Source organism: Pipistrellus hanaki, assembly GCF_964339955.1.
Source record: "Pipistrellus hanaki genome assembly, chromosome: 14".
NCBI lineage: Eukaryota > Metazoa > Chordata > Mammalia > Chiroptera > Vespertilionidae > Pipistrellus > Pipistrellus hanaki.
The window spans coordinates 33607077-33849982 of record NC_140516.1 but is presented as its reverse complement, the minus strand read 5'-3'; the positions used below and the strand labels follow the sequence as shown (position 1 = coordinate 33849982).

Genomic DNA, 242906 nt, shown 5'->3' with positions numbered 1-242906 from the left:
CTACCTATATCTAGCTGCCTCTTTTCCCCCCCCTTACCTTTCTGTTGCTTCCTTCTCATCTCTACCACTGAAGGGAGTTAGTTATAATCAAATTTGATTTTTCAGTGTGTGTATTTTATTACAAAACAAATACCATGGAGAACCAAATGAGGTCCCAGTAATCTGAAACAGAGGATGTATTCACAAAAGTTGTCTCCAACAGAGTTTACACAATAATTAAACTAAATAATACAGTGTGCATAAAATAGAGCTTGTCTCAGATACAGTCATGCAAGTGTGGATATACTTAATGCACAGATATATTCTAAAAGATAACTTCTTAACTCATAACAAGAGTAATTGGACGTGTTTTAGGAGAACTATGCACTCCTAGAAGCTGTGTAAAACTTCATTATCTGTGTTTTTGTAGGAAAGGCTCTATAGTTTTCATCAAATTTCCAAAAGTATTTATTGATCAAAAAAAAAAAAAAATCAAGTCCCACTTTTGTAAAGAGCAAAGATAGAAAGGAGAAGATGTACAGTATGATTTGATTAATAAGGACATTTGGTATTGCAAGAATGGTTAATGGACAACTTCATTTGTCAATTTAGATCATTATATATAATCACAACATCTAATCCACTTATACATAACTGGAGGCCCAGTGCATGAATTCATGCACAGGTGGGGTCCCTCTGGGTGGCCTGCGGGGATCTGGCCAAAATTTGTAGTCCAACGCTGCCTGCAGCTCCTACCTGATGCTCCCACTCATGCCAGCTCCACTGTGCCTGCCATGGGCTCCTGCCCAATCAGTCCTGATTGGGAGAAGCTTGCACCACTGCAGCAGCACTCACCAGCATCTCGTGTCCTCCCAGAGGGAGTGACCTGCGGGATTGGGCCTGAAGCCAGCTCTCCGACATCCCCCGAGGGATTCTGGATTGTGAGATGGCGCATGCCAGGCTGAGGGACACCACCAATGCACAGTTGGGACCGGGGAGGGACCATCATAGGGCTCCAGGGCATGTGCAGCCAGTCTCACTCAGCCCCAATCTGTCGGACCCCAGCAGCAAGTAACCTACCAGTTGGAGCATCTGCCCCCGGTGGTCAGTGCTTGTCATAGCAAGTGGTTGAACGGCCTTAGCATATTATTAGCATATTACGCTTTGATTTGTTGAACAGTTGCCATGTCAATGGAAGATCGGACACTTAGCATATTAGGCTTTTATTATATAGGATGGCAAATCATAGGAGTCATATTTTTAAGGAGTCTTTGAATAGGCTTCAAGATGATGAGTTTAAAGATTAATGCTCCCACAGACCTATTTCAAATTTGACTATAGTGCAGTCAGTGTTGTTTAGTGGTTTGGAATATGAAATGTACTTACTTATATTTATCCTTAAGTGAAGTTCCTAGTTTTGTAGATCTTAAGAGGGGGCACATTTCTTCCCCACAGTTCACTTTTTAGTAAATGAGGAAGGGAAGTGTTTGAGCTGACTGATATTTTTGGGTCCAAAATTATATAAAGCTAAAGAACAATTTTTTAAATGCAGCCTCTAAATCTTAGAAGTGGAATTTCAAAAATTATTTTAAGCAATAGAAATAAGATGTATAGTACCACTTATCCACTTAAATAGAAAACACTTATTTGGTTGTAGATATTGAGGGTTTTTTTTCTTCCTCAAAATATTAACTTACAGGCACTTCTCATTTATAAACCTGAGTGAAGAGATTTATTAAAAATATTCATATTTACTGAACACTTACCTTAACACTAGGCACTTCTCTAGGTGCCCGGTGGCATTATGAACAAAACCTCCTAAAATGCACAAAACTTTCATCTCATGGACCTTTCATTCTTATGTGAGAGTAGCAGTCAGGATTCTAAGTACCCAACTTACAAAAGTCTAACAAATGGTAAGTTATTTCTAGGCTGCTTAAAATTAATATCTCCTGGTTAACAAAACATTAGAGGCCATATCATCAATTTGTTTCATTATAATTTAGATATCTTTTGATTTAAAAAAATCTATGGTGTAATTATTATTTGGTCTGTTTTCTAATTCAGTCTATGGTTATAGATAAGTAAAGAAATGTTAAGTTTTTCTAATGTCCTGACATTTGCCATGTAGTAGAAGTAGTGGATTGTCCTTATTATCTCTGGACAAATACATAAATCCTCGAGGGATCCCAGATTGAAGAGGGTGCAGGCTGGGCTGAGGGACACACACCCCTTGTGCATGAATTTCATGCACCTGGCCTCTAGTAGTTTATAAGCTGCCAAAAGTGGAGTGGTCTTTACCATTCCATTATCAAGGGTAAAATGTAGAGGAGAGAGATGATAAGTAGTTCAGATTAAATAACCCTTGACTTGTTTTCTATATAGTATTTATTACATTTTATACCATGTATACTCCTACAGTAAGACATGTTGATGAGGTATTTTTAGTTCAGTAAGGGGTTTGAGTATATATCGTGATGTTATGGGCTGAATTGTGTTTCCCCCACAAAGGCATATTGAAATAGAAATGCCCAGTACCTCATTGTGACCGCATTTGGATATAGGGTATGTAAAGAGGTAATTAAGGTAGTATGAGGTCATATAAATGAGCCCTAATCCAATGCAACTGTGTGTTTATGAGAGATTAGGACACAAATACACAGGAGGAAGATCATGTAAAGATACAGGGAGAGGCTGGCCATCTGAAAACCTGGAAGAAACCAACATCTTGAACTTGAACCTCTAGTCTCCAGAACGGTGAGAAAATAAATTTCTGTTGTTTAAGTTATCCAGTCTGTGGTATTTTGTTATGGTAGTCCTAGCCGATGAGTACAATTAATAAGCACTTTAAAAAAGGAATTATATCTTTTAATTTAAAACAGATGGGCACCAAAAAATGCACTCATTCTCATCTTATTTTGCACTTTTGTGGAACTTTATTTTATCCTCAGGTATTCTGGCTAGCAGTGTGTTTTCCCCTGGTAGTCACAAGAGGAGCTTTTATGAAGCCCCTCTTCCTGTGTTACTTGATGGTTTGCCGAATGAAATTTGCTGAAGTTCTTTTGAACGTTTTCTCTTTTTCTTCAAAAGTAGAAACAATATTTGAAATGTAAACCAAAGGGAACATATTACAGCATTAGGCATGTTTTGGACTTTTTGTCATCAACACCACCTCCTGAATCTTCTGTAGCTAGTAAAAAGGAGAAAAGCAGTATTATTGGGAGTCTGTGGCTACAAGGTGTTTTTATTCTAATACTCTAATGATATTAGTATTAACTTTACAGCTTAATTAGTTTTAGCTTATAGCAAATACTAAAGGCTTGACTATTTAAAACCTTAAATACATATTCAGAATTAGTCCACTTAAAAAATAGAATCTGATAAAGAATCAGCCAATTATAACATCTGTTTCTCCAGAGAACCACTGAAGTACACAATCTGGGAATCCGAGTTGTTGCTTTGGGCTAGGCACAAAGCTTGTTGCCTGGAAATACAAAATAGCTTTGCTAGTTCACGGAAACTTGTCACTGTAGGATAAAAGTTCAGCAGTGATTTTTATGCGCATAAAGTAGAGGAGATCCACATTCAATATACTGAATACTAAAAAAAAAAAAAAAAAAAAAAAAAAAAAATTTAATGCCAGGAGCCACTTACAGGACCTGATACCTTAAACCCCATTTATCATAAAATTGAGAGAAAGGTTAAATTTAATTGTACTAAGAAATATCACTTGCTCAGTAAAATTACCACTTTTGTTATCTTTTTGAAGTGCAAATTAGATGTTATGGCTTTCCTGTTTAAATCCCTTTAATGACTTTCCCTAGCTCTTCTGGAAAACACATCCTTATTAAGACATTCAGGGCAACACAGCCTTGCAGGGCTGTCTGCATGACCAGCTTCGTCTGATACTTTGTCCTGGTTACTGTCTAGTCTCCTTATGTTCTCCAGTTGCACCAAGCTTATTGCCACTTCAAAGCCTTTGTACAAATTCTCTTCCTCTTCTCCCTTCTGAACCCCACCTCTCTTTGCTTAGCCAGAGTTCAGAGTCTAGCATAAGCATCCTTCCTCGGGTACACACCTCATGCTTCCTCTGATAGTTAGATAACCAAGCACTCATTTATTTTAACATCTAGTTCCCCCATCTGTGAGATAAGGGCCCAGTCTCCCCAGGGCCTGCCTAACACAGGGCCTTGTACTGAATAAGTACCTAAGTGAATGGATGTCAAGGAGTCAGAAACTCTTATTTTTATTCTGTTGAAGGATATCCTTAACCTCTTCAGCAAAAGACTTTTTCCTCTTTGAAGTCTTTAAAATACTGCTAGACACAATAGAATGCTCTAAAAGGACTATTGTATCTTCTGTTTTGCAAGGCCTTTCTAGATAGAGATGATTTCTTTGTTAAACAATAAGAATTCCTTACAAAACTTTTTGAGTGCTGAACTCTCAAGGAAAAAAATGTCATCATATTCACATTCTACTTTAAAGATGACAGTTTGAGACATCTGATGAACTAATAGTTGATCCTGAATGTCTTACAGAGGTTTTCTGAAGAAAGTCGAACAAAGTGATTTTAGGAGAAGCCATTTCATTAGGAAAAATAGTGTGAGGAGACATTTGAGGTGCAGGCAGGCAAAGTCTTGGAGTACCGGTTGACACCTCATTCAGCTGGCCAGCTTTGCTTTACATGTAGGGCTACCTGGAGATCTGTAAAAACCTTCTCATTATATAGAGAAGAATATTAAGCTTAGAGAGGTTCAGCAAGATTCAAAGTCTCAGCAAATGCATAATGTTGGGGCTAAAATTGTAGATCCCTTTGATTTTATGGTTTTCATGTTATTTCTAAAAACTCAGTATCTGCAGAGGTACCTCAGGAGCCAACTTGAGGAAGCCTAGTCCCACCCCTAGCTCAACTGGACCAGCGAAAGTAAAGAAAGTTTAAAATTTGTGTTTACTTTTTATGCTCGTGTGATTTCTGGCTACTTGCAAGAAGGAAAATCAAATCCCTTCTAACCTTTTTCAATCATGTTTCCTTCTTCCTGCTTTTTCACCTCCTCTTCCATTACCTTCACCTTTGCATCGTATTCATCAGCCAGGGATTTCCACTCCATCCTGTTATTCTGAAGGCCATTCAGCATGGGGGTGACTTCTTGGTGAAACCGGGAGAACTCCTACAGAGAATTTCAGGTCAAAAACTACTTAAATTATATGGTTAATATTCAGTACTTTCCATATGCAGAAGAGCTGTAAGAAAATGTTCCGGTGTTCAGAGCTGCTAGGTCAAATTTAACTCAGTGCCTTGGGAACGGAGGCAGGGCTGCCTTTCCTACCTGCCTAAATCGATTTGCTCTCATCCGAGTTCTTTCTCCTTCCACTCCTGAATGAGAGATTAGGATAATACTGCAAACTACGTTGGAGAAAGGACACCACTAATGGCTTTTCCTGTGGGGTCTTTTTGAATTTGGCTAAGAGTTTGAAAGCAAAATTCTCACCCAAATAATTTGTTTACTTACCTTATATACAAAAGTGCAAACAAAATCAATAAATCCAACTTGAAGTTTAGGCAGTTCATCTTTTTTGTTTCTGTCCATCATAGGCTAGAAAGAAAAATAAACCCTTTGAAGATAGTTTTCTAAGGTTCAGCAAACAAAATAGTCTGATTCGTATAGATAATTTTTAATAAGTAGTGTGTCTTTATGTCAAGGTCTTTACAATAGGTTGTTGCTGCAGCACCGTTCTCTCCAGATCTCCTTGCTCCCAAAATTCACTTGCAACTAGAAGTGCTACCTGCAAATAAGAAAGACTTGGTTGATGAAAGCAACTTATTAATAGAGAATCTGCATTGTATTAGTATGAATGACATTTAAGACAGGGTTTATAGTTACTGTTTGAGATACCTCTGAGCATATTGTCATACCGTATGCTCTTTGGTTTTAAAAAGATGTCATTTACAGATGGCATGGAAATGGGAAAGGAGAATTTCTCTACTTACCAGTGTTCCAGACTTATTCTGGGACTGCCTACCTCCTATTTGCTATTGCTATCATCTCTCAACAATAAAAAAGGGAGATGGGAAGATATTTAATTCCATTATATTATGCTTGAAGCTCTGAAATCTCCCAAGTCCTTCTGTCCTGCTTCTATTAGCATCTATCTGCATGTGTGATCCTCACCACATTCTCACATATGCACACAAAGGCTAGAATACAGCTTTACTTGATTATAGCTTGCAGATACTTAAGGGTTTATTTATATCCTTTTAAAAAAACCAATATCAAATTTATTGAACACCCACTAGCTGCCTTACATTGGCATGAGCCAGGCTTGCCACAAGGAATGAGATGTGACGTTTTTCTTTAAGATGCTCACAATCTGGTGAAGGCAGTCATGTAAACAGTGTGGTAAGTGCTATAACAGTAATAGTATGAGTGTTATAGGACAAGATAAGTTTTATAAAGGGGGGAGGTTGGGCACTGAAGAAGAGATTGTAGGAAAGAAAAGCACCAATGGTTCATCCTCGTGCTGATTTATCACACAATCTCTGAGTAACTGTACATGAACTTTTTATTCCCTGTTCAGTGATAAAGAATACTTTCAGGAAAGCATTTCTTTCTAATATTCCCTCTACTTGTCTTGTTCTAGGACCTGATCAAAAAGACCTATTATCTTACATTTATGAGCTTGTGAAAGCGTATTTGCCTTTTTTCCTACCCAACAGGGAACATTTTATCTTTGTCTTCACTTCTCAAGTTCCTCTTTCCATCTTTTAAAATTATAAACTGATTGTTTGAGAGGACAAGTCCAGGGTAACGGAAGATAATGGCTTATAAAATATATAGTCATAGAAGTGATAGCTGTAATATGACTTGATAATTCTATTGATAACCCAAAAGGAGAATAATAAATGTTTGTGTGAATAAATGTCTGAGATTTCCTGATATGTTCATGTTCACTTTTACGTGTGACCTAAGAGTGTGACAGAAAGGGAAACATAACTTTATTCACCTGACTTTGAACCTCCCAGGGCTTGGTTATAGCTGACAAGTCGCATGCAGTCATCATCATTGCCCTTTGGAAGAAACAAAAATTGTTAATACAGAAAGAGATACAAAATAAGTGATTTTTTGCCAAAAGAGGAATAAAATTCTGACTACGCACATGATGATCTCTTTTTTGGTTGGATCAATGGTTATGTATTTGATGGCCTCTTCTTCACTTTCCATTTTTTCACAGGCATCAACAATTTTTTGAAACATCGTTCTCTTCCTAAAGAAAGATACAAGGCCGGAGATTAAAAATGTATCTTCAACATGAACTTTTAAAAATCTCCTGAAGCACATCCAATGACTCTGTGGATGTGGGCCCCCAGGTAAGAATTTACATTTTATAACATATACCTTGCATAAAGTATAGCCATATTTGCACTACTATAGCTGAGACAAGCTCTACGCACACTGTATTATTCAGTTAAATTGTCTTATTGTGTAAGCTCTGTTGGGTCAATTTTTGTGAACACAATGAGGTGTGAAATTGAAGATATGCAAACCCTACAGCAATTTCATTTCTAGGGAGAGTAGTTATTATATGTATATTGTAGTTATAATATAGTATTGTGGGCAATTATGAAAAATTTGAAATAATCTATATGTCCATGAATAGAAAATGGCTAAATTAATTATGGTATAAGCATACAGTTGAATATACAATTAAAACAAATTAACTAGATCTCTATTTACCACCAAGGCAAATCTTTAAAAGAAAATGTTGCGCCGAGACTGGCTTGGCTCAATGGATAGAGCGTCGGCTTGGGGACTGAAGGGTCCCAGGTTCAATTCCAGTCAAGGGCATGTACCTTGGTTGTGGGCACATCCCCAGTAGGGGGTGTGCAAGAGGCAGCTGATCGATGACTCTCTCTCATCGATGTTTCTAACTCTCTATCTCTCTCCCTTCCTTTCTGTTCAAAATCAATAAAATATATTTAAAAAAAAAAGAAAGAAAGAAAATGTTGCATGTAAAAAGCAAGTTGCAGAAAGGTATATACAGTATGATACCATTTATGGGAAATTTTTAAATCTACTTCACAATACCATATAAGAAACATGATGGAAAGGACAAATACATATCAGCCTCTGAATCATTATGTTTTTGAGTGAAAAGGGAGGGATCTTTATGGTGGAATGTATGTGTGGGAGGAAATACCTAATTTCTATCACTTTTTTCTCTTTAAAAATAAAAAAGATCTAAGACAGGTGTGGCAAAATCTTAGCATTTGTTAAATCTGAGTTATATTATTCTTAGTATCTGTCTTCATGTTTGAACTATCTAATAAATTAAATTAATAATATAATTTTTTAATTAAGAAGGATCAGAGAGCCGAAGCCATTTTGGCTCAATGGTAGAGCGTCGGTCTGCGGACTGAAAGGTCCCAGGTTCGATTCCGGTCAAGGGCATGTACATTGGTTGCGGGCACATCCCCGGTAGGGGGTGTGCAAGAGGCAGCTGGTCAATGTTTCTCTCTTATCTACGTTTCTAGCTCTCTATCTCTCCCTTCCTCCACTCTGTGAAATATCAATAAAATATATTAAAAAAAAAAAAAAAGAAGGATCAGAGAGGCACAATTTGATACTTCCCATTAAAGTCATTAAATATTTGGATCCTATAACTTTTTCACTTTGTTCTAATCCATTTTCATCAAACAGCTTTGTGGTTCACTGACAAGAAAATGTGCAGAAGCTTGAAGTATCTGGTTCTTGGTAACTATTATTATAATAAAAAAGCTGGCACTCTGCTGTATATAACTCAGAATTCTGGGAGTTCAATTAATTTGCATCAGTATCACCAAGATTGTTCATCTCCCAGACTCCGGCCCATGGTAAATTCAGGACAAAAGTCACCTTATGAGGTTGTGTGGGATTACCCTTCTGGCAATGCACTAATCTTGCTGAGTATTCCTCAACTCAACCTTCTTCAGATAAACTATTTAATATTAGGGGTTTAGCTTTTAAATGTTTCCAGATGTCTAGAAATTCACTGTCATGCATCTTGAAGGAGATAACCCAAAAGGAGAATAATAAATGTGTGTATAAATAAATGTCTTTCAAGTTCATTGCAATGGACCATTTTGGAAGGCAGAACCACACAGGTATAAGGAAATTCTGTACTTACTTGAAGTATAAAGCCAGGTCAGTTGCTATTATTGCAACTTCAAACAAATGAATAACTGTTTCAAACTGGCGTTTATTTAGGTTCTGGAAGATGTTTAAACTCTGTAAAATGAACATTCACAATAAAGTGCAATCATTAATTTGTCTTCGATTCAACAAATAGAACTATGCCTAAAATAAAGATTATTCTATTATAGAGAGAAGAAAACTAGGTCTTCCACTGTTTTGCTTTCAATTTTTGTATCTTGTATTAAGAAAGCCTCTCTACTTTGAGTAAGTAATTTACCTATAAAAATATATATTAGCAAATGTTCATGTAATCAGTATATGAGATTTTGGAGTAAATAAAAGTGTTTTCTCCCAGGACCATTTAAACAATACTAATAGATTTAAATATGTGCTTGTATTAATCAAAGAGCTTTAATAAAGAATATCTAGTAGATGTCTAACTATTAGATATCCATGTTGAATTACCTACCATGTAATTTCAGAATGATTACAAAAACTGTTGGAAAACTTTTAAAAACTGTAAATTACACTAGTACTAGTGTGTGTACAAAAAATAATGAAATCCTCCCAAGCTGTTCTCAAAATGTATCCTTACAATAATATTTTACAAAGACTTAACTAGACCTTTCTTCAAAAAATTTCCCACTAATGATCTCTTCGCATATGGATGAACTTCCTTTCTTAGTGTTCTAGAAAACTAGTGTATAAAGTTGGGAGTGGTTTTTAAAAGATCTGATATTCCAAATAGACCTTTATAGGCATACAGGCTAAAGGACAGATGTATAGCGGTTTTGCCAAATGAAATTGACTGACATGAAATATAGGGAAAGTTCCATTGGAAAGAAAAGAGGAAATAGTATATTAACTTATATAGAGATAGAGGCAGCATAAAATAGACTTGCAAACCCCAGACCAACTATGGCTCTCTGTTATTCTAGAAGACTGAAAAACTAGAAAGCAAGAAATTAACAAAGAACTCAAGTTTTCTATAGTATCCTATATAATAAAAGGCTAATATGCAAATTGTCCCCACAGGCGCGAGTTTGACTGACCAGGACTTAGATGTGCACTGGCCACCAGGGGGCAGCGCAGCACATGGCAGGTGTTAGCAACGATGTGTCACTGGCAACGGATGGCAGTGGAGGTGCTGCCAGTTCCAATGGGCCCTGACGAGAGTGGGACTGCGGCGGGATGGTGGGCCAGGTGAGCAGGTGGAACCAGGCCAAAGTGGGTGGAAGCAGGTCCCCAGTGCCCTGCCCCTCAGGTCGGCCCTGATTGCTGGCCAGGCCTAGGGACCCTGCCCCTGCATGAATTTTGTGCACCGGGCCTCTAGTATGTTATATAAACCTTCACTTAAGTCATTTTTTATAACAAATTTACTGGGCTAAACACCAGTAAATTTGTTATAATAATGATAACAGCAATTCACATAATACTTACTACTTACTAGACACTGTTCTAAATGCTTTATGAATACTCTTAATCTTACAACAAACCACAGCACAGAGAGGTTAAGTAACTTGCTCACCGTTAAACAGTGAGTACTTGGCAGAGCTGGAATCTCTACCAGTGCAGCATGGCATTACACTGCCTCTCAACAAGGAGCCCAGGTTCGGTTCCCATATCCACCACTTGGTAGTTGTATAATCTCAGACACGTCATTTAACATCTGTATTTGCTTTCTCAAATGGGGATAATAACAGCTGCCCTGCCTAACTGCCTAGCACTTACTAGTAGTCTATGCTCAATAAATATTTGTGTTATGTTAACTCAATGAGATAACTGAGAATGCATTTTAAAACCATAAATTGCTACAAAGGCCGTATCATTATTCTGGTTATATAAAGTTTTGAGGCTAGCTTCAGGTTAAAATAGACTTGCAAACCCAAGACCAACTGTGGCCTCTGTCATTCCAGGAGATTGAAATACTAGAAAGCAAGAAATGAATAAGAACTCAAGTTTTTATATTATATGTTATATAAACCTTTGCTTAAGTCATCTTTTTATAAAACAAATTCTAGGACCAAAAATAGTATTTTACATAGCAGTTATAAGTAGTAGAAAGGAAAGCTGTTATATTTTTTGTTAAAATAATGAGTTCATAGTAGCAACTATAGTCTTTTTGAATTGATAGAATAAAACAATGGCTGAACACTACACAAAGTACAATAAACAAAAGAAAACCTGTCTAGATCAAAACCAGTTCCTTTCTTGACACAGTTCCCAGCAGCCCCTGGGGCATCCCAGTCCATATTCTGAACCAAATCTGGAATCAGGGTATTTTCAATCTGGCCTGGATTGGCCAGGAAGAAGAAAGAGCAAAGGGAGCATTTGCAATTTTAATCTCACTTCCTGCCCCTGATTTTGGCACCATGGTGGCCTTTGGACTGGTGGTGACCCAATGGCATGTTTATGTCAGTGACTCACTGTCTTTATTTGTTCATTGAGACACATTTTTATGTTCCAAATGTAATGTGACATATCCTTTGTAGTTCCAGAGACACTTAAATTCATCCTTGATTGCTGTACTTGCGGGATGGAGGGAATGAGGGCATGTGTAGAAATGCCTTAAACTTTTAGACAAGTTAATATGAAAAGCACATGAAGACATTTTCATTTTACTGCATACTGAAAATGTGCTAAGAGAATAGGTCTCAGGAGTTCTCACCACACTTGCACAAAAAGGTAAGTATGTGAGGAAATGGATATGTTAAATAGCTGGTTGTAGTGATCAGGTCACTATGTATATGTATATTGAAACATGTTGTACATCTTAAACATATGTAATTTTTAAAAATAAAATGAACAGAAAGTTAGGAAGAAGAGCCAAATTAAAACAAAATTAGGGGGGGGGGGGTATGGAGGGAAGCAAAATAGGCTGATGAATTTAAATAAATAATCCCTTAGTCCATAACTTCCTGTCTCTACCAAGTGTCAGATTGTACAGGGTGCATAATCTACAACCATTGACCAAATAAATCAATATTTTTATGCACCAATTATTTTAATGTATATTGTTTATATTTGTAAACCTGGATACCTGTTACTATTTGCTAAGAATGTCTGTATAAGAGGAAAAGCTTCATATAAAGAGAAATATAAAAATATGACTAATCCTATTGTACCCCATTTAAGTCATACCTTTTCCAATCCAAAATAATAAAACAGCTGTATGAAAGCTGATAAATTATCAAAAGGTCTTTCATGTTACAAAGTAAATCAATATTGGATTTTTAAAAAAGATTAACATGGCATGCTTTTAAAATTGGCATAATTAAGGAAAAAGGGTATACATTCAACTTTTCAGTACCGCCTTTTTAATAGATAGCACAATATACCTAAATTTCACTCATCATTTTTTTCCTCCTTCATTTTCACTTTTATCTAAAAAAAACTGTACAAGTCTACTAATTGAAAAACCATTTCTTAATTCTATATTCTTTCATATTTTCTCTTTTATTCTTTCACAGCTAAGGCCCTTATAAGAAAAGCTTCTAAATGGTTTCTTTTTAAGCTGTGGACATAGACTCATGCTTCTGTTTTGTACTAGTTGCTGGAAAGCTCTTGATCAAATTTGTGGCCCAAATCTAATACATGTTTGTACCTCACTGTACACATTTTGGGAACATTTTGAGCCTTTACCACACTTGGTCTTATTTTTCTTATTTTTCCATTAGCCCTCTTTAATGTTATATGTATTTTTTGGAAGCTCCACCAAATCATTTTGGACAAAAATTAGGGATTAAACACATATTCATGCATGCAAATTTTTTTAAGTAAGCAAAAATTCTTTCATTGGAGCAAGGGCCCACTTACTCAAAGAAAGACCATATTTTTATTCTCCCTCTACTATTAAAATGGCAATAAAAATATAAATTCTACCATTATGAACTCATTATTAACATCAAGATAGGTAGAAGTGGCTCTAATTCATTCTGATTAGGGTTCCTAGGTGAGGAGAAGCCACAGAAAGTACAGGCAGCTTTAGTCTTCACTTTGGAGGGGAATGCCAACCTGTTCAGGACTCACTGGTGACCTACACAAGATATTTAGTTTCCTCATGCCTTCCTTGTATAAGACGGGATTGGTATGAATACGAGTAATTTTGTTAAGAAGTATTTTTTAGTACTTCTTATTTATGCTGAGCAATTATTTATGCTGAGCAATTATTTCTGTCATTTTTACAGTACATTATAATATTATAATGTACACTCTCACAAATCTGACTAACAAGGTTTTTCCAGCCATTCACTTAAGCTAAAGGTTAGGTTTCTGTCTGGTTAGAATATAAGTGGTTCTAATTCTCAAAGCAGTGGGTCCCACTCCAATGGGATATAAGGCCATTTTAGGTCAAAGCCTTATAATATGCAAAACAAAAGGTCTAAGTCATGCCCATGAAATGCTAAAGTTGCTAGATAAATCCTAAGGATCTTCCTTATTTAAAAAAAATAAAAGATTTTAAATGTAAACATTTTAATACAAAATTAATTAATAAAAGAGTCGCATTATCTACATAGGATGGCTAAAAATTTCTTCCCCCCCCCCCAGCATTTAATTTGCCTGCTTATAAAAAGGTTTGTGATTGCATTGCCTAGCGACTCTATTTACAGGCCTTAAAAGTCTGCAATTAGCAGATTGAATAGCATTGTAGGCAGGACCTCGCCAAGGTGGTAAAGATTACGGAGATGCAATATTCCTTTTTAGAATGAATAATAAACCTTTATATAGCCATCAAAACCAGTTCAGGCTGCAGAGTAAATAGCATTAAAAGTTTTAAGATGGAAAACCACAACTATTATAAACTCTCCAGACCCAGAAAGAAAATAACTTACGAGATACGAGGAGCCTTCCAAATGGTAAGCATTTAGATATTCAGCTGTAGTTTTTAAACATATTTTCCTTTGGTAAATAAAATTAAATAACAAAATTAAAAATATATGTGACATGATCTGCCTTTGGTATCACATAATCACTAGGAATTAGAAAATTCTTACTCAAAAATATAAGATAGTCTCAACCAGTAAAACGAAGACTCATAACCAATTGGATAATTAACATTTACTTTTATTTCTCTGAATTACTTTCAGTCCTTTGAATTTCCACAGAACAGATATTATCATTTTTATGGCATAAATGCTGCTGCAGGGAGAGGTTCTGGCTCGGCATCAGAACTATTGAAGTTCATGGTGAAAATGCAGGTTTCTGGGTCTCCACCCCAGAGAGCCCGCCAGTAAGTATGAAAAGCAGCCCACGATCGGTTTTGTTTGTTTGTTTGTTTTTTGTTTTTTGGTGTGTTTTGTTTTGTTAATCTTCACTTGAGGATATTTTTCCATTGATTTTTTTTTTTTTTTTTTTTTTTTTTTTTTTTTTTTTTTTTTTTTTTTAGAGAGAGAGAGTGGAAGAGAGAGGAGGGAAACATCCATGTGAGAGAAACATCAGTTGGTTTTTTCCTCATGCACCCTGACCAGGGCTCTGGCCGGGGAGGAGTTTGCAACTAAGGCACATGCTCTTGCCCGGAGTCAAACCTAGGACCCTTTGGTTCGCAGGCTGACGCTCTATCCACTGAGCCAAACCAACTAGGGCCAGGATCTATTTTTAACAACCTGCCCACCCACCCTGCCCTGTGAAATCAATGATTTTGACGCAGCTACTTTGGACGCTGCATCAGCCTTAAAAACATGTCTGGATGTTGTATCAGCTTTAAAAACACTCAAGGCACTTCACTACACAACACTTTTCTTCCCGGTCACTCTGCCTTTTAAGTTTTTCCACGTGACTTTTCATTACCTAAAAGACTATAGTGTTATCTCGAAACTTGGGGCATATTTCTGTGTATTCCTTCCCCTGAGCCTTTAATAATGATTGTTATGGAAACTGAGAAAAGCTCCATCCTGGAAAGGGCTTGTGCATCCTAATGAGCGTCTACAATTCTAACACGATCTCTGCCATGATGTCAGTGTTCCCCTCGGTCTAATCAATAGCTCCTTTTAATTGTTTGGTTTGGAACTTTCTCAACTGATTAAAAAAAAAAAAGAAAGTATAACTAAACTATATCCACAACTTTTCCACAAGCCTATGCACCCTTAAATAAAGCGGATAAAGAGAAGATTGACTATCTCACATGGAATGCTTTGATACATGCAAATCAAAGTGAATTCAGTACCAAGTTCAAAGGCACTTCCTGCATAAAGCTGTCCCTAATGCAATCTCTGTTCTCCCCTGTGCCCTGCCCACTCCTGAAGGTGATGTTTCCCTCTGGAACTCTCAGTGCCACTCTGATGGCAGTTGTCCGATTCTGTCTTATATCCCAGTTTCATGCCTCTTCCACTACGAAAGCTTGATTTTCTGAAAGTAGAGACCATACCCTACAGGGAGTGCCCAGGAATGAAAAAGGAAACCAGTGACTGATTTACACATCCCCTCTAAGCCTTTTCTTTTTCAATACACCCACAGAGACTCTGTGAGGTTCCATGGCTCTTTTGTCCTCTATCCCAGCTACTTCAACTTGGTTGTTCAAAAACTGTTGCAATATAGCAATTTCTGTCATTGACTTTTATGAGGTAAACACTGTCAGCCTCCACCCCTCAAGGCCATCTATTTCCAAGCATTTTCTGTAGGTTCGTGTTTGGACCCAGAGCTTGTGAGCTGCCCTGGAGAGAGGCTCCGGTACCTCATCCTGGAGGAGAGTCTTACTGTACTCCAGATGGTGCCTCTCCAAAATAGAAGACCCGTGAAGCTTTGCCAATGGAGACGTGGATCTAGAAGGAGAAGGATATGCTATGATGTTAGCTGTTTAAAGATTATGCTTATGTCCATACAATATAGAATCTTTACTATCTGAGGATTTTTTTTTTCATTTCCTCTCTCTCCCCTACTGCCTGTGAAATGGTCAAAAGTTACATATTGAAAAAGATGTTTTAGATTTAGAGGATAAGAATATGCTCTTTAAAACAATTTATTTAAAAAAAAATAATATCCTAATTTATTGAATGCATAAAATGATTGAATTGTTTAAACTCAGAAGTCTAGTCGTTCCTCCTCATCTAAAATCTTTGTCCCAGGAGTTTATGGTGGTCGAATATGACTTACAGAGCATGTAGCAAACCTGATAAAGCCTGTAGCTCATTGATAGAGAAAGTGTTCATTATGAATTGAGTGTTTTTATAAATACAGCACAGAGAATATGGTCAATAATCTATATACATAAAACCTTAATATGCAAATAGACTGAACCGTGGAACAACCAAACAACTGAACAACCGGTCACTGGTGTGCACTGACCACCAGGGGGCGTGCACAGAACATGGCGGGCATCAGCTGCAGTGGGATGGTGAAGCAGGTGAGCGGAGGCACCAGACCAAGGCCAGTAGCTGTCATCAAGGCGAGTGTCTGGTAGTTACTGAAAATTCTTTGTTCCCACGTGCTGTGGTCCCCCTGGGCACTCATACCCGCTGTCAGTGCTGGAGCCACCACTTGCACCCACTGCTGGTGCCCGGCGCTGGCCCCTATTGCCCCTCAAGACTCTCTACCTCCCTCCTGAGGGGTGATTGGGGCCCACAGCCACCTCTTTCACCTGCTGCTGGTGACGACCTGCTTGTACCTGCTGCCGGAGCCGCAGCTCGCACCCACTACTGGTGCTGGCCCCACTCGCACTCGTATCTGTCAGCCAGTGCTGGTTCCGTTCCCTGAGGGCTTCTCCACCTCTCCTTGCTCCTGAGGGGCAATTGGGGCAGCTGGTTCTGGCCCAAATCGCTCTGCACAGGGCCAGTGCCATCATGTGGGAGTGGCATCAGTGGGAGTGGAGCTTCCAGCAGACAGGGGACCAAAGGCCTCAGCAGGAAGGGCTGGGCAGGAAAATAGGCCATAGACCCACCCCTGTGCCCACCACAGCCTCTTAGCCCACAGTTTCTTTCAAGGTGCACAAATTCATGCACTGAGCCCCCAGTCTTTATATATAAAAGGCTAAGTTGACTTGTGCATGCGTGATATATATAAAGCTCTTGCTGGAACCAATCACACATGTGTGTTTCAATCTGTCATTGTCAATCATGAATTTGATTGACACCTCTATTATAAAGAAAAGGCAAATAGCGATATTAAAATATTTCTTCTAATTAATTTCCTTTCAATGTGCATGAGTACATGCACCAGGCCACTAGTGTTGTAATAACTATGTATAGTGTTAGGTAGGTACTAGACTTATCAGGTGATCACTTCCTAAGTAATATAAGTGTCTAATCACTTTGCTGTACACCTGAAACTGTTATAATATTGTATATTAACTGGAAATTTAAAAAATTAAGCATTTTTTAAGAAAGAGGAAGAGAAAGAATGTATAGGAACTAAAATGAAAATCACTATCAAGTAACACTTCTTTCCTCCTCCAAGACAGTGAGATAAACTTAAATTTTCCATTTGCTAGTATTTGGATCATGCTTCATATAAGTGGGGATCTCAGTCTTCATTATTCTATCTTTCTTCAGTTCTTCCTGTTAGAGGAAGGGAAAGTGACATCAAAAATAAAAAAATGAAAAGAGAAAAGATAGAGAGAGGCTGAAGTCACAGGTGTACTTTGATAATGTAGAAATGTTGTGATGGAAATATGGAATAAATAATTTTAAGAAAGGAAGAGCAGTAATATAAAGGGTGGCAGCCTTTGTAGAGAAAGAATAGAACTTTAGGAAGAGAGATCATGAACAGGTTTGGTAAATCAAATATACTAGTTAGGGGTCAGAATTTTTAAAGATATGTTTTTATTGAATTTTTAGAGAGGAAGAGAGAGGAATAGATAGATAGAAACATCAATGTGAGAGAAACATTGACCAGCTATCTCCTGCATGTCCTCCACTGAGGATCGAACCCACAACCTTGGCATGCAACCTGACTGAGATTCAAATCGGTGACCTCTTGATTAATGGGTTGATGCTCAAACACTGAGCCACACTGGCTGGACAGGGATCAGAATTTTAACTCACATTCAAATGCCTACTCTGTGTCAGCACTGGAGATTTTACAAAGATGAACAAAGCTCGATTCCAGTGGAAAAGAGTGATTACCTTTAATTTCTTTGGGTTTAAAAACATCAGTCAAAAAAGGTTACAGAGGAACTAAATATTCACCCAGTCTCAAAGTAACACCTCACCGATTATTTATTAATACAAAGGAGAAGATGTACCTTTGCATAAAGAGATCAGCTGGACATTATTCATAAACAGATAATGGGACAAATTAATATCATAGGTCTCTTGGGGCAAGGCACTGAGAAGTACACAATGTCTATGTAGAATTCCTACCCAAAATGTTTCCCCTGAATCTAGTAACCTGGAAACAATCAGACAAAGCCAAATAGAGGCATATTCTGCAAAACAACTGGCCTAGACTCTTCAAAAACATCAACATCCTGAAAGACACACAAGGTTGAGGAATGATTCCGGATTAAAGGAGATTAAAGATATGACAACTAAACCTGGTATCAGGTGATTTTCATTTCTTCTCCCCTTAGACAACCTCCAACATCACAAGTACCTCTCGACACTGCACATGTGTTCACTTACTTCATCTGATACAGATTATTGGTGCCTCTGTGGTCAATGTCATGGCAGAAAGCAGCAGCAAGCATGGCAAAAGCTTCGAGGTCTGTATAGTATTTCTTTAGTCTTCCTGTCTAAAAAATATATTTATATTTATATTTTCTTGGATTAATACACCTCTATAGCATGAGCTGTGAGGCCTGCCTGCAATGAAGAAAGAGTTCTGTATTTTTAGAACAAGTTGTTTTTATTTCTTGTTGGGTATTGTAGCTAATTCTGGGCAATTACAAAACCCAGCAGGATGGGAAAGGATTGGGTGGATGAGTGAAAATAATAATAATAAAGGGATTAAAACATACAAATTGCCAGATATAAAAACAGTCATGGGGATATAAATTACAGCATGGGAAGATAGTCAATATTGTAATCACTTTGTGAGGTATATATATATATATGTCTATATTAGTTGTAATGTCTGCACCTAAAACTAATATGATACCATATGTTAACTGTAATTAAAACAAAAATTTAAAAACAACAACAACCAAAGGACTTGTATGAATGTATATTGGCATAACCAATGGACACAGACACTGGGGTGGTGAGGGCTTGCCTGGGGTGGAAATGGCTGGCAGGGGAGGGGGGCAGGGTCAATAGGAGAAAGGAGACATATATAAAACTTTAGACAATAAACAAACAAAACTAGGCGGACCAGAAAACTGAAATTTCCTTCAAGGACGTAAGTGATTGTCCTTAATAAGTTTAAGGTTTCTCTTAAGAGTGACAGTCCAGCCAAGTGCCCAGGTATCCCCATATTGTTTGGCATCATCTACAGGGGAGTTTGGGGCTTATGAAATTGTGGCCATGAGTTCCAGAACTACTGATACAGACTGATGGACTGCCTCCAGTTCTCACTCGCCATGCTCATCAGGGAAATGTGCAGGTTTACGATGATTGACAGCGCTCTGGACCTACCATCAGCAAGGTGAACATGGTCTGCCCCACATTGAATCCGTGCCGCCAGTTGTGGTAAGTGACAGAACGGTACCCTTTTCTCACGGTGTACATCCATCTGGTAAGAACCTGTCACCCACAGAAGATAACACCATTCAGACTTTGGAACAGAATGCCAAAGGTTGGAAGGTCTGTGACAATCTTATCGATTGGCCTTGTTTACAGAGGTTAAGCTGATGTATTTACAAAGTTAATAATAATTTAAAATTCAAACTGAAGTTAATCTTTTAAACCACAGAAAACCTTAGTGAAGTAGAGCACCAGAATCGCCCAGTACCTTACATTAAAGACCATCTACCTCTACGGGTACTTTGAATTTCTCCACCACATTTATTTCAAAAAATAGTCGTAGTCCACACTTAATCAGCCCGTGCTCTGTGATGGGGAAGTCACTGAAGTGGAATTCACACAGGTCTACTGCCTTCGGGTCTGGCAAGTCCTCTTTCTGTTGAAATAAGGACAAACTGTGTCAGACTGCATTCACACATCCAACATTGGGTGTGAAACAAATGACAATGAAAAGACACCATGTGCAATTTGTTGAGTCTTCACATGCCTGGCGCTGGGTGATGCAGTTTGCATGTGTTATTCTCACAACAAACCTGCACAATTTCACCCCATTTACAGGTGGTGAAACTGAGACTCAGCTATAGCCAGAAACTTTCTAAGTGGTGGATTCAATTCCAATCATATGCCAAGTGACTATTTTCTTTCTATGATGCAAAATGAAATGCTGGGCTGTAGCAGCTTCACCCATCTTCGATACCCAGCTTCTCTTTTTTCCTTTTCAAGAAATATTCAGGAAACAGTAAATTATTATTTAATTCAATTCTTTCATATTTTCTTGACATGCTCATTTCCCATGAGACTGTGAGCTGCACTAGGGTGAGATTGTGTCTCCTGTCGGTGTGGTGTCCCAGACCTGCAGTGCCTGTCCCAGGAAGGGACTTGGTAAATGTTTATTGAGTGAATGCATGAATAAATGAATGAATGAGGGCCCTGTAGTATATTGGTACACTTGCAGATATCTTATTCATAGGATTATGAATGAGGCACAAGAGTATTGACATGCTTGGGAAATTTAAAAAGGGATCTTACCCTTAAAGTACTTGACTTACTGAAATGGTTATAGAATATAGACCAGGGAACGGTGAAAGCTTAGAAAACGCATAGAGCATAGCTTCAAGGCCTGGGACTGTGGGAGAAATTGAATGCCTGAGGGCAGGAGGGGGGAATTAAAAGAGGAGATATTCTGGAGTGGTATTTAGCTGATTTGGCAGGAGAGAAAGTCCCAGGAGGCAGGAGTTAGGGTCTACCAGATTGATGCAGAGGATCAATTCAGTTCAGTGGGCATCTACTGGGTCCACTGAGTTTACCACTGTGTTGAAGTCCATTCTCTCGATAAAAAACAGTTATTTTGGATAAAATTACAGTTTCTGGTCCTCTAGCCCCTGATCTGGGATCGGCCCTCACACCCTTACCCCTTTCTTCTCCCTGGGTTTCCCTCCTCATCAATGCCACTCTCAGACCATCACTTTAGGCAGACTTTTTCCTGCAAAGCAATGGCTTGGGCCAGGAGACTAATGTTCAGTTCTGGGTTTGGATTAGCATGTCTCCCAAATGGAACAAGCCTCAATGTCCTCATTTGTAAAATGGGAAGGATACTAATAATCTTTTCATCTTTGTTGTTTTAATTAAAAAGTACTTTTGATTAAAAAGCAATTCTATTTATATGAGTCAAAGAAAATTTGAGGGGATTCAATTCACATCTCATAGTAACACTCCTCAAAACTCCTTTCTCATTTCTCACAGGACCCTCTGATACCCTTTGCTACTCATTCTCATCACTTTCTTTCTCTCTCCAAACCCTCCCAGATTCCTTGCCCAAAGAGGCTTTTCTTTTTCATTTATTCATCTATTATTCACTCGACAAACATTTGTTGGTTTCTGTATTCTAAGCATTATGAAAAAAGTAAGGAATAAAAATGTCATTGCCCCTGACACATGTTCTCATGAGCAGAACAGTAGCACAGCTTATAAAAACCAGAGTAAAAGAGCCCAGCCAGATGATTCTGGTTGGTGGGAGTGTCATCCCATGTAACAAAAGATTGTAGGTTTGATTCCCGGTCAGGACACATACCTGGGTTGCAGGTTGGAACCCTGGTTGGGGCACATACAAAAGACAACCTATCAGTGATTCTCATATCGTTCTCGTTCTCTCTCCTCTCTCTCTCTCTCTCTCTCTCTCTCTCTCTCTCTCTCTCTCTCTCTTCTTTTTTTCTATGAAAATCAATAATAACATATCCTCAGGTGAGGATTTTAAAAAATCAGAGCAAGGGAAGAGAGTCATGAGCAGTGGTAGAGGTGCCCTGTGCCACATAGCCTCCACGCTGGAGGTGGTTGCTCCTGTACAGTTCCCAGAGTGTTATGTAAAGATAAAATGTGAAATTGTTTTTCCATGCATTTCAGGGTCTGTGCTACTTCAATGTAAATGTGTATTTTAGCAGGAAACAAAGTAGGTTCTCAGAATCATGATTCCCAGGTGCAGTTAAAGAAGAAACAGTAAGGTAACACTTGAGTACAGCAATCACAGGTTTTGAAGCACAAGTCTGTGATACAGAGAGGTTATGAAAATAAAGGCTTTTGGTTGGTCTGAGGAGTAGGAAGCCTGGCCCCCAAGGCTGATGTTCTGCTGTTTGCAGGAATCAACAGCTGAGGTGCATCCTGCCAGGTTCCTGGGATGCTCCTCCCCTCTGCTCACAGGGGCGCTGGCCACAGACAGCGGTCTTTGTTTTCCCTCACATAGCAAGCTATCCTGTGTCCTAGGCCCTGGTCTGCATGCCCTGCTTCCCCTTCTCATCCCCAGCCATCTCCAAGCTCCCGTCATCAATCGCTGCCCAGCCCACAACTGCTTTCTCTTCACACCTCAGGGCCATGGCTGTCATCTCCTATTCTACCACCTTCTGTGAGTAGAATCAAGCCCTTGGCTTCTGAGGGCCCTTGGTACTTCCACTCTGTGAGCTTGTCCACACAGGGCAGTGTCAGTGTCATTGCTTATATTTTCATCTCTCTATTAAAGAGGGGGCTTCTTGAACCAGATAAGAACCAGACCATACTATCTATCTCTCAGGACCTTACAGAGCTCTTTGTACTATAGTGCATCTCAGTGATTACTGAGTGAATGGGGGGGGGGGGGGGTACTGAACAAAGGATGAATGGGTGAGGTACTTCTCTGGGGCCTTCTCTCCAGGTGGCCTGTCTATAGGTGATCTAAAATGTTCTGGAAGCAAGACAAAGGTTAGAGGAGGACTTCCCTCACTGCCTTTGTCTGAGTCAGTGCACAGCTGCCTCAGTCCTTCCCAGCACAGTGACATGCACCTGCTGCTACACCTACAAAATAGACCTGGCCTTCCCTGAACCTAGAATTAAAATGCACACCTGGAGAAAGAATCATGGTGAGGACAGATATATGAATAATTATGTAACCAAGAAATTATGCCAAGATCATTTTTGAAGAATTCCTCTGAAATACTTATTTGTTTCTTGAGTCCCTAAGTTTTACGCAGCAAAGATTTGGGCCAAACTTAGAGCAGATTTCCATTACAATAGGGTGTGTCTTGGTAAAGCTACTGGCTCTTAATCCATTTTATTGCTTCTCCAATATAAGGTCCTCCCTCGTCTAAATAGACAACTGGAGAATTTCTAAAGTGTCATGATGTCAATCAAAATTTTGTTTTACGAGAAGATGCATGTTGTTGAGGGCAGGCAAGGAGAAGGAAGGGTTCTCTTCTGGGCCAAGTGTGAAAGAAAGTGTTTAGAAGTGAAACCAAGAAGAATGGGATCGTCAGGTGACACAAAATTATGCAGGGTGGGAATGGAACCCTCAAACAGGGGTCAAATGCCACTGGTTCTGTGGTGGCAGAGGACAGGAAGACACACCTTATAAAAGATGACATGGGGAAAGGTGAAGTAGTCAGTATGTCTCAGTTTAGAAAGCAGAACACATATCAGAAATTTCAGAAGGATAGAGGAAAACAGGATGAGGTAGTTAGTTAGGAAATAGATATGATACATTTCAATTTCAATCAAATTATATTCAAACTAATGGCCCAGTTGACAAAATTCAAGCATGGGGGAGGGGTGTCTCTCAACCTGGCCTGCACCCTCTCCAATCTGGGACCCCTTTGGGGGATGTCCAACTACCAGTTTAGGTCCCATCCCTGTGGGTAATCAGACATCCCTCTCACTATTTGGGACTGATGGCTCCTAACTGCTCACCTGCCTGCCTGCCTGATCACCCCTAACCACCCTGCATGTGGTCTGATCAACCCCAAATGACCCCCCCTGCCTGCCTGATCGCCCCTACCTGCTCCCCCACCTGCCAGCCTGCTTGCCTCCCTGCCCCCCTGCTGGCCTGCTTGCCCCCACCTGCCCCTCCCTGCCAGCCTAATCACCCCTAACCCCCTCTGTCTTGGCCCCACCACCATGGCTTTGTCTGGAAGGTTGTCTTCAAAGTCTCCCGGTCTAATTAGCATATTACCTTTTTATTAGTATAGATTTTTTAAAGTTCCAGGCCTAGGGGGCTTAGCTTTCAGATGGGATCCCAGAAGGGCCATCCTCAAGAAATAAGGTCTCTACCCTCATAGTAAGGGCAAAACTGAAATAAATCATCCATAACAAAATCTAAAAATCAACTGTATTACCTGTCAGAAGAAAATCTAGTTCTGCAGAACGATAATGCCACCCAAAGGCCCTACAAGTTTTCATCCACTATGTCCAATTTTCAATGAAAAAGAACTATGAAGCATACTTTAAAATAATTAAATAATAATAATAATAAATAAATTAAATGACTAAAACCTAAGAGCAAAATTAGACAGTAGAATCAGATCTATATGTGATTCAAGTATTGAAATAGAAATTTTAAAATAAATATGGTCAATAAATTCAAGAAAATAGAGGGGAAAATATACAAAGTAGATAAAATGACGAAAAAATTTAACAAAGAGTTGGAATCTTTAAAAAAAACAAAAACTAAATGTACATTCTAGAACTAAAAAAGATTAACTGTGGAATTAAAAAATTATTGGATGAATCTAACTGTAAATTATGAAAAATGAGTTTGGGTGTGTTTAATAGGATACAAAAAAAAAAAAAATACAGGATGAATTCATTGGAAAAGGAATTAATTTCAACCAGAAATAATAGAGATGGCCTAATGACAATGAAAAAGAACTGAGTTCCTCCAGGCTCCAAAAGAGAAGCTAGTGATAGTAATGATAATTATGTCTGCTATCTTGTTCCTAGAAGGTTCATATGTTCTGTGATCCCATCATGTCTTCTAGGGTAGCCATGGTGAGACCCAAAGCTATTAAAATAAATCAGACCAGGACATCTCTAGATTCTGTGCCTCGAGTTCCTTATGCCATGGTCTCATTTAGTTGTGATTCTACGTTATCTGTGTGGATCAGACTGTAGGGGACAAAGGAAAGGAAATCAGGAAGCTAGAAGATGACTCTTTAGAAGAAATATCATTTCTTTTTAGCTTTAAAAGTTGTCAGGGAAGAAAAAACTCAACATTTATTTGAAAAATGAGAAAGCATGTCGTAATATATTTTATTTAAAAGGCATTAAGGTTAGAAGTAAAACACTTACCAAAATTGTGACAAGTTGTTTTTCTTCACAGTCTTCAATTAAATCTATACTTAACTTCTCTTTAAATTTCTAAAATGTAAAAGCAATTGAGATGTGAAATTCCTATAAAGGAGATTTCTATCTGATTCTTCTGCTCTCAAAATCAGATAAATTATACTTTAATTTTTTATCATGAACAACAAATACGTAACTATCAACAAGTGAATCTAAAAACCAAGGAAATTTTAAAAAAATCTGATGAACAATATTAGCTGTAGAATATAATAGATTCAGAGGTATGGAAGGGGAGTGAACTGACGATTCTTGGGGAAAAGGGGAGAGGGGGATGAGGGAAGAAACTGAACATAAACTGTGCACCTATGGATGAGGACAATGGGGGGTGGGGAAAGGGCAGAGGGTGGGGTGGGAACCTGGTGGAGGAGAGCAATGGAGGGGTGGGGGAAAGGAACATTTGTAAGAATATGAACAATAAAAATTTATTTAAAAATATATATATACTTTAAATATGCTGTAATAAAAACAAAAAACAAAAACCCACAATCTAATGCATCTGATTATGAAGAGTTTTCTCCAAGAAATAATTTAATTAATGTCTCTATTTTCCCCAAAAGTAATATAAGCTGTCTGAATAAGGAGAGAGGGAGAAGATATAATAGAAAGATAGATAGATTTTTTTGGGGGGGGGTATGTGGGTAAGAAAGAATACATAGCTTATAGTTTTTGTTGTTTGTTTTTTAGTTTATAGCAATTTCCCTTTTTTCTTCCCAGACCTTCTCATCTTCAGCATCTCAAATTCTCAAGTCAAATTCTCTGAATTCTCAAATCACCCAGCAAAACTAACCAATTAAACAATAACAAAAAACACACAACTAAAAACCACCCAGCAAAACTATACCTATACACACACTCTAAAAGTTGGGTAAATAAAAGAAACAGAAGTGATATATCCCTTCATTTGGTGGTAATTAGAACACTCTTAGCAAAGATCTACTTTCTCTCCCACCATCCATGATGTTGGTTGTAGTCATGTTTGGTCAATGAGAATTTAAGTGAATGTGATAGAAGTAAAGACTTGAAATGTGCTTGCACAGTGGGCTTGCTCTGTTGCTCTGTCATGTTCATGAGAAGAACACCTATTATGGAGCACCTGATCAAGAAACATGAGAGAAACACATAGAACAAACCAAATGCACAGCTTGGAGCCAAGCCCAACTAAGATCAATTGAAACCCGGTCAACCCACAAATGCATGAGTAAGAATTAGATATTTATTGGTGGATACCACTGAGATGTTATGGTTGTTATGCTGCATTACATGGCAATAGCTGACTGGTATATTTCTCTTCCTGAAAATATTTTTTCCCCTGCTATCACACTTGAATCCAAGTATCACTACTTGAGCTCCTACAGGCCCAGACACTAAGCTTAACGAAGTGCTATTCCAACCAAGCAGCCTGAAAATCCAGTCAGAGTCTAGTTACACTGGGCCACCAGCCCCTCCCCCCTTTAGTCCTGCCTTCTTTACCTCCCCTCCTTAGTACAGAATTAAACCTATTCTCATTAGTCAGACCTCTGGGTAATTAGGTGAATTCCAGAAACCCAGGTTAGATACCACCTAATTCCACAGGTCCAGAATTCCCCACTTACCAAAATAGACTCAATTTCATCAGGAGTGGCTTTGGTCTGGTTCATGAGCATTTCCTGAGCTATCTCCTTTCTGTTTTCTAGCTTATTCATTTTCTCATAGGTATCAGTATTTAAAAGAGACCATCCAAGAAATTGTGTGAGAGTCTGAAATATATAAAATATGATTCGATTCTCTAAAATGAAAGGAAAAAATGATTTGAAGGCACCAAACCACATGCTTCCTTATCAATCTCTCTTTTAATCTAAGAACAAAACGTATTAACAATGCCCCAGACAATAAAGTTGACAAAGCCCTTATTTCTGAAGTGCACCGTGCACCCTGAATACTTTATCAGAGGAGAGAAAATTACAAAAATCCAGTAGAGTAAGCATGACTTGAAAGTCAGAGAGAGAAAGAGAGAGCTGGGGGTGAGAGCAAGAATAAAAGTGAATAGAAGGGAGTTGGGGAGAAAGGAGACAGAAACCTTCTTTCCCAGCTTCCTAGTATTGTAAAGAATTTTGATTAAGCCAAAGTTCATACTTTTGTGAAAAAATGTTGCAGTTTACAGAAGTCAGGAAAGAGAAATGATACAATGACACATTGACTGCAACCATGTGTGACTCATGTTTAATTGCCCTTCAAAAATAGCATTACAGCCCTAACTGGTTTGGCCCAATGGATAGAGTGTCTGCCTGTGGACTGAAAGGTCCCAGATTCGATTCCGGTCAGGGGCATGTACCTTGGTTGCGGGCACATCCCCAGCTGATCAATGTTTCTAACTGTCTCTCCCTCTCCCTTTCTCTCTGTAAAAATCAATAAAATATATTTTAAAATAACATTCCAGAATAACAAATAATTATGCACCCTCTATTGTTTCATGAATTTCATTTACCTCCATTATTTTATAATTACACTTACCTCAGTAATGTGTTCATCATATTCATCAAAAGGTTTTCCATCCTTCCTGTTGTAAAATGTAGCTACTCCCACAATGTCTTCTTTCTTGTTGACAATAGGCAGGGACAAGACGTTTTTAATGACCCACCCAGTGTCATCTACAGGTCCTTTCTAAAAACAATAAAGGCACTCAAATTATTTTTTAATTTTTAATTTTGAAATAATTATAGATTACAGGATGTTTCAAAATGTACAGAGATGTCCCAGGTACCGTTGACCCAGTTTTCTCAATGGACCATCTTGTGTCATTTATAGTACAGTATCAAAACCAGGAAAAAGACCTGGGCAAAATCTGTGAAGCTTATTCAAATTTCACCTGATTTATATGTATTTATTTGTGTGTGTGCATGTGTGTATGGCTGTATGCAAACTTTATCACATGAGTAGATGTGCAACCTCCACTAGAATAGAGACACAGTATTAAAACCAGCACCACAATAGCTACTACCCCATCACTTCCCACTGAGGTTATTTTTAATTTAAAGAAAAAATAATCTTTGGGTGTCAGATGCACATTTCCTGTGTTGTGTCAGAACATGTCTAGGATTATATGGCCATAAGAGTATTCTGGTACATTCAATTAAGTGTACTAGAACCAAGTGTCTATCCTCCTGTCTTTGTCTCCCCAGCCCTAGGGATGAGAGGCACTTATCTCTGTGTTCCCTGTTTCACTTTTTCTGTCCTCCAACACCCGTTTAATTAATCCTTTATATTAAATTATTTCTGTTGAAATACTTAGTATGGTTTCTGTTTTCCAGACTGATATATCAAGCTAATCTTTTTTACTGTGATGTAGTTCTGTCTGTCAAGCCCCTATGATGTGTCAGGACCTAGTTGCTGGATACAAAAATGAATACCTCACAGGCCCTCACCTCAAGATGACCACATCCTAGTGGGGGATGCAGACCTAGACATTTAGGAGTGTTTTTCAGAGTGTGGCCCCAAGGCCATATGCACATTTTTTTTTAGCTTGTTTCATAATCTCTGAACATGCATCTTGAGTAAATTATTGGATACTTCTTATGCCCTCTGAAGTCTGAGAATCATGGAACCATGATGTGGCACCTACACAGTATGCAGCAAAGCACTGTAGTCAAGCACACAACATCACGATATTCATTCTTCAGCTTCCTGTTAGCTTATTGGTCATTGTTTGAGGCCCCAGGTAAGCCTCACCTCTCACATGAAGCCTTCTCTAACTTTTTTTTTCAGAATTCCAAAAGCACTTATAGCCTGGACCATATAATTTAGTATTTAAAGATATTTTCCAAATGCTTCAGAATTGTTGGTGTGTTTTGTTTGTTTGTTTTGTTTTGTTTTGTTTTGTTTTGTTTTTCTCTGAGTCTAGAGCTGACTCTGAAGAGGAGAGAAATGGGTGGGGGTGAGGGGCAGGGCTGCTCCCCTCCTCCTCAGCACTGAGAAGTGTGGCCTGGAAGAGGGCAAGGTTACCTGGAATGTGAAGTATTCATCTGCGGGGGCATTCAGCATATTGCATATCTATAAAGCAAGAGGAGATGGAAGTCCTGAAACATTAAACCCAGAACAAGAAAGAACACACCAGGGTGAGTATTTCTTCCATAGGTTTTGATAGCTCACAAGCAAATTATTGGCACTGGACCTTGGCTAGGCCAGATTTGCTAACAACACATAGACGTTAGCTTCTCTTCTGCTAATTAAGTCACTGGGTGACATTTATCACCATCTCTGCACCTTCCTACTCTCCCAGCCTCTAATGAGTCTTCTTCCAAATTCAAAGCAACTAGATGAATGATCACTGCAAAAAGTACAAGGGCAACACTAAAGAAAAAACAAATATGCAAATAAATGCTGCACATATATTTTAGGAACTTGGATCTGAAGGGGGAAGAAAGAAAAAATGCAAACATAAAGAAAAGTTGAAAGCATCAAAAACATGGTATTCATGGGGACAGCAAGGAAAACATGTTTTTCTAGTCTTTGTATCAGAATATAATGTGTTTTATTCTAAACAACCTGATTCTATCATAGGAACACTGTAAATTCTGTACCTGATCACTTTTCCTATTTAACTGGAAAGCTAAGAGCAAATGTGCAGCCTAATTTTATTAATCTGGAGGACATTGTTTAGCAAATCATTATTATCTTTAGTTCTGGCTCTAATTTACATCCTGCTGTTGGTTTTTTTTTTTTTGTTGTTGTTGTTGTTTTTTCTTTTTCACCTATTTCTATTTTGTGTTATATTGCTTTATTTGGTTGTTGAAACTTAAATCCTTTTTGTGACAAGGTAAATATGAAAAAACATATATGGAAATGAAAAAAAATAGGCTGGGGAATGGATCAGTTTTTCTCCTGCTGAAAAAAATATTTTCTCTTAGAGTTTGGGAGTCTCTAGTTAACATACATTCAACTGCCAAGGTTGCTCTCACCGATGTCCTATGCCAAAGGAAGTGGCCACCTCACCTTTCCCTGCTATATTCTGGCTTTCATATTTGTTTGCAACCCTTAGTTAATAAGAGTTCCATCCAACATTATTTAATTTTGTTCAATAACTTACAAATCCATTTTCAGCGACATATGTTGGCAATCCACTAACGAGAGTCCAGTGGTCTGCGGGAGGTGTCCTTGAGGAAGATCGGAAGAAAGAAAATCACTGTTACACTGAGAAGTGCACTGTGTACCAAAATAAAATGGCAACTCCTACAGCTGCTTTGTGATAATACTCACGGAATCACTTTGATCTCTTCCTTCCCGTGCAAAATGTAGTCAATGATTTTATAAAAGATGATTTCCTAAGAGGAGAGAGAGAAATTATGAGAAAAATCTTATTTACCAATAAGTGCTTTTCATTGATGAACTTGCATGAATAGTACCTTATTTCCCAACCATGTTTCTTGGCATAGCATAAAATCACAAACTGCTGGTGTCCTGATGACAAGCTTGTAATAAAACTAGAAACATCATTGGCCAATTATCTACATGAGCAATCCTATTTAATGAAAATTACAAAGTTGAATTCACCCCAACTATTTTTAGGGGAAACTTGTTTTTCCTTTAACTAACCCCTTCTATTGTCCAGAAAGATCTGACTGATAACTTCATTGGAACAAATCCTGTCATTTCTCAACCTCAGTCAATGTTTGTCCTTCCCAGCTGGCGGTGAGCGCTCACCCGCTCCGGCACTGGCTCATCTGGACATCTGCCTTGGAAACAGGATTCGGTGGCTATGTTGATGACTAGCTCACTAGTTCTTTGGACAGAGAAGAACCTGAGGCCTGGACACGTTGTGACCCATCACCATGCCTTTCCTGTGTGCTGGGGATACAGTGGCAAACCACAGTTCCTGCCCTTTGAAGCTTGCAGTTGAGGGTGAGGAATAAATCTAACCCAACCCTTCCTTAGAGATTCAATGTCAGAAGAAGGACCTGGGAACAGTGCGTTTCCAAAGCTGTGCACGTAGCTCTGATGTGTCCCTCCCTGTGGAGAACTGGTGGTCCCAAGCCTTGGCTTATGGAAAAGGAAACTGAGAAGTTAAGCAATGGAGTTAAGCCCCAGGCCACCCAGCTGGCGTGGGGCCAGAGCTGGGGCTGGAACCTCAAACTCCTTGTGTTGTACTCTTTCTATTACTCCAAGGTCCCACAGAGAGTTACAGGATTAGAACCCAGGCCTTCTGGGCCTCATGCTCTTTCCACTATGGGTGGCTGCCTCTGGTTTTAGCACCTTGCACCATGTATGGATATCACCAAGGAAGCTGGCACTTACTCTGCCATCTGGTGTCTTTGGACCTTTATAAGGCTCGACTTCTCCAAGCTTGACTGGCCATTCATCGTAGAATTCCTGGAGACAGTTATATTTAAACATTATTATACAAACTGTTCCATGACCTACCATATCTTTCATGTGTTTGCATATTTTATGTTAATTTATAATTCTGGAATTTTAGCTCTAAAAAACGTCTGTGTGATTAGGAACGTGTGATTGTGAACAAGTCTCTTAACTTTTTTCATCAGTAAATGGGGACGATAATAGAATTCATACTACGGAGTCATTGTGAGGATTAAGTGAGTAATACATACAAAGCATCTATTCTGATGCCTAGTTAAAAGTAACTCTTAAAGAGCAACTCTTTTATGGAATATTAAATCTAGCAGTTTCTCACAAAGCTAAGTATAGTCTTACCATGTGATCCAGAAATAACCCTCCTTGGTATTTACCCAAAGGAATGGAAAATGTATGTCTGCAAAAAGATCTGTATTTTATTTATAATAGCCAACATTTGGAAGCAACCAACATGTCCTTCAGTAGGTGAATGAATAACTATGGTGCATCCAGACAATGGAATATTATTCAGCATTAAAAAAAAATGAGCTATCGAGCCCTGAAAAGACACGGAGGAAACTTGTGTTTATTATTAAGGAAAATAACCCAATCTGGAAAAGCTACATACTGTATAATTCTAACCATATGGCATTATGGAAAAAGCAAAATTATAGAGGCAGTAAAAAAAAAAAAAAATCAGAGGTTGCCAGAGACTTTGGGAAGGGAGAGATAAATAGGAGAAGCACAGGATTTTTAGGTAAACTATTCTGTATGATACTGTAATGGCAGATATATATGACATTATGCATTTGTCCAAACCCGTAAACTGTACAACACAAAGAGTAAACCTGAATGTAAACTGTGGACTTTAGTTAATAATAACTTATCAAAATTGATTCATCAACTGTAACAAATGCACCACATGAATGCAAGATGTTATAATAGGAGAGGCAGGTAATATGGGAACTAGCTGAACTTTCTGCTCATTTTTTCTATAAGCCTAAAATTCCTCTTAAATAAGAAAGTCTTTTAATTCATATTTATTTTTTACAAAAGACTCATTGACGACACAGACATCTAGAAAATAGGCCAAGATTCAAGCCTAGATCTATTTTGCTCCAAAATGCTCACTTTTTACCTCTGTACCTTACTTTCTTGGCACTAGTTCTTGTGAACTATCATAATGATAACTCACATAGCTATCCACTTCTAAATGAACCACATTTAGTGTGATAAATGTTTTATGGGTGATTTTTAAGCAAGGCAAAAATGTGTGGCACAGAGAGGACCTTCTCCTTGGTCATGTCCAGCAGTCCAATGGAGTACCGCTCACAGTGCAGATATGTCCGGACTGTGTAGAGCACTTTGTGAAACTGCCGCTCAACATCTGTGAGCTCTTCAAATACTTTATTGGCTGACCACATAAGGATCTGGAAGTAGATATTAAAAAGAAACAGTTAGGAAAAAAAATACACTATGAAAATATAGAGCTTTAGCCATGCGCTGCATCATATAAAATGAATCCATATCACTACTAGACAATGCAATTCCATGTTTTGAACATGTCCACATCTGACAAAATACTGATTGTGTGGGATAATGAGTAGCGCTTTGCAAGGCTGTGGGGCCTATGAAAGAGGAAAAACTGTGATTGGTCCCTGTGTCCAAGTGTTTTGGCTTCGAAGGGGAGGTCATCTAAAATTGGATGCAGAGACAGTCCCTAGGCAGAGTGCAGTATTGGTCGCCCACTGGCTCCTGTGTACTACAATTATCACTGCCATCTCATAGATGAAGAAGTCGGGGCTACCTTGGATGAAGTCTGAAGAAAGGAAGCCAGTGTACCTACAGAAGGAAGGGCAGGCAGGTGGGAATGGAAAGCCAGGGCAGACCTTGAGAAGACACCTGAGACTGAAGTTTGGGGGTCTGCTCCATGTGGGCTAAACCCCCACAGGAGAAAGGAAGGGTTTGGGCTTGTTGCCTCCTGGTCCCTTTGTCAAAACAAGTCAGCATGAGTGATTAGTCACCTTCCCTTTACCTGGCTTCTTCGGGATTCAACGCTGTACAAGTAGTGGGTGTGATGAAGCTTTAGGATGATGGAAACAAAGGTGAGGTATTTGGAAAAGACCTACAGACAGCAGAGGAAAAAGCCAATTAGGTGTGACATCTTTCTCTCAGACCTATAACAAATACATTTCCTGAGCCTCTGACTCAGGCTTAGCATTACCTCTTCATCCTGCTTGGAGAATTCAGATGCATTTACTTTGTTAACTGCCATAACCACAGCCAGAACCTCCTTGCCCATCACGATCGGGGTTGCCAGCAGGTTCCTAGTGACATACCCGGTTTGTTTGTCCATGAAGTCAGAAAAATGGCTGTTCTGAAAAACACACACACATTTGCCAACCAGCACAGAACCATGGAGTGTGGATCTAGAAATGGCAGCAGATCCTCTGTCTAGTCCAAATTCTATTGACAGATATCCGGGGCCCCAGAGCAATGGTCCTGAGCAAACCACCCCCCCCCCCCCCCCCGTGATTGCATAGAATGAATTTGCCCGTTTCAGAGGGAGCGTTTTCCAGCTGAGCTGTAGCCTATCCAGGTTAGGCTGAGGTTGGTCCAGGAGAAAAGAGGTGATGTCATGGCCAAGTGGAAAGAAGATGCTGAGAGGAAGGAAGGGAAAGACCGAGGGTTACAGTGAACAGAAAGTGTGGCGGGAAGGAGAGCACAGCTGGAGTTACAGGTGCCTTTCACAGAACTCACAAAAGTAAAATGTGCAGTTGAAACCAGAGAATCAGTACATCATAAACTAAAGAAAAACTTAGTATTTCCCCAAACTTCTAATCTTGCCTACCCGGAAATCAGTGTTAACTGCTTGATATGTCTCCTTCTATGCCTTGCTCTATGCTTTGACAAAGACTTTTCTGTTTTTTTGTGTTATTTTAATCCTCACCTAAGGAGTGAGGATATTTTCCCCACTGATTTTTAGTGAGAGTGGAATGGGGAGAGAGAGAGGAGAGAGAGAGAAACATGTATATGAGGGAGACACATAGATTGGTTGTCTCCCACACACGCCCCTACTGGGGACAGGGATTGAATCTGCAACCCAGGAACATGCCCTTGACCTTGAATTGAATCCGTGACCCTCTGGTGTGCAGGCCAACATTCTAACCATGGAGCTAGGCAGGCTAGAGCTCTTTTCTGTGTGTGTGTGTGTGCGTGTGTGTGTGTGTGCGTGTGTGCGTGTGTGTGTGTGTGTGTGTTTAAATAAAAAATTCCTTTCTCATTTCACACAATACTTTCATCATATCACAATATGTGATGGACATCCCTCCAGACCAGTGCATATGGGTGCAAATTTACATCCTAGATCCTTGCACATTACTCGACAGTGGGGAAGCTCCATGATCCACTCAACCAGCCTCTCCTGGTTCATTCTGTTTGTAGTTTTCTCCACTGCAAACAATGCTGCACTGAGCATTCTTGCTTTTTTTAATGTTTACGTGATGTGTTTTCCAAAGTGGAAATCCCTTTTGGGTCACCAGGTGTATGCAGTTTTTATCGACACAGATTACTTTTATAAAAGATTGGAATTCTTACTTCCACCGTTGGTCTGTGTGAGAGAACCACCCTCTTATCAACACCAGATCCCTATCAGTTGCTATTGTTCTACCAGGCTAATGTCTTTCATTCACATACTTTTTTCTCTCTCTCTTTAGAAAAGAGGAAGTAGATCTTCCCAGATACAAGTCACACGTGGTAGATGCAAGAGTTGATTCTAATACACTCACTATGGCGAGAGCAGAGAGGTGAGTTCGGGGAGGAGCACAAATGAAAGGGCTTGAGAAGAAGGTCTAGGATGGTGGTTGTCTTATTGGTTCTAAGTCAGAGGACTATGACTCTGCTTGAGGATAGACCCAGCCTTCCCTGGTCCTGACTAGCTTCTCTTTGAACCCGAGGCTTCTTCGATTAGAACTGAACTTACAGCCTAACTCTGAGAATCCTTGGTTAAAATGAACGTGGTGTTGCTCTCACAAGTTGTATTATTTTCCTTTCCTAATGTTGACGGTGCTTCTAAGAGCAGCACAACCTTGGAGGCTGGACTCTGACCTGTTTCCCAAAGTAAAAAGGTGAGAGTCCACTGGTGTGTAACTTCTGGACTGGAACTTCCACCGGGGAACATGGGCTGCTTGGTCAACAGAGCTCACGTCTCAGCTCAGAGCAGGAGTCCCTGCCTGTGCCCCAGATAAACGCAGACTTGCAGACCTCACAGCAGACCCATCAACCCTAATCCCCTAAAGGGGAGCTGTCTTCTCCAGGAACCTGCACTTTCAGTGGGTGAATCACTCCTGTGGAGCATCCCTAGGAATGCGACCCTTTACAAAGAAAATGTGAGGTGTCTGACACATAGTGGGTATCCAAAATATACCAGGAGGAGAAACTTGAAACTTTTTGGGTCTCCCTGGATGAAAAATAGCTATCTTTTACAATTACAATTTTTTTTTTTTTTTAGTTCTAGTTTTTTTCTAACCAGTTCTAATCAGTAAAGAAGTTAAATGATTTCACTGATGGAAGACCACACCTCCTTCTGAGGGCCAACACTGCCCCATGCCATCAAGAGCCACATTTCTTTCCTAACTACTTCATCTGGTACTCCTCTCTGCTCCGGTGGCATCTTCACTCTCAGGCTCTTTCTCTTACTGTGCTGCTTGCTCAGGCCAGCTTATATTCCGATTTCCTCCTGTTACCCATTACAGAGCATGATCACCTTCACTCACACACCAACCCTGGGCACTAGAGGGATAATCTAAATGCCAGAAACATGCACAATGGAGTTCAGTCAGCATCTCCTGGTGGACACTCCACTCTGCAACTTCAATGCTTGCTGCTAGTTTGCTCTAGATTCTACACACATGGAAATGCTCTCAAGTTCATTCGGCTGTTTTTGAGAAAATGGCTTATGCGTTTGAAAGTAGAATGCTTGCTTATTATTGTATCTGAAAGTCCTGGATGAAATCACCCATCCAAGTACAGGGTAGTATTAATGAGGCTTTCTACTTTTTTATTTTCACCAGCTCAAACAATCCTCACTGAAGTTTGTTTGGGTCATTTCTGTATTTCTCAGCCACAAACTCCCCTTGATGGTCCTTCAAAAAGCAGCCACTGAGAACACTGTTTAAAACAGCAGCCCACCTGGATCACGGCATTATTAAATTCTGACTAGATACCATTATCCCTGGAGATTAGGAGTCAGAAAGAGAAAAGGGAAGAAAGAGAGGGGCCATAAACTCCATGTTAATCATTGAAAACTTAGGGTTTCTCCATGGCTTTCTTTTAACCACGGTCAGGATGAGAAGCACCTATCCATAGAATTAATCAGCAGCTTTCCCAATAGAAAAACAAGTTATTAACTGGAGAAGAATATCCCTCCGTTTCCTGTTATTCTAAGTTTTCCTGACTTTAACTTATTTTAAAAACAGGCAATAACCACTGACCCAGTTTTGTCTACCCACCCCCAGCCCCCAACCCCCTTTGGCATAAACGATCATTTATTGAGCACCTACCAAGAACCAGGCACTTGTATGCATAGCCCACCGACACAGACAATAGTATGGTGAAGGCCTGGAGTGGAGCACAACCAAGTGGGGGCATTGAGAGGAAATGGGAATATCTGCAATATTCTCAACAATAAAGACAAAAATATTAAAAAAAAAAAAAAAAAAAAAAAAAAAGGACCAGGCACCTCATGTCCATTTAATCAATGTATTTGATTATTACATTTCTCAGGTGCAGAAACAATCCATCACACCATTCCTCATCTCAGACCTGGATGTACACCCAGATCTGTCTGATATCAAAGCTGTCACCTTACACCATGTGGCTTCCCTATTGCAACCTTTGTGGCGCCCCAGGTTTGACAGCATCCAGTTCTGCCTTTGTCTGGGTGTGAGAAGACCTCCCCTCCCCTGTGCCCACACTGCCAGCCCCAAGAGCTGTGTGTGGCCAGCGGTGCAGTAAACGATGGAGGCCCCGGAAGGCCTGGGTTCTGGTCCCAGGCCCACCACATCCTGCCTCACTGACCTTGAGAAGAGCCTTCCATAGACAAGAAGGAAAAATAGATATGCCTTCCCCGCAGGGTCTTTGCCAGAATCAAGCAAGACTGAGAATGGGAAAATCTTTATAATTTGCCAAGTGCAAGGAAAAGGTAAAGAATTAATAGAAATTTCATTTAAAGCATCCGTTTCTATCACCTTTCTCTTTGCAGATTTTGCCACAGTGATGGAAATGTGGTGAACCTGCAGAGCACGGACTGCTGGCTGCCAGGGGCAGGGACTGGGTGAGAAAAATAAAGGGATTACAAGTACAGATTGATAATTACAAATGCCAGCCCCTCAGAGTCTATGCAATTGATCAACTGAGAGTCTAAAGTCATCAGTATTTTTAAACTCCCAATTTGATTTAATGTGCATCTAAAGCTGAAAAGCACCGCTCTTGGAAACATAAATAAAAATGGAGACTAAATGCGGCCTTTGTCTCTCTTCTGAGCTCAGGAGGATGTCTGTCTTCAACACATACACCTCTGTCCCACCCGTAACAGGCAGAGGCCCTCGGGAAAAGGGGGTCAGAGAGACATGGCACACCCACCCCACATGAACTGCCCAGTCCACGCTGGATGCTCACCATGGACAGCAATAGACCAAGGCTAACTGACAGCTGCTCCATTCTACCATTTCCCCTCAATAAGGAGAATGGGGCCCATTAGTAAAATATTACAGCAGAAGTCATTTTATCCAACTCTCCTTAGAAAGAAAAACAAATCTTGCTTGTCCCTTTCTTAAGTTTGATGTCCTAGTAATTTAGGAGATGGGCTCAGCTGGAGACTGGCCAAAAGCACACTTCCCTGAGAAAAACTCAGGGGTGTGGGGACAGCCTTCCCGGTGTCCCGGCCACTTTGCCGTAGGGCACAGCTCGCTTGGGTCACTCAGAGCAGCTGCAGTGGGCCTCTCGCCTACTGGAAGCAGCCTCAGTGCCCTGAAGGGTGGGATGGGGAAGGACTGAGGACTAATGTGTTCAGCGGCAACCCTTGCCCCTGAGAGCTGTCCTGTGGTTGTTTGCTGAGTGTTGCTAATATTTGACCACTCACGACTTCTGGATCGGTGCCCCCCTTCTCCCCGTAATCAGCTTTGGGAAGCAAGAGGGAGCTTATCCTCTGGCCTGCACTGCCCCCTGCACAGGCCTCCAAGCAGAAAACCTGTGGGGGCGGCTCCCAGTGGACTCCCTGACAGCACAATCCTCCTCTCTCCTCTCATTAACAGCAAATCAAAATAATGGGGCACGCGTAGAAAAAGTTTCTCCACTCCAGGCTGTTGCCTACGGCTCTTGAAGAGTGGAGGGATTATGGGTGATTTGCATTTCCTCCCTTTTATTTGTATTTTAGAATTTTCCTAAAAGCAGCCAGGAGTAGTTAAATGTGATGTGTTTAAAAGGAGATAACCATTTGTGCAACATTGGTCTCAGGAGGGTCCAAAGGTCCCAGTTACCAGATGGGAATTCATTCTTGATACAGATCTGCGTTATGGGGGGGTTGGGATGGCCAATGGCTCTTAACCATCACCAACATTCACATTTTTAATGATCTAAACCTGAACTTTCCGACGGGATTAATTTTCTTTCTGCACATTTGGGCTCTAGGTGAAAGAGTCCATTTAGGAGCCAATCCATCCCAGAGCCGTGTGCGCTGTGGGTGAGAGGCCCGGGGGAGCGGCTCAGGAGCCTTGGCATCTGGCTGCTGGCTGCGCTCCCAGGGGCAGCCTGCCGGGTGGTGTTAGGAGGAGGAGCCCAGGGCACGGAGGTGTAAGCGAAGGTGTGAGCCTTACCCGCCCAGGTAAGCTGCCAACTTTACACTAAGAAATTATTTCTTCATTATCTGAAATTCAGATTGAACTATGCCTCTGGTGTTTTTTATTTGCTAAATCTGGCAGCCCTGAACCTGGGTACTTCTCTTCTCTGCTGCCCCCACTCCCCAGGTTAGAGCCAAACCATGGCATCAGGAGGGCCCCCCACCTCCACACCGAGCCTCAGCTCCCTTTCCCATTGTCCCTCCAGGACCCCGCCACGTCCTCATCTCCGCCCCACCGCCCCAAGGCCACCTACCTTTGTTACATCTGGGACATTAAGGGCTTTCTTCGAGTGAGCAACCCACCCCACTATCCCGATGTCCAATGGAAACACCACTTCTCTGTCAGGGACCACCAGGTTGTCCTCAAACGTGGATGTCGGGGTGACGTCCAGCAGCCGGGAGGCCACCTCGGGGGAGCCGTTGCGGGCCCGGCACAGGAACAGGCTGCAGCGGTCCGCCCCCAGCAGCCGCGCCAGCCTCTGCAGGGCCAAGTGCACCGCCGGTTCGGCGCTGCCCGCTTCCTCCCGCATGGCCGGGAGCAGCTCCAGGCACAGGGCCGCCTCCTCCTCGGTGGACAGCCCCTCGCAGGGCTCGGAGGCTTCTCCCAGCGCCCCTGCCTGCAGCTTCTTGTGGAAGTACTCCTGGGCAAACGCTGGGTGGTCCTCCAGGTAGCTCTCCACGGCCTCCTGGCTGACCTCCCCCATGGCGAGGCCGGCCTTCCTGCAGCTGTTCAGGAAGGAAGACCCTCCGAGCACCACCTGGGGCCGAGGGCTGAGAAGGAACTACATCCTGGTCAAGGTGCCCGCGTGGATCCTAAGTGGCGTCTCCCTGAACCCCAAAGGTCAAGCAGAATGGTTGCTGAGCAGAGCTTCCCAACTGCCTGTAACTCTTGTGATGTGACAGAAGGTCCTGGCTTAGACTGGGACTCAGGAAGCACAGGATTACCGAGTTCTTCAGGACACAAATCCCTAAGCATCCTTAGTGTGTGTAAGCCCTTGGAGAATCCTCAGAGCATCTTAGATCAGACGGCAGGCGGCACGTTGAAGTAACCGTTTCAGAAATACAGCTGCACATGCTGATTCTGCATTTAGTGGAATCGTCATGCAGCTAGGAAGCATCATCAACATATCCATGAACATATCCACTAGCATAAATTGACAACTGGAATCATTCTTTCAATACAGTGATATAAAGTGAAAACAACCTCAGGTGTGTCTGTTTATATAGCAACTTGAATGAACACTGGGGGAGATAGAAGGGTTTAACATCAACCCAAGATAGAATGGAATATTAATTTTCTCTCTTCTTAAAAGTTTTTTGATTATCCAGGTTGCATGGCCTACTTTTTTTCTCTCTAAAACCCTCACCTCTCATTGCCCTCACTTGAGAAAGCGGGATCTAGGAAGTGTTTTAAAGGAGCTAATCTTGGGCTTATTACTAGAGAGGTGAATGTGGCAAAACATTAGTCTGTGATCCAAGCTTCATCAGGCCACAACGTAAATAATAATCCTTATCAAGAGACATAATCACAAAAAGCAATCCATGCAGCTGCTAACTGGGTTTTCCTGCTAAGCATATTAGCTGGATTTTTTTTTCAATAGTAATAGCCAGACCGCATACATTTTTGCTCTAAGGTACAACCTGTTAAATGTACTGGATAAAATTTGCCTTGTCTGTTGCTAGGATCTTTAATGTCTCAGGGACTTCTGACCTGGAAAGTACACTTACCACTACTTAGTTTTGTTTAATGTTCAATTTATTAAGCTTTTACATTGATTAAGCACATTTTCCCAAATATTAAAACACTATTATGCAACTCATAAGTCAAACTACCCGTTTCATGGACCAATTTTCCTTAAATATTTAAATGCTGATTTCAACTTTACTCGAGATCTCTTAAGTATTTCAATTAAGCTGCAAACTTTGTATTACATACTCTCTTGAACAGAAATACACCTGCTACTTGTGAGAAACTGAAGCACAGAGAAATTAATTAACTTGCTCAAGGTCTCACAGCTAGTAAGTGATAGTGACCTGACCCCAACTACCAGTTTAAATAGGATTAAATTAAAGAGTGTACCCAGGAGCTGTACAGCACATCAGACTAGCTGCTTACAGGGGATTATACAAAGACCTTTCCTCTAAGAAATTTAAAATCTAGACAGAGATCATAAAATGTCAAACACCAACACAAGAGTTAAATAAAACCCCCAGGAACTCTTTTTTAAAAGCCTACAGATATACCAAAGAATGGTTTAACTTCCTTAAACTTCCTGCTTAACAAGTTTACACTTTTCAGTAGTATACTATATTAATGAACACACATAATATTTAATACCAAAACTGCTAAAATTTTCCACTGTGGTTAACTATTTCTATAGGAAGTAATGCTTACAGAATAGCCAAAATTGTAATAAACCGAGTTATTTTAATAACTGGAAAGAAGCAAAGGGAAGGCCAAATATTATGGGCATGCCATACGTGCATCTTTGCCAGGAAGCTACAGTAAAGTTTGGATGAAATAGGGAATATATTTGCCTGTCAGTCCCACCTGAGAACAGGTCATTGGTCCCAGTAAATGTGGCCACTGCCAACGCAGGAAAATTTAAGATATTTAATCTCCTAAACAAAGAAGTCCACTCTCTTGCTCACTTGTGTCCTTATTGCAAGGGGTGTGCTCTCCAGGCTCCCCTGAATTTGCTGGGAGCCATGTGAACCCCACACAATGGACTAAGGGACTGCAACTAGCCTAGTGCTATACTGGACCCAACTCCATCACAGGAAGGAAACTTTGGATGCTGGCTTTACTTTTAGCTCTGTTGAATCCCCAGCTACATGTTTTCCAGGACTGGATGAAAGGAAACCGGACTTTGGAAACCCAAGGATGTAATTCCATTCAGATAAAAATCACTCATCCTCCCATGTGAGTCTCAGAAAAGTCTTTCTCTCAAGATATTGTAAATACTTAAACTCCCACCAGCAATGGAAAAAGACCACCCACATGGTCTTTATTCTCTGATATGAGCAAGCATGTCAGCACATCCTGGCAGCTAACTCCAGAGGGCCCTTTCACCTTGCCCTTTTGCTCTTGATAGTCTCTGCCTGCACCTAATTGAAGGATATGACCAGGCATCTCAGAGGTTATTAATCGATTAACTAAATTAATTAAACTTCATGACAGCTTTGTCACACTAAAAAAAAAAAAAAAAAAAAAACCTTTTTGAAAAAATTAGTTTGAATCTTTGTGCCTGAACATGTTGGTTGAATAATCTTTATTTTCTCATCAATGATTTTGTCATCTTTTGAATGCAGTCAGAAGATAAATGCTACCCATTTTTTTTTTTGTTTCTATTTTTCCTTATCTCTCTGTCAGGATATGGATGTAAATGTCTAACAAATAAATGTACAAAAGGGAGCTGGTTGGAAATGCTTAATTTTTATAAGGGTAAGCGCATACTTTTCTTGCATCAGATCTTTCAATTACGGTAAAACATTTTTCAGTACTTCTTAGGAGTTAGTGGTTTATTTGCTGATGATTAGTTAAGGCAACACTAAATCTGTTACTACAGGTAACCCCCAAAGTTCAGCAGCTTAATCCGATGAGAGTTTCTTTTTCATTCACACCAAGTTAATCATTGCTGAGAGTCCCAGGCTGATGGAGGCTCCACCAGTGGCCAGGTGAGGAAGGAGAGAGAACCAGGAAAATTGGGTGGGCAGCTTTCATGAGACCTGTCTGCAGAGTCTACCTCAGTCTACCTTCTACCGACCAAAACTTAGGCCTATGGCCTCATAGAGATGTAGAAAGTGGGGAGGTGCCCTTTGTCCAATCAGCCTCTTCCCCAAAAGTGTACATGATGGAAGGAGAGTACAAATTTTTTGTTGATAGAAGAATGGTTAGCCACCTATGCTACAAGAGCTAAATCCTGAGAAATTATATATTTAAAAAGAATGACTGCTGACCACGGTTTTTAAATAAATGTTTTAAGAGGCTTACCTAATATGATTAATTTTAATACAATCAATATTTATTGATTGAACACTTACTATGCGCAAGTCTTTTGATGACTCCCATGGCAAAGCTGGTGGGGATACCAAGGTGAACGAAACATAGTCTGTCACTCCAGGACAGGAAAGAAAATGAATTTTTGTGTATATTAAATAAAACAAAATTTTCCATCTAGAAAAAAACTGTTTGCAAAGAGAATATCTGTTTTATATTCTCATTAAACATTCTCACTGTAGGAAAATTTGGAAACTACAAAAAGAGCAAAAAACAACAACAACAAAAAAAACACCAACAACAAACCACCTTTATATGCCTCTAGTAATCCTATCACACAGAAGTAATTGCTGTGAACATGTTTCCTATTGATATTATATTTATATATGCATATTGAAATTGTATTTCACATAGATGAATTTCAAAGCACTAAAGTTAAAAACATCAGTTGACCTGTTGACCTGTATTCACGTGCTGTGGTCATGAAGAAATTCAAGAGGGGATGCCAAAATAAACTGTTTTCTTTGCTGGTGTCTGGGACAACAGATTCATTGATTCAGCATTAAGAGAGAGCTTGAGTAGGAGGAGGAACATTTACACACACTGACCTTTAAGCATCTAACAAATAAATGAAAACGTGTTGCTATAAAAACAACCACTATGAAAATGCATTGAAATCCCCTACATTTATTCAATATACGGTGCATGTAAGGACCATCAGGATAGGATCTGGGAGAAATGACTGAAGGGGCTAAGGTGTTCGGTGAACTTTCCTAGCATAATAATAGCTGTCCAAAGCGGAGAGCTCTCCATCACTAGAGGTGTTGGGGGAGAACCTGGAATGGCAGAGGGGATCTAAGCATTGCATAGTTAATTGAGAGATGCCCCAAGTCCATTCCCACCCAAAGTGCATAAATACTACCACCCATGTGGCCACACACATGATCCCAGCAGGAGTGGCTCTGGAGCAGACGTTATCTGAGCTCGTTGGGATTATACATCCTGTGATAAAACTGGCCTAATCAGAAGATCTTCTAGTGAGCCAGCAGGCCAAAAATGGAACTTTCCTAGCTCCAGGCCAGTAAGGAATAAAAGCATCATCGTTGGCTCTCCCCAGGCACCATTCAAATGGGAGCAGGAGTGGAGGGGAAGATGCAAAGTGGAAGCAGCATAGGTGGGTAGATCTCCAAAGAATTACAAAGTAGGGGCTAAAAAAAAAAAACTCACAAAGCTTCCCTCCCACCTTCTAAGTTCTTCTAGGTGAGCTAATAATCACATTAACAGAGATAGATTAACAAGGGAAAATAAAAGCGTTGATACATGCAAGGCATTAAAATAAGTATGAAAATACCAAAGGCAATGAAGGAACATTGGGTATATATGACATTTTGGACAAAGGAAAAGGTTGGAGGTTGAGGGGAGTGGTGGGGAGAAGCGGATAGGGGTCTAAGATTTCAAAAGGGAGAATGGCGATTTATAGGGAGTTAAAGAAGAGGGAACACAGGTGGTATGCAAGCCCCCCGAAGCAACTCAGAAACTGGGACACAGGGGGTGTCTGGCTAGCAGAAGCACTTCCACTTAGCACACTTAATGCACATTAGGCTAAGGCGACAGACATCCAGGGTTCTAAGGTTCTCTTCCTGGAGCAGGTGTTTCTCAGTCTATCGGGCATGAAAGGAGAGTCAGAGGTTCCTTTCTGAGTCTTTGTCTCTTAATAACCAGTTAAAGGTCAGTATCCCAAAAGGCAGCTTCCGGCTCAGGAAGGTGATGAAAACACAGGTGCCTCTTCAGGGGCCTCAACAGTAACCCCGATACTTTCCCCTGCGGGACCATCAACTCCTTATTTCTGTGTTTGGCAGCCAACCTTCTCTTCCCCAACCCTCTCTTGGTCTGTGTCAGCAAAATGGTACCCATTCATCCCGGTTCTCTCCAATTTGGGTCTTGGAGACACACTAGCCTGGTATGGAGGGAATGTTACAAAAGGGTATTTCGTAGTCAGATCACTAATTCTCATTCAGCCAGAAGCCGAATGAATCTTCGGGCTACATTGATCAGATTACAGGAACCTGTTGAGTCTGAACGGAAAGAGGAAAATAAGGCGGGTAAGCTGTGCCATCACGCAGACAAAAATAGCGTAACAGGTCACACCGTTGTCACTTAATTGACCGTTAGAGTGTGTCATGGGGCTTACCTCCCCGCTCTGTCCACCCCTCAGACAACTGCTTTAGCTGCTTTGGAAACAAAACAAAGCCCTACTGTGGCTTCGACATAAAACCGTCTCATAAACAATCGGTAGGTGTGTTTCACAGCGGTGTGAGCAAAAGCGCCACAAAGTAGGCGACCACCGAGGTTGCTGAAATATTTCCTGTCCTGACCAGGGTTGCGTTTCTGGAGAATATTTAACAGGGAAGGGTTTTAATGCTTCTAAAAGATGTTGAAACGAAAGAACAAATATTGACCCACATGGCACCACCGGTCTCCTGAAAGGGAGTAAAATACATCCTTTATAAAATGAAAAGAAAAAAAACAAAAAACGGCTTGGCTGAAATCCTTCCCCAAGCCCTTCACAATTGGCCCTAAGAGGGTGGAGGGGCCCGGTTGGCACAGCCAGGCCGGCAGGGCGGGCAGCATCCCCAAAGGTCCCCTCGCCGGGAGGCCAGGCTTTCCCGCCAGGCCGCCTGGGCCCCGGCCAGAGCCCGGGCCGCCGCTGGCACGGGCGCGCGGTGAGTGGCCAGCCGGCTCCGGAGAGTGTGGCTGCGTCCAGGCCACCCTGCGCGGCGCCCCACCGAGCCCGGGGGATTGGGGGGTGGAGGGAGGCGCGGGCCAAAGGGACCCCCCCCAGCGCGGGCGCCGGTGAGTCAGGGCGCCGGTAGGTTGTGCAAGTGCTGGCCCCGCGCCGCCCCCTCCCCGCCGCGCGGTTGCGACAGCGCGACCCCCTCCCCCCGGCGCTATAAAGCGGCCGGCGGCCCCGCGGCGCGCTCGCTTCCCGGCTCCCTGCGCGCCCGGCTCCCTCCCGGCCAGGTCTGCGCGGCTCCGGTGGTGAGCGGCGCCCGGGGTGGGGGTGAGGGGACCGGGGGACCAGCGGGGGTGAGAGTAGCGGGGGAGGAGGCGGTGCGGGCGGGCCGGGCGGCTCCCGGTCCAGCGCTCACGGCGCGCGTCCCCCGCAGGGCGATCCTGGGCGCGATGGAGAGGGTGTGGGCGCTCGTGCTGCTGGCCGCGCTGGGCAGCGCCCGGGCGGAGCGCGACTGCCGGGTGAGCAGCTTCCGAGTGAAGGAGAACTTCGACAAGGCGCGGGTAGGTGCCGGCCCGGTGGCCCCGGAACCAAGTCCCCCCCTCCAGCCCCGCGGCCAGCCTCACTGGCCTCTCTCGTCGCCAACCCCGCGCGCATCCCCTTTGCAGTTCGCCGGGACCTGGTATGCCATGGCCAAGAAGGACCCCGAAGGCCTCTTCCTGCAGGACAACATCATCGCGGAGTTCTCCGTGGACGAGAACGGCCAGATGAGCGCCACAGCCAAGGGCAGAGTCCGCCTGTTGAAGTCAGTGGGCTCTGGGGTGGCAGAGCTCCCTGCGCCCCAGGGTCCCCGGGGCTGGGCGCCAGGCCCTGAGGGGAGGGGAGGGAGCACCCCGGGGTGGTGGGATGGAAGGAGGGAGGGATGGAGGGATGGAGGGATGGAGGGAGGAAGCCTTCCTTCTGCCCAGCCTGGCTCAGGAACCCCTTGGCCTTTGCAGTAACTGGGACGTGTGCGCAGACATGGTGGGCACCTTCACAGACACTGAGGACCCTGCCAAGTTCAAGATGAAGTACTGGGGTGTAGCGTCCTTTCTCCAGAGAGGAAGTGAGTAATTAGCTCCGTGGGACTGTCTTGGGGGCGAGGAGGGACACAGCCTGGCCACATCTCTGGGTGTCTTCTCCGGTGGTGCCCTTGGGGAAAACGTGGTCTCTGAGTGGCAGGAACCCTGGGCACCGCCTGAGGTTAGGGGTCTGAGATTGGCCCACCTTCCCCATGCCCCCAGCTCATAAAACCTGGCCCAAGTTCAAAGGACCTTTGGGCTTGGGAGGCCTCCTCCTGATATTTTCCTGTCCAGCCGCTATTCCAGGGTGTGTAGCCTTCTCCAAGCTTGCCCCTCCCCTTCCACCCCAAGACCCAGCCCACATCACCACTCAGCCTGGCTCTGCATTTCCTCTATCTCTTTGGGCTGAATCCCTGGGGCAGCTTGACTACTTGGGGCCCCAGCAGGGGCTGGGAGACCCCCATCCAAGGATGCAGGGAGCATGGTGCATAGGGTTGGCCCACTGCCCGCCCGGTGTTGGCCCACTGCCCGCCTGGTGCCCTGTCTAATGATGCAGAGATTCTGAGCCAGGCACAGCACTCTTGGTGGCAATGGCCTCTTCTCTTTCTCCCAAGCACCAAAACTCAGATGGAGGAGGGAGAGCATTGAGGACACTCAGAAGAGCATCTTAAACTTGGCCCAATCATGAGAACAAAACATCTGTAGGCTCTTTCTAAATCCCCCCCCCCCCCCCCCCGTTTCTCCTAAATTTCAAATCTGAAGTCTATTTGGTACTTAGGGGATTGTGCATGTCAGGGGGGATCATGGGATCTTAGAGATAGTTAACCCTACAAAGGTTTCAAGAAACAGATGAATAAAGTGAGGCCAAGAGAACGTAGTGCTTCGCTCAGGGTCATACACGTTTGTGCGAGTCAGTGTCAGAACCGGGTTCCAGCTCCTGAGCCAGGATTAGGTGGCCCTGAACAGCAGGGGCTCCTAATTTACAGACCAGTTTTTACGAAGTCTGGGTCTCTCCTGTGGGATGGGCCACAGGGGGCTGTTCAGGGGACTCTTAGCTGGTGGTCCAGGGCAGAAGCATTCTTTACGTGGCCCATCACTCTACTCATGGCACATGCACCTTGACTTCCTCTAAAGTTGCATATTAGGTGAAATCCCATGTTTTATCTAATTGCAGCGTCAGCACTGATTGACACTGTACAGATGGCGTTGTTATTTTACAAGGGGTAAAAAGCTCTTATCCTTAGAAGTAATCATAATTGTTACAAACAATGAAGCAAGGCTTTCCAAGGTGAATCACATAGCACGAAATATGTACTTTTCTGATAACGCGTTACAGAAGTCAGTACTGGGGGTACAAGATGGCTTTCTAAAGAGCATAAACACATAATTCTCTGTGGGATTTCGTGATGCACTCTTTGGAGGACTAGGGTCCTGTTGGTGCAGCATTTGGGCAGGGTAGAGAAGACCCCATGAGCAGGTAGGGTTTTGCCTCCTGCCTCCTCCTCTCCCTTGAGAACTAACCAGGTTAGTTCTGCCTTTACCACTCGTAGATTGAAATTCTATCTATGATTTCATTTAGAGAAAAAGTATTGAAATCTTGAAAGTGCTTGCTATGATACTGAGGTAACTATGGAAGGTGTAAGGATAAATTCCTACTTAGGGATGTTTCAGAAAAGAAGCTGTGCAGTGTAGTGGCTACGCACACAGTTAACGTTAGATTGCCTGAGTTCACATCCTACCTTGTGGGACCTTAGAAACGTTCCTGATCTTCTCTGTGCCTCAGTTTCCTCACCTGTACTAGGAGCACCTGCCTCATGGAGTTGCATTATGGGGAGGCCATGAGTTAACTGTGCAGAAAGCACTTAGAACCATGCCTGTGACATGGGTTCTCTCTCCGTGTATGTTGTTATTACTGCTTAGCTCTCTCCCCAGTCATGAAAGATTAGCTTGATAGTCTGGGTCGGGGATGATAGGATCCACAAAGAGCATCAGGTTCAGGACTCTCATTTCCCAACGAACACATTAGAGAAAGCCCATGTTAGAGAGGTGACTGGCCTAGGGCACACAGCCAATCCCCGGTCCCCAGGCCTCAGACTCCTCTTTGACAAGGCCTGCTGGGCTCCTCAGGTGATTAGTCAGGACTAGCTTCACACCACCGTCCGCTGGCTCACCTGGACGGTTCAACCTGAGAACTGCAGGGAGCGTCTCATCTCTTTAGGAGATTGCAGGACACAGGCGTAGGGAGCCGGAGGGACACATTCCAGGCCCACCACAAGAAGCCAGAGTTGGCTCCCTCTAACTGAGGGCTTTTTTTTGTTTTGGATTTTGGACTGGCAATCAAAACCTCTGAACTAGTCCGTGTAGCCCCACTTCCTGGGGTGGTAGCAGCCATGTGGCCGCTGTCTCTACTCTCTCTGGCTCTGCTGTGTGCGGATAGCTGCCATCCAGAACTGTCTGGCTCTTCAGAGGGACCCACCCGAGCAGCTGGCAGTGAGGAGGTGGGAGGTCTGAGCTCACTCTAGCAGGGCTCAGACCGCTCATCTCTTGTTTTGGGAGGGAGAGTCCAGGAAGGATTGTTAGAGTTTACATTCTTCAACTCTGCACTATTTAGCAAAAAAAGAGCCTAGCCAGGCTAGGCCTTTTATAAAAGTCAAGAAGGTAGCCGCTTTTCCTAAAAGTTACTTAGTTCCTCTGTTAGAATCCACATTCTGGCAGCAACTCTGGGGGAAAATTAAGCTGCAGATTCGCTGAGCTAATAGCTGCCTGGATCATGAATCCGGGTCCTATTTCAAAGCACAGTACTTCTGTGTCTGAGGGGCAGGCTGCTGGGGGGCCTGTGACTGAGAGACAGTGAGGCCCATAGCCAGGGAAGAAATGATTTCATTCGGAGAGAAGGCAGACTGCCCAGAGCCGTGAGGGGAGCTGGTGGTGAGGGTGGGGCCCGGCAGGCGGCCCCTTGGCTTCTGTTCCTGGCCCACCTGCGGGACCATGTGTCTGCGCACCCCCTCCTGGCCCCTGACACTCTCTGAGTGGTTAAGCCTGGAAGGTGTGGGGGAGACTCTCTCTTCCTGGGGGACCTGGAGTGAGCTGAAGAGGGGCCTCCTCCACCCCCTGCTGTGTAGCCTCCTGCAGGGCCGGGGTTGGGGCTGAACTCCTGCTGGCTGGCATTCTCAGAGCCAAGAGGCACCGCGGGAGGTGACTGAGGACAGGGTTAGCCATCTCCCTCCACCCTCCAAGGCTGGGCAATCCTGACCGCTGCAGCCTCCAGTGCGGCGCAGGACCCGGGGCAGAGAGGATCGCCAGCTTCATGACCCTGACAGGAGATGGAGATGCAGAGCCTTGATGATTCTTGTTTCCTCTGCCCCCAATTTACTTGTTGCCTGGAGACAACACCATGTGGAGTGTTCCCACGTGGGCCCCAGAGTCCGATTGAAACCCGGTCCTGCCCTGCTCTTTGGGATACCCGGTGAATTATTTCGTTTCTCTGGGCCTCACTCTCCCCATCTATCAAATGGGGGTGATCGTGTGCACTTTTTGGCTCATGTAAAAAGTAACGGGGGGGAGGGGGGGGGCGGGGGGGGGGGAGTGTCTGCACAATGACCGATGATTAAGTGCCCAGAAAGCCCTATTCATGGCTGTGTCAATGAGAATGTTAAATTAAGTAGAGATGTGGCACTTTAAAAAAAAAAAAACCACACATATATAAGGTATTTGGATAAACTTGAGTATTGTTTTTCTGTGGCAGATTCTTCACATACATTCTTATTTCCCATCCTGCCTTGGTTGGCTTTGGCATTTTTCCTACCTTCACTTACACTTATTCGTGGCTTACATCCCAGTCTTAGGAATAAATACCTAAATTTTTCATTGACTTAACCCTCCCTCTATCAGAGGAGCTCTGACAAGCACAGGCTCTGAAAAGAATATCTGATAATAGATGGCAGGCATCATGAATCCCATTCCACCCCCACCCCCAGCAACCCCCAAAGCAAAGACTACTCGTTTGCCTGCCAGAAAAAGTGGGCAGTGTTACTAGACAGGAATTAGGAGGGAGCCAGAAAAGCCATGAACCAGGCCAGCAGAGTGACCTCCTCCGGTGATCTAGAGGCAGGAGGGCAGCGAGGTCACTGGAATGACTGGGAGCTAGCTGACAGAGACCATCTCAAGAGAAAGATTAGCTTGATAGTTTGGGTCGGGGATGATAGGATCCACAAAGAGCATCATGTCCTGATGTTGAGATATCATACGTTGGTGGCCATCAGACATTAGCCCTAAGGCATAGCTGTTGTTGGGGGATTGATGGAGAAGACACAGTAGGGAGGTCTATTCCATGGTTTGGATAGGCCCACGGTCTCAGTTGTTCTTTAAAAAGATGCCATCACATTCATCATCAGGGTGAGAGGCAATCATTGAAGTGAATGAGGTTCCCCCAACTCACACATTTGATCTGTAAAGGAGAACAACGTCCTTCTCACTTCCCCAGCTTTATAAAAGCTGTCGGAATTCTCCGGGGTCTCCTGCCCCTAACAGAATGGAACCAGTTTCAGGATTCGCTGGCTTCTCGGTTTGGGTTAGTTTCCTTGCGGGCTGCGCCAGCTGAGGGTGAGGCATTGGCTCTGGTTTCTGGCTTGCAGACGACGACCATTGGATCATCGACACGGACTACGACACCTATGCCTTGCAGTACTCCTGCCGCCTCCTGAACCTGGATGGCACCTGCGCTGACAGCTACTCCTTCGTGTTTGCCCGCAACCCCTACGGCCTGCCCCCGGAAGTGCAGAGGATCGTGAGGCGGAGGCAGGAGGAGCTGTGCCTGGGCAGGCAGTACAGGCTGATTATGCACAACGGTGAGTGGGCTGGTGGGCAGGAGCCAGGCAGCAACCAGCTCTCCCTGAGGGCTCGGTGGGCAGGTTTTGGGGCCCACCTGCCAGTGAGATGCGTTTCATCCTAAGGCTTCACAAGAAACAGGGAGAACAAGTCTTGGTTCTTCTTCTTTTTAAAAAATATTTTTTTATTGCTTTCAGAGAGGAAGGGAGAGGGAGAGAGAGACAGAAACATCAATGATGAGAAAGGACCACTGATTGGATGCCTCCTGCATGCCCCCTACTGGGGATCGAGCACGCAACCTGGGGCATGTGCCCTTGACTAGAATCGAACCCAGGACCCTTCAGTCCGCAGGCTGATGCTCTATCATCTGAGCCAAGCCGACCAAGGCAGTCTTGGTTCTTCTTGATCAGGTGTTTCAGTGGCCTCATCATAGGGCTGATGCGGAAGGAGCCGACAAAAGCCTTTTCTCAAAAACCTGGTGCTTTCACTTAAGTAAAACTGCAGGGGACTCTCTTCCTTTTTCTCTGCCAATTTAGCCCAATCGGTAGTCACATGGTTTTGCCCCTGGATACTCTGCCCCAGAACCCGTTTTGACTGAATTAATAGTATTTGGAGACTCAGTGGCCCCCGTGAAATCTTCGGTGTAAAAGCTTAGAGACATCACCACAGCAAGTTCAACGTGATTTCAGCAAATGCTCTTTCTCTAACATGAAACCAAGTTGACTGGCTGATCTTCCTCCCTTGTATTTTTGGATGTTCCCTGGAATGACAATTGGGTCTTTATATAGATTCTATCCTCATCTGATATTGACCTGAAAACCAGGAACATTCTGCAGTGGTCGGCAAAACTCATTAGTCAACAGAGCCAAATATCAACAGTACAATGATTGAAATTTCTTTTGAGAGCCGAAGTTTTTAAACTTCTTCTAATGCTACTTCTTCAACATAGACTTGTCCAGGCCGTGGTATTTTGTAGAAGAGCCACACTCAATGGTCCAAAGAGCCGCATGTGGCTCGCAAGCCGCAGTTTGCCAACCACGGTTCTAGAGGAAAGAGTGCTGTCTACTTGAATGGACACTTACTCCCTCGGGAAACTGGGTTTCAGAATCCAACTACAGCAATGTTAAAACGTAGGAAACAGAGAACAAAACTGGACTTCTCAGTCAGTCTTCCAACTCGCTGAGCAAAACTCACCAAAACAATATGAACCTGGACCAAAAACATAAGTCAGTAAGATTTTGATGTCTCACCCTGGGGTGGTCTCGGCAAGGATTTCACCATGGGCAGACTCCAGGCCAAACCCTTTGCCTACATCTCATGTAGCCGATGAGAAAATGAGAGGCTAAGAAAGATTACAAAAGTTGCCCAAGATCTGTATAGTACACAGCTGAGTTGGATGCAAAACAAAGGTTGTGTTTTTGTTTTGTTTTGGCACTGAAGCCCTCTGGGGCACCACCTGGCGATACACGGCACAGGACCTGGGGCACTTTCTATGAAGTTATTAGTGGGGTGGCTGCGACCAGGCACACTTTCTGAAAAGGAGGGTGCACCCCCCAACCCTTTGAAATGCAGTGAGGCAAATTTAAGACAAATAAAAAGAATAGTATTTTAGCCCTAATTAGTTTGGCTCAGTGGATAGAACTAAGGGTCCCAGGTTTGATTCCGGTCAAGGACACATGCCTGGGCTATGGGCTTGATCTCCAATAGGGGGCATGCAGGAGGCAGCTAATCAATGATTCTCGTCATTGATGTTTCTCTCCCTCTCTCTCCCACTCTCTTCCTCTCTGAAATCAATAAATATATATTTTAAAAAAGAACAGTATTTCATACAGAAGATCTCATTGCTTCCAGAGAAATTCAAAGAGTTGCAGAAAAAACCTTGAAGATGATTATGAATTATAGCCCCATCTTACAGTAACCTCACAAGAATGGGTCCATAATTCATAATCTGCCTTATACTCTGGATCCATCTTTCTGTCACTGATGGCTTTGTTTTTCTATATTTCAGGTTACTGTGATGGCAAATCAGAAAGAAACCTTTTGTAGCAACATCAAGGATGTCAAGTTTTGTTTGAAAACTTCCCACTTTCACTCAGCCTTCAACTCTATTTATCGTAGTTTAGTCTGGCCCTCTCTCCTACCCGCTTCCTCAGGAAACATAAAACCTTCAGGACACATAAAAATACATGTGGGAATGAGTGAATCCATTTGCATTCAGATGTATGTTTTTTTTTTGGGGGGGGGGGTTTCTAGGGAGTCATTTGAGGCTTAGGATTCTAGACTGAATTATTAAAACATACGTCTCCCGTTTCCTATGATGTGGGTGTTCATTTGTGTCCACGTGTTGTCAAAGTGAGAATCCTGCAGATGGTTGGATAGGATGCGCTTCTATACCCTGGGAGGTGTTCTCGCCTCCCTGGTTCTTTATGATCTTGGCCTATTCTGGTGCCTAATCTCCATTAGGGACAGTGGCTTCTCCCAACTTCCTGCAACGGGTGTTCTCCATGAAGCCGGGAAGGCCCTGGCTGCCAGCCTGGCCAAGGCACCGAGGCTAAAGCAGCAGGTGAGTGAGTGTGGGCCAGGCCAGGCCAGGCCAGGGAGCCCAAGGCCCCGGGCAGCCCAGGGCCAGGGAAGGGGCAGTGTGGCCCGCTCCCCTGGGTGTGTGTGAGAGGCACGGGTCTGGGTCAGCTCCGGGAAACATCCCCAGCCCTCCACTGTTTCCAGCACTTACCTCACTCCTTAGTTCACATGTGGCTGACATGTTGAGGAGGGGGAGGCCTTGGGCTTCCGTGCGGGAATTGGAACCTGGGGCCCTCGGAAGCCAGGTCTGGGGGAAGCTCCCAGTGCTCGCTACCTGGACCTGGAGCAGCAGGAAAGGGCGTGGTGGGCGGCGGTGAACACCAGGACCCCTCACCATCAGCGGTCCTTGTGAACATCACTGTGCATTTGCTGCAAAGCCATTTGCCCTCGTTTCCCAGGAGCCCCCAGGAGGCTCTGGCACCCGAGTCTCTAAGTCAAAATCCAGTGCTGGCATAAAGTAGCTGTGTGGTTTGGGCTGGTTACATGGCTTTTCTGAGCCTCACTTTTCTCTTTGAGATGTGGGGAAACAGCATCTGCCCGATGGGATGCAGTGAGGATTCAATTAGAGCACGTGGGAACTGTGCAAACACGGGCCATGCCCGGCTGACAGCTATGAAATGTGTCAGGTGGGGAGGGTCACCTCTTTCCCCTGGGTGCAGAGAGCGCTGCCTGGGTGCTGGCATATCAAGGGCCCATGGGAGGCTCCTGGGTCCCCCACCCCAGTGTGCTTGTCCTCCCACCAAGGAAGGAGGAGACAGGTGAGCCCTCCCTATCGTCACACACAGCAGCAGGTTGTCAGAGCCAGGCCCTGCAGCCTCAGTGTGACAACCCAGAGACCCGTAAGACAGCCACACATCACTTCAAAGTAGTTTTAATTCATCAGGTCTATTAGATAAGGTGAACAGAAAATCCCAGTCCTCTTGTCCTCGAGCACCATAAGTCACTTCAGAAGAAGCTTTTCAAGAAACTCCACAAGCAATGGAACCGCTGCTGCTGATGTACTTGACAACTAAGCCATGTGGAGCACCTACCATGTGCCAGGCCCCGAGCTACTGCGCATTCCAGGCATGGGCCCCACCTCCATGTGATGGCATGCCCCGTGGTTCTGTTTGGCTCTGGTTTCTTCTCTCTTCTCTCCCAGGGATAATTCCTAAAACCTTAGGCCTGGAAACACTATCTGATGACTGGCCACATTGTAGCTTCAGGCCCACACTCCACAACCCTGCATCCAGCGACTATACCTACTCTCACTGGATCTCACTGGATCTCACTGGATTTCAAACGTACACAGCCATAGATAAAATTTTTGGCTCTCCCACCCCAAGTTTTCCCCCATTGTTGTTTGTTGGCCCACAATCCAAGCTAAAAATCTAGACATCACCCTTGCATCTTCTCTTTCCCTCACATTATACATTGTGCTTGCTCCATGTTCCCAAAATATGTCCTACTAGAAGCTCAGTGCACGAAGGTTCCTGCAAAAATGGACCTTCCTCCCCCTGGCTGCCAGCACCACCTTCTCTCTGGTCAGAGCTACCTTCCTGCCTTCCCATTGCTGCTCAGAGACCCAGAGCAGCTGAGGTGGAGTGGAACGCCTGCGTTCCACCCTGCCCCCAGCTGCTCGGAGCCTGTGTATGCAAATTAACCCGCCATCTTTGTTGGGTTAATTTGCATACTCACTCCTGCTGGGCTGGTGCATGTCACAAAGGTATGGTCAATTAGCATGCTACTCTTTCATTAGATGACCATTTCTCACCCCTCCCCCGCTACCTGGCCCCCAAATATTGGAGTTTTCCTATATCTTCTGATTTCATGACAATGAATCTCCTAAAGGGGTCCATGGCATTTCTTATAAATAAAAAAGTCACCTTTGGTTGTTCCTGGGAAGTTCCTCAAGCATTATCGACATTAATGAAGAATTCCAAGGCCTTTTGAGTCCAGGGGAGGGACCCAGAGAGGCGGTGGCCCTTCAGAGAACTCTGAGTCCTGGACCAGCTGCAAGATTCACTCCAGAAACCAGCAAGGTGTGGCTTTCTATGCAGGAGATGTGATTGTTGAACAGGAATAAATAAAAGTTTATTACATCAGTCACAGGAAACACACACTGAAAAAGTCCGTATTTCAAGAAACCCATAGCAAATCCTTTCATAAAGGACACAATTCTTTCGCTGAAGGATCGCCCCTTAATTTATTGGTGCCGTGAACGCATTTGCATAGGTCCCATGTTCCTATCGCATGGCACCCTGGGGTGAGGGTCCTGGAGGTTCAGTCCCTCTGAAGACACACCAGTAGCTCACCAGAGTGACCCGCTCTGCCTCTGGAGAGAGATTGACTACGTGGAAATAATAGACAGGTCATTTCTCCGGAGAGACGTGTCTGTAAACATGGCTCCCTTGTCTGGGAAGAAGATGCCCCGAAAGACTTTCCTCCACTCGTTCCTGAAGAGGGACATGTTGTAGAGGATGGGGTTCAGGGCCGCGTTGGCGAACGTGAAGGCCACCACCCAGAAGAAGAGGGACGGCCAGATGACCAGGTCCTGCTTGAAGTTCTGGACCAGGATGAGCAGGATGGTGATGATGATGGGGCTCCACATGATGAAGAAGGAGATCATGAGCAGGAAGAGGGTGCGGAAGAGCCGGAAGTCCTGCTGCGACACGCGGATCTGGTGGCTCTCCGAGTAGGCCAGGTTCACCGTCAGCCTCTGGCGCGACGCCTTGGTGATCTGCGGGGACACAAGCCACGGAGCCACAGTCACCGCAGGGCGATAGCCGGGAGGGCTGGTTCACCAGGAGCACAGGGATGTGGAGATGGAACCTGCTGCCCCTGCTGCACGGGGACTGTGTTGTGCAGAGAGAGCGCCCTTAGGGGGGTTTGTCCACCCTTGGGGGAGGTCTGTCCACCCTTAGGGGAGGTTTGTCCACCCTTAGGGGGGTTTTGTCCACCCTTAGGGGAGGTCTGTCCCCCCTTAGGGGGGGTTTGTCCACCCTTAGGAGAGGTTTGTCCACCCTTAGGTGCGCTGAAGAAATGGGGCACCTGGGTGGCCCCCTGAGAAATAAGGCAGGAAGTCATCCACTCGCAGATAGAGTGGACGTGGATGGAGGGAAGTAAAAGGCCTGCACTGGGTGCTGTAGAAGAGGGATGTGAGGACAGAAGAGGGATGTGAGGGCAGAAGAGGGATGTGAGGTCAGAAGAGGGATGTGAGGTCAGAAGAGGGATGTGAGGGCAGAAGAGGGATGTGAGGTCAGAAGAGGGATGTGAGGACAGAAGAGGGATGTGAGGACAGAAGAGGGATGTGAGGTCAGAAGCACACTGCTTTGGGCTGAACGTGTCCTCCCCCAGATTTATTTGTGAAAACCTAACCTCCAAGGCGATGCTGTTAGGAGGTGGGGCCAGGTGATTAGGTTACAGGGAGGAAGCTCTGCTGAGTGGGATTAGTGATCTTAAGAAACAGATGAAGGGCCCTAGCTGGTTTGGCTCAGTAGATAGAGCTCTGGCCTGCAGAGTGATTCTGGTCAAGGGCACATGCCCGGGTTGTGGGCTTGATCCCTAATAGGGGGGCGTGCAGGAGGCAGCTGATCAATGATTCTCACCATTGATGTCTCTCTCTCTCTCTCCCCTTCCCCTCTGAAATCAATAAAAATAAATTAAAAAATAAAGAAGCGATTCTTCTCTTCCTGATAAACTGAGAACACTCCTTAGAAGTATTCTACTAAGAAAAAAAAAAAAGATAAAGAGATTAATCTTCATTCATCAGCAGTTACATAACAGTCATGGGATGTAGCCAATACAGTGATATGTAATAACCATGGAGGTGCCAGGTGGGGGATCATTAGGTAAGTCATAGGAATATCTAACCACTATGCTGCACACCTGAAAAACTAATTAATATTCAATATCAACTGTAATTTAACGTATTTTGAATTAAAACCATTAGAAGAGAGGCCCAAGCACACTCCCTGGATATGGCTGCCGTGGGAAGACACAGTGTGGGGTCGGCAGTCTGCAGCCTGCAGGGGGGCTCTCACCAGGATCCCCATGCTGGCACCATGATTTCCCACTCGCAGCCTCCGGAGTGGTAAGAAATCAATTTCTATTGTTTATAAGCCACATCATAAAAGGCTCCAAGGGGGCTGCCAACCTCTCCAGCCCTGTTCTGTGGGACACACACACACACACACACACACACACACACACGCTGCTCAGGAGACGTAACCTGCCATCTCAGGTTTGCATGCCGGAGGTCACACTGGCACACCCAGGCCTGGAAGCTGCTGTGTAGAATCAGGTCAGAATGTGTGTCCAGGTGAAAGCTGCTTCAGCTGACACTACCGTGGCCCACGGACCTAGGAGAGTGACGGCTGGGCAGGCTGGTAGGTGGGAGGGCTGCAGGGAAATGCCACCACCACTGGGTAGGGGTGTCACTCTGATCCTGAGTGCAGCCCGGTAGACACATAGGAATGATTCAAAAGCAGCCTCATCGCTCGTGCTGCCCACATGGCCTGCCCAGAAGGAGGAAGTCCCTGGTACTGTGTCTTATACATTTTTTTTTTTTTTTAATGAATGGTGGTGATGCATGCTCCTATTTACTGAGCACTTATGTGCCAGGCCCTGTACATATCACTTGGTTTATCTCTTTAAATTCTCCCAGCAGTTCTGTGACATATAATGTACTTTGAGGATCCCCATTTTACAGATGAGGAAACCAAGGCTAAAAGAGGTTAAACAACTTGCCCAACAGCACCCAGTGCTTGCAGAGCCGGGCTTCAAACCTTGGCAGTCTGGCTCCAGCCCATGCTCTTAATCTTAAACTAGTTCCTTCCCACTCTCTCCTATCTCTGTCAGTGGAAAGCCTCTGCCCAGCCTGTAACTCCAAGCTCTAACTCCAGGAGCTCTGAGAAGGTGAACCAGCTTCCTGGTTCATCTCCTGCGTGGCCCCAGCAGGGCTTTGTTGCAGGAAGTCACAGGGCACCTGCCACAGACACTGTGTCATAGACGTTGGAGCGTCATTCTTGCCTCTGAACCCCGCTCCCCGGGTGCTGGGCTGCCCTGTGGCTCCTGTGCTGACAATGACTGTGAGCAAACAGACAGACACATTGGACTGACTCATGAGCCAAGTAGCTGCGTGGTTGCGTCTTTTTTTAGCGCTGACGGCTGCTACTATTTCCTTCTGTGCCCAGTTTCTGCGATTTCTGGGGAGTGAGAAGGAGAATGGGCCCATTACAATGAGATGTGGCTCCCTCTTCCCCACTTTAGATGACAAGACTAGTCACCTGCTCTCCAGGGCTTTCAATGTCCCTGGCGTTGGGCAGGATGTTTGAGCTGCTTTTAAACGAAATGCTCCATTAACGTCTGAGGATTAACTTTAATCCTTAAAACAAGCCAGTGGGGTAAGTCCTGTCAGTACCCATTTAGGAGCGAGAGATGAGGCTCTGAGCGGTGGAAGTGACTTGCACAAAGCCTGGAGATCGAGTGGGGGTGTGTGCCTGGGCGGGAGGGGTGTGTGTGTGTGCTGAGTTCTGCTGCAGGGAGAGAGGACAGCGCTCCGGGAATGTGGTCCACGGCCACCTGCACAGCCACCTGGCACTTTATAGAACACACCTGATGGGCCCACTTTCAGACACTCTGCTTCTGTGGGCCTGAGGAAAGCCTAGAAATCCACATTTTCACAGACGCCCCAGATGAGCCTCACCCACTAAAGCATGAGAACTATTGGTCTGGGACAACAGACTTGAACTTTCTCCCAGACCTTTGAGAAGTCACTCTAAAAAAATTATATATATTATATGTAAAATATATTTCAGAGAGGAAGGGGGGCAGAGAGAGAAAGACATCAATGCTGAGAGAGAATCATTGATTGGCTGCCTCCTGCGTGGGCCCCACTGGGGATCAAGCCCACAACCTGGGCATGTGCCCTGATCAGAACACGAACCATGACCTCCGGTTCATAAGTCAACATCAACCACGGAGCCACAGGGGCACGGCGTGAGGAGTCACTTGTTAAATGGTTTGAGACTCGCCGCCTTCATCTGAAGGCCGTGAGGGAACCTTCTCTCCGCCTCAGACCCTTCGCCTCTCCATGCCACCAGACCATGGCTGCTGACAGGTGGGCGCAGGGAGCGGCTGCTCCCCACGGACCAGGCTCAGGTCCCTGAGCGCTGGGTCTCTGGGGGCTGCTTGGTCAACCAGCAACTTCCCAATTAGAATCATCAGACAATGAATGGCCTCCATCCTTCCAGAGGGCCCTCCTCCCTTTCCATCGGCAAACAGGCTTCAGCGCTGGGGAATGAGGGTCAGGTGTGGGGAAAGGCCTGCGGGTTCACTGCCCAGCACCTTCACGCTCAGCTGAAACATTCTGCTTCTCAGGTAAGCTCCGAGATAGAAAAGCGGTTTCCAGCTTTAAGCCACAGACGCACTCCCATGCAATACACATGCATTGAGCCCCTTCTATGTGCCAAGCACTCTTATAGGTGCTGGGTGTATAGCAAAAAGCAAGGGCACCTGCCTACCTGCACTTCCACGTCAGTGTGTAGAAGGGGAACAAGAAACATACAAACAAAGGGCAGAAGCATCTCACCTTGCCATGGCAATGGTTGCTGGGTGACAACATAAACCAAGCCCCAACAGCTAACATTGACAGCCCGATCGAAGGTACTTGGGAGTGGCTGGGAGGCTATTGCCCAGGGAAACTGTTGATTGGGAAAAGCCATGGAAGATGTATAGCCTGTCTGAGTCATGGGTGAAGAGGAAGCAGGGCAGGCAGGAGGGCAGATAAGACGGGAAGACGTCTGTCTGTGCTCCATCCTGACCAGGGCAGAACCAGCAATGAGGGTGGGGACTTGAGAGCAGCTTCCCGGAGGAGACTCTTGGAGCGCCAGCCCAGAGAGGCGCTCTGTGGGGAACAGAGTCCTGCTGTCAGATGTAGCCATGCTGCCTCCTCTCACCCTGGGCTGGAGATCCCCAGCATACACTCCCATAGCACAGACTCTGAGGAGTCCTGCAGCAAAGAAATCCATGTAACCTGGATTAGCCTAGCCTTTCCCAAACTCATTTGATCACCGAACCCTTGCTAATGTCTAACATCCCATGGAGTTCTAGAGAGTGCATCAGGGGAAACTCTGCCATAGAGGAATATGAGATCAGGGCGATCTGGAAGGCCACTTCTCAGGCCTAGAGATGGAACCCGAGTTAAAGTCAGTAGTGGCAGGTGGAAAGTAGGGCTGGTGAGAAAGGGATACGTGGTGTAGCTTTGTGTCCCGAGGCTCCACATGGTTTGCTAATTGTGTCTCTGTAAATATGGCTAATTAACACTGGCATTCAATGATTTTACAGTTATACTCTTGACAGGAAAACTCGGCAAAAACGCTGATTCCGTGTCTCTGAGTATGAATATCTTCGGAGGTATCCTGCCCAGACCCTCCATCCACCTGGCGGCGACTCCCCTGCTTCCAAGTTACCAGCCCGGCAAACCCACAGGTGCCCAGTGAGGACACATGGGATGGTCCACCCAGAAAATGGACAGCAGGTTTGCTAGTAAGCGAGAAGTAATTTTTAAAATGTCTTACATGTGCATTAACATTGTGGTTTTCAAAACATTATCATATCTGCCCTCATTTCGTTGTGTTTAGCCCCAGAGAAAACTGAGTGACTTGCCTAAGGTCACACAGAAATGAAGCTCGGACTAGAACCCGGGTCTTAGACTCTTCAAGCAGAGATTTTCCCGCTGCCCAAGAGGAGAAGGCCCTTTCCTTAGAATAAGTCAGTCCTCCCTCTCAGGCAGCTGAGAAGTATGAGACACGAGTGAAAGGGGAAGACCAGGCCCTCTTGGCTTCTAAGGAACTCTGGAGCCAGACTGCCTTCCATTTTGATACCGCTGCTTATGAGCTGTGTGGCCTTGGGCTAGTTACTTAACCTCTCTGAACTTTGGTTTCCGCATCTGTCATTCTTAGCAGTGTTAAATGAGTTAGTTCCTAACACACTATAAATATTTGTTAAATTGTTTTTTAAAATAATTTTAAATTATTTCTATTTATCTTCCTTATCCCCCCACTTCTTTTAACATAACAATAGCAGCTAACACTTAACTCGTACATGGCACTTACACATGCTAAGCGCTATTGCAGGCACCTTACAGACCTTAACTCTAGGCCTAAACTGTCCTCATACCATTGAAAAGCCCCAGAAGGGGGTCACTTGAAAGAGGGTCAGAAGTCCACAGGTGGGGGAGAGTCTAGGGAATACCACGGGACTCAGGATTAGCAGACTCGGACGGAAGTGGGGCTGGTGTTGAGCATCTAAAACAGTGACAGATCTCAGCACAAAGGAAGAGCCATAAAAGTGGCCAGACAGCAAGCAGGACCTACAGAGCCCCACTTCAATATCCCTGTTTGCCAGATGACCTGTAATACACTATGAAACCAAGATCTGACAACTATAAACCTCTGAGAGGACTCAAAGGCTTTGCATTCAACCTCAAACAAGCACGAATGCACATCCACACGGTTTTCCTGGCCAGCACACACATGTAAGCATGCTGCCTCCAGAGGTAGGAATCAGGCTGGCAGGGCTTTTTACATCCCTACATGCTTGCTCCGAAGGCAACGCCATGGCCTGTGTCAGCCGCTTTGGAAAGGCACATTTCCGGGGCTGGGGGCTGGGGGCTGGGGGCTGGGGGTAGCGGGTGGAAGGTGGTGGTGGGAGCTGGGTAAGGTGCTGTTTCTGGAAGCTGCTCCGGGAGTGGGGTCAGTTTGTGAGCTGGGTGTGCGTGCTGGGTGTGCTTTTCTGTCTGTACATTATGCGTCAATAAAACATTGTAAAAGTGTGTATTCTCTCACTACACTGCTGTGTGTGGTAGGGAAACAAGGACGCAATCCTAAAGCCCATAAAATAAATTATGTCACAGCTGTATGACAGAAGGTCATCAAGCCGTTAAAAATAATGAGGCAGAGATAAAGGATCTGATATGGGAAGATGTTATGTTAGAGTGTTAAGCAAAAAAAGCAAGTTAAGAAGCAGATAGTAGCATCTCAAATCTGCAAAATAGTTGACATTTGATCATTTTATATGATTTATCATGCACATAGAATAAAACTATGTATATATGTAAATAACTTGGAAAATACACAATGAATTAACAATGGGGGTAGCATAGATTTTTATCTTGTATGGTACACAATCTCCATATTTTTTAAATTTTTTGTAATACACTTGTATTCAGTGATTAGTGACAAATAATAACAACCATAAAGGTGTAACTTTTCTTCTTGCAGGAGGGGTAGATCTCGGCAGTGAGCCAGAATTGGGCTGGCGTGAGCCCTAAGGTAACTTCTAACCTAGAAATGCTAAGACTACACCTGCGTGAAGGTCAGCTGCGGTCCGGAAGCACACGTACCTGTAAGATTTTGGAGTAGCTGATCACAATGAGCAGTCCCGGCACCAGGAAGTTCAGAGTGACGAAGGACACATCCCAGGAGATTTCTCCGGCGAGGCTGGGCCAAACCAGTGTGCAAATCAGAATTTCCTAGTCACAAGAAGGAAGAGGAGGTCATTTAAATGCTAGCTTCTTATTTGGCCTTAAGCCCATTCCAGCTCGGGGTTTACCGGGCACCCTAACACTAATGTGTTACTTATTGGTACACTACCACACAACGGACAAGAAATCCCAGAATCCCTTCCAAGGGCCACACAGCCCCACTTACAAATCATCTGCCTCTGACCTCATAATAACTCAGGGTCACAGGCTGATAAGAGCCAGAGTTAGTTCCCAGGCATGACTCCAAGCCCAGTGCTCAAGGCAACAGGGTCCACATGAAGGCACAGTGTTCCTTTGGAGGCCGTTCAAACGTCTGCAAGTGTCATGCTGCATCAGAGAAGGGCATGGCTGACGCCAAGGCAATGCTGGTGCCCTGACTCGGGAGTTCTGTCCCTGGGGGCCTCTTCCCAGAGGAGCACATGGCAGCCCCAGACCAAGACGCAAGCACAAACCTCCATCAGCTCAAGTGGTGAAACCACTGGAAAGTGGCCAAAGAACCTGCAGGTGTGACCTTGCTGCTGCCACTGTGTTGTGTTGAATTCAAATATTTGGCCCTAAACAGCGGGGACATTACTGAATAGTTAAGAGGTGCTGCAACAATGTCCTCTGATGAATAAGTAGGCCAATGAAGATACTGCAAGATATCTGATAGAAGAGCCCTATCTATCTATCTATCTATCTATCTATCTATCTTTCTATCTATCATCTACCCACCCCTCCTCCCAACCCAAATATCCTGTGCCTGCTTCACGATAGGACCAAAACTGTTCAGGAAACAAGTTGCTCTTCCAAGCATTTAACATAGGTTTTGTAGAGTGTATTTGTGTAAAGAGACCATATCATTGATTTCTGGTGAACAAGGCATCTTAACCAATGTCCAGAAGAAATATTATCATCCATAGCACCATTCATTCACTCATTCATTCATTCAATATTTACTAAATGCTATACTAGGCAAAGAGTTTTTTATCATTCCTCAATATGTATCATAATTAGGTGGTCAAACTCATAATACAGTCAAGTAGTCCCTTCTTCTCCTATTCAGTATCAACAAAGCACTTAGTCCACACCAGGTAACACTTTACATACATTATCTCATTGGATGTTCACAACAACCTTATGGAGATGTATTATTACTATTTTTGCAGATGTATTATGTTCACAACAACCTTATGGAGATGTATTATTACTATTTTTGCAGATGTATTATGTTCACAACAACCTTATGGAGATGTATTATTACTATTTTTGCAGATGTATTATGTTCACAACAACCTTATGGAGATGTATTATTACTATTTTTGCAGATGTATTATGTTCACAACAACCTTATGGAGATGTATTATTACTATTTTTGCAGATGTATTATGTTCACAACAACCTTATGGAGATGTATTATTACTATTTTTGCAGATGTATTATGTTCACAACAACCTTATGGAGATGTATTATTACTATTTTTCACATCACACAGAGGAGGAAACTAAGGCTTCGAAACATCCTCCTCAAATAATTTAACACTAATGACACAGTCCTTGTGAATTGTGTATTTTCCCTTAAGAGCGAAGGCCAACTGTGGTAGACAGTTAGACGTGAGCAAAACAAGGACGAGGGGCCAGGTACAGGAAGTCACCAGGACAGAAAGCCTGAGTGCCTAACAATTAGCAAAACTGGGAAAACAAGAACCTCACCCCAGGGCATCCTTGGTTAAATGCAGTGTTTAATTTCATTTTAAAAATTTAAAAGAAGAAAATCAACAAACACCAGGCCCACAGTCACAGCTCTAACTCGATGTTATGATTTTGTTTCTGTGGGAAAGTCGATTTGACGTAAGTCGTTTGGATTCTAGGTTGTGACTCACAGGAGTCTGGCAGCGAATCAAATCTGGAAGGTGGGGGCAGGAGTGTTACAATAGTCTCCGCATGTTTGAGATGTTTCCTGATTTAAAAAAGGAAATTTGAAAGCCTAAAGTGCTAGACCCGCTTTGTTACTGAGCTACAGAAGCAAAGCTGGCTGAGTCAACAAGTGTCCTTTAATCCGTTTGCTCAGCCACTGTTGACCCAAGCCGTGGTGGCTGAGCCACGGGGAGGCCACAGAGCGTGGGCTTGGGCCCTGCAGCCAGGGAGGGAGAGGCTCTGGGTAACTTCAATGCAGGGCATTGGGCTGGAAGCGCCCAGCAATCGACAGGTGCCAGGAGAGAGGAGCCACCTGGCAGAGCTGCATCCTGGAGGCTGTGTGAGCTGTGTCTGAAAGGATGGGGCTTCCGGGGAAGAGAGAAGCTGGAGCTCAGCGTCAGGGCCAGAAGGGATGAAGGCAGGAGGCCAGGCACATCGTGTGGTTAAATGTGACTTCCATCCTCCCCAGCCCAACCCCCACCCCTCCCTCGCACACTCATTTCCATGGCTTCTTTTCGCAGGTGATGCTGAAATCTAGTCTTTTCAGCCAGTCTTCTCCTGAGCCCAGACTCACCCCACTCCCCTGAGGACATCTCTGCAGGGTGCCTCATGGGCATGTCAAGCCTCCCACATCCCACTCGCAAAAGCTTCCACCTCCTGCAGTCACTGACTCCGCCTGGAGCTGCCATTCCCCACGCTGCCAGGAACATGGGCACTAGTCTCCTGCCTTCTGCCTTCTGCCTCCCCACTCAAAGGAACCTCAGAATTCCATCTCGTAGCTATCCACCCACAGATCTCATTCTAACTTGTCACCCCCTCCCAGACCAGGCCATCTCTCCCTGAAGGGGAGTACCTCCTACTGACTATGGGCTATTTCCTGCGCCTGCAATGTTCCTTCAGTCCCCCACATCCTTGTCTGGCTGCCTGCCTCTCCTCTTCACACTCTGCTAGATACACTTCTTGTCTAAGAAGACTCCCCTGTGGATAGGGCCATCTTTCCACACGCGCTGCTCAAACTTGCCTTCTCCCCACACTGGCTGACTTACAGGCAAATGCCACCTGATTCCAGCTGTTTCCTGTCAGCGTCTCTAATGATTGTTCTGATAGGTTTTTTTTTTTTTTAATGTGTTTTAAAATTGAGAGAGAGAGAGAGAGAGAGAGAGAGAGAGGAGAGAGAGAGAGAGAGAGAGAGAGAGAGAGAGAGAGAGAGAGAGAGAGAGAGAAAGGGAGGGAGAGAGAGACATCAATTTGTTTTTCCACTTATCTATGCATTCGTCGGTTGATTTTGTTTGTGCCCTGACTGGAGATTGAACCTGCAACCTTGGCATGTAGGACTATGCTCCAACCAACTAAGCTACTTGGCTAGGGCTCTAAAGATTCTTCTGGAACACCCCGGAGGTCACTTCAGAAATCATCCTTCCGGTCCCACCTCTTCAAACAGAAACTGTAAGACTTCAAGGTCATTTTAAGGAACTTCGAACCCTACTTGCACATCTCCTCTCCTATCAGCTTTCCCACAGAAAAGAAAGAAAATATCAATGCAAGCAATAGACGTACTGTCTTTTATCTTATAAGCGTCCTCTAAAGTTAACAAAGGCAAGCAAACTGTGTTTCCTGAGCCAACCCACACTCGATAGACACACGATGGCATTATGGGCCTCATCTTAACCCCGGGCAGAGTGGGCCGTGGGACCAAGGCTCCTAGGGAAGAATGAACTCCGGAAAATGACAGCAGGAGGAACAGACTGACCCCAGCTCAATTCCAGCTCCACCTCTTACCTGCTTTCTGGCTTTTGGCATTTCTTCCTCCAGGAAATAAACATAAGAACACCTGCTCATGGGACTGCATTCTGCCAGGGCCTGGGACCACCTGCATGCTCAAAAAATGCACTTCCTCGAAGAGGTTGAGAGAGTCGTGGGCATGTAGCCCGTGGTGAGGGCAGGGGGAGGGCTGCTCAGCAAATGTTTGTAGAATAAATGGGCCGCACATTCTGGCCAGGGTGGACCGTCCTCCCCAGCTGCCGGCGAGGGTCACCGCCTCGCCGGGGCCACGGCACACACAGGCAGGAATGCCGTTGGTACAGGCTGAGCTGACCTGGCTAACATGTCTAAGTTACTGGGATGTGTCCCCCCTCTTAAAATGGCAGCCTATTGTTTCACAGCAATCAGAAGAATTGCACTGTTTAAAGAATGTTTAAAATATTTCTAACCACAGATAAGGAAACTAATAATAGCTGGTAATTTTTGAGCCCTTAACCGTGTCTGTGCCAGATGCCGGCCGGCCCATTTCCTGAACCTTAGTCCCCGTGACAATCCTAGAAAGTGAAAGCCTGATATCAGGCCCGTTTTGCAAAGGAGGAAAGTGAGGTATAGAGAAGCAGGACCGCTCACTTGCCCCTGTCACACAGCTCCTGAACGAAAGGCAGAGATAGGATTCAAACTCACAGCATTTGACTCCAAAGCCCACAGTCGTCACATCAGATTACACAGCATTTTCTGAAATGTCCATTATTTCATCCTCCCGGCAGGGAAGTCACCCTGGGTTACCCTGGCTGCTGGGCACCCACTGCCCAGATGTACAAAGGGAATCATGTTTTCGATTTGGTGGGGGGTCCAGGTGAGCAGAAAGCCCCCTGGCCAGCGCTCCCTGAGGGCAGAGCGCCAGCTTGTGCTCGGGGTCAGGTAGCTCATTCTCTGCCCCTGTGGTTTGGGTAGGAGAATGTTCCCCATCCACAACCTCCATATTTCGTGTCCGAGTGGGAGGTGGCAGGCCAAACCTCCGGCCAGGAGGCGGGCGGTAGGGGGCTGAGAAAACAAGCCTTTGCTGATTTTAACAGGAGACTTAGTTCAGCCTGGACCAGATTGTTCTTTTTAATGGCCTCACTCCCTTTTGTCCCTCCATTTCTCACTCTCTAACTTATTTCTTAAACCACTGGGCTTGTCCGCTCACCTATAAAATGAGATGTTTCCTGCATGCTCATGTCACAGCCTTTGAGGAACCATGGTTTTTTCTGTTTGTTGGCTCACTGGCAGGTGCACGGTGGGGATGGGTGGGGGGAGGGGGAGGGAGGCATAACACAAAGGGGAACAGAGAGGAGGGAGAGCTGGAAAGGACTGTAGAATTCTCATTACACGCTCCCTCTCCACCTCCACTAATTTCCGGGAACAGGGCTCCTGTCACCAGCTCACCTGTCCCCCAGTCCCCTGCGGGGCTGTAAGAAGCCATTCTCTCCCTGTGGCTTTGCCCAAATCCCTTTCCTAAGGCTCTGAAGACAAGGGGGTGTTTCCGGATTAAAAGCAGAGGGGTCTGGACAGAGGGAAGGCCACCTCACTCCGATCTCCATGAGAGCGCCTTGCAGGGAACCCTAGCCCTTCTGGAAGCGGAATGCAGAGGGCTTTGACCGGATCCACAGCCTCCCTCTCCCCCAGGGGTAAAACACAGAGTGGAAAGACATGGAAGACAGTTGTGTGTCCATGTCGGCAAGCAGTTGTAGTCTGGGCTTTTGGCCTGGAGGCAACAAGAGCCTCATTTTTCAGTGTTACTTGACAGGTACCTAGGCGTGTACCCACTTAAAAACAACCGTAAAAGAGAGAGACACAGATACACATCTAGGAACATAAGATACCCTTAAGCTCTATCCTTCATTCTGTGATTTGCCATTTGTTTTTGTAAAAAAAAAAAGGGGGGGGGGGAGGGAGAAATCCCTCAAGTTCTGTTTAAAAATACAGAAGCACTACCTCAGTGAGGGAATTACTTTAAAAAAAAAAAAATCAAAAGACCAATCAGTCTTCAAGCAGATCCAACCGGTCTGGGGTGAGGCCTGGCCTTCCACTTACTTGAGAGCATCTGTGTGGTCACCTGGATCCTCGGGTGTATCTGGGCAGAGGAGGCCAGCTGCCCATGGTCTCCCCATGCCCATGGTGCCCACCAGCTCAACTAACCCCAGCTTTTCTGGCCCCCCTTAAAGAGACACACCACAGGCTCCTATTTTTTGATCAACTGCCACGGGCCTGAAACAAACCAAACAAGGAAAACCCCACAATGTATTCCATGCAAGACATCAACTGTTAAGAGAGAGACTTTTAGGATTGAGGTGTGTTAAAAAGGTACTGCTTACACAGGATGCAGACTTCTCCCCCAGTAAAAGGTGACAGACAGGGCAGGGGAGACCCCCAGAAAAGCCCACCTCTGTGCCCAGGCCCTGGAAGAGACACCAGGGAGGCAGTGGACGAAGCTCTAAGCCTTCTCCTCACCACCCTCCCCTCCCCAACCCTGCCTCCCCCCCTTCCCACCCCTCTGGCCACAGCACACGCCTCTCTTTGGGGCTGTGGTTTGTGTCAGGCTGGCTCCGGGTGCCCACCCTCCCTCCTAGGGCCAGGGCTGAGCATCCCTGGGGAGCAACCTCTGGAGGAAGAAGGAGGGGGAGGGAACGCAGCAGCCTGGGGAGGCTGAGCCGCCTGTTGGGAAGGTGCACAGACATGAGTCCTGCCGCTGCCCCTGCCCCTCCTCTCAAGGCGCAGGAAGACCAACACACAGGGGCTGACGGCCAGAACCGCCGGCGGCTGTCCTCCCAGCCCGCGCTCCAGCCCTGAGTCCCGGCGTGAACCGCAGCTCGCAAACCCTGCCGGCCCAGCCGGCTGGCACCGCAAACAGACCAGCATCCGGGGGCTGGAGCGCGGATGTCATGAGCGTCCGCAGAACTGTTTTTAGATGGTGGACCCACACCCACGATCCCAATGACAACTGGGGGTCGTGCTGCTCTGAATAAAGCTCATGGGCCCAGCCCCTGGGACCTGCGGGCATTTCGGGTGCCCAGGATATTCTGAAACCGCCCATCACCCGGGTTCCCGGGGCAAGCTCCCGCGGGCTGGTCTCAACCTTCCATCTCGAAGTTGGAGACACTGAGGCTCCAGGAGAAAGCACAACCCTCTCCCAAAAACCCCTCTCCCCCAGGCAGGATTGGTCCTGGGGCCTCTAGGTCTCTAATCCCCTTTCTCCCCGGTGCATCCACATGCACCTGCGCCCTCCAAGCAGGGCCCGCACCAGCTCGAACTGAACCTGCTGAGTGCGACCCCAGCTCCTCCTAGGCTACTCCTCGGCCGGCCCGGGCTCCGCTTCCCCGTCTGCAGAGTGGGTGTGACGGGCACTGTCGCATGGGATTCACCACTCCGAGTCCCCTAAGTTCCCTCTGGCTGGCTGTGAAGCCCCGTTATTTCACTACTATTGCAATGAAGAGTAGGTGCATCTTACAGACATTTTGGGGACCCCGCTTGCAGCATTTGGGAGGGCGTTTACGGGACCCACATGGCACGGTTGCCGTGAAATTCAAGAGAGAAACTCCACAGCCAAGGGCCTATCATCGCTGCTGTGAACCTTCATCCCCGCGGCCCTTTGATCCCCGTCCTCCCGCCAGCGGCGCGCTCACCTGCTCGGAGCCGGGCAGGCGCTGCGGGAGGACGTGGAAGAAGACGCAGAGCGGCAGCGCGGCCAGCGCCGAGTAGCCCCAGATGAGCGCCAGCAGCGCCGCCCGCGCCCGCGGCCCGGGGCCCCGCACGCCGCGCTGCAGCCGCACGATGCACACCACGCGCTCCAGGCTCACGGCCGCCAGCGTGAGGATGGTGACGCTGCCGCTCAGGGTCATCACGTAGAGGAGCAGGTGGCAGGCGGCCGGGCCCAGCGCCCAGGCCTCGGTCCAGCGCACGGCCAGCACGAGCGGGATGGCGCCGGTGAAGAGGAGGTCGGCGCAGAAGAGGTTGAGCACCAGGCAGGCGGTGGTGCCGCGGCGCCGGCGGCGCGCCACCAGCACCAGGGCGCACGCGTTGCCCAGCAGCGACACCGAGAAGATGAGCGCCAGCACCACGGTCTCCACGGCACTCAGCACCAGCCGGTGGTCGCCCTTGACCTCGGAGAAGAAGGAGAAGCGCGTCCGGTTGTCCGGCGCCGGGAGGCGCGGGGGCCCGGTGCCCGCGGCCGCCGCCAGCGCGCAGTCAGGGGACATGCCCGGCGGCCGGCGGCCCGCAGCTGTCTGCGAGCGAGGCGCTCCTCTGGGACGCGGCTGCGCCCGGGCTGGGGCAGAGGGAGGGAGGGAAGGAGGGAGAAAGGGAGGGAGGGAGGGAAGGAGGCGGTGGCGACACCTCCCCGCTGACCCCCTCCCGGCGGGGGAGCTCGGGCGCTGGGCGTAGCGGCTGAGCCGGGGCGCGCGGGAACGAGGAAGTGCCGGGCTGCAAACACCGGGCTGGGGCCGTCCCTGCGCAGGAAGGGGGTCCGTTTAGATCAGTGTTTCCCAAAGTGTGGCACGCGTACCCCCAGGGGTACGGGAAGAGTTTGGTGGGGGTACGCGTTGCACCGGAGTTTGGTGGGGATATGCACTGCACCGTGCTTAGCTGCGCCTGATTCTAAGTTCTCATGAGTACGAGGGGTACTCGGCGTCACGAAAATTATAGAAGGGGGTACACATATGTCAAAAGTTTGGGAAACACTGGGCTAGAAAGAGATTCCATAATCTTGTTCAAGTTGTAAAATAACCAGCTTGCTTGCTGACACAGTGGAAAAGGGGCAAGAGACTGAAATGAAGGGAACTTAATTTGTGTTGGTGTCTCTGTGTTTTTAGGGAGGGTCCAGTGTGGCAGTCCCAGTGCTTTCTGAGGGGAGGGGTGTGTGGGGGTGTGTGCTTATTACCCTGTCAGGTGGATTTGAGCTGACAATGTGACCTCTGACCTGAGGGGGCAGTTTGCAAGTCCATGGGAGATGTCCCGCTTGAATCTTGACTAAGTTCAAGTTGTAAAATAACGAGTTTGCTTACTGACACCGTTGAAAAGGGGCGAGAGGTTGAAATGAAGGGAACTTCACCCGCAGGTTTGGGAGCGCCCCAAGGGCTGAGAAACCCCCACCCGGTGAACCCTCGGAACCCCTGGGGGCCTCTCCGGCCTCTCCCATATTCCAATGGCACCCTTCAAACCACCGATGGAGCTAACATTGATTCTGGAGTGTCAGAGCAGGACTGTGGAAATCACTTTGGCCTGCGCTGGTCAGGCTTCACCAAAGAAGCCCCACGGTTTGAGGGGTGACTTCCAAAGCACCTTGCAAATGGATCCAGATGTGGGGGGAGTTGATAGGGGGAGAGTTTTTGTTTTATCATTGCTTAGGAACGTGACTTAGGGGGAGTGTTTCATCTCTCTGTGCCCCAGTTTTTTAGCCCACAAAGTGGGAATGATAAGACATCTGATTGGGTAATGCTGAGGATCACGTAAAGAGATTAACACAACACTTACCACACAGTAATTGCCTGGGAAGTGTCAATTATCAGTTACTGAAATGAAAATGTAGGTAAATTTGGCATTCTGAGCAATGATATAAAATGCCTTCAAGTGAAAAGAGTGATCATGAATGAACTTGACACCCCGGAAGGACATCCCAGTGGTTTTGGGTGTACACACAGGCTGTGAATGTGCCTCTGGCACCCCAGTTGGACAAGCCATGAGAAATCAAACCCCCTTAGAAGTGAGGAAACTATGGCACGGAAAGAAGTGACTTGACCAAGGAGGCCCCTGGCTAGTAATAAAGAGCCATACCATGTCCCTGCCCTGCCCCACACATTCCCACCACGCCCATGCCATCTCGTTGTTACAGGAAGTTAGGAGTTAGAGAGTGTCAAGTGTGCTTGTGGCCCTAACAGTGCCAACTTCCTCACTGCCAGGCCATCACCCCCTCTCCCCTTTGCCACACTGCCAGGCCTCTCCCACTTGCCCGTTCTGTCTTCTGAGTGTCTCTGTGTATTTATGAAGGGTCCAGTGTAGCAGTCCCAGTGCTTTCTGAGGGGAGGGGTGTGTGTGTGGGTCTGCTTATTACTGTGCCATGTGGGTCTGAGTTGACAATGTGACCTCTGACCTGAGAGGCAGTTTGCAAGTCAATGAGAGATGTTCCACTTAAATCTTGACTAAGTTCAACTTGTAAAATAACCAGTTTGCTTGCTGACACAGTTGAAAAGGGGTGAGAGATTGAAATTAAGGGAACTTAGATGGAAAGGGGCGTTGTCTGACTGGGGTCAGAGTACAATAGTTTTGTGTGAGGGAAAGGAAAGCTGTATGTGTGGGAAAGAGAGAGAGAGAGAGAGAGAAAGAGAGAGAGAGAGAGAGAGAGAGAGAGAGAGAGAGAGAGAGAGAGGCAATTCCATTATCCCAGGCTGAAGTGCCATGGGGACAGAAAGGTTTCCCCAGAGTGAGGGTGATGTCTCTGAGCTAGAAGGACTTCTCCATTACTACCCTCCAGGCTTCTCCCAATGGTAAAAGGGTGAGTGCAGAGGTTCCCAGGCTTTCTGCTTTCCATCACCTTCATGGCACCCCTAGGCCAAAAAAAAAAACAAAACCAAAAAACCAACAGCTCCATTTAGGCAGCTGGGTCCAAATGACTAATAAGACTTTATATCCTAACAACTTAGTAGGCATCAAGGTAAACATTAAATAGGAGTTGAAAAATAAATTTTTTGTTTCATTCTGAAATAACCACAGTGACTTCCTATTGGGATGGTGCACCTGTTGAGCTCCACAAAACCGGGAATGAGATTGGGCACTGCCACCCACATTTTCTGCTCCACAGTGATTTTCATGTATCTGCTTTTAGTCACAATAAACCCTGAGCACCCAGCTTTGGAAGTGGATTGAATTGGAAACTGCGAGTGACCTAGAGCTAGTACTTGCTGTGGAGACCCATGGATGCCAGGTAGTGCTGTTTCCCTGGGCACCGAGCACATGTGGGCACAGTGGTTAAGAACACGGGTTTGCAAACTCGCCTGACAGGATATGAATCCTGGCTGCACATCTCACCATGTGACCTTGAATTTTAGCTTCTAGTTTTCAGTCTTGCCATACATAGAAAGGATATAATAACAACACCAACCTCCTAGGAGCTAATGAAGTTTCTGCATGGAGAGCACATAGCACCATGGTCATCAAACGACACCAGGTCAGGCTCGATGCTCATTGCTATAGAGTCTTATGGACCAACCACACATACCCATCCACAAAGACAGCCTCAGGTTATGAAGTTATCGTCAGAACTCCCCTCCACCCTCCAACTGCCCTGGTTGGAGGATAAATTATATGCTCAGACTGTCTGTTATCCCATTCTGTGCTCCTGCAAGTTGCACGCACTGGGATTTGTCTCTAGGCAGTCACACCCCAGTGCCCCTGCTCTTAACCACCAGAGCAGTACTTCTTGGGGAGATTTTGTGTGTGCGCGCGCACACACACACACACACACACACACACACACACTGCAGAGATATTTGGTAATATTTGGACACATTTTTGATAGTCACAAATAGGGAGTTGCTACTGGCATCCAGTAGGTAGGGGAGAGGCCAGGGTTGCCACTGAACCTCCTACATGCACAGGACAGCCTCCCAGTAAAGAATTGCCCAGCCCAGAATGCTGATAGGGGTGAAGGTGAGAAATCTTGTACTATAGGCTATGGCCTCTTGGGACCTCACCAAATTTTATTTCTTATTGTCATTCTCTGCTGTGAAGTCCCACCAAGTGGCAAAAAGCCAGAAATGTTATCATTCTCCTGGTAGAGGTTACACCGACAACTCTCTAACCCCTTTAGCCAGCCCACTGTGAGCTCAGAGCGCTCGATGGCCCCCGGCGGGCACAGTGGTCAGATCCCCTTGGTCCATGGGGCTGGGCCTGGAGTCATCAGGGTGGACCGGCCTCACCTGTTCTTTGGAGCCAAGAAGGCAGGAAACCACAGGCAGAGCCCTGGTGAGTGTTTATTGCTCATGGTCATTAATTTCTATTATTGTCATGCTCCTTTGCCTCTCCACTCTTAGATTAAATGGTAGGAATGACAACAAGGACCCACCAAGTGTAAACACAGACAGTGTGGTTCTGAGCTAAAGGGAAGGTCCCATGGAGGGATGACTCCTGTGCCTGTTTACTTTATGTTTTTAACCAAACAGGTGGTGGGGACTTTTCTGTGTCTATTTTTTATTGTTTCTGTTTTACTTTTCCTCTGGAAAATATTTATAAAGCTTATATGCAAATAACCCTGGCTCATTGCTTTTCTTCAAACCTCTCTGTGAGTGGTCTATCTATCTATCTATCTATCTATCTATCCTCTACCATCTATCATTTATCTATCTATCTATCTATCTATCTATCTATCTATCCATCCATCCATCTTTCTATCATCTAATCTATATATCTATTTTCTATCCTCTATCTATCCGGTCCTTACAGAGATCAGAATACCTCCTTGCACCTCTGCTCCATCTTGTCAAGGACGGTCCCCACAACACCCCTTCCCCCAGTTGCCCTGAGGATTCACAGCCAAGTCACCCCTCCACCAGGCCAGTGGGGTAAAGGAGGGCCTACTGGTGCTCGGAGAAGCTCGCTGTGCTCCGTCTTCGAGGAGGGCCAGAGTTGCCAGGCAGACAAGGCACCGGGCGGAGTTCCAGCACTTGCAACAGTGGGGCAGGGCAAACGCTTCCACATGCCCCAGGCCGGTCATCTCCACTGTCCACAGCAGGTCTACCAGCCAAAAGGAGAAAATCCAAGTGAAGCTGGGCAATGAAAAAGCTAAACCCAAGTGGGATGAGTGATCAGCCACCTGGTTGTGAAGTATTCACACAGGAGGGGCTCAGGGCAGGGATCTTAAAATGAGGTGGGGCAGCCGAGCCACAGCTAGCATGTGCAGTGCTTTATATACATTAGAAAAAGCGCCACCCTGAGCAGACAGTTAGGAAAGGGCAATCCTTTCTCAGGTGGATGCAGCCTAGTCTCTGGGCTTGGCAGCAGGGGTTTGGCTGGGTTTCAGCGCCATGTGACTCCTCAGGTGGGCGTCCTTTGCAGGGAGCTACCGGCACGTTGATTCGCTGTGGCTCTGCCTCGTGGGTTGTGGGCTTGTGGCAGCCAGGGCCCATCTCACTGGCTCTTCTGCTCACTTGCTGGTGGTTTCTGCCCTCAAAGCCCAACCCCATGCCCCATCGCATCGGGGCGCTGACTGGGCAAGAGTGTGTCCCCAAGCCAATCACTTGCCTGGGGAATTTCCTCAGCTCACTGTGGCGGGTTTGTTGTCTGAGATGAAGAGAGGAGAGCAAGGGTCAGCCTTGTAGCAACTGTGAGGCCTGCGATGTGCAAAGAGGGGCTGACCTAGGCCTGTCCGCCTCGGTTGGAGTCCTAGTGTGACTTGACTCTGTTTCCTAGGCAGATACCGTAGGTAAGGTGGGGCCAGTCCTAAAAAAGCCCCTGCTCTTAGCCGGTTTGCCTCAGTGGATAGAGCGTCGGCCTGTGGATTGAAGGGTCCTGTGTTTGATTCTGGTCAAGGGCACGTACCTCAGTTGCAGATTCAATCCCCCACCCTGATTGGGGCACCTGAGGGAGGCAATCAATTGATGTATCTCTCTCACATCAATGTTTCTCCCGTCTCATCCACTCTTTCCAAAAATCAAAGGAAAAATACCCTCAGGTGAGGATTAGCAACAAAAACAAAAGCCCCTGCTTCCCTGAGGGGGTTTTAGGAACCAATAATTTAAAAGGCATCAACCTCCACCTCTGAGGTAACTTTGGGGAGAAGAAACAATGAGGACCAGGAGGACTCGAAAGGAAGGGAAAAATAGTAACAGCAATAGTAATAGTAATAGTAATAATAATAGTAGTAGTAGTAATGATAAAAATAATTATAGCAAACACATGCTCATTACCATATTTCAGGCTCTGTTTTAAGCACTTGTGTTAACTCACTTATCTTCATAACAACCCTGTGAAGTAGTGTGGTGGCTATGAAATGGAGCAGGGAACTTTCTGACACTCTTCCCTTCAAGAGGTGGAGCCCAAGCCTCATCCCCAGACTTAGTTTCCTCTAATGAGTGAATGTAGCAGAAATGATGTGATGTGACAAGCTAGGCCACACACAGGACATAGCGTCTGCCTGGTTCTCTCTTCTCTCTCTCTCTCTCTCTCTCTCTCTCTCTCTCTCTCTCTCAGGTATCACTTGTTCTAAGGGGAGGTAACCATCCTGTTGTGAGGACACCCAAACAACCCACTTAGGAAGAAACTGAGGCTCCTGCCAACTGCCAAGGCCAAATGGGTGAGCCACATTGGACACAATCTTCCAGCCCCAGCCGAGCCTTCAGATGACTGCAGGCCGAGTCCCCATCAGACTGCACCTCTTGAGAACCACCCAGCTAGGCTGCTCCTGACCAACAGGCACTGAGAGATAATAAATATTTATTGCTGTTTTAAAACACTACATTTGGGGTTGTTTCACAGCAAAAGATAACAAATGCAAGTGGGTACCTGTATTATCCTTATTTTACAGATGTGGAGACAGAGCATAGAGATGATATGGACTTTACCTGAGGTTCTAGGAATTAAGATCTGAAACCAGGCCTCCAGGCTCCCGGCCCATGTGCTTAATCCCCACAGTGAACCTGTTGATTCAGGATCATAAGAAAACTGAGGTCTGGATGGGAGGCAGGACTCAAGCCGTGGTCCCTACAGCTTGGCTGCTCTTGGGTCCCGCCCATTTTCTCCGTGGCTGTAGTCTTCCTGTCCAAACTGGGAATTTTTAGGAGCATTTTCATTGCATTTCTTTCTTGCTTAACTTGCTCAGAATTAACTCCTTTTGCCTGTCGCCAAGATGTCTAATCAATGGGAGACCCATTCTCCCCAAACCCTGTTGTTTAAAAAATGGTCTTATTTTAGTGGCAGCCAGATTGCCTCCAACACAGAAGCTTAAACTCATAAAGGGGTCTTAGCGATCACTTAGTTCCATTTTCCCAAGGACAGATGCAATCTGAAGACTTTGAACACAAATTTTTAAAGTCAGAATGGAAATCAGTACAGGGAGGGACCATGTCTACTTCAGGGGCAGCTTTTCTCTGGGCCTCCTCTTGTCCAGGAGTCACACTGACCCGCCTAATACAGGAAGCGGTCCACTCAACACACGGTGATAGAGCTTGCACCACACGCCAGACACCAGGCCCAGCCCTGGATATGCAAAGACAGGAGGTAAGTGACGGCAGCACAGGCCCAGAGAGCCTTCTTCAGTCCAAGATGTGGCTTCATCGACATTCTGCCTGTCCCGGGGAGACCAGGGGCGGAGGTCTCACCCAGTGTGTTGCATGATTCCTCTTGCATCACTTTTTTCCTACTTTATTGGTTCTGTGTTTCTGATTACAAAACAGGAAGATTTGGAAAATGCAAGAAATAACTCAGAGAAAATAAACATAATCATTATTCTTCCATCAGATTTTTGTTGTATAGCTTTCCAGTGAGTTTTTGTGTTTGTGTGTGTGTGTGTGTGTGTGTGTGTGTGTGTGTGTGTGTGTTTCTGTGTGTCTGAGGCTGTCTTAGGCATATGGGTATTTTACAAATTAGGGGTCATGGTTCACACGCTATTTTGTAATGGGTATTAAAATTTTTTTCTGGGATGTGACTTTTCTGTTCCTTCCTTCAGTTCCCCCAGTGCACATGACTGTCCCATGATCTAGTTTAGCCCATCTCCCACTGCCCAGGGCACCCATACATCACACAACCATGAACCACACACATATGAACCACACACCTTTATACCACACACCTATACACCACACACCTTTATACCACACACAATCTCCAGCAATGGTTCCCAGAGGCCTGTCCTTGCTCCCCTGGTCTAGAGTGACATTGGGGAAAGTATAAACCATGTAATTTATCATGAGGCTAAATGCACCCACTTTTAATTGCAAGATTATGTCCTGCATTTTTTTGTTAAACTTCTTTTTCTTTTAGGACAGAACGTTTGTGGCCGTCATTAAAAATAATAATAATAATAAAAAATCCTACGTAAAAAAAAAAAAAAGTTGACAATCCTAAGTGACTTTTTGGGATTTATAATAGGAAGAATTATCCTGACCTGTGCAATCCTGAAGGCCAGGAACGACTGCTCTAGGCCCCCAGAAGCCAATCAAACAGGCCAGCCAGCTCCTGGCAATGACGCTGAGATGTATGTCAGTAAAGACCGCTGCATTCAGAAACACTGTGGTGTTCATGCTCTGACCTCATCCTGGGGACAGCTCTCCGGAACAGGAAGTATCCTCTAGGGTCCAGCATGGTGAAGGCAGAGAGTTCAGCTCACAAGGCTCGTCAGGCCCTAACCCAGCAGATCCCCATCCCGGTGAGCTTGGAGGGGCTCTTCTCTGATCTGAGCTGATAGCAGGTCCCACACAGAGTATAGATGCGCAGTTCTGCAGAATCGAACTTGATGCAACATTCTGGAATTCCACTCCAGAAGCCACAAAGCTACAATGCATGGAGTGGTCAGAACGCATCCCTTTGCCCTTGTTCTGTTTAGTCCAGCAGAATGGCTGTGGGCTTAACCCCTCTGTGGCCGCCTGTCGAGTCCCAGAGACCTGTGTATGAGCAGCCACAAGCCCAACAGTGAGCATCCCCCGGAAACGCCTTATCCTGCAGGTGGCAGCCTCCAGGTTCTGTAGCTCACTGCTGTGCCCCTGGGACAAGTGACATGATTTCTCTGGAGCTCTGTCTCTGGTGTAGAAAATGGAATTAACAACGCCTCTCCCATATGGCAAGGACTGAATAGGTGCAAGATTGTGTTATTGTTTCAGCTCTGACGCTTAGCAGATGCTTAACATAAAACAAACAAACAAACAAACAAACAAACAAAAAACCACTGAGTAATTAAATAGATAAATGAAGAAAAGAACATTTTGAGGTACTTTGTGTTCACCAGATATCTCTCTCTGCTACCCAAGGCATGGTCCTTTGGGAATCTGTTGGGAAAAATGTGTGGACAGCCAGGAGGGGAAGAGAGAGCCATCACCTTGTAGTATTCTCCCCAACATGCCCTGCTTGCCCCCCCTCCCCCCCGAAAGATAGAGGAAATGAAGTAGCAGGGAGAGAGGAAATGGTACACAAGAGAAGTCAATTTTGAGAGAAGCATAGTTGCAGTAGGACATGTTCTGAGCAGGTGTCCTTCCTTTTCTGGGAACTATAAGCCACAGTGAGGTAGGTCTCCAAAAGGGAGAAGAAACATGGGAGAGAAAGGGGTATCCCATGAGGGCCAAGTCACCGAAGCTGGAACCATGTTGAGAGGCTGGGAAGACTCTGAAGGATGCACTCAGTGGTCTGTTTCCTTTGTGCTGCGCATGCTCACCAGCCAGTCGTCAATGGCAGCCCCCCAAGAAGGAATCCAAGAAGGTGATCATGAAAGAGGCAGGTGATCATGAATGAGCATCAGGCCCCACAGAGCCTAAGGAGCTAAGTTGATGGGCATACGTAATGGAAGAGCCCGGCTCAGGAGCTGTGTGCCCCTTGGCACAGCCATCCACCTCTTTGACCTCTACATCAATTTCTTGGGCCTCAAGTTCTCCTCTCACAAAATAAGGTCTAGAAAACCTAGCCAGGGTTTGGTAGGAGAGTCTGGGGAGGAATTGACAAGCTGCTCTACACTGCCCCCTTGTGGCATTTGGCTACAGTGACTATTGTCTGGTAAAGCTCAGGTATCCATCCATCCATCCATCCATCCATCCATCCATCCATCCCACCCATTTCTCCTTCTTTTCCTATATATACTGATACTATATATATATATATATATATATATATATATGTGTGTGTGTGTGTGTGTGTGTGTGTGTGTGTGTGTGTGTGTATACTGATTCTCTGCCAATTGTTGAGGAATCCATAGCAAATGAGATATTGTTCCTGTCCTAAAGTGAAACTCACAAAATATATATAGATCAATAGGGTCTCAGACAAAATGTCATGGGAGATGGGTAGGAGAGTAGCTGGCTCTCCTGGGGGACCCAAGCAGAATCATTCAACAGACAAGCACTGAGTGGCACACAGCAATGATCTGGGATGGGGCACATGGCAGCGCATGAACATCACCAGGAGGGGATGGGTGGTTGTGGGAAAAGAAAAGAGAACCATTCTCCACCCAGAGGTCCACTCCCCCTTGTCCAGGCCCGTGGGCTCCTGACAGGCACTGTCCCTAGGAGTCCGGGGCAGAGACTGCTTTGTGGCATGGCCTTTCACCTGCTTTCTGGGCTTTTCTAGAGAAAAACCCCCTTTGAGAAGTTTCTCAACGCTCTCCTCCAAAATGAGGTTTCATCTGGAAAAGACTAAATTCCAAAGCTTTAAAAAAAAATTACTTCTGTCCCTGCATCTGGAGCTTGATGGCTGATTTCATCTTCAGAGCCACCTTAACAGACCTTTGTTTCTGCAGAGGTAAAAGCCAGTGTTGAGTCTTAAGGGGAGAAAATGGGACAAGTCAGAGCCAACGGCAGGGTCTTCCTGTCAGCCTGGTACATCTGAGGAGCATGTCCCTTCTCATGTCAGAGGGAGGGGAAGAAGGAGACCTGGTCTATGTCAGGGGGGTCGGGGAGGGGAGGGCAGGCAATGACAACCTGAAGGAGCAGAGTCACAGGGAACAGGTGTGGCCAAATGGTACTTGCAGCTGCACCCCGACCTCAGAGTGGCTGAGTGACACCCAAAGGAAGAGACTGGACCCCTGCTGCTGGTGGGGCTTGCATGATGGATCTTTGAATTTCTAAGCATGAAAGCACCCTGGAAATGGGACCTTGAGACATGGATCATATGCCTGTTCAAACACGTATACACAATATAGAAATGCTGCTGGGGGAGGTATGCACACTTTTTAAAATATATATATATTTTATTTATTTTTTACAGAGAGGAAGAGAGAGGGATAGAGAGCCAGAAACATCGATAAGAGAGAAACATCGATCAGCTGCCTCCTGCACACCCCCCACCAGGGATGTGCCCACAACCAATGTACATGCCTTTGACCAGAATAGTACCTGGGGCCCCTCAGCCCGCAGACCGACGCTCTATCCACTGAGCCAAACCGGTTTCAGCGAAGTATGCACACTTGATGGCCGTCCTTCTGCTCCCCGTTCTGTGACTAGAGAACTTCCAGCATGATGGCATTAAGTTCTCCCCAAGGTCAAAGGCTTGACACTGGCTTCCCCAGCCCATTTGCAACAATGCCTATACCCTAGGCTCAGCCAATCAGACACCCGAGGCAGACTTGGCCTCCAGCAGAGGGCACGAGGAATCCATTGGGGGTAAGGGTTCAGGGCACAGCTGTGGGTTTCTGGCATCCAGTGGCCCACGCCAATGGCACGAGTTGAACACAGTGTCTGGGCCCCGGGGTGACGACATTATTCGGGTCTGGAAAGTCTCCAAGACCAACTCCCTGGCCCTTCCCTCAGAGACCTGTGTGTTACATAATGCCCTGTCTGTTTAATCCAGCAGAGTGGGCTTGTGTGTGAATGTTGCCCCTCTCTGTACCAAAGTTTTTCTTAACCTCAGAAAAACATTGGCCTGGCTTTATCCGAATTCTATCCCCACCCTCCTCGCCCCCTACCACCTCCCCCCAAAACAGTCTTAACTGAGCATTCTCTGAATGCAGGCACTGGGTCCTTTCCTCCTATAACCAATGCAGTGGCGAGGTTATAAGGCCTGGCTAACTTTCTCCTACTTTATTTTCCCTTTCCCCAAACTGCATTGCAAAATCACCCACTTCGGTCCTGCCAACCACGTCACCTCCCCTTTCTCCACCTCTTTTGCAATTCCTGCTCCTTTGAAACTGCCAACAAGATGTTCTTCCATGGCCCGGCATCACCTGGCATTGAAGAGGGAACCCTGAGGGAGGGAGGGAGCACGTGTGAGAAAGGCAGGGTCAGTGACGTCCTTGCCAAGGAGATGGGGTCAGGGCCTGCCGCTAGCTGCCCCTGCCAGACCAGAAATTAAGAAATAGCAACTCCCCGGCAGAAGCTGCTGACACAATGCTTTCTCTTTTCTCATAACTGGTGTTATAAGAATTTATTCTCTGTATTTTTATGTGTGTAGCAGTTCTTTCCCCTTACCCCTCTTTTTTTTGTGTGTGTGTGTGTGTGTGTGTGTGTGTGAAGAAATGAGATTTTCTGAATTCAGTTTTTCCTAACTCGTTAAAAATAACAACGACCCTCACTACGTGACAAGTGCTTTATGTGCATTGACTCCTGTAAGTCTTGCAACAATCTTATATAGAAGGCGAGCAGCACTGTGAGTATCTCATTTTACAGTTGAGAAAACTGTGACAAGGAAGTGTAATTGTCAGGAGTCTTCTGGTTACAGCTAACAGGAATTCAACTCAAAAGTAAACAAACAAAAAGAAGGACTAGGGGGAGGAGGGGGAGAAATAGGCAGAGGGGAATAAAGAAAGAAAGGAAGAATGTACTGGCTCAGATGAGCAAAAAGTCTAGTAGATGGATTCAGCTTTAAGCACCCCAGGATCCGAGTACCCAAACAACATGTTTGGGCATCTGTCTGCCTTCTGACTCTTTTTTCTGATTGGCTTTATTTCAGGCACCCATCAATCCCTTTGTAGGTCACAGAGGCCACAGCAGTTCTCATCCAGTTCCTACCAACTCAGCAAACTTTTCTAACACTTTGGGCAAAATTCCCAAGGATGGCTCTCATTGGTTGGGTTGAGGTCACATGCCCATCCCTGCAATCTGCTCCGGGACTGAGGGAGGGCAGCTCTACAGAGAAAAGTCCAAGGGCCTGAGACCAAAATGGGGAAGGGGTTCTGAGTAAGTTAAAACAACAGGGGGAGGGAGGGAGAGGGAGTTAAGTAACATCGAAGTGGGCACACCAATTCAAAGCCAGGTGTGACTTCAGCATCTGCTATAACTTCATCCGAGGTCCATGAATGACCCAGGAGATCTGGACTCTAGTTCTGGTTTCGTTACTAGTTAGCTGGCTTGACCTTACAGACTTAACCACTTAGAGCCTCACTTTCCCATTTGCAAAATAGAAATAGTAATACTTGTCCAATCTCCCTCATTGAGTTGTTGTAGGAATCAAATTAGACCTTGAATTGCAAGCACTTCGAAGAGTCACATATAAAGTATTATGTTGCCGAAACTGGTTTGGCTCAGTGGATGGAGCCTCGGCCTGCAGACTGAAGGGTCCCAGGTTTGATTCCAGACAGGGGCATGTAACTTGGTTGCGGGCACAACCCTAGTGGGGGTTGTGCAAGAGGCAGCTGATTGATGTTTCTAACTCTCTATTCCTCCCTCTTCCTCTCTGTAAAAAATCAATAAAAATATTTAGAAAAATTAGCCTGGACCGGTTTGGCTCAATGGATAGAGCGTCGGCTTGGGGACTGAAGGGCCCCGGGTTCGATTCCGGTCAAGGGCATGTACCTTGGTTGCGGGCATATCCCCAGTAGGGGGTGTGCAAGAGGCAGCTGATCGATGACTCTCTCTCATTGATGTTTCTGACTCTCTATCTCTCTCCCTTCCTCTCTGTACAAAAATCAATAAAATGTATTTAAAAAAAAATATTTAGAAAAATTAAAACGTAAAGTATTATGTTGTTTACCTTCTATTTGTTTAGTTGAAATTAGCTTAAAACCCTCTATATTTTCGTAATTCCTTGTATTATTTTTCTTTTAAAAAAATCATAACAAAAGCAATGTCTGCTATAAGCAATTTTAAAATGTAGAGAAGAAAAATAAAATTTTAAATGACCTATAATCCCAACCATCCTTAAATAATTAATATTAACATTTTAATTTAATTTCTTTCTTGTCTTTTTTTTCTGTGTGCATGAACACACGCCAATGAGTAAAATGGGCATAGTAATAGCTATCTCAGGACACTGTTGAGAGGATCAAATTTAAATAATGCACGTAAAGTCCTTAGCTTAATATTTGTAATATGATCCTCAATTCATTTCAACTATAATGGTGATAATCCTTGCTGATAAAGTGCCTCACAATTTTGGCTTCCTTCATTAAATTTCTTAAAGAGTATATATCAAACTACCTTATATTTTTTGAGCCTGTGCCTCAGCCACCATCACTGTGACACCTGCTCTGGGCATGCAAGGGACTCTCGATGCTTCTAGTCTTGAAGATGTCGTTTTGGTTAAAGCCCTAATGCCAGACTGAAGGTATTCTAGGTGGGTTTCCAGAAGTCAGTTTCCTGAATGAACTCTCTACATATGTTGATGTCACTGATCAAATATTTACTTGATTTATGGCCGCATTCTTGAAGTCTTCTGTGTAATTTCTTTTGCACCCATGTTTGCTTAAAGGTTGAATCATACTTCTCGTTCCTCAATGATTTTACTGGAAATTCTGAAGATAAGAACCAGGTGTGTTTTGTTGTTGTTTTTTTAGATCCTCATCTGAGCTTTGTTTCCATTAATTTTCTGAGACAGAGGAATGGCTGAAAAACAACCTTTGGAGTGCGGGATGACGCTCCAACCAACTGAGTCACCCAGGGCAAGAGCCAGGTTTGTTTGTTTTTTAAGACTGTCAAATGGGTTGAAATAATTGTTTTTAAAAGGCCCTTATTTACTTGCTCTAAAAACACGTATTAAGCACCTCCTACAAGCCTGGCCCGGGTAAGCATGAGAGGTGGGAAGGGGGGACAATCTCTGACCTTAAGAAACTTAGTCTGTTGCCGGTGGGGTGGATGCTGGGAGAGAGTGACAGGGAAGTGCAAGATTATTATAAAGTGGAGAGAAAAAATCTGCATCCGAATCTTGGAAGCCCAAGGATTTCTTTTTCCTTATTTTAAAAAATATATATTTTATTGATTTTTTTACAGAGAGGAAGGGAGGACAGAGCGTTAGAAACATCTATGAGAGAGAAACATCAATCACCTGCCTCCTGTACACACTCTACTGGGGATGTGCCAGCAACCGAGGTACATGCCCTTGACCTGAATCCAACCTGAGAACCTTCAGTCCGCAGGCCGACGCTCTATCCACTGAGCCAAACCGGCCAGGGCCAGGGCCAGGGCCCAGGGATTCCTTTACGCAGGCTTCCTGGCCTGCCGAGAGAGCCAGTGGGCATGAAGTGAATGGCGGGCTCTCACCCATCACACTTCCCCAATTCCCTTCCCTGACATCCGGGACAGCCATGGGCAGCACGTGGCTGCAGGTGAGTAACCGCACGCTGCTTCCTAGGCTGGGCCAGCCCCCTTTTGCAGGAAGTGGGGCCCTGAGACCAGGTTCTGACCAATAGGAATGGAGGAGAAGTACGTCATTTCCTGTCTGCGGCCTGCTGCTGGTAGGGGCTCCTGCGGCGTCTTCACCTCTCCTTTTCCGCCCCGGAGACCGCCGAGGCCTCACGTTCCAGGTGGTGCGGTTCCAGGATGGAGGAGGTGAGCGGGACGTGAACCCACACCGTGCGAGGCCGTGCAGATTTCAGTGAGATTTCACTTGCTCCGCTCACCTGAATGCACTGTGTAATCAGTTGTTGCCAATGAGAGGTTAAGGGGAGTGGACCGAGAAGTTTCCGGATGGATATTTCCATTTGTAGTAAAACTTCCTTTTATTGGATAGGAGAAAGGTGTTAAGGAGTGCTCAGTCACTATCCTGGCTCGCTGTCTGCTTCTCGGTTTTGAAAAAAAGTCTAGTTAGCTTGAGATGTTTGATACTCGAGGCAGGCAGCCTTTATGGGAGCATGAGGAGAGGACCAAGAGAATTCTAGAGGGGACGGCCCAGAGCCTAAAGGTTGTGAAACTGTCCCTCTACACTGGGAAGATCTGAATCCTGACTTTTAAAACAAACAACTGACTTTTTTTTTTTTTTTTTTTAACAAAAGACTGACCTGATGGTGTCAGTCTTTTCTGTTATTTGCATCTGAATGCATCTATCACTAGTTGCCAATAAGGATGAATGAGGACTGTGGTTCTAGCAAGGATGGGGACCTTTTTTCTGCCAAGGGCCATTTTGATATTTATAACGTCATTCACGGGCCATGCAAAATTACCAACTTAAAATTAGCCTGCTATATTTGGTCAGATATTTAATTAACTCTCCCCTATTGCTTTGGCAGGGCCAGACCAGATGATTTCTTGGGCCTTAAACAGCCCAAGGCCCAGATGTTCCCCATCCCTGTATGGATGAGGAAAGTGAATGGAGGTTCTTGGAAACAGGTCATGTCACTGTCTTATCTTCATTCCTATCCACACTATAATCATTGTGTGTGGTGTGTGTGTGTGTGTGTGTGTGTGTGTGTGTGGAATTGAACAGCATTTCCCATCAGCGATGTGCTTTCACATATATATTTTCTTTTTAAATATATTTTATTGATTTTTTTTTTTTTACAGAGAGGAAGAGAGAGGGATAAAGAGTTAGAAACATTGATGAGAGAGAATCATCAATCAGCTGCCTCTTGTGCAGCCCCCACTAGGGATGTGCCGGCAACCAAGGTACATGCCCTTGGTTGTATAAAATCAATAAAATATATATTTTTTAAAATGCTAGAGTTGATGACCTCCCAGTTCCAGTCCAACTCGGCACTGTTGGAAGCCACCTATTGTCTTCACTAGCAGAAAAGTGTGGACAAGGAACTGGAAAGCTGGTTAACCTTGGGCTCTGAAAGATCAGAATTATGCACCCACTGTTCAGTTGAGACAAAGGGAGCTGAAGCAACTTCTACCTTTTAGTCATATGTTAACCTTGCTGATGGGCTATCATGGAGCTGAGAAGTTTGGAGATTTCACATTTAAAACTTCTAGATTTCTCTTGGAAAATCTGAAAGGTTAGTCACATTGGACTCATCTGCATGGAACATGAGCTGGAGCTGAGCAGCTGTGCCCCCTTTGGGTGAAGGCGAGCATTTTCCAGTCCCCACAGTCCAGCTGGCTGGCTGGCTGTCAGAGGCTTTTGAGTTGGCTCCTATCCCTGAAAGTTGCCCTGGGGCAGCAGCAGAGAGCTTCCCATTGGGAGAGTATGGAATTACCTGCACTTGAGGATTACGGACATAATTCTGTACATAACGTTTTCGCCTATGTGTAAGAACATTAAGAAACCAGAGTGGAACTTGTTGAGGCTATTTATCAGACTTGTTGAGGCTATGGACCTTTACATTACATGATTTCTTTATGAAGGCACACTAGAGGAATCTCTTTATAGTCTCAGGATCATAGTAGGGGCATTCCCCTTGAAGATCAGCTGTATTTTTAAGTCTTGTATATGGTGTACAGGAGTTTCTCTGTGCTAATAGCTACAAAGCTCAGCACCAAGGTCAGAGCTCACCTGTCAGAGGCACTCCGTGGCCTGCCTTGGGGCTATTTTTGTGAGTGGCTCCTTTTACTTGTCTTGTTTTCCTCTTGCTTTTTCATACTTTTAAAATTTTATCTTATTAAGAGTGGCCCGGTGCACGAATTTGTGCACTGCTGGGGTTCCTTGGCCTGGCCAGTAATCGGGGCTGATCAGAGCTATCTCACCCAGTCCCAATTGGGGCTGATTGGGGCCAGCTGCCCAGGGGGAGGGACCACGGGAAGTTGGCTGGCCAGGGGAAGGAACCAAGGGAGGTTGGCTGTGGGAGTGCATCAACCACCAGGGGACAGCTTGTGCATTGAGCATCTGGACCCCTGGTGGTCAGTGTATGTTACAGCTACCGGCCAGTCGTCCAGTCATCGGGTTGTCCAGTCGCAATAGTCACTTAGGCTTTTATATATATAGATAAGAATTGTATCTTTGAAAAGTCAGACTTTCAATCATTAGAATGAGGCAAGGTTTAAATAAATAAACGGCTCTATCCTACATATAAGTTCATTATAGCACTTCCTATATAGTGTATTATACTACCTCTTTAGATTTTAGTCTCTTCTACTAGATTGTATTTTATTATCACTGTGTCACTAATACCTAGCCCAGAGCCTTCTATACATAATGGGCATTTAATAAATGTTTGGAGTTGAAATTAAAGATGTCAGAGGACTCCCATAGCAGGGGTCCGTGGAACCAGGTGGAGAGATTTGAAAAGGCAGAACTGTTCACATAAGAGGGATGGAGGAGACCAGATAGTGTGTTGTCATTTTTCTAACTCAGACTTCAGTTACGGCATCACTTAAGTATACACTGTGTTTGGAGAATTCATAAAGGCTTCTGGCATGGTGGAAAGAAGACGGGTATTGAAGTTGACTTGGAGTTTGAGACCCAAGAATGGCTTTTTTTTTTTTTTTTTTTTTTTTTTTTAATGATTGTGGAGATTTTGTTTAACTTTTCTGAGCTTAATATAGGTTTTGGTTCCATTGTACCCTCACCTTACTTTACACTGTGTGTTAATCTGTAATCTCCCTGGTACTCCTCTCAAGGTAAAAATCTTAGAATATTTAGTATATACATACATGCTAGACATATAAAAACTTATTAAATAATTTTATTTTTTTTCTCCTTTATATTACTAACAATGGCCCAGTGTTAAACATTTTGAAAAACCCAAATAAAAAATTTTTGGTTTACACAAACAAGTATAAAAATATATTATCTGCTCATTACATTGCCAGCTTTAAGAGTGCCAAAAATAAGTAAATAAAATACCTGCAAATGAACATGCGAGGGCTAGATGGTTTTGTTAAAATTTGTTTTAACAATTTTAGCTGACCAACATGTGCTAATAAAATTCAACTTAGTTATAGCTGCCCTGCCACTGGGGCTCAGCGGTTGAGCGCTGACCCATGCACCAAAAGGTCACCCGTTCATTCCCAATCAGGGCACATGCCCAGGTTTCAGGCTCGATCCCTGGTGGGGGCCATGCAGGAGGCAGCTAATTGATGTTCCTCTCCCATCAATTTTTCTCTCTCTCCCTTCTCCTCTCTCTCTAAAAATCAAGAAAACATAATTAAAAAAACAAACAAAAAAACCCCATAAAGTTAGAGCCAGTAAATATGACAGAAAATATTGTGTGTGTGGCTACTTAGAAATATTCCTTAAGCAGAATCTGCTTTGTGCTTAAAACATAGGTAGGTTTACAGTTTCAACAGTAAACAGCAATACAGACTAAGAACATTCCCAACGTGTCTAATAACCGCTCAATAATAGCAAGGGGAAAAAGAGAAAGTATCACCATCTTTTAACAATGGACTGAATTGTAGGTATATCAAGTGCTTAGATAAAAAGTGCTAAATAAGACAGTAAGATACTTGGTTAATTACCTCCGATTTTTAAAAACCCACAAACACAAAATATTTGCTTGCCTGTGTATAGATTTAATTCACAAATAATTACCTGAACTATCTTTTCTTCATCAAGTATTTTAACAGTGCAAAATGTTAGCCATCTCGGCATACACTAAAGCCTAATATGAACCATCTCAGGTAGGTATCAGTGCCAAAGAAAACGCAAAGCAGCCCCCAAATACAGTAAATCACTGTATGCCAGAGTCTCAAGGGAAGATAGGCAGTTTCTTATAGAGGAGATGAAATAAAGAATTCAAAATGTTCCTTCACTAACATAAGATACAGTATTGAATCTCTTGATAAGAAATAAAGAACTATTGCTACTGTGAACAGTATTCAACGTGGACGAGTAGATCTCGATGTTCGGTGACTGGATACTGGATATTGCACTTGGGACATTCCACCAGGCTCTCGTTCAGTGCAGCTGGGGGACTTTTTGGTGAGGCAACTTTTACTCTGTTTTCAGTCTCTCCTTGGAAAGTGACTAATGGCTCCGTGAAGGCAAATTCAGGAAGCTGCCTCTGAAAAATAAACGTCAAATGAACACCATTTATACATAAGTTGTAACCGCTCCACAGATCCAACTGCTTCAGCCCTGCAGACAGATTTTTATTTTTTTAATCTCTGCTCATCAGTATTGCAATGCTAACATATAAATTACCCAAATTACAGGTAGCTGTAAATTACCCAGATTACACAGGAAGTACTGGGGTTAGGTGTTTATATGGACAGGTTTTTTAAAAATGCTTAGAGCCGAATGTAAAGGTAGGCCTGTGTGTAAGGCTGACAAAATTTGCTAGTCTTATATAAGAGGAGCACTTCAGCAATAAAGAAGTGCATGGAATTAGGAGCAGCACAGAATGGATTTTAGCAGATCAAACAAGTTATACACAGAAATGACTAATTGTATAACACCTTTGAGACTTTCCTTTTCCATGTTTTCTGAGGAACTTAGGATAGTCAATAAAGCTTAAAAATGAGAATTTCACAGTAGTTTCTCATGACAGACAACAGGAATACAAAGGAAGTATAGAAAAATAATGGATTCTTTTGTATACCCTCTGGTTTCCTATATTTTGAGAAATAGTCATTAACAGAAATGGATAAATTTCCAATATTATTAGTGGTCAGAATCAGTAATATACTAAAGGATAGAGCCAAACATTTTTTTCTTTTATTCGTAAAAAAGGTACAAATGATTTTTTTTAAAAAACATTTTCTTTTTTCTCTCTTGAAAACTGAGGAATTCTATTTGTAACTTTTTTTCCATCTGAAGTACTCAGCAGTACTAGGATGGTATGTAACACATGTGCTGGGGGACATACACACAAACACAGACACCAGCAGGTTGGTCTAAAAGCCTATTAGTAACTTGAAAATAGTAAGTAAAAAACCATTTCCTCATAGAACCAATGTTATTTAAAAGGTTTTTCTTTTAAAAGATTGTGTGCTCCTCAAACAGTGATTACCAGAGGGAAAAAGGGGCAGAGGGAGGTAGAAGAGGGAAAAGGGGGGATAAATAGTGATGGAAGGAGACTTACTTGGGGTGGTGAACACACAATACAATATACACATGATGCAATACAGAACTGTACACCTGAAACCTATATATTTTTTTAAGCAATGTCACCCCAATAAAGTCACTAAAAAAACAAAAAAATAGATTAGATGTTCAGGGCAACCCACAAAATGTGCATAATTCAATATGCTTAAAACAGTATTTTAACAGTAATAGTCCATTATCCCTGGAATCAGCATTTCTTTCTTTCTTTTTAGATAGAAAAACAAAATCCCCTCCTTTGCTCTTTTCCTTCTCCCAAGCTGGGTACTTTTTTGACAGCCCAGGGTGAGTGGGGGATGGTCCTAGGCACCAGTAATGTAATGATTACCCAGAGGCACATAGGGTCCCTCTTTCTAGTGATCTGAACTGATGCTCAAAGGTCACTTGCTTTAAATGAGGCAGGGGCTCTGCCTATTGATTGGAGAAACAGCTGTTCTTTAAGCAGTATCCTCCTAGTTTGGGAACTGGCTGATATATACTAGTAAATGGGAAGAGGGCAGAAAGAAAAAAGACGAAAATAATTTTTAAGTTGAACCATTCCAGACTCACCAAGGATTCCAGTTGTATTATTTGACTTCTTGCTTTTCGAAGCTCTTTAAGAATTACATGCAATTGATGCTGCACATTTTGACGGTCAAGTTTTTCATTTTCAAAGTCTAAAGTACATGCCTGAATCTGGAGAAATGCACAAAACAAGATAGTTACAGCTGTATAAACTGTCTAGTTCTTGACTGGGAACTTGCATATGGTGATAGCCACAAGGAAACAGAGGTGGGAGGAGGTGGAGGAGGGTAAAGGGGGAGATAAACGAGATGGGAAGAGACCTGACTTTGGGTGGGGAGCACATGATGCAGTGTGCAAATGATGTTTCACTGAGTTGAAAATCTGTATGGTATGATTAACTGATGTCACTCCAATAAATTCAATAATAAAACAAAATTAATTAAAAAAAGAGAAGTTTATGGTTGAGGACTTGGTTGATCTAAGGAGCAAAGCCAATGCCTGAGGCATAGGGATCTCCCCACCACTTTTTTATGTGGAAGGGGAGGAGGGAAAGAGATGGCTGCTCCTGGTTGGGAATGTACTAAAATCTCTGGTCCACATTCTGAGAATAAATGGTGTCTTTGAGTTCTGCTTGAAGTTATAAGGTAGCCCTATTAGGGAGATGCCATTAGGCTACAGCAGGAACTACAGAGCCATTTGGGGAAGAATAAAATTAGCCAAGGTGAACATCTACCTGTTAAGAAAATTGCCAGCTTCACTTCAGAGGATCTACTTCAGCCTGACAACAGACTTTCAAAATAGTGTCAAGATGAGAAACCTTCCATTTTCTAATGGGTTACAATGAATTTAGAAACAACCGCAGTGAGTACCTGTTGTTCCAACAGAGCTACCCTCGTTTGTTCCTCTTGGTGCTTTAGCAGAGACGTGTAAAGAAACTGGATCTGTAGGGTGTAAAGACAGACAGTGTTGCCACATCCAACTTTTTTGTCGCTTGACCTGGATGCGTGAGCAGCTCAGTAGCCTCACAGCTCTAACCAGAACACCACCTGCTCAGCTGAGTGAGTCACTCCAGCTGGCTGGCTGATGGCTATTCATGCCAGCAGCTGAGCAGTGCGGCCCAGGCTAACAGCTCCCTGAGGCACAGGCTGGAAGCTGATAACCAGCACAGAACTACATCACCTCCCCCCTAGCTTTTGGAGGATTTTTAAAGTTACTATTCCAATAGTAGAAATCACTAGCAAAACTCTTTCACATTCTCTCAATTGACCTCACAAAAGCCCTATGATAGAAGAAGTATTAATTTGACGTGGTTAACCTGCAAGTCAGAGATGCTAGATGATTTGCCTAAGGCCACACACATCCTAGATTAGAGACCAGATATAAACTCCAAATACGTTCTTTCCATTATCCCATGCTTTGCTAAAAATTAGCTTAATGAGTTTCTGTCAAAGCAGCATTTAATTTCAGTAATCCAAACTCAGTACAGTCAGCACCCTAGCATAAAGCTAGAGGATGAGAGCACGGAACATGGCACATAAATTAATGAGCATGGTATCAGTCAAGGCCTAGGGATCATCCCGATTCTCCCCTTGACATCTTGTGGCTTCTCACCATACTTGTTCCTTCCTTCTCAGAGCCTTTGCAGTGTCTGTGAGTTCCTCTGGGTAGAGAGAATTCCCATGGTCACTAACCACGCTGGTTCCTTCTTGACATCAGATCTTTGTCCAAATACTACGGTATCTCCCCTGTGAGGCCTCCACTGGCCCCCAATTTCTCTTGGGCATATTCCCGTTTTCTTTAATTTGTTTATGGTCTATTTCAATTCTAAATATGAATAATACCCACAAAAGGAACAGGAACTTTTGTTCCTTCCTGGTTCCCTAATGGCTAAAATAGTCCCTGCACTTAGTATGAGAAATTTGAATTGCAAATCATGGACAACCTCACTGGTTAGGCTCACCTGAGATAAGAGCTCTTCAGATCTCTTCCTCTCTTCTTCAATTTTTCTCCTCGCAATAGCATTCTCTTCCTCGAGCCTTTGTATTTTTTCTGTTTTATGCCTATCATTTTCCAGATGTTGTGCATCTGCCTTTCTTTGTGAACACAACAGTTTATTTAGATCATGGACTTCTTTTTGGGTTTCTTCATATTTTCTTTGAAACTCATGAAGTTCTAAATTCAACTGAGTTATGGTTTGTCGTTCAGCCTCAAGATCTTTTTTTGCTTTTGCCAAGAGAAGGTACTCGTGTTTTTGCTTTTCTTCTTGAAGATGACCTATGACAAACAGCAGGGCATAACTCACTTTATAAAATATGTAATATTTCTGAAAAGATAAAGATAAACTTGTTTCTATAAACAGATCACATTATTTCCTCATCTTACAAGATGAAGAATTAAGAGATAGGAAAAAAATAGAAGTTCAGGTATGTTATTTGAAATGACAACACTAAAAACTAGAACTAAAAAATAGCAATATAACTATTCTATGGAGAGGAAAAGTGACTAATGTCTAAAGAAGATAAATCAACAAATAGGGATATAAGCTAATTATAGGTGAGATAATCATCCAAATTAAAAAACAAAGTTAACAGTAGCTGCCCGGATAGGAGGAAACAGAGACAGGATGAGATGGGAAAGGTGGAGCAGGACCCTCCCGTACTATTGAATTATTTTAGCAAACCATTATTACTTTGAACACACACACACACACCTATAGGTATTACTAAAGAAAAAAAAGTAGACTTAGCCAATAACTAAAATCCTACTTTCATGTATAGTAACCTTGTCTCCTTAGGGATAAATAGCTTTATAGCTTTGAATTATCTCCAGAGACATTCCTTTTTATATTCTCTTTATAGCTTTAGCTTCATTTAAAAAAATTTCAAATATGGAGCTCCAAGATTATGAGCCTTGTCTGCCGTTCTCTCTGTATACTTCAAGGCTTCTGTTCTGTTAGGCCTCTCAAGTCATCTAATGAGTGCTTAGCATGGAGTTTCTCTTCCGTCCCTAGCTTGTCACCTGTAAAATGAGTAATGACCTTTCTGCCCCTCCTCTTAGGGTTCTTGTGAAACTCAACTGAGAGCTATGGTGAGATTCAAATGACTGTAGTATCACCTGCAAAATGCATTCTTTCTCCTGGGATTGATATGGGAATTGGTGACAAGGCCCCTCTGGGAAGAACAGGTTGGAGAAGGGCTTTGAAGGAAAGGAGGACACGCACAGAGGGGAAAATACAGTGTGCCTCGGAACTGCCTGATTTCCCCCGGGCCCTGTGTCTTATGCCCTCTTTTATCAGAAAACAATGGAAAATAAGACAGAATGGCCAAAATGGTATTTCTTCAGAACACCATTTTAATAAGACTTGCTCTTATTTTACTTTCTAACACGTATCTATAAAGATCTAAATTTGAGGAATCTCTCCTCTGGGAAAATGCTGGGCAGGCCTATTCCAAAAGAACATGTTATACCAGTACCTTCTGATTCAGTCTTTTTTGTAGGCTGTGGGAGTGAATGAGCAGCTGTTTCCAATTTCTGTTCCAACTCATAGATCTTTGCTAAAAGTCCTTTTACGTAGACCTCTCGCTGCTGATCATACACAAGCCATTGCTGATTTTTCTCTAGAGCCTCAATGTGAAAAGATAAAAAAAATCAGTAATAAACATAATAATAAAATAAAAATAAAAAAACCCAAAATCTTAAAATGGGAAGGAAACCAAGTGATGTAGTCTTTTCCAGTACATAAAGATTCTTATGACTCACAGAGTAATTCCCTGCTTAGTTCCAAATGTATAAAAATAACTGCAAAACTGTCACTGGCCAACCGAAGATTTGAGATCTGGCTTCCTGGCATGATGGTTTGGCTCAAATAAATTCATACAAAAATTCTCTACAAGTTTGGATGTTTCTTATATCTACAAACCCTTTGTATTAAAGCTGTCAAAACTATTTCTATAATCTTACAAGTTCTTAATTTGTGTCCCTTGTGTCACAATTTCCCCCAGGCCTGTTGTAAATTGCTGTTATCAGTGGTTGAAGTAGCAGTCAGGATGAATAACTTCCTATCCTTCAGGGCTGCCAGAGGAGATGGCACAAAGTTCTTTTAAAAAAGTTGCATGGCCGGTTTGGCTCAATGGATAGAGCGTCGGCTTGGGGACTGAAGGGATCCGGGTTCGATTCCGGTCAAGGACATGTACCTTGGTTGCGGGCATATCCCCAGTAGGGGATGTGCAAGAGGCAGCTGGTCGATGACTCTCTCTCATCGATGTTTCTAACTCTCTATCTCTCTCCCTTCCTCTCTGTAAAAAATCAATAAAATATATTTTTAAAAAAAAAGTCGCATGGTATAACACACTAGAATATATTTTCCAAATTTTTCAGATCTTTTAGAGTTACCCTACATTTGTCACAGGTGAACTGTAAAAGGAGGGGATCCCTTCCTCCATAAGCTGGCATCTCACACTGGAGGGGTGAGATGGGTTAATTCCTGAGAAACACACTGGAAGTTTCTGATTATGTATCAGGGCATCTTCTTTCAGGTAAGAATTTCAATTCTTTAAAGATACAGGCAGTTGAGCTGCATGTCCAAAAAGGTCTCTATATATGTATTGGGGGGACTGAAAGAGAGTGCAAAATGGGATAAGATATTAACAATGATAGAATTCGGTAAAGGGTTAATGGGTGTTTTATGTACCATTTTCATTCTTGTCACTTTGCTGTGAATTTGAATTTTTTCCAATAAAAGATTTAAAAATAATTATTTCTCTAAAGCCTATATTTTAAAATGAGATTTTTTAAAAACAAAGAGCAAGAAATCTCTGTGGAAACTGCCTCTTAGCATTTTAGTTTGATTTAGTGTGAAAGTTGCTGACATCATCAGACAGTGTTTACATCATGAACTTCATGGGATTATTTCAAAATGTTGGCTAGACTTATGTGGTAGCTGAGGATTCATACAGCTAGGCCTTACAAAAGGTAAACATAGTTTTTTAGGGCTTGTTTTAGCATAACAAACACTGATCTTAAAGAGATAAGCAAACTTCCACAGACGTTTGGCAGGATCTTTGAGGAGGGGAATAGGACTAGAACTGCTAAGCTCTCACAAGCTGAATAATGCTGAGTGTGTGTTGACTATGAGGAGTGAGATTTCTCTATTCCTGCTCCTGCTCCCTAAATCCACCAACTACAGTTTTCCTCCTGCTCTGTAAGATCTGCAGATTCCAAAGTGACAACCAGAGCTACACTCCTCCTGCTTATCACAGGTAAATTAACGGTTCTCAAAGGATGGCCCTCAAACCACCAGCAGGAGCAGCAGCAACTGGAGCTAGTTGGAAATCCAGAATCTCAGGCTCTACCCCAGATCAAGATAATGAGAATCTGCATTTCATGCCAGTCCCTAGATTCATATGCACATCGGAGTCTGAGAAGCATTGCTCAGTCTAGATCACGGGTTAAATTTTACTCCATTTGTCTAAAAGCCTTTCTAAGGTAAACAGAGCAGAGAAGAAAAATGTAATCCTTAAATAATCTGGGGAGACAGAACAAAACAAAAAGATTGGATATAAGCATGTAACATTTTAAAGTCCATTTTATAAAAAGACTCATTATCTAAAAATAACTTTGGCAGGGGAGTGTGGGCGGGAGGAAAGAGATCAACCAATAAACTTGTTTGCATATATGCATAACACTATGTTCTTTATTTTAGTTATCTTTATGTAAATTACCTTGATAAGGGTACTACAGTACCCCAATATACAGATGCTCAACAGATTTAAATTCTTTTGAAAATTAAACAGACGATAAGGTATACTTGCTAGGTGAAATAAAACAAGAATCTTAAAAGCATACTTTTGTCAGGGTAGACATACCAGTAATATTTCTAGAATCTAAAAGCCTACCTAGTGGCCTAATAATTAAATCAAGAATTTCATAATTTGTATATCTAATCTTAAAGCTTGAAAAAAAAATACACTGTGAATAGTAGTAGTCCTGTGTCCTCAATTTGTTTATTTCCAATGAAACCTACCAATCCATTTAAGACATAAGCTTAAAATAATAAGACTTCACATATATATATATATTTTTTTTTTTTAAAGAGAAATATGCAAATTAACCGGGATGCCATGATGGGTTGACTGGATAGGAGGAGGTTGCCTGTGCAGCGTTGAGGGTGGGGCGGCAGGGGCCTCCTCGCACCTGCGCTGGCGGAGGGCTTAATCGGAGCAGCTGGCCGGCTGCTTCAGGGGCCAGGGAGGGAGGCAGGGCTAGACCAGCAGAGGCCACAGCGGCTGCTGCGGGCCCAGGGAGTGAAGCAGGGCCGGACCAGTGACTCATGGGTGGGCAGCACCACGCGATTTCGAATCGTGCACTGGGCTCCTAGTATTGAAAATAACTTTATATCAATAACTTCTTATATCTAAAGAAGTAATGAGTACTGTATTTTCCGGCGTATAAGACTACCCCCACTTCAAAGAAAAGACTTACTTTGCTGTCAAGATCTGCAGGTAATTTTTGTGCAATTTTGGTCTTTTGCCCCCGATTTTCAGTTGACTTTTTTTCGTTTCAAAAGTCGTCTTATACGCTGGAAAATACGGTAAAAAGAATGTATTTTCCTTTTCAAACTATGAAAGCAAATCCTGGTTCTAATGGAAAAATTTCAAACTAGAGTACATCTTGCATGGATAAAAAAAAAAAAAGAGAAGAAAACTTTAAATTACATTACAATAACAAAATAGCTGGGCAAATTAGATTTAGGTAGAGGAGGGGTATTTGCTGTTGAGGTATTTGGTAGCGATAGGTAATTTCTAGGCCTTTCTAGCCTAACAAGACCATGAGTAGAGGAACTGGCCCTATTGAATACCTGGAAAGAGACTTAAAGGCAGTAAATAACCTAGAGAGACAGAGAACCACTCAGCTCTCCACCTCAACAGATTTCTCACGGCATCAATGCTGTCAAATTGCATGAAATTTAAGAATAAGTGAATTAGTCCCTTTTAGCCATAACTTAACAAAAGGAAAAGGAACTTACATCTTTCAGCTGTAATTCCATTTCATGAATATTCTTCATTGGTGAGGTAATGCAGTGAATTTTAGTTTCAGTCTGTAAATAAACCAGCATTAGTTAACATCATAAATATAGTAATAGAAGCTTCCTCATTATACTGCACAGGGGCATCCCAAAATCCAGATCTTAAACATGCTAGTGAGACTCATGCAGGGGAAGGGTACTTATGATCTGCCAGTATCCTAAGTGCACTGGAAACCTTGAGATTTCATATCTAATTGATGTCTGAGGACCTCTGGGCCCCAGGATCACCGGAATAGCCCTGAGTGCATATGAGTAGCGTAGTGGTTTTCACCAAAAGGAGACAAAATAAAACTGGGCTATTTAAATTAAATCTGGAAAATAGTAAATTGTCAAAAGATAAAAGTTAATTTCTAGTATTTATATTAGAAACAATTATTATTAATTCATAGACATTATATGGAACTCAAAACATAACTTGTCTTTTTTTTTTCTTTTTTTCTTTTTTTTTCCCCTTCATTTTCTCATAAAGGAAAAAAAGAGGGAAAAGAGGTTGTTAGGTACCCAGGCTAGCCAACATAAAAAGCTGTATTCCAGTCTTCACTTGTGTGAATGCTGGCAAGGAAGCTTGAAAAATTTTCTCCGAAGGTGCGCTAGACACTCACCCTAATATGCTATGTAGCCCTTTCTCACTCTCAATTTGGTTCTTTAGGTGGAAACTATGACAGGGATATGTCACCAGATCCCTCTCCTTTCTGCCCTGGGCACACCGTAGATGAGTTTCCCAGCCTTCCCTGTGGTTAGTGAGGCCACAAGACTGAATCTGCCCAATGGAATGTAGACAGAAGTGATATATGCCAATATCATGCATGGTCCCAAACACTCTCCCAATTCTTCACAGAATCTCTCTAGTTCATCTATTTATATCAAAGGCTAATATGCAAAGGGTTCCCTCAGGAGTTCAATGGGGAGACCAGGAGTTTGATTGCTCACTATGACATATGCTGACCACCAGGGGGCAGCACAGAACAAAGGAAGGCCCTGGCTGGCAGCCAGAAGGCCCAGATTGGCCCTGATTGCCCATCAGGCCTAGGGACCCTACCTGTGCACGAATTTTGTGCACCGGGCCTCTAGTAGCTTTTTAAAAGGGGGATTTGATGGAAGACTCCACAATAAGGGTCAGGAAAGGTGAGGAAAGAGAAGGAACCTAGATCTCTGAATGACTGTGTGAATAAAACTTCCTACAACCCAACCTGCAATAGACTGTGACATGAGGTAAAAAAAAACATTTATTGTGGAAGACTACAATATGGAGGTGGTTTGTTATAGCAATTACACATGCTGAATAATATAGAAATTAATATTGGATAGCCTACACAATTATAAGGATAAATTTTTTAAATGATCATTTCTACCAAAATTTAAATTTCTACCTTCAAAAGTAGAGAAACTAATTATTTTAAAAAATATATTTTTTTTATTTCAGGAAGGGAGGGAGAGGGGGAGTAAGATAGAAACATCAATAATGAGAGAGAATCACTGATTGGCAACTTCCTGCATGCCCCCTACTGGGGAGGGAGCCTGTAACCCGGCCATGTGCCCTTGACCAGAATTGAACCCAGGACCCTTCAGTCCTCAGGCCGATGCTCTATCCACTGAATCAAACCAGCTAGGGTGAGAAAGTAATTCTTAACCGTAAGGAAAGGTTTCATCACCCACTTTGGATCTGACTGTAATGCTTCGTGAGTTTCAGTTCTGTGGAAATTCTCTAGAAAAACTTAACCTCTTCGAACTCATCTAGAAACACTCAATTGCCCATCTGAGAGTAGACACAAATGAATAGATCCGGTTACTCTACTCTAAAGGGTAGACAAGTGCAAAGACCTTAACAACGGAGACATTATATCTGAAAGCTACAGATATTTTTCTATAGGTGGTATTAATAGCTGGAGTATTAGTATTATTTAGATGTTCAAATTTCCAAAAGAATCAAATCCCTGATCAGTAAGAAACCATTTCTTGAGCACTCACTATATGCCAAGCACTATGCAACTTAACATAATTATTACATCTAGTCTCCAGCATTCTTTCCTGATTTTACTAATGTGAAAATTGAGGTTTGGGGGAGAGGTTTGAATTCTAGCATTGTCTCTAAGACTAGAGAGGTTGAGGAATTTGTTCATAGTCATAGCTAGCCAGTGGCAGAACCAAAATCTGAACTTGGATCTGCCTACTTACAATCCTTGCTCTTTCTGCTACACTAGTGACTCTGAAACAATACAAGGGGAGGAAAAGCAAGCATAGTTAAGAAAAGCATGCTTGATATTGTAACTTTATATCTCAAATATGAAAAATAACAAACAAAAATAAAGCCTATCATGATGATACATACCACAGGAAAAAGAGCTCAATAAAGTTTTCTTCGCTGTCTTACACAGTGGATTCTGTATTCTGAACATTCCCTTGGGCAAAACAACGGTGTGGGGCATGGAAGAAGCCATAAAAAACTACAACTATTTTTGCTTATCCAGAGGGATTCAGGCTACAAAAAAAGAGTAACCTGTACTATACTGTTTCATCATTTGACAATCATGTTTTAATGAACTCATTCTTTTTTTTTTTTTTTTTTAAATATATTTTATTGATTTTTTACAGAGAGGAAGGGAGAGAGATAGAGAGCCAGAAACGTCGATGAGAGAGAAACATCGACCAGCTGCCTCCTGCACACCCCCCACCGGGGATGTGCCCGCAACCAACGTACATGCCCTTGATCGGAATCGAACCCGGGACCCTTCAGTCCGCAGACCAAAGCTCTACCACTGAGCCAAACCGGTTTCGGCATGAACTCATTCTTTATAAGAATTACCAATTGTGTTAGAAAGAAAGAAAATCTGTTGAAAGAAATTATTAGTACCTGTGATACATGACATGGTTTGGTTTCAAGTTCAGCAAGTGCTGCAGGTGCAATAGACAACTGTTTTTTCAGTACATCTATCTCTTCAGACAAGGATTTCACCAGCTGTTCCTTCCTTTCGCCTTCCTTCGTTTTCTCTTCTAGCTGCTCAAGCAGTGCAGTTGTACTATATTTGGCTTTCAGCTGGTCTCTGAGCCGCTCTATTTCTTTGTCCTTCTCTGTGAGATGATAAGCATTCTTCTCCCTCTCAACTTCAAGAACTTGAATTGTCTACATATAAAATTAGAAGAATCTTAGAGCAAAGCAAGGTCAAACTTGAAAGTAAATGATCTACTACAACAAACATTTGTGAAGTATTTATATCAAGTCAGCATTATACTAGATACCCGAGCCAAGGTCTTATGCTCGGAGAGGTAAATCAATACATTAATGCAACATGGTAAGTGCTACAGTTAAGATATATATAAAGTGGACGAGACATGGATAAAGAAAGGAGAAACCAACTTTGTCAAAAGTGGCAAGAGAAAGCTAAAGAAAAGCTGGTAATCACCCCCCTCCACCATGAGTCCTAACAATCCAAGGCTAATAGTTTAGGCACCCATGCTCATTGATGAACGTGAACTTGAAGCAACAGAACTTAAAAATTACTGAACGTTTACACCTGGATACAAATGCATTCCTTAAGTTGCTTTTTGTTAAAAATGATTTGGTATCCAATCTATAAAGTGATCACGAAAGGAGTGTACAACATTTTCAAGGTCTAAAAAGAAGGCATGGGTGTTATACTGCTCTGGCATAAGGGAGAAAGCACTGATAGGGATGATTGAAAAAGTTAAAAGAATGACTTTACATGCTAACCGAGTTAAAAACATCATAAAACTAAAAGCTTCATGGGGGGGGGGGGGTAATAAAACAGGGAAAATCGAGTTGGATGATTGTGTGAAAATGATGAAGGATTTAAGTTAGCTACAAGCTTATGATAAAGCAGAGTAGTATATTATTGTAGTTACTAAAAAGCCAATACAATTTTAGACTTTCATGGGCACAGATCCAGATCAGTGGCAATAATAGTACCATTTCAATCTGTGTGTGTCACTGTGTATAGTTCTGGGTACATGATTCACAAGGAAAATGAACATGTCACCAAGTGTTCAGGAAAGTGGCCGGTGATAAGAAGCCAGAAAAGCTGCAGAATATGGGATTTGTCTATAGAAAAGTAAGAGGAAGCAAGGTTTCCTTAAACATCTGAACAGCTGTCAATTGGATTAAAAGCAGACTTGTTCTGAGTAGCTTTAATGGCCACAATTAGAACAAATGGGTAGAAGTTACAGGAAGTTTAGTGTTCATTGATTATAAAAGAACAGATTTGACACCAGAGATTGTCAAGTGGAATGACAGAGATATCTCAGGGAATTGTCAGACTCCTTCACCAGACTGGAAAATTATCTTTATGTCTAAGAATTTGTGATAGATCATTTCTCAATGCTTGAATAAGTATTTACCTCAATATGTATTGCTACAAATAATAAATCATTTGGTTTTATGATGTGCCTATAAAATAGAACTTAAATAAATCCAACCAGTTATTTTCTAACTTTAACAATATAAGTGCTATTACAAAAGAAATTAAAATCAAAGGAGTGATTAAGTTTTTAAATCTTTCCAGTTTTAATAAATTTCCAACTGCTTTACTGACTATGCCACAACAAACTGAAAATTAGGGAACCTGAAATATAGTTTAAAAGAATGCAAAATGCCAATGTATGTAATAATACGATCTCAAAAGAATCTGAAAACAAAGATTACTTGGAAAGCAGCCAATATACACAATAAAATAGGTCTCTAAATACTCATATTAATATCTGAACTCTATTTAACACTTTAAAGTTAGACTTGATTTCTTACATTTAGTAAAGTAACAGAAAAGCTAGGATATATCATTATCGGAAAAATACTCATTTCCTCCCATTAAGCTTACTACAATTGAAAGGGTTTTTAAGGCCATTTACCTCCAAAAGTCTGTGTCTTTCTTGATCAGTCAGCTTTGCTCTTCCGCTTGTGATTTCCTCCACTGATGTTTGTAAGGGTGCGGTTTTCCCCCTAAAATTTTCTAATGCAGTTTCTGATTTGGAGTTACTAGACTTTGATCGCCATTTACTTTTAATTAAATCTTTGGGACTTCTACAAGACATCTCTGAAATTGTAAAAACAAAAACAATTATATTAAGTCTGAGTTTTAAACGTCAAATCTCAGGTTTGAAAATAACCTACTTGCTAAGTAGAAAAATATTTCTATTGAAAAGAAGTGACATGGCCAAACCACTAGGGACTGCACCTTGAATTATTTTTGTCACCCACCCTGCCCAAGAGCAGGTACTAACAAAATACGTATGAATTGCCTGAAGCGATTTAGGATAAGATGGACAGGAAACCAAAGAGAAAGCTTTCAGCAAGGCCAAGTGCACTAGGCCTCGATTCCAGGCTACGTCAACTGCAAGTGGAGGTAAATCGTACAAAGCCTAAGGTTCCACACGGGGAGGCACACACAGGCTAGAGCAAACTTCAAAAAAGAGGCGCACTTTTTCTCTCTACAATGAAGATGCTTGTAGAATAGACAAAATGATAATTAATCGTCAAAAGGCTAAACTAAGCAGAGACCTCGGCCAAGTCGCCTGGCCTCTGCGCCCGTCTGTACGGGGATGATGATACCCACCGAGAAGCTGAAAGGAGCCAAACCACAACGGTCCAGGGGCGCCCGGCCGGTGCCAGGCACGAAGTCGACGCCCGGAAAAGGGGGGCTTCAAGCAGGCGGGCAGAGATTGGGTCCGAGGGGAAGTGAGCGCTCTCCGGCCCGCCTCCCTCGCGGTCCGGCCCTGCCCCGGGGCTGGGGGCCCTGGCCGCCCCTCGCCAACCTCCGCGGTCGCCTCCCAGCAGCCCGCCGGCTCCCGAGGCGAAAAGCCGAGCTCGCGTTTGCCGGGTCACACCTCCGGTGCCAACGCCGCTTCCGGGAGTTTGAATCCCGCGGCTGCGGGGCGGGGCACGTCACTGCCGGCTGGGACGCGGCCCGCAGGAAGGCGGGGCGGTGGAATTTCGGCTCCCCGATTGGCTGCATCTTACCAGGGGGCGGGGCTTGGAGCCTGAATGCGGAAAAGGGGTGGCCGGGGTGGGCGGGGCTACGGGGCGGGGTGGAGGATGGGAACGCCTCCTCCCGGCTCCGCCGCCTAGTTCTAAGGCTTTCTCTAAGTTTTTTCTGAGCGCCGGGAACTCCGATTCGGTGTTTCTTTGTAAGGAGCCGGTTTGTGTTTATCCGCTTTGGAGATGAAGCAAATTCCTCTGATCAGCGAGACAAACCCAGGGACTGTGAGCCGGGACTCACTCATTGTGTGTCCTTGGATTCCGCAGAGGAGCGCAGCTTTCCAGTCTTCCCTGGGGCTGAGCCTTTATCCTCTCAGGAGGCAGGGCTGGCGCCTTGGGGAGTGGACGAGGTGGGCGAGGTGACAGGCACGCCCAGGTTGAAAACTGAGATTCTGAGGCCTGGAGGAACCCATCAGACCTTTGTCACAGATCGCTGCCCTCTGGCTTGAGATCCATCAGTTGCCAAGTCTGGGTCGTGGTTAATTGTTTTTGAGAACTTCATTGCTACAATGGACAGGCACAGGAAGTGCTTGGCAGGGCCTACCTTTCAAGACCAAACACACCAGAGATTTAAAACAATAGATAAAAGGTTACAGTAGCAAAACATCCGAGGAAAGCAATCAGGCACACTGGTTAAATTCTAGATTAGTTCTGAGTTTAGCTCCTGCCTCTAATTAGTAGTCCGGAGTAAGTTAGCTAACCTCTCTGATCTTCAGTTTTCTGATCTGCAAAATGATGCAAATAATATCAACCTCACAGGGTGGTTATGAGCACTGAATGAGAAAATCTAAAGTGCTTGGCATTTTTTAAATGCTCAATTGACGTTAATCCTTATTACTCAAAAAGCAACAAACTCCTATGTTACTAAATACAATAGAATGGATGAGAAACTATATAGAGAATTTTTAAGAATTTTGTTATATGTAATGCAAGAAGATAAAGTTTGGTCCCTGCTTCCAAAGAGTTCACATTTCTGATGAAAAGGTGAAGAGAGGATGTCTCATGTCTGTTGGTTACAAGTGTCAGATAGAATTGGAGTGGGAGGAAGTCGGGGCAACAGCTAAGTGAGGGTATGAATGTTATTCAGTGACCAGAGTTGAGAACAAGGGCAAAATTACTTTCCATAAAAATTCACAAAGATTTTTAGAAAGACATGCACACAGAGAAATCACCCTGCCCAGCTTTGAGCTAAATGATTAGAGAAGAGAGTGAGTGGGAGAATCTGTGTACAGAGGTGTGACACTGGCATCTGAGGGCCTTGTGCCTGGGCCTGCTGGGCCAGATACCCCAATTACACATTTGTTCCCCAGGTCCCTCTTTTCTGGCAAAAAGTGGACTTTATAATAAATCAAATAAATCCAGACTTAAATTTGGTAAGTAACCTCACAGGGTGATCTGATCATAAATTCCTAACTGAGCAGGACATGGTGGGATAGACACACTGTAGACATATTTTTAGTTAAAGGTTTATTTTTGCCTTAAGCAAGCCCTGTCCAGGTGTTAATCACAAGTCATTCAATTCATAAGTCATAACCACCCTCTAGAGCAAATAATCTTGTTAACTATCCTGTACCTTGCTTCCTCCAACCTTCATGTAATCTTCCTTATGTTTCTTCTTTAGTTCTAAATGTATAAATGAAACTGAAAAACTATCCTTTACCAGAGCATTTGAGATCTTGTTTCCCAATCATGTGGTCAGTTTGCTCAAATAAACTTTTATAAAAATTCTCTACAGATTTGGAAGTTTCTTAAGTCAACACATGTGACTAGGGACCCCTGAGGAAGTGGAGCTGGTACTAGAGACTCACTGGCCTTGAAGCTTGTTTATTGTCATTATTAGACCTGAAAATCAATGTTAGCTCTTCGCAGATAGGGGCTGCGGGGCATAAAGTGGGAGGAGGTGGTAGTTTGCACAAGACCTCTCAAGTTGATAGTACTTTGATGCTGACAGTTAACTCAGAGGAATCCTAGATCAAGGATTCACAATTTATCTTTATTCATTCCCCGAGAGAAATGTGACAGCCAAGCAGGCTAGAGATTGCCTCTCGCTGACTAATCTCATTTGGGAGAATTCTCCTAGCCAGTCAGTGATGCTCCCTGCCTTGGTTCTCGATTCAAGGTGCATTCTATTTGGAGAGGGTGGCTCTCTGGACACTCACTGCTCTGCCTGTTTTAGCTCCTTTTAAATTTTAATTTTAAGTCTGTGGGTTTATTAAAATTGTCACTGTCAGAACATCCAAACCCATAAGACATTTTTATAAGAATTTATTTGAGCCAAACAGAGGGCATGCCGGAAAGCAGGATCTCAACAGACTGAGAGAAATGTTTTCCAGAATGACAGCGTGCAATTTCTTTGATATATTTTGAATGAAGGAGGGAATTAAGATTGGAAAGCAAGATGGGGAAATCTCTATGATTGGACTATATGATAGTTAAGATTATATGCTCCATTGAAGGTGGTTCAGCTTCTGAGGGGTCTTTTATAAAAAGGGGGAATTTTCAAAGGTGCTGTAACCTAGATGCAAAATGAAACGAAACAAAACAAAACAATGGAGTGCTTGCATTAAAGCAAAGATAAGCTCCTTCCTGAGAAGTTATAGGCCTGAAGCATGACTGCACACCACGGCCGGTCCAGTTAGGAATTCATGACTGCACACCACCAGTTAGGAATTTATGATCAGATCACCTTATGAGATTACTTCTGATTGGATTTATTAGAGAGTCCTTTTCATCCACAGATGTTTTCTTTGTTTTCAGACTGTTGTATACAATTCAATCATTCTGCTACCCTGCTGAAAAGTGCATTTTTACTAAGTCCTCACTGCCAGTGGGCATGGTGTCAGGGGTGAAGAGCATGGACTCTAGACCGCTAATGCGCAGATCCTGGCTCCCATTACATCGGCAAGCTGCTTGACCAAACTATGCCTCAGTTATTTCATCTGTAATATGGGGATGAAAAAAATAGTGCTTACTTCATAGCATAGGACAGCAGGAAAATTAAGTGAGACAAATAGCATCTGGCATGCAGTGCGCACTCGGTGGATGCTAGTTGTCGGATTCTCTGGACTGGTGCCTGCCTGCTGCCTGCCTCGGGTCACTGATTGACTGTCTCACCTCACACATGATAGTTCACCAAAATCAAATGTCTTGAGGTTCCCCACGATCACCATGTGTGTTTGTTTGACTTTATCTCAGATCACACATACATACAAAATTAACACCCAGAAATCTATGGCTTTTTTTTATACACCAATAATGAACTCACAGAAAGAGAAACTAAAAAAAATTCCCATTTACCATTGCACCAAAAAAAAATAAATAAAAAAATGAAGATATCTAGGAATGAACTTAACTAAGGAAGTAAAAGATCTGTACTCAGATCACACACACACACACAACACACACATGCATGCACACATGCACACATGTGCACACACGTGCACAGATCAATCCAACCATTAATACTCAGTCTGACTGTCACCTCCTTCAGGAGCCTACCCTGCCTGCCCACCCCTGCCCTGTCTTCTTTGTCTCCTTCTATCATTACACTCACTCATTATGCTGTAACTATCTGTGAGCTTCTTGTAGAGAGAAAATGTATCTTAATAACCTTGGTAGTTAATATTGGTACTGGAACCAACTAATCTTTCAATAAGTGTTTGCATTAGTACATGAATGAATGAAGACCCTTACATTTGCCTATTAAACATTTTAAAATATATATATTTTATTGATTTTTTACAGAGAGGAAGGGAGTGGGATAGAGAGCCAGAAACGTCGATGGGAGAGAAACACCAATGAGTTGCCTCCTGCACACTCCCCACCGGGGATGTGCCCGAAACCAAGGCACATGCCCTTGACTGGAATCGAACCTGGGACCCTTCAGTCTGCAGACTGACGCTCTCTCCACTGAGCCAAACAGGTCAGGGCTAACTATCAAACATTTCGATGAGGAATTAAAAGTAAACACAAGACTTAAAATGATTTTAACTTTCCCTGTTTTATTTTTTTTCTAGTTGTATTTTAGAAAATATGTTAATACTTACTTGGAGAAGGTCAGATTCATTCCTATCTTATATTGCTTTTTCAATTATTTCAAATAATGACAGTGTGATGATGCCAAATGTTATAATTTGTTATAGTCCTTCTTGCTCCCCATGTAGTCTTACCATCAGACAGTTTTTTAAAGGGATGAAATTTAAATATAATATATATTGTTATTTCAAAATAACATCTACCGCTATGCAAAACCCTATAATTAAGCTACTAAAACTAGTTTTTTAGTTCTCAAAAGCATTTTAGTTATCAACCAAAGTAATTCTTAAAGCAGTATTTCAGCAAACAGATCTTAACAATGGGCCCTCTGTGTATGCCAGTTTGAATGTGGCTGTTAAATAATAGCTAGAATTCTGTGAAATTGGAATTGGAATACCATATTATGAATCTATCTTCATTTCTTTTCTGTTAAATCCTCTCTGCTACCTGGATTCCTGTGTCCACATGTCCAGATTTTTTTGCCACACTCTCCTCTAAACATTTCTCTTTCTCTGTCCCTTTACCTCAAAGCTCCAGGACAGGCCAGAGGCCACTCACTTACATTAATGCATGAATTTACTCGACAAAATGCGAGGAATCATGAAAGAGCAAAGTATGAGATCTCGGCTGAAGTGAAGCTGGAAAGGGAGTAGGGCCCAGAAGACAGTGGGTTTGAATCCTGCCTCACGTTTTGAACTCTTTTGAGTCTAAATTTTGTCAGCTGGAAAGACGAAGCCGGGAGTTCTAGCTCTCGGAGTCGTTGAAAGCAGTGCCTGGTAGACGTGTGAGACCTAGCATGAGGTCCCCACCAGCTGGGCGTTAGCAGGTCAGAACTTTGGCTTATTCTCTGCTGAAGCCCCAACACTCAACACATGGTACTAGCAGATTCTCAAGGGTTAATTGAACAAAAGCGTATTTACGATGAATAAATGGCTGATCACTGTGTTAATTTACTCCTATCTCTAACTCTTACTCTTCCATGATTTTCCTAAAAGGAAATATTTTCCCCTTAAGTGTTTTTCTTACAGTGTTCGTTAGAATCTTATAGATTTACATGTAAACCTGATTGTCTTGGTAAATGAATGTGGTTTCCAGGCTTCTGCAGGAGGACGGATGAGATAACTGCAGAAGTGAGAGGTTAAGAAATGTGAACACTGCCTGGCCGGCATGGCTCAGTGGTTAAGCATTGACCTATGAACCAGGAGGTCACAGTTCGATTCTTGGTCAGGGCACAGGCCAGAGTTGCAGGCTCAATCCCTAGTGTAGGGTGTGCAGGAAACAGCCGATCAGTGATTCTCTCTCATCATTGATGTTTCCATCTCTCTCTTTCTCCTCCCTCTCCCTTCCTTTCTGAAATAAAAACAAATAAATTTTTAAAAAATAAAGAAATGTGAACATCCACATATCTCAAAAATGGTGTAAGAGGATGCATACTCAGATCTGGATGACTACCAGCCCCAGGCCTTAATCACGAGCTGCCTAACATGCTCTCCAGGTGACAAAGATTCTTTGCTTGACCAAACTTTAGCCAGCTCCTGAACCTTCTCCTAGGCCCATTTGCACTTACTTGTAAAATTTAGTTTTAGCAAGAACATCCCAGGTCCACACACACTCCACATCTGAACACCTTCGCTCCCTGAAGATTTCTCATCTGTCATCCCCAAGGGGATTTCCGGTCACCTTGACCTGTGTTCAGCAAGAAGCCTGTTAGGTCAATTTAGCCAGAATCCCTTCTCCCTGGTGTTTCCTTAAAGTAATCTCCCATCCATTGTCCCTTACCCTCCTCCTTGGCTCTATATTCCCACTTGCTTCTGCTCTGAGTTGAACCCAATCTCTCTCTCCACTGCATAATTCCAGTGCAGTGGTCCCTACACCTATTTCAGTAGCCCCTCTGACCTTGAATAACGTCGTTCTTACCAGGCTCTAACAAGTGTCATTGACCGTATAGATTTTTCTTTTAATCAAGGAAAGACACTTCTCAGGGTTAGGTCCTGAGAGAGTCGAGAGCCGTTTTCTCGTTTTTATTGGAGACTGTTAGCTGCATTTGCTGGACCATGAACACTTAGAAGCCCAGCTCTTGCCACGTAAGGATTTTTAAAGAAATACTAAGGTGAGTCCTTTTGGAAAGCAAAGGATCAGCCAATTTTGTAAACCCATTATTACTGCCTCCAGATTGAGCTGGCTTGAACTAAACTCGGTTATTCCCTTGCTATACAGCAGGGGGCACCCTTGAACGGATTTTAAACCTTTATTTTTTTCTGTAAGTAGTTGCTGAACGCGTGTGTTTAACAGTATGAGAGAAGAAACAACAAAAGTAAAAAGAAAAAAAAAAGTTAAAAATGATTAAAGTTTTAAAGCTTCATGAAGCGCAGAAAAGAATAAAAGCAGTGGCAGAAAACCAACTGATGTGGCTTCACGAACTGTTCCTTAGGGGTCTCCTAACGCGCCCACATGCATGAGCTCCCAACCTATTTCAGTTTCATTTGTCACACATAACCATTTTTTAGTGGAGGCTGGGTCCTTTTCACTTCCACATTTCCCGATTCCTACGTGTTGCCTGCGGCACCGAGGAGGCCCCGGGAGCTTGGAGATCAGTTTGCACACGGGCTTCAGTCAATAGCCCAATAGCCGTCAGAGACCCACCCATCTCCCGGCCTCCCCCTCCCCTCTCCCGGGTCCTCCCCGGCTCCTCTCCTGGGCGGTGCAGTCCGGAGCGCTGCGCCCGCGGCTCCCAACCTCGTTCGCCGAAACCTGCTCTCACCCCATCCAGAGCCATGCTTCGTGTGATTGTGGAATCTGCCCTCAACATCCCTAAAACGACATTTGGGAAGCCGGACCCTATTGTTTCTGTTATCTTTAAGGGTAAGACAAACTTATCTTCCTTTTTCTCGAGTCCTGTTGCGGAATGTTGGTGCTCTGGCTGCTTTCTAATCCGATGACCCAGCGTTAACCAGCTGGCTCTCACATGCCTCAGCCTGGAAAGAAAGGCAAGTTCTTTCAAAGTCTGCGTTTAGGCGACTGGACAAGACCACATCTCTGGCTTTGCCTCGAGTTGGTTTACCTGTGCAGGTCAGGGGAGGGGACCGATTCTCTCCTGGGAGGCATTTAGTTTCCCCCAGGGCTTCGCGGTTCATTGATTGACCTCTTAGGTTTCTGTAAACCCAGGGAGGGGAAAAGCTGTATTTGTTAATCCCCACATTTCAGGTATCAAAAAAGGTCTGTGTTGGTCCAAAGTAAAGAGTAATATGCACTTTTTTAATAGTCCGTGCCAGTGAGAAATGGGTAAAGGAGGAAAAAGTGCAATTTAATTGTCCGAGGTACCATTACTCTGTAAGACAGCCCCCCTCCGCTTGTCACTGGCCAAGGAGTTGGGGAAAGCTGTGAGTTGGATTACCTTGTTTTCCCGTTATTTCGTGCCTCTTTGTAATTGACCATGTCTCCAAAGTCGGGATGTTTTTTGTATGTTCTGTAGCTCCTAGGTTGCTCACAGGGAAAGGGCCATGTGCACAGCACGCCTGCAGGTTGGAGATCTATTTGTAGTTTGGTCTCGCTGAATGACTTTGGGCAAGTGACCCAATTTATCTGGATGTCAGTTTTCTTTCTGCAAAATGGGTAAGGAGATTTGGGACCAGATCATCTTCAAAAGGCCCACTGTAATCCCAGAAGGTTATTATTCTATGACATCTCATTGCAGTGGAAGGGGAAGGAGTGGCTGATGTGTAGGCACTCTCCCAGGCATTGTAAATGATTCCAGTTTTGACTGGACTGATATGTCTAAATCTGAGTGTCTAAAAATGTGTCTAAAATGAGTCTTTATCATTTTCTGTTTGTCCACGACCATTGGTAAGGGCAGGTGGGTGAACGTGAGAGGGGAGGGCAAGAGAGTGGGAGCCTGGATGGGCCAGCTTTCCTGCAGGCCTCTGCACCTTTCCCTCTTCCTCAGGAACCTGACTGCTTCTCTCTTCCAGTTTCCGGTTAATCTATGCCTGTCTCTTTGTATATTTTATCTCCTTATTTCTCTTCTCAAACCTTTTCCTGTGAATATAAGCAAGAAATGAAACTCAAAGTTGCCAAATGTTTGTTTTGTTTGAAGAAATGTGGGGGTGGGGGGGCCCTTGGCCAGGTAGCTCAGTTGGATAGAGCATCATCCTGATATGCCAAAGTTGTGGGTTTGATCCCCAGTTAGAGCATGTACAAGAATCAACCAATCAGTGCATAAATAAGTGGAACAACAAATCAATGTCTCTCTCTCTCTTCTCTTCTCTTCTCTTCTCTTCTCTTCTCTTCTCTTCCTCTCTCTAAAATCAATAATAAAAAAGAACTTGAGAACAAAAGTTGGATTCTTAGAGGACAATGTGTCCTGAGAATCTGGTTAGTAAATATCATGTAGTCATGTTATATCAGAGTTTATTGACTTGTATTAAGTTAAAAATTTTTCTCTTGAAGCTATTACATAATAGAGACATAACATGAAAAGTTTGTATCATTTGCCATTGATATGTAAAGACATATAAACACATATTGGGTTCAACTGGGTGATGTCATTATTTGAGGCACATTATGTAGATTATAAAGGAATTAGAGTTTATCACTATATTAAAATTTGACTTATTTGTCAAAAATGTTAAATGACTAAAAACATGTCTAAGGCTATAAACATTCAATTGAAAGTGGAAAACTTCATTTAAGTTGGGCAAATATAATCTATCCAAACAATTACACTTATTACATTAACTCTAGTCTTTTTTCCAGTCTCCTTTGGTTATACAAACCCAGTGGTAAAGTCATTCATTCATTCATTCATTCATTCATTTATTCATTCGTTCATTCATTCATCCATCTGACAAGCAACCTGACAGAAAAAACAACTGTAAACTCAGAGTGGGAACATCTGGACTATGGCTGCTATACTGTGTAATACATATTACACATATATATGTGTAATATGCATTATTACACATATATCACATACATATATATCACAATACATACATATATATCACAATAACTAATATGTAACTGTTAGTTTAAATTAAAATCATACAAACAACAACAAAAAACTAACAATCCAGAAGGGATTATACAACTAAAAAGTGAAAATCACCTCCCTCCTATTCTTTTTCTCTCCCCATGCTTACCACCTAAAGGTAAACACTCTGAACAGTGTCAATTATTCCCGAAATTTTAGTATAGACATATACTGATAAGTTGTTTCAACCACTTCCTGTTACAACAGTGTTACAACAGATTACATCCTTACAATACATACTGGTGAATTTTTCTGAAGTCAGATTACCTGGTGTGTGTGTGTGTGTGTGTGTGTGTGTTTCTTGTCTTTTCTCTTAAAGATGGGTTTGCTGAACATTGCCACTAAGTTCCATTTTCCTTTTGCTTATCTCTTGCTTCTGTGTCAACTGTCTTGAAAAGATTGAGAGGAAATTTTCTCAATCAGTTGTGCTTTTACAGTGTGGCAGCATTGCATTCATATGAAATATCTCACTCCTAGGGAGCATTTTGTTGCAAATTTTCTCATTCCATCCTTATGACATTGTCCATTCTGTCAGTAGAATTGCCTCTCACATCTTTGCCTTGTGGGGACTGGCTACTGCTATTGTCCAGATGGTCATCAAATCATTGTCATGTTAGCCTGGCTGGCATGAATCAGTGGTTGAGCATTGACCTGTGAACCCGGAGGTCACAGTTCGACTCCCAGCCAGGGCACATGCCTGGATTGCAGGTTTGATCCCCAATAGGGGGTGTGCAGGAGGCAGCCAATCAATGATTCTCATCATTGATGTTTCTATCTCTCTCTGCCCTCCCTTCCTCTCTGAAATCAATAAAAATTTAAAACATGAATTATCATGTTATTACTTATTTTTCCAAATACCTCTTATTTCATTTGGACCTGTTTTTGGAGTGAAACCCTAGATATTGCTAGGACCCATCCCTCCTCTAATGAGCTTATCAACTTTGTAGTCTAGAGTAAACCACTTGACCTCTTTGAAAATGTTATTTTTCTTCTTTTGAAAAATGGGACTATGATGGATTATCTGTTTGGGGATCCAGATGAGTCACCCCAAGATGTACCTCTGTGGTATGCAATTACTTTGAGCTAAAGGCAAATTTAGCCACAGGCTCAAGAGAAACTTCTGTCTCTCCATCTCGCCCCAATTACCTAGAAGAATTTGAATTAGGGATCTTGCCCTTAATAAGTATTATCAAAGATAACTTCTTTTGACCTACCTATATGGCAGACAAACTTCTTTTTACCAAAGGACTGCTCTTCTTATTGTCTTGCAATGACCCTTTGAAGCCCCCAAGGTACATTAGCTCATCCCTAGCTCAGGCTGTCTTACACACCCCAATTCCCCTTTCGATCTCTGAACTTCTCCTGCCTGTGGGGTCTCTGATGCTCTCACGTATGAAGGGCTCTTACACATATACATGTGTTGAATATGATTATTTTCTCTTGCTAATCTGTCTCGTGTTTATTTGCTTAGACCAGCCAGAAGAACATTGTGGGTAGAGAAAGTTTGTTCGTCCCCACATCTGAAAGGGAGTAGATCGGTAGAGATTCCCCAAGGCCGTGATTTATGCAATAGAGGGTTTTCTGACTATTCTTAGTAAAATCTACTTTGTTATTTGAAGATAAACAGTTGAATTTTTAAAAACAACCTTTTAAATAGGCAGAAACTCTGTGAGATTCCATTTAAGGATGGTGACGTATGAGGGAAGAAAGATCCCGTGGGTCTCATTCACCGTCATCTATGAAGGCACCTGCTGAGCTGCCTGCAGGGCACCTTCATTTTCCCAGGGTGCCCCAGAGAGCTAGTCAAAGAGATTCCCAGTGGCTCAAACTGACAATCTTGCAGTGTTGATACTGCCCTAGGACCACTGTATTGTACAGGTATACCACATTTTATTGTGCTTTGCTTTATTGCTTTACAGACTTTGCATTTTTACAAATTAAATGCAAGATCTTCCACCAGCAAAAAGATATGACTTGCTCTATTATGATAATCTCTTTATTGTGGTGGTCTGGAACCAAACCCAGGATATGCATGTGTTTGCAAAACACTCCAGAAGGCAAAAATGTTTAATCTACTGAGTCACCCATTCCCTTCACTTCCGGGAGAACAGGGTTTAGACACTCACCACTAAGGAAAGTGGCCCCACCCTGCTGAAGCATGGGAACTCTCAGAGGCACATTTCTCAAAGCACATTGTCCAGGCTCTCCGTCACTTGTGAAGCCACCGCTGCCTTACAAAAATTAATCAGTGTAGCTTGTTTTTCTTCCTCACCCACAGCATCTCCTGTGCATGCCCTCAAGGCAAGTGCAGGGTGCTGGCACTTGAGGGCTTGGGTTTACTGGTGAGTTACTCCATCCCCAGGGCATTTGGCCCTGCCAAGAGGCATGGGATTTTTATACCTTCTGCAACACCTAGCACAGGTTGGATATACATTTAATTTAAATTTAGTTTAGTTTTTTTGTTGTTTTTGTCAAGATAACATTTGTTTATAACATTATATAACTTTCAAGTGTACAGCATTATAATTTGAGATCTGTATATACTACACCATGCACACCATTAATGACTCAGTAAATTAAAGACTTTTGCCTTTTGAAGTGCTTTGTAAACCCACCCATTACCATACAATGGTTGAATATACATTTCAAATGGTGTCCAGGTCCTGTGCCTCAGAGAAGCCAGAATCCTGTCAGGTCAGGAGCCATTCATTGTCTCTCCCCAGGGACTGAGTGGCCTCATGCCTTTTCCTCTCCCTGCACTGGCATCCACTTCATGTCTGCTCCTGGGCTGTCTTAATGGTACCTCCTCCTGCTCCCCTATAATTGCCAAGGGACCCGCATGGGGCTTTAGATTTCCATAGAGGTGACTTGGTCTTGATCATACATCAACTACCACCTCAATGTCTCTAGTTGAGGAATTGATTATGTATATCATTGAATTTTAGTTCATTTAAATGTGCATAGCAGCATGTGCTCATTGATAACCGTATTGGACAGCACAGAGAGCAGGCAAACAGCTGCAGTGGTTAAGAGTCCAGGACTTTCTCCCACTCATAGTTGCCCAGCATCTCTACACCTCAGCTGTCTCATCTGCAAAATGGAGACATCAATAGTCCCACAATGAGCATGAGTAAAGAGAACGTGTGTAGAAAGTGCTTTAAATGTTCAGAGCAACTCGGGTCTCCCGGAGATTTTGGGTGGGTGGACAGCCTGAGTGACAGCCACTTACTATATACCGGCACCATCATTTGTTAAATTCTTACACTACCTGCACCTGTGCATGATCTTATTTAATCCTCACATTGTTAGGAATAGGTATTATTATCATCTTTATTTTACCCATGGGGAAACTGAGGCAGAGACAGGTCAGGATTCAATTCAGGACCATCTGACTCCAGTCTCTGAGAATTCCCCGAGTCATGATGGATGAAGAGGTACAAACTGTGCCCAAAACAACCAAGTCAAGTTATGATTGCTTCTCCCCACGCTGGGTGGGTTGAGTTGTTTGGTGTGTTGGGGTCATTTGGACCCAGTCTGAAACTGGAAGAATGTGTACCAAGAACAAAAGGGTTAAAAAAAAAAAAAAAAAAAAAAAGGAAAGAAAACCCAGCCCTTCTGGGGTAAGTTTCCACAGGGCGAGGTAAGCCTTTACGACATGCTGTGACTCAGAAGCTGGGAGCTGACATAGCTTAGCAGTGAATTAGTTCCTCTGAAGTCCACGCCAGAGCCATTGTATTAGCAGTGGCCAAACTCTAACTTATTACGGTGCATGTAAAGGATTAAACATTTAATATTTTTGGCAGGGTGAATCTTCACTTCACCTCAGTTCTCTGGTTTATAACTGTCATCATTTTTTACATCCCAGTAGTACAACCTGTGAGTTAAAAAATATATTTCTCTTTCTCTCTCTTTCATTATTAAAAATAAATAAAAAAATTTCTTTTGCTTTCCTGTTTTCACTGCCCAGCCTCTCTCTTCCCACTCTCTTGTTGCTGTTTCTTCCTACTGCTTCTCTCAAACATCAATTCATTCAGCAAGTATTGACTCTGCCACTGTGTGCTCAGCACTGCGAATCAGGAGAGGAACAAGCCAGGCAGGCTTTTGCTCACATGCAGCTTACAGTCTAGTGCCATGGTCGGCAAACTGCGGCTCGTGAGCCACATGCGGCTCTTTGGCACAAAATACCACGGCCTGGGCAAGTCTAATTTGAAAAAGTGGCATTAGAAGAAGTTTCAATTTTAAAAAAATTTGGCTCTCAAAAGAAATTTCAATCATTGTACTGCTGATATTTGGCTCTGCTGACTAGCGAGTTTGCCGACCACTGTTCTAGTGCAAGTCCTAGTTGTGAGTGAACTCCTGGAGGCGTGACCGTTATTTGCAGGTCATGTTGAAGATGAAAGCTTACTAGCTGTGAAACACTGCTCTTGGAGCTTCACATACATGTATTCACTTAATTCACACCAAAAAACGAAGATTTTCATTTTATGACTGAAGAGACCAAGTCTTGGGGAGAGTGCGTTGCCTCATTCAAGGTCCCACAGCAGGTTCCAGGTGGAGCTGGGACCCATACACCCAGCTGAGGGGTGACATCCCTGTGTCCCTAGGCACATGCCCAATCAGGCATCAAACCCAAAAACTGGGTATGACCTCTTACCAGGAATCGAACCCACAACCCTTTGATGCATGGGACTACATTCCAACCAACTGAGCCACACCAGCCAGGGCCATCCTCATTTTTGAGGTGCGGAGATTGAGTCTCATATGGGGCAAGAGTGTCCAAAGCTGGGCAGCCAGGAAGAGGCAAGGAGGGACTAGCATCCCAGTCCTGAGACTCTTGGTCCTGCACATTTTCCCCTGCTGCGTGCACGGCTGGCTTTCTTTGTGCTTGACATCTCCCTTCATTCAGTCTGTGCTCCACCCCATCCCACTGACAGCGGCAATCCACCAACTTCCGATGCCAGCCAGCACTGCCTCCAACCTGCAGCCACTGACCAGCCCAGCTTACCAAGGAGCCCAGAGGTCAGAGCCATGCATAGCACGGGAAGGAGGGCTGAGGACAGTGCGTGAAAACTGCTGCCAATGGCAAAAATCCCATTCGGAAAGATCATTAACATGGGACGTGGGAGCTGAGGCTGGAGCCTAATTTAGCTAAACGTTTGTTGCCCAGGAGGGATAGGATTAAATGAGCAAGCTTTTGACTCAGTGCTTTGTGCTAATTTTCAAAGTTCTTTTCTGTGACTGTTTTCTTTTTAGAAAAAAAAATGTGTATATATATTTTTAATATTAACTTTTTATTGATTTCAGAGAGGAAGGGAAAGGGACAGAAAGATAGACACATCACTGATGAGAGAAAAATCATTGATCAGCTGCCTCCTGTACACCGCCTACTGGGGATTGAGCTCACAACCCGGGCCTGTGCCCTTGGCTGGAATTGAACTCAGGACCCTTCAGTGCGCAGGCCAATGCTATACCCACTGAGCCAAACTAGCTACGCTATTTTATTTTCTCTCATACCTTCTCTTGGAGACAGGGAGAGCAGAGGACCTGGATCCTCTTCATGTTGTCTGATGGTGGCAGTTTATGATTCCAGCCAACACATGGGAGTGTCCCCATGTCTTAGGCACTTTCACACTTTCTCATTTGATTTCCATCCCCTCTTACAGGACACTCAGGCTTTGAGCTGCCCCTTGAAAACTCTAGGAACTCTCCATCTCCTCAAGCTGGGTTTGAAGGGAATTTGCCGAATAGCCGCCTTCATCCACCGTCTACCAAATATTGCCTCAGAAACATAGGCAGAGGCAGGAGAGGCCAATAGGCTTAGGAACCAGAACAGCTGCATTCAAATTCTGGCTTTGTTTCTTACTAGCAGGTGACCCTGGACAAGCGACATAATTTTACTCAAAAGAAGGTTAATAATTGTAACAAGTAATATATGCAAAGCCCTTAGAAGAGTGCCTGGCATATTAGGAGCCCTATGCATGGCAGCCATTATTCCTGGGCAATAGGTACCAATATTTATTGATGAATAAGTCTAGATACAGAGAGTTGGAGTAAATGGCCCAACTTCACTGGGCTGTAATGGTGAAAATGTGGCATGTCCCCTGGTACCCTCAGCTCAAGGAGTTGGTAAAGAGCACAGGCTTGGGCCCTAACCGGTTTGGCCTGCGGACTGGAGGGTCCCAGGTTCGATTCCGGTCGAGGGCATGTACCTTGGTTGTGGGCACATCCTCAGTAGGGGATGTGCAGGAGGCAGCTGATTGATGTTTCTCTCTCATTGATGTTTCTAACTCCCTATCCTTCCCTCTCCCTTCCTCTCTGTAAAAAAATCAATAATATATATATATATATATATATATATATATATATATATATATATATAATTTTTTTTTTTTAAAGAGCACAGGTTTAGAAATGAAACTGACTTGGGGCTGCAGCTCAGCTCTGCTACTCAGCCCCTGGGTCAATTCCCACCACAGAACCTCCGTTTCCTCATCGGTCAAATGGGGGTTTCTAGGACCTCCCTTGTAAGGGTTAGATGTGAGTGTTTAGGGTGCCACACACAGAATAGATACTCACATGCAAAATAAACCAACAAACCAAAGGACACAGGGCTCTGTTCTCGATGGAGGCAGCCGGTCCCGGTGCCTGCCCGCCTGGTTTCCTCCACCTGCAGCTGGCCAGCTGGCAGAGCGGAGCACGGCCACTCCCTGGGGCCAGCCTGTAGGAAGAAGGTTCTGTATGAGTCATTCAGATCCACTCAGCCTGGCCGCAGCTCCCTCGGAGTTGGGTTTGATCCAAGCGTTGTAGTGTGCCTGGAAGGGCATCTCCAGAGGCCAGTGGGGCACCGGCTGCGGAAAGCGGAGCAGGGAGGGACCCTGCCTGCCTTTCTGTCTGGGCGTTCCTGTTAACCAGTGATATCAGTGACTGCTTCAGAAATGTGCAAACACAGCCTTGCTTTGTATCACCATCTGCCTTTTGTCCAAATGCCTTTCCCCTAGAACCCGTTTGGCAACCTCTCCGGGAGCCGCAGGGCAGCCAGGTTTGGGAAATAAAGAAGTCAGAGATACTGCTTTAGCCAGCTTGACCTGGGTAGGCCACATGTCTTGAGCTTCCCCGGTTCCTCTAAGTCCCAAGGACAGAGGACTCTCCTGCTGGCCCTTCCCAGAGCCTTCCTGGTTCTTGTGGAAATTCTCCCAGATGCTGGTGGCTGCCAGGGAGAAGTACACACTGCCCACATACCAGCTGCCCCAGGGGCCCTCAGAGCTGTGACACGGAGCCAGGCGAGAGAACTCTTCCACCAGGGCTGTGCCCAGTGCCCCTGAGCACTTCCTCTGGGCCCTGCCCTCCAGGAAGGGCGCCACAGCCTGGACAACCGCCTAGGTCCACAAGGGGTGCTGCCCAGCTGCTGTAATAAGAAATCCGAGCTCTTGTTGAGCTTGCTGGGCCCGGTCCTGGGCACTTCACAGTCATCCTCTAGCAACTCTAGTGATAATGCTTTTATGAGCTTATGAAGTCCAGTTCATTCAGATCATGGAGGGATTTCTATGTAGTGAGCACTCTGGGGAGAACAACAATACCAATAAAATTCAGCTTCAGCCTTCAAGGGGTCTTTGTCTAGTTATTCGTCTCCAACTCTGGAGACTGCTCTGCGTCTCTTTGCCGGAGTCTGGATCCCAGCACTGCCATTTCCTAGCCACGTGACCTCTGGTAAACTGCTTAACCTCTCTGTGTCTTGGTTTCCTCCTTTGTAACTGGGGATGATCATAACAGAATTCACCTCTTAGGGTTGTTGTAAAGATCAAATGAGACAGTCCGTGGACGATCCTGGGAACGGTGACTAGTTCATAGTAGTACGTAGTAACTGCTAACCATGCATGAGTGGGCTTCAGGGGCGGCGGGGTGGTCTGTGAAATTCTAGGCCAAATAGTGGGTGACTTCCGAGTGGAAGGGCAGGTTTAGCTGCATGGTGATCTGCTGACTTTGCCCACCAAAGAGCTGAGTGAAGGAAGCTTTGTAAATGGCACCTCCAGGTCTCCTGGGGCCCTTTAGTGAGACATAGCAATCTAACCAGTCAGGACTCAGGAGGACTTCATAAGACTCATGTACCTGGAAGAAAACTTAGGGATTATCTATTCTAAATTCACACGAGGGACTCTGAGGTCAGTGGTTGAACCTTATGTCTCCCAGAGAGAGCAGCTCAAAGAAATGGAGAGTTAACATGTAAAAGTCCAACCAGAAACGCTGGGCCAACACCTACCTGCCCTTTCCCCTGCAGAATGGTGAAGGCTCTGTGTGATGGTGTGTCTTTGGAAATATTTAAAATGCGTTACCATTATAGCTGTTACTTCCACGAGCGCCTGGCTCTCCAGAGAATAGGTTCTGTGTGTGTGTGTGTGTGTGTGTGTGTGTGAGAGAGAGAGAGAGAGAGAGAGAGAGAGAGAGAGAGAGAGAGAGAGAGACAAAGAGACACAGAGACAAAGAGACACAGAGAGATACTAGCATATATATATATAAAGAGGTTTAATTTAAGGAATTAACTCATGTGATTATAGGGGGCTGGCAAATCTGAAATTTGTGGGGCAGGCTGGTATGCTGGAAACTCTGGCAGGATTTCTGTCAGAGACAGGATTACAGTTTTGAGGCAGAATTCCTTCTCCAGGAAGCCTCAGTTTTTTTCTCTTAAGGCCTTCAACTACTAGTATTTGGACAAAGCCCATCCACATTATGGAGAGTAATCTGCTTTATTTAAAGACAATCCTGTATAATAGAAGTGTAGTATGCAAATTGTCCCCGTCACCAGGAGTTCCTCTGGGAGTCCTACTAGGAGGCGGGGCCTGCCTGGGGAAGGGTGGGAGTACCAGGCTGGCAGCTGGCCCCCCGCTAGCGACCTTACCAGTGCACCAGGCCTCTAGTTGGTTATAAATGTTAATCACATCTATAAAATGCCTTCATGGCAACATCTAGACTAGTGTTTGAACCAACAACTGGCATCACAGTTTAGCCAAGTTAACACGCAAAATTAACTAATCACATTGGTCTGCTCAACAATCCAGCCTTAGGAGTCACAGTGTCTCTTGAGCCTTTTCAGTAAGAGTCCAGCACACTGTCTGGTAGATGAATAGCAAAGGAAATGGTTCCGTGCAAGAAGGAGCATGCTGGCTTGGCAAAGAGTGCTTGTTCAGTTCTCAGGGAAATGTTACTCAGAAGTTGGCATGCAGGTTAATTGCTGCAACGGTGACCTTCAAAAACTGAGAGAGAAGCAGGCGTAGCTAATCAGAAAACAGGAAATGCCCCAAAGAATGCCTTGAGTCCTGGTCTAGGGTGTATTCTGCATTTGAATCTCTTGTTATGCTCTGGGCTGAAAGTATTTAATTCCTTTTCATAGGAAGATATAATCATCTTAATAAAATCAGAGTGGGAACTGGGGGAGGTGATGAGAATGGAGAAGGGAAATTTTTCATAATTTAATCTGATGTTTAGTGCTTGCAATTTCAACCTTTTAAAAAAATATATTTTATTGATTTTTTACAGAGAGGAAGGGAGAGGGATAGAGAGTTAGAAACATCGATGAGAGAGAAACATCTATCAGCTGCCTTCTGCACACTCCCCACTGGGGATGTGCCCGCAACCAAGGTCCATGCCCTTGTCTGGAAATTAAACCTGGGACCTTTCAGTCCGAAAGCCAACGCTCTATCCACTGAGCCAAACGGTTTCGGCTCAACTTTTTTTTTAAAGGTAGAATTGAATAACTAAATACTAGTAATATAAATATGTGACTCCGTGGCTTCTGATAATAAAGGAATTTATTTATTTTTTTTTTAAGAATTTATATATTCCCCCACAAGTCTATGTGTAAGAATAGGCTTTTAACAAAATGCAATGTAAACATATTTTGATAAAAATCAGTCTCTTCCTTAAAGGAATTCTCCAGAAGGGACAAGGGTTAGCTATCCATGGGGAGAGGAGTTAATGCCAGCGACTTCCCCTATTAGCCTGGGAGATAAGAGGTCAGTGTTTAAATGTACTAGTCCTGAGGTTGTTTTGTCTTTTAAAGGAAGAATTCAACTGAGTAAAGTTGAAGGTATAATTGGCTCCCTTAAGCGAGTCAGGATAGAGGGCAGTGCCCTTAGCAGGAACATTGTGTGAAAGTGCAGGAGCACAGGAAGTTCCACCTGCATAATCCCATCTGGTCTGTGGTCAACCTACATCAGCTGGGACTCAGCCAGTCCCCTTTGTTCTCCACACACAACCCAATCATGTCTTTAGGTACATATATTGGAAGAGTTGCTTGGCCACTTGATTTTTGTTGTTGTTGGATTATGAACTTTTTGATGTTACGGAGTCCAGTTTCTAACACCCTCCTTCCCAAGTTGCTTGTATCAGCCAAATGAGGCTTAGCCTGGCATTCATGGTGTGACCAGGTTGCTTGTACTCCCTTCCACATCCCTTTGGTTCCAGCAAATTGGGCTGTGCAGTGTCCCTAGACATGCCCTGTTCTCTCTGCCTCCATGGCTGATCCGCCCACCCCATTTCCCCCACTTGGAGTTACCTTTTCTCCCAGCTCCACATCTGGTCCATCCTTGTCCTGTGATCCCCAACTCAGCCTCTGCTTCCTCCTCAAGGCCTTACCTTGTGCCCACAGCACAAAGTTGCCTCCCCTTCTCCCGAATTTGTATTTTCATCTGCACCTCTGATGCCAACTGAAGCCATATGTCTATATCAGTCACATCTACCTCCCTATTGGGCCACCTGAGAGCAGAAACCATGTCTTAGGTATCTTTGTATCTCCCACAGTGTCCAACTCAGTGCCTGGCAAGTGATATTTCTTTCTTTCTTTCTTTCTTTCTTTCTTTCTTTCTTTCTTTCTTTCTTTCTTTCTTTCTTTCTTTCTTTCTTTCTTTCTTTCTTTTGACATACCATGTTTCCCCGAAAATAAGACATCCTCCAAAAATAAGACCTACTTACAGGTTTCCTTCTGAGTGAAATATAAGGCATCCCCCAGAAAATAAGGCTCCCCCCACTAGGCTAAACATGAGAGATTTGGTCCACTGATTCTGAAAGAAATGGAGTCACAAGAAATTCACCAGGAAATTCAGGAATTGGATTTTTATGATGATGTTCCAGAAGATGATGACATGATTGTCATTGAATAAATGAGTAAATTCTTGATACTGTAGGATTCACAGTTTGTCTGGTTTGTGTTGACAACTACCGTACTACCGTACCGTATCCTGGTAATAAATTCCCTTTATTTTCATTTAACAATAAATGTGTACCGTATTCTTCTTCATGGAAAAATAAGACATCCCCTGAAAATAAGACCTAGCACATCTTTGGGAACAAAAATTAATATAAGACACTGTCTTATTTTGGGGGAAACAGGGTATTAAAGGTAGGTTTATTCCCCAGTAACAAGCGGGACTCATTATGGAGGCAGAGAAATCAGAATTAGAGGAAGCGGGAAGGAGGGACCCAACTGGGTTGACTTGCAGACAGAGAGAGAACAGCCCTGACAAGTGATATTTCAGAGATATTTGTTGGATGGAAGAATGATGATGTTGAGTAAGGTTTGTGGAAGAACTCACTTACTGACCATTCCCATGGGCTGAGCTATGATGTCCCTTTGCCTGGCCTGGCCATTCATTATTCCCATCACTGACCCTCTTTTTTCATATATAGAGGCCCAGTGCACAAAATTTGTGCATGGGTAGGGTCCCTAGGCCTGGCCAGCAATCAGGGCTGATCGGGGCCTTCTGGCTGCCAACTAGGGCCTTCCTTCCAGCAGCCAACCAGGGCCTCCCTTCCCCAACTGCCCGTTGCTGACCAAAGCCTTCCTTTGTTCCATGCCGGCCCTGGTGGTCAGCACACGTCATAACAAGTGATCGAACTCACGGTCTCCTGGTTGAACTCCAGAGGGGACACTTAGCATATTAGCCTTATATATATACAGATATCACTGATCCTCTTACAGGAGAAAACTCCAACATGAAAATGAAGCAGAGAGGCGCATGGTAGGCTTTTTCTACTGGGTGAAAATGTGCATAGGGATTTGTTTGTAGAATGTTTTGAGACCTAGAGTTATCTTATACCCTTCTCTTTCCCCAGGTACCAGCACACAGCAGGTGCTTAATAAATGTTTGAAAATGAATGAATAAACAAGTGGCCCTTTTTTACACTCCTCAACTACTAACTCTGGCCCAGCCCCCTTCCTACTGGGGGCTGGGAGGGTCAGTATATACCACCCTCAGCAGTTTAGTCTGCAGTGTTTCTTCTCCTACTCTGATTCCCAGGTCAATAACTAGGCTTGGAATTCAATTCAAATGAGCAAGTACCAACTCTTTCTACAGCCTCTCTGGTACCCTTGCCCCTCCCTTAGCTCCCTGCCTGGAATCCCGTGGAATTAGAAACTGAAATTTGCTTCAGTATCATCCTTCAGTGACTCAAGTACTACTACTGCAAGCTCCTGTGTCCAATTTCTAAAAATTATTTGCTGTCTTCTCTTTTATGTACTTGCTAGGACCTCTTGCAATTGCCCATCTTTTCTCTTGAAGGTCTGCCGTGGTCTCAGGGTCCAGATTTGCTCCTTCCTGACTTAGTTCTCCAACTACGCAGCCCTGGTCATGGCAGCACGGGTGGTGGTGAGCTGGAGAATGAGTGATTAACGGTATCAGTTTATGCAGGAATTCCTAACCTTTGTCAAGGTTCCCAACTCATTTGAGAGTCTGATGAGAACAACAGACTCTGTCCCCAAAACCTCCCAGATGTAACATTTTGTGTATTGGAGAAAATAGTCTTAGAGAGTCTCAGAATGCCCTGAAACCTGATCTTGGACTTCCCTCTGGCCACTGCCCAGGATGCCAAGCCACATACGATATTTATGCATTTTCTTTTTTACCCCATGGTCCTCACTATGAGTTTATTGAGGTCTTACTATATAACAATTCACCCAGTTATTCGTTTATCAGTACTTTATTAACAAACTATTTTATGCCAGGCATTGCTTTTTGTACTGAAGATATAACAGTTATTTTTAAAAAAAATACAACTCTTTACTGAGGTTATAGTACAGAGAGTCATTAATTAAGTAGTCACACGAATGAATGTTAAATTAAAAACCGGGACTTTGAGTGGATGTTTCATTTCATGTATCTTCTTTACCTAATGTTTCTGGCAGATTCCAGTGAGGCACTGGTAGCAAACACACACTCAGGTTTGGTACCTGATCTAGGTTCAGATTCTGGCTCTGTTTCCTTATTAGCTGGGTGACCTTAGACCAGTTAACCGGCTTCTCTCAATTCCTTGTCGGTAAAATGGGGATGAGAATGTTGACCTCGCAGGGCTGTCTTAAGGATTTAAACATGCAGTAAGTAGAAAGCACGGCCTGGTACTAGCTCATTTGAATTGGATCCCAAGCCTAGTTATTGACCTGGGAATCAGAGTAGGAGAAGAAACACTGCAGACTATACTGCCGAGGGTGGTATATACTGACCCTCCCAGCCCCCAGTAGGAAGGGGGCTGGTCCAGAGTTAGTAGTTGAGGAGTGTAAAAAAGGCCACTTGTTTATTCATTCATTTTCAAACATTTATTAAGCACCATTTACTTACGGGAAGCTGCTGTAATTGTGGATAGAAGCCATTTTACCCAGCTCCTTCGGCTTAAAAATCCTTTGCATGGGTCCTCTTTCTCTCAAGAGCACTGGTGCTGTAACTAGAGAGGAAGATTGAGATGTTTCTGTGGAGGAGGGGAGGGTGAGTGGGCTCAACATGGAAGTGTGGGAGAGGAAACCAGCTGCTAGTGACATCAGACTCGGACCCAGTGAGGGGCCGTGAGCCCCACGGAAGGGCCCCAGTCAGAGCTCACGGGTCCAGGCGGGAGCTGATGGCAGGGTCACGCTGCAGTTTGAAAGGGGAAGCCGGCGAGGCTTTGGGGGCCCACTCAAGTGGAAAAGTTAATGCTTAGCAGAGGGAGGGTGATGACTCACGGCTTTGCTATGCTGAGGTCTCGGAAGAATGAGGTGGTGAGTCCCACTGCCAGCCGTGTGCTGGGAGCCTTACCAATGTCACATTCCACTGAACAAAGCACAGCACCTCCTACATTTCGCTGCAGTGGAGCGGAGGCTGAGGATTGGTTCAGAGTGTGGCCACCAACGAGAGACTGCCTGGGTTCAAGACCTGGCCCTGCTTCTTACTTACTAACTGGGTGACGGCGAGTACGTTACGCAGCTTCTCCTTTCGCTTCCTTAGCTGTGAAAGAGGGACGGAAATAATTGTACATACATACCTCCTAGGGCTTTTAAGGGGAATCGAAGATGGGAGAGAATAGAGAATATATATGTTGGTCTCCTCCTGCAACCCTGTTCCTGGCACAGGGCTCCTAAAACCCTTGTAAAGTCCTACCTGATACAAGCAGTAGGAGCATGTCTTGTTCTAGTAGTTGACCCTGTGAATTGGGGGAGGGATGGAGGGGGCGCGGAAGGGGGGAAGAGGAGGAGAGAATGCGCTCCCGGATGAGAGCTGGTCACAGAAACACCAGGCCGGAATGAGAAGCTCGGACTTTTCAGCCCCACCCCCACCCTTCAAGGCAGGGGAGCACATTCATGTACTGGGAGGGTGATGCACCCTAACTCGGTGGAGACAGAGCTTGGGACCCTCTCAGACCTTGCTGTAGGAATCTCATCTGGCTGTGCATCAGCATCCTTTATCGCATCCTTTCATAAACTGGTGACATGAGGGTTTCCCCGAGTTCTATGAGACGCTCTCGCTAATTAATGGAACCCACCGAGGGGGTGGTTTGTAAGTGAACTGTCAGAAGCACAGCTGACAACCCGGACTTGCTTTTGGTGTCTGACGTGGGAGGGGCGGCCGTGCTGTGAATTGCCTTGTGCTGAGGCCTGTGGGAGGGAGTCCAGCTTAATCTTTAATCTGCATCAGGCTCTTGACCACATGCAGAGGCAGCCTGGACTTCAGAGCTGAAGCTCCAGGTCCTACCAGTGCACCTCTGCCACGCGTGAGCTCAGACACCTTTCTTTCTTTCTTTTTTTTTCTTTAAATATTTTATTTTATTTATTTATTTATTTTTTTACAGAGAGGAAGGGAAAGGGATAGAGAGTTAGGAACATCAGTGAGAGAGAAACATCAATCAGCTGCCTCCTACACACCCTTACTGGGAATGTGCCAGCAACCAAGGTACATGCCCTTGACCGGACTCGAACCTGAGACTCTTCAGTCTGCAGGCCAATGCTCCATCCACTGAGCCAAACCGGTTAGGGCTCAGACACATTTCTTAACTCCTTTGGGTCTCGTGTCCTCATTTGTAAAATGGGGACACCTGCCTGCCAAAGGTTAGCTTTGTTGGTTTCTTTCTGCAAAAAGCTGGAGGGGCAGAGGCCCTGGGTAATCTTGGTTTACAGGAACTGTGAGGGAGAGGCAGGGGATTGCAGTATTTCCATATTTCCATGATTTTGAGTCCCCCATCCCCAGACCTGGGGATGGGAAAAATGTGTTAGACCGGAACCTGCTGTTGGGTTTGGAAAACTTTGATTCAGGTCTCCCCTTCCTTAGACAGATGAAAGGGCCACGCAGGCACACCGCTGGCCTTCAGGGAAATGTTCTTTGAACATTTGAATGGTACCTGCTCTAAAAATACTCCTAATTGATTGGCATCTCTTATTTTTTATTTGCAGATGAGAAAAAGAAAACAAAGAAAATTGATAATGAACTCAACCCTGTCTGGAATGAGGTGACTTTATTATTTTTTTTTCTTTTTCAACTTTGTTTCAACGGATAAACTACTTCTGGATTGCCCCATCTTTGGTCAGAGGTGAACACTTCCCTTTGGAAGGAGAATCTCTGCATTTTCCACCCCCGCCCATCCCCCTCCGTCTCCCTTTGTGGCCAAGGAGACAGCAGAGCAGTTCAAGGAGACAGAGCCCAGTGGCATGTCTCCTGCAGTGGAGAGCTGGGTTCTAGCCTGCAGCAGCCTTGAGCTTGCCTTGGTCCAGTCATGTTGCCTATTTGGGCACATCTGCAGAGCAAGGGGTGGTATTAGAACATCTCCAGAGTCCCAGAGGGAACGCTCCATAATTAAAACCATCTCTGTGTGTGACTCATCAAGAACGTATCACATGATACTTTGTGTGTCTGGCTGAGTCAAAACATTTACTGTTTTTATTTTGATAAAATAATATATATTTAACATAAAAATTTTGGAAACTTCAGATCAGCATAAACAATGACCTTTGGCCCTGGCTGGTGTGGCCAAGGATATTTTTCCCATTGATTTTTAGAGAGAGTGGAGGGAAGAAGGAAAGTTATATAGAGAAAAACATTGATGTGAGAGACATATCGATTGGTTGCCTCCTGCAAGTACCCCAACCAGGGTCTGGATGGAGCCTGCTACTGAGGTACATGCTCTTGACCAGAATCGAACCCGAGACCCTTCAGTCCAGAGGTTGATGCTCTATCCACTGAGCCAAACCAGCCAGGGCTCAAGTAAACTTAATTGGCAGTTTTATAACTGACACCTAACCAAATGAAATGCCAACCCCAAACCCATTAGGATTAGTGGGTGTGTTCTAATAAGAGCGATGAGACAATTTTCCATCCATTCCAGACCTATTTTAGGAGAATTAAATCTTTAGTAGATACTGCTTTATTTAATAAATTGGTTCATTTATTACACAATCAGTCAAAGGCATCACTGGTACTGTGTTGATTTTTTTTTTTTTTTTTTTTTTTTTTTTTTTTTTTTTACATTTGTCAGTAGACAGCGGTTTGTTGCGTTAAGATGAAAGTCTCATCTGCCTACAGCACTGGTCACAGTAGGACATTGAATGAGGGGCTGATGCATTTTAGAAAATGTTTTCTAGATCATCCCTTTTGGAAATATTACGTTTAGGAAGAGCAAGTAATTTAAAAAGAGCCGCTGCATAAAACATTTTCACGTCTACATTTTATTTTATTCTTGCAACAGTTGTGGTGGGCACTGTCAGTTCTCTGACTATGAGGTAGGGGTTGGTGACGTGTCCAGAGACACAGAGCCTGGTAAATGGAAAGCCAGGAGTCACCACCAGGTCCTTGGAGGCTAAGTCTGGTTTGCTTTCCCATAACCCTCAGCAGCCTCCAGGCTTAGAATTTAATTTATAATTTTATCACTTCCATTTAACTATAAATTCAAAAGGTTGACATTGGTGAAGATAATGACCCAGCGTTTAGTGTTGGTACATTTCGTCGTATTCCCCGGTCCTTTTAACAGCCTTTTTGTTTTCGTAACTTTTCTGTGGACAGATTTTGCAGTTTGATTTGAGGGGCATACCACTCGACATTTCATCCTCCCTTGGGATTGTTGTGAAGGACTTTGAGAAAATTGGACAAAATAAGTAAGTTGATTTCAACTCTTTTTCTCATTTGATATATTATCTTACTGTTGTTTATTTTGTTGAAGGAACACACCTTCAATAACATTTTATAATACTTCCAACATAATCATACTTTAATTCCATGCCATCTCCCACTTCTGAGCCAATATCAGCGGTGGTTAATCAATCATGGTGCTTTTATTCAAACGTCTGCTGGTATATTCCTAAAAGGCTGCAGACACTAAGCCACCACTAGCCTATCAACTTGGTACTTACTCTGAAAGCTATTCACACTCCAGAAACTTCTCTGTTAATTGCATAGAGTCATTTCCTACCTCTGATGGTTTAATCTGAACTACAGCTGTATTGGACAGGCCAAATACTTTCTCCCAATTATGTGTGACTCATATACATCTCATTCAAGTGATACTTCCAGCCTCACTTCCTTTTTAATGTCTTATTGGCCTTTTAAACCCAACAGATCTAAAGCAGTTTCCTTGTCTTATTGCCTCTATCCATTTCCAGTGGGGGAGGGAGTGGGATGGTGCTCCATGGTGGCACCGAGGGTAGTCCCCTGGGTAAAGCAGGGGGTTCCCAAATAGGTTTCCAGGGGACAGAGTGACCTCAGTAAATTCACTCCATTCCTTGATCTGGTCTCGGGCCTTATATAGACTCAGAAACCAGTCTTAGGTAACAATTCAAACCAAACTAGCTTACAAGAAACCCGTGCTTCATTCCAGATTACTTGTTATTTTCTGATGGAAACAAATGCTTGGCAGGAGGGCATTCCTGCTATCTGATCACTGAATTCTCCTTTATATCATACCACATAAAAAACCGCATTACTCTGTATCCTTGATGGTAAGATGTCATTGACCATAAGAAGTGCTATTAAATTAATAACAGGTTTGGGGGAGAAGGAAGCCTGATATTAAATACCTGTGTCCATAGTAAGAAGCATCCCAATTTGTAGTAATTTTATTCCTAGTAGAACGGAAATGCATTTACAAATGTATGTCTCAGCCTCAGGCACATGTGGTATGATCAGAGGGCTGCCATGAGAGCAATACGTTCAGGTAGGGTGACCATGTGCCCAGATTTGCTTAGGACAGCCTGGTGTATGGTTGCAGCACAATGATTAATAATGCCTCTTTTGCTGTCAGCAGTGGCTTGGTTTGGCCACTAAATTAGATAGATGGTCGCCCTAATCACTTGGGATGTTGGAGGAGCACCGAAGAGGCCAGTCAGGTGCAGCTTAGAGAGCAGGGGAAGCTGGGACAGGGGAAGGAGACGAGATCATCAGAACCTCAGTGCACGGTGTTGTGAGCCACAACACAAGCTTTGAGTTTCAGTCCTAATCAAGCAAAAATCCACTAGAGGGTTTTGAACATGATCTGACTTATATGTTAGAAGGATCACCCAGGTTTTCTGTGTAGTAGAAACCAGTTAGGAGGCAGGGAAACAATACCGGGAGACTGTTATGTGTTTATTTTACACCTGTTGAAACTCAGTGGGGCCCCTGGATGACAGCAGTGATGGAAGAGGACAAACCCCCACCAAGGCCCACGTTGGCACCTACTGTGAGCGTTTGGTGTGTACTTCCGGAGATAGGGTTGATGTGCTGTCTAGCTGGTCCTGGACATTTTTCTTTGCAATTTTGAACAACGAAAACGACAGTGGACCCTGTTATAAGGGTCCTTCTAAAATTGGGGGTTCCCGTGCATCTTGCTGAGATAGGTTGCACTTGGTGCCATGGTGTCTGCTGAGCAGGAACACAAAATGAGCAGCTGTGTCGAAACCGGTTTGGCTCAGTGGATAGAGCATCAGCCTGCAGACTGAAAGGTCCTAGGTTCGATTCCGGTCAAGGGCATGTACCTTGGTTGTGGGCACATCCCCAGAAGGGGGTGTGCAGGAGGCAGCTGATCGATGATTCTCTCTCATCGATGTTTCTAACTCTCTATCCCTCTCTCTTTCTCTCTGTAAAAAAATCAATAAAATATATTTTAAAAAAATTTAAGAAAATGAGCAGCTGTTCCTATGGCACGGTTGGAAAAAGGCAGATTCCAGGCCAAACCTGAGGCTGGTCTTCATTACGCTCTCAACCTTTCCCTCCCTCCTTCTGGGAGGTTTCCTACCCCTGACTTCTCCCAGCACTCCCTGTCCTCATTGCTGCTCCCGGCTCCCACTGGGCCTGCCCTCTGGGCCACATGTGCACCATCTGCCACTTCTTTTCCTTTTCTTCAACAAAACTTGTCTGTCCTGTGGCTCAGTCCTTCAGGGTCCTGCTGGCTGAAAGGAACTTTCCAGAAACAGATGATGGTGGAAGGGCTGCTAAGAGTTCACTGTGCTAACTTCCCAGGAACGATGACCTTGGGACTGAGATCACTATGACTTAGCTGAAGGAGTGGACAACGTGGGAATTCTGGGCCCCTGAGGCAGGATCATTGGGGGAAGTCTTTGGTCTTTTCTTAGGAGATGAGTCCTCAGTCCCGCACATTTCCCTGCTGGTGGTTTCCTGTCTTCCATGAAAGGCGCACTCTGTCTGCTCTGGAGTGAACACTGCGTGATAATGATGCCCTGGGATGCCTGTCCTCCTACCCTCCTCAGCCAGCAATTGTGACCTCTGGCCTTGTTTCCTCCAGCGAAACAATGCGTAGACGTTAGTCACATCACCTGCAGGGGGAAAAGTATACTCATAGCTGTGTGATTCTTCGAACTATTTGTGTGTTTTGGCCCCATCTCTTCTTCTTGGCTTTGCTACTAAAGCTTCGGCCCTTGAGGACTGCGCACCATTCAGTGTTGGAACGTTTTCCTCACCTGGAAGCACAGGGCGGGGGCACTGGATTTTTCTCCCAGCTTAAGGAATGTCTTGCCTGTTAACTTTCCTGTTGCTGTGGAGACAGGCTGTGCAAATACGTCTGCTGCTCTAGGCTCTCGCATCTGCTGCTCTGGGGCCTGTAAGCAAACAGGGCCAGGCTGCCTGGCTTTGCCTGTGTGTCCATGCCCACACCCACAGCGACTGTCCCATCCAATCCAAGAAAGCACAGTGCTTGTGTGTCACTAGCATCCCACCTCCGGCATTGGGAGAGGCTGGGCATTCAGTGCAGGCTCTGTTCTTCCCCACTTTATAGTCATCCAACCAGCCAGCCAGACAGAATGATGGCAAGAGAAGAGCCGGAGGAGCCTCTTGGTCACATGACGAGCATGAAATGATATTTTTAGCTGAAATGTCAGAGTGAAAGAATTTTCTCAGCAGCTGAAGAATGAGAGTTCCCTTCAAAACATGGCCAACAATCAATGAGGATTTAGGGAGTGCCAACTATGCTGAGCCTTTGAATGCATTATCCCATTTAATCCTCTTAGACTCCGTAGGAGGCAGGTCCTGTTTTTTCTCAGAGAGGTTAGTGATCTGCTCAAGGTCGCACAGTAGGTATGTGTCAAAGTCAGCATTTATATTTAGGCCTGTACTCTTTTTTTTTTTTTTTTTTTTTTTTTAAGGGTATGGTTTTATTGACTTTAGAGAAAGAGGAAAAGAGAGGAGAGAGAGAAAGAGAGAAACATCAATGTAAGAGAAACACTGATTGACTGCCTGCAGCATGCCCTCCCACCAGGGATCGAGCCTGCAACCTGGGAATGTGCTGACCAGGAATCAAACTGGCGACCTTTTGGTGCATAGGACAATGCTCAACCAACTGAGCCACATCAGCCAGGGCAGGCCTGTACTCTTGACTTATACACTGAACTGAAAAGCTAAAGGAACCAAAATGTAGGTGGAATGATTGGTTATCTTTTGGCTAAAATGGAAGTAATTTTTCTAATTGAAAAAAATAAAAGAACACTCACTATCTACTGGTAGTTCCTCCCTAGGTGAATATTTTAAGTAGGCATTTTTATACTATTGAGTACTAAAGCACTCATGCTCATGCCCCACAATGGACAAGATAAATTCAGACTATAGCTCATCTTCACCATGACCTTAAGCAGAGGTGAGATTTGAGGCTCAGAAGGGCTGAGCCTGGGACACTGATCTCTTGGCATCCTGGTCCTGTTGAACTCCACTTGAGTTCCTAAAGAAAAAAATCTTCAGGAACTTGGAAATGTAGGAATGAGAGATATTTACAAATGTGTGTGTGTGTGTGTGTGTGTGTATGTGTGTGTGTTAGGTTTTAGACAAGTACTCAAGGTTATGTGTGGTCCATGCATCTGCTTCACCTCGCTCAGCTTTCACCACCATCTGAAATGTTCTTATCAATTTACTTACTAATTTGGCCTTCTACTAGACAGGAAGGTCCATAGTCATAGTCTTCAATGCTTTAACACCAGCTCTTAGCCCGGCTCTTAGTAGGCCCTCAATAGTAACTGTTTGTTGAATGAATGAATGAACAAGTGAGTTTATGATACAACCACATCAACGAAATGTAACATTTCTAAAGAACCTTGCATCTAACAACTAGCCCACTGATAATGGGCCATTTATATGAATACTGTCCAGCTCAGCTCTCTGGAGCAGCTTTCTGATTCCAACTTAGGTTGAAGCTGCAAAGAAGTCAGAACATCACAGGGGTCGGATCACAAGAGAAACAAATACCTGTCCCAAAGATCATGCTGTTTTATGTGGAGCTTCTCCCTGACACAACAAAAAAACTAGATAAAATATATGTAACAATAGTTTTGGATATTGGAAATTGGCAGCACAGGATGGTGATCCCCGAGAGAGAGGGGAGATAACTGTGAGCATCCAATGTAATGCCCAGAGACCATTTCCAGGCTGCAGGGAGAGTGAACTCATCAGATCCACCCTGGTTGTCTCTCAGAGTTGGGAGGTGCAGATGGGAGTCTAGAGCCACACACACACACACACACACACACACACACACACACGACCCCTGATTACAGAGTTTTCTCTTTAACACTTCAATTGAGTACTGGGCAGTGAGGAAACTACTCTCTGAGGCAGGGAAAAGAGCCATCTGAATATTCCTTAAAACACACACAGGGCTAGGAATTGGTAAAGCTCCCACCAGCCAGAGTGGGAAACCTAATTTATGAGCATTGGGAGAGTACCCAGAAAGATTTACTTTAGCAATGTGAAAAAACAACCGATGTTTTATTATCCTAATGTATAAAAACCCTGGGTTGTAATGACCAAGGCTCGACCAACTGGAAGTCAGTGCAGTCAGCGCTCGGTTACTGTGGCAACCCGTTACTGTGGCAACCCAGCGCTGACTGCAGGCGCAGTGCCCCAGCACTGACTGCTGAGGGGGCTGCGAATCAGGGTCAGAGAGAGGCCTGACGAGAGAAGCAGGGGCTGATCTGTTGCCTCTGTGGCAGCTTTTGATCAGCATTTGCTTCTCTCTTTCTCTCCCGTCTGGCCAGCAGCCATGCCTCCATTTCTCTCCAGGCCTCCACCGGGGCTGCTGATCAGCCCCGCCTTTCTGATCAGGTCCTGTTGATAGGCCCAGAGACGCTGACTGGCATAGGAACCAACCAATTAGAACCAAATGTGGGTGTTGTGAAAAATCAATGGCTGCATAAGAGGCGGAACTTTTGAGGCTGACTGGCATAGAAACCAATCAGAGCCTAATTGACCAGCAGAGGAGAGTGGTTGGGGGTGAGATCAGGCCTGTAGGGGAAGGCAGTTGGGGGCAACCAGGCTGGCAGGGGAGGGCAATTAGGGGTGATCAGGCTGGTAGGCAGAGGCAGTTAGTGGCGATTAGGCAGCCAGGCAGGTTAATAGTTAGAAGCCAGCAGTCCCAGATTTTGAGGGATTGGACCTTAACTGGCAATTGGACATCAGAGAGGGTGCAGACTGGGCTGAGGGAACTCCCCCTCTGTGTACCGGGCCTCTAGTTAATAGATAATATTATTAGCAGGCAAGAACAATGAAACAAGTATTATAATTATATTCATATTCCATGGTTCAAGAAGGTAGAAGTATGCTTGAGCACGTTAAGTAGAGACATGGGAGATATAAAAAAGACCCAAATTGAACATCTAGTGATGCAAATTACAATGTCTGAGGTAAAAGACCATAATTATCTCCCTTAAAGTTTGCATTCCTAGTACTCTCATTTTTTCCTCCATGTGTGCACTTGTGCATTCAAACCACCATCACATACACCCCCACACAAACGCAGAGCAACGTTAGAAACATCATCTGAGTATCAGTCACTTAGCCAGGCAACTGATCTGCTGTAGTATGAGTAGGAGGGAGATGCCTAAGACCTAATAATGTGTCTAGGAGGAAATTCACCCAAGCTCTTGCATAAGTGGAGGTGTGGGCAAGTGGTCAGCTGTATGATCATGCGATTACTTTGGATTTTGGCTCTTTCTGCCTGTGTGACTCTTGGAAAGTTTCTTAATCTTTATAAGAGGTTGTAATACTTCCTCAATAAATGGTAGACTAAGGGCAAATGTCGTTAAGGAAAATTTTACTTCAGTTTCCTGAGGTACAACATAAGAGCTAATATCTTTTGTGGGCTTACCATGTGCCGGGCATTGTGTTAATGCTATTCCCCACATAATTGCATTCGATTGTTGTAATGACTCTGAAGCAGACTTATTTCCAATCTATGGATGAGAAAATGTGGCTCAGAGAGGTTCACCAAATCGCTGAAAGTCACCCAGCTCTTTGAGTAGAAACACAAGGATTTAATTTACACAGCGCTCAGACCTTCCAAGATTTATTCCGTGTGTGTGTGTGTGTGTGTGTGTGTGTGTGTTAGTGTGTGTGAGTGTGTGTGTGTTTGGGTTGAGGACCAGGGTGCCAGGATGTGACAGTGAGAGGACACACACACACACACACACACACACATACACACACACACACACACACACACACACACACACACGGTGGTACTGGGGGCTACCGAATTAGAAAAAGAAAAAGGACAAGTTTGGGTTGTGAAAATACTAACTCCCTGGGCCAGGGTTTTATTTATTTATTTTTTAATTAGAGAAAACAGAAAGACTTGTTTAGAGTGGAGTTAGTTGGTGGGAAACAGTGTGTTTTGAGAAATTTTCACTTCCTGGTATGTACACAAAAGGTCTTGTCTTTTGTTACATCTCTCCCAGCGATGAGACATTGCTATGTGTAAACAGGGGAGTGGATTTGTTCAGGCGGTCCCTATGACTGCTCCTTCTCCTCGTGTGGCTGGTGGTTGAGGCAGGCTTTCTCACTGGAGTAGGTCTTCGGCTGTGTGGGAATCTACCCCGGGAGCAGATGTCACTGCGGACTGGGATTCTCAGCTGTGAGTTCTACGTCGTTCCATCCTCTCAGTAGAGCGGCAAAGCTAGGAAAAGGTTAGAGCTGGTTTGGGCAGCTGTCTCCGGCTGGCGAGGCCGAAGCCCACTGTTTGTGGAGGCCAGTTAATTAGGTGCGCAGTCCTGCTGGCATCTGTTATCGTCTCTTAAGTAAACATGGCCGCAGCCCTGGAGAAAGACCAGAAGAGAAAGTCATTTCATAATGACAAGGGCTGTAATTATCTTCCAGTTGCACTTGGAGAACCATTTCTTAGAAGAGGGAGCTTTATAACCTGTAAATCATTTGTAAGGTCATTGGACCATCCTCAATGACATATCAGTTAATATAGTCATTCAGCAAATATTGGCAAATGTGTGCTGTGCATCAGATACTGCATTGGGGGGCAGTTTGCTTACATCTAAGTGGAGGGAACAGGTAATAAATAAACCCACATGTAGTACACCAGCTGGCGGTAAGTATGAGAAGAGAAGTAAAGTAGGGAAAACAGAAGAAAGCGATAGGGGGTGTGAGTGTATGCACATGCCTGCTGGGTTAGATATGGTTTTTGTTTTGGGTCCGTGTTATAATCAACATGAGGTGTAAGGCTTTGAAAACTTCACTCAGGTTCCACTAAATTGGATTTCATTAGAATGTAACTACAGCTTAAAGTTTACTTCTGGTCTAACCCTGAAAATAACACTTATTTCCAAACAGATTCATGGTATGTGTAGTGTGGAGGGTGGGGAAGGAGCTATTGGATGTATGTAAGAGAAAGGGCTGGCTTGAAGAATTTTGCACAATGATTGAATAGGAATGGATATGGGTAGTTACAATGGGTTCTTTTTAAATCTTCACCCAAGGAAAATTAATTTTTCCATTAATTTTTAGAGAGAGTAGAAGGGAGGGACGGGAGAGAGAGAGAAAGAGACAGAGAGGGAGAGAGAGAGAGAGAGAGAGAGAGAGAGAGAGAGAGAGAGAGAGGCATCGATGTGAGAGAGACACATTGATTGGTTGCCTCCCAGATGCGCTCCAACTGGTGGAGATCAAACCTGAAACCCAGGCACATGCCCTTGACCAGCAGTTGAACCCATGACCCTTCGGTTCAAGGGACAGCATTCCAACCATTGAGCCATACTACCCACAACAGGTTCTTACCTGTTCATTCATGCTCCCCCTGCCCATACCCCTGGGTAGGTAACACTGCCTTCCTGTGATTTAGGCCGTGCATGAGTTCAGATCAGCTTTCCCTGCAAATCCTGGCCTGGAGGCACATGCTGTTTTTTAGGTCCCTTTTTCTAGAGCAGGGTGTGAAATAATAATAAAAAGTGGCTGCTAAGCACTTTGCACGTCATCCTTTTAATCCTTACAACTGTCGAGGTAAGAAACATCCAAACCTGTAGAGGATTATTGAGAGTTTATTTGAGCCAAACTGACAATTACCAGGAACAGTTTGAGAAAACGCTCCTGAGAATGATAGTTTTGCAGCTTATGTTATAAGTAGAATCAAAGAAGGAGACATAGGGAGGAGGGATACATGAAATTCATTGGTGGCAGATTAAGGGGGCAGGAGAAGGCAAAGCAGGAAACCTCGGGGATTGGATAAAAAGTTAAAGGGAGAGACTCGTTTCTTTTACATTGGTGGGAATAGGATAGTTAACAATTAACATTTAAGGCACATAGAGGTGGTAGGTGGTGGTGGTGGTGGGGGCTGGGGGGCAAGATAACAATGAGGGGTTCCTGGTCTTATCCTGAGGGATCTGGAAAAGGAGATTACTCTGTCATTTCAAAGCTATGTTATCTTCCATGCAAAACAAGGACCTGCTCACTTTAGATAAAGATTGACCTGTGTCTCCCCTCCATGACTCACTTTTTACTCAGGAATTTTTATGCTCAGACCTTCTCATGTGGTTACTTTCGGTCTCCCAAGTTCGTAAGGCCAGCCGTGCAGGCCTCCCCTGAGCTTATCAGGTTTAGTATGTGGCCCCCTTTTTATCCACACCACAGTGCTATTAGGTAGGAGCTTTCATTGTGCCCATTTTTTCTGATGAGGAAACTGAGGCTCAGAGAAGTTAACCTATAGTACAAGGATGAGTACAAATTAGCCAGTTCTGCCTACCTCCAAGATCTTAATCCCTGTTATGCTGTCCACCTTACCTTATAAGGTCCCAAGGGGTGGATGGATTAATGATAGCCAGGTTTGGGAACCACTGTGTGGATCAGCGTTTATATATACATATTCTAAAAACCCCTGCCCCTTTTCAAAGAACAGGACAAAAATCTCTAATCCTGGTGTGATATTAGGAGAAGACGCCAGAGGAAAGGAGCATGTGGCTAGACCTGCCCCATAGATTTTAATCGACTTTCGTTTATATTTTGTTCTATTAAGTAGTTGGATTTCTATGCCCACTTTTCAGATAGGAGCCTATGTTATCATACTGAGTGTGCTTTTAAAGGTACACACACCCCTTCTCCCAAGATCCAGCTTTGGCAGCCGCTTTTCCAACCCCCAGCCCTCCACCCAGCCCTCCACCTTTCCCTGTCCCACTAAAACCATTGTTTCTCACACTTCCTGGGAATAAGAATTAACTAAGGAAAACTCTGCCTCAGGGTCCTGGGGATCTGTAACCGCCCGGCTATTCTGTCTTCTGTCCGGGGGAAGTCTGGGGAACCACATTTTGAGGCATGCTGTATGAACTAAGTCAGGGAGTGAAGATGGGCTGGCTGGAGGCTCTGGAGGGTGACCGGGAGGGCCCTTTGAGGTTGTGGTGCTGGGCTCCCCGGCTTTCTGCTGGGAGCCAGGGAGGAGCTTGCCAGATACTGGCCCAGGGGAGGAGCCAGCGTGGTGACAGTGCCCCCACCCTTCCCAAAGGCGACCAGGCCCAAAGGACCCAGAGGCTCCGCTGGCTGAGAGCCCAGTGCTGCTAAGAGGGGGTAGGTAGGGGTCCTGCCAGGTTTTCTGAGGGGACCTTGGAGCAGCTCAGAAAAGTATTTGTCCGCAGCCCCGCCGGGGACTGTCCTCCACCCCAGAGGATGGGAGTTGAGATGTCTGTAGGGGCAGACACAGTGCAGCAGCATGTTTCCAGCCTCCCACAGTTTTCCCTCCCTCCTCGTGTACTCCACGGGGCTGTGTCCCTCCTGCACTGGCCGCTCCGTATCCCCGAGCTCCCCGATTAAGAACTCCGCCAGCAGAGCCCTTACTCACCGCCGTGGCATGCGGCTGCTAACATTTGTGTCCACGCTAACGCTCTTTTTCAAACACACAGACTCTGTTTTAACGAGAGGGAAACACTTGAAGAAGTTCTTGCGCCACTAGGTTGACTAGTTTCCAACTACCCTTTTTTGTTCCCCCAATTTAACAGCTACGTTTCAAGTAGTTACTCCTCCTGCTTAGAACTAGTCCCACGGAGTCCCGACTGGAAACTGCATGGACAGGGATGGGACAGGAAGGGGCAGGGCTGGCTTTCTCTGCACCCCAGAATACATCTGCATTGTGTTCATTCCACCCGCACAGCGGAGAGCCACAGGGCTTTGAGAGTCTTTCACTATAAAGTTTCCTTCTGAGACGTGGCCCGTCTGTTTCAGTGGTGGGTGGAGTCCATGGGGAGACTCTTATTTTTCCACGAGCATACAGGGCAAAATCTCCACATCACTGCCACACTTTAGCATATTTATTGAATTAGTAATACGAGAGAAAAAGGGTTCTTGGTTCACTGTCATCTCCTTTAAAGGAAATTGGCTTGTGGTCCGACTGCACTGTCCTTATGCCCCGTGTAGGAGGCCAAGTCATGGTTTCCCAGACTCACAGTATTTTGTATCCAGGCAACGTCAGAGAAAACAGGCCAGGCCAGCCTGCATGCCTCCGCTCCTGCGGAGCTCAGACTTCTCCTCCGTAGGGGCTGTTGTCCTCGACTTATAGTGAAAACTCTTAGAAGTTATAACTGTTTGCATTTTTCTTCAGCTGAACCCAGCTGTTAGAAATATTTTGGAGATTTAATCTAAACACACTTATCTATACTTCAGATAAAAAAAAAAATTCAAGTTTTCTTTTACATTCCCTTCTCCTCTCCCCCCGACACAAAAGCATCAGACTTTCATGAAGAAAAGAAAATCATAAGAAACGGGGCTAAAGGTTTCTGAAGAAGGAATTGCAGGGAGGCTGTGTAATTGGATTCGTTTATTTTACTCCATGCCTGTTATCACCTTCTCTCATGGGGAAAAGAAAGCAGCAGATAGTGGTTGAGTCAGAATGAAGTTGTAAAGCCATTCAGGACCATAAAAGGCCAGCAGATAGGCTCTGTCTTTTAAGCAAGCCCAGTTTCTCCAGTCCCTATTGTCTTACCTATCACTCACTGTGTTTCACATTTCTGTCACTGGCCTAACTTTTCCTCCTGGCACCCTGTGTGAATTGAAGTTTGACTCACAACATTATAGACTAATACCTTTGAAGGCATAACCTTTTCCTAGTATTCTGAATTTCCATTATGGACCCATCTAGGGTACTTTTACCCCTAAATCAATGAACAAGGACTTTAAGACAAAGATTGAACATGATATGGTTTTCTAAATAGATATATGCGGAAGAGATTTTTAGAGCTGAGATGGGTTTGAGGAATGACTTATTTCAATCCACTCGATTGTAGGTAAAAAAAAATTGGCTCAGAGAGTTATGACTTAGCTAAGGCCGCGAAGGACGTTGGGACACGGTGTTAAGGCTAGAATAGGTTCTCAACCTGGGGCGATTTGGCTCACTAGGGGACAATTGGCAACGAGTAGAGTTGCTGGTGGGTGGGGGTCAGGGATGCTGCTGAACATCTGATAGACCTAGGAAAGTGTCCCCTCCACCCCCCTCACCCCCCCTAAAACAAGAGTGGTCCAGTTCAAAGTATCAGGAGTGCTGAGGTTGGTAAATGCTGGTCTAACCCCAGGCCATCTTCTTTCACTTCAGCGTTGTCCCAGCAAGCTGTACTTTCTGTTTTGTTCCAATACTTATTTATTGCTGGTAGAGATTCAGGTCATCTTGACATTAGCAAAAGCAGATCAGTATATGTTTAAGGGTGCAGTGTCATGATTTAAATCATAAAGTTAGGTTCTGAGTCATGGATTTGTGAGAAATAAAAGTCAGTGTGTTTCCACATCTTTCCAGGACAGTACCTGGAATAGACTCGCAATACCTGTCAGATGACTGACTGAAAGCTGCAATTTGCACATTTTGTTCCTCTTAAAAATTCAACTAGACAAAGCCTTGGCTTACTGCCTTGTTTTTAAAACATGGAGAGACATTCTCAGGCTCACACCAGGTGGGGCTAAATGAGATTTTGCCAGGGACTCTCACCTTGTATTGGAGATTTACCTGTTTCATCTGGTGCATAAGGAGTCATGCGTAGGTGCTTGTCCTCAATATGCCAGGGGAATAAAAATTCAAGCGAGAAGAAACAATGGGTACATAAAATCTAACAAACACACTGAGTAAATGTCTGAAAATGTTTTCTGTGAAGGTCCTATCAGTTCTCAGCATCGCCTGAGAGACCTGATTTCTCTATTGACATAAAAGGGCTGAGAAGCTCACTTATCCCTCAGAGACAGAACTTTCTTTCCTATTGACATTAACTGACTCTACGTGTGATATTAGGAGAGATTAGAATCCATCAGGGTTGTTGAGTATCTCTTCTGGGGTTCTGTCCAAGAAAGTGTACTCTGTCCAAGAAACCATATGCAAATGGTTCACATCATTGGATCATTTGGTGAAACAGGATGCCATGGCAACGTTCTGGTCTTGCGCAATATAATATTAATTACTAGTATTTCTCCTGCTGAATGTATGTGGTTGGGTGACAGACCCCAGATTTCCTATTTAGTCCTATTTCTGAGTCCTGACTGGGGGAGGAGAATACGGGTATATGTCAGTTCAAAAATGATGCACTTGGGTTGACATCAACTTCCACTTCCTGATTTTTTTTTTTTAAAGAAAATGTACTGCATTTCAAAATAAAATGAATATCTTTCCATAACTTGAACTTTTCTGATTATTTTTGCTCGGAGCCCAGAGTTATGTGTTATACTCAACTACAGCTTCTTCAGTCTGTGTTTATTATTATTATTATTATTATTATTATTTTTTTTTTTTTTTACATAACGAATCTCTTTGATCACTTTGAGGACTTGATGTTTGTGTTGTAGTATTTTTATGCTAGTGATATTCCATGCTATTGCAGCTGCTACTTACTGGTATATGTTGCTGCAAATGTAGATGAGGTGTAAATAAATAACATGTTAAAAATCTTACTATTTCTCTTTCCCATCTTCGGTATCCATCCTGAGAGCACACCCCTGGGCTCTCTTTGCTTTTTGATTGCATTTCACAGAGGGAACTTTTTAAGTTCACCCAGTCTCATATCCTCCTGGTGTTATCACCCTCACTTTATAGACTATAGTCTATGGAGAAGAAAGAGAAGCTCACACATCCAACTTTTGAATGCTGCTCCCCAGTACATGGGGTACAGGTAGCCTTCTAGGTAAACTAGCAGCCTGTTTACAGTTCAACCTCTGCTTGGGGGGATGCTTTTGTGTGGGCAAGTTTTATGGCTCCTTTCAAATTTTCACCACAGAGGAAGGTTTGAATCTTTTCTTGCTCTTCTCTCTTCCAGGATTTGGGGGTGTAGGGGGCTGTATTCAGTTTTTGCCTCTCACCCACCCATCTCATCATGACTTGATATTTCATAGGCACCATAGTTAGACTCTTGAAATGACTACTTGTTATGGAGAAGTGATGGCTGATACGTAATGTTGGCGGCCAAGTTACCCTACCAGGGTGAGAACAAAATGGCCCACGTTTCATTAGGAGTGATTTCATTGATAACAGGTGGATAGGAAGGAAATTAGGAGGTCTGGTGAGTCATGGAAACATGCCTCTTACTTAGGTTACTGTATCTCATTTCCTCTGCAGATTAATCGGCACAGCCACTGTATCCCTGAAGGACCTGATTGGCGACCAGAGCAGATCGCTGCCATACAAACTGATCTCCCTGCTAAACGAAAACGGGCAAGATACTGGGGTGAGCATTTCTCCTTGTGTTGAATGGCTTCGAAGTGAGATGATGAGGCAAAAAAGAGTGTGAAATTATCATTAGCTCACTACACACACACACACACACACACACACACACACACACGCCTACTGATTTTGAGATAAACTAGTCCATTTGCAAAGATATTGGCCTTTTCCTATACTCCCAATCACAGTACTGGCAAATCAGATAAATTTGATTTTCTATAACAAAATACTATAAAGCAAGTGTATATTCTCTTGGGTGTTGACATTTGTGTGGTGAGCATAGCTGTGTGTATCAGGCAGTCTTTGAAACATTCTATAGAAGGTAATTATTGATATTACCTTGGAATATCAATAAGTTAGTAGCATGATCTTTATTATTGCATTAGCATCTATATGCTTTCTGATCACAGCCTTCCTAAATAAGTCCATATTGATGTTGTATTGAGACCAGAATTCTCTTCTTCAACTATGTGTAAAAAACATTGACTCAAGCATCACAGCTCTGAGATTTCATACGACTGCTAACATACTTGTATAAAGCTACCATTCTTAAGTCATTAACCTCTAACACCATCATTTTTCTATCAATTTATTTTGCTTGGGAGCCTGGGTACAGGGAGAAAATTTTATTAAAAAAAAAAAAAAGGCCATCCCTGTAGACAAGAACACAGATTAGGCTTCTCAACATCCGTTAGGAATGTCGATTTTCTGATAGGTTTCCTATGAATCAGCATTCTAACCATGCAACATAAATTCAGAATGTTGGCTATCATTTATCTACCCAAAACCAGACTGAGCAAAATGATACTTAAGAAACATGGTACATCTCAGTGATTTTTTTTTCTGACTGCCTTTTTACTTATTTGTTCATTCATTCATTCATTCATTCATTACCCAAGGATATTTTTTCTATTGCTTTTTAGAAAGAGAGGGTCACATGTAGCAAGTAGCAAATGAAAGTATAAGATATCCTTTTACATTTGAATTTCAGATAAACAATGAATTTTTTTTTTTTTTTTAGAATAGGTATGTCCTAAATATTTTGTCTGTATTTTAACTGGGAACCTGGGTGTGTGCCATTTTTATTTGCATGGAAACCTTTATTTTGAGGTCTATACTTCCTCATTTTTTGCAGTTAAAAGTCCTTTCTGTTTAGTTGATATGGTTGTGGGCATGTGCTCACATCCCTATGGTGACTCCCCCAAGACAATGTTTTTTGAAATTTTGTAGGTTCATGAAATATAAATGCATAGGAAACTTTTCCATTAAATCATGCTCCATGTGAGAAATTTATCTCGGATTTTAAAAGTAGGAATAACTATCTCCTGTAAGGAATTACCATGCTTTTTTTCTTTCTGATAATGAAAGTTGCATAGCCTTTTCAGTTCTCCACTCTTGCCTTGGCTTCTAGCCATCTTAAGGTCACATTTTATGCAAATCTTGAACTTCCTGATTCGCATATTTGTTTCCTCTAATCAAACTTGATTCCTTTTTTTATCCCATTTTGTGGGTCACATTGTTATATAATTTTTTTTAATCCATCACCTAAAGTTCTTTTTAGAAAGCAGTGTGAAAATAAATTTTAGAATTAAGGAAGTCAGTGAGGGAACAAACACATAATCATTTACAAGGGGCCTCTGCGACTGGAATTCTGTGATGGGAGGCGATCTCAGGTCTAGGATGGAGGCTGATTACAAGTTCATGCTTGCCTGTCACAACATTCTTCCAGCTTATGAGGTCACCCTTTACCATTGAGACACTTGACTACCTGTAACGGGTAATTCCTTTCCCAGGCGTTCCCACTCCACCTAGGCTCACACGTGGGAAGATATAAACAGTGGAGTGTGTCATCCTTCTCTGTTTCTCTTCCCACTTTCCCACCGCCCTGCTCTCCCCTTCTTGAACTTTAACTCCTGCTGAATTGGTTTGCATTGGTCCATGGCATTCCAACGCCCCACAATGACTCTGTTTATATTGCATTGTTTCTACCCAGGCCACCATTGACTTGGTGATTGGCTATGATCCACCTTCAACTCCACATCCAAATGACTTCAGTGGGACCAGCGTGTCAGGCATGGGAGGTAAGCTGACCCTTCTGAAGGCCCAGCCTACCCCAGGGGGACTCTGTGGAAGACACATAAGGTGTCTCCAAGAAAGCCTTCCTTGTCTTTACACTGTCTGTAGCTCCCTGCTCACCTAGACAGGGCCCCGTGAGGCAGGTGCCCTGAATCGGGACATACAACTGTTTGCAAACTGCCCTTCAAGGGAGAGGAGGAGGTAAGACAGTGAGCTGATCCAGTACATACAGACTCCAGCAGAAGTGTCTAGGTGAGGCTTTGCTATGGGTTTGTAGCTTCCACACCTTACAACGTCCATTAGTTTTGAGGCTCCAGGAGTGAACTCTACTCTCTTCATGTATCTGTCCCCCTCCAAGTGTGCAACCCCAGGCTGTGCTCTTGGCCGCCAGTGTCCTGGTCAGTGCCCTTGTTTTGGAACCTCTTTCTTTCTCTCCCTTGGCCCTGATCCCCAGCCTCACTTCCTACCGCTAGACAGCCCCTTGGTCCTTTAAGCAGGTGAAATTTTGCATAACCCACCTTTCTCTCCTTGTTCTCTGACACGTGTTGTCAGTTATTTGGAGCTGTTTTGGATGGGATTGGAGATGGGGGTTCGGGGGAGGACTTAGGGTCACACGTGGAAGGAAGTCTACAAGACAGCCAGGCCCTTCGCACAGCTGAGTTTGACCTCCTCTTAGCGTCTTTCCAGGGAGATGTGATGCTGAAGTGTCGCTGTCCCTTTCTCTGTCCTGAGATGCATCACCAGACCCCTCCCTGTTTCCCCAGCCTTGCTTGCCATGTGCCCCAGAAGGAAGAGGCCCCTTGTCCCACCCACTCACCTGCTACCTTGAAAGTCTTCTGGGAGGGCGCCCTGGTGTTTTTTCTTGCCAGGATTGGCTTCTCAGGTTCTAGTTTCTCTTTGTTTCTGCTGGTTCTGAACCTGCCTAAGCTGTCTGCTCAGCATCTGCAGCAGCACCTCCCTTCCTGCCCTGTAGCGTCCCAGCTCGTTCCTCCTGACTCCTCACTTCATCTCAGCCCGACTCCAGCCATTGCCCGGCTCACCCACACCCCACCATGGCCTAGCATTTGGGATCTGAGCCATTTATTGGCCAAGTAGTTGTGAGAGTCCAGTAAGGGCCAGCTGACTCCTCTTCCTTGGGAACAGTGGGGGCCGACGTAGCCCCAGCACATCAGCCACACGTTTTGCAGTCACCCTGTGCCCATCAGCACCAGGGGCTGTTGCTAGGTCCTCAGTCTCCCTCAGTCCCACAGGAGCCCTGCAGTGGCTCCCGTGTGCTGCCACAGCAGAGATGACCAGTAAAACACAGAGGGAACAACACACCATCAGGGACTGAACTGAGTCGTTCTGCCCATTTCTTTCTCACCTCCTTCACTGACCATTGCATTGGAAAGAGGCACTTTCTGGCCCACAAAAGGCAGCTCCATCTGGTAGGATATCAGGAGTAGCCTCTGAATTGGGAGGATCAGCATGACTTTCCTCACATTGACATTTTCCCTAAGCAGGACCCTGTGTATTAGTTTCCTAGCTGTGATAAAGTACCACAAACAGGGGGGCTTAAATAATAGAAATATATCCTCTTAGGTTTCTGTAGCCTATGAGTCTGAAATCAGGGTGTCAACAGGGTTGAGTCCTTCTGAAAACTTTGAGGGAGAATTTGTTCCATGCCTTTCTCCTCCCTTCTGATGGCTGCTGGCAGTCTCTGACCATCTCTCCAGTCTGCCTCTGTCATCACAGTGTTCTCCTATGTGTCTCTATCCTTATATGGTGTGCCCGTGTGTGTGTGTGTGTGTGTGTGTGTGTGTGTGTGTGTCTGAATTCACCTCCTATAGGGACTCCAGTCATTGGGATATGCCCATCCTGCTGTTCAGTTTTAACTGTGATGGAATTCCAGACAATTTGCATATTCCCCTATTATTAGTATAGATTATTACAAAAACAAGTCCACTTGGCTGGCATACTCTGTATGAAGTTTCTTCCTCTAAAAAAACAGAGCTATTGGAAAAGAGTGTTCTGGTTTGGCTCAGTGTCAAGTTGAAATGACTAAATGCTTTCTTTTAAAAATATCTTTAAAAGAATTTTTAAATGGGCCCGAAAGACTTTGACAATAACCAGTTTGTGAAGCTATAGGATGTGGAGGGGACTTCCTTCTACTGGAATGGACCATGTACGCCCCAGCTCAGAAAACATGCATTCCCTGGAGCAAAGGCTGCTTCCTGGGAAATGAGAAAAGCATCAACTGGTGAACTTTTAAGCCCACTGGGAGAAAACCCTTGCCATTGAGGCTCCCTGTGCTCAGGCTCCTCCTCCCCCCTGCAGTGCTGGGGGCTGAGAGCTGCCATCCTCTTAGGAAGCTGACTTTCAGAGGGCTCCATGGCAGTTGGCAAGGTCCTCCTCAGTCCTTTAGAATTCCTGACACTATGGGATGGAGGTAGGAAATGAACCAGAACTTGGGTTCCTTTTGTTTGGATTTCAAACAAAGAATATGCCTAAGTGCTGGCCTCCATATGAGCTGTGTCTGAAGGGCCATTTTATTTTAAGTGTGAGATGACAAAGGGAAACTTCTTTATTTAAAAAAATAAAAATAAACAGGCTTCTTTGACCTGGAAGTGCCGTGTTTGTTCTGTAAGATGAATATTCACAAAGGCTGGGTCAAGGGCAGCATTCTGAATGTTGGCTTCATAATCTAACAGAAACTTTTCTTCAGCATTAAAATATATATATATATATCTTTCAATATCCTAGATTATCTGGATGTTTCAAGGGAAAACATTTTTTGTCTTAATGTGGCAATTCAATAAAACTAATCAAAGATATCTTTGAGTATTTACTATACTCCATGCTAGGGAAGATACACACAAGTACGTGCGCACACACACTCACCACCACCACCACCACACCACACCTCACCACACCACACCACACCACACCACATCACAACAATTTACAATCTTGGGATAAGGTAAGACCAACAAACCTGAGACAGAGAAATAACAGCCAGATAGGCTGCCTCCTGCCATCGTGTACCTTAAGGTTAAGGAGATGGCTGGCCCAGAATATCTTCCCTTCTCTTTAGTTGACTCCAAAAAATAACAAGCAAAAAACCCCTTTTCTACTATATATATCAGTAATGAGTAAATTTCCTCTAATTTATTAGAGGAAATATATAGGACTTTAATATATAGGACTTTTCAAATCTTAAAAATTTGAGCTTGTTGATTTTTTTTTAGTACAAAAGCAATACCTGCTTGTAAAAAATGTAAATATCACAGAATGATAAGACATAGAAAGTTCAAATCACTCACAGTTCCATTCTTCTCAGATAATGACTGTTCACAACTGCTAATATTGATGTTAAAAGTTATCCTAGTGTGTACTACAAAGATGAAACGAGATATTAATGTTAAAAGTTATCCATTGTGGGTACTACAAAGATGAAATGAGATATTAATGATAGAACACAGAAATGAAGATTTTCAGGAAAATTCACCCCTACAAGTTGCAGAGACTAATATGACCATGGGCTTTAGGAATTGAATACCTGAGGGGTTCCTGTAAGTTTTTTTTTAAAGACTTTTTTAAAGAGCAGTTTTAGGTTTACCACAAAATTGAGAGGTACAGAGATGTCCTCAATACTCACTGCCCTCACACATACATTGCCTCCCCTAATCAACATCACTCACCAGAATGGTACATTTTTTATGAAGGATGAACCTACTTTGACACATCATAGTTCAATGGGTTTGGACAAAAATATAATGACATGTATCCATCATTATAACATAATACAGAGTATTTCCAGTGCCCTAAAGATCCTTTGTGCTTTGCATATTCATCTGTCCCTACCACCAACCTTTGGTAACCACTGGTCATTTCATTGTCTCCATAGTTTTGTTTGTTTTTCCCCTGATTGTCCTAGAGTTGGAATCATGCAATATACAGCCTTTTAAGATTGGCTTCTTTCACTTAGTAATATACACAAAAGATTCCTCCATGTCTTTTCACAGCTTGTAGCTTATTTTTCTAAGCGCTGAATAATACGCCATTGTTTGGATGTACCAGTTTGTTTATCTATTCCCCTGCTGAAGGACATCCTGGTTGCTTCCAAATTTGGCAAATATGAATTAGGGTGCTATAAACATCGATGTGCATTTTTTGTTTGTTTGTGACATGCATTTTTAACTCCTTTGGGTAAATAACAAGAGCATGATTGCTGTATTGTATGTGGTAAGAATAGGTTTAGTTTTATAAGAAACTTGCAAACTGTATTCCAAAGTGCCTGTACCATTTTCATTCCCACCAGCCATGAATGAGAGTTCTTATTGCTCCACATCCTTGCCAGCATTTGGTTTTGTCAGTGTTCCAAATTTGAGCCATTCAGATAAGAATGTAATGGTCCCATCTTTTCATATGCTTATTTGCCATTGTATATATTCTTTGATGAGAGGTCTTTGTTAAGGTCTTTGGTCTGTTTTAGTCAGGTTGTTTGTTTCCTTATTGTTGAGTTCTGAGAGTTCTTTGTATATTTTAAATAATAGTCCTTTGTCAGATATGTTTTTTTGCAAACATTTTCTCTCCGTCTGTGACTTGTGTTTGAATTCTTTTGACATTGTCTGTTGCAGAGTAGGGATTTTTAGGTGGCTTGACTAAAGTGTGTGAAGTTAAAGGTACCCTCTCTTTGGCCCACTTCTCAGACTGTTCCCATGACAGATGTGTGAGCTGATCCAGGCTGCAGGCTTGACCTCCTGAAAACCTGCTACTTTCTCTACTTGATTCGCCAGATGTCAGTTAGCTTGACTGGAGCCCACATTCTCCTGCTCAGATTAAACTATTTTTAAAATCTCCCATCTATTTTTAAAGAACCATCTGTAAAAATTGTGCTTTATCCAATGATAGAAATGCAAAATGTCATGCTTAGCCAGACTTGGTGCTTTAAATTGGTTTCATTCCACAAACACCAAAGTCACTTTGCTTGAAATTAAATTATATCCAGCTCAGAAAGCGGATGTTTGGAGACATACACAGGTCAGAAAGGCATTGTTTGCCACCAAGAAGTTTGCATTTCATGAGAAAGGGAAGATATAAATATGTATAACTGTAGATCATAGCTGAATATAATAAATTTCTCAAGAGAAGACTAGGAAAATTATTACATGGGAAATAACTTCTTTCAGCTGTTTGTTTCAACGGTGGATTTTTAGTGCCTAGTGCAGCACTTGGAATGTCATAGTAGTCGATAAATGCCTGGTTGGTTGAGTGAATACATGGATGAGTGAATGGTGGAAGAGCAATGGACATGGTTAAATTTTTTTTTTCCTAAGAAATTTTGGGGAACACTAGGGAACAGATTTGACTGATTCATTCAGAGGTATAATAAAAGGGAAGCATCTTCCTGGGGACTCTGAGTACAAGGCTGGGACATTTGTCCTTGATGGACACCTTGTTTGTTTTCTGAACAGGGATGACTTGGTCAGAGTTTAGCTGGAAAATGATGAGTGTGCTAGGAGATCGTTGTAGGACCTCTAAATGCCTGTGGCCAGAAAACTGATTGGATTAGGCCAACTTTTCTCCAGGATATTTAAGAAAATCAAAGTGATCATAACAGACCAGTGGTTCTTAATTTTTAGGCATAGTGAAATCGTCAAGGGAGTTATTTAAATGTGCAGTTTTAGGCACTTAACCTCCAGAAAGTCTAGTTTAGCTGGTCTATGATTTGGAACCATTCCAGAAGACTCTTAGGGCACATATAATACAATTTACCCAAGAATTGGGGTGGAGAGTAGTGAATTGCTTGTGTGGTGTTTTTTGTTTGTTTTTTAATTCTTCCTTCTTCTAATCTGTACAGTTAACAGGAACTTCCAGGAGATCATGATGCAGACAGATTTTTGGAGCTCAGTTTGAGGAGTCCTGTAGCTGTGTTTGTCTGTTAACCTTATCTTGCCCAGACTCAGACAGAGCTCTTGGGACAATATTTTTACAGACTGGCTTAGAGCATATGTTTGCATTGCTGTTCGGTTAGATGCTCTTCATGGTACCTTTAGCTGGTCTATGATTTGGAACCATTCCAGGAGACTCTTAGAGCACATATAGTACCATTTACCAGAGAATTGGGGTAGAGGGTAGTGAATTGCTTGTGTGGTGTTTTTTGTTTGTTTTTTATTCCTCCTCCCTCATCCACCTGCTTGTGGTTGGATACAGACATTTATTTATATACTGTAGCATGTTAGGAACCCAGAAAAGTTATTATTCAACATTCCAGCTAAATCAACTATTATCTCCAAGTGTTTTCATGCTTAGAAACTTTCTCCTGTTCTGTTTTGTACTTTTTAACTTGCATTGATGATATCATACTAGCCCTTTGTTCTGACTTTCCCGTGATCTTTGGTAATTAAATTCTGCCTTAACCAGTACCACCACTTATCAAGACTTCATCATGAGAAGCAAAATTAATATCACGGGCAGTGGTTGGCATTCTAGGACTCTAAGAAAAAATGAGTGGGAAGAGTGTTGGATAAGGATGCCTTCTAGCCAGCCAGGGTAGGTGTGGCTTGGCGGGGAGGTGGCTATATTCCAGGCCAAGAGAAACCTAGGGGTGACTGGGCAAGTGTCCCTTTTCCTCTGCCATTCCTAGGCATTGCTAACAGGACATTCCTGTGGTTAGATGGAAGTGATGGAGGTGGGGAAGGAACAGCCTGCAGATCTGGTTACATCCGAGTGACTACTCCACTCTCCTCTGCTTGATTGGGAGGAGAAATGCTGGATGAGGAGAGGATGGGAGGCTGGAGAAAGAAGAGGGGAAACGTACTGTTAGGCATGGCAAAGGCAAATCTGACTGTATCATAAGGCCCCAACTCTTTCCCACTGGGTGGACAAACTGTAGCCTTAGAGGGAAGTGCCATTGTCACAGGTGACTACACACAGGGGTAGTTTGTAGGAATATTGCTGTTGAGTTTCTGGAAAGAGGCCAACAGTACATTTCAGGAATTATGAAGGCTTGTGAAGTTGTTGGAGTTGTGGTGGAGAGCCATTCCCAAGTGTTCATTAAAACATCACTTGTGAGCAGGTATGGGTCACAGAGGGGGCTACTGACATTCAGAAAGAAGGCAGGTCATTGCTGGCTGTAGTCAAAGCTCAGGAGGATTTGACTGTGTGGCATGGTAATTGTTGGGGAGGCAGGAGAGGCAGGATGGCACTCAGGCACAGGAATAGTGAGGGCCGGGTTGCAGCTGGAGAGGAGCAGTACAGATGGGCAGTAACTATTGAAGCTCTGTGGGGTCCAGGAAAGTTGAGTTTTTTTGTTTGTTTTTTTAATTGTAGGCTATATTTCCACATGTTTATATTCTTAAATTTTTTTTTTAAAGTGCAGCTTTGTTGACTTATTAACAAACCATTCTGAGAGGTGGTATCTCATTGTGGTTTTAATTTGCATTTATGACTCATTCCACATTCAACCCCTGCTGTACACTAGGATCCATGCCAGGCAGGGGGCAGGTAGAAGGAAGGAGAGCCAGGCCTCCCGCCTCTGAGAGTGGCTGGTCGTGGGGAGGCCTGTGGGCTAACAATAGACGCAGGTCTCTGTGGGGAGGACTGGGTGGAACAATGTGTAGAAGGCACATGAAGAGGTGACTCCCTCCCTCCAGGAGAGGCAGGGAGGGCCTGTCCTGAGGCAGTACATTTCCTCTGGAACTTAAAATGTTGAGAAGTTGAGGAGCTCACTTGGTGGAAAATAGGAGAAAGGACATTCCCAGAGCCAGGTGCCCCAGGTGGGTGTCACAGGGGTTAGTGGGAATACGGAAGGTGCCGAAACCGGTTTGGCTCAGTGGATAGAGCATCGGCCTAGGGACTGAAAGGTCCCAGGTTCGATTCCAGTTAGGGGCATGTACCTTGGTTGCTGGCACATCCCCAGTGGGGGATGTGCAGGAGGCAGCTGATGATCCTCTCCCATCGATGTTTCTAAACCTATCTCTCTATCCCTCTCTTCTTCTCTGTAAAAATCAATAAAATATATATATTTTAAAAAAATAGGGAAGGTGAGGCCCTGGTTATATTGCAAAGGTCAAAGGTAGCTATTCCATACCCTTGACTTCTATGGGGCTTCTTGACCCTGACAGCAATCTCTTTCAGCTGCAGCCTGGTTTTAATCTACTCTTGCACCAGTGAGGTAGGGCAAAGGCTTGGTTCTGGTTTCAGCTCAGCTCCCAGTAACCCAAGTCACTTCAGCGCTATTGCCCTCATCTGTCAAGTGGGTGAGAGGCAGGCTCTCTAAGGCCCCTTTGAGTCTAACGTTCTGTGGGTCTGGGGCTCCTTGAAGGACCATGACGTGTGGATCCGCAGTGTCAGGTCAAAGGAGCAGAGGGCTGGCTGCGGAGCAGAGTGGGAAGCCACACTTGGTGAGTAGGAGACAGGAAGGGAGGCCCATGGAAGTGCCCGAAGAGGTTACGTTGGAGCACCAGGAGGAGAGCTGCATGATTCAAAGGCGTAGGTGTGGCTCCCCGTGTCCAGTGCCGTGGAGACCAAGCGTGAGGATTCCGAAAGGTTCCTAAAGTAGCAAGGAGCGGTCATGGTTGACCTTTGCAGAGCAGAAGCCAGGTTGGAGGGGCTCAGCTGGAATGGAGGGGTGTTGAGGAGGAGGGTTGATGCTAGACTAAACTCTGAAGCATTACATCAAGGAGGCCTTTTACTTCCTCATGGTTGCTCCTTCCTCCCTCTGGGCTCCCAGCCCTCATGTTTCCACTGATTGCTTCAGATCCCACCCCACCCTCTGCTGCTCTCCAGGAGTGTTCTAGCGTTTAACTGATTTCTCAACAACACTTAACTAACCCAGTAAGATTAATTTATTGGGTGCTACTCTGTGCCTGGCACTGTGTTGAAGGTTTTGCATGTAAATTAAACTTATCTTTACAATACCCTGTGGTAAGCACTGTGATTTTCCCATTTTTACAAATGGGGAAATGGAAAGTGAGAAACCGACTCACACCCATGTCTCAAAATTAGGATTTGAACCCAGACAGCCTGACTCCAGAGCCCGTACTTTAAGACTAATTCGTACTATGATGTAAGTGACTGATGTAACTTCTTGATTTTATATTGTAAAGGTGGGGAGTTCAAATGCAGGTCTCTTTCCTAGTCTCTCTTAAATTATATTGCACAGATTACTGGGAGTTCAGGCTTTTTGTCTATTAGGAAAAGAAAATCTGAAGTTTGTCAGTGAGTTTCAAGAGTTTGTGAATGAAAGAAAGGGGAGACCCAGTAGGTGGAGTTGACTTTTGCTTTTTTAAGGTGTGAAAGATTTGTGCATATTTGAATGCAGAGGGAAGGTGACCATGGAGAAGAAACCACTGGAGGTGAGAGAGAGAGAGAGAGAGAGAGAGAGAGAGAGAGAGAGAGAGACATTGACCTGCTGCGAGAGAGACACTGACCTGGAGAATGAAAGAGAGAGAGAGAGAGAGAGAGAGAGAGAGAGAGAGAGAGAGACATTGACCTGCTGCGAGAGAGACACTGACCTGGAGAATGAAAGAGAGAGAGAGAGAGAGAGAGAGAGAGAGAGAGAGAGAGAGAGAGAGAGAGAGATCTGGAAGGTCCCCAAAGAATCAGAAGGAAGTAGGCTCCCAGGCAGTGGAAGGGGGTTCACTCTCCCAAACAGGAACAGCTCTCTCCCCTGAATGGAAGGGAAGCTGGGGGCGGGGGGAGGAGTACGTGAGGGCACAGATGTGTGTGACGCTGACAAACTGGGACAAAAGGGAGTGCAGGATGACCACCGTGGTTTGCCTGGCAAGTGGGTGGAGAGAGCATCCGTGCATCAGGAGGCTCAAGCGGGAAGGAGACAGTACAAACCTCATGAGCACATCTCGGGAGAAGAGACCTGCGGTGGGAAGGGTGGGGTTGGAGCCTCCTCTCAGGGCTCCAGTTTCCCACGGACACCCTCATCCCTCCGTCCTCACCGCTGAAAGGCCCCTTAACGCCAGGCTGGGCTCCGAGATCAGAGCTGGGTGATTTCTGCTGGGTCTGACTGAGCCTCACCCCCTCTCCCGTGGTCTCAGGCAGTCTCCCTGTCACTGTGAAGACAGCCGAAATGAGTGCCACCACGCACCACGAACACATCTTCCTCCAGAATCTCAGTCAAAACAAGCCCAGGTCAAGTGTCACCAAGAGGCAAGTCTCCTTCGCCTGAGCCTCAGGAACGCAGGAAACTGTCTGTCCAGGAAGCCGGAGTGCTCAGACGGTCACCCGGGAGCGCCATCGCTGATGGATTCCTTTTGCGTGTTTCAGGAGAGGAGGAGGAAGATGGAGGTGAGGAAGATGGGCTGGAAGGCACGGTCCAGGTCCCGGCGCCCAAGAGGTCAGGTAGGACAGCGTCGGAGGCTCAGCTTGCCCGGAGGATCACCAAAGGGAAGAGCACGCGGCGGCTGCTGTCCAACAAGCCCCAGGACTTCCAGGTAGGAAGGGCCGAGTGCCTGGGGCCTGTCTCACCACAGTGTGTCCAGCCTCTGCGCTGCAGGGCTCCGGAGGAGGACCTGCTCTGTCGGCAGTGGCTCAGCCAGTCAGAGAGAACACCAGGCCCCTAACCCACTAGGCAGAGCTCTCCCTCTTTCTTCTTCGTGCAGGAGGATGTGTAGTCCCGCTCGGTGGGAAATAAAACCATCCCTGGGGCCCAGAAAGGAACTCCCTACAGACGGATTCGTTTGCCTCTCAGCATAACCGTTAGGGCTTGTCTCAGTTTCGGTTCTTACAAGGGTATTTCTTGGATCACATGATCTCACACATCTAGAGGAAATAATGAACAACATAAACTGATGAACAAAAACAGACCCAGAGTAAGAGAAGCAGCGATCAGACTCTCAAACCTCAGAGGGAAAGTAGGGGAGAGTGGGGGTAAGAAGAGATAAACCAAAGGACTCGTGTGCATGCATATGGGCCTGGCCAGCGGCCATGGACAAAAGTGGGGTGGGGCCATATGTGGGGAGGGGTTTGGGATAGGAATGGGGGGATGAGGACAGTTATGTGATAGCATAATCAATAAAATTTAAAAAAATAAAAAGAAATAAAAAGTGGGAGTAAAAAACAACAACCATCCCTGCTTCCCTGGGGGTAGGAATAGAAGCACGGGCCCTGCGTTTTCATAGCTCTGGGCACTGCCTTCTTCGCAGAGGTGGCTATGGAGTGAGTTTGTACACCCCAGGGCTCGTCTGGGGTCTGAGCAGTGGCCTCAGCCCTGCCCGCCCTGCCCCAGGCCAGCTCTGGAGTATTGCAAACGCACTCTTGGTTTCTGCGACCCAACCCCTGTCCCCACCTTGGGAATGAGCACGGGTGGCTGCCCCCAATCCGTGAGCTTCGGCACATTGCCGAGCTGCCCGGCCGGGTCCAGCCACCCTCCCCGGGGACCGAGCGGAGGCAGCGCAGGAGGACTCTCATACAGCGCGGGCTGGGAAAGCACCCGTAACAGCGCCCCCCTCCTGTGCTTGCAGATCCGGATCCGAGTGATCGAGGGCCGGCAGTTAAGTGGCAACAACATAAAACCTGTGGTCAAAGTCCACGTTTGCAACCAGACGCACCGAACAAGAATCAAGAGAGGGAACAACCCCTTTTTCGATGAGGTAAACGGGCTCAGGGAGTCTGTTCTAGGTGTATGCACCTTCCTGCCTCTCACCCCCCGGCCCCCTGTCCCCCGTGGGAGGGGAACACGTACAGCTCAGCTGGAAAAGACAACACAGAGTTCCAGTGTTCAACGGAAGGACCGCTGGGTGTTGGGATCACACAGCCTGCCTCCTCAGCTTCTCAGAGCAGCTTCTCAGAGCTGTCTGGGATTCTTGCTGCAGTCCCCTGACAGAGCCCATGACAGCACCTACTTTTGCCGTTGGTCTTTCTGACCAGCAGGATGCTCTGTGTGGCTACATGACCTGACTTTGGAACAGTGTCAAAAGTTACTTGGCCATAAAAATAATAGATGTTTAAGAAAAGCAATGATGAGCAAAAAGGAATTTTTTGTTTTCTCTCTCTCTTCTTTTACTGAGACCATAGCTTGGTTCTGTTGGCTTCTTCTGTAACACTCCTAAAAAAAAAAAATACTGAATACCTTCCTCAAAAATGCTGAAAACCTGACTCAAATGCCACAGAACCCCACAATTAGACCTGTGAAGAGAAAGTACAGGTTTGGAGAATTTCGAAAGTCCAGATTTGCTCTACTGAGGAGATGTACTTCTTTTCCTTTTTAAAAAAAAAAAAAAAAATGTTTTGTTGTTTTTTTTTATTTCAGAGAGGAAGGGAGAGGGAGAGAGAGAGAGAAACATCAATGATGAGAGAGAATCATTTACCGACTGCCTCCTGCATGCTCCCTACTGGGGGCAAGCTCACAACCAGAGCATGTGCCCTGGCTGGGAATCGAGTCGTGACCTCCTGGGTCACAGGCCGATGCTCAACCACTGAGCCACCATGGCCAGCTGAGGAGATGCATTTCTGAGATTCCTGTGGCCCTGCATCTCGTGCCTTTTCTGAGCCAAGGCCTTTCCTACTACAGTTTCTTACCACAGTTCCTCTTAGTTCCCTAAAGCTTCCAATCCCAGCCCCAGCTTTTGTTCTTTTTTTCCTACCTCTGTTCACAAAACGCTGGTTTCTTCTGTCCGGTGTTCCTGCTTCTGCCCCTTTGTTCAAGCTGGCCCCCAGCTTTGGAGAAAGCCCCATTTCCTTCTCACCTCTCTTCCTCCTGCAGTGAATCGCAGACTGAATCCTACAAATAAAGGGCTCCAGAGTTCATTTAAGAGGGGAGGGGTGCTCACTGAGATGGGGCATTTGGAACGAACTTGGGGAAAGGCTGGGAGGTCATGTTGGGGGACAAGGCACTGGATGTCAAAGGCAGAAGACCTAGGAATGCGTTTATAATGCAGGGTAAATATTTACTCAGTTACCTTCTCAGGAGCCCAGCATGATTCACCATCTCAGAATTTTCCCATCTTAATGATTTTTTTTTTTTTTTTTGAGATTAGATCTCTTGACAAAAGGGAAGAATCAGATAACTGAGCCAATTTATACATCAAGAAAGGAATTTTACTAAAACATCACTGGTTTATGTGCATTTTTTTCACAGAGAGGAAGAGAGAGGGATAGAGAGTTAGAAACATCAATGAGAGAGAAACATCGATCAGCTGCCTCCTGTACACCCCCTACCGGGGATGTACCTGCAACCAAGGTACATGCCCTTGACCGGAATCAAACCTGAGACCTTTCGGTCCCAGACTGATGCTCTATCCACTGAGCCAAACCAGTTTCAGCTATATGCATCTTCTTAACCAAGCGATTAAACATGGTATCACCAATCATGGGTCAGACTGACATGTGTGTCCTGATGTGATCTAATGGAGTAATCCTCACCTGGGTTGTTTCTTGTCCAATGGTCAATGTGAATCTAACAGTGAGGAATCATCCAGATTGTGGGGTATTCTTCAGCATAATCAGTCATGACAGACAAAAACAAACAATGAAAACAGGCAGGAATTCTGTTCTAGATAAAAGGAGACTAAACAAACACAACTAAATGTAATGTATGATCCTTGAGTGGTGCTAGATTTAAAAAACTTTTTTCAGGACAATTGTAGAAATTTGAATGACTGTATGTTAGCTGTTGTATTTCTTGGGTGTGATAATAGTAGTGTGATTGTATATTCGGATGTCTTGCTCTTAGGATATGCATGAGAATCTGTCTTAAGGAGGCAGTGTTATGGTGCCTAGAACTTAGAAATAATTCAGTTAAAAAGAATTGAAATGTCCTAAACCTGAAATGTCCCCAAAATGGTAACAATTGGTGAACATAAATGAAAGATGGTATTTATTTTACTTTTTTTTTCTATTTCTTTGTAGACTTAAAACATTTATAAGTAAAAAGTAGGAAAAGAAGTTTTAGTTTAAGTAAATATTCAATTTTTCTCTTTTAAAAGTAAACTTTATTAGTATATAAAACTTGGTTTTATGTACAGCATTTATGTATCCAATATTTATCTACCAAGAATCAACTTTCATAAACTTAGCTGGTACAGTGAGTTAAAATGTGGTCAATATTGACTCTCCTGAGGAACCAACATCTGATGGGCAAAGTTGACTTTGAAGGTGTTTTGTTAGAAAGAACAAAATTAGTCACTAAACACAAATGACAGAGCTAAAAATGATAGAATTAAACTCAACTTTCCAGTCATACAGGCCCTAAGCATAAAATGCAACCTTAAATCTTTACTTAATTATTAGTAGCTATCTGATTCAAAAAGAACTATCTTATTTATGTAAATAAACACTATAGCTGTTGCTTAACCTTTTTTCCCTTTGTCAACATGCAGAGGTGAGTTTACTATCAAGCCCATGAAGCTTAAGCCTTGAGGCCTTTTCTCAGGTCTTGCAATGTGTTCACATGGTCAAGCCTAATTTGGAGTTTGTGTGTTGTATTTTTTTGGGGCGGGCCCTCAAAATTATGGTATAATACACACTAAACCTGAGTTCATTCTTGCTAACATTCAAACAATCTTCTCTTTGTTTTGACAGTTGTTTTTCTACAATGTCCACAGAACCCCTTCTGAATTGATGGATGAGGTCATCAGCATTCGAGTAAGGAGGGGCAACGGGGTAGGAAGGTGGTGCCCGCTATCTACCAGATAGAGCCACTAATCCTTCCTCCACTCCTCCTTCTTCCAGGTTTATAATTCCCATTCTCTGCGGGCAGATTGTCTGATGGGGGAATTTAAGGTGGGTGACCACTGTCAGTTTCATTCAATTTACATCACAGATGGGCACTTTCATAATGAACACTCAGGTTCCTGGCCAGATCTCAGGGTGCCCATCTTGGTGACATCTTCTTAAGGTTATGTGTCAGGGATTGATGCCATGATCCTTGCTGAGGGCTGGAATACCAGTAGGACATGAATGTCCCAGGGACCGGAAACCAGCTGCATATCGTCTGGGTGTAGTGACTTCCAAAGGATGACACTTAGCAGCACCCTAAAGCAAGATAACCCGAAGTTGCCACACGGAGCCCTTCCCAGCACCCCAGCAGTGGAGGGAAGCCAGTACACTGCGTCAAAGGGAAGGGGTGGTTTATGGCAAGAAGCCCATCACACAGCCGCACTTACCAGGGCACCAGGGCGCCATTTGCAAAGCCAGTTCTTATAAATCTGGAGAATAAAGGCAAGCCAAACCAGGGATGAGAATCTGGGTGCTTTTCCAAGTAATGAACATTGGCATTAGGGACACATTCTTGGTGCCTTCTACACGGAATGGGCTGCATCTCAAAGGAAGGAGCTTATAGTCATGAGAGGTCCTAGAGGTTGATCTGGGTCAGGCAGACCCTGTGTTCATACTCTGTCTGCCATTAACCAGCCACATGTCAACTTCTCTGATCCTTAGTTTCTTCATCTGTAAAATGGGATCATTGTGAAGATAGAATAATTAAGAGAATATATAAAATATCTAGCACAGCACCTGGCACATTAAAGTGCCCAATCAACAGTTACATTGATATTAGCATTAGGTGGAGGAGTAGAGTACTGGATAGGCAGTTTGGTCAGGTGACTGCCTGTAGGGTAACCACCAGTCCAGGTTTGCCTGGGACTGAGGGGTTTCATAGGATGTGAAACTTTCTGTGCTACTGGAAAGTCCCAAGCAAATAGGGACACACTGATCACCCTACTTTTGTGGGTCCTCCTTGGTCTAAGACTAGCTCATTAATTCAAAATGATGGACTGAGGTTCTCCTATATACCACACACAGAGAGTATGATGGGAATGTTGAGTACCAAATAAATTTAAGTCTAGTCAGGGACATTCAATTTAAATATAATAATGATGGTTTCTTTGACTTAAAACTGATTTTAAAATCCAAACTCCTTTAATTATTTTTCCCCAGATTGATGTTGGATTCATTTTTGATGAACCTGGTAAGCAATGTTCTCTCCATGAACTGGAAGATTCTGAGAATCAAGGAAGTTGGGAGAATCAAGGAATAAAAAAAATGTTCCTTTCTTGATTGAGAAGGGGGAAGGATACTTAGCGGGAATGAATAAAAGTATGGATTTTATTTTTTAAAATCTAATGGTAATTATCTTAATGTTCACAAATAGGTAATGCCTCTGTTTTATCAGGATATTTGCATCTTGTCAAAGTCAAATGATGAAATCCATTCCTAGAGTGTAGAGAGTTTTGTTTGGGTCACAGGGGGCAGGATGGGGATGGAGGCAGTACAGAGAGGACATTAATCCAGGCACTCGTCTGGGGAAACTGGCGTGCTATGATGACACGTTAGAGGAAATATTTGTTTGTCTTACAGCGATGAGGTCACAGACCCGTTGGCTTCTTTTTAAAGTGTCCTTGTCCTTTTACTTCTTTTTACCCCCAGAGTATGTATTGATTTCATCCTGCTCCAGATTATCAGTTATTTCATTTTATTTTCATTTTATTTTAGGTCACGCTGTCATGAGAAAGTGGCTTCTTCTCAATGACCCCGAAGATGCCAGCTCGGGTGCCAAAGGTTACATAAAAGTCAGCATGTTTGTCCTGGGAACCGGAGACGAGCCTCCTGTGAGCCCCTGCGTTTTCTGCCACTTCCGCTTTTCACTGCAAAATAGGGCCAAGGGTTAAGCAAGGGGCACCAGTACTTAAGTGGAGCTCAGCTTCTAATTAAGAAATGTTTTTCAAAAGCGCTTCTTTTCTTCCTGGCAGAATTATTTTCTAGCTCCCTTAGACGCCTTCCTGGTGTCTATGAGTGGGTGATCCATTCAGTATAGATACGTGTGTTTTTAGGACTTTGTTGCATGAGTTTATCTATTGAGCGTATCTCACTTGCAGAATCAGACATTGCTGTCTAAAAGGACAGTGTCATCTAGAAAATTGGGCAGCAAACCCAGGAATAATGAAAGGGCAGAGAGAAATCAGAATTTCTGGTTTTCTCTCTCTCTCTCTCTCTCTCTCTCTCTCTCTCTCTCTCTCTCTCTCTCTCCCCTTCTCCTCCTCCTCCCCCTCCTCTCCCTCCTCTCCCTCACTACCTCTTTACCTTCCTCCCTCCCTCTTTCCCTCCCTCCCTCCCTCCCTCTGGCCCCTCTACTATTTAGTGCTCATAAAATTACAGAACACATTTTCTCATGGTGTCTTGAGAAAATGCGCATTGATTTTTGTAGAGCAGTTTTATTGAATTGGTGGCCGAACTCTTAAGCCTGAAACAGGAAATCCTAATGGAAACGGCTCTGATTGGTGTGGTTTTACAAGCATCAGTTTAGTTCTTCCAAGCGCTGCTCTTCTGTGTGTGTGACTTGTTATTGTGTGTCCCCACCAGCCTGAGAAACGGGATCGTGATGATGATGATAGTGACGATGTGGAGAGTAATTTGTTGCTCCCTGCTGGCATTGCCCTCCGGTGGGTGACCTTCTTGCTGAAAATCTACCGAGCAGAGGACATTCCCCAGAGTATGTATGGATTTCATCCTGCTTCAGATTATCAGTTATTTTCATGATTAGGTGTGTTAAAATCATACTCCAAATAGGGATTGGTGCTCCCTATCATAGATAGATAGATAGATAGATAGATAGATAGATAGATAGATAGATAGATAGATAGATTTTTTTTTTCTTTTCTTAAAGGCTTACATGATTTATTTTCATTCATGTTGGCCCCATTGCAAGCTACCTGAGCTGGTTCAGGAGGTAGCCAGTTGGTCACTGCTACATATTTTTGGTTGAGTCTTTTGGCCTGCTCTTCTCCATCCTTTCTTTCTTAAATGTTGCCTATCTTCTCTTTGTCCTAGACTGTGGTGTTTCCCAAAGTGTGGTATGCGTACCCTCAGGGGTACGGGAAGAGTTTGGTGGGGGTACGCGTTGTACCGTGCTTAGCTGCACCTAATTCTACGTTCTCATGAGTACGAGGGGTACTCAGCGTTACGAAAATTATAGAAGGGCTACACATATGTCAGAAGTTTGGGAAACACTGTTCTAGAGCATACCGAAGAGAGGTCAGCAGTCAGCATTCCCAACTCCTTTCGTCCCAAATGAAAATGTGAAATTTTATAAACAAATAAATGTGTTTGCCATTGGGTTATTAAAAATGGCTGAGTAGAGGGTGGTTAAGTGCCAATAAGTAAAAGTCTGTCAGTAATGTACTAGGAGATATGTGTTTTAAGAGATTGGATGCATCTGATGTTTAGAGAGACTAGTCCAGTTAGTCCAATGTCATTGCTGAGGCCCAGCATCCTATCTTCCTGGCCTGGCTTATGCGTTTCCTGTTGGACCCTGGGACAGAGGACTCCTCTTCAAGTCGCCAGGGACAGTACCCACTAGTCAGGCCATGATCGCTTCAGGATTGGCTACTTTTCCTGGGAACACGCCCTTCCCTTTTTAAAGACCCTATAATGACCCCCCATGCCATTTTTTCCTCAGAAATATTTTGGATGAAGTAAATAAATTAAAACACATTACAATTCCTACTTGAGTTTGTTAAAATAGAGAAATCTGTTGTTTATAGGTGATTAAATGTGTTATTTATGATTATGTCGAATTTCCCTGAATTTATCTGAAAAGTCAGACTAGGCCAATATCATTTTGGCCTAGAGCAGTGTTTTTCAACCTTTTTTGGGCAAAGGCACACTTGTTTCATGAAAAAAATCACGAGGCACACCACCATTAGAAAATGTTAAAAAATTTAACTCTGTGCCTATATTGACTATATATAAAGTAATTCTCTTGAATAGGAATCAAATAAACACAAAGAAAGTATTTTATAATTACTTTATTATGAAATATTAAGTAAACAAAATAGTGAAAAATTATAAAATTCTTGTCTTGTCTGCACCTACGGCACACCAGGCAACATCTCGCGGCACACTAGTGTGCCGCGGAATAGCGGTTGAAAAACGCTGGCCTAGAGCACCTTTTCCAAATTAAAAGCAGGCCTGAGTTTGAGAGTTATCTCTTTTCATTTCTGCTTTTGCCTCAATAAATGATTGATTCTTAACAGAATATTTTACCAATTTATTTTTCAAGGTGTTCCTATTAATTTTAAAACGCTCTGGGGAGAAAACATTTTCTCTCTCAAATAAGACACAAGGAATTCCTGCAACACAGTGCTGCGTTTGAGAACAATTTTTGTTGCGACAGTGTTAGTGGATAGGAGAGCATTTTTAATTTTGTTGAGTGACTCCTAATTCTTTAGGAGAATCAGATTTAATCTCTGCCGTGTGACATGTTACTTTCCAGTGGACGATGCCTTCTCTCAGACCATAAAGGAAATCTTTGGAAGCAATGCAGATAAGAAGAACCTAGTGGATCCCTTTGTAGAAGTTTCCTTTGCTGGAAAAAAGGTTTGTATGTGATCTAAATGTATTATAGATGCCTCTAGAAACAGATACTGTATAAACCTCTGTGCTTCCCCTGGTGTGAGTTCCTGCTAACTCTTTGCTGAAGTGGCCCCGATGAGTGGGAACCCCGCAGGGACTTGGATTATCTGAGTCTGCACATGCCAGACTTTTGCCCAGGTTTATTTTGCAGTGGAAAGTATGCAGGTCTCAAACTGGAAGATTCAATCTTTTGAAAAATGTAAATTGCGAAAACTACTACTGAATTATTTGGATTATTTCCCAGGTCCAAATATTATCTTAACCTCAGGCAAACTCCCCAGCTAGCTGTCATAATTCCTGGTAAATGTCCTAGAGTCTAGCCCCCCAGTGCCTACCTGTCCACTCCTGTCATGTTTCCCCCCTCCCATGCCCCAGGGAGCTGATGAAACCCCATCCTGGTCCTTTGGGTAATCTTGGTGTAAAAACACAGGTAACCACTTTTGTCTACAGACATCATCAAAGACTGGAGAGTGGGATTCCATAGTAGAATAACACCCCTCCATAGACAACTGTAGGCATGAAAAACTAGTATTTTCCACACAGTTGATCCATTTGCTTATGAAAGGGAGATTTGGCAAATGATACATGGACTGGGTGACATCTCCTGGGAGAGTCGATGGAGAGCAGCCGAAAAGCCCTGAGATCTGGAGTGAGAGGAGGCCTGAGTTAAATTCAGATTTCACCCCACTCCATAGGCAGTTAAGGCAGATATTGTCACCCCTGAGTCTCAATTTTCTGAAATATTAATGGGGATAATAAGATTCTCATAGGAGTGCTGAGAGGGTTCATCAGTTCAAGAACTGTCGGAAGTCTATTTAGTATTAGCTACTGTCCCCTGTGCTGGGATATAGAAGGGAGCCATTGCTCTTGTGGAGCTTAAGAGACAACAATAAATAAGCTAACGAGTCATTAAATAATTCCAGACAGTGCCAAGTATTACACAGAAGATAAAGCAGGGGACAAGAAATGATTGTGTGGGGTTGAAGGGGTCTTTAGCTAGGAGATCACGTGGCCACCTTTGAGGAAGTGACATTCACCCAGGGGCCTGGATGATGCAGAGGCCAGGGGTGGGGGAGTGGAAGGTGGGGAAGCTTCCAGACAGAGGGAATAGCAGATGTAAAGGCCCCCAGGAGGAGACACGTTTGCAGCCAAAGAACATCCAGGTGGCTGGAGTGGCGAGCAAGGGGGAAAACTAAGAGAGAAGGTCAGAGAGATGTGGGTGGTGGGGCAGTAGGGCTTTATCAGCCAGGGGTTGGACCTGGACTTTATTCTAAGTGCAACTGGGAGATCATGGAGGATGCTACACAGGGGGGTGGGGTGGGGGGTTACATGACAGTGAGCAGGCAGGAGAGGAAGTGACCATCCAGGTAGGAGCCAACTGCAGGTGTCTGGGGCCAGTCAGGGTCCACATGAAGATAAGAGTGTCAGGATTTACTCATGGATTGGATGAGGTGTGTGATGGGGAGAGAGAGGTGGCTGACTTTGTTATAATGCTAAGCCACCTGGTGAACAATGATGGAAAGATTGGGACAGGAGCCAGTTTGGGTAGACAGAGGAGGAGTTGGGTTCGCAGAATCAAAAGACCTGTTTGGACATGCTAATGAAGATAATTGTTATTAGGCAGTATGTAGTAAGTGCTCAATAAACATTAATTTTGCCTTATTATGCTCACACAATGTTAGAAATCTGGCAATTGAAAACTTTTAGCCACAGAAGTAGCAGAGATCTTAAACCCATGTCATATTTTACCAAATCATTATCAAGAAAAATAACCTTTAACCAGGTTACTAAGTATATAACTTATAAGTAAACTGCTAGAGTCATGATCTAATATGCATATATTATAAACTTTTAAAAATTAGAAACTTGAATACCTACTGTTTTGCTTTGACGATTTTACAGGTTTGCACAAATATAATTGAGAAAAATGCAAACCCTGAGTGGAATCAAGTCGTTAATCTCCAGATCAAGGTTTGACTTCCTTTTCTTTCAGAAAAATAAGACTACTAACTTTCATAGTAACTGAGTAAATTGAGCAATAACTACCTTTTCTATTTCTTTTGCACAGTTTCCGTCAGTGTGTGAAAAAATAAAACTAACAATATTTGACTGGTGAGTTAAAAATGGACTTGTGACTAATTCAGAATTAAAGAATTAAACATTTGGATATTAAACATTTGGATATCTAGATCACCTGACTCTTACATTTTAGTATATTTGCTTTTCTCCCAGAGGGAAGAAATAAACTGTTATTGGAACTGTATGTTTTCCTTAAAAATGATAATAGTGTTGTTGCAGAAAAATTTTGAATATCTTAGTTCAACTGTTCATGAACAAAGAAGGAAGAAATGATCTGAAAATGCCCAAGATAAGGAATGAAATACCATTAGGCTTCCCCAAATGGATCTCATACATGGAGTAAACCACTTCTTGGGAAGAATCACCAAAACATTCTGTTACTGTTATTGTTAGAAAGGAAAATGGACAGAGCTACCTATCTGAATGTAGGAAATTCTTTGAAAGGTTCTGATGGGATTTTTACTAGACCACCCTCCTAGCGGTGATTGGCCACAATGAGACCATTCTTGAGTATGTTCTAGTTAGATGGGGTATTCAATTAGCAGCCTTTAGCTCACCGAGAGTGGCAAATATCATTATCATCATCATCATCATCATTATCATCATCATCATCATCTTTATCAGTGTTTATTATGATGTTTGCTACTGTTTTTTGAGCACCACTAAGTGCCAGGTGCTGTGCCTCATGCCTTCCTGACATTATTCCATTTAGTCTTCAGAATAGTGGGGTGAAAGTAGGTTTACAGCTGTGAGCGCACAAAACACAGAATTTATTCTTGTATTATTATTTATTAATTATTGTGTTATTTTCCATACTATTGTGTTATTTTCCAGACCTACTTTTACCCGACCCTGTATATTATATATAATAATACTATAGTATATAGTATTATGTTGTAGAATAATATTTCCTCAAAATACTAAGCCTTTCCTCTCTCCCATGAAGGCTTAATCTTCAGAGTGGGTATGCCACTAAATGGTATAAAGAAGAGGAAGAATTAAAGAGAGGATGTTATTAATATAAACCTTATTTTTTACACCTACTATGTGCTTGACCAGAGAGCATTTCATGAGTTAGGCTCACAGACTAAGGTACTCATGGAAAGATACACAAAGTTGTATATACTTATAGTGGACAAATTTGTCCCTTACCATATAGATACTAAGATTTAGGTTATAGGCAAACAACTGTGGTCTGAAAAATAGTATCTATCACACAGTAGTGCTCAGTAAGTATTTGAATCAAATTGAAAAGGAAATTTTCTCCCTATGAAGGACCCTTAGATATAGCCCATTGTAGTTATTAAACCAGCATAATAATTAGTATGAACATGATAAAATAAGCATGTACTTATTCTATGTAATATGATTACATTACACTCCTTATGCAATGTGCCTATTAATTGGTTCATTCCTTTTATGACAATAGTATTGAGTGTGGCCATATGCAAATCTCATGACTTTTGTAAAAATCTCAGTTTCCATAAATGAAATGAGTTGTCCAACTAGATCAGTGTTTCTTAAAGGATGGTTGGAGGGCCATTTGCATCAGAATGAATTAGGAAATATACTTATTATTAATGCAGACTTGTTCATCACCCCTACTTTTAGTGAATCAAAAGCTTGAATAGGAGATGAGAGTGGGGGGTTTCAAGTGACATTTTGAAAGTACAGTAATGCTGAAGCCCACTGGACAATGATTTCTGAGGTTTAGGGTCTTTTCCAGCTCTATCTTATTATTGTTGAAATGAAGATACATCCTTATAGTGAAGGCCTTACCCTGTTTTTTTACACAGGGATCGTCTTACCAAAAATGATGTAGTTGGAACAACATATCTTCATCTTTCTAAAATCGCTGCCTCCGGTGGGGAAGTGGAAGGTAAGTCACACAACAGAGCTGGAATAAGACAAGCTGCAGAACTTTTGAAGGAATGAGCTGGGATAGCCCCATGACAATGGACTTGGTTTCTTAAAAGCTAAATGTGATGAGCCTAGTGAACCATTTCAGGGATGTTCTGGTGATGACCAGAAAACAACTAATTTGTCATTAGTACTTGAGGCAACTAACAGTTGGAAGATTTTAGCTTTCTTGCTCCCATCCAAAAATTCGTTCCCAGGAGCTGTTTTATAAATGTTGAGCGTCAATACAGAGTGCTTAGCACCTTATTTTTTTTTATATTGGCATTGAAACAATTTCACCAAAATATAAATTATATTCCCTTTCTTAACTGATTTCCTTGGCAGGAACCCGGAGGCCAGACAGCAACGAACCATGTAATCTTTGCTCCCTAAGATCATGTGTATTTTGTTTTCATGCATTTTGTGCAACAGGCATTAATAACCACTACACTTTCCTTTTTGATGTTTTCCATACTGAGAATTAATTGCATATATCTGGCATTATGGTTCTGTGTATATGTCAGAAATAATAAGAAATGAAGGAGAAAAATTAACATGGTAAGGTAAAATATTTAGTGTTAAGCAATAATAACAGCAGCTTATTTTTTGTTGTCTAAATACAATAACGAAAATTCTTTATATATATATATATATATATATATATATATATATATATATATATATATATATATAATTGATTTTTCACAGAGATGAAGAGAGAGGGATAGAAAGTTAGAAACATCGATGAGAGGGAATCATCGATCAGCTGCCTCTTGCACACCCCCTACTGGGGATGTGCCCGCAACCAAGGTACATGCCCTTGCCTGGAATCGAACCCGGGACCTTTCAGTCCGCAGGCCGACGCTCTATCCACTGAGCCAAACCGGTCCCGGCCAATAAAGAAAATTCTTATAATTGCTAATAGGTTCAACATATTGAGTAAAGTGAGAGAATTTGAGATAAGATTTTGTCTTGAAAAACCCAAGGTGCCTCTCATGTTGTTCAAAAGAGGACCTACCGAAACCGATTTGGCTCAGTGGTAGAGCATCGGTCTGCGGACTGAAATGTCCCGGGTTTGATTCCGGTCAAGGGCATGTACCTTGGTTGCGGGCACATCCCCGGTAGGGGGTGTGCAAGAGGCAGCTGGTCGATGTTCCTCTCTCATCGATGTTTCTAGCTCTCTATCTCTCTCCCTTCCTCTCTGTAAAAAATCAATAAAATATATTTAAAAAAAGAGAGAGAGAGGACCTTATAGGTTTGTGAGTTGATTTTTTTTAATGTTAATTCAAACAATATATAGCATGAATAAGAATCTGGAAGATAATAGAGATATAGTAAAGAAGCTATAGATTTCCTTTCTCAAGAAGGAAAAATAGGGCAATTAGAAATTCTGAAAAAAAAAACTAAACAAAGTAGATATAGTTCATATAATGAAGTCCAAATATTGTAGGCAAATGGTAGGAGGTAGGGAAGAGATTTCATTGGAATGTTCTCTGCTGAGTGGCATGCTGGCTGGAACAGCGGGTGACAAAGGAAATGTAATTACTCTTTCCTTTTCTCTGCAGAGAACAATATTTATATGGCTGTTATAATGTAAACATTATTTGTTGGTTTTTTATTTTTTATTAAGTTGGTAGTCAAAGCTCTAAGCAGAATGTAAATTTCATCACCCATGGCAATGTAAAAGTGAAAGCACAGAGAACAGAGATTAGAAGGAAGGGGAGTGGAGGGAAAAGTAGATGGGCTACTCGCCTCTTATCAAGTGAGGAATCCAGATATAAAGACTGGGTGAATCATTGGTTCGATAAAGATTGGTTAAGAACTAGGTTAAATCTATTGGTTAAAGGTAACCAAAGGAGTAATTTAAAATCATGCTGTACCTATATGGAGGGAAGGTAAATATTATTAAATTCATTTTTCATAAGCAAGAAGTTATTAAGTAATCACCTAAAGATAATTATTCAAGAAATATTAAAACGAGCCTTTTTCATAGCCATATGGTGGTAAAAGCCATCATCCATAAAAACAGAAATTGTTAGTTTCAGCCCATCTCTGAGGTCTTCTCTCCCTGCAGGTCCTTCTGTTACAGGGTCTCTAAATAACAATGAGCAGCACGCATCTCCCCCAAAGAAACAAACAACGTGCCACAAACTACAGGCCTAAGACCACATGAACTTGAATTTTCTAGCCTTGATCTAAACTAAGCAAGACCTAAAACAAGCAAACGTTTTATTAAAAACACGAAATGTCTGTAGCATCACCAGGCTTCCTTTGGTGGCCAGAAGCTGACCCTTCTCAGGTGCTTGGTGGCCCTGGGACTGGAGAGATTGGGTTATTTCACGTTGTCAAGTGTTGAGCCATTTTGCATTTAACCAGTGATATTTGTACTAATTACAATAGGGTCGTGTGGCTTGGGTCTGAATTTGGGATTTTTCTGGTGTTGCTTGGGGCTGGATTTGGTTAACGTTCCAATGTCTCTTTTATAATGCTGTGTTTCTCATGTTGTTTAACCAATTGTATTTTTACTATGTAGATTTCTCATCTTATGGATCTGGGGCTGCAACATATACAGGTTTATGCTTTGTAATTTTGCTATCTTCTAGAGCTTCCTATTTACTAATATCATTTGATTGCCTTTAAACCCCCCCCCCCCTTTTTTTTAACAACATTTTGCTGTCTTAGAAATAATTTTTGTGTTAGTGCTGCATAGTTGTCCTTCATGGCTTAGCTTAAAACAGATGTGCAAGCAAGCACTGCTCCATGTCTCATGTTTTCACCTAGATGCAAACTATCCTATTGGCTTCATTGTGAATAACTGTTTGTGAGACATAACACTTTTTTGTTAATGTTGTTTGTTTCATACATAGAGATATGGGGCACTAAATCAGTTGTTCAAAATGTATGAAATGACTTTCCCCCACTTTCAACATGGATTTCTAGGTTGGAAGATACTGTTTTCCGCTTTATATCTTGAAGGTCTTCATCTCCCAAACATGAGGGGCCATAACCTGTCCTTTGGTTTGCACAGCTCTCACCATTCATTGCAAGTTTGCTCAGTGCTCTCTCACTTGACCATCACAACTCCTCTAGGGCAGATGTTGTTCCCCCAAAAGATGAGGGCGCTGAGGTTCAGATAGGTTTGTCATCCATCAAACCCAACTCTTACATTTCCCCACAATCTCCCTTTGACCTTGCTAATTCCTAAAATCGCCCTCAGTGCCCCTCATTGGTGAATACTCTTGCTAAGACCAGCTAGCGGACCTAAGGAGCATATCGTTTGTTCATCAGAGACAGAATGTAGTGAGTGGGTACTTCATGCTATTTAATGAATATCATATGGTTTTATCACCACAGGCAGGCAGTTTATTATTACATATAAAATTTTTAAATCTCATATATTTTAACTTGAGACTAAATCATATTTTTTTTTGGAACAAAGTTAATCTGATAGATATCATTTAAATGACTTCCCAAAACAATATACTCTTTACCCCAATTGCCAATGACATGTTTAACATGATGCCAATTTTAAACTTACCAAAAAATGTGAAGATCATCTTGAAAGCCTTATTATTCTTTCATTTGAATAACATTATCTTTTTTTAAGAATAACGTGTTTACTTGAATTACCTCAAAATGTTTTTATTTAACCTTTTATAGCAATAAGGAAAGGGAAACTGGCAAGTCTCACAAGTACTTATAATTTCCACTAATACAACTAACTCGCAAAAATGGAGAAAAACTAATAACTAATATTTATTTCAACCAACTAATAACTAATATTTATTTCAACAGAGCAAATGTTTAAAAGCCTAAAAGTTAATGATGATATTATCTCTCAGCAAATACAGGAGAAACAGAGGTGGGCTTTATTCCAACATTTGGACCTTGTTACCTGAACCTTTATGGAAGCCCCAGAGAATACACAGGATTCCCAGACCCCTATGATGAGCTAAATACTGGAAAGGTTGGTTTCTCAATTAAGGTTTGTTATTGATGAACACTGTTAATGAGATTCCTTCTTGTAATGGTTGTAATTAAGTCTCATATTTAGGGGACCTCTCCCCATACACACACACATAGACCTACCACATAACTGATCGAGTATTGAAGGATAGACATCTCATGCTCATGTCTTAGAATGCAAGAGTAGAAAAGGACTCTGGAGGTCTGCTTTGGTAATTGTCAGTATATTGCATGGCTATTCCCTAATCTTAGGACAGATGTTAAGAATCAATGCTGGATTTCTTTGCTAATCAGCAAATGTGTTGCCTCAGAATTCTGTTCAGCACCATGTTCTAAGAATTTACCAAATGATTGGAGGTGACATGCCTGGTCCAACCTCTTTGCTGTCTCTGGCCTGATCCAACTTCTTTATTTTGAAGGCGAGGACATGGAGTTCCAGATATGATAAGTGATCTTTCTATTACATTAGAAACCCAAGTAATATCTTTTAGTTAGTTCCCCAAACCCAGAAAGGGACAAAGATGGAAAGAAAAAAGCCCTCGAAGGAGGAGGGTAGAGATTTCTCTTCCTCTCAGAAGATTCTCTTGCCAACACAGCCAAGCATAGTGGATATCTGATATCCATCCTCACACTCAGCTGCACAGAACATCTTCCTTCTTTACTTTCTCACTACTCCGGGACTTGCCCTGGTTGCCAACATGGCAGCCTTCCTATTCTGTGAAGAGGAAAAAAATTACTGTAGGTAAATGCAGAGCTGCTCTGCTGAAGTGGGGTGAGGGAGACTGTGAGTCCCTTCTACTGCCACTCCCCCCATCTCATCATGGCTAAGATCTCTTTCAGCCAGGCTCCCCTGTCTCTCTCTGGATTGCCACCAGAAGTCTCGTTTCTTTTTTTAAATACCAAAGATTTAAATCCTGCTGAGAGAGTTACTGATTCATTTTGGAAATTAGGGCTTTGGAAGGAGAAACTTTTTGTAATTGGATTAACCAGAGTAGAGAGACCATTGTTTCTGCTGTTGTTCATGCCTGGAGGAATAATCCTGTGTTGTTGCCTTTCAGGGAGAAGGAGTTGCCTACAGAGGTAGAATCTTGGTTGAACTGTGCACTCTTCTTGAAAAGACACCACCAGAGAAAAGGCTTCAGTCCATTTCCAGTGATGACCTGCTGGTTGTTGAGGTAAGTGTTGGAGTGTGGATAATGCTTAGTACAGAGAAGGGTGTTGTAGAGGATTGGTGGTGGGATGGCTAGTACTGGTCTATCTGAACAAATGGGCCTGAAGGGGACATCCAGGAACTGAAGGTGGAGTCATAGCAAGTGCCCTTCAATGCCCTCTTGACTTGTCTACAACAGCCCAATGGGGGTGATGAGATTTGTTTTATCACCAGTTGTCAGTCATATTTAGTAAGCAGACCAAGATGACAAGTTGGGCAATTTTCTTTGACATACAGTCTCCTTGACCCTAATAGGTAATGATGCTATCCCAAATAATGCATTCATTTAAGCTGTATCCAATCAAAAAATTTCCTGGCCTACCTTCTACATCTGCTCTATAAGAGCCTTTCCCTTTGCACCTGTCAGTGGTCTGGTTTGTTGCTGTGTTTAATGGGTACAGAGTTTTAGTTTTCTAAATGGAAAAGAGTTCTATGGATAGATAGGGGATAATTTTAGCACAAAAATTTGAGTGTTTAATGTCACTGAATTGTACATTTAAAAATAGCTAAGATGAATGAATTTTACATTGTGTGTTTTACCAAACAAAAAAATTTCAAAACAGTTATCTGAGTACTTCTCTAAATGAATGACCACATTCTTGCATCATACAAGCCAGAAGACCCAACCATGATTGTGATTCATTTTATAGAATAAAGGTAATGGTATAGATGAATTAGGAAAGAAAGAAAAATCAGTTGGTAAATACCCTACAGGGATCAAGTAATTTTTATTTGCTTCGTAGTGGTGAAAGATATCACTACTGCTTAAATTGTGGTATACAAATTGGTAGCAAGGTAGAAATGGGGAAGAAATCAAATACAACACTAAAAAGTCATCATATGTTCAAGTTTAATAGTCATGTAGTCTCCAACTCTCAAATTGAAGGACTACAGAGCTGGAAATTCTAAACTTGAGAGGCTTTTGAGCTAAACTTGCTATGGTGAGAAATTTGTCATGTAATTTGAATACTGGCATTTGTGTGTCTCACAAGTTCACCAATGGAACACGTAGCTAATATGGCTGCACTATAGTAACCACTGATGTTCTCACCCCCACACTGGGCCACTGTATACAGAGACTGGGTATCTACATGGATCCAGAACAAATTCTAGATGTGGATAGTATTAAATAATCAAATATAGCAAATTAAACCATTGCATGGCTCAGTTTGACTGAAGTTTGCCCAGATAAGTAGGGATGTGATCCATGAAGGAGAGAAGCAATCTGAACAGGATCTGGGACAGGATGTGGATTCAAGAGACTTTTGAGGCCCACGTGAAGGAAAACCTCAAGGACTCCTGGTCATTTCTGCTAGGCCTGTGGTTGGCAAACTGTGGCTCGTGAGCCACATGTGGCTCTTTGGCCCCTTGAGTGTGTCTCTTCCACCAAATACCACGGCCTGGGCAAGTCTATTTTGAAGAAGTAGCATTAGAAGAAGTTTAAGTTTAAAAAATTTGGCTCTCAAAAGAAATTTCACTTGTTGTACTATTGATATTTGGCTCTGTTGACTAAAGAGTTTGCCGACCACTGTGCTAGGCTGATAGATACTCAATGTGATTATTCATTATTGGCCCTATGTTCAACTCCCTCACACACACACTCAGTAAAACAAAACAAAAGAAAGAAAGAAAGAAGGAAACAATGTTTGATTTCTATTTCAGAAAAAAAAGTTCACTTCATTTCATTTATTTTTTAATATTTTTTTATTGATTTTAAGAGAGAGGGATAAAGAGATAGAAATATTAATGGGAGAGAAACATCATTGATTAGCTGCCTTCTGCTCATCCCCTACTGGGGATCGAGCCCCAAACCCGGCATGTGTGAACTGTGATCTGGTTCATGGGTCGATGCTCAATTGCTGAGTCAATTGCTGGACTAATTTCACTTTTTTTAAAATTTGACATTAAAAGTTTTTATTGTCTCTGATTAGAAAACTAGTACTTAAACAATTCAAACAATTAAAATATATGTTAGAAAGTAAAGAAAGTTTAACCATAAAGTTCCCCAACATATCTGTTAACAATTTGATTTATATTATTCCAGACTTTCTTCATGCATATGCCAATATTAAAATGTATATTTAATAGGTTCACTTTTAATTACCCTTTTTCCATGATTGCACATGTCAATCTATGTAAATATTTTATGAACTTTTATTCATTTATATAAGGCAACATTTGTTTATCCAAAGACCTATTAATAGATATTTGTATGGTTTTCATTTTTATCTCTATTTCAATCAGTGCAGCAATGAACTTTCTATATATGCCTTCTTTTATGAGTACAAGGGAAACTGCTAGATTCAAGGACATTCTTCACTGGCCTTTAATTCAACACTAATTATTAGGTTCCAAATTATATTTTCTAGAAATCTACATGTAAATTAGAGCAAGAGCCATTTCACTGAGCCTTATGTCTGCTCATACTTTATAGAAATATCAGCGAAGGCGAAAGTACAGCCTGTCTGCTGTGTTCCATTCGGCCACCATGTTGCAAGACGTTGGCGAGGCCATTCAGTTTGAAGTCAGCATTGGGAACTATGGCAACAAGTTTGACTCAACCTGTAAGCCTTTGGCATCAACCACTCAGTACAGCCGTGCCATATTTGATGGTAAGACTGACGTTCTCTCCTGTGCGCGTGCAGAGTGGGGGCACCACAGGGCAAGAAGCATGCAGCGTGTTCTCCGTCTGGCAGCCGTTACCTCCAGTAGATGCTTAGTGGGAAGGAAAAGGTTGAATGGGGAGGAGAGGTGGCTGGAGTTCAGGCACCTGTAAGACTAGTCAAACCAAAGAAGCTGGGGCCCTGTGCTGAGCCCCTTTACCCTATCCCATGCCCAGATTTTACACTGGCTTCGTTTTGTAAAGTCACAAGTTGGCCACTTGTTGATCACTGAGCTCCCTGAAAACATCTCCTGCTTATTTTCACCTGCCGGCTCCCAGTCTCTCTTAGATTGAATAGTTGAAGTGGGACTCTTGCTTGGAGCCGGGAAAATCAAGCTTCTGGTCTTTGCTCGGTCACTCACCAGCACTATGACCTTAGCCACATCACTGAATTTAGTTTCTTCATCTTCTTCAGGGATGCTGTGCGGATTAAGTAGCTCTACTTACACAACAATGGATGAGAAACAGTACCTGCTTTTAAGGAACTTACATTCTAGTATATAAAATAAATCATAATAAGAAGGCAGAGTGTGAGAATGTCCTAATAAAGATATTGACAAGTGATTTAAGAACAGAGAGAAATGAGGGAGAAATTCTGATAAAATGTTCCAACAGATTCATATCGTTTTTACCTAATTTTTGAAGAAGCAACATTAAAATATAAAATGTGCTAGAAACTTGGCTAATAATTCTAAGTAATACCAAACCCGATATATCTAGCTAAGTCTTTTTAAAAACAGAAAGTTCTTTTTGGTTGCCCCACTTCTAACAAGAATATTCATTTAGAAGAGCAGTTTTCAGGGTCAAACACATTCAGTCTAATCACCTGTGCTCTCTATAGTGTCTGCTACTGTGTTATGTAATCATCTCTGATGTTCAGGTACATGACCCCAAACCACTAAAAATCCTAAAGATTGCTATGTTTGGTTTACTAGGGCATTTTAGAGAATTTTTCAAAACAGGCTGAGTAAATAAGAACTTTTTGTCTATCCCTCAGTTGCTTAATTGAATAAAATTAAAGAATCCTACTACCTAGATCATTTCCTAAGCAAGCAACTAAACAATATCCCAGTTTGCACATCTCTCTCTCTTTTTTTTTTAATTGATTTTTTATAGAGAGGAAGGGAGAGAGATAGAAAGTTAGAAACATCGATGAGAGAGAAACATCGATCAGCTGCGTCTTGCATACCCCACATTGGGGATGTGCCCGCAACCAAAGTACATGCCCTTGACCTGAATCGAACCTGGGACCCTTCAGTCTGCAGGCTGATGCTCTATCCACTAAGCCAAACCAGTTTTGGCTGCACATCTCTTTAATAAGCATGCTGCTTATGTGTACAATGTCACTGATCCTCAATGTTCTACACCAGGGAACTACTATTATTACCTGCCTTGGGCCCACACAAAGCCAGTTGTTACTCTGACTTCATATTGGGAGGATATTAGTCATCGCCTGGATGCAGTCAACACTCTCTTAGTCATGGCAGAACGGCTGGTAAGTTTATCTCTTCTACATTTTCTTTTCATGAGACAGAATTAGGTATTAGTAAAGATACAGGCTAGGCCACTCTAACACAAGGCCTCAACATAGAGTGCTAAGCAAGATAAAAGCTGTTTCTTTAGTTACAGTTGAGATAGGTGATCCAAGGCTGGTATGGAGGTTCACTGGTGCTGGGGACCCAGGCTCTTTCCCTCTTGTTGCTCTACCATCACTAAGGAGTTGTCATTTGTTTTTGTGGAAGAGACAGCTCACTGTTAACACCTACCCTCCAGGCTGAGGAAGGAGAAAAGAGGGAGAGAAGATGACACAGTCTTTCCTTTGAAGGAAAAGACCCAGCAGTCACACAGTTGATTTATATCCACTTTCCACTGACCGGAATCCAGTCACATGATCACATCTTGCTGCAAGGGAGTTAGGAAATGCACTCTCATATCTGAGCTAGCATATGGCCAGATAAAACTGTCCTTATTGTGGGATAGGGAGAATGGATATTGAAGGTGAGGAGGCAAAACTCACATTTGTATGTGAATATGGTGTAGAGAATGGTTCATTCCAATAGAAATATGCAATCCTTAGAGTTTTGCTGTTAAAGTAGTAAAAATCTCTACTGTGGGAAGAGGTGGGATCAAAGGAACCAGAGCCTGACATTTTCCACTCTGGCTGTAGACCAGAGGAACCTTCCTTGTTTGGAGGTTGGGGGTTCACTGTGATAAAAGCTACATAATTGTAGTATCTGTAATTACACACCTAGTTGACATTGATTAGGAGAAAGGGAACATGGTTGAAATAAAGGTACTAGCCTTCCCTATTTATATATTTACAACTCCCTTCTCCAGCAGTGAGAAACTTGATTTTCATTATTCTCAATATAGTTACTCATTTATTTAATCCTAAAATCCAAAGATAAACCAAATGAAAAAAAAACTAATTAGAGTTTGATATGTTTATGATTTTTTCTTTCCTTTAAACAGAAGATATATAGTGAAGATATTGTGTTGAAAAGTTACTTTGGTTAGCTCAGTATAGTCATGTTATTCATCTGAAATATAATTCAGGTTCATTTGTTCCTGTTTAATATTCTATTTTAAGGTTCCTTCCCCCATCTTTGTTGGTTTTATTTTATTGCTATTTGAGTACATAATATATTTACATGGTATTGTTGACATAAGAAACATCCAAACCTGTAAGAATTTTTGAGTTTGTTTGAACCAAACTGATGACAATTGCTAAGAAGCAAAATATTAATGGATTGAGAAAATGTTCCAGAGAATGGTAGCTTTGTATCTTATTTTATACATAGAATAACAGGAGGAGACATAAATAGGGTTACATGAAATTCATTGGTGGTAGATTAAGGGGGCAGGAGAAGGCAAAGTGGGGAAATCTCTGGGATTTGGATAAAAAGTAAAATGGAAAGATGCTTCTTTCACATTGCTGAGTACAGGATAGTTAACAATAGCATTTACAGCACTAAGAGATGGCATGAAGCAAAGAAGATAATAGTGAGGAGTTCTGTGGTCTCCTGCCCTGGTGGGAGATTGTACCCTGAGGAGTCTGAGAAAAAAGGGATTACTCTGACATCCCAAATGTCTGATAGAGTAGATACAAAAAGGCAATAGTTAAGGTAAACATTGACTTTTGTCAAGGAAGATACCAGCCTAGGAAATGACAATCCACCATGACTTGCTTTTTAGTTAGGAAGTTTTCATTTCAGAGCATCCTGTGTATTTACTCTAGGTCTCTGAGTTTGTAAGACCGGCTCACTACACAGGCCTCCCCTGAGCTTGTCAGGTTTAGTATGTGGCCCCTTTTTTGTCCACAGTTTCAAGAGTCCAAAGCCATATGAAAAGGTCATCCTAGTACTTAAGCATATCAGTGTCGACTGCATTTTGAAGAAAAATAAATAGTGCTAGGCTATGGTGAGCATTATGAAAAGCAAAACAATAAATAAACAAACAAAAAAATCCCCGGTTTTTCTGTTATGTCTTTTATGTATTTTTTAAATTGAAAATTAAAGTTAAACTGCACTGCATATAATGGCATAATGCACAATTACCAACTATTTCCTCTCTTTCCCAGCAATCAAACATAGAGGCTCTAAAATCAGGGATACAGGGTAAAATTCCTGCAAACCAGTTGGCAGAAATATGGTTGAAGCTGATTGATGAAGTTATAGAAGACACAAGGTAAATTGATTTTGTGTATCTCAGAATTTCCAGACATGCTTCCCTCTCTTAAACTATACGACTAGAAGAGCCTCTAGAATTACCCTTAATGTTCGTTGGAAAAATAAATTTCAATTAGTCAGGCTTCTCAAAAGGCAAGTCCTGGGAGGAGTCTGAATCACCACAGGAAAAGCTCCATTTTCGGATTTGGTGCCAATTCTAAAGCAGGCCTGGAGGCTGAGGGAGGCAGAGGGAGCCTGAGAGAGACTGAGGGAGGCTGAGGGAGCCTGAGAGAGACTGAGGGAGGCTGAGGGAGGCTGGGGCCTGACTCCAGGAAGCACAGCCCAGCACAGCCTCAGGCGAGGAATGTGGGAGGGATCAGGGCTGTGCCTCTGCCTCCCACCAATCTCCCAGCTCCTACAGAGAGTGGGATCTGGGGACAGAGCATCAATTTTGCCATTCAGAACATCGTTTGCAATTTCAACACATTTTTCAGAAACAACTCTTTTACATGCTCATTTACTGGTTGCCTAGTGAACACTCTGGCCCTGCCTCCTTTAGGTAAAGTCAGTAACTTTGACGGGAGCCACATAACTTTTCATAACCGTGACTTGGGGAAACAGCTCAGACCTCAGGGTATTTGGAAATCAAAGGGGGAAGTGACTCATTCCAAACTCGTTTTAAATATTGGCTAATAAAGCAGTGGACTGGGAAGTTCCAAAAGAAAAGCATATTGAAAGTTCTCACAAGCAGCAGGAACCAGAGTCATCTTTTCCCTCCTCCCACCCCCAAACTCCAGTGCTCTAAGTCTCCCTGTCTTCTTGTGCCTTCTAGTGGTGTAACCAGGTAATTGACATGCAGCTAAGATCAAAGAACTGGCGGGTACTGGTTTATATTCAGAGAATTTTAATCTAGGTCCAAGAGATCATTTCTTCCAGTCTCCTTACTTTATAGATGAGAAAACAGCGGCCCAAGGAGGTGAAATGACGCATCTGATACCCAGAGTTGGGTTTATAAGTGCAACTCTTCTTGCTACGTGTTTCACACTGTTAGTATCTATTTATTGCAAGTCTCACATGTGACTTTTGAGCTAGCAGCTTCTGTATATATTTATGCATCAAAGAATCATTCCAGGGACTTAACCCTTCCAATGCATTGCCATAATTACTAATGCAACTACACAAATATTTTATTATGCTTTTCCTGTCAAAAATGCGAATGTGTAAGGTTTGCTGAGTGAAACACAGAAATATCTATGTTCACTATTCTTGAAGAATTTCTTTTTGAAGAATTAAATGCATGTGAACTATTCCTTGAAAAGATTTAAATTGGAATCGTTGAAACTTTATGTAACAGGAAATTGATGTTTATGGGAAGTCATGGTTGGATTTCCTTCATTTAAGAAACTGGGTGAAATTTAAATCAATGGAAATTCCAGGTAGAGACAATGTGAATAGAACTTCCTGGAATTGGTGACAGCTTTAACCTGTGTCCCTGCCAACTGCCATGTCTAGAGGGAAGCGCTGGCAAAAGATGACCTTTATGACCCCAGCTCAGCTATTCTTGACTTCTCATTTTTGAAGGAGAGCTTGGCCTACACAAGCGGTTCTTAACCTCTTGAGAGCTCCTGGGCCCCTTTGAGTTCCTGATGAGATGAAGATGATGATGGCAACATTATTTAGACTTTAATTTGTATCAGGCATTGCTCTCAATGCTCTCCATATATTAATTCATTTACTTCCCACACAATCCTAAAAGGTAGATATTCCCCCCCCCCCCCCACACACACACATTTGGAGATAGGAAGATAAGAGATCACAGAGCTTGTAAATGATGGAGCCAAGATTTATACCTAGGTAGCCTGCTCCAAAGCCCGTGTTCTCCCTCATTATAGTACACTGCATGCCAACACAAATGTACACTTTTCTTTATAGGTTCCAGGGGTTCACACACTTCCTCAGGCTCACCCACAGGTGACTTAGGGGTGTATGGACCCTAGTTAAAAACCTGTTGGCTAAATGGTCTCTAATCTCCCTTCTCCTTCATTTTGTGGTCTTATACAATGATATAGGAAAGAAAGGCCATTTCTCCAAACTGCTGCTGTGTTTCCATCTTCTTTCCAGTGATTCTATGGGCCTTGGGTTAAATCCAAGGAATCGCTTTGAAATTTTAATCCCCCTGTATTTCTCATGAGAGTGAGGAGAGACTTAACTGGAACATCTGATCTACCAATGCCATATACAATCTATTCAGCTAAAAGTCATTTTCTCATGCAGTTAGGAAAACGGTGTGATTTGAAAGATGGAAACCAAATATAAATGACTTTGACGGTTATGAAGCCTAAAAAGCTATTCTGCAAACTCTGTTTTGTTTTGTTGTTGTTGTTTTTTAGCTACACGTTGCCTCCAATGGAAGGAAACCCTAATGTCACAATGCTAGACACTCAGATCCAAAAGCTGCGGTCCAGGTCTCTCTCCCAGATTCAGGAGGCAGCTGTGAAGATGAGGTCTGAGGCCACAGACGTGGAGTCCACAGTGGGGGAAATTGAGGAATGGTTTTATAAACTAATGCAACTGACTGAAGAGGTAAAACTTTTAAACTGCACAAATGTCACTTTATATGGGAGAAGGATCCTATGGAATGGCATAGGATAGAGATGGTGGTAGGGAAACCTGGTGCATTGCCTTGGATTTTGGCCAGATCTGATGGATGATGAAATCAAGGAGTTGCTGGCCAAGATGCTAATGGGTAAAGAGATGGACATCATTGAAGTCAGGGCAGAAGAATTTTGAGTTGGTGGTCCTGGGAAGGTCTTCATAATGGACAAATCATTATCATAATCACAGAACAGAGAGTATTTCAAGTAGAGTGATAAAGTAGCAGATAAGGAGCAAATGCCACCTTTGGTTAGAATTAAGAAGAATTGACTTTGAATCTGGATCCACCATGTGTAAGCTTGGGCAAAGTATCCAAACTCTCTAAGCCTCAGTTTCCTTTCATGTAAAATGGAGGTAAATATAGTACTCACTTCACAGCACTGTTTCATAAAGACTAAAGAGGATGATGAGTGTCAAGGGCTTACCACGGTGGCAGGGCACACAGCAAGGGCTGGATAAATTCTGTGGGCTGAAAGCCCAAGGAACAGAGGACCCCTCCTACTGACCTTCACAGGTGGGGCAGGGGACTAATGTATTTGTAAATAGAAACACATTTGAAAATACACATGTGATTATGGGTAATTTTTATTTTCTACTGTTTATACTTCGGTGCTTTCAAATTTTCTATAGTGAACTTGTATTACCTTTATAATTTAAAAAAAAGTGGTTTTTAAAAACTAAATGAGTATTTCATATTGGAAAATATATGGAATTTGTAACCCTTTGACTACTGTTGGCGGCTTTGGACGAGATAAGAGGCGTATTTCCTAAAAGGCCTGTCGGAGCCCAGCGAGCAGGCGGGGCTTTGGGCAGGTGAAGCCCACTCTGCTTCCCGCGATGCTCTTTGGCCATCCACAGCCTCCCCCAGCCCTGTGGGCTCCCAGTGTGGCCCTAAAAGATGTGAGACTCGGGAATGTGGGCCAGACAACCCCTGGCCACAGTGTTTCTTTGCCAAGTGGAGCCCTGCAGGTCCAGCCTGCAAGTCCATGTGCATTTAGACTAATGCTAGCTTTGCTTCTTTTCCCGCCCACCCACGTGACCAGCCTCAGAACAGCGTGCCTGACATTATCATCTGGATGATCCGGGGAGAGAAAAGACTGGCCTATGCACGCATTCCCGCGCATCAGGTTTTGTACTCCACCAGAGGGGAGAATGCATCTGGGAAGTACTGTGGGAAGATCCAAACCATCTTTCTGAAGGTATGGCCTCCTCACTGTGTAATGTGAAACCCTTAAATGCAAAGCCCATATTCCCGAGAACGGGCTGCTTTACAGTTTGCCAGTCATTGCGTGGCTAGGGCACCGGTGATCAATTCCAGCCCATCCTGGCCCCTTCCTCTGGGGTGGGTAATCCCCAGAGAGCGGTCCAAGTTTTGTTGGCATTCAATCAAGGACTCTGGAGAGGACTTTGCAGCATTGATGTTCACATGGCATTGTGAATGCTTTGCTTTCTGGCATGAATTTTTCCACTGATTTCTAAAGCCTCATGCAAACCAATGCCTTTCTCCCCTTCCTTTCCAGGGAGTTGTTTGGGAGTAGAAAAAAGTATATATCGTATGGAATCTGTTCCCTAACTAAACGGGTTCTCAAATTGAAAATTTGGGAGAATTATTACTTTAGGGCAGGGGTTCTGGGTATTTTTTAGAGTCATGGACTCCTTTAAATATTTCATAAAAGCTGCTGGCCTTCTCCTCTAGAATAATTAACATCTCACGTTCATCCAGTATTTTGCATATGATTCAGAACCCAGGAGTGAGGGCTCTGGATTAAGACCTGCTCAGTGTGTGTATGTGGAGAACCAAAGGAGGCCCTGGGACCGGCAGACAGAGACCGGAATCGTTCTCAGTCGCATGTTTGACATTCCTCTCCATGGACTGAACCCGATGAGTTCTTTGGGTTTGCAGGGGAGGAATAAAGAGGAAGAAGAGGGGGGAAAAATTAAAAAAAAAAAAACAATCAGGGGAGAGTGTTCTCTTAAAACAAGGAGGAATCTGCTAACTTTTAATAAATGTGCTCATTGCTCTTTAGGGTGAAAATAGAACTGGAGTGATTATTTTCTCTCAAGTACCTCTTGGCGGGATAAATATTACTTAAGATAGAAGCACAATTATAATTGACCTCAGCAGTGGGCGGAAGCATACTGATTAATAAATAAAATTTCACAGCGGGGGAGAGAGGAGGCCCAGTGCTTTTCTCTGTGTTGGATTTTAGAACTCTGTGGATACACAGCAAAATGCTTTTAAGGGAATGTTTTATATACTTATTGATTTTGTTAATACTCATTATCCAGTTTAGGGAATTATATAATTCACTGGGGTTCTTCTTGATCTTGAGACTCCTTTCCACAAAAAGAATAATTTTACAAAAGTTGTTGAAGACCCCCAGAGAACTTTTGCTTATGTGGATTGTGACTATTAATATTTACTGTTATATACATTAAAAGTGAGCCATTTAAAAGTATTTATTAATTCATTTAAAAAGAATAATAATGGCCCCATTACATGTTAACACAAGTTGCATGTTTTTATCCAATATAACTGTACTTTCTTTAAAAATCAGAGAGCAACATGATACTGTTTTACGTGTTTTGAAATATTTTAACTGCGAAAACATAACATTTCCGGTGTGAGCAATGGTTGGATATTTGGCCTGCTTTTGGCTTCATGCTAATGTCACAGCCCATGCTGTGCCCACCCCTAATGTATCATGTCTTTGTGCATCTCACAGTACCCACAGGAGAAAAACAATGGGCCAAAGGTGCCTGTGGAGTTGCGAGTGAACATCTGGCTGGGCTTAAGTGCTGTTGAGAAGAAGTTCAATAGCTTCGCGGAGGGAACATTCACTGTTTACGCTGAAATGGTACATTTCACGTCATCACTCTCTTTTCCTCTTTGTGGGGGTACCTTTGCTTTCATCCTTAGGGGAAACACACATATTTGAAACCACCAACCTCATCACCACTGCCTAAAATCCCAGCCAAGGGACCCGACCTGAGGGAACAGGGAAAGATTGACTTGAGGTTTTATTGTCATCACGGGGACACAGACCGAGTGGTTCACACAAAGACAAACCAGAAGTGAGGGCACTGGACAGTGCAGACCCCGAGAAGCCTGCCTGGTCAGGAGCCTGTAAACCACAGGAGACTCCCTTCTCGCTGAGGGGAAGCCTCAGGGGGCGTTGCCTGAGACCAGAGGAAATGCTGCCCGAGTACTTACAAAAACAGAGATCATTTGTAAAACCTTTGCTGAGTTAAAAATCGACTTTTGCTTATTAAAAGTCTCATTACAATGAAACCAATGAAAATAATTTTCACAAACTGGACAGCTAAACACAGAGTTATTTGGATTTGTTCTTTATATACTATTTTAAACTCAGCATGCTTTTTGAGGTGAATTTATTATATGTATTCAGTGGGTTTCTTTTGATAATTTTCAGATGAACTCCCTTCGTCTGCAGACGGGCCTCCATACTCAAATAAATGGGGAGTTTACCTTCTTTCTAGCTAGTTTATACATGTTCCTGCTGCCTGACACTCTACCTGACAACTGGTTCAGGATTGTGGTTCTTATCTGCTTGCTGGGCAAGAAACCCATGGCTATTTTATTCATTTAGCAGCACCTGACACATAAATATTTACTGGATGAATAAATAAATCCATGATAGCAGACTTCATCCTTCCACCCATGTTCTCCAACCATCCATCCGTCCGTCCGTCCATCCATCCATCCATCTATCTATCTATCTATCTATCCATCCACCCATCTACCATTCCACATCTATCCAAGTTTTTAGGGAGTAGTGGCTTTATCCCAGCCACAGAGGCAGGTGATGAAGAAGCCAAGCCCTGTCCTCAAGGATCTCATCATCTATTGCAGTGATTGTATTATATAACGGGGTGTCTTGTTAAACATGCTGGCTGCCAGAGCAATTTCAGGGATTCTTATTCTGTTGCTGAGTGAGGGATTAGCGCTAGAGGTGATTCCAATGTGGGTAGACGAGAGGTATCAGGGAACACGTTATTTGAGAAACAAACACATGAGAGACACACAGAGTCCTTACAGCGCAGGCTTGGAAGTGCAATTGGAAATAGATAGAGGGTGGGCTGGCGGTCGCAGGGGAGGCCCTGCGTGGTGGATGCTGATGTCCAGTCAGATGGGTAATGGAAGTGGAGGTTCATCAGGGCACACATAGGAGAGGCTTGCTTCTGCCGTCCTCTAGCATTTCTTGGCTTCCACCTACCTTCCAGCTCTGCGGCTGGAGCTAAGCCTGGAGAAGCTAGCACTGAGCAAGGGTCGATCAGTCTAGGGCTCCCTTTTCCTTTCCCATTTCCAGATCCTTCCCTGCCTAGAGGGAACTGGAGTTTCAATTCCCATAAAGAGATAATCCACCCATTTCACTTGTTTTGTGTGACCCCAGTTTCTCCAGGTTCTAACAGCCTGGGAGTACCAGTAGAGGCACACTTATAACAATAATGGAAATATTGCTGGTTCTTTCCTTCCTGTGCTAATGCCAGACCTCAGTTCTCTACAAAAACCCTCCCCACCCTAGATTTCTGGAAGTCTCTGAGGTGCTTCACCTGTGTTAACGATCCTTTCCCCAAACTGCTAGTTAAAGGCCACAGCCTCAGAGCCACATGAGGCCCTCATCTCTACTGCTGCTGATGCCCTCTTGTCTGTGCCAAGCTTCTACCCTGGATTTCACTAGAGCCATGCTGGCTTCCTAGCAGAAGTGGTTTGAATGTCTTGTTCCTTCTTCCTGTGTCCTTGTCACTTGGAAACCAAAGGAACTGTGCACATGCCCCCAAGTCTGACAGCCCCTGTGACAAAAGGTCCCCCATTTTCTTCCTCACGTTCAGTTCCTCTCAGGGCTCAGAGCCAATATCTGAGACCGGCACTATGTGTCCTTGAACCCAATGTCCCCATCAGGCCCCTACTCAAGCTTCTTCCATCCTCCTTTAGCCAAAAACTCCCTTATCACTTACGCCAATCATCTTCTCAATGAGCTCATCAGCAGACAAATGTAACTTTTTTTTTTTCTTCTGGATTCAAACAGGGACACTCACTCTAGCAAATATCAGTCCTTTTATGATAGTTGACATAATAAAGGGCAGATTATTATAGATTTATAAATTCTAACGTAGAAAGAAGTGCTCTGTAAACCGGAGTCTGCCATTGCCACTGAACCTGCTTCCAAAAAGGTCTTGGTCTACCCACCAGTGGGCATGAAGGCTCAGGATTTTTAGATACCATCCAGGCTAGGTGTTAAACCACCTTCGTGTTTCAGGCAAATTCTTTGTGGATTGCCTGGGAAATGTAGCATCAGTTATAATATTTTTTCTATGGGGAAATGTGCCCCAACTTCTGGCAGTAGGTTTTCCTATAAACTTAGAAGCCTGCATATTCATAAGCTGAGGACTTTTGATAGGTATCTAAAAGATTAGGTTCAGAGAACAATATGGAGCCATTCAAAATAATAACTGAAACAATTAGCACGATATACCATTCTTCACAAAGCACTTTCCCAGTCATTTACACATTTGAACTTTATAAGATGTATAGTATTAGATTATCCCCGGTTTACATTTGGGAACACTGAGTCTTGGGTTTATCCTAAATTGCATAATCATTAACAGCCCAAGTTTGGCTCATACCTTCTGAGCTTTTTCACTTTCTATTACTGGTTAGCTTAAGTCTTGGATGGGCTTAAACATTTATGGGCTGGTTCTATTTCTTGCTCTCTGATGGTGTTTCTCCATTTTTTCTTTTTTTTAATAGTATGAAAACCAAGCTCTTATGTTTGGAAAATGGGGCACCTCTGGATTAGTGGGTCGCCATAAATTTTCTGATGTCACAGGAAAAATAAAACTCAAGAGGGAGTTCTTCCTGCCTCCAAAGGGCTGGGAGTGGGAAGGAAGCTGGACAGTTGATCCTGAAAGAAGGTAAGTTTTCCATTTTCTGATAAAAATGATGTCAATGAAGCTTTGACAACCCCTAGAAGTTGGTTAATGAATCTTCCCCATCATTTTTTTATAACATTTATGTAACACCCAATGAGCAGGAGTAAGCCTACAGAAATGCATAGAAACTTGAAAGGTTTCATTAGAGTCCCATTCAAGGCAAACAAATATAAGAAGACCCTGGGACTAATTTTTATTGAGAACTTTTGTGTGTGAATGTGTCGGAGCCATGTGCTAAGCACTGATACCATCTTACTGAATCTAGACCGCAGCCCTACCAGATGGGTAGTGTCAAAAATTATAAAATATCTGGGATTTTTACCTTCTTGTAAGCTTAGCAAAGTAACCTACCAGCTTCATGGATGATGTTAATTGGAGACACAAGACTCCTGGTTCAGAGACAAAGGACTTTATTGTCCACGGCAATAGCAATACCAGAGTGCTAACATTTACTTTACTTCTCTGAGCCCCAATTCCCACAGGGTGACCCGAAGACAGTCAGATGACACTTGTACATGCAATGGGTGATGTAGCAGGAGAGGAACCTTGAGTTTAGGGAACTCAAATATTGATATTTTATAGTGGGTGAAAAGCATGCTGGCTCTTTGCTCCATAAAGAAATATCCTCTCTGTCTTCCAAATTTGTTTCCCATGTAAACATCCTTGAAAAGACAGTCTGTCACAAAAGTTAAGGGTCCTGTGTGCAGAAATGCAAAAGACACACGGAGATTTATGTCCCAACAAATAATAATATTAGCTCCGCTTTGCAGATGAGGAAACCGATACCTAGAGAGAATAATTAACTTATCAAAGGCTCACAGTCTGGGCACTAGAACTGGCACTCAGCTATTATGCTGGAATATTTGTAAGAAACAGTAGAGGAAACACTTAAAATGGGTGAATCGTATGGTGTGTAAATTATAACTCAAAAGCTGTTATTAAAAAGGGGGGGAATGAAAAACAAAAAACAAACAAACAAAAAAACAACCAAACAGCAGAGAGCAGTAAGCATGTTTTCCCTGGAGTCTGGCTTATGTGTGTTGCCTGTGGCACCAGGACCGGAGGTCCCTCTTCTCCCACTTCATGATGGAGCGCTTGAGTGTGGAGGAACCAAGCTTGTGAACTTGGATTTTAAGACCTCAAACTAGTTTGTGATCTCTGCCCACATTTATTTCTTGTAATCACATAGGCATTGAGGAAGGAGGGAAATGGGTGTGCTGGGTCTGTTCTGTTAAGACCCAGTGTTTGCACATGATTGCTTTTAACCTGTGGCGGCTTACTTTGGATGGAGTTGGGGTTGCTAGTAAGGAGAAGGGAAATGAGATTTGAATTGGACAGAAGGAAGAAAGGTTAGTGAGGACAGGGAAAGGCAGGGGGCATTGTGATTGAAAAAGCAGAAGGTAAAAGGCTGTCAGGGCTGAATGGGACCTCACAGACAGCTACAGGGTCTCCTCCTTCTCTGGGGCCCAGGAAAGTGATGGATGAGCCCAATTTATACAAATGGGTTGGGACTCTGTGTGTTCTGATTTCTTTCCAGTGCTGGATTCTAGGGGAGAATACAGCAGGGAAAAGAGGTAGCACCGGTAAAGGAAAAAGAAACCTCACTTGAGTGAACACCTGGCAGAAGATTTAAGTCGAAGTTGGAGCCTCTGTACTTTCCTCTATGGATTGTCAACATAGTTTCATATCCAAGAGGAAAATTGGCATGGCAGAGAGTCAGTATAGATTTCCCAAGGGCCCAGATGGAGTTTGGAGTCTTAAATGACCTGGTTTGGCTGCCTACCCTAGGAACTATCCAGAAAACCTAAACTCCGTTTAAGATGGAGCAAGCCATGAGTAAGAATTTCCATGCTGGGCCCCATTTAATAATTTAATTTGCACTCTTTTTGTGGACATTTAGGAGTTTTTTCAAGTCTTGGTATTTATAAGTGATGTGCCAGTGAATGTCCTTAGACATTCTCACTTATGTTCTCACTCCATTTTTTAAAATAGGGTGAATGAGGAAGAATGACTGCCTATTCTTTTGAACTGATAGCCAAGAGTTTTGCTGAGAAAAATCTCGAACAGCCCTAAACTGAAACAGATATATGGACTAGGAGGTCCCTATAAGATGCTGCCCACAATCCTTTTCCCCAGTCCGCACCCTACCTACTGCGAAGCAGCAACCCTGCTCGTCTGAGGAGTTCCCTGTAATTTAGGCCTCATTGTTCTAGTGGGCCCCTTCAAAAGCTATTAGCACAAAGAGGAGCTTTGCGGGGAGCACCCACAGGGCCAGAGTGAGGAGGGAACCGGGACCATCCAGGCTGTGGATGGTTCTGGACCAGTGGAGAGAGTTGGGGGTTGTCAGTTGCCATTTCTCCCTTGTTAACACCAGCCTCGCCCGCAGCTTGCTGACTGAGGCCGATGCGGGTCACACGGAGTTCACGGATGAAGTATATCAGAATGAGAGTCGCTACCCCGGGGGCGAGTGGAAGCCGGCCGAAGACCCCTACACCGACACGGTGAGTGGTGTCCTCCGAGGTAGAGCCTTACACATTAGCTGTTTGGACCCCTGGTCTGTGAATCCACTAACCACAAGCGTGGTCTCCCCTTCTCCTCTGCTCCATCTCGTGTTCTGAACAGCCTTGCATTCATCACACAAGCGACCTATAGTTATTTTCTGTAGAAAAGACGTTGGCCTATGTGGTAAAGGCTTTGCAACTTTTAAAATTGTAAATGTTTATTTTTTTTGGAATAGTTTTAAAAAGATTTACAAATTGAAGGCTTATGTTTTTAAACTATCCAAACAGCATAAAAGGAAATGAAAAATAGTTCTTCTTCATGATCCACATTTCACTCCCCAGAGATAACCATTCATAGTTTTCTGTTCGTACACAAGGATATAACTTTTCTCCCCACCGAAATAGAATTGTATGCACAGTTCTACAACTTGTAATTTTTACATAACAATAAATCTTGGACAGCTTTTGGTATTAATACTTATAGATCTGTTGTACATTTTTTTTTTTTTTTTGCCAGACCCAATGCTGTTACAATAAAGCGCTTTTATTTTCTGTATATTAGCCTTTATTAGAGAAAAGATGGTTGTAAAAGTAGACTTGAAATATTTATGGACCCCCCCAAGAAAGACATTTTCTCTTTAAAATCTAGGTTTGCTCTTATCAGATTTTGGAGTCTTGATTTTGGAATCTTTAGTGTTTTATTACAAATTAAAGAAATGGGTTGCAGTAGATCCACACAATCACCTTGCTCTAATGAGCTTTTGGAAAAATGCCTGCAGTGTTTTGGTATAGGCACCCAATATAATTTCATTTGCACTCTTTTCGTGGACATTTGGTGTTTTTTCAATTCTTGGCATTTACAAGTGATGAGCCAGTGAATGACCTTGGACATACATTGTTATTCCCTTGTGGAGTTCATCTGTAGGGGACATCCCTAGAGGGGCTTGGTCAAGGTTTTGATGCACATAAAGTTTTTTTTTTTTTAATATATTTTATTGATTTTACACAGAGAGGAATTGAAAGGGATAGAGAGTTAGAAACATCGATGAGAGAGAAACATCGACTAGCTGCCTCTTGCACACTCCCCAATGGGGATGTGCCCTCAACCAAGGTACGTGCCCTTAACCGGAATCAAACCTGGGACCTTTCAGTCCGCAAGCCGACGCTCTATCCACTGAGCCAAACCGGTTTCAGCTTGATGCACATAAAGTTTTGATAAATATTGCCAGACTGCTTTCAAAGAGGTTGTATAAATTTATATTCCCAGCAGCTGCATAGTAGAGGGCTGTTTTCTAAACACGTACCATCCCATTTTAACATCTTTGACCATACTTGAAAAACTGGTATCCTGTTGCTATATTAATTTTCACAGTCTTAATTTAAAGTAAAACTGAGTATTTCTCCATATGTTTACAGACCCCCCCCCTTTACTTCTTTTTACTATGAGCTTCCCCCCTGCATAACACCCCATCAGTTTTTGTGCAGAACTGAAGTAACTATTTAAAATAAACTTTCTTCAATCATACATGATTATTATCTACAACCTCCAGCACCATTATCCCATACTTGAAGACATGTGTTTTTCATGCCTTACCCATTTCTGATGGGTTCTTTCCAATATAGCCCCTCATAAAAGGAGTCACACCATTTTGTAATATTAAATTGAACCATATGGAACTGCTGATATTTCACCATTTTGACATGCAAAAACAATTTCCCATGGTTCAACCTAACACGTTCCCTAATGGTGGAAACAGAGATTGTTCTCTTTTTTAAACGAATTTTCATATAGTAATTATATCTAAATAAAAATTAGAGATTTTTTTCTGAGTAAGACTCATGTCTAAGCTGCTATCTCAGTTACCATGTGAATTCCATAGATAAGTGTGAGGAATCATATCTCATCTTTGTGTCTTAGATGACCTTATGGCTTAGTTGTAAGTCTTTAAATATTCATTTTTATTTATTTATTTATTTTTTTTTTTTTTAAGAACGGTGACAAAGCAGCATCACCCAGTGAGCTCCTGTGCCCTCCAGGTTGGAGGTGGGAAGACGATGCATGGGAATATGACATAAATCGTGCAGTGGATGAGAAAGGTAACATTTTATTTTAATTTAAAAAAATTTTTATTACAGTTGACAATAGTTTCAGGTGTACAAGAAAGTGATTAGACACGTTTATATATACACCTTATGAAATGATCACCCCAATAAGCCTCGTAGAGAAAGGTAAGATGTTAGTTTAATTTCTGACTAGCCTGGCCCTGGTTAGCCAGAGTAAAGTTTCCTTTGGAGGGAGGGGTCTTACCCCTGCTGGTTTGCCTGTGACAACCAGTTATGTGGTTTTACTTGTGACTGTTCAGATGCCAAATCTGAAGGACAAGCTAGTGCTTGGACAGGTGCAGGGTTGGGGACTGTCAAGAGTAAAAATGTGAGGTAAGGAGGCCAGGTGCCTGGACTTTGGGATGCCGGGGGGATCTGTAATGAGATATTTTCTCTATTCTGACCACACCCCATTCCCTCTCTGGAGACTATAAATTACCTTCGAAGCCCTATTCAACAATAATGCAGATTACTGAGGTAGCCTCTGCTAATGGTGTGTATCTTTTTCTATGAACAGTGATCTAAAGTTTAAATGAAACTGTAACATTTAGAATTATCAAAAGAGAAAACCCTGATATTTTTTTTCTTGCAAGATGGAGTAGTACCCAGAAACACCTAGCTTTCAAATAGATTTGAAAAGTATGATACATGCATGTGCGTTGTAATAATAGTTAACATTAACTGAGCACAACCTATGGGCTGAGCACAGCTCTCATGCTTTGCATGCATTATATTGATTAATTCTATTTTAAAATTGTGTATTTTGCCATGATATTGGAGAAATTAGACCCTAGGCAGGTTTGCTTACTTGCAAGAAACTTTTTTTAATACACTGCCTGCAAGTAGGGATGCTGGGATTTGAACTCAAACTGTGTGACCGCACAGACCACATGCTTTTAACCACCACCTGCTTCTGCCTCTTGTACTGTGCTTTATTCTTAGATTTATTGAATGAAGGTAAAAAAGTGGAGGGGAACCCCATGGCCACCGAGGAAGAGGGAGCCAGGGGAATAATGCTATATACAGTTTGAAAGGAGCAGTGGCATTCAGTCATGATGATAGAGAATATTTAGGGGCAGAGGGAATGACTGAATGTCTCCTGGAAGTTTAGTTGGTGATCTGACAAGTGTGTTGCCTCTCAATAACCATTCACACTGTCTGTTCCAGGCTGGGAGTATGGAATTACTATTCCTCCTGATAATAAGCCCAAGTCCTGGGTTGCTGCAGAGAAAATGTATCATACTCATAGACGACGAAGGCTGGTCCGAAAACGCAAGAAAGATTCAACACAGTCCACTGCCAGTACTGCAAAGGTAAGAGGGCCAGTGGGAGGGATCTGGGCTGGGCTCTGCCTTCCAGACCACAAAGAAGTCCACTTAGCTTTTTCTACAGAAGCCATTTGCCAATCAAGGCCTGCTACCTTGCTCCAGGGTTCTCAGGGTGCTCCTCACCCCGATTGATCAGCAACAACAGCATCACCCAGGAATTTGTCAGAGGTGCCCTACTCATTTAGAAACTCTGAGGGTGGAGCCAAGCAACAAAGTGATTCTGAGACAGGCTAAATATTGCAAACCACTCAAGAGGTAGTAGTACCAGAAACAGAAATTATTTGGTAGCATAATGGAATAGTGGCAATAGCTCAGGACTTGGAATAAGAGGCATAAAGATTCAAATCCTGGCTTCATTTTGCTTCTCATCTGCAAAATGGGTATCACACCATGCTACAAATTAGGGAATGGTAGGGCTTAAATGGAATAATAATAAAGTGGAACAATAATACTAATCCTACATAATCTAATAAAAGCATAATATGCAACAACCAGTCGCTGTGACATACACTGACCACCAGGGGGCAGATGCTCAATGCAAGAGCTGCCCCCCTGGTGGTCAGTGTGATCCCACAAGGGGAGTACCACTCAGCCAGAAGCTGGGCTCACAGCTGGTGAGTGCAGTAGCCTTGGCAGGAGCCTCTCCCACCTCCACTGCAGGAAAGCAGTAAGGAGCGAGGGGTCCCTGACTGCTAGAGGGTGCAGGCCTGCTGAGGGACCCCCTCCCCCAAGTGCACAAATCTCATGCACCAGGCCTTTAGTAATAGTAACAAGTAGCACATTTTGTATGTCTTTAATAAGGCTAGATACTGAACAGGCATTATCTACCAACTACAGAGTTAACATTTTATCCCCATTTCACAGAGATTAAATAGATTTGCTCTAGGTCACATGTCTAGTAACCAATACAACTGGTGTTTGAACCCAAGCTAGGCTAATTCCTAACGAGAACTCTTTCTGTCCCACAAAGTTCCTGACTCACACAGTAGATATAATGAATGAAGTTACTTTTTATTAGATGGTGAGCTTCTTAGGCACAAAGATGGATCCATAGTCATCTTTGTATGCTACTTGCTAGCTCAGGAACTTGTTCCTAATAAATGATGGGATAAATTGAATGAGCTGATCGATGAATATTTGTTGTTTGATTATCTCTATCCTAATGGGGTGAGAAATTTCTACAGGCATTTGATGTCCTTCTTCCCTGTGAGAGCACCAAGGTGACAAGGAAAGAACACTGAGCCAGCAGTCAGAGGACTGGAACTTGACCCTGTTCTGCCAGGGTCTTGTGGAGACTTCAGTCATGTTCCCTAATCTCCTTCACTCCTGGCTACATAAACTATTTCAGTGTTACTGTTAACACAACTAGAGGGCCAATTACAGACTGTGCTTGACCTGAATTTTCTGTTCATTCAAAGTTGAAAAAATAGCCCCTACAGTGATATTAACCCACATGGAGTTCTTACTAGTATCTCTACAATCCAATGTGACTCAGTAGTATTCTGCACTTATTAAATCTACCCAGACTTTTTAGATGTTTACATAAAATTCCCACCACTAAAATGTCAGTTACATGTAGGCAAGGACCCTTTCTACCTTTCTTATCGTTGCTTCCTCAGCTCTTGGCACAGTCCCTGACACATCTAGGCACTCATATTTGTTGAGGGAATTGAGTCGAATATTGAAAACTGAGATCATTTATAGGTAAATAGTTTTAAGATAAAAAGTACTATACTCAGTTGTTAATTATTGCAGGAGTAATATACCCTGATATTCGGGTAATTAGTAATTGTGGCAACTATTAGCTTAAACAAGATATTTAAAACCTAGGGAGGATGGTATCATTTTATCCTCCACATATAAAATGGCGTTAATAATGTGATAGATTAATAATAATATATCACAATAGCAGGTTTTCTTATGAGCTAATGAAGTGAAGACAAAGAAAGAAACTTCAGAAAGAGTCGATTTGCTTTACCCACCCACCCACCAAGTCTTAATAAAATGCTTCTACTGATAGTACAGCCACCACCTTGGTAGCATCTCATTCCATGGGGATTGTCTGGTTATCTCTATATTCTACTAGCCTATCAGCTCTGCAAGGGCAGACAGTCTAGCCTGTCTGTCTTGTTGTTTGTTGTGTGCCTGGCTCCTAGCACAGTGCTTGGCACAGAGATGATTTCCAACACCTATTTATTGGTTAACCAAATAGTTTGCTTTATCAATATAAGGATGATGGTCATGATCACGATGACCATCATGAAAACTTTTAACTTCTGTTTCAGGCCATGAAAGAATTTGAAGACCAGGAGGGCTGGGAATATGCTTCTCTTATTGGCTGGAAATTTCACTGGAAACAACGCAGCTCAGATACCTTTCGCCGCAGACGTTGGAGGAGAAAAATGGCTCCTTCAGAAACACTCGGTGCAGCGGCCATCTTTAAACTGGAAGGTGCCCTTGTAAGTAATCAGTAGCCAAACTTCATCTAACATGGGTCGAGGAAGAATATATGAGTGTTGGAGACAATACCACTGATTTCACAGAGGTTCCTCCAGGACTGCAAGACTGCATATAATTTGAGAGAAAGCTCCACATCTTATGTGCTCGGTCATTTTTGTAGAATGAAAGCACCATGAACACGCAAAAGTGCTAAGAAGTCCTGCTGTAGGCACACCTATTTAATGTTGCTTCACCTAACATTTTCCAAATATATCTGTTCCCAAACCCTTGTTGCAGGCACATCTATTAACACCCAAGGCGCAGGGTCTTGAATCATAGCTTCTAAACTACAACTGTTCAAACTGAGGAAGTTAAATATACAGATATGGGGGTGAGGGGAGGAAGGACAGAAGGATGGCTGACAGAATTAGAGAATAATTCATATGGAAGCACAATAAAGAAGGCAGCGAGGAACGCCCTAGCTCATTTGGCTCAATGGGATAGAGTGTCAGACTGCGGACTGAAGGATCCTGGGTTTGATTCTGGTCAAGGGCACTAGGCTTGATCCCAAATAGGGGGCGTGCAGGCGACAGCTGATCAGCAATTCTCTCTAATCATTGATGTTTCTATTTCTCTCTCCCTCTCCCTTCCTCTCTGAAATTAATAAAAATATAGTAAAAAAAAAAAAAAAAAAAAAAAAAAAAGGAGGAAGAGGAGGAGGAGGAGGAGGAGGAGGAGGAGGCGGCACTGAGGGAAAAAGCAGAAAGATGGAAGGAGTGATTAGTAAAATGGTGGTGGTTGATCTAAAACAATGTGGTAATCAGGAACAGCCTTTTCTTGTTTCTGCACGCTGACCAGCTGTGTTCCTCCTTCGATGCTCTTTCTCTTCCTCCTCGCATCCTTTTAATCCCCTCATTTATCCTTTACACTTTTTCTTTCCTCTTTTTCTCTCAGTGGCAGGGTGTGATAAGCCTGGACATGAGGTAGAAGGCCTGGCTTCACTTTCCTGCTCTTCCCAGAGAAGTGGCCATTGCTTACTGTTCTGGGCTGTGCTCATCTCTAAAAATAACGCGATTGGATGAGAAAACTCTATTTTAATAACCACTCTTCCATTTGTTGGTGATTCTCGCCTCTTCAGTTGTAGGCATGGCTCATTGCTTTTCTGCCTCCTTAGGGCGCAGACACGACTGAGGACGAAGATGAAAAAAGCGCAGGAAAGCAGAAGCACAGCGCCACCTCTGTGTTTGGGGCCAACACTCCCATCGTTTCCTGTAACTTTGACAGTAAGTCTATGGCGTGTATTCATGCATTCCCGTAGTAGGATTTTTATCTCAAGAAGACTCTTCAAATCACAAATATAATAAAAATGTACTTTCATTTTCATCAATTGAGGAAGAGGATTTAAAAAAAAATATGTTTAATATATTTTATTGATTTTTTTTTTTTTTTACAGAGAGGAAGGGAGAGGGAGGGAGATATAGAAACATCAATGAGAGAGAAACATCAATCAGCTGCCTCCTGAATACCCCCTATGGGGATGTGCCCACAACCTAGGTACATGCCCTTGACCAAAATCGAACCTGGGACCCTTGAGTCCTCAGGCTGGCGCTCTATCCACTGAACAAAACCGGTTAGGGCGAGGAAGAGGATTTTTAAAAAGCAGCTTTAAAATCATATTTGGGGTAGAAAGTGGTCACATTATTAATTTTTAACATACTCTGTTCAATAAACTCTGTACTCATCCTGTCTATTAAGCCCCCCAAAAGATGGTCATAATGAGAGAGAAAAAAATATTCAAATAGTTAAATAAAGTTGTTTTCCATGATAACCTTCAGGAATTTCAGAATGAGGCAGAGCCACTTTGTAATAATAGCAAATTGTTATATAAGTTATATATGTCCAGGCACTGAACATTGTTAGGGCCTATTATTGTTCCCATTTTACAGGGGAGCAAAGCTGAGGTGCAGAAAGATTAAATAACTTGACTGAGGTCTTAACAGCTTGTAAGCAATGGAGACAAGACTTGAGCTCATGCAGTCTAGAATCTGTGCAGGGAATCACAATGCTCTACTATCCTCAAATTATGTGTGTGGGGGGGGGGAGGTATGATGGTGGGGAGCATGTTGAGTGAGGTGGGATGTATATGTATTAATATAAATAAGGATAAAGAATATAAAGATTTTGAACAAACAACTGTTTCCTAGATCTGGTGCCAAAATAGTATAGGAAGTCCTATTTCTGTAACTCCTGGAGACTTGGTCCCCTCTCAAAGGTCGATGATGACAAGCTGTGCCCCGAATCCAGGCAGCCGACACCGGGAGTCATGAATGGTCTCCTGATGGAAGCATTTGCAATGAGCTTCCTGTGGTATTTTAAGTGTTTCCGTCTACCGGAAACAGAACTGCCGTATATGTGTCCATTACTTGGTAGAAGTAGATTTGGGTGACCCATTTATCTGAAACATGCTATCATCTCCAGATATTCCAGGGACATTGTAGTGTGCAATATGATGTTGCTCGTAAGTAACCTCCATCCCGTTCCTTTTAGGAACCTACATGTACCATCTGCGCTGCTATATCTACCAAGCCAGGAACCTCATGGCGTTAGACAAGGACAGCTTTTCAGGTAAAGGGAGAAACCCTCCCTCTCACACCTCGTTCCGTGGCAGGCTAGCTCCATTCTGCTTTTCTCCAAGTGGATGCTTCCAGTTATTTCTAACAACAGCAAAACGCATTTCCACATTGACACGAGTTTGATGTGCAGGAAGTAAATTGCTCAGTCGTAGGTCAGTGAGCACTGAGTTCAGTGGTGAGCACTGTTACTGGTGCTGGAGATACACAGAGCACACGTGGCCTTTTCATACTAATAATCATATTTTTCATTTTTATTTATTTTATATATATATATATATATATATATTATTGATTATGATATCACATAATTGTCCTCATCCCCCCATATTAATAATCATTCGTTGATTAAGTAATGAAAAGCACCAAGAGGAAAAGCAGTTTCTGCTCTCTGTTAGTACACATAGCTAAATCCATATACCCTGGGCTCTTGGGTTCATTGTAAATTAAGATCATAAATATACATGTAAGACCATATATAGAAATATATATATATATATATATATATATATATATATATATATATATATATATATATGTAATTCTCTCAAGTTAACAAAAAGATCACAAATTTGCCTATTTACCTACAGCACAGGCAGGCTTGAAGCAGTTTGGAATCCATCCTGACCTCCTTTGCTGTCTACTCCCTAAATTCCCAGCCCCATAAAACCATGAAGGTTCACGCTGACAGCTCAGCTCCTTTGTCGCCTTTGGACTGGTTCTGAGGAGAAGGCTGGGACGAGGAGGAGGGGGGAGGTCAGGGGTCCGGCCATCCGGGGGTTTGTGCTGTTGAATTCGCCTGGGCCTTACAGCAGGTGCCTGACACTCTGGCAGCTCACATCAACGTGAGGTGTCTTCCAAGCATATATAAATGATTTCCTTTTCTTACAGATTAGAGCACATTCAAAGTTATGCCCATAATCCACATCTCCAAAATGGCTTTTGAAGACATTTCCAAATATTCACCAGCAGGGGGCACTCAATCATTGAAAGTCAAAGTTAGAATCCTGTCAAAATTCTTAACTGAAGTTGCATAAAACTCGAAGCACATTCCTTGCAGTTTGAGGTATAAGATATATCGCTGGAGCAAAATCAGAGTCCCATCCATATGATGCTACAATGCTAAAAACCAAGTAGTACTCTTTTTGGCTCATGTGAAACAGCTTTAGTTTAGAGATTAGCTTATGCTCAGATAGATCTGTTCTATGCAAATGCAAAAAGTTTTTGTGAAATTAGCGTGGAGAATAAATGGATTTTTTTTCTTATCATTTTTCATCTTTATTGAGGTGTAATTGAAAAAGTTAGACTTAATATGTACAATATGATATACGTACACATTGTGAAAGGATTCCCACAATTGAGTTAGCATGTCCATGATCTCACATATTTACCTTTTGTGTGTCTGTGTGTATGAGAACACTTAAGTTGTACTCTCCTAGCAAATTTCAATTATACAGTGCAGTGTTTTCATCTACTAGAGGCCCAGTGCACAAAATTCATTCACTGGAGGTGGGGGTGGGAGGTGTCCTTCAGCCTGGCCTATACCCTCTCGCAATCTGGGACTGCTTTGGGGATGTCCAACTGCCAATTTAGGACTGATCCCACAGGAATCCCTAGACTGGCAGTTGGATATCCCTCTTGCAATCCGGGACCACTGACTCCTAACCACTCTGCCTGCCTGCCTGATCCCCCCTAACCACTTGCCTTTCTGCCTGATCACCCCTAACTGCTCACCTGCCTGCCTGATTGCCCCTAACTGCCTCGGCCCACCCCAGTGGCTGCCTCTGTCTCGGCCCTGACACCATGGCTTCATCTGGAAGTATGTCTAGAAGGTCTTTTTGCTGTCTGGTCTAATTAGCATATTACGCTTTTATTATTATAGATAGTCACCATGTTATACATGAAATCCTCAGACCTTATTCATCTTATAACTAAAATGTGTACCCTTTTACTAATATCTCCCACTTCCCCCTCCATCCAGCCCCTGGCAACCTCCATTCTATTCTCTTTTTCCCATGAGTTTGACTTTTTGTGGGAGATTCCATATATAAGTAATACCATGTAATATTTTTCTCTCTGTCTGGCTTACTTCACTTAACATAATACCCTCAAGGTCCATCCATATTGTCACAAATGGCAGGATTTACTGTTTATTAAAGGCTGAATTATATTCCATCGTTTATGTATATGTATCCATATCTATAAATGTCCCTCATTATCTTCATCCCTTCATCCACAGGTTGCCTTTTCGTTTTGCTGATGGTTTCTTTGCTATGCAGAAGCTTTTTGGTTTGATCTAGTCCCAGTTATTTATTTTTGCTTTTGTTGCCTTTGCTTTGGTGTCAAACTTTTTTTTTTTTTTAATGTATTTTATTGATTTTTTACAGAGAGGAAGGGAGAGAGACAGAGAGCTAGAAACGTCGATGAGAGAGTAACATCGACCAGCTGCCTCCCACATACCCCCTACCGGGGATGTGCCCGCAACCAAGGTACATGCCCTTGACCGGAATAGAACCTGGGACCCTTCAGTCCGCAGACTGACGCTCCATCCACTGAGCCAAACCAGTTTCGGCTGGTGTCAAACTTTTTTTAAAAAATCATTGCCAAGCCAATGATTTCTTCTAGGAGTTTTATGATTTCAGACTTTGTCTATGACCCCACTATTACTCTCCTTTTCTGTTTTAGACCCATATGCTCATGTTTCCTTCCTCCATCGAAGTAAAACCACGGAGATCATCCACTGTACTCTGAATCCCACATGGGACCAAACCATTATATTTGATGAAATTGAAATCTGTGGGGAACCCCAAACAGTCCTACAGAGCCCACCCAAAGTTGTCATCGAACTTTTTGACAGTGATAAAATGGTAGGTAAATTAAAATTTCTAAGATGGCTCTGGGGATTGATGGAGATGTGTAGGGGTGTTGTTTGGGGAATTAAAGGATTGTTTGTTTCTCTAGGGCAAGGATGAATTTTTAGGACGAAGCATGTGCTCTCCTCTGGTGAAACTAAACTCAGAAAAGGACATCGCGCCCAAGCTTCTCTGGTACCCAGTAATGAATGGGGACAAGGCCTGCGGGGACGTCCTTGTAACTGCAGAGCTGATTCTGAGACAGAAGGTACTTGCCGAGTCCTCACTCACACATGCTTTCAGAGTAGCTGCTTAAAATTCTGTTCACAACTCCAGGCACTGTTTACTTGAACTAACAGGCGGTATTGACATTTGCATCTTTGTTTCACAGGGTGGCTCCAACCTTCCCATTCTTCCCTCACAAAGGGCACCGAATCTATACATGGTCCCCCAGGGGATCCGGCCTGTGGTTCAGCTCACTGCTATTGAGGTATGCTGCTCTCTGTGACTTGTGATCAAATCAAATGGATATGGCTGTAGTGAATCTTTCATAGAGGAAATGGGATCTTGCTGTCTCCAATTTATTATAGAACTAGAGGCCCAGTGCACAAAATTCATGCAAGAGTAGACCTTCCCTCCCCTGGCTGCCAGCACTGGCTTCCCGCTGACACCCAGGACCTGGGCTTCCCTCGCAGTCCTCGGTTTGTCTGGAAGGACATCCAGAAGGGCATCCAGTCTAATTAGCATATTATGTTTTTATTATTATAGATTTGCCTCAAATTTTGAAATATTCATGGAAATAGAAGACTTGTCAGAGCAGTCAATTCTAGCATTACTGAGGGATTTTCGAGTTCTCATTTACTATGAGTCAATAGATTTCTGAGTTTCCCGGGTCAACGAAAGAACTGGGAGAGGAAAAACAGACTCAAAACAGCACGCCTGTGTGTACAGAGAGACAGGGGAAGGGACCACAGAGGGAGGTGGAGATGGAGAGTGGGAAGGGAGTATTGGAAATGGTGAGATGTCAGACAATGGAGCAGACACAGGCCAATGGAGCCAAGTGGGTAGTTCAATGGACAGGATCTGGCCTACTTTAGGGGCCTTGTTAGTCAAGCAGCAGGCACTTTGGGATTTCTATCCTTAAGCTGTCATGCTCTTGTTCTCAAAGACGGAGGCAGATGGCTTTAAGCAACCCCTGTCATTTTTGAATGCTTGCATGTCAGACACTGTGAAGAAGTTTACACTTGATCCTCAAATAACCTCAGGAGAGATAAAACTATCAGTCCTGTTTATAGATGGGACACAGAGTGGTTAACCAACCTGCCAGACTTCACCTCCTGTTCCATGGCGCAGCCAGGATTTGATTCGTGCACTCAGCTGCTCTGCTATTTCAGCAGCTCAGGCAGGAGAAGGAGTGGCAGGCCCGCCTCCGTTGCATGGCCTGCAGGCTTTCTAGGATGATGTTCTCAAGAGATTTTTAGCAAATCCTCACAAGCCTTCCTTAAAGAATTGACTGAGTATGAAGAGAAAATTTTTCCCTTTGAATATTATGTTGAATATGCTGGGTTGCCTTCCCTTCTCTTTACATTGTTTTTCTTAGATTCTAGCTTGGGGCTTAAGAAATATGAAGAACTACCAGATGGCTTCTATCACATCCCCGAGTCTCATTGTGGAGTGTGGAGGGGAGAGGGTAGAGTCCGTGGTCATCAAAAACCTTAAGAAGACACCCAACTTTCCGGGTTCCGTCCTCTTCATGAAAGTGGTACAGTATCAAGACTGTAATCACTCGTGTGTGCTGAGTAGCTGGATTTTATTTGAAATATGAAATATATCGACACCGCTCACCTACATGTAGCTTATCTATTTCCAAAGTCTGACAGCAACTAGAAGAACTGCGTTGGAGTCACTGGGCAGTGCCTCTTCCCCCTTACACTCTTACACTGTCGTGATGGCTTCTTAAGGTTTCAGACAACCCCAATGAGACAGAACTATCTATGAGCGATACTGATGTATTTCTCCAGGAAACTTTCCATCTCTTCCACTGTGATAAGCCCTTGCCCAATGCCCTGAGGGCGGAAAGTTAACCCTCCCTTGTGGCCCGGTAGGTGCACAGGGACCAGAACCCTCCACATAGGGGCTGGCTGACTGGGGAGGAACAGTCAGGGTGGAACCCACATGAGGAAATGGGGCCACATCCGAACAGCCTGGGCCTGGGCCCCACCTCCGGGCACCCCTGCGATGACATCTACTTTGTTGAGTCAGAGTTACCCTCTGGTTATTAGAAATGAGGCAGCATCAGCTCTGGTTCTCAGTCTTCCATCGTAGACACAGACTAGTTTGGAAGGAGATGAGGTCACTTTGTCCTTCCACAATCCTTCACTTTCTAAAGAGAAGAATCGTTCTGTTTCACTCTGCTATATGAAAAGAGATAAAAAATAAAGACGGGGTAGAAAGTCCAGAACCTTCCTGATCCTTTCCCCAGCCCAGTCATTTGGTGTCTCCAACACCCTGCTCTTGAACTCTAGGGTGCTGTGGATTAACTTCCCCTTTTATAGACGAGGAGGCTGAGGCGGAGAGAGGGGAAATGTCTTACCCACGTCCCCGCAGGGAGTGGCAGGACTACAGCAGCAGTCCAGAACTGACCCTGTAGAGAGCAGCATTTTTCTCCTCGTACGCTCACTTTGGGGGAAACTTACACAGCTAGCAAGCGGGTGGCTAGAGTTTGGACTCAGGTCCCTCCAACACCAAAGCCCATGATCTTCCCCGACAATGGTGCAATGGAGAACCACCTGGTGCTCCAAGCCAAAATCCCGAAGTGATCGCTGCCAGGCCGCTCCAACCATCCGTGTCCACTCCCCAGCCCCGCCCTACCCGCCACCCCAAGTTCTAGCCTGGAATCTAGCCCTGGGCGGCAAAGGTGAGGGAAGCTACTCAGTTGACCCCAGCTTCTCCCGTCCCTCTGCAAGCTCAGAGGTGGAAATTCACCTGAGACCAGCAATGCTTTCCCAATCAGACAGCGTCACCAAGGCCACCAGATTCCACATGGAGGAACCGAGAGGCGTTGAGGAAAAATGAGCATCCCATTTTGGCACTGAACTTCCAGGGCTAAAAGATTCCCAAGCCACAGTTATTTCCCTTGAAGGTCCCCTTTGAGTGTGAGCATTTTTAAATTCCAACTAAACGCTAACTCCACATCCTGTCACAGAGCAGAGCCAGGTACTAAGGTACTATTCTGGGCACTTCACATGTATTAACTCAACAACGCTACTGTTACTGAGAAGGTAATTGGGGTAGAGAAAGTTCCCTGAGGTCATGCGGCTCCTAGTGGGAGAGCCAGGATCCTGCCCGTCCCAGGTGGTCTGGCTCAGAGTTCATGCCTTCAGGCATGTGCTGCTTGCCTCGCATGCCAGTTACTGGGCTACTTAACTGTGAGTCCCCCGGGCTGTGCCAAACAGACAAAAAGATCCTGGGTTGATCCTTTGGGAGGTGTTTGTTGGCAAAGCTGCTCTTGTCAGGTCTTGTAGAGAGAAGTGACGCTTACCTCTGTGACCCCCAGTTCTTGCCCAAAGAGGAACTGTACATGCCTCCGCTGGTGATCAAGGTCATTGATCACAGGCAGTTTGGACGGAAGCCCATTGTCGGCCAGTGCACCATCAACCACCTGGACCGCTTTCGCTGTGACCCGTATGCAGGGAAGGAGGATATCGTGCCACAGCTCAAAGGTAAAATGAAGTCTACAAATAGCACATGGGTCTTTTCATGCCTGATCTGACTTAATCTTTGCAAACCTGCTCGAGGTAAGTAGTCATTGTCCAGATTTGCAGATGAGGAAGCAGTTTGAGTTAGAACGAGCAGTGTAACTTTCCCAAGATAATATAGTCAGTATGTGGCAGAGCTAGACGTGGATCCTGGCCTCGTTTTGGGGGGACCCAATGCTCAAGCTGTCACCTTCAGAGGGACGCTGCTCTGGAATGAGCAGAAGACTTCTTTGTCAGAAACGTTGAGTGCTGCGTGAACTTTTTATCTACTCCAGTAGGGAAGATAGGTGGGTGATTGCAGTCTGGTATGATGAATATTTGATATATATATATATATATATATATATATATATATATATATATATTATTGATTTCAGAGAGGAAGTAAGAGGGAGAGAGATAGAAACATCATTGATGAGAGAGAATCATCAATAGGCTGCCTCCTGCATGCCCCACACAAGAGATCGAGCCTACAACCCAGGCTGGGAATCGTGCCGCAACCAGCTGGTTCATAGGTCAATGCTCAACCACTGATCCGTGCTGCCTGGGCCTGGTGTAGTCAATATTTTTATGGCAAAATACAAGGCCCTCCTCTCTACACCTCGTGTGCACAGTTGGAGGGGACTTTTCTTTTAAACTGCTTTTGACTTGTTGTCCCACCGCATTAATGCATCCCAGCATTGTTGGGATGTACTTTGAAGGGTATTATTCATTGTTATCCATCAAGAAAAAAATAACACCTGCTGAGTTTAAATGACTTACCTTAGGCCAAAATGACTTAGGTAATTAATAAGTGATAGAGTGGGCATGGTACTTACCTTAGCATTCCATAATAAATAGTTCATGAATAGCATTTTGCCCTTGTCCATTCAGTAAAGACTTGTTTTCACCTTACCTTGTGCCAGGGACTGTGTTGGGCCTGGGGACCAGGTTGCCTCAGTGAACGAACTCCCAGGGCTCCTGGCCTCAGGAGAGTAGAGCCCACAGAGAATGGCACTCATTCAGCTGGTCACTGGTGGCCTCAGGCCTGGCCGCTAACCAGCTTTATTTAATCTTCCATAAGGTTTGGTATGGACAAACCCACTTTTATTTTATTTATTTATTTTTTTAAATATATATTTTATTGATTTTTTTTTACAGAGAGGAAGGGAGAGAGAGAGAGCTAGAAATGTCAATGAGAGAGAAACATCGACCAGCTGCCTCTTGCACACCTCCTACCGGGGATGTGCCCGCAACCAATGTACATGCCCCTGACCGGAATCCAACCTGGGACCTTTCAGTCCGCAGACCGATGCTCTACCACTGAGCCAAACTGGTTCGGCGACAAACCCACTTTTAGAGGTTTTAATTACAGAGCCTCTGAAACTCGTCTGCTCTGTGGGCCTGAGCATCCTGCATCCCTGATTCAGAGAGGAGGAAAGAATAAAACCCACGGTCACACTTGAGCAAAACCCTGTTTACCCATGAATTTCCCAGGCAAAGCATTTTGTGCTGAATTGACAGTACCTAAAATAGCAACATTTTTATAACAAAAAGGATTAAAGTAACTGCAGGCATTGTTTTATCTGAGATTACTAAATGGAGAGAAGCCATTTCCCTAGCCTTTTTTCCAACTGCTTTCATGAAAGAAAGTTCTCTGATGCAAATATAAGAAATCGTTACAAATGCTGCATACTTGCTCTGGCCCAAGTCACTTGAGTGGACCTATTTGTGTCTACTGCTCAGGGATAGGCTGGGCCTGAGGCAGAGGTGTCCAGGCAGTGATTCTGTGTGACGAACAGAAACTGTGGTCAGTGCTTCACAAAGCCCCAAAGAGGAAAATCCTTAAGGAGCATGGGGAGCATAATGTTCCCAAGACTGGAATCTATTATTTTAGATTCGCCTGGTACTTTCTTAAAATCAGTAATGCTAGGGTAAGAGTTGAGGAAGTACTTGCTTGGTTGGCCTAATATTGGAAGCACATAGAATAACTTTTTCCTCCTATTCCTGAGATTTTGTTTACTTGAGGATGGGAAAGTGGAGAACTCACACTATAAGAAGGAATTTGTATACAGCTGTATTCCCACGTGGCTGCCCATCTAGCTGTCACATTCTTTGCTGTTGCAGTTGTCCAGGTTGTGGGGAGCAATCTTAGAAGCAGAGAGACTGCTGATAAGTCTGGAGGTGCCATATGGCTACCCAATGACCTAGCATAGCAACTGGTGTGCCCTGGATACTCAATAAAAGTCAGTCTGCCCTGCTGCCTCAGTGCCGCCCTGATCATTTCTCTGACATTAATTGTTTGCTCTGGGCCCTGGTATGTTGCTTAAATCACAAACTGGAGTCAGATAGACCTAGACGACTTATTTCCACTTGCCACTAATGCTTAGCCTAAAGCAAGTGGTTTGCTTTCTCTTAGACTGGGTTTGTTTTTTAATTTTTACAATGGGGACAGTGGTACATGTTTTACAGTATTGTGGAGGGATTAAATGAGATCCTATATGTGAGGAGCTTAGCCTACTGCCTGGCACATGGTCCGTACCTAGAAAATGTGTCTTCCCTCCACTCCTTTATGTCCGATCTGTCAGTTGCCCAGTGGATTGTGCAGAGAGTTCTTTTGGCTTGGCAGAGTTGGCTCTGTTTGGGTTCTGGGCTCCTGTTGAGTGTCTGACTGCTTGATGCTTCTTCCATAAAGGGTAAACTTAGCTCTCACTCTCACCCTCAGCCTCACCTTCACCTTCACCCTCACCCTCACCCTCATCCTCTCCTTCATCTTCACTCTCACCCTCACCCTCACCCTCACCTTCACCCTCACCCTCACCCTCACCCTCGCTCTCCCCCTAGGCTGAGGCTTTGGCATACCGTTAGCTGAACCAACCTAGTGAGCCCGGGGGCTGTCCCAGAGTCCTTGCTGTAACTCCCAAATCCAGAGCCACAAATAGTCTGGAAAATACATAAAGTCAGGGCGTGTACCATTTCCCTAAGCTTATATTTCAACAACCGGGACTGACCGAGCCACTGACATGTGTAGCTCTTCACCCTGCTTAGCTATTCTGTGTCTTAGAACAGATTTCACGAAAAGGAGGCTCCCTTAGATGTAGGTTTCCCCAACCCTCCCCTAGACTTCTGCATCCTTTAAAGAAAGACATGTACTGACATAATTCTTTTTTGAGCACATGCTGTGTATAGACACTGGGCTAACTGTCCAAGGCAAAAAAAAAAAAAAAAAAAAAAAAAGCTGACCATATAGTCCCCTAAAAATGTCTAAAATCTTATCAGATTTTGGGAAAAGTGATGAATTGTTGGGTTATTTTCTACATTGGAATGCTCTTCTCTCCATTCAGTAGTCTCATCCAGTAGAAAACTCTACCATCCACTCTGGCTGTTAAACTTGAACTTGAAGTAGACTCACCACTGTATTTCTGTAAGCATCTTAGATTATGAAATTGTCTTGCAGCCTCCTTTATGTCTACCCCACCCTGCCGGGACGTCATTATTGAAATAGAAAACACCAAACCATTGCTGGCTTCGAAGGTAGGCTTCAGAAATGGCCATTGAATAACGTCAGTTTTATCTTCCAGGTATCTAAGCATTGGTGAATTTAGTCAAACAAGCACTCAATGCAATTAAAATAATAACGATCAACTTTCCAAGGTAAAGAATCTGAATATTGCACTCATCAAAAGTTATGGTGATGCTGTGTGGATTAATGCCCTCTACCCTCAGTCACCCCATATACTTAAAATATGCCCAGGCCCCACCCTCCAAGAGGAACCTAGACATCACTATATTTTATTTTATTGTATTTTTAAAATATTTTTATTGATTTCAGAGAGGAAAAGAAAAGGAGAGAGAGACAGAAACATCAATGATGAGAAAGAATCATCAACCAGCTGCTTCCTACACACCCCTTACTGGGGATCAAGACCGCAACCAGGGCATGTGCCCTGAATGGAATCGAACTGTGACCTCATAGGTTGATGCTCAACCACTGAGCCATACCAGCTGGGCAAGCAATCAGTATATTTTAAAATCTCCCCAAGTAATTCTAATTTGCAGGCAGGTCCAAGAACCATTGGTGTGGGCAGTCAGAGGGACATAATTTGCTAGCAAAAGAAATTTCAAGTGCAAGTTTATAGCATTACCACATTGGGAAGATGGATGCATGTAGCACACCAATTTTTTCCCTACATGAAGCAGAAGGGTCATGGATTTTTAATGGCCCTATTTGTCAGTGTATGGGATATCCCCGATTCTTATATTCACTGTGGTTTTGAAGTCAAGAAATTGATGGAAATGCTCACTCGGGATCCTATTTTAAAACCATTCAGCCAATTGTATGAGGGGGTGGGGTGGGGCGGCAGCGGTGGAAGGTCTTGGCCCACAAAAAAGAAAACATCAAATATCTCCCTGTTTGTGTTGGCATTTAAGATGGGCTTTCACAGCATGTTTTAACGTGCAAACTGGCCAAAAAATGCACATGATTGCATTTTAATGTGTTATGTCCATAAACAGTGCCTTAAAAAAAGTCCACTTCCTTCCCACAGCATTAAGCTCACCAATTGGACCATGTTAAATGTGATCTCCACAGCCAGCACTGTGTAGCGGTGTGTTAGGTTCTATTCCCTGAGACTCCTCCACCATCGCAGATGACAGTATCAAATCTGCAAAACCGTTGGGTTCCCTCTGTAAACTACCCCAAACGCTCCCCATAAAACAGTAGTAGCCTAGGGAGAAGTTAAGTATGATAGGCTTAAGATCATTTGTGAACATTTTTACAACACTCTGGGGGGGGAAAAGGAGTTTAAGAACCTGCTCTATAGTCTGCCTCCAGCCTTTTCCCCTCCCATTGTCAATCAGTTCTTTTTTTTTTTTTTTTAATATATTTTTATTGATTTTTTACAGAGAGGAAAGGAGAGAGATAGAGAACTAGAAACATCGATGAGAGAGAAACATTGACCAGCTGCCTCTTGCACACCCCCTACCGGGGATGTGCCCGCAACCAAGGTACATGCCCTTGACGGGAATCGAACCCAGGACCTTACAGTCCGCAGACCGACGCTCTACCACTGAGCCAAATCGGTTTCGGCCAGTCAATCAGTTCTTATTGGTGCCCACTGTGCACTCAGTGAGCCTGGGTATGGGGGTGGGAGGATCAAGGAGAAGAATAAAGCCAATCTGTGCCACTATTCTCATTCGTTTCTTAAAAATAGTTAACAGATGACTGGGTTACTGTAGCAACACACTGTGTAAGTTCAGTTTACATCATAGCATTTAAATGGCAACCTTGCCATTGTGGGTGGTAGCAGCAGTCCTCGGTGGGTAATGTCCCACTGTGTTATAAGTGCCTTTGATCAGCTTGCTTTCCTAACACTCAGTTGAGATACCCCGTGTTGATAAGAAAGGCTGGTTGGAATCGCTTCTAAAGAACTGCCTCTACCGGTTCATCAGGGAAGTCCGTGAAAATCTCTGCAGTCAGATGAGTAAAGTTGAGCTTTGGAAGAGCCATTAATAAGCTTGCTGATGTCCTCTATGACATGTGCATGTAGCTTTGTACATGCATACATGTACTATACATGCATGCATGGTAGGCATGAGTTATATGTACATGCGATGAGTGTGTAATGTAACATCTACTACCACTAACCAATTCAAGCCTTGTATATGGGTCGGTCAAGGGGGTGGGTCAAAACTAACTGTGCCCTTGACCGGAGGTGGAGGCTGTGGCTCTCGGTGGCAGTCTTGCCCTCTCAGAGACCCAAACCCTGTGATTTACGGTAGGAGCTCTTAACCAATGGGCTCAGCACTATCACAAGAAAAGTGAGAGGTAAGTCTTCAGGGCAAATTGATAATTGCTAGCCAGATAACATGGATGTTGCTACATGGCATTTCAACAATTGCCTTCCAATTCCAGTGCTTAAGCAGTATGTCAACAGCACTCGGCAAAATGATTCCTCCAAGGACAGTGCATGTATGTATGATAAGAAAATGCTTGAGGCTGCCTGGGGCTGCCTGGGGCTGCGGGGGCTCTGTCTACAGACCTGCATTCTCCTTTTGGATTTTTCCTATTCATAGATTTTGGAGTGAAAGGCAATCTTTAAGCAAATGCAATTGTTCTAAGCCGAAGGGGAGAATCTTCTGTTTGGATGTGATAAAGCAGTAGTTTGCTTCCGTTTCTTTTCCATGTGAATTGATGAGCAAGCGGCATGCATAAATTCTCCCATATTAATACTGCATTTTAAAATCAGCAGCTTGCTTTGCATAATGCCTTTTCAATCACGAACTGGTCTCTGCTTTGAAATGATTTTGAGAAGCAAAAAATAGAAGTGAATTAAACAAACTTTAGTAATCTGAATTCACGCACCGTTCGAAAGTGGGCATAAAAATCTCTCTCTCCAAAATCTCAGTTCGGCTGTGACACTTTAACCTTTAATCCCGCTTTGGTTTAAATCTAACAGAAAGAAGTGTTACCTCTGTCCTGCCCCTCTGCCTCTCTTGGCAGTTGTGTGTGCTGAGCAAAGTCAGCTGGAAGAAGCCCTGTGGCCACCCACGCAGCAGCCGCAGGGAGCGCCTGTTGGGAGGGGCTTCTCTCACCTCACATGAGAGATATGAACTTGAAGTTAGGGTTTCAGAGAGAGGGTCTGTGTAAGAATCCTTCACACTGCCCCCAAGGGCACGTTGCAGCAGGTGCCAAGAGAAAATGGAAGCCCCAACATCCTAGCTCCCTGTTCCCTCATCTCTTGGATGTGCTCCAAGATCAGGGCTGGGTTCTCCGTGCAGAAACTCAAAAAGAAGAATTGGGCCAATAAGAAATTTGACATTTGGAGCAATTTTGATGGGTGAATATGTATTTGGAGCTATAATACAGGCGCAGGGGGAGGAAAAAATAAGAAAAAGTGCCCACAGGATGATATTGGGGTTCTGCTAGACATGAATGCCTTGGGAAGGAGTGTTTGAAGGGATAAGAATGAGGCGGAGTTGGGGGTATACCTTTGGGGCTGATGGAATGGGACTGGGGGCAGGAAGATGAGCACCTCCTGTGTGCCCACTACGCTGCCCACAATGAGATTGTAACCATGGGCTGTGGAGCCTCCCTCTGAGCCTCTCATTTGAACACTGTTTATAACCCTTTGCACATTTTCAGAAAAAACAGCAACAGTAAGATCTGTTGAAGTAGGACCATCTTGAATAATTTAAATGGTCCATCAAAATGTTGATGATATAAAATATGCATGAGAATAATTTCTCCTTCTCTCTTTCTCTTTCAACCCAATGCTCATGGGGTCTCGTGTCTGTCTGTGTGACCTGTTGTGTGGTCTGCCCTCTTCCTGCCCATACATGTGACGAACAGCTGACAGAAAAGGTAAGTGTTGTATAGGCTTGTATTAGATTTAAGACTCCTATATTTTCTGCTGATAGCTAATATAGAAAGAAAAATTTTTTTAAATGCAGTGTAGGTTACTGACCCCTAACAGGGAAATAACTGGGTTGTGTGTGTGTGTGTGTGTGTGTGTGTGTGTGTGTGTACATACATATACTGTACTCAGATAAAAAGTAGTTTTTCTCGAGTGTTCCTTCTTCCTTCCCCCAAGACTGTGTAGGAAACCATGCTGCAGGTGACACTGTATTTAAGACATCACCACTCTTTTATAGGTAGATTAAAATAAGCAGTTGGTGGGCGTGATGAGGATCTGTTTGTTATAAATCTGAGTGGGAATTACAGCGGCTTCTATGAACGATAGCCTTTGGCAGTTTGAAAATGTTCCACAAATGACTCTGAGGTGCTGTCTCTTCTGCCCAGTTAAGAACCACCCAGCTAAACCAGACGCCCTCCACATGGCTGTGCATGGGAGTCACCCGGGTGCCCAGGTCTCTCCCAGGCTGATTGAGTCAGAATCTCCAAGGTGCCCCTGTTCTAAATGAACCATAGCACCTTCCTACTTTTGTTCTCATTTTATCACTTGCAAAGCTCTTTCTCCGAATGATCTTATTTACAAAAACAATGATTTTATTTACTCCTGAAGATGGAGACAGGTAGTGTATTATCCCAGTCAGTGGATGAAGAAACTGATGCTCAGAGTCATTAAAGGATGTGCTCAAGCTGGTATGGCATATAACGTAAGGATATGGCTTATAATGTAAAGGATGGAACTTGAAATAGAACCAGTTTTTCTAACTCTTAGATTAGTGAGCTTTGTTCTACAAGGCATTGCCAGCTAAAGGGGCTAAGGAAATGAAATAGTAGAAAACCTATTTTGAAGGTTTTCTTTTAACCTATTATCTGTATATGCAACTATCAATTCAAGAGGATAAAAAAGTAAAAGCAGACAAATGAATTGATTGCATCTATAGGATGTAAGAAAATCATCTAGTATAGCTGTGGGCAGTAATGCCAAACACATTTTATTGGCCAAGGATCCTATCACCTCCAGCTTCTAGAAGAGTCAGGAATGCTTTTCCTATTGTACATGTAAACAAAAGTCATGTAATCTTGCCTGTTTGGGGTTGAGAAGTACCTATTTCTATTGCCTATTATGTATGAGTTTTCCTGCACTGATTGGAAATCTTGGTCATCACTAAAGATTTTTCCATCTTGACATCTCTTTCTTTAGGAGGAAGAAATCATTGACTGGTGGAGTAAATTTTATGCCTCCACAGGAGAACATGAAAAATGTGGACTTTATATTCAGAAAGGCTATTCCAAACTCAAGGTACCTGGGCCTATGCGGCTGTGGGTAGGGAACAATAGTCACTAAAACCAGCCACAGGCATAGCTCAGCAGAAGACAGAAAGGTCCAAAGGCATAAGCTGGCTGGGAGCGGCCAGGAGTACCTCTGGCCTCCTGTTGAGCCCTCTTGCAATGGTTTTTGGCTTGACCAAGATTCCAGGAGCTTAAGGACAGCTGATGATCTGTGTTTATGTGACTGTCACTCTGGGGCAGCTGGCAGAGGGTTGGGAATGGGTTGGCTCCACACTAATTAGGTCAACAGTTGTCCGCTTTGACCCACGGGCACCTAAAAGTCACGTCACATGAACCGCATGAAATGTCAACATGCTTCTTTCAGTCCTGCATGCAGTCATCAGCTTCACTAGCTGATAAGTTTACTGTTACACATATTCAGCATACAATCACAGCCATTGGCACATGTGTCCAGGGGGAAGAAGACAAGCTCTTGAGCTAGGCAGGTCTGACTATCCATGATCTTTCTGTTAATGTGTGGGTTTTCCAATTCTTCATTCAGTTTTTCAGACTGTAATACACTCGAGTAGAAGCACATGGGAAATTTTTCAGAACAATACCTAGGAGAAAGAAACTCTAAAATGAGAAATGATGTATTTCCCCATCAAAGTGGAAAACGCACATTTTTTCATGTTGTCATTGCAGCTTAAGAAATACTGGCATGTAAAGAACCACTAATTTAGAAAAATGTTCAGACTGGTCTGATCGGTCAGTCCCATGGTCCATCCTTTTTCCTTCCTTCATTCTTTTCTTCCCTCCTCCCCTTCTTTCTTCCCTCTTCCTCATCCCTTCTCCTCATCCTCCTCCTCTTCTAGTTTTTGTTTGTTTGTTTGTTTGTTTGTTAAGGTATAATTTTCATACTTGAAAGTAATCCATTCCATGAGTTTTGATCATTGTATATTCTTGTGTAAACCATAGCCAAAACAAAGCAAAGAACAGTCCCATCATCATGGAAAACGCCTTTGTACCCCTTTCAGTCAATTCTCACAACCTTTTCTCACTCCCAGAGACAACAGATCTGATTTCATCACCATAGGTTGAGTTTGCCTGTTTTTATACTTCATGCAAACGGATGCATACAGTATGCATTTTGTGTGTGGCTTCTTTAGCCCAACATAGTAGCTTTGGGATCCATCATGCTGTTGTGTGTGCAGTTAGTTTGTCCTCTTTCATCCTTGTATGGATGGCCATGATTTGTTTATCCAGATTGAGAAACCTGATGATGAGGCTGCTATGGGCATTCTTGTACCACGTGGACCTGTTTTTATTTCTCTTGAATAAGTACATAGGATTGCAATTTCTGCATTATAGAATAGGTGTTTAACCCCATAAGAACATGGCAGAGCTTTTTCCAAAGTGGATGTGTCTTTCTACACTCCTGCCAGGAATCTGAGACTTCCCATTGCTCCATCTCCTTCCTCACGCCCATTTGCTATTGTCAGTCTTCTTTTATTGTTTTATACTCCACCTGTAAGGAGAAGTTAAGACTCTGTTGATGGTTTTTCAGATATATGATTGTGAACTAGAGCATGTAGCAGAATTTGAGGGCCTGACAGACTTCTCAAACACTTTCAAGCTGTATCGAGGCAAATCAGACCACAATGAAGACCCTTCTGTGGTAGGAGAGTTTAAGGTGAGTGCAATGTGTTTGTCCTGTTTAAAACCCCCCACTATTTTCTTTATAGGCCTGGAACAGTGGTCAGCAAACTGCGGCATGCGAGCCTCATGCGACTCGCTAGCCGCGGTTTGCTGCTCTGTTGACTTATGAGTTTGTCCACCACTGGCCTAGAATAAAGGAAAACCTGCGTCCGGATACAGTCATGTCCTCTGACATCTGAAAGATGCTAGAAGGCGCTGACTAGTAAAGGGCAAAGCCGGCTCCAATGTCCCATTCTTTGTGAAGTGTTCCCTGATTGCTCCTGGCAGAGTGACTCACTGCTGCTCCAGGCTTCTCTCAAAGCCATCCTCAGTCTCTCTCTTCCTCCTCATGCCAAGCAGCCTGGAATCCTATAGATTCAGCCTCTCCAAGATTGAGTGCCCCTCCCCATGCCCACCGCCCTCCCAGGCTTTCAGCAGGACCAATCTGTCAACTCCCCAACTGATTGTCCTTGCCACCTTTCTCGTCCCACTCCAGCCCATTCCCCCAAACAACCAAACCCAACCATGACTCTTGACTGCTTAGAGAGAGCATTTGGTCTTCCACCTGATCAAGTCTCAACGCCTTCCCAAGGTGGAGCCAGCATTTCACAGGCATCTTAGCCACTTGACTCCCCCATTCCGTGAGGACCTCTCCCGAGCCCCAAACACACCTTGTCCTTTCACAACTGGGAGCCTTCCTTCCCTCCTGCCCTTCCTTCCCTCTTTGTGGTCTGACAAACTCCTACTCATTCCTGTAAGCCGGCTCCAATGTCCCATTCTTTGTGAAGTGTTCCCTGATTGCTCCTGGCAGAGTGACTCACTGCTGCTCCAGGCTTCCACAGGCCTGGGCTCCTTCCTGCCCTGTTAAAGCATCTTTCCCTTGGAAGTATCTGCTTTCATGACTGCTCCTCCCTCCCACGGCTGTTGGCAAATCCTTGGCAGCTGTGCTGTAGCTTCCTAGTCCTTTCCAGTAGCAGCAGACATTGCCAGTCGACCAGAGCACTGGACCCTGCACGTGGTCTCAAGGTCCTCATCACAGCATCCCATCGAGCAATCAGAGATGGCAGGAGAGTCAAACCGATATAGCATCCCCCTGCCACACTGGGTTTCTTGAGGTTATTTTTGGGTCCCCAGTACATGGCACATACTAGGTGCTAACTTCATGCTGCTTGGCCGACTGAGTGCAGTTGGAACTAGAATCCATGTGTTCCCAATCCAAGGTGTTTTCTCTTGTGCTTCAGCTGGTTTCAGGATAAAATATACAGTATGGCCTCTGAAGCAGGCCTGATGGCTCACTCATTCAAATACCATGCTTTGTGCTGCTGCTATATACTCAGCCCTGTTAGGTCCTGGAGAGCATAATGGTGAAGAATATAGACAATAAATAGACAACTGTAACCCAGAAGCCGGTGCTGAGGCAAGAGTGAGTGCGGAGTAAGGTGAGAGCATGCAGGAGACACGCCAGGCCCTGGGCAGTCAGGGAGGGTTTCTGGAAGAGGGAACCCCTTTCGGCTGAGGCCTGAGGGATGAACGGGAGTGGGAGAGGGTCTACGGGGTGACCCCCAAAAAAGGGAAGGTGGTCTAGTGCTTTAGTGGGGGTTTAAAATGGATGCTCTAGCTTACTTCTGACCACCACCTTTGCCATCATCATCATACTGGTCCAAAACACCTCCAGCTTTTACCCGGCCTCCCTGCTTCTGCCCTGCCCTTCTCCCTGTAACCTATTAAATAATTACTTTATCATTATTTCACTTTTTCTTCAGGAAGAATGCAAGCTTCAATACATGTTGTCTTTTTCACAAAAGGCAGCCCTTTCTCACCCACTGGCACACCCCTGTGGCTTTCCTGGAGTGCGGGGGAGAGGGGGAAGGGGCCGGGGGGGGGGGGGGGCCACTGCCCAGGTACCCTCTGCCCAGGTCACCCCGGGCCCTGTGAGTCCACCTGCGTGTCTCTCTCTAGGGCTCCTTTAGAATCTACCCGCTGCCTGATGACCCCAGCGTGCGGCCCCCTCCCAGGCAGTTTCGGGAATTGCCTGACAGCGTCCCGCAGGAATGCTTGGTTCGGATTTACATTGTTCGAGGCTTAGAGCTGCAGCCCCAGGACAACAATGGCCTGGTAAGAAGAGTTTGGGTGTGGGGCCTTCTGCCGTAGCCAGATAATTACAGTCATCAGCCGCAGTAATTGTCATGTTCTTTCTGTCGGGGCTTCTGTTGTCTCATTGGGGGAAAGATACTTCATCAAAACCTGCATTCAAGAGGGGCATTTATCTGAGAGCTTGAGGGGCTTGGATCGGCCTGGTTCATCCTCACTTACTGACGTGACCGACCTCGGAGGAGATCTGCTCTGACACTCCTCCCTGCCACCGCCTCGGCCCCACACGCCTGCTTTGAGGACGGCTGGCCGTGTGCCACGTGGGGAGACGTCACTCAGACCTTGTCTGAGGGGCCCAGGGCCGCAGCCTTTGGGATGGCACTGGAGGCCCACGTGCATCTGTCCCAGAAAGCGCCTGGCATCCCACGGTGACATAACCCACCGTCTGTCTTGTCCTCACAGTGTGACCCGTATATAAAGATAACGCTGGGCAAGAAAGTAATCGAAGACCGGGACCACTACGTACCCAACACCCTCAACCCGATCTTCGGCAGGTAAGGCGCCCGTCTGAACGTCTCCCGGTCCTTCCTTTCCTCCTGGCACGCAAGTGAAGAGCGATACCCGTGCCAAAGTCTGACCTAGGCTCTGAACCTGCAGCGGTGAACTGGACAAACATCCAAACAGGAGTGTGGGGATGGGGCGGGGGCAGAGTGGGGCCGGGGCAGAGTGGAGGATGTCATTGGGGGGAAGAAGGGGACATCCGTCATGTTTTCAACAATAAGCCTTTAAAAATTCCAGTCTTTAGAGCGGACAATAAATATGAAAATGCACAAGAAAAAAAGACTTCCATGGGAGTCAAAAGGGTCATGAGAAGAACACCATTGTCCCCTCGCTCACACCCCGTCACACCCATCCTCAGGGGACCTCACACTCACTCGGTGCCCGGGCTCGCGCGCACACACACACGCGCACACACACACACACACACACACACACACGCATACCACACACACACGCACACACCACACACACGCACACGCACACGTGCGCACACCCTCTGCGCTGCACGCCCCGAGGCCACGTGCCGGGCCGGGGAGTGGAGTAATCCTCTGGCTCGGCAATCCGATCGTTTTCCTTTTCTCCCCTGATCCAGCCCTGAGGTCTAGACAGGAAAAGGCACGCAGGGCAGGAAGGAGGGCTCCGTGTGAGGGAGACAAGGAAGCGGAGGGAGCCAGCTTTTCAGGGAGAAAGGCGGCCCTGTCTGAACGGCTCGTCTCCGAGGAGCCAAACACAAGCTTAATTAAGTGGCAGGAAAAGTCTTGCTCGGAGCCACCCAGGGAGGAAGTGATGCTGCCGGGCTCTATGCTCGGCCAATCCCTGTCTGGCGTGCGTGCAGACCTCCCCCCGCTCCCCTGTCCAGCCAGGTGGGGCCCAGGAGACTCCGCTCTGCAGCCCCTCAGGCGGCAGAGGCCCCTGGCCTGTCTTAGGGGGTAGCTTTCCTCTCAGCAAGACTCTCAGGGACTCTAGGAGAGGAATTCAGGAAGAAACAAGACGCCTGTCCTCGGCCATCATTCAGCACATTCCGACCACGTCATGGCCAGCTCACATGCCGGCAGTGGAATGTCAGTGTCCAATGGGTGTGTTCCGAGAGAAAAGTACTCCTCCATCAAACCAAGACACTTGGGTTGAAAAGGATAGCTGCGGGACTTGTCAGAGCCTTCGGTGTGCTCAGAGGAATGCCATCAGAAGGCGTTCTCGTCTTATTTGCGGGTCCCTTGGGATCCAGTATTGGAACCGGGCTGCTCTGGGGCACTTGTGGCTACAGTGCTTCGTGGGTGGTCGTGACCCAAGCTCCTTTTCTCGTGCGGCTGCTGCCCCCTGAGGGCCCCTGCCTGGCTGCAGTGGTCTAAAGAAGTCTGGGATTTATCCAGGAGCCACCCTGGCGGCTTTTCTCCAGAGCCCCAGTGGCACACACCCTCTGCTCATGTGGATTCGTGAACATTCCTGGCTCTTTGGGCAGGAACCAGTCCACACACCAGAGAGCAAGGAGAAGGGAGGAGACAGAGAGGGCGGGAGGGATGGGACAGGCCTCCCACAATTTCCTGCCATTTATTGAGCACCTTACTAGGGGACCCGTTCCTCTGTGAATGGGGCAAATACCGAACCAAACCCCGCCTTTCCGGAGCTTCTGCTGTTTGGTTATTTTCCTTTATCCCAGAGGGTTTGCATTTTAAAATGGATGCTCTAGAGAGGCCTGTGAGGACCGGTGGTGCATCAGGAGGCCTGGGAGGAGAGCGGGAGCCTTCTCGGCGCTCTGCATGTCACGCTGCATTGGCAGATTGCATTCGCCCTCCCTCCTCCCGCCCCCCAGGGAGGCCCTGTGGGGCGAGTCAGGATGTTCCATGGGGCGGTGGTCTCTGTTCAGGCAGAAGAGGGAATGGAGCAGAGACACAGCTCGGGGCTGTACATCAGGGAGCTTGTGCCCTACCAATGCCCCAGCTGGGCAGACGCCTGGGGGCCCCAGTGACTAGGCCCATGATTATGACGTTCATACTATTATAATGAAGAATTCTTATTATAACTGTTGCATTTTGAGCAATGCACTCATGCCAAATGCTTGACCGTGATGGTGGGTATTACTGTCACCATCTTACAGATGAGAAAACTGAGCACAGAGAGGTTAGGTAATCCGCCTGGGGTCCCAGCTAGTAAGCAGCAGAGCTGGGATTTTAACTTAAACTTAGGCACACAATTTAAAGCCCGTGATCTTCTCCTGAGCAAGTGTATCATCTCTTGTTCTCATTAGGAATATGTTCTCCTTGCCGAGTACCCCCACCCACTACCCCCCGACACCTGGTTTTCCTAGTCGGGGCAGTCACAGCCCTGCCTGGGGTTCTCTGTGCAGAGCCTTGTGAGAGGACCGCCTGGGATGGCGGGGAGGCTAACTCTGTGTTTGTTTATTTAGGATGTATGAACTGAGCTGCCACCTACCTCAAGAAAAAGATCTGAAAATCTCTGTCTACGATTACGACACCTTTACCCGTGATGAAAAGGTGGGAGAGACCATCATTGATCTGGAAAACCGGTTCCTTTCCCGCTATGGCTCCCACTGCGGCATCCCGGAGCAGTACTGTGTGTAAGTTGCTTTGGCCATAAATGTGCCAGGAGACCGTTTGCTCCATCTAAATGTTAACCCGGGGAGCCTTGGCTCTCTACCTCAGCGCTTGTCTTGAGTCAGACACATACTGTTTTTCTCCGTAGGATTATTTTAGGGAGAGCCGGGGCCATATCATTGCCCACTTCCAGGGGGCGCCATTCACATGGGAGTCTATGTAAAAGGCTGGCCCCGGAATAGAGCCTGCTCCTTGGGGATGGCATAGGGACTCAGGAACTGGTCCCCTTGCTCACGTTCTTTGAACCCCCTTCCTTGAAGCCAGGCACTGAAAGCAGGCAATGTTCTGTTCGATGACAAGAATTCCCTGCCCTTTGAAAACTAGGATTCCCTGACCCTTCCTCCCCACATTGATCAATTTTGTGACGTCCCTCTTTCCCCAGTGCTCTTCTACAGTTTCCAGTGAGATACAGCTCGTGATTTCTAGTTGATGAGTTTGCCTGATATAATTATGGCGGTCTCCGTCAAACTCATTTCTTACAGAGGAGGAAATTGAGGGGAGGAGGAGGATCAATTGGCTGAGCCCAAAATAACTGAGGATTTTGGGTCTTTGAAACAGATTTCTAGGCAAAGCCAAAGTGTAGAACACATGCCTGGCTCCCTTGTTACATGGGCACCTATAAGTGTGTGTGTGTGTGTGTGTGTGTGTGTGTGTGTATCCAAGAAGAACCGTGTGCCCTCCAGTAACTCGGGGGTGGGGTGTTGTTCACAGTTCTGGAGTGAATACCTGGCGAGACCAATTGAGACCAACACAGCTGCTTCAAAATGTGGCCAGATTCAAAGGCCTCCCACCGCCCATCCTTTCTGAAGATGGAAGCAGAATCAGATATGGAGGACGAGAGTACAGTTTGGATGAATTTGGTGAGTGTGTTGTAAGCTAGTCACAAAGTATAGCAACCTCTTTCTATTGCTGGTTTGCTGTGGGGAGGGTTTCCGGCAGAGCAGTGCCCTCATTGGGCCACAGGGGACTCCACACACGGCGCTATGACAAAAGCCCCATTATAGTAGAGGTTTGCTGTCATGTCAGGTGTCAAAGTGGACACATTTTCTTGTCTGTCTTATGTTTCACTTGACCTCTTTAGGTCATAGCCATTCGATCTTTTACACGAAATTCTAGTAATTGACTAATTTCCATGTGATGCACCGTGCTCAGATGGTAAGGCCAGGATTCCTCTTCCAAGTTTATTATATCATCCTTCCAGTCCTTCTCTGAGAAGGCTCAGGGATACATGGGGTTGGTTCAGAGAACCTGCTAAGTTCACATCTGGTTCACGTCTGAGCTTTGGGTCTTGCTCTTTCCCCAGCAGTAACTTCTAATACAATCTGTCCTGACACAAACAGCTCTCTGCAGTATGGCAATGAGCTTCATTTAATATAGCATAAGAGCTACGGGGTGATTCGGTATTGTAACCTACGAGGGAGGGCTTCTCAGAGGAGGTGGCAGTGGGGCTGGCCTTGAGGGTTCACGGGATAACCAAAAACAGCTGAGCAAAGACACCTGGGAATGAACGCGCCTCTGGATCACCAGCTGTTTATTCCTGACATTGACAGAAACTGTGCTTCATCTTTCCCCTTGAAGAAGGAGACCTAGTCAGTTTTAGGGATGACTGGATATTGAAGAAATGTTGATGCTGCTGTTAACATGAGAACTTGCAAAAGGGGTTGGGAATGAACTGGCCAGCAACACGACCCTGTGGAGAAGAGTACCCCCAAACAATCAAGAAGTAACCCCCCAAAAGCTGTCAGGCACAAGGACTGGTCCAGTTACTATTGTTACATGACGAATTACCCCAAAACTTAGCAGCTGAAACAACCATTTTGTTTTGCTCAGTTTTGTGGTTTAGGGATCCAGGAAGGGCTCAAGCAGGCAGTTCTCACTTGAGTTGCTCATACAGCTGGCTGCTGGCAGGTGTCAGCTGGGGCTGCAGTCATCCAAATGCTCGACCGAGGTGGTTGTCTAGATGGCTCACTCACAGAGCCGGCAGTTGATGCTGATTCTTGACCAGGAGCTCAGCTGGGGCACCTTCTCAGAGCACCTACTCAGGCTTATCCAATAGGACAATCTTGGGTCACCATGTTCCTTCCATGGTGGATGGCATCCAACAGAGTGAGAGCCGTAGCAGGACCAGGCAGAAGCCAGGGGGCCCTTTGCGCCCAGCCTCAGAAGTCACACAGCATCCTTTCTTTAGTGGTCAAATAAGTCTCCAGATTCAGAGAAGATATAGAAGGAGTGTAGAAGAATTTGGGGGCTGTGTGATTTAAATGCCACAGTGATGCTAGCAGCTGGGACAATCAAATTTACAAATTTCGGTGCTTCACACAATGAAAGTGTATTCCTCATAAATTCAAAGCAGGTTTTCCTACAGGTTGGTGGCCCTCTTCCATGCAGTGCTGCATGGACTCAGGCCCTCCCACCTTCCAGCCCAGCCGTTCTTCAGCCCAGGTGTCAAGGTTGCTGATTTCTTCTGTATCCAGAAGAGAAAGGCATATTTATGATTCTGCACAAGAGGTTTTTACGTGCCCGTTCTAGAAGTGACACACATGTCCCTTCCACCTGCATTACATTCTAGTTTAGACTAGTCACGTGGCCACACTTAACTGCAAGGGAGTCTGGGAGCGATCCTCAGCCACAAAATAAACAAGGGCTCCCTCACACATTCTGATGTGTCTGGTCCCTTTGCCACTGCAGCCTTCAAGTCAGGTGTGAGCTGGATGGGGCAGGGTTTCTGGTCAGGCGCTGTTTCTGTCAATGGTTCCTTCTCAAGTCGAAGTTTACACACGGGCACTGCCTGTCCATTTTGAAAAGTCTGGGATGACGTGCTGAAAGACCCTCAGGCCATCTGGCTGACCGGTTCCCGGATGCCCCTCCTGCCTCAATGCCACTTTCCATTCCAGAAGCCAACAAAATCCTGCACCAGCACCTCGGGGCCCCTGACGAGCGCCTCGCCCTCCACATCCTCAGGACCCAGGGGCTGGTCCCTGAGCATGTGGAAACCAGGACTCTACACAGCACCTTCCAGCCCAACATCATCCAGGTAAGGGGCTCCCTGCCTTCCAGAACCCACCATTCAAACCCCAGATGTAGTGGCAGTGTGGACATGGACTTGTCTCTTTCCGATATTTTTAGAAACACAAGAAATAGAAAGGAAACTCAGATTCTCTTCATCCCAAAGGGGGATTTATTGTAAGAATCAATCCACTAAATCCAGCCAGGAGAGTGACCGTGACTCAGAACAAAATTGGGCCAGGGTCTCTCTCTCTCTGTCTCTTTTCTGTTTCTCTCTCTGAGTCTCCTTGAGTCTGCGCTCCTCCTGTGGTATCTTCCCAGGTGTAAGAATAATGCGGACAGTCAGAGACTTCTGAACTTTCGGGTTCTAATGGAGTCCCTCCTACTTCTAAATGTGGGAAGGATAGGCTGCCCCACCTTGGACAGACTGTGGCTGGGTCTTAGGAGACACCTGGAGCCTAATGCTCCACAGTGGGCTTGATGGGCTGTAGAACCTCGAGCCCGAGAGATTCGTTAGAAGAGAGTCAGGATCACAGTAAAATATATCCTTTTTCAAGAGCTCCAGTTAATTCGTTTTGCTCACAATGCACCAGGAAGCCAATCTAGTGGTTTCCTTGGCAACCTTCTTAAAGGCCAGTCTGTTTTTATCATGAAGACAGAGTCTACAGAGCCTCCAAAAGCAGTTTGGGGAATTTAAATTGGTTCACATGGTCGATGTAGTTTGCTAATGGCATTCCTCGTCTGTTTGGAAGAACATTCCAGTCAGATGGATGGGCCTGTCTGTGGCTGTCAAAGGCCTGAGCAGGGCCTCATGGAGATGGGCCCTGTCATCCTCCTGGCGGTGGGCACCATGAGCCAGTGTCAGGGAGTCCTCTCCCTGGGGGAACAGTCGTAGTCTTGTCATCGCTTGAGTCTCTGCTTTGGAAGCACCACGTTGTAAGTCTTTCTTTCACAAAATTAAACACCGCTTCACATTGTTTTGATTTTCCATCTTGAGTTAAATGGAGAGACCCTTGGGTGTCACAAAACTGAGACTGACATTAAATAGACGGTGTGGTGGTGAATAGAGTGACAGCTTGAGAACGATTCTGAGAGAAGGGCCCAACTTGAAGGGGCTGTAAGGGGGTGTGTATGTGTGTGATTGTATTTGTGAGTGTGTTTGTGTGCAAAGGGGATGCTGTTAGTCATGAGAAGCCCCTCATTTTATTAACCAGGAAGGCTCAGACTCTGATACATGTGGGTCCATGCGGCCAGCAGAGACTCCTGGGTGAGAGTAGGGAGTGGGTGGCCTAAATGACATTGAAGATATGAAATTCATCTGGATTTTCTCTTCAACATTTATTTATCTATTTATTTCGCTTTATGTGGACTAATAAGTTAGCAGGCCCAAAGACAGAATTTCACCTAGGAAACATGAGTGAAAACTGTAGTCTCTGCCACCTATAGGTAACTTTATTTCCCTTTTCCTTTTTGAATGGCTTAGGGAAAGCTGCAGATGTGGGTGGATGTCTTCCCCAAGAATTTGGGCCCACCGGGTCCTCCTTTCAACATCACTCCCCGGAAAGCCAAGAGGTAAATGAGACCCTGCTACCCTGGCCTAGGGTCTTGGGGCAGGACCAGGGGAGAAAAGCACCTTCAAAATGTGCTCCTGTTTTAGATTCTACCTCCGTGTGATCATCTGGAACACTAAGGACGTTATCTTGGACGAGAAAAGCATCACAGGAGAGGAGATGAGCGACATCTATGTCAAAGGGTAAGGTTAGCACGCGAGCACCTTTGACAAACTCCGGGAATGGAACACGCTCTCTCCTTCCTTAGTTTTCACTTTTTTTTTCCTTAATATATTTTATTGATTTTCCACAGAGAGGAAGGGAGAGGGATAGAGAGCTAGAAACATCGATGAGAGAAAAACATCGACCAGCTGCCTCCTGCACACCCTTCACTGGGGATGTGTCCGCAACCAATGCACATGCCCTAGACCGGAATCGAACTCAGGACCCCCCAGTCCACAGACCGACGCTATATCCACTGAGCCAAACCAGTTTTGGCTAGGTTTCACTCTTGAGGTGTAGGATTCTTGGTTATGTGAAAGTATGTTATCTCTTTAATGCAGTAGTCTACTTAGGAAAGTCCAGGGAGACAAAGGCAGAGTGAGCAGAAGGAGAAGAAAAACTGTATGAGTCTTGTTTACAAGCAGAGGCATTAATGACTATAGGAACTGATCCCTATTTCTCCATTTCTCTTTTTTTGGAAGTGGGTATTGTTGAGTTTATTAAGCAGGTTTATCATTTCTGAAGCGTCTTAGTCATGCAGTTCATTTTTATTTCTTCTTGATACCTTGATTAAGTGTCTTTAGAAACAAGATAAGGTTCCAAGGTTTCACTTCCTGTATATTTTATTACCAGTAGCTAATGTCCATGGAAAAGAAGGAACATGAGTAGAATTTTTTACATTCAGTCCCCAACCCTTACGGAGTGCCTGCCTCCAGCCTGTGAGGAGGATCATTGTTCATTATTCTGGTACTTGCATAATCAACTCCAAGCAGTTCATGTGGATGTTAGTTCCGTGTTGTGCCTTGATCATGGATGTTGAGTATAGGATGACATAGTGATTAAGAGGCCAGACTCTGTAATCAAATTGACTAGGTTGAAATCCTGGTACTCTCCCTATTAGCTGGACAAGTTAGTAAACTCACTGTTCCTCATGTGTAAAATGGAGATAATGAAAGTACCTATTGCTTTGAGGATATTCAGAAGATTGAGTTACTCCAAGCATTTAGGGTCATACCTGGCAGATAGTAAACATTATGTGTATTAGTCAGGGTTCTCCAGGGAAATAGAACCAGTAAAAAGGGGTGAGGGGGAGACACACAAGTCAGGAAAACAAATTCAAGTAATACTTGACTAAAAGAAAACTCTTAATAAAAAAAAATAAAGCACAATCTAAAGTACTATTCATATTTGCAATTAAAATCTACATGCTATATGTGAAAAGATAAATAATGCCCAGTACTACCCACATATGGATATTACATACGAAGTTATATATGTGTATACACAAGTACATAAACTTAAGGTAGTTAACTTGTTTTAAAAATAAAATGTGAAAAGATTCATATGTAAAATTAAACGTGAAAAGATGCACTAAAAAGGGGGGTGAGCAGCCCCGGGGGAAGATGATGGTGATGCTTTGGGGTCTTGTATCAAGAGGTGAAGCCACTGAGGTCCTAGCCAGAGTGTGTGGGCTCTCTTCAGTGAATTAGTTAAAAACTTAGAAGTCAAGAGTCCAAAGGAATTTTTAAATTTGTCAACAGGGATTTTTCAGCTAAGTTATCTAGTCTATTAATTGACCAGCAAAAAGTAAAACTGTTGTAGTTGGTTGATGTTAATCCCACCACTATTACTAGGACCTAATATTAGTACTTCCCATGGTCCTTAGAGGCACAGTAACAAGCCTGGACTTTGGGATTCAGACAGACTGGGAATTATACTTAATTCTGTCCGTTACTGGCTGTGTGAGCTTATGGAAGTTAGTTAGCCTCTCTGAACCTCCGTTTCCTCATCGAAATGGAGATAGACATACCATCGGGAAGAGTAAAATAAGGCATGCTAATGACCTGGTTCACAGTAGATGATTGTAAACATGCATTAAGGATTTCCCCCTTCCCGTCCTGGCCCTTCCAAGAAGTGATCCGTCCTCATGTTGACCATGTGATGGGGATTGCACGTCACCAACCTCACTTTACCAATGGGAGATGAAGCTCAGAGCCGGTGGTAGCCCAAGTTCACAGCCAGGCCTGCCTCCTGCCAGGAATCTCTGTCCGTTAGGTCCAGGCATCAGTGATGTTAAAAGCTCCCCGGTTGATTCCGATGCAATTCTAATGTGCATTCAGTGTTGAGAACCGTGCATTCAACCACGTTACAGCCTAAAAGCCAGTGCTACCCCTGCTTCCAACCGGGAGTTTTCCCAGTAGCAGGCAGAGGTGACAGCAACGTCTTCCTAGGCATGTTCGTTTGCGTATTCCTTCCACAGGTATTTAATTAGTGTCTGCTCTGTGCCAGGCACAAGTCAAGGGAATGTCACAAGTTGAGATGTTAAATTGCTGAAGGAAATGAATGTTCATAGGTATGCGTATGGAAATAGCCTATCTTCCTTGCTAGTCTCATTAATATGATCAGAGTGGATCTAAGAATAATTAAAAAAAAAAAAAAAAAAAAAAGGAAGCTGGAAGTCGTGTCTGTTTTGTTTGCTTACGTAAAATGTGGAAAAGGAAATGCTGAAGTTTAGAACCAACTCATATTCGTTGAGCCCTGTCCGCACTGATGACAGACAGCGATGATTTAGAGTTATGAAGACTGAAATCATAGCCAGGAAGCTCCAGCGTTCCCAAAAATAGAAGCTACGTTGTTGATATTTTCCAGAAAATTTCACCTTATCCCTGTTAACTGAAGTCTAAAGGGTTTCCTGCTTCGGTTTGAGAGGAATTGTATTTTATTTGGCTACAACCTGTGTTGGATGCAACAGAGCGCCTCCCCTTCATAAATCAGCCCCCAGCTCCGGAGATAACTGGCCGCCGCCCAAGAAAAGTGCATTAATTCTCCTGCCCTTCACTCCCCTAATCACGGCCCAATTTTGCGGCTAGATTACCTGTCAATCACACGGAGCTAAGCCTGTTTGCCTCTGCTTTTCAGCTGGATTCCTGGCAGTGAAGAAAACAAACAGAAAACAGATGTCCATTACAGGTCCTTGGATGGCGAAGGGAATTTTAACTGGAGATTTGTTTTCCCGTTTGACTACCTCCCAGCTGAACAACTGTGTCTCGTGGCTAAAAAAGTAAGCGCTGACATGTGCCAGCGGGAAGTGGATGTCCCGGGCCCTCCGTAACACAGACACTCAGAGGATGTTGGCACCGCCCCGCACCTTGGCGGTCGTGAGCGGATGGCGACTCTGAGGCTCACGGCGGGGTAGCTGTGTGCCCAGCACCGCTCAGCCACGACAGCTATTTGTGTAGTTAGACGTATACCGGATGTCACTTTCCTTCCCCTCGCATGCTGGTGGCCAGGGGAAGGGTCTGGAGAAGGGTAGACACGCGGGTCTTGTATCTATACAACAACCCAAGTGTGTGTTCATGTCACAGGGAAACCAATTTCTTCCCGTGATCAACAGAACTGTTTGACGAATTAACCAAACAGAGGCAAAAAAATATTCAATTACATGAAATGTCCCTTCTTCAGAGGCATTTTCACGATGGTTCAGGGCTCTGGTGGTCTTACTTTGTAAGGCTCCCAGCTATAGAGCTCAGCTCAAACCAGCGTATGTCCAAATAGTGATTTGTTGATTCACATTACTGGGAAGTCCAGGGCCGGCTGGCTTCAGGGTCCCAGGTTGAACTTGAGTCGTTAGAAATTGCTCTCCCTTCTCCACCGCGTTGCTCAGCCTTCTTCTGTGGGCCTCCCTCCCCGGTGGAGGCCCGGCTCCCATCCTGCCCTCTCAGCACCTCAGCAGAAAGAGGACAAACCCCCGATGGTGCCACCCAGACTCCTGGAACTGGACCTCACTGCCTGTGAGGAGTCACGTGCAGATCCTGCACCAACGGGTGCTGCCAGGGCGGCAGTGCGCGGACCGGCCTGGGCTGGAGTGAAGGGTGGAGTCAGTTCTTCCCAAATCGCATGGATGGGAGGAAGGGACTCCCCAAGAAAACTCTGGGTGCTTTCATCCCAACCCCTGGGCCTGAAACCTGGGCAGGCAGTCATAACAGATGTCTCCTCTGGATCCTCCATCCCACTTCTACCCCCACTTCTATAGACTTTCCCTAGCTCTTCTGGTCACCTTCTCTCCCCACATCTGATTGGCATATACCTGCCTCTGTGTCTCAGTGCTGATGCTGTAGGGAGAACTTTTCTGTGCGAGGTGAGATGAACTCTTTCAAAGGGCACTTTCTAGAGACACTGAGCTCAACCTGATGTCGAATCATGCAGACTGGCATGGGGGAGGAGAGGGTGCGGGTCAGGTGGGCCTTTAGTTAAGTTACCATTCCTATTTGCCCGAATCGGGAGCTGGCCCTCCCGTGCCCTGGTGGTATTGGGAGTGTGAGCCCACACAGGACAGTCAGGTGTGGCCAGACAACAGCGGAGTGGACTTCCAAGCCCCTCAGAGCCAGGCCTGCTGGGCCCTGCAAAGGGGCACGTTGTTGGAATGTCACTTGAAAAACAAGAAGCAACTCAGCAGTCTTCCTTCCAATTCCCGAAGCCCTGGGGGCTCCCCGTTCTCTGGGGCCAGAGGAGCAGGGGTGTGGTTAGGCTGTGCAGGTGTGACTATCTGGGGTTCAGAGTGCCCAGGCAGAGGCAGGCACCAGTGGTGAGAACTCGGAAACCCTACCCAGCCCTCCCTCCGCCTGACTAAGGTGAGGGATCTGGGGCTTTTAGTGGCCACAGCATGTAAAACCCAGCAATATCTTTCAAAAGCCCAAAATGCCGGGCCATTTTAAATCTGCGGCCGATAAAAGAGCAAAATCTGTGCCCCCACGGATGCTCAGACATCCGTGGGGGGTGGGCGGGAGATCTGTGGGTGTGTGAAGGTGGCTGAGCAGAAGGAACACCCCAGGAAGGGATACTGTGGCTGGCCTAGAGGACCTCCTGACTTTGGAGGGTAAAATCTAAGCAAGCCTCAGTGGTCTTTGGGGGTGGGGGTGGTAAGGTGGGGTGGCGGGGAGAGAACACACCCCAAACTCCAGGAAGTCACACTCAGGGGGACATGGCAGGGAGCCTTCAGTTGGGAGCTGCCTGAGACATCCTTTTATCACCTGGCTGGTGGCCTGAGACATCCTGGGAACCCACCTTGAGCCTGGGTGGTGGGCTAGGGCTGAGGGGAGAGGGTTCCAGGCTGGGGGTGCAAAGGAGAGAGAAGGCCCCAATGCCCTGGTACTGGAGTTTCCAAGGGAAGGGTTTCAGAATCCACTCATCTGGGTAACTTGGTTTGTCTGTTTCTCTTGTCATTTTAGGAGCATTTCTGGAGTATCGACCAAACCGAATTCCGGGTGCCACCCAAACTGATCATCCAGATTTGGGATAACGACAAGTTTTCTCTGGATGACTTCTTGGGTAGAGCTTCCATTTGGATATTTTTTTCTCTAAGAAATTGTGCCTGGAATTCGTGAAGTGAATTAAAGTTTGGAACCAAGTATTGGAATCTCCGGTGCCGCGGGGAAGCGGGCGTGGGGCTCGCTCCGGCCTGAATGTCCTCTGGGCACTGTGGCCTCCTCATCGGCTGTCTTGGGTCCTCTGAGCGGGGGGCACAGTGAATGCCACCCCTTCCTGTGGGCTCCATGGAGGCTCTTGTACCAGCTTCTGTCTTGCTGTTAAGACTCAAATCCTGTTTTCACAAAAGAATGCCACACCCCTGCCTGCTTTACTTCCAAACCATCGCTCTCTCTCTCTATCTCTATCTCTCTCTCTCTCTCTCTCTCTCTCTCTCACACACACACACACACACACACACACACACACACACACACACTCTCCTCAGCACCTTCTCCTCCAGGCTGCTCTCAAATGTCACTGAGGTCCCTAATGCCCCGCCATTGTTCTTTCCCCCCAGGTTCAGCCTCCTCTGGGGCTAAAGGTACCCGTTAAGTACTATCCACACATCTTGGGCTTGTCTGTTTCTTGGCACACATCCCTCCCCCCACCACCACCCAAATAGCACAGTGCTCTTCCGATATTCTCTCTCCCAGGCCCCAGGTCCGTCTCATGGGCTGGCTCTATTTCTTCCTCCCACTCTTTTCATGCATGCTGTAGGGAGCACTTTTCTGTGCCAGGTGAGATGAATGCTTTCAAAGGGCATAGCCGGTGTGGCCGTTCAGAACAAATATGAGCCACTTTCAGATCCAGGTTCATGGGAGTTTTGTCTGTAGACGCTTCACTGCTTTGAGCTTGTAGACAAACTCTGTGTATGCTCCTGTCGTTGAGAAATAAAACATCTAGTCCTCTGTGAGCTGCGAGTGGTGGGCAGGTGCATCTCCTGAAACTTTCCATCCTATCGGGGAAGAATTTTTGACGTCACCCAGGGTCCCTTTCTCTAACGCACTCATTACCTGTTCAAGACCAGCGTCTGCCTCTCCTGCAGGGGCGTTCTGCTCCCGTGGGAAGGACAGCTGATCCACTGTTTCCCCGGCTAGGTTTCCTGGAACTGGATTTGCATCGCACCATCATTCCAGCGAAATCATCTGAGAAGTGTCATTTGGACATGATCCCGGACCTCAAGGCCATGGACCCCCTGAAAGTGAAAACGGCCTCCCTCTTCGAGCAGAAGTCCATGCGAGGCTGGTGGCCGTGCTACAGGGACCAAGAGGGCTCCCGGGTGCTGGCGGTAGGAGCATTTCCGGGGGGGTATGGGGGGAGGGGGGTCGTTCCCGCCTTTTATCATTTAGGTTTTGCTCTCCCTCCAGAGATTTACTCCGGATAAGATAAGGGAAGAGTTAAATTGGTGGGACTTTAGGTTATGAGAATGGCTTATACCTGGGATCACAAGAGAAGGTGTCCATGAGCCGATGTTTGGGGTTGAGTAGAAGGTGGAGGGATAGGAATTGTCAAAACACTGAGAGCCAGAGTGGTGGCACTGCTGGAGGACCCTCCTTCACTAAGAAGGCTAATTTATGCGGAGCTATTAATGCAGTTCAGTACGGAAAAGGGAACTTCACATTTGAGCTGTTTTCATAAATTAAAAAATAATAATACGATGAAAGAAGTGGAGATGCTGACATTCACTGAGCAAGAAGGCCTTAACTTACAAGCAAGTTTGGAGAACTCAGGATATATCCTGACATAGAAGCGAGTATGCAAGTCACCTTGGCCAGTGTGGCTCGGCTGGTTGGATGTGGTTTCGTGCACCAGAAGGAGGCTGATTCAAATTCAGGTCAAGGGCACATGCCCAGAGTGTGGGCTTTATCCCCAGCAGGGGGCATGTAGGAGGGGGATGATCAATGTTACCCTCTCACATCAATGTTTCTCTCTCTCCCTCTCTCCCTCTACTTCTCTCTCTAAAAATCACAAACTGTTAAAAACAAAAAAAGAGTGCAGGTCACTATGCTCTGACACAAAAGACTACGTAATTCCTTCTGTATTAATAATAGTTAAGATTCCACATCACTAATTATGAAGCAGTCAACATGCTAAATGCCTTACATTCATAATCTTGTTTCTTAAAACAGCTTTGAGGTATAATTTGCATAAATAAAATGCACCCATCCAGAGTGTACTCTGATGAGTTTTGACAGCTGCATGCACTCATGGAACCACTGTAATCAAGATCGAGAACATTCGCATTAACCTCAAAAGTTTCCTTGTGCCCTTTGCAGCCCATCGCTCCCCCAAGCCGGCCCAGGAAATCACTTAGCTGCTATCTGCCACTTAAGAGATGACTTTGCACCTAATCTCACTTAGTTCTGCTCACAACCCCCTCAACTAGACATTATCCCCTTTTGATAGGCTCCAAGCACAGGCTCGGAGAGATGGAGCACCTTGCCGTAGTCAGACACCCTGCTTTGTCTGGCTCATCAACATAGGAGGCATCAGTGCTCCACCGCCTAAACGGATCTCGGGGTCGAGGTTCTTAAATTGCTGTTGACTTAGATTGTTACAACCTAGTTAAGCCTGGCTATCCAAGTGGTCAAGTTTCTAGACCTCTCAGCCTCATGTGCACTTGAGGACAGCAACAGTACCTGCTTTATAGGATTGCAACGAGCATTACACGAGATTATCCAGAAGGAAGGGGTGAGCAGGGCCCAGAGAGACAGCATTCATTCATTCACTCCCTCATTTGTTTATTCAGTTCGCATACACTGAGGACCCACTAAGTATCTGCACAGCTCTGGACCGTGGGTGGTCCCTGGTAAACCTGAAGCATGTGGGCTGCCTGGAGCCTACAGTTAATGCTCCATAAATATTAGACATTGTTATTAGCCGTACTCAGGTTCATCTGTGTCCAAGCAGACTTACAAAGGAAGGTGTGTGCAGAGGCAAGGAGATGGATGTGAGGCAGAATGATGGGGATCCAGAGAGCAACAGGCCGGGAGCAGGGAGGAGGGGAAGCAATTTGTCCTCCCGGGTTCCCACAAGGAGCCGGTTCAGAAACACATGGAAGAGGAAATGTGATGAAATCTCCTGAGGAAAATCGAAGGCAATCTCGGGATTGTTTTACAAGAATAAAAATTGTTGCTCGGGGAATACTCCTTGGGCTGAAGGGAAAATATTTGTGAAGCATGATGTCATGTGTTTAACCTGTTCTGCTTTACTGAAGGGGAAAGTGGAGATGACGTTGGAAATCCTTAATGAGAAGGAGGCCGACGAGAGGCCAGCCGGGAAGGGAAGGGATGAACCCAACATGAACCCCAAGCTGGACCTACCGAAGTGAGAGCCCTCTTTGTTCTCGGTGTCCTCTCGTCCTCAAACACCTGCAGACTGAAAGCCCCCCTTCCAATTGGCTTAATAGGCTGGATTAGCTCTTGTCCTTCTAATTCTGTGTTTAATAGTGGGGGTTGGGGTAGAAAGGCTGGTGATTCAGCTTTATTTTAATCACTCTCCTTTCCATGGAAACCAAAGTCCGGGATGCCTTCAACATCTTAGGAAGTTATGAAAGGTTCAAGGATCTTTCTTTGCCAACTAAGGGGAATAATATCTTTTCTTGACTTTATAAGTGTTGCTAATGTATTTTTTAAATAGTGTTATGCCCTGCAGTAAAATGTCTGTCCCTCCTGAGTTGAGTAGGTAAACCATTTCTTTGCAATGCAGCCGGCCAGATACCTCCTTCCTATGGTTCACCAACCCGTGTAAGACCATGAAGTTCATCGTGTGGCGCCGATACAAGTGGGTCATCATCGGCCTGCTGATCCTGCTGATCCTGATGCTCTTTGTGGCTGTGCTCCTGTACTCCTTACCGGTACGGTCCCTGCTCCTCGTCCTGGCCGTGGTTGTGTGGTGTGTGTGTGGTGTGTGTGGTGTGTAGTGTGTGTGGTGTGTGTATAAGTGTGTGTGTGTGATGTGTGTGTGTGTGGTGTGTGTGTGTGTGGTGTGTGTGTGTGTGTGTGTGTGTGTGAACAGTGGTTGGTCATCGAACTTGGCACTGACTTGCCTTGGATGCTTCAGAAGAATGACTTCGGAGTTGTGGTCTCACAACCCTTCAGCCTTTGGGAAATTTAAAGTAATGGGTCCTGTGGTTAGAATTGCATTCTTAGGGTTTCACAAGTTCCAGGCAAACCTTTATGGCCTGAAAATAATTTTGGTGTCAGGAATTCTAGGAGAAATCTCTCGGGCCTTTATCAATATCTGGCTGGACTATAGCCAGCATTTCTAACTGATCTTCCTGCCTTCAGCACTCACAGATCCCCAAATCTGGGACCCTTGTAGGTCTACACAAACCCTGAACTCCACCCAAACTAGATAACACCCCTTCTCCACACACACACACACACACACACACACACACACACACACACACACACGTATTGCTCTTACCTGCCAGGATGTCTTTGCCAGTGCTGTTCCTTTGCCCATGTTTTATCTATCAACATCTTATTCATTGTTTAAGACCCACACCACATAACTTACCCGTAACTTTCCCTTAATCATCCCAGTCATAAGCGGAAGTCCAAGTGGGGATTTTGCCAGTGTGCCTACAAGCAGTGCTTTCATCCCACCTTTCAAGGAATTTATCGAGTCTCTACCACAGGCTAGGAATTGGGGTACGCACATAACCAAGGCATGATTTCTGCCCACAAGTACTTCATAGCCCAGGGACAAGCAGACATAGGAACAAGTAAACTACTATGGGAGGCAAACTGCGGTAGGGATATCAACAAATGGACCAAATGCTGAAAATGGTTTATACAAGGTGGGGACATTAAAGACCAGTTTGCCAGGCATTCAGATTCTCTTACTTCAATTCATATTAACCATAATAGAATAGTTTGTGTGAGGAGCACAGTCACACAACCACAACATGAGATGTCATGTCTTTGTTTCCCCCAGAATAATACTTTCAGTTTCACTGTAAGTACATGTACACTATTTTCTTGTTATAGGTCAATCTGTCTTGACCATTTAAAAAATTCCTCATAGTTATTTCTTTTACCTAGATCCTATTGATTTGAATAGTGGTTCTCACCTGGGGGAGATTTTGCTCCCCAAAGGGCAATGTCTGGAGACATTTTGGTTGACACAATAGCGGGGGAGGGAGGAAGAATGTTACCTACTGGCATTAGTGGGTAGGGGACAGGGCAGGGATGCTGCTGAACATCCTGCGATGTCCAGGACAGCCTCCAATGAGAAGGAATCATCTGGTCCTAAAAGTCCATAGTGTCAAGGCCTAGAGACCCCTCGCTTAAATAGATATATATTTTACGCTGTCTTTGCTTCCTTTCCAGAACTATTTGTCAATGAAGATCGTGAGGCCAAATGCATAAGAAGAGCCAAAGCTTCTATTCAAGAGTCATCAGCAAGGAGGGAGCCCTGTCTGTGTTTTTGGACCAAAAGCAAGAGTGATTGTGTCTGAGATGACACTCCAAGGGCAGGTTACACTCCTTCGCCAGAGCCCGGCAACTCCCAGGAGTGCGGGTCCCAGAGGCCGGGCCAACTAGCAACACTTCTATCTTCTGAAGTATGAGAACTTCTGTGTTCTTCGAAATAATTTTCAAGATGGCTGGTTCCATTTTAGGAAATTCTCTTTTTTTTTTTTTTTTTTTTTTTTTGTCCGTGTCCTTCGTTCTATGATTCAATCTTTGGGAAATGCTGAAATTGAATTTGAAAATTCCTGCGTCTTGACCTCATTGTCTTCTTACTTAATAATCAACAGAGAGGACTGTGCATTACAAAAACAGAATAGTTAGACTCATTCTTATTTATGCCTGCAATCCTTGTTATGATATTTTATATGGATAAATATCACGATATTTTATGTGGGTAAATGTTTATCAACCTTTGTGGTAAACCCAAATAAAAGCATTGCACTTTGAACACGTGGCTGTCTGGGGTGGCTGTGGGCTGAGTTGTGAAGGAGACAGTTTCTAGGCCTCTGGGTCTCCGGGGATGAAATGCCACGGCACACCACGTGGCCACATCCCTTTCTATGTGCGCTGTGGGTCACACTGAGGCCAATATAATAAATAACAAAAGCGAACACTTATTTAAAATACTTATTCTGGGCCGAAGCCGGTTTGGCTTAGTGGTAGAGCGTCGGTCTGCGGACTGAAGGGTCCCGGGTTCGATTCCGGTCAAGGGCATGTGCATTGGTTGCAGGCACATCCCCGGTAGGAGGTGTGCAAGAGGCAACGGGTCGATGTTTCTCTCTCATCGGCATTTCTAGCTCTCCCTTCCTCTCTGTAAAAAATCAATAAAATATATTTAAATAAAATACTTATTCTGGGCACAACATTGTTTTAAGTGTTGCATGTGTAACTCATTGAATCCTCAGTAAGGGTAGGTCACGTTATTAACCCCGTTTTACGGTTGAAGAAACTAAGGCAGACTGCGGTTAAGTAACTCACCCAAGGCCACATGACCACTGCATGGTAGAGCTGGAATCTGAGCCCAGCCAGTCTGGGCTCTTTCCTTCTTAACTGCTTTTAACCACCATGCAATGCCACCAATGGGGGGGCTGTCCAGAGGAGAAGCTGAGATGGTCACGTGGTGAGTGGCAGCTGAAACCCAATGTGGCTCCCATGCCGACACCACCAGAGGCAGCACGTGGTATAAAACACGTGACTGCATCGTCCTGTTCGTATTCCAGACTGTGGCGAGATCTATATATACAAACTGTTCTATTCAAGGAGCCACACAGAACCGAGGGGACAAGAAATGGTATGAGCCGAAACTGGTTTGGCTCAGTGGTAGAGCGTCGGTCTGCAGACTGAAAGGTCCCAGGTTCGATTTCGGTCAAGGGCATGTACATTGGTTGCAGGCACAACCCTAATAGGAGGTATGCAAGAGGCAGCTGGTCGATGTTACTCTCTCATCGACGTTTCTAGCTCTCTGTCTCTCTCCCTTCCTCCTCTCTGTAAAATATCAA

General features: G+C 44.1%; 5 protein-coding genes and 3 long non-coding RNA genes across 11 annotated transcripts; 3 read left to right on the top strand and 5 right to left on the bottom strand.

Moving 5' to 3' along the window:
* Positions 1 to 2075: 2075 nt before the first annotated feature.
* Positions 2076 to 44284, bottom strand: PDE6C (phosphodiesterase 6C). Its single transcript, XM_084904362.1, has 22 exons — positions 39878 to 44284; positions 33951 to 34103; positions 33762 to 33851; positions 33016 to 33156; positions 31670 to 31744; positions 30635 to 30699; positions 30465 to 30531; positions 29381 to 29428; positions 27893 to 28042; positions 26995 to 27138; positions 25349 to 25417; positions 19992 to 20138; positions 19655 to 19762; positions 18704 to 18813; positions 15820 to 15907; positions 9142 to 9242; positions 7135 to 7242; positions 6982 to 7045; positions 5689 to 5763; positions 5490 to 5573; positions 4991 to 5147; positions 2076 to 3169 (listed from the first exon to the last, which is right to left on the bottom strand). Exons 1-22 carry the CDS (start codon positions 40325 to 40327, stop codon positions 3108 to 3110), a joined length of 2556 nt encoding a protein of 851 aa, XP_084760488.1. The 5' UTR covers positions 40328 to 44284; the 3' UTR covers positions 2076 to 3107.
* LOC311632625 lies at positions 30371 to 38370 on the top strand. The gene is made up of 3 exons (XR_014796815.1): positions 30371 to 31276; positions 35443 to 35532; positions 37989 to 38370. It is a non-coding gene; the product is annotated as an uncharacterized lncRNA (long non-coding RNA).
* Positions 44285 to 46128: 1844 nt separating the features above from the next.
* RBP4 (retinol binding protein 4) lies at positions 46129 to 54553 on the top strand. 4 transcript variants are annotated; one of them, XM_084903764.1, is made up of 6 exons: positions 46129 to 46346; positions 46791 to 46917; positions 47023 to 47159; positions 47353 to 47459; positions 52050 to 52262; positions 54251 to 54553. In XM_084903764.1, the coding sequence occupies exons 2-6, from the start codon at positions 46807 to 46809 to the stop codon at positions 54286 to 54288; spliced, it is 606 nt and encodes a 201-aa protein (XP_084759890.1). In that variant the 5' UTR covers positions 46129 to 46346; positions 46791 to 46806; the 3' UTR covers positions 54289 to 54553. The 4 variants fall into 4 exon arrangements, with proteins under 4 accessions (XP_084759890.1, XP_084759889.1, XP_084759887.1 ...); XM_084903763.1 differs by having other exon boundaries at positions 46345 to 46476; XM_084903761.1 differs by lacking the exon at positions 46129 to 46346 and adding an exon at positions 46353 to 46662.
* On the bottom strand, positions 49554 to 52043 carry LOC311632380. The gene is made up of 2 exons (XR_014796782.1): positions 51628 to 52043; positions 49554 to 51576 (listed from the first exon to the last, which is right to left on the bottom strand). It is a non-coding gene; the product is annotated as an uncharacterized lncRNA (long non-coding RNA).
* A 1124-nt stretch (positions 54554 to 55677) lies between the features above and the next one.
* Positions 55678 to 72311, bottom strand: FFAR4 (free fatty acid receptor 4). Its single transcript, XM_084903760.1, has 3 exons — positions 71670 to 72311; positions 64208 to 64336; positions 55678 to 57541 (listed from the first exon to the last, which is right to left on the bottom strand). Exons 1-3 carry the CDS (start codon positions 72240 to 72242, stop codon positions 57152 to 57154), a joined length of 1092 nt encoding a protein of 363 aa, XP_084759886.1. The 5' UTR covers positions 72243 to 72311; the 3' UTR covers positions 55678 to 57151.
* Positions 72312 to 90424: 18113 nt separating this feature from the next.
* Positions 90425 to 106274, bottom strand: CEP55 (centrosomal protein 55). Its single transcript, XM_084904694.1, has 9 exons — positions 106154 to 106274; positions 105251 to 105435; positions 103242 to 103511; positions 100331 to 100402; positions 96780 to 96930; positions 95267 to 95580; positions 94176 to 94247; positions 93352 to 93477; positions 90425 to 91762 (listed from the first exon to the last, which is right to left on the bottom strand). The coding sequence occupies exons 2-9, from the start codon at positions 105431 to 105433 to the stop codon at positions 91562 to 91564; spliced, it is 1389 nt and encodes a 462-aa protein (XP_084760820.1). The 5' UTR covers positions 105434 to 105435; positions 106154 to 106274; the 3' UTR covers positions 90425 to 91561.
* Positions 106275 to 112944: 6670 nt separating this feature from the next.
* Positions 112945 to 241857, top strand: MYOF (myoferlin). Its single transcript, XM_084904310.1, has 54 exons — positions 112945 to 113273; positions 131123 to 131178; positions 132726 to 132817; positions 146983 to 147091; positions 149084 to 149171; positions 159433 to 159599; positions 160629 to 160757; positions 163687 to 163749; positions 163837 to 163887; positions 165043 to 165073; positions 165598 to 165713; positions 166465 to 166594; positions 168377 to 168480; positions 170419 to 170487; positions 170585 to 170628; positions 172392 to 172474; positions 175028 to 175066; positions 176337 to 176461; positions 177519 to 177635; positions 180105 to 180282; positions 181703 to 181827; positions 183913 to 184019; positions 186391 to 186583; positions 187699 to 187854; positions 189382 to 189513; positions 192429 to 192592; positions 194997 to 195111; positions 197103 to 197208; positions 198382 to 198527; positions 200828 to 201001; positions 202156 to 202264; positions 203529 to 203606; positions 206297 to 206478; positions 206573 to 206731; positions 206855 to 206953; positions 208064 to 208225; positions 210020 to 210185; positions 213658 to 213734; positions 217552 to 217563; positions 218813 to 218911; positions 220448 to 220573; positions 222538 to 222693; positions 223132 to 223223; positions 225635 to 225805; positions 226554 to 226702; positions 228737 to 228876; positions 230332 to 230420; positions 230506 to 230601; positions 233540 to 233681; positions 235849 to 235948; positions 237025 to 237215; positions 239145 to 239254; positions 239636 to 239783; positions 241267 to 241857. Exons 1-54 carry the CDS (start codon positions 113186 to 113188, stop codon positions 241303 to 241305), a joined length of 6189 nt encoding a protein of 2062 aa, XP_084760436.1. The 5' UTR covers positions 112945 to 113185; the 3' UTR covers positions 241306 to 241857.
* Positions 139698 to 143771, bottom strand: LOC311632205. Its single transcript, XR_014796731.1, has 2 exons — positions 143242 to 143771; positions 139698 to 140227 (listed from the first exon to the last, which is right to left on the bottom strand). It is a non-coding gene; the product is annotated as an uncharacterized lncRNA (long non-coding RNA).
* Positions 241858 to 242906: the final 1049 nt, after the last annotated feature.

What these genes read in the sequence shown, in the direction of transcription:
- MYOF (XM_084904310.1), top strand. Translation starts at nt 113,186, where the DNA reads ATGCTTCGTGTGATTGTGGAATCTGCCCTCAACATCCCTAAAACGACA. An exon ending in AGACAAGGACAGCTTTTCAG is followed by an intron (nt 203,607 to 206,296) that starts GTAAAGGGAGAA and finishes TTTCTGTTTTAG; the next exon opens with ACCCATATGCTCATGTTTCC. An exon ending in TGCTCCTGTACTCCTTACCG is followed by an intron (nt 239,784 to 241,266) that starts GTACGGTCCCTG and finishes CTTCCTTTCCAG; the next exon opens with AACTATTTGTCAATGAAGAT.
- CEP55 (XM_084904694.1), bottom strand. Translation starts at nt 105,433, where the DNA reads ATGTCTTGTAGAAGTCCCAAAGATTTAATTAAAAGTAAATGGCGATCA. An exon ending in TGGAATTACAGCTGAAAGAT is followed by an intron (nt 96,931 to 100,330) that starts GTAAGTTCCTTT and finishes TTTCACATTGAG; the next exon opens with GCTCTAGAGAAAAATCAGCA. An exon ending in AAAAAAGACTGAATCAGAAG is followed by an intron (nt 95,581 to 96,779) that starts GTACTGGTATAA and finishes TGTTTGTCATAG; the next exon opens with GTCATCTTCAAGAAGAAAAG.
- FFAR4 (XM_084903760.1), bottom strand. Translation starts at nt 72,242, where the DNA reads ATGTCCCCTGACTGCGCGCTGGCGGCGGCCGCGGGCACCGGGCCCCCG. An exon ending in GCCTGCCCGGCTCCGAGCAG is followed by an intron (nt 64,337 to 71,669) that starts GTGAGCGCGCCG and finishes TCTTGTGACTAG; the next exon opens with GAAATTCTGATTTGCACACT. An exon ending in GCTACTCCAAAATCTTACAG is followed by an intron (nt 57,542 to 64,207) that starts GTACGTGTGCTT and finishes GTGTCCCCGCAG; the next exon opens with ATCACCAAGGCGTCGCGCCA.
- RBP4 (XM_084903764.1), top strand. Translation starts at nt 46,807, where the DNA reads ATGGAGAGGGTGTGGGCGCTCGTGCTGCTGGCCGCGCTGGGCAGCGCC. An exon ending in GTCCTTTCTCCAGAGAGGAA is followed by an intron (nt 47,460 to 52,049) that starts GTGAGTAATTAG and finishes TCTGGCTTGCAG; the next exon opens with ACGACGACCATTGGATCATC. An exon ending in CAGGCTGATTATGCACAACG is followed by an intron (nt 52,263 to 54,250) that starts GTGAGTGGGCTG and finishes TCTATATTTCAG; the next exon opens with GTTACTGTGATGGCAAATCA.
- PDE6C (XM_084904362.1), bottom strand. Translation starts at nt 40,327, where the DNA reads ATGGGGGAGGTCAGCCAGGAGGCCGTGGAGAGCTACCTGGAGGACCAC. An exon ending in AGACTCTCCTCCAGGATGAG is followed by an intron (nt 9,243 to 15,819) that starts GTACCGGAGCCT and finishes TTCATTTTACAG; the next exon opens with AGTTTAAACATCTTCCAGAA. An exon ending in ACCAAAAAAGAGATCATCAT is followed by an intron (nt 7,046 to 7,134) that starts GTGCGTAGTCAG and finishes TTTCTTCCAAAG; the next exon opens with GGCAATGATGATGACTGCAT.